Source organism: Dermacentor variabilis, chromosome 8 (genome assembly GCF_050947875.1).
Source record: "Dermacentor variabilis isolate Ectoservices chromosome 8, ASM5094787v1, whole genome shotgun sequence".
In the NCBI taxonomy this organism is placed as follows: Eukaryota; Metazoa; Arthropoda; class Arachnida; order Ixodida; family Ixodidae; genus Dermacentor; species Dermacentor variabilis.
Genome location: NC_134575.1, coordinates 123110497 through 123398854, shown reverse-complemented (window position 1 = coordinate 123398854; position 288358 = coordinate 123110497). Strand labels below are relative to the sequence as shown.

Genomic DNA, 288358 nt, shown 5'->3' with positions numbered 1-288358 from the left:
AACGTCTTAATGTCATTCGCCCAGCTAACCTTCTGCCGCCCCCTGCTACGCTTCCCTTCCCTTGGAATCCAGTCCGTAACCCTTAATGACCATCGGTTATCTTCCCTCCTCATTACATGTCCGGCCCATGCCCATTTCTTTTTCTTTATTTCAACTAAGATGTCATTAACTCGCGTTTGTTCCCTCACCCAATCTGCTCTTTTCTTATCCCTTAACGTTACACCCATCATTCTTCTTTCCATAGCTCGTTGCGTCGTCCTCAATTTCAGCAGAACCCTTTTCGTAAGCCTCCAGGTTTCTGCCCCGTATGTGAGTACTGGTAACACACAGCTGTTATACACTTTCCTTTTGAGGGATAGTGGCAACCTGCTGTTCATGATTTGAGAATTCCTGCCAAACGCACCCCAGCCCATTCTTATCCTTCTGGTTATTTCAGTCTCATGATCCGGATACGTGGTCACTACCTGCCCTAAGTAGATGTATTCCCTTACCACTTCCACTGCTTCGCTACCTATCGTAAACTGCTGTTCTCTTCCGAGACTGTTAAACATTACTTTAGTTTTCTGCAGATTAATTTTCAGACCCACCCTTCTGCTTTGCCTCTCCTGGTCAGTGAGCATGCATTGCAATCGGTCTCCTGAGTTACTAAGCAAGGCAATATCATCAGCGAATCGCAAGTTGCTAAGGTATTCTCCATCAACTTTTATCCCCAATTCTTCCCACTCCAGGTCTCTGAATACCTCCTGTAAACATGCTGTGAATAGCATTGGAGATATCGTATCTCCCTGTCTGACGCCTTTCTTTATAGGGATTTTGTTGCTTTCTTTGTGGAGGACTACGGTGGCTGTGGAGCCGCTATAGATATCTTCCAGTATCTTTACATATGGCTCATCTACACCCTGATTCCGTAATGCCTCCATGACTGCTGAGGTTTCGACTGAATCAAACGCTTTCTCGTAATCAATGAAAGCTATATATAAGGGTTGGTTATATTCTGCACATTTCTCTATCACTTGATTGATAGTGTCATCATCATCATCATCAGCCTAGTTACGCCCACTGCAGGGCAAAGGCCTCTCCCATACTTCTCCAACAACCCCGGTCATGTACTAATTATGGCCATGCCGTCCCTGCAAACTTCTTAATCTCATCCGCCCACCTAACTTTCTGCCGCCCCCTGCTACGCTTCCCTTCCCTTGGGATCCAGTCCGTAACCCTTAATGACCATCGGTTATCTTCCCTCCTCATTACATGTCCTGCCCATGCCCATTTCTTTCTCTTGATTTCAAATAAGATGTCATCAACTCGCGTTTGTTCCCTCACCCAATCTGCTCTTTTCTTATCCCTTAACGTTACACCTATCATTCTCCTTTCCATAGCTCGTTGTGTCGTCCTCAATTTGAGTAGAACCCTTTTCGTAAGCCTCCAGGTTTCTGCCCCGTAGGTGAGTACTGGTAAGACACAGCTATTATATACTTTTCTCTTGAGGGATAACGGCAACCTGCTGTTCATGATTTGGGAATGCCTGCCAAACGCACTCCAGCCCATTCTTATTCTTCTGATTATTTCCGTCTCATGATCCGGATCCGCCGTCACTACCTGCCCTAAGTAGATGTATTCCCTTACGACTTCCAGTGCCTCGCTGCCTATTGTAAATTGCTGTTCTCTCCCGAGACTGTTAAGCATTACCTTAGTTTTCTGCATATTAATTTTTAGACCCACTCTTCTGCTTTGCCTCTCCAGGTCAGTGAGCATGCATTGCAATTGGTCCCCTGAGTTGCTAAGCAAGGCAATATCATCAGCGAATCGCAAGTTACTAAGGTATTCTCCATTAACTTTTATCCCCAATTCTTCCCAATCCAGGTCTCTGAATACCTCCTGTAAACACGCTGTGAATAGCATTGGAGATATCGTATCTCCCTGCCTGACGCCTTTCTTTATTGGGATTTTGTTGCTTGCTTTATGGAGGACTACGGTGGCTGTGGAGCCGCTATAGATATCTTCCAGTATTTTTACATATGGCTCATCTACACCCTGATTCCGTAATGCCTCCATGACTGCTGAGGTTCCGACTGAATCAAACGCTTTCTCGTAATCAATGAAAGCTATATATAAGGGTTGGTTATATTCTGCACATTTCTCTATCACTTGATTGATAGTGTCAATATGGTCTATTGTTGAGTAGCCTTTACGGAATCCTGCCTGGTCCTTTGGTTGACAGAAGTCTAAGGTGTTCCTGATTCTATTTGCAATTACCTTAGTAAATACATTGTAGGCAACGGACAGTAAGCTGATCGGTCTATAATTTTTCAAGTCTTTGGCGTCCCCTTTCTTATGGATTATGATTATGTTAGCGTTCTTCCAAGATTCCGGTACGCTCGAGGTCATGAGGCATTGCGTATACAGGGTGGCCAGTTTCTCTAGAACAATCTGTCCACCATCCTTCAACAAATCTGCTGTTACCTGATCCTCCCCAGCTGCCTTCCCCCTTTGCATATCTCCTAAGGCTTTCTTTACTTCTTCCGGCGTGACCTTCGGGATTTCGAATTCCTCTAGACTATTTTCTCTTCCACTATCGTCGTGGGTGCCACTGGTACTGTATAAATCTCTATAGAACTCCTCAGCCACTTGAACTATCTCATCCATATTAGTAACGATATTGCCGGCTTTGTCTCCTAACGCATACATCTGATTCTCGCCAATTCCTAGTTTCTTCTTCACTGTTTTTAGGCTGCCTCCGCTCCTGAGAGCATGTTCAATTCTATCCATATTATACCTCCTTATGTCAGCTGTCTTACGCTTGTTGATTAACTTCGAAAGTTCTGCCAGTTCTAATCTAGCTGTAGGGTTAGAGGCTTTCATACATTGGCGTTTCTTGATCAGATCTTTCGTCTCCTGCGATAGCTTACTGGTTTCCTGTCTAACGGCGTTACCACCGACTTCTATTGCGCACTCCTTAATGATGCCCATAAGATTGCCCTTCATTGTTTCAACACTAAGGTCCTCTTCCTGAGTTAAAGCGGAATACCTGTTCTGTAGCTTGATCCGGAATTCCTCTAGTTTCCCTCTTACCGCTAACTCATTGATTGGCTTCTTGTGTACCAGTTTCTTCCGTTCTCTCCTACCGTCAAGGCTAATTCGAGTTCTTACCATCCTATGGTTACTGCAGCGTACCTTGCCGAGCACGTCTACATCTTGTATGATACCAGGGTTCGCGCAGAGTATGAAGTCGATTTCAGTTCTACTCTCACCATTCGGGCTCCTACACGTCCACTTTCGGCTAACCCGCTTGCGGAAAAAGGTATTCATTATCTGCATATTATTCTGTTCTGCAAACTCTACTAATAACTCTCCTCTGCTATTCCTAGAGCCTATGCCATATTCCCCCACTGACTTGTCTCCAGCCTGCTTCTTGCCTACCCTGGCATTGAAGTCGCCCATCAGTATAGTGTATTTTGTTTTGACTTTACCGATCGCCGATTCCACGTCTTCATAAAAGCTTTCGACTTCTTGGTCATCATGACTGCATGTAGGGGCATAGACTTGTACTACCTTCAATTTGTACCTCTTATTAAGTTTCACAACAAGGCCTGACACCCTCTCGTTAATGCTATAGAATTCCTGTATGTTACTAGCTATTTCCTTATTAATCAGGAATCTGACTTCTAGTTCTCGTCTCTCCGCTAAGCCCCGGTAGCACATTACGTGCCCGCTTTTTAGCACTGTATATGCTTCTTTCGTCCTCCTAACCTCACTGAGCCCTATTATATCCCATTTACTACCCTCTAATTCCTCCAATAACACTGCTACACTCGCTTCACTAGATAACGTTCTAACGTTAAACGTTGCCAGGTTCAGATTCCAATGGCGGCCTGTACTAATAGAGGGTTGTGAACAACGTTTTATATTAATTGTGATAACGGCTAATCATTATTCGAAAACCATTCGATTCGTATTCACTTCCGTCTCAGAAATCACTATTTGCACACCCCAACAGTATTTAACTGCCGATAAGGCGTTATCAAGTCTAGCGCAATGCGCAGAAAAGGACACGCTTAAGAAATGGAAACTTGTCTAACGTTTCGACCGGGGTTCAGCCCATATCATAGTAAACGGAATCGGAGGAGAACATCAATTCAAATAAGCCTTCAACTCACGTGCACTACCATGTGTGACTACCGTACCGTGCGGTAAAACAAGCTGTCTAAATGTATCGAACAGTTTTTTATCCATTTCTTCTTTGTTTTTTGCAGCTAGTGAACGCATTATCGTAACACGGCTTCCTTTAAATACCATATCACTTTATTCAGGACGCACGCGCGAACGCCTAATATTGTATATCATACTCGAGTGCTTATCGGAACTTTGCTTGCCACTTGAAATGATAAGGGCTGGTACGTACTAACGAACAAAGCAAGGCACGTATTTCCTTTAAATTTACACATTGTTGTGACGCAAACAGCCTCTGTCTGTATATAGTGTCCGATGCAACACGTCTCTGTTTGCCACTGTTTGGTTTTGATATCGCGCCCTACTGAGCGACTTGGTGCAACGTGCCATCAGGAATTTCCAATGAAAAGTCTTGTTTAACGAGGTGTACTGGCAGCTCACAACAGCGACGAGATTCTCTTGCGCCGCAAGGCCTGACAATAGGGCCTGTGCATGTCTAAGATGACATACCATGAATAATCGTAGTATTTTATTGAAAATAACAGACGGGGCAAACACTTGCAGGTTAAGATAGAAGCTTTATAAAAATTCAGGGACCGCGCAACAAGCGATGGAAGAAAAATTAATGGACTGAAATTTAAAAATTACCGACGATTACGTTACTTCCTAATGCGAAGTTTGAGCGCAGCAAATAAGCTGTTTCACCTTTTCGATAGATTGAGGCAAAGAAATCGAGCAACACATGTATGCGCTATCACAGAATTTTTTTTTTATTTTTCACACGTATTCCTTTAACAAAGACTCCACTAACAGTTCTTGACAGTCATGAAGGAAGCTTTGTGGTCGGAGAAATAGACTGATATATGTTCGACTTGGTACACCAATGCTTGATTCTCAAAGACGAGATCTATACAAGTGCCTCGCGAGGTTGTCACAGCCGTGGGACGCGTTACGAGCGAGAGGAACGGGATGTTCTCCCGCATAAGTGTTAGGAAATTGCTGTTTGTCTTTATGTCAAGCCGCCACCGATCTGGCTCTCTGATTGCCACCGCACAGGGCGAACGGCAGCGGCAATTTCGGCTCGGGCGGTGCACATATACAGATCCGCCGCCACCGATCTGGCTCTGATTGCCACCGCACAGGGGTTGCATTGGAGGAGGAGCGAAGAAAGGAATTAAGTTCGAGCCGGCGCTTTGACAACCGGAGACTCGCAGGAAGAGGGGGGAGGGGGGGGGCGTGTACACCCAGCGGCAAACGATGGGGGCAGAAGCGCGCGCAGCAAGCGGACAACACGATAAAGGGAGGAGGGAAGAGATAGCAGCGACTGACTGATGCCGCTGACGCCGATAGTGAGCCAACCCCAGCTGCGGAGTTGGTTTCAGGGACAACGAATAACCGGCGCGTCGGCAACTGAAGAGCACCCTATCCGCCACACAAGAAAAGGGGGGGGACCCTTTCCTCCTCTTTCTGCATGGCGGCGACGGTGTTCTATGCAGTCACGTTATCTTGACTCTCTAGCGGCGTCAGCGGCATCCAGCGGTATCAGTCGGTCGCTGCTAGCGCTGGGGGGATTAAAGGGGGGCGGAGCTGGTTACGAGGCCGACGACGACGACGACGCGAAACCCAGGAACGGACGCCAAAGAGCTGCGCTCTAAAAAGCAGGAATGCAACGGGACACATTAGAGAGCCTAAGTGCGTAGCCTATGTTGTAGTTGAGATAACGATGAATGAATGGAGTTCGGAAGAAGATACATAGCATAGGACCTATAATTGTAGTCTATTACAGAAAATAACGCTACATGAATACTACAGAAATAGTACGAGGGGGTGTGATAAAATGTAAAGCAATGCAGGAATAAGGTGATGCTAACTCGCGAAAGACGCAGGTAACTTTAGCGCATTGCAAAGCACTGCCACGCATTCAATGTAGTATTGCTTGTGCGGCCACTGTCGTCTGAAATTCCGTTTGCGTAGAAAACAAAATCGGCAAAACAACTCTGCAGGGCAAAGCCTTCAAAGCCTGTACATTTGCTTGTCTTACGGCTGTCAGGTGCATCGCACGGCATGCACTGATCGACTCCGCGAATTGTGCTTTATTAGTTTTGATTTATTTATTTATTTATTTATTTATTTATTTATTTATTTATTTATTTATTTATTTATTCATTTATTTCCGTTGCCTTCGCGGCTTCCTCATCCTTTAATTTGTTCTGGATTTTTGTCTTGCCCAGTGCCGGGAACTGCTTTGACATTTCTGCTTCTTTGTTATGCGAAGGAAAAATGTTGTCCTGAAAAGTTGCCCAGACGAAAACCGGCCATAATGTACGTGCGAGGTAAACGCCTCCTCATACGAGGATTATGAACGCACAAACTTCTTTATTGCAGGTGCCAAAGGTGGTTTCTCCCAGAGAAATAAGGGAGATAACTGTTTTCTCCCGCGAATTTCCCGCAGTTTTTGGATAGGCTTATCCGGAGACAGGCGAATGAACTAGGCAGGCTTTGCCTTTAATCTGCCGTCTGGTCACGACGACAAAATAGAGAAATAAATAAAACTGCATCTGTGTTTGGATCCAGGGGTCATGCTTATTGTTTCCAATCAACCGCTACCCGAAACAAGGTTTTCACGTGCCTTAGGAAAACATCTCCAATAGAAGGGCTGAGCCTCAAGCTTGCCGGTGCGCGGGTCTCCGATACAGCAGGTCATCATCATCATCATCATCAGCCTAGTTACGCCCACTGCAGGGCAAAGGCCTCTCCCATACTTCTCCAACTACCCCGGTCATGTACTAATTGTGGCCATGTTGTCCCTGCAAACGTCTTAATGTCATCCGCCCACCTAACTTTCTGCCGCCCCCTGCTACGCATCCCTTCCCTTGGAATCCAGTCCGTAACCCTTAGTGACCATCGGTTATCTTCCCTCCTCATTACATGTCCGGCCCATGCCCATTTCTTTTTCTTGATTTCAACTAAGATGTCGTTTACCCGCGTTTGTTACCTCACCCAATCTGCTCTTTTCTTATCCCTTAACGTCACACCCATCATTCTTCTTTCCATAGCTCGTTGCGTCGTCCTCAATTTCAGCAGAACCCTTTTAGTAAGTCTCCAGGTTTCTGCCCCATATGTGAGTACTGGTAACACACAGCTGTTATACACTTTCCTTTTGAGGGATAGTGGCAACCTGCTGTTCATGATTTGAGAATGCCTGCCAAACGCACCCCAGCCCATTCTTAGTCTTCTGGTTATTTCAGTCTCATGATCCGGATCCGTGGTCACTACCTGCCCTAAGTAGATGTAGTCCCTTACCCCTTCCAGTGCTTCGCTACCTATCGTAAACTGCTGTTCTCTTCCGAGCCTGTTAAACATTACTTTAGTTTTCTGCAGATTAATTTTCAGACCCACCCTTCTGCTTTGCCTCTCCAGGTCAGTGAGCATGCATTGCAATTGGTCTCCTGAGTTACTAAGCAAGGCAATATCATCAGCGAATCGCAAGTTGCTAAGGTATTCTCCATCAACTTTTATCCCCAATTCTTCCCACTCCAGGCCTCTGAATACCTCCTGTAAACATGCTGTGAATAGCATTGGAGATATCGTATGTCCCTTTCTGACGCCTTTCTTTATAGGAATTTTGTTGCTTTCTTTCCGTTTCTCTACCACGGTTGCGCTTTAAAACCACGGCGCTGCAAGTTTGCTTTCCTTTCCTTCCCTCTTCTCCGCCCTTAAACTGACTCTCTTAACTACTACACGCAGAGACAAAGAAACAGCACGCGCATGCGATCGCATAGATGAGATGAATACATATATATAGAAAAGCATCAGTCATAGCTTTCGAAGTATAATATAATATAGAATAGCTCTCGAAGATAGCTATTCCGGCGGCTAGCTTCCCACGCTATGCGTGCCGTTCTCGCACCTGTTAAAACTTTTCCTAGACGCTAGAACTATACTATTCCTACGCAACCTTGAGCGATCGGAAAGCGCGTTTTCTTCGCCTGGCCGGCGGAGAGGGGGGGCTTCGTTACGGCCGCGAAGCTCTCCACATCCCCGTAAGGAGCCTGGTGGTGGTCTCGTGCGGACGATGCCCTCTCGGTGAGCGCATATTTCCCCCCTCATCTTTTAAGAGATTCAATACATACAAGCATTTGTCTCGCAAACCAGATTTATTTCAAGGGAATTTTCCACGTCTCAATTATTTCTCTCGTCGTATTCGAGTGCTCATTGCCGTGTTATAGTTTGTTAACGAAGCTTCCCCTCAAGTCTAAATATTGTAAGGCAGTTTGTCGTGTGCGTATCATGGCCACGCATGCTTATATCGCCTTTCCGTTTCTCTACCACGGTTGCGCCTTAAAACCACGGCGCTGCAAGTTTGCTCTCTTTTCCTTCCCTCTTCTCCGCCCTTAAACTGGCTCTCTTAACTACTACACGCAGAGGCAAGAAACAACGCGCGCTTTAGATACTATAGATGAGATGAATATTTACAATTATTATTAGGGTTATAATTATATTCGAGTGCTGATTGCCGTGTTATAGTTTGTTAACGAAACTACCCCTCAATTCTAAATATTGTAAGGCAGTTTTCCTAGTCTCTAAAGCCGCTCGAGTTCACGCTGCTCCTCTGGCGGCCATTTTTCCAAGAAATTATGCCTTGCAACCACTCAAAATCGACTGTCGCGGACAACACCAGCCCCTTTCCACATAAGTATGAGGCTCGGAGCAGGAGCTATAGCGCTTGAAATTAACCGCTGGCTTGACGAACCAACCGACTGAGCTACCTTTCCGGGCAACATTGAAGGATCACGAGTTCAAATCGCATGTTATGTTCCTTTTTTTTTTAAGGTATTTTCCTTCCTTTTATCACTGTACGGAAACCCTCCTAAAAAAAAAATTATATATCCTCAATTATGTGTGGCCACACATGTGCAGGTCATAAATACCAGGTTCTCTAGCCGAGTGCCATCCATGCGGTATAACCGAGCTCAGATTGGTCCACCTTGACTGATCAAATAGGGCGCCACTGTAGGTTAAATGAGGCGTACAACTCCTGCGGGACCCGCCGTGGTTGCTCAGTGGTCATGGTGTTAGACTGCTGAGCACGAGGTCGCGGGATCAGACCCCGGCCACGGCGGCCGCATTTCGATGGGGGCGAAATGCGAAAACACCCGTGTACTTAGAATTAGGTGCACGTTAAAGAACCCCAGGTGGTCGAAATTTTCGGAGTCCTCCACTACGGCGTGCATAATCAGAAAGTGGTTTTTGTCACGCAAAACACCATAATTCAATTTTTAATTTAACTCCTGCGGGGACGGTAGAGTATCCGTCTCCAGTGCAAGAGGACCGTGATTCAAATCCCGGTGCCGCGCAATTCTCCTCCGGGAAATACAAAAAAAAAGAAAAAAAAACCGTGTGTTGAGAAATTGCACAAACAGGCCTGGAGTGCGGCCTGATCCCGGTGACCAGAACCGGTAACGCACTCTCTCACCAGAGCAGGATTGGCCACCCTGGTGCAGTACTTGGCCACAACCTCCTATATGAATACAACAATACAGCAGGTATTCGGTACCAAAAACGTTTTTTCTCGAAGCACCTGAAATACCATTTGGGACACATGTATATCAGTGCTGATATTTTCCAAACTTATTTCTTGATTCTTTCCATTCTTTCAATATACGCGGACTTCTTTTCTTACGGAGCAGCACACAGACTTACCGAACGTTTGTTATCACTCCAGATGTATGCGCAACGAACCAAAAAGAAATGTAACTGGAGATGCCAGTTGGAGCGCGTACACCTCGACAACACCGCGCAGAGTATAGTGGAGTCGGCAGCACGCTCTCGCGAATCCCTCGACATTGTGGCAACCTAGGCCTCGCTCTTGTTCCCCCACAAAGGAAATCTGATGCGGCCACCTCCCCACCGTTATCGGGCTTCTGGAGCCGCCGACGGAGGTGCAAAGGGCAAGGGGATAGCGGCGCACCAGGTGTTGTTCGTTTTCCCGACCGGTAGCGACGCCATCGCCGGAACAGGCCGGCGTGCTTGGCGCTTAGCGGCGCAGGAAACAGCTTGTGCGGTAATCCCGGAGCCGCGCAGCGGCTTCTCGACTGTTTACGCTGTCCGTCGCACACGCCGCGCGCAAGCGGCTTGCACGGCGCTCTCACATGTTGGTACAGAGGGCCCCAATACCGAGCCTCGTTTTCGAGTGCCGGGACGACGACTGCCCGCCGCTGCCGCCCGATCCGACGGGGAAATTATCAAATGCCGTCACTGGCGTTCGAGACGAGCAATTGATTGATGAGATTTACCCCTTCCGTCACGAATAATGATAGACTGTCAGTGTGCCAGATTTACCTAAGTTTATTCGTAGATGTCCGAGCCTTCACAGAAAAAAGGAGTAAGCGTGGTACGATGATCTTTCGTGCATCTTCCGATGAGCCCTTGCAGTAACCCAGTACTTAAATTTTGGTGTACTATACCATGAGTAGAGTCGTGTTTTGGTTTTATAAAGATAAGTGAAAATTTGCTAGAACCATATACATTATTTATATGTTGCATCATCGCGAAGAATAAAAAATTCGCAGAAACTATCGATAATGATTGTTCATCTAAGAGAATAGCCCGAGCGAGCGAGCTAGCGAACGAACGACAACTCATAGCGTGACGTGTGTGGTTATGGCCTGTATTCAAATTGAACTTTACCCCTGCTCGGTAAGTAGAGGGTTTTGGAGCCACAGCTTAATGTCAGTATTTTTTTTTCATTGTTACTACTGGACATAATCGGACAACAGAAATCGCATACACAGGTGTGTACACGTTTATGAATGGGATAACATCACGAAAATATGCACTGTTTCGCCCACCTGATAGAGTATTACTACCATTTGTTGCGTTAGCACTCTCAGGGCGGTTCGCGCACTTCCCGGAGGCTGGCTGCGTACGTACGTATGTATCTAACCGTTGTCGTGCCTACCTGGGCCACTGTGTAGTCCACGGTCGCATTGGTAGCGCATGGGGCTGTTGTGACAGCGGAACGGGGTTCAAAACCAACCGTTGAACAAACTTGGGCCACTATACGAATTTCCAGCAAAATATCGCTAAGCAAGGAAGCAAGTCAACAGAAAGACGCTGGTTTTTCTGTCCACTTGCTTCCTTGCTTAGCGTACCTTTGCTGGAAATTCTTACAATGCACTTAACCCAGGACCAACCAGCCCCACTTTCAGCTCTAAATTGAGTCACTGAGTACGTGGCAGGGAGTACATGTGTGCCACTCTTCAACGAACCTTTTTCGCGCCGGCATGAATCACTGCGAGGCCAGCCAGGTACGGCAGTTCAATGAAACACTTTGATGCCTACTTCAATAAGTGCGTATGTGCCACTCAGTCTGTGCTGGTCTTAAATGAACCTCTTTGATGGCACAATGGTCACTGGGTATGTGCAAATAGGTGTGTGTCGCTCTTGACTAGAAGTTTTTGGCGCCAACTAGGGTACCTAGGTATGTGCCATTCCATTCGCATTAGCATTCGCGGCAACGTAGCGCCACGCTTCAGGTCTCGCAGGCTACGAGCGCACTACTCGGCTGTGTCACTAGATGGCGCAGTGTGTCCAGAAAGAAGATTGAGAGGGGAGTCTGGGTGGCCGCATGGCGCGTTTCTCAGCGTTAGCACGCACCGCCGCGCCATGCGCTTCGAAAGCCAAGTGCAGTCTTCACGGTGGTGGTGCTAGATGGCCCCGAGTGTTCTAAGGGAAATGCGAAAGAGGGACCCCGCTGCAGCAGACTCCTCATGCATAACTCGGTTTGACGGTAGCAATACACTGTTTAGCATTCAATGCTAAACGCAATACTGTCTATTGTCATCGTGAGATGACTTCTGCTGAATTAATTTTTTGTGTGCGCTGTAATCTTCTGCACAGCCTAAGAATGCACTGACAGATACAGTACTGTCCAACTCAATAAATTTCGTATATAGGCGACAACCAATGATGTTCGCTCATATCCGTGAAGTCGTGGCAGAGGCGGACATTCTTCAATATCGGTGTATTTCAGTAATGGAAAAAGGTTAATAAAAGAGAATAATTGGCATCCACCCTACGCACGCGGCTACAATGGAAACCCAATGCGGGTTTCTCAGAACGAAGGCATTTCTAACCTCGTGCTACAGTTCGGTGGAGGCCAATGTTCACTTTCATGAACCTTACCCGACCTTGCAGGCTGTCGCAGCACTGATTTGCCATATTCAGTGATGATGCGCTTCGCCTTGTGAATAAATTTAGCGTTGTTTTATGATCTGCTAACATCTTGGTTATGTGAGATTGTAGAGCTACCAATCCAGAACGGCAGTCGTCCAATACTCAGACCAAGAGCGGCTTGCATGAACATTTAATAACGAAAATGACGAATTTAAGAACGCGTTGTTAAGCGTTCCATAGACAACGCGTAGTCCGCACAAGAAGGCGTTCTGAAGTTCGTTATTACCTTTGTTAATAAATATTCGTGCAAGCATCCCCAGGACCCAATGTTTCTTTAACTGTGATGACCTTCTTTTGAAAAGCCAGGCAGTCTGCTTATCACTACCGTGAACTCTCACGAGAAAAGCGTACTGCCATGAGCCTTCAGAAATTCTCTGGGGGGTTTAATAAACCACAGTGCAGCTGGCTCCTGGAAAACGCGTCCGTTGGGGTCGGCGCGGATGATGATGATGATGATGATGTCCTTGATGAGTTTGGCGCTTACCCACTCGCGGGGATTGGCCAAGAGTCGGGCAGACTTTGCTTATGTGTTCAGAAAATGGAGGTAAAATCTCTAATTTTGTTACATGAATTTAGGCGAGGGAAAATCGAAACGGTTCAGTAGATTGTCATGCTACGTAGAGGAAAAAAAATAATTATCTATAATATATCAATGAGGCAATAGAGGAGGAATCTAAAGTTTTGTTACATGAATGTAGGCGAGGGAAAATCGAAACGGTTCAGTAGATTGTCATGCTACGCAGGGAAGAATTGCGCGGTCTTCTTTGTTGTTTCGGGCTCGGCCCACTCTTGCCCTCGACCCACTACCAACACGGGGCATTATCCCCTCTTCCAAACAAAAGCATCATCGAGATGCTGCAAAATAGGCGTAAGAAATGAAAACAATACAAAAAAAGATAACACAACGCAGACAAATCGAAAGTACAAAATAAGAAGGAAACATCCCGCTGGCACAGTCAGTGAACGAAGAGGCAACTTCAAGATAAATGAAAAGCCGAAACAAACATGGGTAGTAAGAGAAAACAATTACGAACGTCCAGAGTACTGTTTCATAGCACGACATGAACCATGTCCGAGCTCGGTTGTCCTTGTGTCCTGGTCCGTGTCTGCGATGTTGTTTCCGGGACCACTTCGTCGTTAACGTCACTGACGCGGCGTAGTACTTTGTACGGACCAAAGTACTGGCTCGGCAACATTTTACAGAGGCCACGGCGCGAACAGGGGTCCACACCCAAACTTGGGCTCCGGGGTTGTAGGACACGTCCCTTTGGCGGATGTTGAAGCGTCGTGCGTCTGTCTGCTGCCGCTGGCCGATGTGCAGCGGCGAGAGCTGCCCAGCTTCTTTAAGTGATAGATGCCCTTTAAGTGATAGATGATCGGTCGAATTTTGGCGTCATCACGCGGCCATCTTTTCAAGTCTGACGAACTAATGGCGCCCAGGAAGCCGTCATCGTCCTCTGTTTCAATTGGGTGCGTGGGATAGTGCATCAGCGTCTTCGTGCTTACGGCGAGACTTATAAACGATAGTGACGTCAAATTCTTGTAGCCGCAAGCTCCATTGTGCCAATAGCCCTGAAGGGTCGCGCATGCTTGCCAACCAATAGAGGGCACGGTGGTGCGTTACTACTTTGAAGGGACGACCATATAGGTAGGGGTTAAAATTGATAATCGCCCAGGCCACTGTGAGGCACTCTTTTTCCGTAGTCGAATAATTCACCTCGGCGCGGGACAGTGAGCGACTGGCATAGGCGATAACACTTTCCCCTCCATCTTGGGGCTGGACAAGCACTGCGCCAAGGCCAATGCTACTGGCGTCGGTATGCACCTGTGTCAACATCATCGTCACAATGTGCAAGAAGGGGTGCTGACTGTAGGTGCTGTCGCAATTTAGCAAAAGCTTCCTGTTGCTCATTAGGTCAGACAAATGGTGCGTCGTCTTTCGTAAGGCGGGTCAGAGGCTCCACTATTTTCGAAAAGCCCTTACTAACCCGGCGATAGTAGGCGCACAAACACACATAGCGCCGGACGGCCTTCTTATTGGCAGGAGTTCAATATGTGGCAACAGCGGCAAGCTTGTCTCTATCGGGTCGGACCTCTACGGCGCTTTGGCCCCAGGAGCTTGCTCTTCATATTTGAAGTGGCTTTTTTAAGGCTTAAGTGTGAGGTCTGCCGATCTGTTGGCTTCTAGAACATTCTGCAGGCAGGGAAGAAGCTGCTCGAAAGCTTCAGAAGACACAGCCACATCATGAAGGAACACAAGACAAGCCTGCCACTTCAGTCCAGCGAGGACATCATGCATCATTCGCAGGAAAGTAGCCGGGGCTGAACACAAGCCAAAAGGGAGGCCTCGAAATTTGTAGACACATGGAGTCACAATAGTCACACATGGAGCCACATTTTAAATCGAGAGAAGACAAATAGTAAGCACACCGTAGCCTATCTAACGAGTCGTCAATACGCGGCAGCTGGTACATGTCATATTTAGTCACGTTGTTGAGCTTCCTGTAGTAGACGCAGTAGCGGAGAGTTTTGTCTGTCTTTTTGAAAAGAACGACCAGAGACCACGGGCTCTCGGAAGGTTCGATGACGTCATCATCAAGGATATCTCGGACATGTGTATGTATGGCTTCGCGTTCTTTTGCCGACACGCGGCAAGGTTGCTGGTGTATCGGACGTGTGTCCTCATACGTGGTGATCCTGTGTCTAGTGATGGGAGTCCAGCGTTGCTTTGACGAACTCGTGAAGCAGGTCAGGAATTCATGCAAGAGGTCGTGCAGTGCTGTCTGTCTATCGGTGAACAGTTCAGAATTGATCTCGATATGGCCAAGAGACATGTCTGCTGTCTCCACTACATCCAACGTGAAATCGTTGTTAACTTTAGCTACTTTTTCTGCAAACGATATCGAAGTGCCGCGGAAAAGAAGTCAATGCTAGTTGCTAAAGTTGGTAACAAGCAATCGCCATTGACCCTAATGAAGCTGCATAACACTTCTAGCCACACTAACACCTTGTTTGTGTAGGTCTCCAGAAGCCGACAACAAAATTCGTGCCACGACGTCAGTGGCTCCTCACGGTTCCTAAACCATGTACGAGCGTCGTCGTCCAGGTAGAAGTAGACGTCTCTTAGTTTTGCCGCGTCGTTACAATAGTTCAAGGCCGCCACGCTCTCGAAGTCGACCATCGAGTCTTCGACGTCTCCGAACACTGCGCCATGGAACCTTGTCGGGACCCGTGGGCTTGCAAGTGTATACCGGTTCAACATTGGGCTCTCCGTGCAGGTTGGGGCGGGTTGAGTGTATGTGCGGGTGATACCGGTTGAAGTCGTAAAAACAGTAACGTCGACGACTTCTGCGCCTAGTCCCCCGATCCTGCGGCTGGCCCGATACACCGGAGTGTTGACTGGCACTGTATTCATAGTGCGGTTCCTTGGAGGGGTCTGCAACATCCGTGAGGGCTACCCAGCACCTCCAGCAGTTTGTCATAAGCCTTCAGAAATACTCTTGGAGGTCTAATGAACCGCAGAGCAGCTAGTTCCTGGGAAACGCGTCCGTCGAGGCTGGCTCGCGAACAGGGAAGAGGTGCAGGGTCTTTGTTCTTTCGGGCTCGACCCACTGATGCCCTTGACCCACTACCTACATGTGGCAGTATCTATTGAGTAAATCGAACGGCCAGGGTAGACATCGCAGCTGTGTCACTATTTAGGCGGCATCACAACGAAGTAACCGTGTTATTTGTTCATACGTGGTTCATCAGAAAACACTGCAGTCGCGGAGCGCAAGTAGGCATGTCACGTAAGTTATATTTAAGGCGAAAGCTTCAGATCTCTATGTTTCAAGGTCGCGTTGTGAGGTACGGAAAATCGGAGCGCTCGTGCCACTGCTCGCGCGTTCGTCGCCGTCTTCTACCACATCGCTGCCCTATCAATGCCGCTAATCACGCCAAAAAGGGCAAAGTTAATTAATATAGAATTAATTAAGGCACTGGACCCCACGACCATTGGTGGCAGCTGAACCCGCGACCTTTGATGTTAATAAGGGCAAGGTGTATTAAGGCACAGCTAATTAAGATTGCTTTTATTAAGTCACTCGAATCCACGACTTTGGCGGGAGAAAACAAATAATAAGAAGTAACAACGCATTCGAATGATACTGTCAAGTAACTTAATTTATCTCTCTTGAGCGCGCAGGCTTTCGCCTTTACCCTCTTTGGCTCAGTGTAAGGTGACTGTCAATTTTTTTAAAGCGCAGCTCTTAGTCACCTGTTCCTGGTTTGAGCGTCGGCGTGCGTCGGCGTCACCGTGTGAACGTGCTCGTGCCACTGCTCGCCCGTTCGTCATCTTCTTCCACAGCTGGCTCCGATGCCGCTCATTATGCGAGCGTTCCCGCACTCCCCCTCCCTTTGCGCAGGGGCTGACGGCATTTGTCCACTGCCCGTGAATGCGGTGATTTGGGTCTCAAATTATTTACCTCAGTATATCGCGAAATGAAAATACGTGTGCAGCAGCACTCAAAGGTTGCATTAAAGACTTTTGTAATCGCCAGATACTGTTTTTTACATTTCTGGTGTTTCTTTATGATGAAGAAAGAACAGTTACGTAGAAAGCAGGAAATTAAAGGCTGCTAAATTCAGTCTAACGCTGTACAACATTCTCGTACCCGTCGTGGTTGCTCAGTGGCTATGGTGCTGGGCTGCTGAGCATGAGGTTGCGGGATTGAATCCCGGCCACGGCGGCTGGGACGGATGGGGGCGAAATGCGAAAAGACCCGTGTACTTAGATTTACGTGGACGTTAAAGATCTCTAGGGGGTCGAAATTTCCAGAGTCCTGCACTACGGCGTGCCTCATAATTAGAAAGTGGTTTTGGCACGTAAAACCCTATAATTTTTTTTTACATTCTCGTAAGAAATCACTGGCCGTTTTTCAACTGGAGTCTAGAAAACAGGCCTTAGGTGTTATTCGCGTCTTATTCATGATCCGCCTTTTTTCAAAGCTTGGAGCATAATAGCAGGGAAAGCGTGTGTAACCAATATTCATCTGCTGTTAATATATGCGCTCGTGTACCGTTCTAGTGCAAAGGCCCTGTTATCACGGGTTCAAGTGTAAGACCGAGTTTTATGGGAGCAAGGGCCCAGTCACACACGCTTTCCTTTTTTTACCTCCCCCTCCGTCTAATAAGGACTCGCATTTCATAAGGTCAATTTCAAATAATTTTGGAGCATTGGTCGCTGATGACGCGATGCCTAGTCACGTACATTCTTTAAGTTTCTTTTTATGCAAAACATTATTCCGCACTACATCCCACATTCCGGAGTCTGGCTATCTGTCCTCACAGCTGAACCAACGTGGGCGAAATAGTAGGCGCTTTGTCAGAACAGCTTTCCTCCATAATCAACCCAATCCACATGCATCGAAGCATCTTGGAACGCTGTACCAACGTAAAATAGATAGGAACAATTTTTGTCATTACCTGGGTTGTACCATGAACAGCCCAGATTGTGATACGGGTGCTGGGCTACCGCTTCGTAAAATCGCGCTTCGCTAGAGAAAAAGAGTATATCAAGAAAGAAAAGAAAGAATAAAGTTCTCTCGCAATCCTACTCTCATCGATGATTACTCACTAAATTGTGTTAGCGGGTTCCAATAAATGTATTACTACAAAACAACATAATTCATACCTTCGTGCTGCACAGAGGGGAGACGTATTTGATCACTTATGCCCAAGAAGCATACAGAATTTGAAACTGTAATATGAAATGTGCCTTAATCGCCCTTATGGACAGAGGGTAATCTATTGAACTCCAGAGGCGCGCTCAACCTGCGAGCTCTATTGTTACAATAAATATGTTAAAACGCATAAATATGCGGTAGTGCACTGTGCATCTATATTACTTCTCTCAGTACCCTGAATGCTGCCAGTGGGTTACATAGTGGGGATGGAAAAATAACAAGCGTAAGAACAATGTGTGCCACATAAGAGCTACCTCGTAAATGCATTCTGAATGCAAAATTATGGGGTTTTACGTGCCAAAACCACTTTCTAATTATGAGGCACGCCGTAGTGGAGGACTCCAGAAATTTCGACCACCTGGGGCTCTTTAACGTGCACCTAAATGCACACGGGTGTTTTCGCATTTCTCCCACATCGAAATGTGGCCGCCGTGGGTGGGATTCGATCCCGCGGCCTCGTGCTCAGCATCCCAACACCATAGCCACTGAGCAAGCACGGCGACTTGCATTCTGAATGACAGTAATAAAACATGACTTCCATGGTGAACTTATCACGTTTGCCCCGAATGCATTATGCGTGGCACGTTTTGGAAGTAGGTAGCTGTTTTTCAGGCGCACCTATTTGCCGTATCATAGATCTGGTTATTTTTTTGCGGCTTGCAAAGAAGGGCACACCTCCTACCGCCCCCAAACAAACCAGACAAGGTACAGTCACTCTGCGGTGTCTCCAAACAAATTCTTATGTACGGGAGATCACATTCGATAGAATGCACCCTACCCAGTCCCCATACGTTTGCCGGACCTGCGGGGCTCCTGGCACCCTACGCCACGTGGTGATGGAGCATCCTAACCCTGAGGAACTGAACAATCACGAAAATGAAAATGGAGAAAGAAGAGCCGAAGATACAGAAGCGGACCGTTAACAATCGTGGTAGGCCATGCTCGCTGCCTCGCAGGACCAGCGCAAGCTGTTGAACCAGGCCAAGGAAGCATCTAAGGCCATTGCTTATCTGGAATAAACAGGACAACCACCTCATCTGAATAAAGGAGCACTTTTTCTCACAGATTCAAATTAATAAATATTTATTCTATCTCTCTCCCTCTCTCTCTGCTCTACAGCAGGGGGTCAATGTTGTTCGACATAATAATAAGTATTATTATTATTATTTGTTTTGAAAGCATACCTAGGCTCGACAAGAAAGGGGGAGCAAGGAGCAGTCTGGACACTGCCACCGGACGGGGCACCAACGCCTGCCTAATATTCAGAAAAGAGAAGAAAAGCGAAGCATCAAAATAAAAGACAGAAAGAGAAGGAAAGAGCAAGATGGCAAGTTAAAAAAAATCAGTGCCTTTTCACTATGTGAAGAGCATGACCAGCGGCGAACTTCACCTCCGCCGCGGGTCGGCCCGGCTTTGCACTATCTTCGGGATCGGCCCAGGCATGGCGAGTTTTGTCTGCACGTTGACACGACCCTAGGGTAACTAGCCCTTAACAGCTTCGCCGTTATTCTCTGTAAAATTAGTTATGTCTTTGTGTTTCTTAATTAAATAATCAATTACGACGACGAACGCGGCGGCATTGGCACGAGCGCGTTCTCGCGCTAGCGCCGAGGGGCGCCAACGAGCCAGCTGTGGAAGAAGACGACGACCTTCAAGCCACTTCTAATGATCATAGTGTCACGATCCACCCGGGGTCGTGAACAAGGGAGGGCTCGAGGCACCCTCCGATAGACGGAGGCTCCGCAACGCGGTGGTGCTGAACGATGACTGACCGCCGAACAGCCGTGCTCGTCGGTGTTTATTGCGGTGTGGTGACCAATGTTACCTGCCGAGCTTTAGCAGGCCAGCGAGCCTGGCGGCGAATGAACATTGTGCCTGGGGGCGCCACATGCTTGCTACACCCCCTTACCCCCAGTTTGTTTGTTAAATAAAAAACAAACGTCCACGTTCAAAATATGAGGCTCTGCCTCCACCCTAGCTGGGTCGACGGTGCCTGCTATCGAGGTGAGTAACGGTCCGGTGGCCTCCGCCGTCGAGTACTCCGCCTGGGCACCGCTGTTCATAGGTCGGGTGTGGCGATGCCGGGTGCTGCCTGGGCCAGCCTCACTCCATCAGGAGGGTCCGTAGTGGTCGGCCTCGTGAGTGGTGCTGGGCTCGACACCGGTACAGCGGGTGCCGCACCACTGGCTACGGTTGCCGCCTCCAAGGTAGGTGGTGCTCCGCTGGAAGAGTTTGGTGCTGCCGCTAGTCCTCCGGCGTGCTGGAACTCAGTGGCAGACGAGGGTGCTGGCCAGGTCCCGAGGCGAGGCTTGACATGGTCGGCGTGTCTGTGCCACATGGCCCCATCTGGCATGCGGACGAGCAGCGATGAGGCGCTGGCAGGAGACACCACCTGTCCGGCAGACCAGGGTGGGTCAGGACGGAAGTTCTTGGCGAAAACTGAAGCTCCCGACTCTGGAAAAGGCCCGGGACGGCATCCTTGGTCAACAGCTAGCTTCTGCTTCAGCTGCTTCAAGAGCACTGTGGATCGGAGGTGCGGATGCAAGACGTCCAAGGGTGTCTTGACCATCCGACCCAGCAGGAGATCACAAGGGGCACGGCCAGTGACATCGTGGGGCGTGGTCCGGTACTGAAATAGTATCCGGGCAATCTGCGTCCGGAAATCCCCAGTCTGGTTCTTCTTGAGCTTGTCTTTGATGGTTTGCACCACCCGCTCGGCTGGGTGGTAGCAGCAGGGGGGGGGGGGGGGGCTAGCAGGGTGGTATGACGGAACCATCATCCGGTGGATTCCGTTTTTCATCAGCCAAGCCAGGTACTCTGCGCTGGCGAAAGCAGGACCATTGTTGGACACGATAACATCCGGCAACCACTGGGCAGCGAAGACCTGTCGTAGCGCTGCAATGGTCGTGCCTGCTGATGGAGTGGTGACAGGTAGAATCTCCACCCACTACGAAAAGGCGTCCACCACCACCAGGAAGTAATGGCCCTTGAACGGTCCCACAAAATCCACATGTAGGCGGGACCAGTGTCCCTGTGGGAACGTACATGGGGTGCTTTCCACATGACGCGATGCTCGCTGATGCTCCTGGCAGATATGGCAGCTCTGCACCACATGCAGGCTGGCTTCCGGGTACTCTGGCAGACGAAAGCCCAGTGCATGAATCCAGTTTCGGACCAGCAGCGTCGGCGACGACCCCTTAAGTAAAGGGGAAGGGTTGCCTCCCTGTCGCCAAAGCGAACGCTGACCTGTGCCTGACCCTGGACCTGGCAGAGTTCCCCGGAGTAGCTGCGCAGCATCATGCCCGAAGCCTCGACGGACACGCCGGGGAAAGTACGCTTGCAGAGTTTCCGGCCATTAGTACTGACACGCTGGCCCCTGTGTCCAGCTCCATGGACATGGGGTGCCCGCAGATTTCGACGGACAGCATGTACGGCGGCACGGACGACGGTACAGAGCCTGTGTGCCACATGTCGAAAATCGGCGGGTTCTTGGCCACGACGGGGAGCCTGGCCGTGGACGAACTTGAGCCTGTTGCCGCACGCCCCCGCCGCGTAGGCTTGCGACGGCTACCCTGGACGCGGGCTTGGGTAGTACCAGGGCTTGAATCAGGCTGCTGCTTGCTGTTCGTCCTCCCCCTTCGGCATACACGTGCCAGATGCCCACTTTTCCCGCACATAACGCATTGTGCTTGAGAGAACTGGCACTGTGAGGGGGAGTGGGCACCACCACAGCGACCGCAGGTACTGCCCTTTGTCGCCAACTCGTTGACCGACGCTTCCGCCGACGGTGAGCTTGTCGCACGGGAAAGCTTGCCGGCGTCCTTGGCGGCAGCTTCTATTGCCAGCGCTGCCTTCACGGCGTCGTCCAGCGAGGGGTTGGGAAGCTCCAGGAGTCGCGTTTGCATGGCGGTGTTGTTGATGCCGCAGACGAAACGGTCCCGTAGCCGCGAGTTCAGTTGGTCCCCGAAGGCGGAGGCACTCGCTAACCCTCGTAGCGCAGCAACGAACTGCCCGAGGGTCTCTCCATCCCGGCGGCTCCGGTTGTTGAAGCGGAAACGCTCCATTAGTGTGGACGGTGCTGGGTTAAAATGCGAGCGCAGTATGGCAAGCACCTCACCCAGCGTCTTAACGTGTGGCGTGGCTGGATTGAGAAGGTCGAGCAAGAGGCTGAAGACGCGGGTCCCGCAGCTGGCCAGGAAAATGTCCCGCTGTTTGGCCTCGGGTGTGTCGTTTCCTCGGAAAAACACGTGGATTTGCTCCTCGTAAATTTGCCAGGCGGACCCATCTCCCTTAAACGGCTCGAGCCTTCCGTACAGCGGCATGGCGGCACCAATGGGGAGCGGTGTTTCGCCGCTCGCGGCGGCGTCGGACGATCCGTGTGTACTCGTCGCCAATGTCACGATCCACCCGGGGTCGGGAACAAGGGAGGGGTTGAGGCACCCTCCGATAGACGGACGCTCCGCAACGTGGTGGGGCTGAACGATGACTGACCGGCGAGCAGCCGTGCTCGTCGGCGTTTATTGCGGTGTGGTGACCAATGTTGCCTGCCGAGCTTTAGCAGGCCACTGAGCCTGGCGGAGAACGAACATTATGCCTGGGGGGCGCCACATGCTTGCTACAGATAGTTTTCTGTCTGCCTACGTACACGATCCTGGGAGAACTAGCCTTTAACACCTGCGCTGTAAAGATAAAGTACAGGTCATGCACAGTATAGCGAGTCATTGCAGGTCACGCTACTAAAAGAACGTTAAAACTAGTAAAAATAGTGTCTCATCTCCTGTCATTAGAAAAGAAAAATAATACGTAAACATGAAAATTGGTTCGTTACTTCTAGAAAAGTAAAGGGGGCGCGATGAGATTGATCTCGTCGGGACACACAACTACTGGGGTACAAACATTCGTCGAGTGTCGTGCACCGCAGGCCAAGGAAGTGATAGTCGCTCACTAGCGACGTGTGCTGTGCTATGAAAGCGAGACACTGAAATATCAGGTGCTGAAGTCTCGCAGCAAACGCAAGAAGCGCCCGACGCACTGTCCGCACGTCCTTGTCGGCATAAATGTTCAGAGACGTAAACAAAAGGAACCCTTAGCTTCAATATTTTTGCTCTTGCGCGACTACGCAAGCCTCGATCGCGAACACGGGACGGAAACGCTGCGTTTGCCGCAGGCTGGTCTAAGCGCTGCTTGGGAAAGCGGTGACTAATCAGCATACGCGCGTCATCAAGTTTGCACAAGTTTATGGACAGTCACAGTTGTTATGAGCGCAAGTTGAGGCCAGCCGATGAACCTCTTCATTTCCGGCAATCCCTTCGTGCCTTCGAAGGTATCCACTGGCAACGAGAGGTACCCCACGTGATGTAATTTTGGTGCCGATGTCAGTAATGCTGCGCACAACTGGACAATCAATGTGGCTTCGATGTAGTCTGCTGCAATCTTCGACGCGGTTAGCGCCTCTTGCACCAATTTATGTGCAACTTAAATCTCTGCTAGATCAACAGTTGTTGATGACACTGGATGTGGTATGTGGAATGTGAGTCGTACTTGTGTCGAAGGGCACAAAAACGCTACAGAAGCGCCTTGTTCATCACTGTGTACAGATGCATCTGTGAATGTTCGATGATAATGTGGAATTCTTTTGAACATGGGGTGACTGGGCCAATATGAATATTGCCAAACAGGCATACCAATATCTTTGTGTATGTCAGGGATTGTTGTATAAATGGCGAATGCCTGTTTGTTGAAATATTTCGCTGGCGGAGGCGTAATTGAAGCAGCATGTTGAGAAGTTCAAGCACTGATTAATAATGCCGCCATTTTTCCTATGCGAGGAAACGGGCGGTACATCAGCCGATCAAGGAGAGAGTGGCCATTTGATACACAGTTGACACGTTCGATATGATTCAGAGCTCCCTGATTTGCTTTCAGCTTCAGGGGTAACTAATATGCTTCAGTGATTAATTAAACGTACTGCGCCTCCCGAGCTAATCCAAGCATAAGTGGAAGGAGTCAGATTCATTCATAGATTCACAGTGCGCCTTCACTCCTTTTTTTCAGCTTGAGTAACACTTAGAAAATAACAAATCTGTTCAAGAAAAATTTTCCATTCACACTGCTTCTGTTAGGTGTTTTGCAATGGTATCCGTGACTGTGTATATTGCTTCAGCCATTTAGCCTTGTTCTAGTGTCGGTCTCAATGCTTTTCCTCAACTTAATAAGAAGTGCATGAGAAGTTTCCGTGTAGAAATGGGCATCTGCCGACGGAGCTTTTTTCTGCGAAGCAGTGTGTTGCGTTTTAAGGCCATATTCCTGATCCCAACTTATCCTCCCGCCGTTCTAGCTGGCAGCTCAGTCCATCTTGCTTGGGTTCCATTTTTCTTGGCGTTATGATAGCGTGTTTCACAATGGTCTAGAGAACAGAGGTTGAGGTTTCAACGCTGCGAATGCAAAATTTTGTATAAAGGGCAAAGCTTTCTTGGACGCCACTAAACTACAAAAACGATGCTGAAATCTCCCGCAGACCTACGGCCCGGGCAAAGAGCCATTAGTAAAAGAAATCTGCGCTGTCTCTCCCTGTCACACAGGCCCTCGCGCTTCGGTCACACGGGTGCACTGTCTATGAAACTGGAGGACTGCAATATTTCCTTCCCGTAGGGCGGGTAATCAGCGGAATGCGTTATTGTCTTGAACAATACTTCATTTTGCTGCTTATGCTGGCTGACTGTACGCCCCTGAACATTTGCCTTAAGACAAATGCGAGACCCTCACAAACGTATGCAATCACAAACACATGAAATGACAAACATATGCAAGTGGGCGCAACCCTTCATCGCTCAAGGACTTGGAAGTGCTCCGTGGTGAAAATTTTGTTTAACTCACTAAAATATACTGGCATGCTGGTCACTGCTGTTGCCACTTTCTCTTAACGAGGTTTTCCATATATGCCCAGTACATATGATACTCCAAAACTGCTAGTACACATCAGTGCCTTTTGCAAGGGTCTTGCTCTGAGGCAGGCAGCGTGACTCATTGTGAGGCCCCTTCTCTTGTAGGTGACAACAAGGGTGCGACCTATCCCAACCTGGATCCTATTCACTAAGCCATCCGTCGCTAATCTGAAAGCGTGTGATGAAGGATGCTCATTCAAAATAAGTTCACATTTGAGTTCGCCGGGGGTAGATTTCATGAGAAACTTTTCTTTTTTTTTTGCACCCGCTTTAATCATGCAAACGTCGTAGTTCCTGTTGAAGAGAAACTCGCTACAAAGCCACAAGAACAAATGGTGCAAATTGCACACATCAGACATGGACCCTACGCTTGTCCATGCGTCGAGCGTGTAGTTTGCATCGTTCATTATACTTAATCTGGAGTGAGTTTCCCTTGAACATGTGAAAAAGCCGGTCCCAATATTAGCCCTTGTATTTCTGCTTGCCATCTACGCTGAAAAATATTTATTTTCAGCTTGCCCTGGCAGTTCAGCGCTACCAGTGATTATCATTATCTTTTTCTTATTCTTTTTTACTTGGAAAGGTGGGAAGCGGGTTGGTTGGGAGAAATATGGGGTGGCAAAAGACTTTCAGACGTCCGTGCACTGAAATAACGTGGAATGAAGAAACTATAATCCCCGTTTTGTTATCGCTGTGCACATTTTTTAATCTCTGTGTCCGGCACAAGCTGATTTTCTTCCATGTCTCTTCAGTAGTTGTCGGCTCACTGACCAGTTGCTGACAAGCTTACGTTCATGTCTCCCCGTGGTTAAAAAATGTGGCTTTTTTCGCTTTCCAGTTTGCGCAATCTTCAAGTTAGTTCTGCTTTTCTCTGTACGCCTTCTGCCGGTTTCAAAGAACCGCACTTGCTTGCTCCGACTGTAGCGACCACCCGTGCTTTTACGAGCAGTTTCAACGTCGCGACGTTTATAAATACAAACAACAACGCCACCACGACTGCTTTAACATTGGGTGGGCCATTATGTCAAGGCAAGGGTACGTTTTTGAGCAATTCACGAGAGTTTCACTTAACCGAACAGAAATGCGTTCGAAATGGTGAGGCAGTGAATGCGTCGTGTTTCGTTCAGTCCATAGCATCACTGAAGCAACTTCAGCGTCTCCAGTTAGGCCTTTTCGTTGAGGATCAAGAATGCCTGCCTGAAATAAAGGCCAGCTGATATGATTTCCTTCAGACACGATCCATATGGCTGGATGTTCTAAGGTATCTCAACTCATATTTATTTCCCGCAAACGCAGCCCACACATTAAAGAGAAAACTTCAGCGGGTATTAAAAAATGTTAGGTCACGTCAGGCCTGTCTCCATATTTACATCTATTGAGTTCTTGTTCAATTTCTACGAATTATGCGTTGTATAACAAAAAATAAGGAAACAAGTGTTACAAAAGGATATATTGTTTAAGTTGTAGTATAGGGCCTTCAGATTCGAAAGTACAGAAACTGACAGGAGTGAAAGAGAGCAACACGTTCAACTTCTCGTGGAATCACCAAGTGCACCTCCTAAAATACCATTGTATGTCATTACTCTCCATAATAAAAGGACTAAATGACAATTTCTGGCGTTAGAATAACGTTGCATTGTCAAGGTTTCTTTTTTTGTCATCACAGCTAGTATAATTGAAACATAAGCTGTGCCATCATGCACAATCTCACTGAACGGGTTATGTTACGAAGGCAGGAACAACGCGACTAGCCCATGTGTGAAGGATAAGAAGAACTCCCCATACGCGCCATGTATTCTGCTAAAAAATATTATGGTGTTTCACGTGAGAAAACCACAATTGAATTCAGGGGCAGACCGCCGGGAAGTGGGGAGGGCGGGACAGAAGACTCCAGAATAATTTGGGCCACCTGGGGCTCTTTAACGGGCACCTTGACCTAAGTACCTGAACTTGTTTGAGATTCGCCCAGATGTCAATACGGCTGCCGTGGCCGAGATTTAGCCCACGAGCTCGATCTGAGCAGCACAACGACATTGCCACATTGTCAAAAGAAAGAGAGTTCCAGGAACTCTCTTCGAGGGAGTATCCGCGGGTTCCATATTTCACTCTCTTTTCGAGAGTAGGTCGGCCCCATTGTGAGAGAGTAGAATAACTCCCGCTGACAGAGTTTTATTGCTCCACCGCAAGGGGTGCTAGTACTCTTCCGCAGAGTGCTAATACTCTCCCCACAAGGGTAAAACTACTCCCCCAGACAGATCATAAGAAGCCAACAAACACTGACATCAAGGACAACATAGGGGAAATTACTTGTGCTTAATACATGAAATGAAGAAATGATTAATTTAAAGAAAAAGTGGATGAAAAAACAACTAGGACACATAAATACCCAAGAAAGTGGATGGGAAAACAGCGCCGGGGTAGCTCAATTGGCAGAGCATCGCACGCGAAATGCGAAGGTTGTGGGTTTGGTTCCCACCCGCGGCAAGTTGTTTTTTCCTCCACTTTAATTTCCATTAATTTATCATTTCGTCATTTCATTTATTAAGCGCAAGTAATTTCCCCTATGTTGTCCTTGGTGTCAATGTTTGTTGGCTTCTTATGATATGACTAATAAAAATCGGGCCCCTCGGTTGACCCCCTTTCTTCTCCCCCAGACAGAGTGCTTCTACTTCTCCACGCCGAGTACGTCTACTGCTACGAACCGAGTGTTTCTACTCCCCCAAACCCAAACATAATGCTTGGGCTCCTCCTAACCTAACAGAGAGATTGTGTTCCTTCAGAACATAGTGTTAGTACTATTCCCAATAGTGTTAAAGCGCTCACAATCTAGAGCCATGGTCACGTTAGAAGGGATTCACAATACTTACATTTGGGGAATATTCGATTCCTTCATAAGCTGCTCTTGCGCTTATACTTGGTGAATTGGATGTAAGCTGTAGATGCCGAGTTACTCAATTCAAACATTCTTTTTTCTCTTAGAAGCTAAAAATGTTTATTGATAAGTTACAAGACAAGCTGAATAATAATTTGAGAAAGATAACGATACAAACATAAAATCAGATTGCAATGATGCCTACGAATTTTACAACACATCTTGTAATCATACGTATACTCTCTAAACCTTCATCAGTATTAGTGTAGAAATATCCTTTATTTTCAATTGTCTACATCTTTTCAATAATAACGCATACAATGGAAAGTAACATAGAACGAACATGTGCAAACTCACAATGTATTGACACTACGATCGAAGAGAAATACGCGCCAAATTACTGACCAGCAAGTGCATTTTTAGCTCAAAATGGATGCACTTACATGGCATAGGTTATTAGATCGGCTGCTAAGCATGGGGCTGGTAACGTAGATAAATTGTGCAAGAAACTTCTTAATGTCGTATTCTAAGGCAGCAGCTCCTTTGATAACGTCCTGTACAACGTATGGATGTTCCTGACGGAGAGTACAGTGCATTTAGAAATGTGTTGTATATTCTCATGTGAGGTCGCAGGTGTAGTTTTGGTTATACACATTTCACATGAAGCTATTCATGTATGAGCTGCACCCAATGGTTTCTAAGCGTGTCTTGTAGTGGTTCTGCAGCAATATCCCACCCAATGTCAAAGTAGTACAGAGGCGTATCATATTTTCTATTCGGTTGGCGTCCTCGCGAAAGTCGTTTCCTGGTGCTGCCGGAATCGATCCGTTACACTTTTTCACAAAAAAATAAAATAAAGTTTAAAATATTATCTAGTGTGTCGCAAATGAGTATAGAACTGCAAGGAGCATTGGCATTAAAATATTGCGCATGAAGTTTTTTTCATATATGGTGGCTTTTCACTCCGCATTCTGGTATGAACGCAATACTTCTGAGGAGCAGCTTGCATAATTACATGATCCGTTATTATGACTAGTTGAAAATGCAATCTAACTAACGTATAGCATAGCTTCAGATGTGGACCAAAAATCACATGTGATAAATATGATGCATAAAAGGCGACATAAGCATAAGTGCAGGCAGGGCAGTCCACAAAAAAAGACAAAGAAGCAAAGAATAAATTCCAAACGGCACCATGCTGTTTCACATATCCCTTCCATGCACGTGGTTTTTGCATGCGGCTATGCATATAATTGCACAATAAACCAACTACCTGAAACCAAAGCTTTTTTCCAACTGAAGAAAAATTATCGTGCTTCCCAAAATCTTATCTTCGTCTCAAAACAAGTACATATGCGTCTCCGAAGACTAGTACAGTGCCTCAGTGTACACTCTATCTTAAGTCCAGAAATGTTCTCTGCACAAAAGTGCTGTATTTTATTTTGCCTTATAAAAATTATGTCTACAGAAGCCACAAAACTAAGGGGCTTTTGCTTAACACTATATGTTCACATCCGCCAATCGATGAACAAGTGTTCTACGCATATGCTCTCAGTTCTTTGCATTGAACACATCCCTGCCTCCACTAGCATATTTGGTTGGCAAGTAGATTGAGTCACCCTAATCAAAATCTCAAATACCTACCAGAAGCACACAAGTATTTCACAGAAGCACAAAGCACAATTTTAGATGAGCCAAATTAATTTTTCAATTGCAAGCGACTGTTCATTATTACGCAAAAAATTATTATGTACATTATTCATTATGCAAAAAAGAAGTGAGGCGTGCAGACAGGACACGAGAGTAGAGAAGTGGACAACACGAACGCCGACTATCAGCTGAAGGGAGCACTGAGGCGTAAAAAGAAAGACACAAAACTTATCTGCGCATGCGCTGGAATGGTAACACCACGTGTCAGTCGGATTAACGTGCCGTGCTACGTGAGAGATAACTGTTAAGGCACTTAATCTTTTCCTTATGTAAAGTAATAGAAGGCTGACTCACGCACGCACTTCCACCATTATAGACATGCCATGCCTCTACCATAAGACGCGTAAGAGCGCCATTGAATCTCGACTGCTGCAATGCCGCTGGGGACACTCCTCACCGTCAGCGTCCAGAGACCACTAGAGCTCAACGCAAAACTGAACGCAACCACTACACAACGCAAAACGCAAACGCTCCACCTTCGCGAGAAACTGGCCTTTTTTTACTGAATAATATTCAATTGTTTTTCGTAACAATTTATTCTAAGTGGACCAATGAAAATCCCTGAGTGCCTCCTCTGGCAGTCGTCCAGGCATGCCTAAGAATTGAGCCATTTGCTCATCTCCGCGCAGCCCGGTCTCATTATCAATGTTATGGAGCTTGATCCGACCAGTAGAAACCCTTATCAACGCTCATCGATAACCGCTTATCATGTGCGATAGCGAACGTGATGAAGGAGGTTTGATTAGAATATAATTCATTAGAGCATTCGAACCCAGGACCATTGTTCTTAATTAAGGTGAAGTTAATAAGCCACATTTCATTAAGATCGAGTGAAGGTACTCGAACCCTCAACCTTTGATCTTCAGTTGAATTAAGGTTAACTTAGCGAAGCTGTGCGAAAACCTCCACTACATTTGCTCAGATTATGTAATGTAGTGCTTTTTACGCGTAAGCGTTCTTTGGCAAGCGCCCCGGCCCTGTCACGCGATAAGTGTAATGCTTGTATCTGCAGAAAAATGTGTAACTTGCAAAGTGAAAACATGTAATCGTTATGATAGTGTAAATGCAGATGATTGGTAGATTTTAGGCGACTAGTAACAATATAAAGCAACAAAATAAAGGGAAAAGAGAACACCCATAGAGATACCTAAAGCTCCTTACAATATGCATGAGGGAGCTCATATTAGGGCTGGCCAACTGACATTTGGGGGCTGGTCAGCTTGAAATTTGGAAGTGGGCCAATTTAACTTGGGGGGTGGGCCAACTTTAGATGTGCAAGTTGGCGAACCTTAAACTTAGACGTTCGCCAACCTGAAATTTAGGTTTGGGTCAACTTACATTTGGGGGTAGGCCAACGTTAAATTTGGGGGTGGGCCAAGTTAAATTTTGGGATGGGCCAAGTGGAAATCTGGGGCGGGGGGGGGGGTGCCAACTTAAGTTTGGAGATACGCCAACTTGAAATTTGGGTGTGGGCCAATGTTTAATTGAACGCTTCTGAGCGTCCTTCGGGATATGAACACCTCGCGGGCAAGCGAACGTGTCGAGACGCTTGGCGCGTTTTCATTGGGCCTATAGCTAGGAGCAGTCAGAACACATGCTCTCAGAACTTGCGTATACAATGAAGGCGCGCATAACGCACGCTTGCGAAAGGGACAGCGAGGGCGACATGGCGTCGCGGTGATCCACTCTCTCTTCGTGCAACGCCTCACGCGCCACTGTGGCAGCTGTGTTTCCTTTCGACCGCCCTGTTCCGTCGGGGCGTGCCAAAGCCACCTAGAAAAATGTGGCTTTGGGCGTGCCCGTGCCCGGCGTTCAGGCTAAATTGGTGCGATAGTATTGAGGGGGCCGGATGCGGCGAGAAAATATGACAATTGTCTACTAAACCATAAGCGTTCTTTTCCAACGGAAAGACAATGGGTACACGCGCATAAGCTAGGAAAAGCAAGGAAGCAAAACTAAGCAAAAACGAAGTCACAGTCGAGCCAAACAACGCTTACGCATTATAGTAGACAATTCTCAGAAATTCTGTAGCTTTAGATGGTTCGCATGCTTGTTTTGAGCTTGGTCTTTATTGAAACGTATGCTCTTCTCTGTGTTGTATGGGTGATTTCAATGAATGTATGCACTGTTCGGCTCACTTTGCTGAACGCTTATAGCATCAGCCTTACGTGGGTATGAGCCATTGTGTTTCTGGTTTGCTCAGCGGGGTATGAGCCATTCATGGTCTTACGTGACGGACTGATTTTTCGTTGGGTAGGCATGGAAATGCTTAGCATTTATTTAAGGTGAATAGATTCTTGTGATTTTCTTTCACGGAGTATGAAGATGTCGATGGGTATTGACTTATGAGAAAGTTCTTTTCAGAAAATGAACTATATAATACACGATCAGCTACTTCTACTTCGCGCTTGGTTTAGCGGCGTATTCTACTTATATGCTGAATATTATAAGGTACTAACTTTTTGCCACGTCCTCCAGCCTGGAAACAGTCCCACAAATGAACAATTGATGGTATTAACATTCTGGATAGCACTACGGTTATGAAATACGCCGCACTGGAAAATTCGGAATTTTTAACTGGAGATCTTTAACGCTCCGAAAATCGTGGAACACAAACTATATTGCATTCCGCGCCCATCTGAAGCAGGCACTGGCTCTGGAAATGCATTCGTGACCTTCAAGAACAGAAAGTCCAACCAATCAAATATGTCTCGATACCTCTCCGCTTGCTTTGGAAAACGAGGTGGCTCCTTTGTGAGATTCAATAGAACAGGCAGAAAACGCGATTCGATGGCTGTTACGAAATACAGAAATTGTTATAATTCTAAACCGGAATTGAGTCATGGGTTCACCAGATGTCAAACTGCAAATAATCACATTTCGGGCAAGGGCAGCTTTTCTACGCAACTATATCAAGCAACCATAACCAAACCACTTGGCATTCTCAAAAGTCTAGCACCCGGGTACACTCTTTCTATCAGTCATTATACACCCAGTAGCTCTAAATATATCATAGATGCTACGCTCACTTCCTTTCCTAAGAATTCGCAAAACTTATCTCATTGCAGCGTTTTTCATACCTTGAACTAGTTCTCAATTCTCGATGGCTCACCAAACTAATCACAAATAAACAACAACCATACTAATTCAGTTGCATATAAAAATACATTTTATTGTTTTTTATTTGAGAAGTGTGCATTAAATGGTGAGAAATAAACGTCAGCTTGTTGTTTCTAATTTTGCTTAATGTGGAACTAGGTTCGGACATTACATGATCAAACTTAGTGCATCTCCTATATGACCACAACGCGGTCTCATTAGCCTAATTCTAAACCATGATAAAGCGCGTCTTGGTGACCAACTTATTTTTTTCTGATACCCTATGAGCTTCCAACATTTCTTTCTGCCTACCTATCCTAACCGCGGCCACACAACGCCGTTTATGCTGAACATGTTGCCGTGACATTCGAACACTCCGTTTGCCGGTTCGCGCCACAATACTGAACAATCTCAGCGCCTACGCCACCCTTATGATTCATCATACACCGGGCTCGCAACTTTCATGCAGGGTAATTATTCTTCGTGAACGAGTTCTAACATTACAACACAGCGCACTTACCCTGTAGTGCTCTGCTTCGCGACCTCGCGGTAATATGAGTAAGCACAGCTAACTGGTGGTCTCGCAAGCCGTGGAAGCAGTACCACGGTGCGCCGCTCATAAACTTATTCGTGTTTTCTTGTAACAATGCTCACGTCAGCCTGAAAGCCATCAGTGTTGCGCTTTCGCACGTATCAACAGCACCTGTAAGCAATGCAGGCGTAATAAGGCACACGTACCAACTGCGCCTTCCGCGCGGCGTAATGATAGCGCCTTGTTAGGTGGAACAAGAGCAAATTTCCGGAGAAGAATGCGAAGGCAAATGAAAAAAAAAAGCATGAGTTATTCGAGTTTGCGCTCACATTAGCTAATGAGGCTGAGGGATTTGGATGAATAAGTGGGGAGCAAGAACAGCAAGATGGAATAAGCCTTGTGGTGTCACGTTAACAGATATGGAGTGGTGGGCGGGGGGACCCTGTTTGCGCAGCGAACGAGAATGAAGTCCTCGCCACTGCACGGGGGAGAGAGTGATGTGAATGGTCGCTCGGCCCCAACGGTGCCACTGAAACATGACGCCCCCGAACCACTTTCCAGCCCCTGCACGGCAAACAACATAAAAGGCGCGTCTAATGACATGTATTTGCGTCTGCTGCAATGAGCTGAATATTCTCACCTACATTTACGGCAAGCTGTAGGTGCTGTTTTCTTTGTTTTACATTAAATAGGTGAACCTGCTTGCAACAAATTAATAAAAGTTTTTACAGCTCGAAAAATGAGAAACGTTATATATATATATATATATATATATATATATATATACCCTTCAGAAAATCCAGATTTCGTTACAACGAATGCTTTTTCAACAATAGAGAGTATTAGGTTAGGGGACGCAAGCGGCCTGCGTACGCAAGAACTAGGGGCGACGCTACTGCGCATGAGCACACACAGGCGTAGGGATCTTCGCATGCGCAGTACCATGGCCGCTAGTTCTTGAGTACGCAAGCATTTTCGTCCCCTAATCTGAAACTCTCTAATCTGTTGCTGAAATTGATTTTCCAGCCTTAAGGATTTTCTAGCCTTCAGTAGGTCATTGGATTGATTCCAGGTGAAATATCTTTATGCGTAATATCATGGTTTGACATAATACATCGTGACTAACGAGTTCCGGAAACGACGAATGTGATCGGTCCACCTCAAAGCAAACAAACGTTGTTGCCAGTATAATAACCGTGAGTGGCTTTATACACAATAAAACGTCGATAGTGTTGTGCAGGGTGCACAAGCTAATGTTAAGGAAGATATTAAAGAAACATTAATTCTACCAATATGAGACCTACGGTGATTGGTGATAGCGGAACATAATTTCACATAACGTAGCACACTCAAAACCACTGAATGGAAGGTTTTAAGGCGTAATAACAGCTTTTACAACAGATATCACGCCATTAATTAAAGATGAAGATAAATTTCTGGTTGTGTTTTTAATAAACCATGTAATCATTACACAAAAATTATCCTGGCGGCCTGAGAGGAAGGAGCATCGAACACGGTAGGTTCAATATTCATATGTTGGGCTAAGCTGTATATAGCTAGCCGATTCGTCTCATCATCCGTCTGTCACCTGTATGCCGAAAACGCCCCGGCGCAACCCCATGCGCATGCGCGAAAACAGATTGGCTGTGCCAGCAGTGACGTCGTTGCTTTCCATCGCAACCAAGCGCACTTGCAACACTTTCGCTCCAGCTCCGAAATGGGCGCGCCACGCGTCATACGTACTGCTGAGGATCAGGCAGCTTCCGATCAGCAACGTCGCGAGCACAACCGGGAACGAGCTCTTCTACGCCATGCCGACGCTGTAGACGCTGTAGCCTGGGCGCAAGAACAGGCTCGTGCAACCGAACGCAAGCAGCAAATACGTACGGAGGATCCAGCAGCCTACCAAGCAGCCGTTTAATTAACCGTCGGGATTAACCCACTGATAAACACCGGGGCCGCATGTTTCAGCCTCGCTGGCTAATTATATGTATGGAATGCTTGCGCGATGATTTTTCTTACTTTCTTTTTTGCTATTGCAACAGCTTGGCTAACGTTAGGTGGGCACGTTGTACCTAATCCATCTGGAGTTTTGTTTTCTGAACCTTCAGCAGGTTCTTAGTCTTCAAAAGTTCTCAAAGTACTTGTCGTTAAGTGTCGCATTTACGAATGTTGATTATCTTCTCTTCGGAACAGCCAGCAACGCCGCGTGCAATCTTTTCAGTGTGACAAGACAATTAAGCAGCTACTCGGCTACCGCATACCCTTCGGCGATCAACGTTGTGCTCTGCCGGGTAATCTCATCTGCTGAGATGACAGACAGCTCCCAGTAGAAAAGATGCGGGGACCTTTCCCTGCGGGGGGAGTGTAGGCCTCTGTCGGGCCTTCGGAGGCTTTTCGATTAGATCCCTTAACATCGTTGTACTTTTTGTATTGGATGTTGGAGTAAAGTGACTCTGCATTCTTGCGTGTACAAGGCCACAAGAGGCTCCCTACGCTTTATGAAGGCGATTCGACTCTAATATTCAAAATTATTCTGCCAGTGTTCCGACACTTACTGTCTCATTATTTTTCCGGAAGTTCCTTTTTGCCCATCTCTCTTACACCTTCCCCAAGTCTAGGGCAACAACTGAGCAGCCTAGATTTTCACTTTGGGAGGCATCTCCCAAGGTCTCCAAAAGCCACCAGTGGTCCGAAAAAACGTTTTTCTTTCACATTTATTTATTTATTTCTTTACTCAGTGATTCGAAAAACTTGCTAGTACATCTCAAACACATATAAGATCCCTGAAATGGCAATTCAATTTCAATTGCATATCCCCCCCTGCAGCCCCTATCTAATGCCCAACTAATTCAAACTGTATGGCTTCGCAGTGTCATAATGTCCTGTAGGGAAACTGTAAATGCAATATGCTGTAGTCATCAGTAAACGCTTCCATGCTTGCCTCTTCTTATATATTTGACGTGCTATTATAACATGTCTCCCAGCTAACGTTAGCCAAGCTGTATAAAGAAAAAAAATGATTAACTATTACGGTGCAAGATAGGATTATGAGACTTACGGCGTTCGGTCATCAAAGATCTGACAACCAAACACTGTATGGCTTGCTTAACAACGTACTTTTAGCAGTAGGACCATTATAACGACACTGCCTATAATGCAGTGCTTTTATTTAAGATGTCATTTTGTCCCTGGTTCAAACATTTTCTTCACGTCTGGATTTTCATGCGACGGGACTTCTCCATACACACGGAGCTGACTTCGTCGACTCTGACTGGCCCCGGTGAATGGGCACGATAATCAGCCGATGAAGCCGCTCTTCCGCCGTCAAACTCTGAATAGATTTTTCAAACACATCATCAACAACATACACGTGGACAGATTACAAAATACAGTTTCGAAATATTCAAGAATACAATTCAAAATACTGTTTTGAAGTTTCGAAGAAAACGTGATGACTAAACTGGACCCTAATCGGCGATAAATCGCTTCAGACTTTATCACGACCTTATCATAGAAGAAAAAGAGTAAGGGAGGCCGTTTACTTTAGGGATTAGCAATCATCTCCCGTTCATGATGAGTCTTTTAGGTCATCGATTGCAGTGATTGGGCTGTGAAACCAGCGCTTTGCAAACCTTTCCCGCTGGCAGTGAGCGGCCTACAGCATCTCGCGAGCTCGCAGTAGCAAAGCCAATATGCATACTGTGCTACTTCAAGAAACCATAGCGAGCGTAAACACCCCTAAGCATCCTCGGCAAAATCGTGGCTTTGCGCTGCGGAAAGCCTGCCCATTGCCGTGGCCTGCGTATTACGTACGCAGTTAGGGCCGCCAATAAGCGCAGCGTCATATTTACACGCAAAATATGCGACTTCGCATCGTAACCAGCACGACGGAAAGGGACATTCGGCACTTCTAACCTGGGCACCCGGTGAACGTGTTTTTTCACTAACTTTTTTTTTCGAGGCGGCGACGATAGTCGAACGTCGCATAGATGCTATAGGAACTTGTCGTTTTCTTTTTTGCATCGGTTAGATGTTGATGCAACACGCACTCCAGCAAATCCAAAAGAAACCAGCGGAAACGTAAACAAAGGGGGCAGCGCTCCGAGGAAAAAACTGCTTAAGAAGTATAACTGGCACAATTTTCGAACCGCAGAGCTTGAAGTATGAATACTGGCACATCTGAGGGGGGAAATTGAAAAAGCTTACACGGCACTGGCTGTCCTGAACGCGTATAGAAAATTACTCAATCATGCCTGCGCCCGTCAAAGCGACCACGCAAATGCATAGCGGCTGCAGGCGACGGCAGAGCCGGCGTTCTTTCATCACGCGACTCGAGCAGACGGTGTCCGTACGCCGCCTGCTTGACCGCTTGCACATACAACACGAATGCATTCCAGATGAGACATGCAGGCGCCCGGAGCTGTGGCGTCACAATCTCTGGGATCCTCCACGCCCGCGCAACATGGACACGCACACACATGAAGGCAGACGAAAGGCGCGCACTCGGGCCCTCGAACACCTATGGGGATCCAAGCAGGGCGTATACTACGCTGATGTGGCAGGACCGTAGTCCACTGGGTCCAGGACCAACGAGTTAACGGGCTCTCCTATCAAGCTTTTAACTCCGCACAGGCCGAGACATGTTTACGCTTTACGAGGGAGATACGCTTTGAATAGTTACAATGGAATGAATATAATTCAATTCCTATGTTGTCTGCAATGCAGCACTGCGGTGTAAGATTGATCGTTAGTGTTTGCACGATTACGCAACTAAATAGCAACCTCAGCCTGGACCACTCCTATAACGTAGCATAGGAACGCAGCAGCCGCACTGAAACCGGCCAAATAATTTGTCCACAACCGACGAGGTTGCGTACTTTTCACAAGCTTCTTTATTTTGCGTTTTCGTATTGAACATATGCCTTACGTGAGTCAATAGATCAACATAAAACGCTGCGACCGGCGCGGCTTTATCGGCGCATGTTGGCTTCCCTCAAAGCCCCAAATGGATGGAAGCGTATACGTCGTCGATCAGGTCGCATGGTTTCAGTTTCATGAACTGCAACTCAGCAGAGTGGCTGTACTGTATCCGCGGTTCTCCATTACTCCCTTCCAAAAAAGTTTATTCAGCGTCGTGCGGTCAACGCAAATGGCCCTTTACAGGAACGTAATGCGCACCAAGCTGAGAAAGATGACTGAAACCTCTCTCTGGGGAGGGATGACTTCAATGGGCCGCTCAGTGCCTTTAACATCTTGTGAAGGCAAGTTCACCCTCTATAAAGGTGTTTTTACGGCGTTACGGAGGTACCGGCTGTTGCTTTTTTCTTATCTTTATTTTTTGATTATTTATTTTTACAGCGACGCTGTTGCGGGGAATTTCGCTGACGCTATCGTGCGGCAAGTGCAGACCGACGTAAAGCAGCATGCTCGGTATGAACAGCTAGCAACTGCTACCTCCGGCGGGCGTCGCCAGCGCTCGTTCTGCTCGGACGTGTTTTTGCTGCGAAGCTGTCTGCGGCTACCATTTGTTATAAAAAATATGTCCGAGGTGTTGAGAAAAACAAATCATGATGTTGGCCGATCCTGATGACAGTGCAGAAAGAGTCCAAGCTCAATGGTACCTACCCTCTGCGGGCTCGGTGACTTGTAACTGCGGTTTGTGGCCCTTGAACTTTTGACCAAAACGAGAACAACGTGAAAGCAGTAGCCAATCGATCAACATGGCCCTGGATGGACTGGTGCTCTTCCCTAGGCCCTTCATCGTCTAATTCCTCTATTTGGCGCACCTTCTGAATAATGGAACGCGGTCGGCACACGTCACAATCCGCAGCCTGCACCCTGATAGCATCCGGCCAGACACCAACATCCTTCGCCGAAGCTGTTGCCCACACCTCTTTTTTCCTGCTTTGGACACGGCACCGCACCCTTTCGTGGTGCGAAAGGGTCTTCCCGTGAACGCAGGCACGCCGCCTACGGTCGCCGACATCGGCGGTATACAAGCTGCCTTCACTGTGACAGAATATTTAGCGTCAATAGACCTGTCAGAGCCATGCAAGGCACCAGGGCCTACAAAAACTCAGAAGACGAGGTTCTCGATGTGCTCTTGGAGGCCATAAACGAATCTTGGGCTACAGGAGCCATTACTGATTATTTGCGGCATGCAGAAATGGTCCCTATTCCCAAACCCAGAAAGCCCCCAGGTAATATCAGTCATATGCACCCAATAGCCCTAACTTCAACGTTAGGCAAGCTGATGAAGCGTATGCTCGTGGCACATATTATATGGTGGCTGGAGCAATACTCCTGGTATCATTCTGGCAAACTTGGGTTCTGTCAACACATGGACACTGAGGATGACCTTTGTGTACCTTCCTTCTATGGTTCTCATCAGAGGCCACTCCAGATGAATTCACAGCCTTCTGGCAATTGACATTCGCAAAGCGTATGACCATGTGAGCCACGAAGCAATTGTTCGAATTCTTCATTGTCTTCAGTTCCCTAGCTGTGTCTGCACATTCGTCGAAGCCTTCCTGCATGCTCCCGCCTTCTCCATTCACCTGGCTGGCAAAGCAGGTCAGTTCATCGCATACCAGTCCTTTTCAACATTGCCCTCCTACCACTAGCTTGTAAGCTTGCGACAATACATAGCTCACAATACATATCATTACGATATTATCGGTAGATACCCGAGAGACGAGCCGCCGCGAGAACGACGACGAAGTGGGTCTGTGCCCTTGGCGCCAGAAAATGTCGCCCTGGCGCTCTGTCTCCAGTCCAGCGTAAATGGCTTGTAAATAGCCACGATTGCGATAATTCAGGCCGTAGTCAGACAGGAATTTGAGAACATGGGTCTGAACTCCGTGTGTACAACGTCTCAACGCAACGTTCCCCAATTGTCTACCGGCCCTCCTCGTCCCCGACAGTCATTTTCTGCCATATCTCGCCGCAACCCGTCCGAATGGCGTACCCCTGATGACAGGCCGATCTGCTTCCACTGCTGTTGCATCGGCCACGTCGCTCGTCACTGCCACAACCGATGGCCACCACATCCTCGGACATACGCCGCCACTTATTCCCGCACTTTAGGACCTTCTGTTCCCTATGCCACCCGCCATGAACCCACTGTTACTGATGTCCCTCCTCCGAACCTTCGCTACAGCCGCTCGCCCTCACCTCGACGCCATCAGTCTCGTTCGCCCCAACCCCGCCGCTTCTCTTCGCCGCCTATAGGCTCCCGGACCCAGCCGGAAAACTAGGCACTGCAGCTTCTGGAGGTGAAGCTGCGTTGTCGACCCTGCCCTAAAATCCTCTACTCACGTTACCTACTAACCGAAACCTTCTTGACGTTGACGTTGACGGCTATCCTGTCACGGCACTCATCGATACAGGAGCACATCTTTCTGAGTGCTGCCTTCCGACGACGACTCAAAAAGCTCCTCACCCCAGCGTCGGCACGCGTCGTCCGCGTTGCGGATGGCGGTACTGTGCCTATTATCTGCATGTGTACGGCACGTGTCAGCATTGCCAGCCGCCACACCCCTGTACTCTTCACCGTGATTGCTCGTTGCCCCCACGACCTAATTCTCGGCCTCGACTTTCTCTCCGCGCATTCTGCCCTTATTGACTGCTCTGCCAGTACCCTTCGCTTGAGTTGCCAATTCTCGCAGAACCTTCTGACACACCCCAGTGCCGCCTACGCCCCACCGGCTTTATTCGCCTACCGCCAAAATCAATAGCTTATATTGAACTCTTGTCTTCCCCACCAGTCCCTGATGGTGAGTACCTCGTCACTCCTCTGCCCGACATTCCACTACAGTATGACGTTACCGTGCCTCACAGTATACTTACTATTACTGCGAACCGCACTCGCATACCTATCTTTAACTTTGGATTGGCATGGCAAATTCTACCGCAAGGTATTTGCCTCGCCACCATTGATTGTCTCGGCGACCAATACGTGGCAGCGTTATCGACCGATGGTTCTCGCGAGCTTTACATGCCACTCGCGCCAGCCTCGGGCGTCAATCCCAACACAAAGAAAATGGTTGCGACGGACCTGTCCTCTACGCAGGCTGAATATCTTTGCGAAGTTTTGTCGTCCTACAGAGATATTTTCGACTTCGACGATCACTCTTTAAGCCAGGCGCTTGCGGTCAAGCATCGGATTCTTACTGGCGATGCTACTCCTATTCACCGACGACCGTATCGAGTTTCTGCGTCGGAACGCCGAGTAATTCAAAGCGAAGTCAACAAAATGCTAGACAAAAATATCATTGAGTCTTCTTCGAGTCCCTGGGCGTCACCTGTAGTGTTGGTTAAGAAGGATGGCACGTGGCGCTTCTGTGTAGACTACCGCCATCTGAACAACATTACTAAGAAGGGCGTCTACCCGCTCCCACGTATAGACGACGCCCTTGACTGCCTCCATGGTTTCAGCTATTTTTCTTCTATCGATGTTCGTTCTGGATACTGGCCTATTGCTGTTGACGATATGGACAGAGAAAAAACCGCGTTCATCACACCTGATGGCCTATACCAATTTAAAGTAATGCCGTTTGGATTATGCAACGCCCCTGCCACCTTTGAGCGTATGATGGACTCCTTGCTCCGTGGTTTCAAATGGTCCACATGTCTCTGCTACCTCGACGACGTCATCGTCTGCTCGCCCACGTTCGACACTCACCTTGAGCGTCTAACAGCTATACTTGATGTATTTCGAAAGGCGAAGCTGCAACTTAACTCGTCGAAATGTCGTTTCGGCCACCGACAAATTACTGTTCTGGGCCACCTCGTTGATGCTTCCGGAGTACAGCCTGATCCCGACAAAACTCGCGCTGTCCGAGACTTTCCGGTTCCGAAGACAGCCGCAGACGTTCGAAATTTTGTCGGGCTATGATCGTACTTTCGTCGTTTTGTTCAAGATTTTGCGGCAATTGCTAGAGCCCTCACTAATCTTTTGAAGAAAGGCGTACAATTCTCGTGAGGTACTGCAGAAGCCGCCGCCTTCTCTCGTCTCGTCACTCTTCTCTCCTCACCACCTATCCTCGCCCACTTCGACCCTGATGCCCCTACAGAATTGCGTACAGATGCCAGCGGTCATGGCGTAGGTGCCGTCTTAGCCCAGCGTCAGCGTGGCCAGGATCGCGTTATTGCTTATGCAAGCCGCCTCCACAAACCATCGGAGCGCAACTATTCCATTACGGAACGAGAATGCCTTGCTGTAGTCTGTGCGGTAGCGAAGTTCCGTCCTTACCTTCACGGTCGCCCTTTTTCTGTAGTCACTGACCATCATGCTCTGCTGGCTCTCATCCCTTAAAGATCCTACAGGCCGGCTTGGTCGATGGGCTTTGAAACTACAAGAATTTTCCTATTCTGTGGTCTACAAGTCTGGCCGCCTGCACCAAGACGCTGACAGCCTGTCGCGTTATCCTGTTGACGACCCTGACTCCTCCAATATTACCAGTGCTGCTTGTGTATTCTCTGTGTCGCAGCTGCTTCATTTCGCCGACGAGCAACGTCATGACGCCAACATCAAAGGACTCATCGACCGTTTTGAACACTCTCCGGCCGACGCCACTCTACGCCTCTTCGTCCTCCACGACGGTACTCTGTACCGTCGTAACCTTCATCCGGACGGATCTGAGTTCCTACTTGTCATACCTAAACACCTCCGCTCAACCATTCTAGAAGAGCTGCACGACGCACCAACGGCAGGACACCTCGGCGTATCTCTAACCTATGAGCGTGTACGTCGCCGTTTTTTCTGGCAGGGCCTTGCCCGTTCCGTACGACGTTGCGTCGCCGCTTGTGAACTTTGCCAACGACGCAAGAAGCCTTCCCAGCACCCGCTGGTTACCTGCAGCCGCTCGACATCCCTGCCGAGCCCTTCTATCGTGTTGGCTTAGACTTTCTCGACCCATTTCCGGAATCTAAATCAGGAAACAAGTGGGTTGCAGTCGCGGCTGATTACGCGACCCGCTACGCCGTAACCCGCGCTCTTCCGACCAGTTGCGCAACTGACGTTGCGGACTTCCTTCTACATGATATCATTTTGATGCCTGGTGCTCCGCGTCAATTGCTAACAGACCGTGGCCGTACGTTTTTGGCGATAGTCATTGACGACATCATGCGGGCCTGCTCCATTCAGCATAAGTTTACTACCTCCTACCACCCTCAAACGAACGGCCTCATTGAGCGTTTGAACCGCACCCTTACAGACATGCTATCCAAATACGTTTCAAACGACCACCGTCACTGGTCCTGGCTCTACCCTACATTACCTCTGCATACAAGTCTTCCCGTCTCGAAACTGCCGGCTTTTCCCCGTTTTACCTCTTGTATGGCCGCGAACCGATGCTGCTACTAGACACCGTGCTTCCGTCCACCACAGCTTCAACTAGCGCTTATGCCCGTGATGCAATCGCCCGTGCTGACCATGCTCGTCAACTTGCGCGCGTTCGTCTACAAGTCTCTCAAGACAAACAGAAGCGACGCTGCGACCTCCGTCACCGTGATGTCCATTTTGCTCCCGGCACCCTCGTGTTGCTTTGGTTACCATCGCGTAAAGTTGGCCTTTGTGAGAAACTACTTTCTTGTTATACCGGCCCATATCGCGTGCTCAGCCAAGTGACCGATGTCACCTATGAAATTGTTCTAGCTACGCCCACTACGTCCTCCGGTGTGACAACTAGTGACGTTGTCCACGTCACCCGACTCAAGCCCTACAACCCCCCACGTGTCTTGGATATTTAAAAGCACCGTGACGGCGCTTTTGCCGCCGAGGGGTTGTATTACGATATTATTGGTAGATACCTGAGAGACGAGCCGCCGGGAGAACGACGACGAAGTGGGCCTCTGCCCTAGGCGCGAGAAAATGTCGCCCTGGCACTCTGTCCCCAGCCCAGTGTTAATAGCTTGTGAATAGCATCTTCCGTCTGTATCTTTCTACAGGTAACAATATTGTATGCAGATGATGTCACATGTTGGTAGGTTCAGCCTGAAGTCTCCCGCCAAGAACAAGCGCTTCAAGAGAGGCGAAATGTTATGCCCAACTGGTGTGCTGAGATAACGCTTGAAGTTTTTAAGGACAAGACTGAGACCATTAATCACGATGTCATGTGGGCCATAACTGGACTACCATGTCTCTCTCCGCTGCCTACCCTACAAACCGAGCCCCAGCTCAACGCTATTGACAAACTGGTACACTAACGGCCAGTTGCACACGCGCTCTTAAGCCATCAAAGTTTTGCTTGACTGCTGCATTGGCCCGGTACATGGGATATGAAATAGACAATCGACCTTCTACGAAACCTGATGTAGGTCCGTGGAACAGGATACAATTAAGTGACAACAAGCCTCTTTTTCGTCTGTAAAAGCCCGCTTCCTCGCCGAATGCCCAAGTTTCCCGTCTTCGATGGGCCGATGATAATCGAGACGATGCGACTGTTTAAGCATACACTAATTCCAGTGTTAATGGCACCATGACTCACACAGCTCTCGTGTGCCCATTTATACCAAAGGCAAGCCAGACGTGCACGTATGTTGCCGATCCTGCACCACCGGCCTATCTTGCCGAGCTCGCCGCCATACGAGACGGCTTGGCCGCGTTGCTCCCTACTGTTCAAGCTGTTCGATATTCTCAGCTCATCATTCGCACGGACTCGACTCGAGCCTTCCACGACATACGTAGGGTTTCTCGGTCCACTCTACTCTCAGATAGCATTCACCGTCTTGCTGTCACTACGAATATTGTGTTACGCGTCCAGTAGGTGCCTCGAGCAGCCCTGACGGGTCTCCTTGAAGCAGATTTGGCAACCCATCCAGAGCTGATAACGTACCCACTTCCGAATTTTTTCTGAAGACGCCTGCGGACAACTGATCCATAAAAAAACAAAACCTCTGACGTTCCACACGACCTCTTATACCTCCATCTGTGTCAGGCATCCCTGGTGGTTCAACCCGCCTAGAGGAGGTTGCGTTACGGAGGCTACGTGTCAGTGTTGCGCATACACTAACACTCACCCCATCTGTGACCGCTCTCTGGACCCAACAGTACCAGGGTGCCTAATACAGCTGCCCATTTTGTGGCACGACAATTCATATGTGACAGTGATACAACTTCTATGGACGTGCCCAGGAATTCGCCTGAGCCCTCTTCGCCACATCCGGGCAACAGGCCTTCGGCCTGGCCGCCCACCTGACCTTGAACGTTCGATTCATGGACTATATCATCGTTCACTGCTTGATTCTTTTGCCCACGCCAAGTCTGTTCGTATACTTTTCACAAGCCTTGTATAATGCCTAAGAGCAAGCTTTCGAAAAGAGAGACTGCAATCTCCGTTGAAGTCCCAAATTTCCGCTTTGTAACGGTATTATCACGGATTATAATAAAAATAAAAGCTAGCTAACGTACGTCTGACTCGAATAGACGAGGACTATTCTGCGGGGCTATAGCCAGCATAATCCATGGTTCTTGTTTGCAGTGTCGCATTTTATTGGCTACATGTTGGGGGTCGTTTGTGTTATAGGAGTTTGTACGGCTTGGAAGCGGCCGCATATGAGGAGCTCGTCGGTGATAAATTATCACTAAGAAGAGCTAAGAAAACAGTCCCTAGTACATCTTAATGGTGTGCAAACTGGTTTACGGTTTCGTTGTCTTTGATGTATCAGTTGCGGAGATCGGCGTACATCTGCAAATGATCTCTTTTCTTTCTTCTTTTTTAGAAGCCACATACATGTCCATCGAAAGAGGCCCATAAATGCTTTGCCGTATATCCACGCACACCCACTGCACATTTTCATAATTAGCATATCACAAGTTGAATCCAGAAAAAAATACATTGAATGTTAAGCCGATCAGGGAGTAGCAAACATCACCGACGCGACTATGTGCACATTACAGGTTTATCGCATCCCTCATTATAGAAAAGGTTACGCGGACCTAACTGGCATCTTTTATTCTATGTGAAGCGAAGAACTCGTGAGGCGCGTAATTAAAGGCTATTATACGGCTCATTTTCTGTGAGGCGCTTTGCAGCGTAGCGATTACGCGCGAGTCCGGCAAATCGACAAAACGCGGAAACGCTTTCCACGCGACCGACGTGATTGGCACGATCATGATTTACACTACCTTCGGAATCGGCACACTTTTCACCACGCGGTCCCTGAATCGGCGCGCCGGCCAATCGCACTCGTCCAGAAGATGACTAAGTAGACGCGCTAAGTCCAAAAAAAGGAGATCAATAAGAAGTTCCGCTAAGGAATTATACATTGGAAAGCAAGTACATTTTGCCGCGTAAGCAGGTAAGTGTCGTTTGTTGCTTAATTGCATGCGTAATTCGGTAGAGAACAGACACAAATACCTGCACACAAGCAGAGGCAATACAGATTGGGCTACATAAAATGCGGAGTGTTGAGTGCTGCCGGTGTGTAAGCTATCCAGCTGGCAGCTGTAGCCGCGGTCGGGAAAGTCCGGTATAGGGTTAGCAGGGAAATGCGTTCGTTTTATAATATGTTTCCATGAGCTTGAGTCGTAGGATAACATTGACGTGCCTGACACAACAAAGTGTCACGCCTCATAAATCGCAGCGTAACACTGGCAAAGAAAACGACGCTGCGTCTTTGTAACAGATTCCGACAATATGAAAAGGAAAACCCGCTGTAGGCAAACACGCTCAAGTCCGTTCTTTTCTTACTTCTTCGAAAGTCCGCTGCGAAATTTTATAGATGAAACAATCCACACCAGCGTCTTGCCTTTAGTTTTGCTGGCAAGAATCTCGTGGCGGCTACATACTGAACAGCAGCCCACCGCTTTTATATTTTGTAATTTCTTTCAGCTGAGAGACAGCCACAAGGAATGCAAGCAGTGCGCTTCTTGGAATTCTGGCCCGTCATAAAAACGTCGGCTCGTAAATAGTTTTCTCATTGCGCGTCGTTTCTTTATGACAAAAACTGTGTAACGTTACATCCTCCTATCTAGGATTAGAATATAATCGAACTGATGATTGAATGTCTATGTGTCATAGTGCCACAGAAAGAAGACGTAGAAACAAACAGACACACAAACAAAGCGCTACTTAAAACTGTAGATTTCTTATTTTCGGACGAACCGATAAATATATACCGAACGATCGGAAACAAAAGAGACAAAAAAAACATTCAGTGGTGCATATCGAAGAGTCTACGCGTATCTAAGGCATGATCGGAACAAAATGTTCTTTGTTGTTTCTTTTGTTTCCGCTGGTTCGGTATACATTAGTCGGTTCGTGCAAAAAATAAAAATCTGTAGTTGAAAGGAGCGTCGTCTCTGTGTGTCTGTTTCTTTCTACGTCCTCGTAAGGTCGCGCTTAGACATTCAATCATGCATTCTAACCTACTAGTCCCCCAAGAATAGAATGGAATAGAATAGAATGTTTATTTTCGCAGAAATCAATAAAACTACTAAATTCGAGACGACATAAGGCTTCTGGCTTGTGTGCGTGACTGGGATGGCTCGGTTCACGAGCACCTAATTTTTGCGAAAGTACTGTCGTCACTAAAAGAGAAAAAAAAAGCACAGGAGCCATGATAATTTCGTCAGATTACGCAGTAGTTTGTGAAGAATTTCACAACTGGATACAAAAATGCATGTGTAATTAACCGTCCTTATAAAGGTAAATCATACGTATTACACAGTAATCGAAGTAATAAAGAAACACGTCAGTTTTATTCAAGCACACAGGAAAATGAATAAAGTATTCAAAATTTTGAATACATTTGAACATTCTTGAATACGTGATAGCTGCACCATATTGTAACAAATTTCATAGTTTCATAGCATCCACCTGCTCCAGTATTACAGGTCGTTCAATTCTAGCCCGAACGACGCTGTTTGTTTCTTTGTTTTAAAGCATTAGCATTATGCATGGTGTGCACGCACCTTCGACGCATTCGCTTGAGAAACAAACCTGCGTCGATCCCAAAGGCAGGGCAGTCTAAAAAAGCGCCTCAAAGCGCTAGTCGTCACGAGATGAGGAAAGAACACCAGAAACTGACGCGCGACGCAAGGTGCCAAACGTTCGAAAAAGTGGCTTTGACACCTTGGCGCGAAAGAAGCCTGCGTTGCCATCGAGGCCGCAAGCTATGATGTGCGTATCTTTAGAACCCCGAACATTAATTCATTGCGGATTCCACGCGTACAAAAAACAAAACAAAATAATGGAAGAAGAAAAAAGGCGAAGTAGGCCTATTCATTATGTAAATAGTAGTGGCGTTATAAACATAAAGTGCGATCACAGCCTAATGGTTAGAGCATCGGGCATGTCTGTGAATAATGACGGAAACTCGATCCCATCATCGGTTACGCGATCATTATCATTATAAGTGAACCTGGCCCACTTTGGAGCTACTGAACGGGAAATATCGTGTTGTATTGCGCGTGCCACAGCGTATGCAAAATGGTGAGTTTACCGATGAGAAGGATAGCGCAAGGCCGCGCCCTGTTATCGCTGCCGTCGAGTTCAGCTGTCGACAGCGCTGAGCTGTCGAGCCGTTACAGTTTAATTATGCTGTGGCATAATTAGAGAATTAGCGGAGCTCAATACCGCCCTACTGTTTTTATTTATTTAATAAATAAACAGCGTCGGCATCACTCTACTAGGTAGACCCCCCCATGTCGAGAAAGTCGCCAAGTTTACCGTGTTTTCCTCCTCCGAAGACATATGTGAGGTGCGAAAACGTAACTGAGAGTGTATGGTCCGCCCGTGCCCCAAGCGCGAGGAATCGTGGAGACACCACCATCTATACAAGTATGCTTCCGCGTATAAACTCGGAGCATTGGCAGCGCGAAGTTCCCAAAAATGTTCACAGACTTCCTAGAAATTCTTGCTCGCGCTGGTTTTTATTTTTTGTTTTCTTTTTTGCGTAGTAAATTTTTCTGTCTTCGAAGCAGCGGAAATTCGCATTTGTTATCGTTTTTATTTATTTCATTGCCATCTTCTTGCTACTGACTTTCTTGAACTTCCATGGCCAGAGCGTTTACTTGCCTGTGTTGCTACGCAGAAGCTGCAGTCGACACTTTTTCTCTGTACAGTTTCTTTCTCCCTTCGGGTGACTCCCCAACATTGTCGTGTAAATTGGTAATTGCTGCAATGCGTTCATTTCTTGCGCATAAAATTTAATTATTGACGTATTGAATTATTTGTATTTGGTGGTGCAGCGAATAAGAAAACTGTTGCTAAAGTTCTCATATTAAATTCAGTTTAAGCATTCAGCGCCTCACACGAGCAACGTAGCGGCAACACGTTATTTCTGAAGACACCTTTATTTATAAATTGTAGTGGGGGAAGTTGGCTAACAATGCTGATCGCATTGATGGACTCGCACGCCACCGCGCCCATACCTGCAGACGCCAGAAAGAAAGCTTCACTAAACGCAGCTTCTCAACCGCAGTCATATTGCCGTGCTCGTCAATGAAGTAAAAACACGTTGGCGGGCTAGTTGGCCTGAATCCGTGATAGAATGTGTAAGCACGACTGAACAACGGCGTAGAAAAAAAGACACACAGAGACAGCGCTGCCTCTGTGTGTCTGTTTCTTTCTACGTCCTCGTTCAGTCGCGCTTACACATTATATCGTGAAATGCGAAAACACCCATGCTCTTAGATTTAGGTGCACGTTAAAGAACCCCAGGTGGTCGAAATTTCTGGAGTCCTCCACTACGGCGTGCCTCATAATCAGAAAGTGGTTTTGGCAAGTAAAACCCCATAATTTTTTCACGCATTATATCACTGTTAATTTAGTTAGTAAGCGAATGTTTACAAGATCGAACGGCCGATAAAAGTAATATTCTTAATTCGTATAGCTATTTAACGATTTGCTGTCGCAATCGGTGCTTCGCCTTTCAGGCGAAACTGCTACTTTTTTACCACCGCCCAACACGAATTTTTCTTGACAGCTAGAATAGTGCTCGTTCTGGCATTTATCAGTAGCCCACGTAATTTATTTCTTTTTTCTAATTCGCCAGAAAGAGAGATCTTCCTACGACTAGGCATGGGCCGCAAGCGCTGGATAATAAAAATGTTTTCCCTCTTCCCTCTGGGTTTAAATATAGAAGACAGCAGCAACGCACCAAAGCCACTGAAGTAGGCTAAGAATGGTAATCGCGTTCAGAAAAAGAAAGGGCTGTTTTCTAATGACTGGGAAGCAAACCACTCACCTTTTAGGTCGTCGTTTGAGCCGGAAGACAATCCCGCGGTTGGTTCGCTCACTTTCTCGCCGCTGTGGTGATGTGGCTCCTCGACGAATTGCTGGCGGTCATATTCATTGCTGAAGCGCTGGCTCGGCGAAATCGCATCGAATTTCGAATGACTTGCCTCACATCGTTTCCTTGCGTAGTGTGCAAAATTCATCCCCTTGAAGATAACGCTCACCAAGCACAACATGCGCTCAGGTACCTTGCCTGCTCAGGCATTACCCTTTTCACACTCTCATTGAAGCGCAATAATGTAGTCGCGGTTAGAACACAGGTAACTATTTCGGCTTTATGCTACACTCTAGTGGCGGTTCCAAATAGAAGCCCACTCGACGCTTTCAAATGCACTTGCGTGTAATTTTTGCTTGCAACATTGCGTGCATTCAACTGTTGCCGTATGACTATCAATCCTAACGCAGTAAAATCTACATTTCAGAAAGAACTTATTGCATGCTTGTTTTCTCACGGACTGCTCGCCTAGATGTCTTAACTTCTACCAACATGCCTTAGCCCGAGCGTAGTCCGTAGTGGCCGGTTCGTAGCGCCCCTAACATCGCAGATGTACAAATATTTGCTAAGCGTTTGCCGGCACGTTTCTCAAAGTACTCATCCTTTCCGGAAGTTTCCCGATAAAGTTTGCACAAGATCCATTCATCCCGGCTTAGGGCACGCGGGATCGTTTGTCCGCTCAGTTTGAGAGCACTGCGTTAGATGGGTTTGCCTAGAACAAGGCAAACTATCTCAACAGTGCGACGAGCACAATGCTGGTGTTCGCTCTTTTGCGATTTTGATCGTGTGCTTTTGACGAGCTGTCTCGCAGTACAGTTTGCATTAACTATATTATTATCAAGGTCTGTTTTCAGCTCTAGAGCCATGCCCACGCACGGTACCGATTTCGCGTTAACAACGTTAGGAGCTCATTGATATCGTCATTGCCGAATTCGCGCGATGCGGGCAACCTTTTCGAATGGTCATGATCAGTTCACGTTCGCTTGAGAGAACATAGGTTCCATCTTAGAAAGAAGTGGAACGTTGTCAGCTGGGGGTCCTTCATTGCGATTATCTCCGACGATGTTGCACCGAAAACTACTTAGTTGGTCTATTTATTAGTTGGCACGAGTACCGCCCCTTACTCCCGTCCCAGCTCAGAAGTTCCAAGTAAAGCGTTTTTTTTTATTCTTGACATTTATTTGACAGCCGCCTGTCAATCTGCCAGCTAGCCTTACGAATAATTGATGAGAACTTCATACCAGCAATTAGTATGATTAAATAGTTCTGAGAGGCTTACGTACGTTTGCTTATGTATCGAAATACATAAACAAACGGATGGCAATTCAAGGATTCGTAGACCTGTTACGTGTAACAGGCAGTATTGAAGATGTCATATTAACACATTGTAGTAGTAATGATGCAACAACACACGCTGCAAGATACGGGGCTCACGAATCGAACTCTTTGTAGTGCGAAAATCTGCCCCAAAAAGTGAAGCAACACTTGTTGCTCAAGGAAAGCGGTGAACGCAGTCGAAGGCTGTAGAAATTTCATCCAAGTGCCTAGCTGGTTCAGTGCGTCCGTCATTTGTAGATTAATCAAAGCACCATATTCCAGAATCATCGCTTGAGATCGCTTACGTTCTAAAACACACAACAACATTCACGTTACGCGCACAATCTGATTTGACATGGCAGAATCAGCGACAGCATCCAGTAATTTAATCCACATATGGTAAGCCCGTCTTGCGGCGTTATCGATATCCTTGTCAATCTGGTGAAGGGCGCCGGCATGTATCAGAAAGTTCTCGATAGTTGTTGCCAAATGTATCTGTTGTTTGTGTTGTTGCCCAACCTTGTGTAATCAAATTGCACGGGCGACGCGAATAGTATTGTTCTTGCTGCAAGAAATGTGAGCAGCAGCGATTACGGGGGAACCTTCGACACGGCAAGTAGTCGACGCATTTGGCCCGCAGGTCAAACCTCGACGCACGGGCTCATCGCTATCGTTCTGCCCCAGTGAAATAAATAAATAAATAAATAAATAAATATATATATACATATATATATACATATATATATATATATCTATATATATATATAGAGGGCACGGCACATGGCCTGCAGAAAACATGCCTAAGCTGGCATTACTGTCTATGCAGGTTTTGTCGTGGATTATAGGAGCGACGACTACGAGCGACACAAACTGGCTACCTATCAACGGAACTTATCTGGATACTGCAAGCAATGTGTGGGAGGATCGGCTGTCATCAGCGGTGACGTCACCTCTGGCTCGACTACAAAAGGAGCAGCACATCCAGGAAGCCTTCAGAGGGCACGGCACATGGCCTGCAGAAAACATGCCTAAGCTGGCATTACTGTCTATGCAGGTTTTGTCGTGGATTATAGGAGCGACGACTACGAGCGACACAAACTGGCTACCTATCAACGGAACTTATCTGGATACTGCAAGCAATGTGTGGGAGGATCGGCTGTCATCAGCGGTGACGTCACCTCTGGCTCGACTACAAAAGGAGCAGCACATCCAGGAAGCCTTCAGAGGGCACGGCACATGGCCTGCAGAAAACATGCCTAAGCTGGCATTACTGTCTATGCAGGTTCGTTACCACTCCAATGCTGCATGTTACCGAAGTGACAATCGATTTTTGTTGGTATTGCCGTGCCCTCACAACTGTATTACTAGTGTCATTGATTGCTGGTCTGCAGTGCTGATGCTTTTGATGTCAGGTGACGTTGAGGAAAACCCCGGGCCAAAGACAGCTGAGATGTTGGAGCAAATCTTGCAAAATCAGGCTACATTTGAATCTAAGATAGATGCTATAAAGGAGGAGGTATCCGGGTTAAATACTAAAACTGAGAAGTTGACCGGCTATCTTAAAGTTATTGAGGAAATGGGTGAGCGTATTACTAGCCTGGAAACTATTGTTCGGCAACAGGAACAGAAATTAATTGACTATGAAAACAGGAGCAGACGTAATAACCTTATCGTTTTCGGCCTACCTGAAACTTCTGGTGAAACCGAATCAGACTTGAGAGGAGCCGTTGTTAGTAATCTGTTCGAAGTAAAATTGGGCGTTACAGTGAAATCAGTAGACCGAATTCACCGGCTGGGTAAGGAAAAACCAAATAGTTCAAGACCAGTCATTATGAATTTTTATAATCACTCGGAAAAGGAAAATGTTCTTAAAAACTGTGGAAAGCTGAAGGGGTCTACCATTAGCATCAGCAATGATTACGCGAAGGAAACCGTCGATGTCAGGAAGAAGTTGTGGCGAAGCGGCGAAGCAGAAAGAGCGAATGGCGCAAAAGTGAAGCTGATTCATGACAAGCTTAAAGTAAACGGTGAGCTCTACGAATGGGATGGAAAACAGAACATTCGTTGTCAGTGCAAGCATAGACAAGATAAACCAAAACGTCACGACGGCTCTGAAGCTTCCGCTCATCGCGGATCGCGTATGTCTGGAGCCGTGGATAGCGGGGGCGGGATCCCACCTCAGCCGGCGCGATCATAGCTCAAAATTCTTTCAATAAATTCGCGAAGCATTGTAAACAAAGTAACAGATTTAGAATACTTACTTATTACATACAGTCCCCATATTATGGTCATAACAGAGACATGGCTGAATAGTGTCATAACAGATAACTCCATTGTACCGCCGGGCTACAACATTTTTCGATGGGATAGGGACACTCGAGGTGGTGGCGTAGCGGTGATAACTAAAAGCACAATGGTGGCAATAAAAGTGGATTGCCATTTACGAGAAACAGTGTGGTGCAAGGTGAATTACGCCAACATTACGTATCTTATTGGGGCCGTCTACAGACCGCCAAGCACTCCGCCCGAGTTTCTGGAGGACTTAAATATGTTTTTGTGTGATCATGTAAATGGAAACACAAGACTAATAATGGCTGGAGACCTCAACTTACCGCATATTAACTGGGAAAGCTTTTCAACTGGTCATGTAGAAACCCGTAGCGCTGATAGGCTATTAGAGCTAATGTTTTCTCATAATCTCACACAAATTGTAAAAGACTGCACAAGAATCACCCCTACGTCACAGTCATTGTTAGACTTGGTTTTCGTATCAAGTAAAGTGGCCGATTACGCCGTATCAGTTGAGGACGGTATATCGGACCACAAAATGGTTGTGGTTGACGTGTTCTGTGGCATCAGCATTCGAGCAAAGCGTCACGCTCATGCACATGTTAAAGACTACGGTCGTGCTGATGATACGACAATCATTGACTTTTTAGAAACATCGCTTAGCGAATTTGAAATGATATCAAGGCTTGAGTCGGTTGAACAGCTTTGGAAACGTTTTAAGAAAATTGTGCAGTACTGTTTAGATAACTACGTACCTACTCGCACTAAAAAAACAAAACGAAGAAACCCATGGATAAGCCGAAAAATAATTCAGATGAAGCGCAGAATAAAAAGATTGCGCAAAAATAAAAGGTTCCCGATGGAAATATCGCGTGCAAAAGAAAACTTGAAGGCAGAGATGGCGCAGTCTAAAAAACAATTTTTTAATAACACCCTCACTAACTTTCTGAAGAGCTCTCCACGAAAGTTCTGGCTGTTTTTTAAGGAAGCGAATGAAGGAATTGAACAGATTGTAGAAGGAACGGAAGTAATTACGGAAAAGCCTGATATCGCTGACAGATTCAATCGATATTTCCAGTCAGTGTTCTGTACGGACCAGGATGATAACAAAGAATATGAATCGGCTCCTACATTTCCACTTCAAGCTGGTAATATTAATATTAACCGAGAAGGCATATTTGATCAGCTGCTCCTTCTGGACACGAAAAAGTCATGTGGGCCTGACGGTATACCGAATGAATTTCTGCGACGATTCGCGGAGTGGTCGTCGTATTACCTAGTAATTATATTTCAGAAGTCTTTAAAATGCCACTCGCTACCTCAAGATTGGCGTAGAGCAATTGTGGTCCCAATTTTCAAAGGCGGCAATAGAACAATGTTGAGCAATTATAGGCCTGTGTCTCTCACATCGGTGTGTTGTAAAATATTTGAGCATATAGTGGCAAAATACATCAGACAATTTCTGGAACAAAATGACTTATTATGTCCGTTTCAGCATGGATTCCGCAGTGGCCTTTCAACTGTAACGCAGTTGATAGAAACGATTCATGATTTCTGTGTTGCTATAGATGCCTGTGTACAAGTCGATGTTATATGCATAGATTTTGCGAAGGCTTTCGACAAAGTTTCACACCGTAAACTGCTCTACAAGCTTCGCAATGTCTGTTTTAATGAGGATGTTCTCGATTGGATAGGAGCGTATTTAACTGATCGCCAACAAGCAGTCAGAGTGGCAGATACTATTTCAGGAAATCGTGAGGTGTATTCGGGCGTGCCGCAGGGTTCCGTACTAGGGCCACTACTTTTTCTGCTATACATTGATGATATCTCAGCGGTTGTCCAATCACCTGTAAAAATTAAGCTTTTCGCAGATGATTGCCTAATTTATTGTCCGGTAACATGCAGGGAAGATCAATTTAAACTCAACCAGTGCCTTCAAAACTTAAGCTCATGGTGTCAAAAATGGGGTATGGAAATTAATTTTAATAAAACCACTTACACACACATAACAAAAAGAAAGGAAGTGATCTCGTTCACATATAATATTGCTGATAATATACTGGTAAAAGTATGTAGCTTCAAATATTTAGGTATAACCATAACAGATAAATTGAACTGGCGTCCTCATGTTGAAAATATTTGTCAATCAACGTACAGGAAGTTGTGCTACTTGCAAAGGAAATTACGCCAGGCGACGAAAGAAGTCAAGTTGATTGCATATAAGACATATATCCGTCCGAGCCTAGAATACGCTGGTGCTGTGTGGAGCCCCCATCAAAAGGTTTTAAAACATAAACTAGAACGAATTCAAAGAATGTCAGTTCGCTTTATCTGCTCTAAATATCGACGACGTGACTCGGTAACTGAAATGTTAAAAATATGTAACTTGGAACCACTGGAATCAAGAAGGCAGAAGCAGCGATTGAAATTGCTTTTTAAAATACTACACGCAGATGTGAAAATAAACAAGGATGATTATCTGACGCTCTTTCACAAAAGGTTACCACGAACAACACGCAGTACATTCGTGCAACCAATAGTAGCTCGAACAGACTTATTCCGCTTTTCTTTCTTTCCTGACGCTATTAAAATGTGGAATGAATTACCGAATGATGTGGTACAAAAAAATGCTATGAGTGATTTTGAGGTTGGCCTTGATAAGTATTTCGCTCACATTGTATAGCTTATATTTGTTCCTTGCATGTAGCTGTGTCTTTTTTTTTTCTACAAATGTTCTATGTATTACAAATGTTCTACTTCAAATGTTTGTGTTTGTTCTATGTACAATTCAATTACCGACCCTCCCTGTAACGACCCTCAAGTGAGGGTTAACAGTATGACTAAATAAATAAACTAAATAAAATAAATATATATATATATATATATATATATATATATATATATATATATATATATATATATATATATATATATATATATATATATGCAAGACCTGTGTGGTCGCCTCTTCAGAAATATCTAATCAATATGCTGGAAGCCGTACAGAACAGAGCAGCACGCTTTATTTCTTGCGATTATAACTGGTCCTCATAGTGTGACTGAGATTAAGCAGAATAAGGACATCATTTCACTTGAAACTCCCTGTTGCATCGCACTTCTCTGTTTGTTTCACAAGTACGTTGATGGTAATAGGCTCTCTCCACTACCTCTCGGAAGGCCTTTCCGCACGTCATAACTCCTCCATCACAATTTCAGTTACTCGCGCATTTTCGGTCACACATTAACCTTCAACAGCTCTGTGCTTCCACGTGCCATTTCTCTGTGGAACGATTTGCCCGATAATATCGCTTCCTCAACAAACCATGATTCGTTCCGCAACCATGTCAGCAGTCATCTTTCAATTACGCCCTTTTAATCTGTTCACTGACTTAATGCTTTTCATTGTTATTTCTCAGTTGCATTTTGGTTTGTACTGCGCATCTGCTACATCTTGAAAGAGTGATGTATATTTTGTATTTGAATGCTGTGCATTCGAAATGTATGATAAGTGCCACTTGCTTGATAATATGTTTACTAGCTCTTATAGTACTGTTTCCGTTTATCCCTCCTTAGGTCATGCTCCTACGGGGGCGTTTAAGGTTATTGTAAATAAATAGTAAATAATATATATATATATATGAACGTGAGCCAAGGAAACCGACAAGTCCGGTTTTTAGAAGTCGCAATCATATAAAGCCAACAGGCAAATGAAAACGGATGCGGGAACGAATGTGCAAGAAACCAACTGGTCGCAGATGGGATACGAACACATGCGTTTGCATTACGCGTGTGGTGCTCTTAATGATTGAGTTATCGCGGTGCCATTCTTTTTTTTGGGGGGGAGGGGGGGGGGCATTTATGTATGCGTGCTAGAGTTGACTCTGGGGGTGTTCTTCACTTCTATGTACTTGAACATTGCTCGCTCAATGAACGTTCAGGTCCCGTTTTGTTCAGTATTCTTGTTTCCTCACACTCGGCTGCTCAGGTTGGCGTCTTTACTTCTCTGTAGCCGCCTTCTTGTATATTCTATTTTCAGCGGTAGAACCAAGGAAAGCTTCCCTTTTAAACATTACTCTCCCTGCGCATCTCGCCTCCTGCCCCTCTGGTCCCGTTCACTTGGTAAACCGACCCGCTGACCACCAAGTTATCGTGCAATATTCCTATATACTTGGTAATTTAAGCAGGTACTTGACCATTACGCAGATTCGGAGAGTGGTTGCTATTGCTCGTGTATTTCGGAGGCCTTCATAGGAAATACGTTATAGCGGGAAGGTTTAATGCCGCGCCCCGCGGCAAGCAAAGTTCTCGAGAAACTGTCGCCGTCCTCGGCAAGCAGCTGCCACAGCGTCGCAGTGAATTCACAACCGTACCGATCACTAAAATCTACAAGTTTTTATTTTTACCAGAAATATTACTACGGCATTCTTTGCGGTGCCTTAATTATCGCACAGGTTTGTTCAACTTGTGCACCACAGTTAGGATATGCGCCTACTTCAAGCACGCACCTGCTTAAACGAGGGGTCCTTGACTTGGAATAAGTACCAGAACGGGAAGTCCTTGGCAGGTATTCACAAAAGAAAAACGCCTCTAGATAAGAATTTTGCACGAGAGAAAGTTCTCAGACAATCCTGATACTGAACATAGTAGAGAGAGTCAACTTTTGCTGATGCCAGCAATCACGGGGGCGGACGCAGCCCGCCTCTGCCTAGCAGACGGTGAGATCATGTGCTTATTATTATCTCCGGCAAACCTCAGAAACAACTTAGTCAGTTGGCTCAAAAAGCTTGCTCTTACGGCTGGACGGACGGATTTACAATACGTGGCTTCTAGTTAAGACACGTGCGAGCGACTTTTGTTAAAAGCAAGGCGGGGAAGTCAACCTGTTCCTCTTGCGTGCACACCCATACGGTGCTTAGGCCATAAGCATTTCCGAGAAACTCACCACGACAATAAAGTCTATATATATATATATATATATATATATATATATATATATATATATATATATATATATATATATACCTCCCCATCTTGTTGCCGCAGGCGCCGATGAATGCTAGACATTCTCGGAAAGAGTTGTCCCCGGGACACGCTTGTTTGTCGCGACGTCGACCCTTAGTGGCTTCACGGCTCAAACAGCCACCGGTCGAGAGCACAGCACAAGGCGATCGATTGGGAACGCTCCCACGCAGTCAAGGTATATGTACACGCGTGGCCACCGAATTGCAGCAACACTGATCCCGGGCGCGGCGTTTTTGGGCGTGAAGGTCTCCTCGCGAGGGGCTGGTCGCTCGCGTATCTCGCACAGGCCTGGAAACATCGTCGTGGCACAATATTCGGCCATCTTGAGCTCGTCAATTCGAAATCAAACAAAAGAGCGCTCTGTCCAGAGGTCGCGACCTGGGAGAACTTTCCCCCGAAATTTTCCGAGAAACTAGTTACGTTAACTCGAGGCTGTTAGGTCAAGGACTTGGTACGCTGAAGCGAAGAAATAATTACTTCTTACCCACCGAGAACGGGTTCGTTGGCCACACGCGCGGTCAACGGTTTGGCTGGAAATCCCTGAATCAGGGTGTCGCGTGAATCAACGCCCCGGCCTCACCGGAAGTTCCCTCACTCAGTGTAAGCGCACTTTTTTTTTTCGTTACTTTCATCCCTATCGCATACCTAATATTAGCAAATACGCAATAAGTAAGGCTGTCCAAACTGACACACATGAAAAGCAAATCGGAGGTAAACTGAGAACAGACATTCATGCCGGAGAATATATCCATGTTCTTCTAAGTGATTATTTGCTCTGTTCAACGAACTTCACTAGAGTTAAGTTTCGATGTGCATTACGAATAAAAACTCAGTCTAACTAATATAAAAATACAATACCCCTAGTTATATGCTCTGGCGCGTGTCCCCGTAATTTAGCGCCGTCAACAAGAAAACGAAAAAAAGAAAAGTGTGGCCTTGCTTTTGACCTTACCGTCTGTTCTGTGGTTCTAACGTTGAATGGCTGTTAATTTGCGGCGTTACCTCAAATGTTCTGGTAAAAGGAACGAATGTAGTTTAGTACTGTTAGTCTGTTTCCCTGCGTATAAAAAGATATTTACTTGGTTTATGCACGTTCCGTCAAGGCCGCTAAGACTAGGAACGGCGAGGCCGCGTAAAAGGCCCCGCCTCGAAAGACTCCAGTGACCAGCAGCGCCAGAAGAGCAGCTCAAGCGTTGACGATACTGCTGACCACGATTCCACGTCTTCACATCACGCGTGCTATGCTCTAACCGACTGAACTTGCGCGGCGCTGCTTTCCCATCCACTTTCTTGGGTATTTATGTTTTTGCTACTGGAACGAACCTTTGGGAGTGTTATCCAGGGGCGCTATAACGTAAAACTATTCCAAACTTTTCTATTCCAATTCTGCAATGAGCCCTCCGCGATTGGTCAAAAGCATTTTTGGACCACTCCCACTTCACTTGCCTGTCACGCGGCGTCACGAAAACCGCGAGAGCTTCCCATCTGATATGACCTGTACACGCTGATTATGCATGATTTGACTGAAAAAAAAAGAAAAATAGTTATTTCCGATTCGACGTCTTTTCGCCATCAGCCCCCCGGCTATTGGTCAAAAGTTTTCGGGCTGCACCCACTGCACCTGCCGGTCACGTGACGTCACAAAACCGCCAGAACTCACCGCCTCAAAGTGACGTGTACGCGTTTAACATGCATTACTATACCGAAAAAAAAACTGAATTTTCTTCTGAATAGCCGCAGGCTGCCCCGTTCCGAAAGGAAAAAAAGATGGCTGCCGCCGATTGCTCAGGCACTGGCTACCAGCACCTGCGGAGAGCATGGGTTTTTTTGTGTATAATAAAATTTCTGACGTGGCCGTGTTACGTTTTCGAGCCCTTTCGGCACGTTTACGGCCTCCTTCTGCCAACTATTCATTGCTGAGGATCCGTTTTAGCGTCATTCTTAAGCTTCCGTTGCATGCAGCCGCGATTTTCGACCAGCCGCTGCAAGCTAAGTAAGGAAAAGCGGGCCAATCGCAGACGCTGGCACCACCTTCTTCATCTGGTTAACGACTTTAAGTACAGTGGTTCGGCCCTATCGAATCCCTCTCCACTTGAGCGTGCTCCTCGCCTCTTGTCAGCCAATTAGATAAGACGAGCCGCTGAGTGTAGGTATTGTTATTCGTTTTTCAAGCAAACAAAAGTGACCTCCTATAAACGAGGAAAGCGTTTGATTGGTCTGTTCAGGCAAACCTGCGGGAACCCCCCGGTGCTTTCGTCGGCGGTTACGCAAATTTGAGGTCAGGAGATTGGAATAAAAACATTTTGGAATGGTTTTACGTTATAGGGCCCCAGCGCCACCACACACAAACCTTGGTGGCGGATGTGCAACATCCCTTCTGTCGCAAGCATCACGCCTATGTGAACATTTTCGGCAAAGGCAAGTGGTCAATAAACACATTCATGCTACCTGAAGGCGTCAAAGCTGCCCGATTCGACATCCTCGCTGTGGAATGAACAAGAAGAAAGGAAACCGAGGAGACCAATATTTATTAGTCATATCATAAGAAGCCAACAATCTATGACTAATAAAAATAAACACCGCCAGCATAATGTCGAGTTTAAGCTAAACGCAGTTACTAAAGAGCAGCGTATCGCTAATGTAAAGCTTTAGTGGCGAAACTGGCCAGGAAAACACGCCAAACGCTGCATAACGTAATGATACTTAACCTCCAACCTCAGTGCCATGTTTTTTATAGGAACTTACGAGCGTAACGCAAAATAGAGTGCAAAGCAATGTGACGCGATATATACAGTAGACCACTCGCTCCGAAAGGCGCGTTGTGTGACGAAAAATTCTAAAAGAATTGTTGCCTAGATTAATAACTTCTTTTTGTGCTTGGCAGGACTGCATGTACAGCTCGTTGCGATGCATAAAGAAAATTCTCACGCACGCTTTATTCAACAGGAGACGAAGGCGAAAAAAACGAGCGATGGTTTGTAAACGGTAGTAGAGGAATATGCCGTCAATGCAGAAAACAAAGGCGCCAAAAAGAAACCCGGCGCAGTGAACCCTTGTTTACTTTAACACTTTACTGGTGCATTTCCGCTGCGAATATTTCTCCATTGAATATATGGAATGCCAAATTCCTTAAAGACGGGAAGACATGTAGGTAATTGAACGTAATTGTAATTGAACGAAAGGGCATGCTTATATGTTGTAGACGACCTGAAGGGTTAAGACCGACTTATCAGCACCGACTTCGAGTGACGTTAAATAATTATTTTATGATTTATTGCTTTCTTTGCTACGGATCGAAGTCGTCAGCACGATTACCCTAGTAGTGATGCTAACCAGTCCAGAAATATTGCTCATTCGCGTGTGCATGCCACCGATATGTACGTATTTGTTTTGCATTAGTTGGTGGGAGAAGGTATCCTTAGGTAATACGTATAGGTCAAAGAGGGTAGGCTCAAGGCATAGGAGGTCACAAGCATATCCTTATTCGAGCCTTCCTAAAACATAGCGGACGAAGCTGGGCTTCTTTCAAAGGTTTTCAACAGCTCGACGCTGCCTCCTACAGCGCCGCTATACATGTCGCAGGTGTTCGGAAGGCAGTTTTAAGAGTTTATGGAAACCGGTATATGCGGGGTCGGACGCAAAGAACAAATACCCACCCGCTCTACTCGTACAATGCTCGTAAGTTCAATGATTGATTTCGAAACACAGACCGAATGCCGGCGCGCAAGACGAACGAGATATTCGTATTATTTATATTATTCATTCAATATGTATTGAATTGTTGCTACTTTCATTGTTTGTACCCTTTTGTGTAACATAACTTTTTACATTTCCAGCGCACCCCCCTTACTCAATGATACTAGCGGCCTGTAAGGAATCTTACACGAAAATAAACCGACCCTACATCAGCACACACAATTCCGGAACTCTTACGCTTCACCACACAGGCCATAAGTAGCGGAACTGGTGACAACAACGATCTTAGAGTGACGTTCCCGACTTTATTGCAGTCACCTTCGCTGCCGTGAGGCTAAGCAATCTACAATTTAATTTATCGTAATGTAGCGACGTATGAGAGGCGTGCTTCTTTAGAAATCGAGGTGCAGTTCACGAAAGAGCGCGCAAAAATAAAGAAAATGAGCAGCAGTGCACTCCAAAGCCCACACCTACAATTCTAATGGACAGGTCGTCTCAGCGGTCGCCTCTTAGTGTCGTTGTCTCGTCGTGGTGGCTAGATCACCCGTTCGCCCGAACGACAAAAAGATCTGCCTCCACGACCGGGGAGGCCAATGCACGTCGCTTGGCGTCTGCTTCCAACTTGTTCCAGGCATTTCAAATCGTCGAACGGCAGCGACTGCTTTCGTCGTTGGCTGTCCCGAGAAGTTGAGTGACCGAATCGTTCAACGTTATAGGCTACGGTGGCAGCACAAAATTTAGACATCGCGTTTTTCACTAACTTCGTCCCTGCCATTCACCGGTTGCACGGAGCGGAAAATGAAATGCGACAGCGAACCTAGGGACCTGAACGTAGTGCGCATTCATCGGGTTCTTAAAACACTCTTTCTTTTTTTTTTCTGTCGGCGCGTTCAGACACATAGTCGAGTGCTGGCGTGGTCCCTGCCGCTACGACACTCCGCCAGACGGCGGCTGTTGAAGAAAACTAATTCTGGTATCCGTGTCGTATCCATAAAAAAGAAAGATAGTGAACAGACATACTAATGGGGTCCGATGTGCGCTCTGGGCGTTTCTTGGGTTAATCTGATATTCTTCAAACCGTTCTCGTTCTTTTTTTATCGATATATCTCCTGTAAATCTAGGTAGTAAAAAAAAAAAATGCCCATTTTCAAGTTGTTCCACTCGACGCGAGTCTAGTATTTTTTAAGCATCTTAAGTAGAACTGTATCACCCAGAAGGACGCGGTCACTGAATTCAGTGTCACTGAAGACGGAAAAACGATAACACCACCTACTCGCAGGCGTACGTCAGGGTCGCCTTGGTTACTATATTTGCAGCGTATCGATGGCTCTTAACAGCATAAAACGGATCTTAACTAGGTAACCCTTGGTTCTTCGGTCATACGAGAGACCTCAAAGCACATGCTAATGAAATAACTGTGTAGCCGCGGGGATTGCTTGTGGTTTCTGCTAGTACTCTATGTGCACCTAAAAAAAATTGTTACCTGCTTTTTTTTGTTGTTGTTCATTGTTTCTCAGTAAGCACCGTTTCAACTCTTGTTAAGTTCTATACTTAGTACACGAACAAGATTCTGTTGTTTTATTTCTGTTCCTTTCCTTTAAGCTGTTTATAGCCCAATATGAACTCACGTGTTGTTTTCTGCGTAAGCTAAGCCCGCCCGAATGAGAACGCCTACTTAAACTGGAAAATATTTACGCTTTTGTCGCCCTTGCGTTCGATGAACCACCACAACTGATGCATCGCGCTCGCGTCAGCCCTAATTGGTGTTTGCATTTTTGCATACCTTCTGCAAGGTATATAGCGCATTAGCGTGAACACTGCGTGACCATTATCTTGTGACCTGCGTGGTGTTCCAACGTAATTAGTATTGCGTGAGAATACGGGTTGCGTAGAAAAAAAATAAAGAGAACTTCAGGTAGCATATGTAGTTGTAAAACATTTATATAACCATGCTTCGCGTGGATTCGAACATGCGCGCTTGAAGTAGATGACGTTTTTAAACCGTGAGGTGCATGATGGCACTTACGTAATAATAAAGACAAATTTGCTGCACTGAGGTGCTTTTTTTTCTTATCTTTAAGTTCGAATTGGTTCAGGTGACAAAATGGGCAAGAATGTGTGGAGCAAGAATGAAAGGAAATCAAATATTGAGACAATTCATGCGTGCTGGCTTAAGTACATTTGCATGTATGAACGTGGGAAGTATGAGAAAAGGTGTCGCTAGCTTATTCTTTTTGTGAACCTAACTTATGTCCGCTGCAACACGGAGACATGGCAGTGCAGTCCCAGAGTACCCATGTCTTGCGTCGGCGGAATCAATCCTATTTAGAAAATTTGGCCCAAGCTCATTACGCGGCAGACTTGTCTACTGCACTTTAGTGCGTTTCCCTTTACACGATACCGGTTTCCTCACTCGAACAATTCACCCGTTAGGCTATCTACGCCTTACATATCCTGCCCAAGTGCATCAGCTCCCCTTCGGCTAAGCTGTAGAATATCGGATAAAGTGGCTTGCACTGGAATTCACACCCCACGTGGTCTTGCGCGCTTAGGATTACGCCTATATCACATCGATCAAGAGCTTAGCAACTGCTGAGGCCTCGCCCTTACTAAATTCTGCGCTGGTAATTTCGTCGCTTAGACTTCGAAGTGACTGCTGACTAAGGGCGGGATGCATAGCCTGGCCCGTTGCTTCATCAGAAATGCGTGGCGGTCACCCGCAGACCACCAAAAGATAGGAAGCCAATAAGGGGACAATATCTTTTTTTCTTGGCTGAACACCGCGTTGACGCTATTTTTTCATCAATGTTGGCAGAATATGTATTCTGGCTATTCTTTGATTAGATAATTTTAGCTTCGCGTTAAACGTGATACGCCCCCAGTTGGACCCACCAGTATTGTGTAAGAAGACGTTACTTGTCTACCGTGGCAGCCAAAAATTGATTATAAACTCACCCACTGCTTATGCACGTCTAACGCTGAGGAGTAAATAGCCTCTGTGTTGTCCTTTAGAGATCGAAAGGTTCTTTTGGCGCCGTTAGGCGTAAGCAAAGACGGAACCGGCTGTATCACAAAATGCAAAACAACCAAGAATTTCGAATCCTTTATGAGAAATTGTGTTGCTATTACTATTGACTATAGACTGCAACGTTAGCTAAAGACAAGACAACGAGCCTCATCTTCCGTCGTGTCATGGAGCTTTTTTTCTTTTTCAGTGCAGGAAGTAATGACGGTTTGTTGAAACGTTGATCACGCGTCATCTGTTAGCGTTTTTTTGCGGAAAGATGGGAATTACGTGCGGAGCACACCTCCCGTGTGACTGTGCTGCATCAAATAAGGCTAAAATTGTTCACCGGCTTCCACTCTTTACCGCCATTTATTTTGTTATTTTATGCCGAAGAAGCGGTTCTTCCGGCACTTATGTGTTTGGCGGAAACTGCGTGATCGCCCGGCACTGCTTGTCAACAAACACTGCACAATGGCGTATACGCACATCGCCACCTTTGCTAACCCTGCAGATGTGCCTGTTGCCTGCTCTGTTCATTGTGGAATTGCGCAATGACACACGCTACTTAAGTATCCTCACTGCAAAAAATGTACGCCGTCGAGCGCATCATTCTTTAAATAAAATCGAATCGGTTTCTTTGGCTCTACCTGCCGTTTTAAAAAGAGCGTTCCTTTCGCTAGTTTGCGTACTCGTACGAACGTGTTTGATGTCAAATCACAAATAGCACTGTGAGGCCCCATGCTGCCGCGCGGACACTTTGTTGCTTCCGAAGGTTTAGATGTGTTCGACCTGGCGGTACTGTGTTGCGTTTCTCCGCCGCTGAGTAATTTGTTGCTTTGGGCTCACGCTCTCGAAATGAGCCCCGCTTCCTTGGGTAATGGACACCTCAACGCCAGATACTTGCAAACTCATTAACGCTACTCCCACTCGTCGCATACCACGGAGCGGCGGTAACTTCCGTGGTTTGGTTCAGAAGTCAAACAATACTATTTTCTTTTTCTTTTCTTTCTACAGCGCATGGGGCGCCGTCTTTTAGCGGCAGTGATGCCGCTACTGCTGGCGGCAATGACACTGTTGCTGCCGGTCACATCGCTCGCCTGGGGAGTGCTGGCTAGCCCCGTAGTACTGCCGACGAGCACAGCGAGCAGTCTCGGCTTCCTGTTGCCCTGCAACAAGTCCGAGTCGCAGGAGAATCTGACCGACGACCGGCCAGAGGTGGCCATCGCATTCCTGGGCACCTTCAACAACAGCCGCATGCTCGGAAAGATGGTCTCCGGTGCCGTGCCCCTGGCCGTGTCGCACATCAACAGGGACGATAGGTGAGGAAGGATCGAGTGCGTTTATAAAAAAAAAAGGAGCTACAAACAATACGCGCACGTTTTATGAAAAGTGCGAAAACAAATCGCTTGTCCCTGGCGATCAGGTACAAGCACGTCTTTCAACGCAGCTATGATTTTGAATGACTAGCGCAATATCGTGTTTCCTAGAAATCAAGGAGACCGCCGACGACGGCACACACATGTCTACCTGGTTGCCATTCAGAAACATAAGTAGACTCGAATGCACAGCTTAATACATAATTAAAGAGTCAGTGGCGCATTACGACAGAATGTATCTCATTCACCTCATTGCCTCTCTCCAATGTTTTGGAGAGGGAACCTTTCACGGGAGCCCACTCAGCGATGGCAGACATCTTACTTGTGAGCCGCAACCAAATTGACGTCCTATGTGCTTCAGCTCAGAGCACACCATACGCGAAGGCATATTTAATGAATCGGTGATGCGCCCTCGAGCTATGCGGGCGTTACTGTCTGCCTGGATTGTGTTCAGCAAATTTAACGACACACAGCTAGTTAAGAGGGTCACGTGTTGTGCCACGCGCGCCTACCATTTAAAGGGCCCCTGAAACGGTTCGGACAAATTTTGTAGACGCGTAGGGTACAGCTTAAGTAGAACATTCGCACCACAATTTAAGTGAAGCGTTACGTATTAATGGAGCTACAAGCGATTAGAAGCTACCCTCCTCCCTAGCCATGCTTTTCCTCCTCAACTCGTTCGCCGAGCGAGTGGGGATAAGCTCCGCCTTCACTGGTTCAGCGTCACGATGCGACGTCACATCGTCCACTTCCGGTTGTTTTGGAGCCCGCCCCCGCCCGCGCGAGACCGCTCCGCTAGCTGCTTGGCCGTCGACCCCAAGCGAGAGCTATCGAAGCAGCGTGCGTTGCGAGCATTCTGTCGTAGCGCCGAACGTGTCTTGTATTCCGGTAACCACAGGCAAGCTGGTCATTTCGGCAAACGACTGTAGGCATAAACTCAAGCTGATGAAGGAACTTTAGCGTAGACGTACGTGAGCGGCCTGATCGGTCAGCGCGGTCCATACACTTGTTGGTGCAGCGTTTAACCAGCCAAACAAAGCGCTAGTATTGCTCTAACCAAGTGTAAAAGATTTTAAACATTTATAAAAACAACGTGTTGATGATTACACTCCTGCGAAAAATACACACCAGCAGCAAAGAAGAATACACTTCGTTGCTGCTACTGTGTATGGTTGAGCTCTGTGCCACCAGGTGGCTGCACCGTGCAGACCATTCGCATTTGCCCTTCTGCTCATCTCATGGCTCATCCCGTTACGGAAAAGTCAAGCGGCCAGACTCTGTCCCCTTGCGCTTGCGTTTTCCCTAATACCGGACTCGGGGAAACGCTATTGCGTTAGTAATCTTCCGGTGTAAAGTGACGGCCACAAACGCGCAAATTCTGGCGCCGATCGGATAGCGGCAGCTCGATGCGCAGCAGCCAGTTCGCTCGTACGCTGCCTTGCAGAGGGACACGATGTCGCAGCTTGACATATTGCCAGTCGCTACGTTTGCAGTCCACAAGGCAACAAAGTCGAATCATAGTGCTCGCGAAAAGACTGAGACCGACTCTGACCGCGGAGCTCTCTTCAAAATGGAGTACGTTGTAACACAAGCAGGCGACACATGCTGTGTGCCGGAAGTGCTTAAGTGTACTGAAAAATTATTCTTGTGCATTCTCTTTATGTTACTTTCTTTTCATAAAAACAAATTAACTAACATTCCAACTATTACGAAGATCATTTGTTTACCATAAAGTTGGAAAAATTATCGATCACGCGCCCTTGTCAGCCAATCGGATAGCTCGCCCCACTGACGTCGTATGGGTGATTTCGGTCATATGGGTAGGGGCGGCTTAAGATTTCGCCGAGCAGTGCGCTGCCATCGGCAGCGATGTGCATATTTAAAACCTTATAATAAATTACACGCTTTACGCGGAGCACTTAGATGTGTAAATTAATGATCAGAAGGACCTACTCTAACGACTCAATACGTTTGTAGAAAATCGTCAAAAGCGTTTCAGGGTCCCTTTAAGCGAACGACTGAACTCACGCCACCACAGCCTGCTTCCGGGCTACCGCGTCACCTTCCGGCCGGAGAACGTGGGCCAGGTGGGCACGTCCGCAGCCATCCGCAAGATGACGGCGCTGTGGCAGAGCGGCGTCGTGGCGTTCATTGGACCCGACGAGAACTGCTACGCCGAGGCGCTGGTCGCTGACGCCTGGAACCTACCCATGATCACTTACGTGAGTGGAACATGTGCCCGCTCTCTCTCTCTTTCTCTCTCTCTCTCTATCTCTCTCTCTCTCTCTCGATGTGTGTCCGTCACGCATGGCATATATCCCATTCCGCACTTGTAGCGCTCCCACGCCCAACAGATTTTGTACGCTACACAGGTTTTCATTATCCCGGAGGGCGGACTTTTTACGAGCTTCTCCCTCCTCCTCTCTTTTTCATTCTGCGTATATGTACCGGCGAAGGAAAACATCTTTATTTTCGGACTATTGACACCACACATGTGTTTGTACGTACACACGTAAACACCCAAGCAAAATATTGTACGGGTGTACAAACGCCTTTCTTTTTTATTGTGTCGCGTTTACAAAGCAAATAGCATTTACAAAGAGGTCGCGTTTACAAAGCAACTAGCATTTTCGTTGGCACTGCCGAAGCTTTAGATATGCTGCAGCTGCAGTAGAATTTAACGCTTACCGAAACTGTTGAAATACACACTCATGATAAATGTCGACTAAAGCACCAGTCCTATACGACAGATATTTTCAGGGTGGATATCTCTAAAACGCTGCAAGGCACGAGATTGTTTGCGAATGGTATGATTTGCGTACTAGATAGCTTTAACATTCTATTACAGATTCCGAACGCGTTACAAGCTTAATTGGTAAGCTTTAGATAATGACGTACTTGCTGACTGGAATTGTTCGCCCGCGCAATGTCCACCGCGGCGAGCGTAAAACAAGCCGCATAATTGGCATGGATCTCTGTACGTAGGTTGCGCTGTTTTTATTAGGGATAAGGGTAAATAACTGAACAGTTGCTTCGTGAGCCGTGGGCGCTGCCAACTCGGAAGAGAAACCATAACGTTGAGATACGTTTAATTCACAACTATTTTGCACATCGTCGAAAAGGACTCCACCGTGGGAATCATTAAAGCCCGTAGGATAACTTTTCCACAAGTGAAAAAAGACAGCAGACTTGCGCGACCTTGCGCAATCACGGTCCAATTTCCAGCGAATCTGGTCGTTACGAGCAGTCGCATTACAAATTGTAGTTGCTTGTAATTAAGCCACATACGTTGAAGCGTTTCCCACGTAAGAATTCCGCCTTGGTACTGTTCCCCGCAGTATATAATGCTTTCAAACACTCAATTGCTAGTTGCTTCTTCTTTTTACGCTCGTCTCCAGAGCTGTTCCGTTATGTTACCTCCAAAAGCTTCCTCAGCTCTTCTTAATTTTATTTAAGAAACTTTCAGCCAAGACTTTGTTTTCATGCACATACAGGCGTAAATGAGGGCCTAATGCTCAGTGCAGCGAATGTTAACATTTCGTGCACTTTCACCACACTTCTTGGGTCACTGTCCGTGAAATATTCCTCTAGCCGTTCTATATTTCTTTATAAGCGAGGACGTGACCGATGACGTCTAGTCGCAGTGTTGTGCAGTCGACAGGGAATATACAAATCCAACAATCATTAGAATGATATAAGAAGCCTAGCACTGATTGGTAGTATCGCACTCATAACAAAGCTGAGAAAATCGCCGCACTTCTGTTCGCCTTAGTGCGCTAAAAACTAAGAGCAACAAGCTTATGTAGCTCAAATGCGCACAATCTAGCCCCTCGCCACGCGCCCGCACGGATATTCATGCCTTTCACCGCAGGTGAGGCATATAGCGTGTTGGCTGAGTCTGTCTATATATCCGATATCGGCCCGACTGGACTCGCGAACAAACGAGTCCGACGAGAAAAAATTCACGCCATACTCTAGCTTTGCGTCAATGTTATTAAACCAGCCTTTCTTTTTCGGATGCGTCCAAAAAGGGCTGTGCACCGATGTGGCTCGTGGTGAGCAATACACTGTCAGCAAAAATTAGGTGATATTTGGGTTTTCGCCAATCATGCGCTTTGAAAACTCCCTTGCAATAAAAACTTACTTTGGAGTGCTGCCGTAAAATGCGCTACAATACGTCGTTTTAATACCACGTCTAATAAACGTAGTTGAAGGATGTCATTAGCCGACTTTACGACGTACGGAGCTGTAGATCACGTGAACAGAAACCATTCGTAGTCAGTTTAAAGCCATGTTTGTTTCCTACGCTACGAGGAAATGTGGTTCCACCGATTCAAGATGAGGCGACATATTCTCAAAACACGACACTTGGCGCCATAAGCGCTGGGCTCTCAGGAATAACTTTCAGGAATAGCCGCAATAACTTCGTGAAAGGAGTAAAAAGATAGTTCGACCATCCCCCCCCCAACATCCTTCACACGCATGAAAAAGAATATTGCAGTTTTTACAAGCAAAAACACGTTAGCAGGGGCAGTAAATTTTTTGCCCGGCTGGTACGTACTATAAGAAAACCAGAAACGAGAATGTGAGATGGGACGAGCGGTTCACTTCCATTTCGCGTTATTTTTGTTTACAGTTTACGTAGTAGGGGTCCCATGCAGTTAATGCGACATTGTCAAACGGTTAACATCCTTCAGGGTGTTTTTCAATACACTGGTAACAAACACCCTTGCCGTTAGGGGCTTACAAAAATTTACAGACGCCGACAACGTAGCTTTAACTAGACGTGCGATGACAAAAGACGTAGTTGAAAACTATGTAATGATTCTGACAGGCTTGGGCGCGAAGAAATATCCGACGAGAGAATTTAACAGGAAGGGATATGAAACTCTCGTTGTATGTTTCTGTTCGCCGAAGGCATATTTTTTAACTAGATATTTTGTCATCGCACGTCTCCTTACAGCTTCATTGTCGTCCTCTACAAATTTTTATAGCCCTAACGGTAAGGGTGCTACCGGTGCGACAAGCAAACACGACTTGAGGGTGTAAACATTTTTTACAGTGTACCCAAGCTAACCGTAGCTGGGACAAAAGGTATGCACTGTCCCCGAAGGTGGCCAGCCGCACTAAGCAACGCTTCTTTGACTTGGATATCTGACCACACAGACATGTCGATTGGAACGCATTGCTGAACTAAGGTCATGTTGCCTTTCCCTGGCGCAAAGAAGTTGAAATGTTTATCAAAATCAGCTGTGACAGCGCATACAACGCTCCGAGTCGATGGTTCTACGTAGAGATCTTTTTTCAGAGTTAAAGTACCAATTCTAAAAAAAATATCATTGCTTGTGGCACTCGTCGACGTACTATTCAATGCGGACACTCGTACATTCTTTAGTTGCGAGGCGAAAGCGTGTTTACCGTGTGCTTGAGACCTGCGATCATCAACTGAAACTGCGCCGGGGGGTTGGCACGGTAGCTTCTTCTTAAATAGGCGCCTTCCGGTGGGGCGTACAATTATATTGCAATTACAATTAGCGTACACGGGACTCTTATGAAAAGAGTCCCGTGTTTTCATCCACGTTAGTTTAAGCTACGCACGAGAAAACATAAACCCGTTATTAGCAACAGTTAAATAAGGTATAACACTCCACTTAATGCAAGTTTACTTATTTTGCGGCTTTTCCCTTCCGTGTTTGGGCAAACGCCACCGTTAGTGCATTGCCACCGAAAGTTATCCGCGAGTATAGAGCTGCCTTTCGCACCAGTACCGAGTGACTCCTAGTAGGACACGCCAGCACAGCGTTCGAGCATCGAGAGAGTGACACATCTGGACCCATAATCTCGGCTGGCACTGGACACTGTGTACCGGTTCTCGCAATAGGAATTGAAAGCGACAGAAAGGCTCAACGTTGTGCTCGAGCTACTCGGAATGTTCAAACGGGGTACGCTCAGGCGACACGTTGACGCGAGGCCGCACTCGATGCGGACGCTTCTGCGCAGCACGACCGGTTGACCTGGCAGACACACCAGCCGCGCTATTTTGCACGTCGCATGCCCGTGACCCACGCGATCAACCTGAAGAAAAGCACTCAGCGTTTGTAAGCGACAACTTCAAGAATTGCACAGTTCTAGCTTGACATTTACTCCTAGCTTCGGCAGACGAGCGCCTGCACCACGGTTGTGGTTTGAACGCAGCTGTGATTTGAACGCTGCTGCTCAGCGGGAACCCTAACGTGTGTCCGCTCAACGCTCGTGCCACGGTGGAGCGGAAGGTTGAGCCTTGCCCTCGCTCCGCCCCTAGGCTGGCTAGGCGGAGCCTGACGATCAGTCCGCTTGACTGCATCGTTTTTGCAGCCACACGTACTGCGCATCACTTGCGACTCTGGAGAGCGTTTAACGATCCACGCGCGGGACGACCACGCGCCTTCGATAGCTCGACAGCACGGCGGCGACAGCTGCGGTGGCGACTGCGCAGGCGACGGCAAGAACGCGTCTCGAGCGTCCGCATAATTCGCATCGAGATGGAGAAGTCAACTAACCGAATATGAGAGCTCCATTTCGGGGACGATGTGGCACTACGTACTATAATCACGGTTGAAACTCCCGCTGAGTTTCGTCGAGAATCTTACGTCTAGGAGCTGAGAGACGCAGAGCAAGTGGAATGCGGAAGAAGGAGGAAAAAGAAATTGCGGCAGCGTATAAAACTGCAATTCCTGTCCTAGTCTTGCAATCTCCTGCGTGTACGCCTTCTCCCATGTAATATGTCACCCGCGCGCAGAAGCTTCGGATAGGTCCCTAAGCTTAATATGTACTAAACGTGAATAAATAGGTAACACGAAAGTGTTTATTATGGCGAGCACAGATGAAACGAATTTCGTTTTCCGAATCACTCGTGATTTCATAATGTCAGACGTCTTCTTTCTTTTATTCTGTGTTAGAGAGACATACTCTGAACGCAGCGCATAATTTCTTTATATCGAATTATTTTAGTAGAGCAAGGCGTTGCGCGCAGTGCGCACCGCAAATGTCCGACAATTTTCGCGTGCTTTATTAGAAGTTCTATGAATATACAAAGACTAACACATGTATGTCAAAAATATTACAATTATTACGCTTTAGAATGAGAACGGAGACAAAAGCATTCATATGGCCATCTACTCTCTAAGTTTTTCTACGTAAAAGGTCAGCCCGGCTTTTGACAGCCTGTACCCAATCTAGGTGTGTTATTAAAGTAAATAATTAGCAAAAATATGTGATAACTACTTGAACGTATTGCCTGACAGAGCACAGCTCTGCAATACTCGCCTTCGGGTCTAAAGCATCTGCCCTTTTTTGACAACTGTTACTCGACCGACTGTCTTATTGGTGCTGGCACACAAGTGCCTCGGGGCCTGTGTCCATCACCGCAAGAACTGTGGGAGGCGGGTCGCGGGGCTCCAAGTTTGCGTTCGCCCGTCGTCCTTCATCCGTCAAGCCACCCCTGAGCACCTCGCCTGACACGCACTAATTGCGACAACGTCAAAGGACACTGGCTCTCCACGAATTCTAATATCGACTGCGGAGGTACAGCTGAGGTCGTTGCCTTCGTACAGAGCCAAAGCGCCGCCGGTTCGTTGAGGACAGCAGTCATAGGTGAAAGCCGCGTTAATGAGCTGGCCAGATGTAGCTTGCCTTTAACGAAGTCTAGACATTTTCTTGCGATTTGGAAAACGGCCGCCGTGGCAAATGATGCGCCTAATGAAATCAGGCAAGCAGAGGCCTGGGACGAGGTTCGACTTGTTCTCGCGCTTCCATCGCCTCCATCCTTCGAGAAAAGCTAATTGCCGATACTCAACGTTTCCCTTTTGCTGCGTTATATATATATATATATATATATATATATATATATATATATATATATATATGTATGTATTTCGAAGGACAACGCTTGAAGGGGAAAAAATCACAACTTGGTTCAGCGCGTACGCCGCACGCGCAGCATTTCGGGCTGCAAATTAAAGGCCAATATCCTGCTGGTCGAGCGAACGCTTGTTGCTTATAGAAAACCAATTTGTGCCTGGAATCAGCCGGTCCGTTTCTGACAACTGGATGTCGACGAACTCATGGGACGGCTGAACATTCAAGGGACTTCTGCACAGTGCCTGAAGTCATAAGTGCTATTCCGAGTGGGACAAAATTCAATAAAGGAGAACCTAGACAGCACGAAATCTTCGCGGAAAATGCTAGGCTGCTAAATTATAAAAGATACATCCGTGCTGAAAATTAAAAAAAAATGCAAAGACGCAGCATACGTCTATGCGTGGGCAAAAATGCCGGATAGGAATTGTCAAGCCCTCAAGTGCTTGCCTGTTTGAAGCAGACGCAAGTTTTGCTGCAAAATGTTCACTGCGTTTGTCCGTTTCACGTGGCCAGTCTGAACGACCATCCGTGGTTTGCCTGTTGCAATTGTACATCCCTCCCATCTGGCACAGACGAGCCTACTTTCCTACAATACCGTTACACAGACTACACAAGGGCCGCAGTGAAGTTAACGCGACAAGCTCATTCACTATGCAGCTGTAACATCTTGAACATCAAGTGATTGAGGTTTGTGAGATAGGTAGGGTTGGAATAATGCTGAGATACCGCCATATTCTCCAACGATACTCGACTCGAAGTACTTCCTCCACTTTACCGAGTTGAGCACAGCGCCGATGCTCAGCAGGATAAGATGCTACGGTTTTCGAGAATTGCCCTGGGCTCATTGAAGTCTAGTGACAACTTCTGTCGAGTGGTGGCACTGCCATCTACTATCGAAGCACGGGCAGAGAATAAAGGGATATTGGGAGAACTTCACATGGCTTCAGAATCGGTAGGTGTCTGGATGATAACTTGTTTGTCCTTACTGTATTGAAATATCCCGAGTACAAAGGAGACCGTTAGGTGCGGCTGTCTTTAGACATTACAGGAGCGTGTGACAACTAAGACCGCAACATTCTGGGGGGATATTCTGGAAAGGGAAGGCTTAAGCGATGATCGCATGCAGCTTTTGAGAGCCATTTATCTAGAAAATACCAATTGCGTTGAATGGAAAGAGATGAGGAGTGAGGCGAAAGTCAAGAAGGGACTGAGGAAGGGTGCCCTTTACCCCCACTGCTCTTTATTATGCACATGGCAAGGATGAAAAGGGCGCTAAAGGGAAGTAATACCGGGTTTATTCTCGTGTACAAACGGGCGGGTGCAGTAGTAGAGCAGCAGCTTCCGGGTTTTTTTTTTTTTTATGCAGACGATATTGTGTTGCTAGCTAACACGCAAAGTGATACGCAACGTCTGGCTAATACCTGTGGACAGTAAAGCGATAAGTTAGGTCTGAAATTTAGTGTTAATAAGTCATGTTTTATGGTATTTAGTGAGAACAGTGAACAGTGCCAATACAGGGCCAGGAAACACCTCACGTAAAACAATGTAAATGTACTGTTATATGGATAAAAGAAAAGAATAGGTATATGGAAACACAGGAAAAAACAATAACAGTAAAGGGGAAGAGAAATGTGGTCACAGTGAAACACAGTGCTCTATGAGGATACACTAGGTACGAGGTGCTCCGGGGTATCTGGAAAGGTATAGAGGTTCCAGGACTTACATTTGCAAATGCGGTTAGTTGCTTTAAGTCAGGGGTACAGTTAGGACTCGATGGCAACCAAAGGTCAGTGGGACGCCTCGCATTGAGCGCTCACTGGAAGGCTACAAATTAAGCTGTGCAGGATGATATTGGTTGGACAAGTTTTGAAGTAAGGGAAGCTCACAGTAAAATCGATTATGAAAAAATTACTGAGTAATATGGAATAAAGTAAATGGGCTGGGAGAGTGTTCAGATATCTGTACCGAAAATCTGATTATTAGCCAAGGAAAAGAACTGGGAAGCTTACTAGCAAGCATGCGACCTGTTTGGTGAGCAACATGGCAACAAAGAATGTCAAGCGGAAAATCATAGAAGCTGAGATAACCTCATGGGTAGTGGCAATGAAAAAGAAACCTGCTATGAGTAGCTAATTAAGAGGAAAAAGGGAAACCAGGAAGGAAATAATTCATGATAACTCACAGCGAAGCTCATTACCTTTGAAAGCGAGAATAGGGTGACTTAGAACACACACTTTAAGCGAGATACAGCAAGGAAGAAGAAGCATGTGCTTGCTGTGGTAAAGCTAGGAAAACTATGGAGTATGTTGAAATAAATTTGATTAAACTTGATTTGATTCGATGTTTTATTAGTATTTGAAGATATCTGCCCAGTGGTCGCTTTAAGTACATCTGGCCTCCTTGAAGCCCTTGCGTTCCGCGAGAGCAGGGGGAGAGTAAACATGTCCGCAAGAGAGGTCAGTAAGAGGCGATTGAAAGATTGCTGGAAGTAGGGCAACGACAAACAACGGAGGAATACAAAAACAGAGTTCTGATTAGGTGTTCAGATATTTGGGTGATGGGAATTCGTCGGGCTTTTTTCTTTCTTACCTTTTCTTTTCATAACATAGATAGGACATTAGGCAATATAACAAGAGCTTGGTGGCGCAACCAACCGTCGCGTTCCAAAGGGGGCGTTCATAGCATCCATCCGGCCATCCATCCATTTATCCATCCATCCATCCATCCATCCATCCATCCACCCATCCATAAAAATAGAAGGTGACAGAAACAGAAGCAGACAATAACTGGATGCAAAGAATGGAAAGAAATAGTCCATGAGGGTTTGCAAGAATGGCGAAAAATACATTACACAGGAAAATCTCTACTGTAACACAAAGGGCAGTGGCTTGCTATTCGAAACTCGAGCTAGCTGGCATAAAGACAAAAACGTGCTGGAGCGAATATTTGAAACGAGATGAAGCATGTGCCTGCTGCAGAAAAAACTCGGACGCCATTCAGCACATCCTTATCGAATATGTAGGGATTCACCCAGCGAGACCATTAGGTAAGGTATACCTTCCAGAAGCGATTGCATTTAAAGTAGATCGTAGCATCAGCCAGTCAACTGCCGAGATAGGCAAGAGTCGTTTAGAGTATTGATGGGAAAAAAGCAGGGAAAATACTGATATGACCGGATCTGTTAGAGGCATAGGTAGCGGTTCAAGGTATATAGAGAAATTTTGAGCAAGAAAAGAAATATTGAGGAAATGTATTCACAAATGCTAGAAAGAAACGCATGCATAGCATGCCTGAATTTATCAAGCAGGCTAAGGTGGCTATTTGTCACCATCCTGTTTCAAAGCGCATGCAAATAAATCGTCATCATCCTCATCATCGAGTCGAAGTGGAATGTTGAGTTACGGAAGCTTCTAGAATAAGAAGAATACAGTTCATTTTCACCGTTAAGCAAATGTCCTTAGACAGCTGCTCGGGATGCAGGTGAGACATTTAAGTGGTTTGGACAAAAGCTCTTGAACTGTCGCTTTTATCAAAAGCGAGCCCTTGCTGCCTTGATATTCGGTCATACTCTACTACAATAGGCGCGTACAATGCGATACGATCAAACTGTGCTTTTCAAAGTAGGGCACTTACCTGGATGCATCGGGAAAGGGCAATACCCTAAACTCCAGGATGCCACAATCTGAGAAGCACCGTTCTTCCTGTCGATTCCATGTTGGAGGGTATGCAAAATAATAATAATAATAATAATAATAATAATAATAATAATAATAATAATAATAATAATAATAATAATAATAATAATAATAATAATAATAATAATAATGATAATAATAATAATAATAATAATTATAATAATAATAATAATAATAATAACCACCGTTCGGCTCGCATGGTGTAGTTAAGCACAGTTATTCTCAGCTCGCCGAGAATTCTGGCCTGACATCGTTCCGGTGGAAGTCGGATTGTCTGATCGAACGTATGGTACAAGTGCGAATTCTTGTTACATATTTCACGTAACGATGTATTGATGTTGCGGATAATGTTTCGGGCATCTTAAGATCGATTTCCAACAGAAAACGTGATTACCTCTTTTTTTTCCTTAACCTTAAGCATGATGTGCAAGACTTTCATATAGCAGAGATTTCCTTGTCGTGTTCAACGAGCGATGCTCAGAAGCAGTGACAAAATTTGGACACAAGTCAGTCTCGTGCCACAGGTTGCGCTTGTAGAAGTGCTAAGCAGGGCCCGTATTAACAAAAAGCTCACACTCTAGCATTCCTCGCTTGAGCAGTTTGCAGAATCCTAATACTAGATACAACTATTGGTGAACACGGCCCGCCCATGGCACAGGACACTTACCAACGAAAGCTTTGTGAATTCAGCCCCTGAATTCACAACGAATTTACAAAGAGGTCAATTGACAACACATGACAGTCATCACTTCCTCGGAGAAATGTCTAGCCTTGCGGTGTAAACTTGCGAGGTAAAATGTTAATGGTATAAGGTAAGCATAGAACGTACTTGGCATTTGTGGGCAGTGCTCTGCCGTGCGCATTTATTACCTATGATTTGCGCCGAATTGTTTAAAGGGATCTTCGCATTTTGCCACGTGAGCTTTTTCCCCAGCGTAGAGCAGCAGACTGGATCAATTCCTAGTTGCCCTCGTGGTATTTCCTCCTCCTTCCCTCCGTATTTCTCTGACCTAAATTATCTGCAACCATCTTTGAGAGCTGATAGATATAAATAGAAAGTAATAGAATAATGGTAAGGAGGCTAAGATGATGGATTGCGTGACATTTTGATGAGGTTAAACTGAAGAGAAACACTCACTGGAACACTCCGTTGTGAGTGTCTTTCTTCTGTGAGTCCGGTCAAAATGTTGTGCATTTCGACATCTAGTATGCTACGCCAGCGCCCCCAGTGTTCGACCATAGGGAGGCTTAGCGTCCTTGAACCTAAGAGCGGTAAGGTATATATCACTGACCAGTGACATGACCAGAAATAAAATGAAATATTTTATTTTTCATTAGTTATTCTCACAGTGGCGTGCCGACGGTCTGAATCACCAGCAAGAAAATTTTCTGTCGAGGCGCCTGCCCCCATTGTCCCCCCCTCCCCCCAAGTTGTTGCATCAGTGCACAAATCTTCACAGAAAGTCAGAAGCCGGTACGTTTCTGCTGCTCCCTTGGCGTCGTCTTACTACGACATTCCTGCTTGCTATTGTACCCTTTGGTGGTGAAGCAGCGCCCTGACAAGGAGAAGGCGAAGATATACAAGAATACAAGACACTCGCTGTTATTATACTGACAAGGATAAGGCATACTGCCTCGGGCAGTGCGTCCGAAAACCAAGAGCTGGAATTTTCGCAAGACTGCTGCAAAATGTGTCCACCACGTTACCTGCATTGTTTATGGTAGAATAGAAAAGCCGACGCACGAGACTAGGATACACAAATGCCGTCTTTTAAGTAAGTAAACCTTAGTAAAACAATGGCACAAATAATAAAACTCTGGTACGCTTTCGGACGCCATATTTTTTTTTTTACATTTTAAACCCTAAATTCTGAAATTACGTGGAAAAATGCCACGTAATTATCAGACGTTGGCATTTGTGTGTTGTACATTTCAAACGAGAACTAAGCAAATTACACGTCAATATAGTTTTTATGGAGATCGAGCTTCAAGGTTGTGGAACGTATCGCCTTTCCGTTAATTTCCTTTAATTTTCACGCAAGCGGGTAAGATCGAGCATTGAAGGCTTGTACAGATGCAGACAGAAAAGAACGACTGACAATCGCAGGTGCTCATTTTCTGCTCATTCGCATTTTCAGCTCATTCGAGTAGAGCTTAGCATTAAGACTGCCGCAATACAACGCGGCTCACTGATTGCATATCTACATTAATATACATTTGAAAATGTCGGTTTGGAGTCAGTTTGACGGTCAGTCAGCTCGTGCTGTACATGCAGGTTTAACTGTCATCAAGTCAAGAGTCTACTTGACCGAGTTGCTTGAAACGTCATTGAATTCACCAAGCTCTCTTACCTGCACGAACCACACCCTTACCTCAAGGCTGCCTTTTTATCGAGGAAATAAATATAAATTATCCTTTGTCAATATATGTTATATCACGTTATTATACAGTTAAAACTCGAGCTAAAGGAACCCGATTTTACGAAGTTCCCGATCTGACGAATAATTTTCCATTCCCTGGCAGGTACCAGGTCGAATGTTTTCATCAACCCTAACTCACCAAAGAAACTTGATCGAACTCGACTGAACACTGTTTTTTCTTAATAAATGAGTTAAAGATGCGGTGATTGGTTTATAATTTTGCCACAGAGTGGCTCTTCATGGAGCTCTAGAGCTAACGCGTTAAAACATGTAGGCGCCCTAGTCGTGGCCGCTGTTTCACTTGACGAGCCTGCCCACCTCGTCAGCCGATTCAACAGCCGAATCAACACAGCCTCGGTGGGGGCGGCGGTGGTTGCTTTCGTTATTTCGTGGTTTTTGCGACAGATGGCAGACAGATCAGCGGCAAATGCAATGCCGCGGCAGCTTTTGCGTGTCGCTGCGTTAAAATTTTAGATTTCGAAGGACCGAAAAATTCCTTTCTCGATTTTACGTACTTCGCGACTTAACGAAACAATTGCAGCGTGGTCATCACTTCATTAAATCTTGTTTCAACTGTATTAATAATTTCTCCAAATGTGATCAAGTGCTGAGGTCATCAAAAAAGCAGTGCAGCCATTACAGAGCCAAGCCATAGTCTTTCCGCATTTATTATCTACGTCCCTAACTTGTTCACTGGAACAATTAGGACTAATGGTGTTAAGACACTTCGGCACTTCGAGCCCAAGCCGCTAAATTTAAGCATTTCTTTTTTCTACAAACTTTAGTTGGTTGGGTGATATTTTGGCAGTTTATTCTTTTTCCGCTTATAACGGTCCCTCTGTCTCTCTCTCTCTCTCTGTAATGGTTTTATGTTTTCAGACCTGATAATAGCAAGTTCAGTTGTGTGTTTAGGTTGTTTTTTGTAAATACCGCGAAAGCGCTATGCGGAATCAATATATGCCTTTGCATTAATCTTTCTGCCATTCTTTTTTTTTTTTTGTCGTTGTTGCTATTCGTGACATACATTCGTTGCTGATAATAGGCGCCTAACAGAAAACTTTCGCATGCACTATGCAGTGGCGCTACTTCAAACCAAGCAGTTTGGGGTGGAGGGGTGGGGGGGGTGGGGAAGTCTTGGGAGCTCCCATCTGAATGCGCGAGGACTAGCCGCCGTAACGCTGCGGCTATGGCGGTGCGCTGCAGGGGTCGAAGTCGCGGGTTCAATCTCAGCCAGGGCGGCCGCATTTCAGTGAAGGCGTATCGAAAAAATAAGAAAGTTATGGGATCGTTCCCCACCTGCGGCAAGTTGTTTTTTCATCCATTTTCATTTTCCACTAATTTATCGTTGTTTATTTCATTTATAAAGCACGAGTAATTTCCCCTATGTTGTCTTTGGTGTCAGTGTTTGTTGAGGAGGAGGAGAAACATTTATTTAAAAAAAAAAAGAAAGGACAAGCAGGTGTCTTTCAGCTTGTGCGGGAGGCGCCCTTAGTCCAGGGCTCCTGCGGTTCTTGCTGTCTCCCGGGCCCACCGCACCAGTTGCTGCTGGTTACGAGGGTCCGAACTAGTGAGCACGGCCTTCCACTGCTCGGGTGTGGGGTTGGGTATTTGCGGGGCCGCCTTCACGTTGGGGCACGCCCATGTGGTGTGATATAGGGAGGCGTAATCATTACAAAGGGGACATTTGTATGAATATAGTGTAGGGTGGATTGCGTGTAGTCTGCTTAAATGTGGGTATGTATTGGTTTGTAGTTGTCTCCATGTTACGGCGTCTTCACGTGAGAGGGTCTTGTGTGGAGGTGGGTATTGCCGTCTGTTCAATCTGTGGTGTAGTAGTATGGCGTTGTATTGTAAAGGTACGGGCTCCATGGATGCGTCCGTATCCCTCTCTTGTGGCGCCCGGCTGGCATGAGCTCGGGCTACAGCGTGCGCACGCTGATTTCCACGGAGGGACTCGTGTCCTGGAGTCCACACTATTTCAACGTCCGGGAATGCGGAGGCCTGTTTGAGGAGTCGGTGGGCGATTGAAGATATTCGACCTCTCGCGTAGCTACGGCAAGCTGCCTGGGAGTCGGTAATAATTGTGATGTACTCGTTGGTCAGACTAGAGGTGATGGCCAAGGCGATGGCTGTCTCCTCCGCTACGAGGGCGCTGGCAGTGCGGACAGTCATCGAGACCACCTCTTGTAGGTTATAGTCGACAACGCTGGCCGTCATGGCTGCTTTTTGGGGGTACTGCGCGGCATCTGTGTATAGTGTGGTGAATAATATATATATATATATATATATATATATATATATATATATATATATATATATATATATATATATATATATATATATATATATATATATATATAAGAATAATAAAGTCGGGCCCCTCGGTCAACCGCCTTTCTTCTCGTTGATGTGCTTTGATATACTCTACCGCACTAGACAAAATGTGTATTATGCCTAATAACAATGCTAGAAGCTCGACAGGAGACTATGCGTCTACGAACCACGCCAAGGTGAGATGCCTCCGTATGGTGTGTCGCAAAGATGGTTATGGCCTTGGAGAACAAAGCTCGTACCATCTAATACACTTGTTTTCGTTATGCGGCGGTTTGTAGGTTTCCGTGCTTCGTGTGGCCTCTGCGAATAGATAGAGTCGATTCGGCGTAACACCCAAACTTCTTTTGTCACCGGTACTCGACCGACCTTTCGAAGCACTACCTCCTAGGCCTAGCGGCCAAGGCAGTGTACCATTGCGAAAATTGGCTGTTGGCCGGTGTGACCGGAAAGCCTTCCACAAGCCGTCGTGGAAAGCTTGCCTCGAACATGTTCGTATGAATGGCTGACCAGTGATCCGTTCTGACATCATTGATGCGCGTTTTTGACAACCATCGAAGCCAGCATCTACTTCAATCGCGCATAGAAGTTCGCAGATTGACAGAAAGTTCCGAACTGCGTGTGCAAACGCGTGAATCAGCGGGCGTGAACACGCATATGCGATACGATCTGCGTTGCGTTCAGTGGCCAATTTTATTTTAGAGCGCAGCTCTTTGGCGTCCGTTCCTGGGTTTCGCGTCGTCGTCGGCGTTGTCGTCGGCCTCGTAACCAGCTCCGCCCCCCTTTCATCCCCCCAGCGCTAGCAGCGACCGACTGATACCGCTGGATGCCGCTGACGCCGCTAGAGAGTCAAGATAACGTGACTGCATAGAACACCGTCGCCGCCATGCAGAAAGAGGAGGAAAGGGTCCCTCCCCCCCTGTTCTTGTGTGGCGGATAGGGTGCTCTTCAGTTGCCGACGCGCCGGTTATTTCACGTAGGCCCCGGCACGTCGACGAATACGTGACCACCTTCCCACGGCTAGACCTGGTTCTTAGCGCTGCGGAAGCGAGGGTATCATATTGTTTGTGTCGGCATCGGCGGCGTTGTCCCTGAAACCAACTCCGAAGCTGGGGTTGACTCACTATCGGCGTCAGCGGCATCAGTCAGTCGCTGCTATCTCTTCCCTCCTCCCTTTATCGTGTTGTCCGCTTGCTGCGCGCGCTTCTGCCCCCATCGTTTGCCGCTGGGTGTACACGCCGCCCCCCTCCCCCCTCTTCCTGCGAGTCTCCGGTTGTCAAAGCGCCGGCTCGAACTTAATTCCTTTCTTCGCTCCTCCTCCAATGCAACCCCTTTGCGGTGGCAATCAGAGAGCCAGATCGGTGGCGGCGGATCTGTATATGTGCACCGCCCGAGCCGAAATTGCCGCTGCCGTTCGCCCTGTGCGGTGGCAATCAGAGAGCCAGATCGGTGGCGGCGGATCTGTATATGTGCACCGCCCGAGCCGAAATTGCCGCTGCCGTTCGCCACTGCGAAATTATCTGCCAGTTCTTTCTGAGCCATGAGCGAGACGACCGATGGAAGTCCTCCGTCTGCTGCTGCTGCTGCTGCTGCTAAACGAGCTGCCAGAGCAGAGGCCCAGCGCCGTCGCCGTCAGAATCCAGAGGTGCGTGCCGCCGAAGCAGAAGCTTACCGTCGCCGCCGTCGAGATTATCCAGGAGTACGGGAAATATAAAAAAAAATTCTGTGATAGCGCATACATGTGTTGCTCGATTTCTTTGCCTCAATCTATCGAAAAGGTGAAACAGCTTATTTGCTGCGCTCAAATTTCGCATTAGGAAGTAACGTAATCGTCGGTAATTTTTTTTTTATTTTTTTATTGGAACATACTATCAGCCCTTTACAGGGCCAAGATAGGAATGAGTAGAACAACGTATTACATGCTATACAACAATAAACATAAACACACAGCAGTGCACATGATCAGGCATACACAAACAGTATTAAGAACAATGCGTGAATATATCTTCGCAGATAGGCGCTGCTCTCGTTGCCATTCCCCTTGTCGGCGTCAGGTATAGGAATGGCTTCGATTTAGATTTCATGACCCAGACGACCGCTGTATCAGGACATAATCAGATTGCGCTTTCGCCTCGTAAGAACTCTAGAACTAAATTTTCTTTTGTCCCGAAACCAACTGAGCGCCGTGGTAAGGTTGCATCCAATGCATTGACCTCAGTTGAGTATTTAACCAAATATACGAACAAACAGAGCGGTAGATAAACTAGTCGCGAACTGAATTATTTCATGGTTCATAAATCAGTTCGAACAGTTGAGTGCAGTCGGCATCGGACTTTTCGTACTCCCTAGGGTCCGCGAAAACGTCGGGAAAAAAAAAGAATGAATGCCTTTTACTGCCCTCAAAGCCTCAAATCGCCGCAGGCACATCGGTGATTGCTCTGAGGGCCTGCCAGTACACTTATTAGGCGTATCGGTGCTGGTACTGTGACAGGAGGTGGTGGGTGCACGCGTGTATAATTAAGGAATGCATACTGTGTCTCGTGAAAATTGCTTCTTCCCAGTCTTGGTATGCTTCATCGAAATACTTTGCTTATGCTGCACCGCATGTCACTGCTGTATTGCGGCGAGTCTAATTTTCAGGAACTGGCATTATGCAACACGTCGTGATTTCCGAGCTTCAAAGCCACTGGCGAAGATTACAAAGACGGAGTCGGCGCCGTTGTTCACAGCGGCAAATTTTTAAACGAAAAGCACTGCAGCGAACAGCAAAATCTTGGTAGCGAACGTCCAAGTAGCAAGCATTAGCGTCGCCGTGGTGGTAGTTACGGTTACCATTGGATCTGCGTGCGAGAGCGCTTGTTCGAGCTGGCGGAATAACCGAAATGACGGCGGTGGTGGCTTCGATCAACGCCGTCTCCGACCTACGGTCAGGGCAAAAAGTCCGGAAAATCGGACGGCGGAGTATTCTTGCGTCCGAAATTTCCGACGGTCTTACACATTGACCCTACAGGTACCGTGGCGATACCGCGAAGGACTCCGAATTATCGGGCATGTCCGAAGAATCGGCTGTTGACTGCAGCTGCGTAACCCTACTGAAAGCATTGCACTCCTGTAGTAACGCGAAAATAACGCACTATTGCGCAGCTGGCGCAAATGGCACTTCAGCGGGGTGCAGCCAGAAGCATGCAAGTCAAACTGTAGCGAAATGGAGCAAGTGGCACAGTTGGACCACCACTGACCAAGGTCAGTTTGCTCGCAGCTGCTGCCGCGATTCGTCACTCCAGCATTTTGACAGCGAGTTCCCGCGCCCTTCGAGCGAGATGTGCTCGTGTTTAACTGTGCGCGCGTGACACCGTGCTTGTTAATTCAGTTAAAACAGTTTGGCGGGATAGTTAATATAAATCCATGATAGATTGTAAGCGACTGAACGAGGACGTAGAAAAAAACATACACACAGAGATAGCGCTGTCTCTGTGTGTCGGTTTCTTTCTACGCTGTCATTCAATCGCGCTTACATATTATATCATTGTTAATTTAGCCAGTAAGCGAACGTTTACAAGTTTGCGCGGCCGATAAAACTACTATCCTTTCTTCGTATAGCTATCTACTAATTTGCTGTCGCAATCAGTGCTTCTCGTTCCGGGTGAAACTGACTTTTTCTTTAAAGCACTGTCAGTGCACGAAATGACGATAATCAAACTAGGACTGGGGTAATATAACGTAAAACTATTCCATACTTATCTATTCCAATTCTGGAATCAGTCCTCCATGATTGGTCAAAAACTTTCCGGCCACTCCGAATTCGTCTGTCGCTCACGCGACGTCACGAAAACCGCCAAAAAGCCCCATCTGATATGATATGTGCTCACTGATTATGCATTATTAGACCAAACGAAAGAAAACTAATTATGTCGGATTCGACAACATTTTCGCCACCATACTCTCCCATTGATCAAACGTTTTCCGGCTGCCTCCACTTCGCCTGTCTGTCACGCGACGTCACAATACCGCGAAAATCTACCACGTCAAAATGACGCGTCTGCGTTAAAGACGCATCACTATAGGCCAAAGAAAACTGAATTTTTCTTTCTGAAATGCCGGAGACTGCTCCATTCCAAAAGGAATAGAAGATGGCTGCCCACCGATTGCTCTGGCACTGCCAACTCGGAGCGGCCGGGGAGCATGGACGTATTTGCGTTAAGTGAACTTATTTGTGTACAACTTATTTGCTCATTTCCGTGGCAGCACAGCGTTATCGAACCTATTCAGCACGTATACGACATCCCTTTGTAACTCTTATTTACTGCCGACCCGCTCTGATGTCATCTTTAAAGTTCTGTTGCATTCCACCACGATTCTTGACCAGCCACCGCAAGCTAAGTAAGGGGAAGTGGATCAATCGCAGACGCCGGCACTACCATCTGCATCCAGTTGTCTAATTTCACTGTTCGGCTCGCTCTGCCGAACCTCTCTCCACTTGAACATGCTCCTTGCCTCTTTTCAGCCAAGTCTATGAGAAAATCTGCTCAATGTAGGCGATGCTATTCGCTTTGAAAGAAAAAAAAAGTGACCTCCTATAAACGAGGAGCGCGTTTGATTTGGCTATGGATTACCGTCCGCTGCTTGCGTCGGCGGTTACATAAGTTTGACGCCAGGAGATTGGAATAAAAACAGATTGGGATAGCTTTACCTTATAGGGTGCCAGCTCTCCGCTTTGCGCCTATATGGAAATTTATTGTCTCAGTTTAGGATGTGTTCCAAGTCTAACCAGCATAGGAGACAGTCTACGCATTAAGACAGCCAAAGAAACAGCTTCATGCCCCAATAATGGGACGCGTCTGCAGCCATCTGAAAGGCGACGGGAGACGTTCCTGCAACGAGACGGCACCTCTAGATCACAAGAAAAATCAAAGAAAAGCACATACTGTTGCTGTATTTTTCCGCTTTTTATGTGCGAGCCTATGAAAAACACGACGTAGCTTACCGCATGCATTAAAGAAAGCGCGACTGCGCTTTCTTATGAGAAGACGAGCCTGCCGTCGAATCTCCAAGCATTCCGCTCAACCGCCATCTTGTTTTTGCAGCAAAGTAACCGGGGTCGTTTTTCACTTCGTTTGTATCTTCGCAAAGGTCTCTCTATGCTGCATTCCTCCGAATTGGTAGGCGACTTAAAATTGTCCGCTTATTAATCTACAAACTTTGCTCTGTACGGCGACTATCTGAAGAGTGCCTTAGGCAAATCACTTCATATTTCGTCAGTTTCACCATGATCGCCACCCTTTAAAACAGTGTCCGGCGCTGTAATATCGCGCTTTTCTCTCTCAACACAGCACACAAACCAGCACCCTTCGTGCACCTGAGACGGGCTGTTGCGCGCAAGTAATTTATAGCTTTTTATCATTATGTTATCAAGACACACAGTGTAGCAGGCGTTCAGATGCGATAGACAACACATGCACGAATCAAGTAACATTGGTAAGCGTAACATCTCACTAAGAGACTGCAGCACAATTTTCATATTTCACTTTGTTTAGGAATGAGAGCTTATTTTGTATTTAGGGTATTCTGAGGCTCTTCTTCTGAAATATTTGCATTCGATTCTATATGGGAGAATGTGTTATGCGAGCACAGTTGAAAAATATTGGTGAGATTTTTAATTACCCACCTGCACCAAGTTACGAAATAACTTTTCCGCATTCTTACCCCAAAGCCCACACTTCATAAAGTCCTCGGTATTCCTGGAGGCTACACTTTTCGTCTTTGTGCATTGCATAAACGACTACTCTACTACAGCTGTCCCAGAGCTAGCGATAGAGTTCCTTTGAGTTTTATTTGTGCCTCTTGCGCAATTTTCGCAAAACTTCTCGCGAACTTCATATGTTAGGATTCCAAGCAACAGATCTTCGTTAGTTTCTTACCGCATCCGGATGCTTCTTCTATAGCAGCAGTAGTGTCCTCACTCTCAAAACCTTACGCATGACAGGTACTTTGAAAACCCGTGCTTATATGTTTTAGTCTAGCAAACGCCGGTACCAGCAGGCAAAATTGAAAATCGGTCCCTTCGAAAAGTCCTCTTTGAGCAGTACCTCCGAACGCTCGGTTTCTCCTCGGTTGCTCCTACGCTCTTTCCTCGCAGCGGCTGTGGGCCTTCGAATTTTACAGTATGAACATCTTCATCGCAAATGGTTTTGACGCGATTACTTCGTTCCCGCACTTCCGATTTTCATCGTTACATACGATTTCAATAGTAGTTTTGTAGACGTTCTGTGGCAAATACATACCCACAGAAGAAAGAATCAGGAAAAAAACGTGCAGAGAAATTATTCAGGTGATTCGGGTACTACAGACACCATTACAATGTCGGGATATTGGCGACACCCTTCAAACCTAAACCTCCTCAGGGATGTCGCGAAAACTACGTCCAGAATGCTTATATGCCATACCCGGTCGTACCGGTGCGTTTGTAAAGCCCTTTCCTCTAACAAAGACTGCGGAATAAATTTCACTTCTCTTTAAAGTAAGGTAGGCAGAATACGGTAGCTAGAATACTGGCACTTTCATACACCAACCTAACATTATTTATACTCTTTGGATTTTGTTTTACTGCGGATAACTGGAAAATTGTCAAATTGATATGCACTAGGATGATAATTCCGCCTGTAGGCATTGAACAATATTGCACACATACACTTTGATGGAATGCTTCTCCATCTTGGGAATTAAAGAAATCATTGAATGACTTCTTTATTTTCTTACGTCTCTTACATTTGAACGTGATCGAAGCTTCCTGGTTCGCAAAGAAAAACTAAGGTGGGCACTTGAGGGAACGCGTTGTGTCGACGCTCTGATCGTCCACGAACGGGTAGGTTCTGACGTCACCACACGAAGCGGCTCTCCGAGCTGACCATTTCAGTTTCAAATTCGATAGACGTATTTCTGTTATCTAAAGTTACTTTCACGTTTCGAAGCAAATTAGCTCACTGTGCGTGTGCGACAGGAGGTTCTATGCAAGATAAAACAATCCGTTATCCCATAAAGGCTCAAGAAAGAACGCTGGTATTGGCCATGGAGTCCTTGTCTTGTGCTATTCTACGTTTAAATACACTACGGCGCCTACATGTTAACTTGAATGTTTCTCTTATACATTTGTGGTGTAATACATGTCTGTCATGCGTAACCTGAAGCAGGCTAAACTGTCCGAGCCTGGCAAATTTCCGCGCTTTCAAATAAAGATAGAAAGTATAGACACACAGTTTCCGGAGCCTTAACTAAGGCACCGTAAGGAAGTGACCATAGTTTCTTAAGATACGTGTCCTAGGGAAAACAGAGCTAATGATCATTCATAAACGTATTGTTTTTTTTTTGTAAAGGAACCTTTATTTTCACTGTCGTTTGCACTATAGCATTACGCTGTTCAACATGCACGCGTGGTGCTAGTGATCTTGCCGGCAGATTACGCGGGTGATTTACTCGATGCTTAAGTCCTTCGTAGATCAATTATTTCTTTTTTAAACTAGGAAGCAAGAGTCAAGCAAGCCTAGCTTTGGAAGCGAACAGGCCTCGCGGAAGAAGGAAGCTTATTTTTTATTTTATTTTACAAAAATACGGATGGATTAGCAGAGCATGCACCTTCTAATTAGGATGTTTTTGCAGCGCTGCTCGGATCTACGAGTGTCCGGCCGCTCTTTCCGGACGTTTGCCCGGACCCTGCCACCGCTGTCCAAGGTCTCCAAATCGGTCATCTCGCTGCTGCGTTACTATCGCTGGGACCAGGTCAGTGTTGTGTCGGTTATGGTAAAGCGTGGCGTTGTAATGAGAACAGAACAGCGAGAAACTTGCTCTAGTCGAGTTCTTTCAAAGCCAGGAGAGTTAGGACATACTTAGTAGGGCAAAGCAAACAAAATCAGGAGGACGGGCACGAAAAATGGTGTTAGTTATTCACGCCCTTCCTCGTGAATGAATTTATTTTGCGCTACTTTCCGTTACCAATTAGCCATACTATTTACTACTTAAATCAAGCGAGATGTAGCGGCAATAAAGGATGCGAGCCCATATTTATCCTGATAAGCAGGCTAAGGTAAGTATTTGACAATGTAATTGTTTTACTCGCAGCGCGTTTAGCGCTGAAACGTTGGTAGGAGAGAGAGGCAGTCAATGCTTAGTTTCCATGTATATATATATACATGGAGACTAAGCATTGACTACCTGTCTCTCCTACCAACGTTTCAGCTTTAGCGTTCAGTCAATTTCGTCATTCACGCAACCTCTTAAGAATGTGCCAATCTGTGCCTCCGCTTCTCGATATCACCGACAAATTGAGCGAAAAGGTCAATCGCGCACCTGAGGCACAAGATTCACGACTCTAAAATCAGAGACTGCTACCTTCGAAGATTCCTTCAAGCGGTGCCGGCGCGGGGATAGGCGCACCAGCTAAAAGGATCATTTTACTTCGGCATCGGTGAGCTGCTGGAAACTTGGTTCGCGGCGGCCGTCTGCCCGTTTCCTTACGCTCACGACGACCGCTATTTTTCGTCGTCGGGCTTCCTCGTCATCCACAGCTTCACTGTCACCTTAGGGAGAAGAGAATATATCAGCCTTTCTCCCGAACAGCCATCGCTGCTATTCAAACCCACGTCGCTGCAGCAATGCGTATTCAGAGGTCTGGCGCGCCAACCACTCAGCTATCGCGCAATGAGAGCGCTGGAAAACTGCTGTGCCAGGTTTTCTGTTTCGCGCGAACTGTGGCAGTGGTCGTGTAGGCGCTTGTATTTATCAGAGGCCAGCACAGGATATACGGTACCGGTGAAAACAATACTGTGCGAGGGTGGAAATATGTGCACCGGGTATAAATTGTTCTTGAAAACATGGCAGCTTCTCGGCGTGCAATTCTTCGTTGTCGTACTCGTCAAAACAGCGTCGGGGGCACAAAAGGGGCTTACGTGACAATGACGATGACGCGCCTCAAACATTCCACATACTCCAAATAGACGATACGTCGAGATTCAGGCGGTTGGCGTAAAACATCTCAGGCAGCGTCGATGCCGTCACAACAACAACGACGTAACGTGAAATTGTACCACAGAGTTTGTTAAATATTAGGCCACAGTATTTCCAGTTGCCAAGTGCCCAATGTAGTATACGGCGAAATGTACAGAAAAAAAAACACTTTCGCTCAAAATACGCTCAAATCTTCTAGGTGGCACTGCATCAGTTGGCTCGTGATATCAGTTGCAGAAAATGTGTGCGCCCCAGAGTTGAATACTCCGATTCATTGCACCTGCTTTTAAACCAGAAAGTTCCTCCTCACCTGCGGCTTAGGCAGTGATATGCACAAACAGTGACATTCAAAATGCGTGAGCAAACATCATGACTAAAGTCATCCTAAATACCACGCTGCCAACACGTCGGGCTGGTAGGTACTGTAAGGATTGAGAGGTCAATCCCACCGTTCGTAACCAGTTGTCAATATTGCAGTCGGGCATGAATTAGATGGTAGCTGGCCCATGCCGTCGTCCAACTTATCCACGCTGAGGACGTTGTTAAAGGGAAGGACTGCTTCTCATCGAGAACGAGGAATATGGGTTTATTTTCAGTATCTGCATAAGGACGTTGCAGTTCATCAGTCTAGCATGACTGCGACAAAAAGTACCCTGAGCAGCCGCACAACAGCGGTTTATAAACACTCGGTCCCTCCCTCGATCCCAAGGTGAGGGGACCACTTCACCTTGGGACCAGGCACCGTAGATGAGGGCTTACACACACACCTCTTTGCGCGAGGTTCACGGTCTCCAACCGACGTCAGACGGTCTTCGCAGAACTCGGGGCTGACGTCAGGAAAGGCACATCCGATTCCCCGAGCTGACCCCCGCAGCGCGGCCACCGGTTGTCTATTGTCATGCGTCTTGAACGGCGCGTGGGAAGGGGCCTCCGGAGACGTTCCCTCGGCAACTCCCCCGCTCATAGCAGATCATATCGGTGGTGGTGGGTTCAGTAACAATAGTTAGTCCGCCGATCGCGTTTAGTCACAACGGCGCCGAGGCTAGAGCGTAACGGTGGCTTTCCAAGAAAAGTTGACGCCGCTGTCGAAACTGGCTGACAAAACTTGCACCTCAGTGAGGCGTTCTTAACAGTACTTGGACGTTGTCCAGCTGAATGATGTAAAGGGCAAGAAGCACTACGTTACACAACTTCGCGAGACTTATTATACTGTCCAAAGGGTAACGTCACCTTGATAACACAGGTTCCACGAAGGCTGCACGTATCAAGTACACTCAGTTCCTCCATCGCTTATTCGACAACCGTTTTGCCGCAGATGGGCCCACTGTTCAAATGAGCCTGCCCCCCAGTGCTACGGCCCGACGTTGTGTTGATGAGTATGCACAGATATGGAACATGAAGTGGACACGTAGCAGTCACAATATTTAAATAGCAAGATACTGGGCCAACTCTTAAAAACAAACATAGCATAAGCCCTTGGCCAAACAGCTGTTATTGTGTTTTTCCGTAAATTTATACATTTCATCTAACTATATCGAACCTATCTAGAGATGCGGAGCCTAAGATGGCTAAAATGTGTGCATGCATTTGGAATCCCATAAAATGCATCATGCGTGCCTAAAGAGGTTGCACACATCACAAACAAGATAAACTCGCAACCCACTCATCTAAATAACATTTTTATTTGTCTAATAGCATGGCAGGTAAATTGATTACTTAATTATTATATTGGTCAATTCATTTCTTTTAATTTTTACCGCAAATTATTACATTATTCTACGGTCGTACCAAATTCCCCCACCCCAAGCAAGAATGTTGCAACCGCTTCGCCATTCTCCCTTAGCGAGTGCGGACAATTATTTGAAGACAAAGCAGGCAAGTGAAATTAAGATGAAGGTCATCACAATGGGAGAATGGTGTTGTCGCAGAGAATGAGTTCAGTGCCAGAAGAACTGCTGCCCTTCTGTTTCTTTGTGATAGTGACGGCTGCGGCCTACAAAATCGGCCTATGGTTTGTCAGTTGTTTGTTGTCAGTTTAGGAATATCATGAAATAATAAATTTTGCGCCCTCATGAGCACTCTACAAAAAAAACGTAGCAACCTTCAGCGATTCATTCGGTGCTACACTCACTCACTACGACAGCAGAAATTTCCCACTGTAATGACAAGCATATTTTTTGCCTACTTTTTCCCCAGATAATTCCATTCGCCCACTACGGGAAACTGGACAAGATACCAGGGGTTATTACGCTCTTGGTTGTAGTGAGGAGTATGGTTCTATAAATGTATTAATTTACACAAGAATTTAACAAAAATATATTATTTGGACATTAGAGAAAGAACTTTATTAAGTAAAAATCCTGTCATGAGGGCCTGAGGGTGAGTCATCCGTCCAGGGCTCCAGAGGACAACGCCTCGCACCAGGCCTGGTCGGGGAAGCCCAATTGGATTTCCAGGTCACTCTGGGCGACGATGGCTGCCCAAGGCTCCCTAAAATAGTGTTGTGCTGATTGGTGTGAATTTTAATTTTAGGCATGTGATTGCGCTGCCATGTAACATGGGGCAAAGTTAGCCTCCCCCCATACCAGGGTCATTGATTGGACCTTGTTAGCCACAGGGCATGCCATGTATTGCCCCAGATGTGGGTAGGTGTTTGTCTGGAGTCTCCTGTACAGCCCAACCTCCTCCACTGTAAATTGCCAGTTTGGTGCGGTGAGTTCTTGGAGAGAATGACGTTAATGTTCTAAGGCATCGCACGCTAATATTTGCTTGTCATTTTCGATTGCAGCGTCTTTCCTGGATTGGATTGAAGTCTCGCGAACAAAAGCGTCTGCCCCTGTATTGTCAGTGAAACCAACATGCTCCGGATACCATACAATGTGATGTTTTTGTCTTAGTCGATCGCCCAAGGCCTTGAGGGCAATCTTGGGGATTCTTCCATGAAGGAAGAATCGGCAGGCCCCCTGTGAGTCCCTGCGGAAGTAAGCGGGCCTGTCTTCGCCCACCCGCGTCTTTATCGCCAGGGCTACTGCAGCTCCCAGCTCGCTTAGGACCATCCTGCACGCCTGTAACAAATTTAAGTGTTATCTTTATGTGACTGTTATCATCGCCTTGTGTTCTTCAAAGATAGTTGTACACCCTGAGAGCATCGAGTCCCTCCGTGAATATCCCGAGCGGTAGACCAAGGGCGGCCTTATGCGCCGTGTGTATTAGGCCTGTTCTGTCTCTTTACGGTTAAGTTCTTCATACGGGAGGCTGTAGGTAATTCTGCTTAATGCAGAAGCTTGAACTCCTCTTATCGAGTCTGATTCGCTTAGTCCTCTTCCGTTCCGCGTGCCTCTTCCTATCATTATGTTGTTTTGCTTGACCGAAGTCTTTAGTGTTTTGAGGGGGTGGTCTGCTCTTCGATTGTGTTGTATCCTCAACGATAAAATCATCACTTTCTTGGCATTCTTTAAGTGTCGAATCCCCAAGCTTGAGTTCAGCTTCTTGAGAGTTGGTATAATATTTTGCGTGCACCGTAATCCAATCCGATTTTTCAGGTGCACATTTCATTCTGTTCTCGGAGGCGAAATCGTGCACTTTGTTTATTGCGTCTTGAAGTATTCGTTCTTTTTCTCCGATTGATCCTTTTGTCGTCTAAAGGGTAAAGTCATTGGCAAAAGTACAAAGTGCAGACTTGAACATTTTTCCATTATGAACAAGTTATTCGTTCCCAAGTTTAATAGTAGGGCTGAGATGATGGCACCCTGTTATTTGCCTCTGTTTGATATGTTGAAGAAGTCGGATCGTGTTTGTGCTATGCCGATAGTAGCCGTTCTTTGCCCCAAGAAGGGTTTGATATATTTATAGGTTTTTTTTTTCACCGCACCTGGTTTCCTCAAATTTTTGGAATATCAGTTCGTGCGCGATCGTATGTAATGCGCTTTTAACGTCTAGTGCAGGTAGCAGATGTTCGCTTCCTGTTCGAATGGGGCTCAGTACCTCTTCCTTCAGTATTAGCAAGACATCTTGAGTCCACAATTGAGGCCTAAACCAAATATGTAGTCTGGCAGCATATTTCCGTCTTCTATATAGTTCGTAAGTCTTTTGTGAATTACTTGTTCAAAAGGTTCTGTGAGCCAAGACGTGAGTAAGATCGGCCTGAGGTGTTGTACGTTATAATCCTTGCCAGGCTTTGGTACTAAAATAATTTCTGCCTCTTTTCATTATATGGGAATTTTCCTGGTGGGCCATACCTCTGTGTTGAAGTATTGAGTTAGTTTCCCAATTTGTTCACAATTTATATTCCAGAGAATTATACTCGTTAAGCGATCCTTACCAGGTGCTGTATTTTTCTTAGATACCTGGGTTGCTGCGAGAAGCTCTGCTTCTGTTAAAGGGGCGTCCATAATTTCATTCGAAGGTCCACCGTATGCTTTCGAATATAACTGATTAACTGGTTCTCCTATGAATCATTCTTTTAGCTTTCCTATTAGTCCGCCGTCTGTGCGCGTGAGTTCTTCCACTATGGTCTCAAGTTCTCGTGACGATTCCGATTTTGTTGCTCCTCAGTCTGACATACTTCTAAGTTTCCTCCACGTTTTCTTTCTAGAGAGGGTTACCCTTTGGGGAATCATTGAGCTGCATCCAATTTTCTGCGTCTCGTTTCTGTACGTAATCATTTGCTTGTTGAGCAATTACCTCTATTCTTGCTGTGAGTTTTCTGCTGAGAATTTGACGGTTCCGGTGTTTTATGAGGCCTGTGTGGCAATCCCATAAGTGTAATAAATGTAGGTCTACCGCGAGGTGTTCCACCGTCACGGTGACGCTCTTGGTATTGGTGGAGTGTGCAGTTCGCACATCTTCAAACCTCTGGTTGACATCTTCTATCTGGCCACCTGCAAAGACATGCTTCCTACATTTTTCCCTATCCGTTATGTGAGCTGTCGGCGGATTTATAGTGAACAGATCGATACACTGATAGTATAATGGTCACTGCCTAATGTTCCGTCTGGGTTCTTCCAGGACGCTGCTTCTACGTTTTTGGTAAACGTCAGATCGGCGTACGTGTCTGAAATCACGCTGTTCCCCACTCTGGTAGGCGTTAGTTGCAGCGCTTCGTGTTGCATTTCGAATTTGTCCGTGACCTGCACCAGCCTGGTAGCCGTTGCAGTGTCCATTACGTGTCCCCAGATAACTGTACATTTCATGACATTACATAAAGAAAAATGTAAATTAGATAAATGAGTGATGACGTTACCTTCCTTGGGGTGCACACAGCCTGTTGTCTATGACATAGCTGCCAAAGTTGTCTACTTCTAACTGCGTACGTGCATAGTTTTAAGCCTCTCAGACTCCACGTGACCAAGTGAGCTAGATTTATTTAGTCAAAATCTATAGCTGCGACTGTGAATCCTTTGAGCTTCTAGGTAAACTAGGTGGCGCTAACGATGCGACGTCGTTGTTCGCATCGACGCCGTCGAGGCTTTCACTGCTGTGGTCTACTAGCAACCTTATCATTGGCGCACACTTTATTGTGGGTATGAACCACGTTTGAGAGAAATCATCCGCATTGTCATGCAGATCCCCATTGTGCAACCGACGCTGTTCTCGCGGCCATGAGGACGAAGAATTACACGCCAACACAGCGCCATTTTTAAGGGCAATTTCTATGCGACGCACATAATGTCATTGTCCCCGACTGCAGCATTGCTCGTTCGGCCTCCAAGATACATGCACAGGCGCCACCGATCTCAGAGTCTGTATGGCGCACAATACCCTGCAGTGATTGCTCGGTGCTCTTTTTACTCTATAGCCGAGTGGTTAGTGCACCCGACTCCCAAATCTACACTGCTCCAGTAACTCAGTGGTGGCAGTTGTGGATATCTCTTTTTTTTTTCACGTTCGCCCGTTGGCGATGCTGAAGCTTGAGATGGCGAGGTTCCCTGATGACGACAACAACCGTCACGTGTCGCAGGTGACGACAATGGTCATCGTCTGCATAGCGGGATTGACTGAAAGATGGTACGGATAGTACAAGCTCAGTTTCGGGCATTTTAACTACTGTGGCAGATCGATATGCGCAAAGAATATGTGGTGTTTAAATAGTCTGGGAAACGAGTGCCACAACTGATATGGCTCATGCGAGCGTTTGCTTTGGAAGCGTTTTTTGTTGTTCAGCAAATGAACTGAAGCGAGAAATAGTTTTGCGAGAATTCATATTATACTCCTGTGATAGCAGAAACGCACGCCAGGCAGAAATGATATTCCCATGGGCATTTCAGGTTTGCATATCAACGTTAAGCGAACATAGAGGAACGGTGTGCAGCATCATATACACTACTGCGTGCTAGTAAACCTGTTTTATCTCGCTTTCTTGTTTTAACTGCCATCTTCATTAGAAAATAGAGTGTTTAAAACAATAACGTGCCCCCTTTGTCAAAAGTACGGAAGCCACGAAGCTTTTAACCTTACCCATTGTCGCATCGTTTCCTGGTGCACTTAATAACTTGCTCCAACACCTCGAGGAATAAGAGCGACAGTAGCCTCAACTTGCTCGTGAGATAACAAACTCGCGCATTAAAATTCAGCGCCTCGCCTCCACACGGACTAATCAGCCAGCTCTGAGAGCTCCTATTGACCCAATGAAAGCCGGCATTATTTCAGCTAACTTTACCGTCCTTAATTTCCCAATTCGACTTTGTTGATTTACAGGTGCGAGCTGCTTATACGCAGCTGAGCCAAATCTCGACCGCAGAGCTTAATCTATCTCGAAATGGCCATTAGCATGTCGTTTTTGCAGCGGCAGACTTCGCCAAACATTACAAAAGATATTAAAGGGGCAATTACAAAAAGCACCTAGTTTAGTTATACCCGGTAACGTAATCTTTCAAAAGTCGTGGAAAGTGGTTCCTTGCCTGGAACAGAATAATGACCAGCCGTGGTGATGTTGCTTTCGCGTTGCGCTGCTGAGCCTGGGGGCACGGGAGCAAATCCCGGGCGCGGTGGCCGCATTTCAATGGGGGCGAAATGCGAAAACGACCGTGTACACTGCATTGGATGAGAGAGAGAGATAAATAGAAGACAGGCATTTGGTGAACGGTTAAAGAACCATAGGGGGTCGAAATTAATCCGCGGTCAAACACTACAGGTGGTCAAAGTTATTCCGTGGGTCCCCGCTTCACCGTGTCTCATAATTATATCATAAATTTGGAGCTTAGAAAACACGGAAATTAAAATTGAAGAAGAAAAATGCTGGCGGAACATTAACATCTTGCATATCACACTGAAAGCCCGGCGCCGGTACGTCAGTGTAACGTCTAGGGTACGAAAAAAAGAATTTCTCGCATTTGTGCTGTTCCGATGCTCTAAAGTTCTCAAAATTTGCGAACTTCTGTTTTGGCTCCTTTAACATACGAGATAATCTACCTCTGCTGATAAATAACTCACTAGCACCGACAATAAAGGGGGTTAAGCGAGGGTCCCGATTTTTATTAAACATATCATGAGAAGCCAACAAAGACTCCAAGGAAAACATAGGAGAAATTACTTGTACTCACTAATTGAATTAAAGAAATGATAAAGTAATGGCAATGAAAGTGGATTACAAAACAACTTCCCGCAGATTGGGGACCATCCAACGTCGTCGCATTACGCGTGCCAACATCGCACGCGTAATGCGAAGACGTGGGATCGTTCCCCACCTACGGCAAGTTGTTTTGTGATCCACTTTTATTGCCATTACTTTATCATTTCTTTCATGTAATTATTGAGTAAAAGTAATTTCTTCTATGTTTTCCTTGGTGTCGTTGTTTGTTGGCTTCTCATGATACCACTATAACCGAGCACACGTGGTCAGAATTTGTGACGTCATGGCGAGCCGTTTCGGAGAGCTCAAGGCGGCGACTGCGCCTGGATTTACTTGTTGCATCTTTTCTGGCGTATCATGCCTCTTTTCAGCGGTGAGCTTATTTTTACGGTGACAGTAGTTTCGGGCTCACTCGCAAAACATTACAATGTCATTGCTTCAACCATTGAAGTTCGCTGCCATTTCTAAATCCCTTGGTAGAACTTTCCGAATAAGGAAAAAGATCGACATGCCCCAACGACGATTTGAACTCTAAATCAGTACACTGCCAGTTGGAGATTGTACTTGTCCCACTCTCTCCCGATGCTAATGTAGTGGAAGAGAGCAAAATTATACTCGTTGCATAAAAAAGTTGCCGATTAATCTATTGTCCCCATAAAAAATGTAATTGATTAAATGGTCTAGTTGCGCCCTACTGAAGTACATGAGCCTTTATGTATAAGTTATCAATTAGTGTTACGTTGCTTTGCTCCTAGCGTTCATTAAAATTCCACCAGATAGTAAGTAGAGCCACAGGCTTTGTCCTTCCCGTGCGTGCTCTTCTCTGTGCGTTCCTGATCTTCACTAACAACCTTCTTATCTTCTTAACTTTATCTTAAGTTCCCTCGGTCATCTTCCCTCATTTCAGTAGAGTATTCATGCAATTTTCATACATTTGCTTGAAGTTTCGCGTTAACAGTCTTCATGCAAAACTTCGCAATGACCAGTCAATTACCCAAAGTTTACGATAGGTGGCCAGCTATCGCACAGCACTACAAGTAACCTGTTTTACTGAGGTTCCGAGTGGAACATAAGGAAGCTTTTTCACTTGGACTGAGCCTAATTCCTTTTACACCAGGGATGCAGAAAGAGCAGTTCTTTGTTAAATTTATTAGATAGAGTTTTAGATGCGCAGTCGTTTCTACGCCTACCCAACGAGGAAACCCGTCCGTCCGACCGACTGTCACTTCAGTCGAATCGTTGCAAAGAAAATAATGTATAACCCCCCCCCACCCTTCAAAAAAAAAAGAACATTCGCGGTGGTGATTTTCAATCCTGCGAGCCCACGCTCAGAAGCCGAATGTGTCGTTCACTTGGCTAAACGTCCACTTTTGTTTTCTTTATTGCACGAAATTATGAGTAGTGCGCGTCATGCTAAAATTAGTTATAGTAGACTTAGACACACATGCAAAACAAATGCACGCATGCTACGCGCTCCAATGAAAAACTAAAAAAAAAACGGGCACACAAACAGAAGCGACCAGATGCGAAATAAATTGAGGAACGAAATCAAAGGTAGCATCCCCACTACGCACTTGATCAGCCTCTCCTCAAAAGACAGGCCTTGTCGAACGAGGTGACTGCATGTCAGTCGATAATTCGGCTTCTCCATGATGCATAGAGTCCTAATAACGCAAGCAAATAATATGGTATAATACTGATTGTCTTTTTGAAATAAATGAACCGGATACCATAACATGTGAAACGAAGTTTATTTTTGCATAATTCTTTTGTAAAATGTCCCAAAAATAAATCCCTCGGGACAAAGAATAAAGCAATGTTCTATTGCCTCGGATTGAGTATAATGTCTACAATTTCCATTCCACGGCACATATAATACTTTTTTAAATGAATCCGTGTTTTAACTGGCAAGGTGGAAGTGTGCAGCTTAAAGAAAATGTTTTCGCTGCTGGCATAGTACACTTTCTACGGGCACGGAAAGAACACCTTAACCAAATACAGACAGTTACGGCTTCCGATACATAGGTTCAGTGGAAAAGTTCTGCACAAGTGCTATATTTAGCGACGTTCGATCAACTCTAAAGCAAATGCTGCAGAGCAAATCTGCTTTTAGAAATGAAATAGCGTGGGCATGCTCTTTCAGGAAGCCCCATAACGGCAGTTCTTGAGCAATGTTTGTCGCGACAAAAAAGAAAAGGGGGGTGTGAAGCAAGACGAGTTCAGTTAACTGCGAGAAGGAATGGATGAGGGACGTTTTTGTGGCAAAATATACGCATGAACAATTGTCGCACGTACAAATGCAAAAGACAGATTCCACCCTTCTCAAATGGGAGAAAAAGGGTGTCCCTTCTCATGGCTTCCCATGATGAGCGCCATATAAAACGCGCAACTACTCTATGAAATGCATGAAGACGGATACCAGAGCAGAGCACGACATGGAGAACATAAAGAAGCTGAGGAGCAAGAAATATATTGCGTACCTTAGCACTCTCAAAAATGAAGAAGTCACGTCTCCGCTAGGTTTTCACCTTTGGACGGATAGTTGTTATAGCGGACGTCCAATTAGGTCCACTATTACGGAAGTTATCGAGAGGCACACCAAGATATCGTAGCGGAGACTGATACCAATGAATAATCGAGAACACAGAGGTAGTTGGAGCCCACATGCCTAACCAGAAACCCCTGCTTTTATCAAAATTTACGCTAGCTCCTGCGCTTTCACAGAAACGGAGAGTAGTGTTTATTGTCTCGGTAATACGGTGCATGTAAGGCAAGTTCGCACTCAACTTTGTAGCGCACTGTTTATAACAACGTGCTATACCATTCTACAATACATCCCCTAATTGCAGATGTCCCAGTGGTCGGAACAAATATCGCGCTGAACCTTATCAACGGCTTTGGCGAGGTCAATCTGAAGAAGAGCTACTTGATCCATGCTACCATCAAGGACTCAACGTGCGATGTGAACATTTGTTTGTATAGAGCATCCTCGAATGGCGCAGATTTTATTATCACCTACTAACTTAGCAATGACTGCCCGCAGCCTATTTGACAGTACTTTTGCAAACATTTTAGCGTGGACGTTGCATAACGATATCGGCCTTTATCCGTTTACTATCTTTGTTACTTCATTATCAGTGCTCATTGTGATTATGGTTGTGTACCTAAAATAAAGACGGAGGTAGCTCACCATGTTAATAGGCTTCCTTCGAAAGCTGCTCACGAACAGAACAAAGAAATTCCTGCAGTTTTACATAAAATTAAGCACTAAGGCCATCAGAGCAAAGCGTGTTGTTTCGCTGCAGAGTTTCGACGGCAAACTTAATTTCTTCTCGAGTTATTGGCCCGTCAACGCTGAATCGATCATCTTGTAAGTGTGGCATAAGCGAAATAAATTGATCCACTTTGTAAGCATTCTGAACCATAACTGCATTGAAAACATTTCGGCAGTGAGCTTCAAGTATGGTTAGTATTTGCTACGTTTATGCGCATATGAAACCACAAGATTCAGTTTATAATATTTGCTTCGAAAGCGCGTATGGCTTTTCATCACCGAGAATTTTTTTGTGGGCTCCTCACCTGTGAAACTATGTGTGCGTGAACGCACCACTGCTCCTTTGTGCACTTCCGTCTCATATTCCTTTATTTGTGCTGGAGCTGCATTTATCTCGTCGCTATACACATGGCTCCTGGCTTTCATACGCCTACAGCTTGTGAAGTAGATCATGAAGGCGATGTTTTTCGGCTTCTTTTCTTTGAGACAGCTCACATGAAATACCACTCGCCTCATTACATACGTGCAAGCGTAACTGGCCAGCTATTCCAACCGTTAGTGTCTGTCTGAAGACGCGAGACAAGCGAACAAGGAAGGCGCCGGAAAATGAGGAGAATCGCGCGCTGCGGAAAGCACGAAAGAGCGCGCTCAGCGCGCTGCAAAGTGCCGCCAGCTAGATGCAGGTAACACTGAGCGAAGTGGGGATGGAGAAACGAGGCGAAGCGTCGCGGAGGAGGAAGGCAGGCGGATGCGCGCTGGGTTGACCTCCTGTCGCAGTTGCTATAGGGGTTTTCTTTGCGATTCATCCGTAATGGGTTCCTCCTGTGGTAACATCGTCCTCGCTCAATGTACGCTATGTGTACGGGTGAAGGAGTGCGACGGTGAGCCGCCGATGACGGCTCAATTTCGCGTGCGCAAGGAGAGCTAGCGCGCCGTATCCCGTCGTGGCACCAGAGAGAAGGGGGGGAGGGGGTGCTTCGGTCGTGCGTTGTCACGCGGGCTTTATCTTGCACGCGATCTGCTTTGGTGGCAGAGTCTAGGTGGTCCGAGGCTCGCAGCTCTGCGTGCGCTGTGTTCTCCCCACTCAGTTTGCGCTCAAGTGATAGACAACACGCAGATCACTTCGCTCGCTGCAGCTGCCGCGATTCCTCACGCCAGCGTTTTGGCAGCGAGTGTCCGCGGTCATCGAGTGTGACGTATTCAGGTTTTCCTGTTTGCACTGGTACCATGCTGCTAATTTGGTTAGTAAGCGAATGTTTACAATGGGGCATTCTGCTCCGGCGGCTGCTGTGAATCGTGCGGCCGCGCGAGCCGTCTTTAGCAAGATCTGCAATGCGGACAGCGTAGGAGTCAAGCGCCCCGAGAACTTATAGCGTCGCGTTCGCTATAGCACGCATACGCTTGCGCGTCACTCGCGTTCGCGAAGTGAAAGGTCACGAACTTCTTGCTCTCTCTTTGAACATTTCCCTTTAAGCAAACTGTGAAAGCTATCGACTTTGTCTTATCTCTAGTAATAATTCGTTCACTTTGTTTACAAAATTTTCCTCTCGCAAATATTGTCTGTTAAGTTTCCACAATCCGCAGTTTGGAGAAAACTTTCGGCACACTCGGAGACCCCATGAAACAGCGACTAAACAGTGGTATGTGAAAACTACAGGCTTCACGGCGTAGTTATGAATGTGAGAACAGAGCTTCGCCGAAACATAGGTACACACTATAAAGTCGAGCATGAGAGATGCCTTGCAAGTGCGCAGACACCCCACAAGAACGTGTCTAAGCTCCCATGTCTATTAGATTATGGTCATCCGTTAATTGTTCCAGAAAAGAGCACTTCCATCATAACGATTCGTTAGGTATGAGTGATATCTGGAATCACAAAGGCAGTTGACGTCTCCCAATACTTCCAAATCTCTGTCAGTCTCTAGAAGCGGAGTAAAAGAGAGGAAGAAGGTCTTCCCCTCACTCACATTTAAGGGAGCATAAGCACAAATGAACCGCCAATTAGGCAACGAAAAGAGGGGCCACAACACATAAAAAGGCCTTCCCCATCAACACGTAGCGTCAATGAAGAGCGATTTAACTGCTTTCTAATTAACAAAACTAAACATTTACGCTCCGAGAAGGTGTATACCTAAACCATATGAATGTGTTTCACCGGTGGTACAAAACAATTATCAAAGGAGAACAGTGTCTATGAATGCTTTGTTGAAAGATTTGGTTATGGTGGAATAAAAGCCACATCTAGGACCACATGTAGGACCGACTTGGGGCATTGTAAACATCAGGAAAATTCCGATTTAGCGAAAATTTAATGCCAAACTCGGCACATCCCGGAGGCGTTTTGGTGGTCGCTGGATGCGCCTTATGTTGGGGCATTCCTTCACCGACCAAAATACCACGGATCTCTTTGAGCTCATGCGGATCAAGTCGAGCAACACTGGCAGATAAGCAGTCAGTGAGTTGATAGGGATGATAAAGAATAATCAGAGATTATGTGGGTTTCGTAACGGTTGATAATGGCTAGACGCGGATGAATAAGTTGCTAAAGAGGGATAAGGGCTTACAATGGTAGGAGAAACATTGGTAAGGTTGATAAGGATCGATAAGAGTTAAGCGCCTGATCCGGTCATGTACGATAAGGTTGATAAGGATAGTAAGGGTTGATAAGGGTCGTATCGACTGAGATAAAATTGGCACCGACCTATAAAACTTGATGAGGCTTTGGTCGAGTCAGATAACATTGACAACAATCGACATGTGTTCATAAGGACCTGATCTAGTCCTATAAGGTTTACAACGACCAATAAAGGTCCGTAAGGCTTTATACTGGTAGGATCAAGTTTCATAACATTGATAACGACACCGGGCTGCGTAGAAATTAGCAAGTGACAGAACGCTTAAGCATACTTAGAGAGCTCCCGGAGGAGTTCCTGCGGGAATTTTTTCTTCACAGCTGGTAGTAAGTGAGCAAGGTCGGCATAACGCACACGTCGGCAGGTCATTAATGTATATTAAAAAGGGCATACGTTCAAGAATTTAGCCCTGCGGAGCATCCAAATTCACAGACTTAACATCAAACTGTGCCTCACTAACCTAAACAGATTGTTTACGCTCTGTGTCTCTCAGAAAGTGCTACGAATTCCTATCATACCGGCATAATTAAATCTTAAGTATAACTTGAGGTAATGAAACAAATGATTTGGCCAACTCTAAGAAAATTTCTACAGCCAACAATCCTACATCAGTGGGTTTCCCAATGAAGTGGACGACGGTTTACATTTCTATGGTATTGTAGAAATGCTTTCCTAAAGTCACATCATTGAGGTGAAATAATGCTGTGTTTTAGCAGCAACGTTTCCACAATTTCAATAAAGACAGGGAGTTTCGAAAATCCTAGAAAATTTTCTACTTTTTCTTTATCCTACGGTTTATATTTTGATAATAATATTATTATGTTCATTTGAGCTGGAAATATACTCGTCAGAGAAATTGTACTAAGGACATGAGGAAGAACAGCTGAAATTACATCCTTAACTATCTCGGGCATATAAGCACCAATATTCGCAATACCGCAAGAGACCGCACGTAATCCAGATAATAAAGACAAAATTTGTTTGTTATTTGTAATTTGCCTTTGTTAAATTGCCTTGCTTGTTTGGTCTCCCGACTGCAAATACTGTATCAGTAAGATTGAACTTGTACAGAGAAAAGCTACATGGTTCCTTTGCAATCGTTATGGGAGGCTGTTCTTCGTCACATGTTCAGAATTTATAAATACACTCTGTGCTGGAAAGCCGCACGTGCGAAGGCATTTGTTCTTGCATAAATAGGTGAACGGAAGCATCCGTGCCGAAACACCCATTTCACTTACCGTGCCACCTACCCACGCAGCGCTCCCTTCAGTCCGAGCTACTTCACAATGTGCCATTTAGGTTAGCTTTGAATTGTTTTAAATTATCTTTTTTTTTCTATTCGCAATAGAAATGTGGAATAGCTTAGATGGATCGCGGAATTAACTGCTATGTGATCAATTCGCGAAGGAAGTGACTAATGATGTTTTTCGATCACATTTATTGCTCTTTATTTTTCTTGCTCTGTTCTGTACTTCTGTATTCCCTCCTGCAATGTCCCTGCTTAGAGCCTGTAGTTTTTGTAAATAAATAAACAAAATAAACGATGCATCAAGCTGTGGGCTCATGCTTGTGTTTCCTACATCCTAGGCGCATCGTCCTACGTTATGTTTTCTCGCTGCCCAGTCAGATTTGTGAGTACTGCTTTAGTGTTGATTCAAATTTTTACCGAATGCTGCGCGCGTATGCGTCACCACAAAGGACTGCTTGAGAGAGAAAAAAATAAACTTCGTGTGGTACTTTAGCTCATAAGGCTTCTTGCTCTGCACGCCAACTCTAGCAAAAAAAGAAACGACTACCGAGCGCTGCTGTTACGTCCGATGGTAGTCACTCCTCCGACTGACGTGAGAAGGACCTACTGAATGCTTCGTAACCTTTAGTTGGTAAATAAGTTCTTGCTCCTCATTCTCTTTTTTCGTGTTACAAGAAAGCTGTTTCAATTTTCGTTCTTGCTTATGGAGGAAATTTTATCAGCTTTCTATCGGTGTTCCGTCTAGGTATCTTTCCAACATTTTTATCTATTGGTCTGTATATGTTATTCGATTCGTTGGTCATGTTGGCTCATCTGTCGCGAAAAACCTCCATTTCTATTCATGTCAAAGCTGGCTTTCATTTCCCTCTATATCTATATTTGTGTCCAGTATACACTTCGTCAGCTCCTCCCACACACAGCGCTGTTCTTCTACACAGTGACCAGCCAGTATTGTCGGACCAGCGAAACCATTAATTGTCGACTTCATGCTTGCCGACGTACTCTACATGAGAAAACTGCACGTGCTGTTTGTTTGCTGAAGGTAGCATGCAATTACTTCGCTTCTTTTAATACTCATTGAATAATACTCAAGTACTATGGTAGGTCAAACAATGCGTATGCAGATATTTTTTTTTTTTTTGCTATCCGAACGCTATGGATGAACACAAGTGCCAATCCTGCTACACACCAAACACCATGCTGTACATCATGGTACGGAAATGCGACCGAAACACCGACTTCTCTCCTGTACCCCACCCCACGCTACAGCAGTCGGAGACTCAGCTCAGTAGCCTGAGCACTGTTGACCAGCATTAAATGGTGAAGAGAGCAAAGCAGCGGTCAGGTCACGTGGCTTCCTGGACTCATGAGGCCATTCGCAAGGAAAGCGACCAAAGAACTTGGACTGCTCTCAATAAAGTTCAACCATCGTCTGCTAACTTTAATGTCGTATCAGCAACCACGCTGTTATCGGCAGATGCACACAAAATAAAATGATTATCGCAACACTCATGTTAGTATTGCTTTTAGAAAGTCGTCGTTCGCCTGCTGAACGTTTGCGCGCTAGAATTTCGGTAAACACCGACTGTTGTCACCCTGGGGTGTGCAGGCGGTGTTGGTGGTCTCCGACCGCGGTGACAACAGGCTCATCGCGGACGTGCTGGGCGCGCAGGCGCGAGATCATAACGTGACCGTGCAGCACACGTACTACGTTCCCAACGACTACAGGGACGACGCGAATGGCACCATACGACGTATCATCCGGGATTCACACAGCGCCACAAGAGGTGAGCACAACTTACGTCTTCATCTCAAGAGTCACCTACTTGAGGCGAACATAGCCTGTCCTCAGCCGTTACGCGTAGTGTTTTGAAACGGCTTTACCGCACTAAAAATAATGTACAGCGCAAAGGACAAGAACAGCGAGAGACGACATACACAGCGCTGACTTCCAACAATATTTTGTTGCGTTGCCACATCGTGCGTATATATACAAGAGTGGGCATGCGCAGTAAAGGAAAGGCAGTCACAGGGGGTGTTCTAACAGCAAGTCACTGCACTAAGAGCTACAGTGACTTGCTGTTAGAACACCCCTTGTGACTGCCCTGTGACTGTGATAATATTGTTGGAAGTCAGCGCTGTGTATGTCGTCTCTCGCTGTTCTTGTCCTTCGCGCTGTACGTTACATTTGATCATGAATTAGCGACTAGCCCAAGCAACCACCCCAGTTGGTTTTACCAGACCAGGCTGTTTTCAGTGCAGCTTCCTTACGGAAAGTGAATGAGTATGGCGGGAACTGAAGCAGCAGAGAGTATGTGTGCGCGAGCGTGCTTCGTGATGGGTTGCGACGAAAAAAGCTGATGTCGGTAGGCGCCGCAAAGGGGCAGGTAAGAATGTACTTGTCGGTAAGTTGGCATTATAGATTTGTATGAGAAGTCATATATATTAAGAAGCAAACACTGTAGTTTTGTGTGTGAAGTCAACAAAGTACGCATGCTTAGAACTAGTAGGCTATCTAAAGCGCGAGCTAAAATGTCAGAATGCGCCTAAAAACAAGAGACCGAATGGGAATTCGGTTAGCGCACTTGTTTATCACGAACTAGAAGTGCTCAAATGCATCCGTTTAACTTAAGTGACAGCGCATAATTCTTTTTAATGACGACGATTGGAGTGCCAAGGTTTGAACTTAGGTCACAAAAACGGCGTCGGGGACAGTTCTGGGGGAGGTCAGAGGGGCAAGAATATGTACGTTGTCGATATCCCCAAGGCTCACAGAAATGTACGCTTTGGTAGATCACCACTGTTAGATGCAATTATCTGTATTGGGAACAAAGCCGCCGACCCGCATACAGTACCAGCAATTGCCATATTCGATATGGCACCAGAAAAAAGGCGCTCAGCTAAGGACATTGTAACAATGGTATTTAACGTTCATAGTTTCAGGCGCAAGAAACGAGCAAGGTAACGGCTGATGCACATGAAGCGCTGTTGTGCGTTGCCGTTATATATTGGTAATAGGGCGTAAATCTCGAAGACTTCAACTGAATTTCGAGAAATGTGCAACGCGAATTGTCAGTCGCCACGATTCCTTGCGCGCAGTGTACGTGCTCCTGGCGGAGACGGGCGTCCTCGTCGACTTCGTGCGCCTGATGCACCAGGCTGGACTGCTGGAGGGCGGGGAGTACGTCATCGTGTCCGTCGAGGAGGAGGACACCTACGACCGCCGGAATAAGTACCAGTACATGAAGAAAGGTGAGCGCGGAGCGTATCTTGGGACGTCGGCTGCGCTTTTAAGTATGCGTCCGCAGGTGTTATCTTTTATTGTCTAGAGCGTGCTTAACACGTGGCTAGGTGTGTTAATACCGTGACCTGCATTTGCCGGGTCAGAAATGGTGAAAAATTAATTTGGGGTTGTATTTCTCGTTTTGATTAGATGAAAATACCAGACGGACCGAAACAAGAAGAAACACGCAATATGTTTCCTCCCACTTTGTAGCACTGTTTTTATTGAATCATGAAGCAGCAAGCCGGACAGTCAATCCTGGCTTTACTAGTCTTCGTGTAATCTCGCGTCGACGCGAGATTACATTTATTTGCATAATATTTATTTATTTATTTATTTATTTATTTATTTATTTATTTATTTATTTATTTTCATGTCGGGGATCTCGAGGCACTACGGAGAAGAGTGGAGGTAATTCGTGACAGCTTCTTTGAATGGAGCGTTGTAAGAGATGGCAGCGATGAAGGCGGAAAGGTGGTTCCAGTCGTTTGCAGTTCTCTGTATGAAACAGCAAAAGTAGACTCTGGTGCGGCTCGGTCGGACAGTAACATTATGTCGCTAATCGTGCGTGATGACGTGTACGATTGACAATAGAACAGGGGGTCTCTAAGGATTGGGTGTATACACTAACACAATCCTTAGGCCTTGTGGAAAAGACAAGGTCGTAGCATTTTGTGGCGAGAAGCTATTTCCAATAAGTCATATTTTTCTTTCACTCTTAATACACGGTAGTGACAAGCAAAAACATCTAAAAACATGAAGCCAGCCGCTCGGCTCTGAATAGACCGTCTCGGCTACTGTTGCCTGGCTTGGGTCCCAAATTGAGCATGCGTACTCGACTTCGACCTGACTACTTGTTTTATAAAGTTGAAGCATGACAATAGCGGTGGCACAATAGAAACTGCGGCACGGAAAACAAAGCAAATGATTATCAGTAGTAGTAATATAGTTTACAAGAGCATTCAAGGAAAGATTGTGAGTAAAATGAACGTCAAGGTATGTATAATTGGTTGCGAGCGAAAAAGGATAATTGCTAACACTAACATTATATGTGAAAGAAACAGTGCGACTAGAACATCGAGTAACTATCATGCATTTCCATTTGTAAATGTTGAACCTCATTAACCAGCGAGAGCACTGTGATGAAATAGCATTAATGCCAGACTATAAAAGAACATATTCAGAAGGGCTAAGGACTACGAAATACACGACCAAGTCATTAGCGAATAGTTTGATAAACGACGTTATGTTGACAGGTGGTGGTGGTGGTAACAACTTTATTGACAATTCGTGGACTGGGCTTAGGCCGCGAATTTGCCGAGGAGGTCCGGAGATCCTGTCTCCTCACCGCCTCACGGGCTTGCTGGATGGCCCGCAGTTGATTTTCGAGGTTTGAGCTGCGCAACGCGGCCGTCCATCGCGCCGCAGCTTCATCTGGGAAAACTGCATTTTCTATGCATATAACTACACATTCCCAGAGAATGTGTCTAAGAGATGCGTGAGCCCTGCCGCATAGTTCGCACTTATCGTCTGAGTGGATGTCCAGATATATCCTCCTGAGATGGACGGGGTTGGGGAAGGTCTTTGTTTGTAGCTGCCTCCAGTCTACCGCTTGGGCCCTGCCGAGTTTGGGGTTAGGAGGCGGATAAACACGCCTTGAGGTTTGATAAAATTTTGTAATATCACAGTACCTGGTCATTCTGTCCCTCTCTGTCCATGCCTCCGTTCGATTTTCAACCCCAAGATAGGATCCTTCTTCGCGGGCGCGGAATGTCAGACCTCGCGCTACGCGGTGGACCTCCTCGTTGAGGTTGGGTACGGGGGTGTCGGGCGACGTGCGAGCCGGGAACCATATAATGTGTCTTTCCTCCGTTTCCTCGGAGGTGACATAGTTCGCGTTGGCTTTGAGTATAGCCTCAGCCTTCGGCGAAATTCTGCCTTGTGCATAGTCTCTGACCGCCGTCTGCGAGTCACAGAGTATGTATCTGCAACTGGGGTTAACGATGGCTAGGGCTATCGCCACCTCTTCCGCTACCTCGGGGTTTTTGACACGTATGCTGCAAGAACTGACCAATTGTTTGTCGGTATTGAGGACGGCCACTGCAAAAGCACGTCGATCCTCTTATGCTGTAGCGTCTACGTACAGCGCTTCCTTGTCCCTACCGAAGGCTTGGAGTAAAGCCTTGGCTCTACTCTCTCTTCGACCCTGATTGAATTCGGGGCCCATGTTCTTGGGTACGTTAGCCACCTGCAGCTTTTCCCTGTTCGCGCTTGGAAGGGATGTCTTGTCGCCGTGCTGCTTGCGATAACTTATCCCGAGTTTGTCCAGGATGCTCCTGCCCGTTCGTGTCCTCGCTAGTCTCTCGAGTTGCGACATTTGGTATGCCTCGATTAACTCTTCAAGCTTGTTGTGGACGCCCAGCTGTAGCAGAAGTTCCGTTCTGGTGCTGTCTGGAAGGCCCAGTGCCATCTTGTGTGCTCTTCTAATGCGGCTGTTCAGTTTGGCATATTCGGCCGCGTACCAGTTGTGGTAGGCGGCCACATAGGTATTGCGGCTAATAACGAAGGAGTGTACGAGTCACGGAAGAGAACAGCAGTTTATGATAGATAGTCAGGCACTGGAAGTGGTAAGGGAATACATCTACTTAGGACAGGTAGTGACTGCGGATCTGGATCACGAGACTGAAATAATCAGAAGAATAAGAATGGGCTAGGGTGCGTCTAGCAGGCATTCTCAGATCATGAACAGCAGGTTGTCATTATCCCTCAAGCGAAAAGTTTACAACAGCTGTGTCTTATCAGTACTCACGTACGGCGCAGAAACCTGGAGGCTTACGAAAAGGGTTCTACTTAAATTGAGGACGACGCAACGAGCTACGCAAAGAAGAATGATAGGTGTAACGTTAACGAATAAGAAAAGAGCAGATTGGGTGAGGGAACAAACGCGAGGTAATGATATCTTAGTTGCAATCAAGAAAAGGAAATGGAGCATGGGCAGGACACGTAATGAGCAGGGTAGATAACTGATGGTCATTAAGAGTTACGGAATGGATTACAAGGGAAGGTAAGCGTAGCAGAGGGCGGCAGAAGGTTAGGTGGGCGGATGAGATTAAGAAGTTTGCAGGGACAACATGGCCACAATTAGTACATGACCGGGGTAGTTGGAGAAGTATGGCAGAGACCTTTGCCCTGCAGTAGGTGTAGCCAGGCTGATGATGATGAAGATTTATGAGTTTGGCCTCCCGTTGGCCTCCCGAGCCTCATCGTGTTCGTGATCTTAGTCTACAAATGCCTGACTGTTTCTCCGTTGTTGCCGTTCGATTCTATGATGACTCCGAGCACCTTAATCTGCTTCACCCTGGGTATTTCTTGTCCGTCTTTGGTGCGTATGCAAATTTCTTCGTATGCAGCATGCTGGATGTAAACCTTGGGGGTCTTCCCCTAAGCGTCGGACGGTAGAGGAGGAGTTCCGATTTTTCTGGCGAGCAGACGAGACTGGTTCCGACGAGGTACTCTACCACCACCTCGACCGCGGTCTGTAATCGTTGTTCGATTTGTCCGTCGCTTCCCTCGGACGACCATATCGTAATGTCGTCCGCGTATATTGTGTGATGCACTCCCTCGATGGCATTCAGGCGCTCAGGGAGGCCGATCATAATGAGATTAAAGGGACACTAAAGCAAAACAATAAATGAGTTTATACTAATAAAGCATGGTCTGAGTACCCTTCATGCAGTCATATCAAAATAATGGTTTGATTATTAGATGAGGAAATGAAGGTAGAAGTATCAGTATTCGAATTTCGCGCCGAAAGCCCGATGCCGGTACGTCAGTGTGATGTCAGCGACTCCAAAGTATGTTTTTACATTTGGGCGCCATTGGCTGAGCGAAGGTTCCCGAAACTTGCTATGTTCAATATTTGGTTCGCTTAGAACACAGTGTAGTCAATCTGTACCGCCGTATAAGTATGTAGGCCCTAGAAGATGCCATCAAAATCCATGACGTCACAGTGACCAGCTGCGCGGACTTCAAGAAGGCGTCGCCACCCGTCTTTCGTTCTTGCGCTTTTTCTGGCTTACCACGCGTCTTATGGTGGCGATAATGGTGTTTTTAGTGTCGTAGAAAGGTAATTTACTGATGCAGAACAAATAATTTTTTCTTTAGTGTCCCTTTAAAGAGCATCGGAGAGATGACCGAGCCTTGCGGGGTGCCGACGCTGCCTATGCTCCTGTCTTCGGATGCGAGTTTGCCCAGCGTTAAGGAGACTTTCCTGTTTGTGAAGAAATCCTGAACATAGCTGTACGCTCGGTTTCCTAGATTGAGTGCGGCAATGCTGGGTAGTATGACTGCGTGAGCTGCGTTGTCGAAGGCTTTCTTCAGGTCTAATCCTAGAATGGCCTAGCTTCAGCCAAACATTACAAATATGCAAATGGCACGTAGGTGCACAGAACCAAGGTTATAATGTTTGCATTAGCTTGGAAATACTCAGATTATTTCTTTCATTCTGCCTAATTAATGAATTAGTCTAATTAATTCATCAACTTCTCAAATATTATGATTAGATGACAAGTGTCAATGAGAAAATTGTAGAGCGACATTAAAAACTTCCGATGCAGCTTTTTGTTCCTCAATACGTGCTACATAAAAGTATTTTTACGAGCGAGAAGGAAACACGCGAATACACGCAAAGTGCCTCGAGCGGCCAGTCGCGCGGCAATTTTACGTGTATTTGCGGGCTCTATGTGAAAAGGAGTAGCCGGCGCCAAATAAAGGTGGAACATTTCCTACATACAATGTAAAAAAGATTATGACAACCCTTTCTCTGAGGATCCGCATTCAAAAATAAACCGATTGCACAGGAGTCACTAAATATGATAATTTAATCAAAGGGAATGCCCATAGCCCTAAGCATAAAGAAAGAATGTCTGAATGTGAAAGCCCGTAATCACTAATACTAGTACACATAAGCGAGCAGTCCGACTGCAGATACCTTTATTTGTTGGCCAGAAAAATATTTGCATTAGCGAAGACTCGTTAATATGTGAACAAACCAAATTCTACTGAGGAGCATTCATTCAAACAGGGCTCCTAAGAAACGGTAACAGTGCATAACAAGGCGCAGTGTTCCGTGCTGTTTAGCCTTACCGGATACTTACGACGTTCCATTTCAGTCACGACCAAAACGATGCTCTAATTTTTATATGGTACCTTTAAAGTAAACCGCTTAGCCATTCTGCGAACTCACGTAATCCAACTCACGTAATCACAAAATTTGTTTTTGTTTAGCTTGCCGGTGTGCACCGGCGCGATGTTGTAAAAATTGCCCGACTCCAAGTCCGTGACTACTAAGTGCAGTGAAAAAAAACAAAAAAGAAAACGTTCTACCTTCGGAGAAGCGCTCCGCCACGTAAGCATTTCGGGGAGGAGAACGTGCGCTATTTGTATTTTCCTCTCTTTTAGAGGGCAACGCTTAGGCACCCGCTCCGACGGCGAGCGTCGGCGTCCTCGGCGTAACCGAGCGAACGAGCAACGTGAAGTATGAAAGAGCGAATGAAAGGGGAGCGAGGAGGAAAGCGTAGGAGGAGGGTATGGCAAAAATGTGAGAAAGGAAGCTCAGTGCCAGGCAAGACCAGCGCTGCGGTGACGATGGCTACGAGATGGCGCCAGAGTAGCGCGCATCGTGCATATGGAAACAAAGCGTTGCGTGAGTGGAGAGGTCTCTGTGCGGCGGCGCCTGCGAATCGCTCCCACGCGTCACCCACGCGCTGCCTATAGCGGTCTCCCGATTAGCGAGGCCGTCGAGCCACACTTCGCTCCGTTTGCGATGTGCCGCAGGAGAGAGATTATCCGCAGTAGCCAATACATAGCGAAAGGAAAACACGAATGGAGCTGCGCTCAGATTTCGCATTTGGAGTATCGGAATAGTCGGTGAAATATTCTCTCTTTTTTTGCGCACTAGCAGTGTGACTTCCAAAACGAACGGCGTGCGTGTTTTTCTTTATGATGCATGGCAGTGCTTTTAAAGAAAATTGCAAACGCTTCGAAATCACGGGTCATGGATGAGAACATTGCTTACTTTAAATTTGCTAACCGGTGAAACTTCTTGCGGCTACCGCAAATAAACTGCTAGTTGTTTGCACAGATTGCGATATTGTACCATGCGGATGCCGGAAGCAGAGTAAACATGCCCTAATTAGTGCACGGTGCCGCATTAAGCTAAACTGAAATCCACTGCCTTGGAAGCGCGCACGACAGTAAATATTTCTCGTGCGTGCAACACAGACGCCGCACAAATGAAAGCCTGCACCTGGATCAGCGCACAGAGACAAAGCGCGTAGCGCGACCTAGAGTTTACTTTTGTGTGGTGAGTATTCCTTTTTGAACTCTGCGAACACGCCAGAATTGGGAGACATGGGATCGCAGTGCACGCCATCAGCTATTCTGACACTGATATTGACGGTTGGGAACAAAAATCACATACATAAAAAAGCCTGCGCGCGGCAAACTTCTTCGCCCACAATTACAAATTGCGAAACGCCGAAATCCGTCACAAATATTTAATATAATCGCTGTCATGTTTTTGCTACCTTTTTCACTAGCCGAAAACGCCACTACTTCATCTTTTCTTTTTTTTTTCCCTTTCATCGCCATCAAAGCTTTTACAGCTTAATCAAAACATAACATACAACACGCGTAAATAAACGCTGGCCTTTACAGGAAAGGAGAACGTGGTTTGTTCCCTCGCCGATTAGCAAGAAAACATTAAGAAATGTCATCATTTTACGGTAGAGGCTTAATATATTGCTATGGTTGCAAGCATCGATAAATTCAGTTGGAGTTTATTCTTTCCGATCATGGCTGGAAGGCGGATAGGCACGCTGTTAAGCCATATCTTGTTTGTATGTAAGTGTTTCCGCGCATTTCGGGGACATCACTCCCACACTTTGCTTTGTCGAACACGTGTACCTGCCGCAGCGCCCCGACTTCCGGTATGGCTGTCTTTTCTCCGTCGGTTTGAAGCGAGAGATTTAAATTAGCCAGGCAGGTTATATTCCCGTGATGAAACAACTTGTGGCGTCGTCGTTTTACTCATTCCTAGAGCGTCGCGAGAAAGACGTAGTGAGACAATTCAGTCGAGCAGTGGCAGAGAGCAAGACAGGTAAACATCACCTAGCCTCCCAATCTGCCCCGAGGTAGAGGGCAGAAAGAAAGGCTTCGCGGGTGTGTGCCGATTTGAGCGGCCTGTATACATCAAGGATAACAAAATGAGTTCTCACATCATTTAGCGAGAACTCGGGGTCTACCATAGACTCCACAAACGAACCACCATATCCGGTGCAGGTCAGCCGCTGTACCCGAGCCTTTTCAAGCGGTTAACTTTCAAGCAGTTGACTTTCACGTGGTTAACGCAAGTGGTTAACTATATGAGGCCTTGTGCTAGATACCTGACGGATGCGTCTGTATTCGGTGCCGACCCTGCACCAACGCCTCGCTTCGCGTTCCAACAACGCTGTAGGGCTTCGTGGCTGGCTGTTCGTAGTGCTAATTCATCAACGCCGCCGCCTGTGTATTCTCACCGACGCACCTTTTTCTCCGGCCACACCGGGGCTTTTTCGCGGCCTGCGTTTCTGGCTAGTGTTTGATTTTATCATTTGATAGCGACCATCAAGATTTAGAATCTCCTTGCTTATCACGCCGTCAGCTTTCGCCGCCGCAGTCGTACAAACTCAAATCTGTCATCCGCCACAAGTAAAATGTTAGAATAGCAGCTTGGGCTTGTTGGTTTTCCATCCTGGTGTTAACAGCGCAAAGCTTAGACGAGACACGAGACGAGAAGACGACACCGCAAGCGCCGACTTTCAACAACGTTTATTTGAAAGAAACGCGGCTTCTTATACCATTACCCACACGCGTCACAGTCACGTGATCGCACATCATGCGAGACACGCACTTTTTTTTCTTTCACTCTAAATAGTGGTTGTACGTGCAAAAGCTCAAATTCTTTTTTTTTTTTGGTCAGTAATAAGGACGGCGTGCATTCCTGTATAGTTGAAGCATAGATGCCACGGATGTGCCCCACGTTTTACTGGCAAGAAACCTTAGTATATGGGAGATAGAAGTAAGCCTCTTCTTCAAGTATGAGATGTGGGGGCTCCATGAAAGGTATCTGTCTCTAATAACGCCTAGGAATCGGTGAATTTCTGCGTAGGAAATTGGTTGGTGGTCAATAGAAATGGGGTACCAGGTCATGGGCATGTGGGTAAAAGCGACTAAGGCGCACTTCTCGGTCGAAATGCTAAGGCCTTGAGCACGCAGGTACGATGATGTTAGGGGCACTGCTTTTTGGAGCCGCGCACGCACCCGGAGACGGGTAACTGCCGAAGCCCATATGCATATGTCGTCAGCATATATGGAAAGGTTTACTGTATGTGGTAGAACATCGGCAAGTCCAAGGATTGCAAGATTGAACAAAGTGGCGCTAAGAACCCCATCCTGAGGGACGCCAAGGCAAGTGTAATGGTCAGCGGTTCGGCCATGTGCACTGTGCACAAAGAAGGATCTTTTGAATAGATAGCTCTGAATCCACCGAAACATGCGTCCACCAATTCCATTATTTTCCAGGGCATCAAGGATGGCTTTATGCGTTACATTATTATAGGCGCTTTTCACGTCGAGGAATAGTGCGACTGATATACGCTTGTGGTGTTTTTCTTGTTGTACAGACGCGACGAGGTCGCTGACGTTGTCAATAGAGGAACGGCCTCTTCTAAAACCAGCCATGGCCTCGGGGTATACGTTGTGGCGCTCAAGATACCACTCTAGGCGGGTGAGAATCATTCTTTCCATGACCTTCCCATCACAGCTGTACAGCGCAATGGGTCAGCAGGATGCTAGGTCGAGTGGGGACTTTCCAGGCTTCAGGAGTGGTATCAAGCGGCTCGACTTCCACCACTCAGAAACGACGCCATCATTCCATGATATTGGTTATAACGTTCCAGAAGTCTGCTTTGGCCATCTTCCCTTAAGTGGCATAAAGCAGCGTAGGTGATGCCGTCAGGTCCTAGCGACCATGAGCGCCTGCATGTGGCCAGAGCAGCGTCCAATTCCTCAAGTGAGAAGGACACATTCAATTGTGGGAAGCGTGTCGCAGGAACCTCACGAAGAATTTCGCTATTGATGGTGACCACACTGCCCGCAAACTTCACACAGAAATCTTCGGCTATATCAACCTGTGAGTGGCCTTGATGGATGGCTAGGGCTGAGAATGGGTGTCGTTGCTGTGGAGACGAGCCAAGGCCGCGCACCGTCCTCCATGTGATAGACAGTGGCTTGTGGCGGTCAAGTGATTCGCAGAACGTCTTCCACCGTTGTTCCTCCAGCCTGTCCATACGACGTTGGATTTTCTTCTGTATACGTCGAGCGACTCTAGGGTCACGAATTGACTTTGTGCACCTGTATCGCCTCTCGGCCCTTCTGCGAATCGTTCGAAGTCGCTCAAGTCTCATGTCGAAAGCCGTACGTTTTTTAGCGGGTGTAAATGTGTACTTAGACGATTCCACTACACTTGTAATGAGGTTCTCAATGGTGCCGGTAAATCTTTTTTTGCATGCCTCTTCCACCTTTGTCTTATACGTTAACCACCTTATATATACTTGTCGGGAAGTAGAAAAGGAGAAGCTTCCAAATCCAGTGATACTTAAGTAGGTGGGAATATGGTCACTGCCGTGAGTCTTGATGTCAGAGAACCATCGAACATTTTGACCGAGTTGCCGTGACACCAAAGTCAAATCTAAGCAACTGCTATAGTTCGAACCACGCAAGTACGTCGAACTGCCATCGCTCATAATGCTGAGTTCATGGTCGGAAGCAAATTCCATAAGTTTGCGGCCTCTGGAATCAATTCTGGAGCTTCCCCAAGTCAAGTGATAAGCATTAATGTCTCCCGTGATAATCCAGGGTCCAGAAGTCGCCGTCAGGATGTCTCGCAATCGGTCGCCGTCGAACCGACTATATGGGGAGATGTAGGCGCCGATAAGGGGGAAGGCCACTTTATTCTTTGTAATGCGAAGACACGTATTGGTTTCCATCATGAGGCTGCACCGAGTGGGGAATGTAAGTCAGTTCTGTACGGATGTAAACAATTGCTCTGCTGGATTGCCAGCACGTCGACGCCATAAAGGCTTCGTATCCAGAGAGTCTTAGCGCTTTTGACACGTTCGGTTCACATATTACCCTGCAGGAAATCAGTTCGTAAAAACGTATTGACGGAAACATGAAATCCCTGATTTAAGTCCTCTGGCATTCCACTGGAAAGTCGTCGCGCTAGGCACTTCATCACGGATGAAGGCAGTGGAAGAGCCATTGTGCTTACGCAAGATTTGCAAGCACTGGGCTCAGGGCATCCAACACTTGCACTGCGCTTCGAGCTGTTGGCGTATTCGAGTTGCCCAAAAGCATGCGAATAGCATTTATCAAAGACTTCAGCATTGTTACAATTCGGCGGTCATGCTCTGTCAGCTCATCTGGGTGAGGGGTGGAGCATTGTGGTGACTCTCCTTGTTGGGGTTTTTCCACAGGGCTTATCCTTGGTAATGGTGGCCATTCTTCATCCACAGCATTCTTTTCAGCTGCTCTGTTATCTATACGCGGTTTGGACACATTCTGCACTGGGGTTGGAGCAGATTCAACAGCAAGAGGCTTTGCGGCACGCGTATTCTCTGTGCGGAGAGCAGAATTCCTTGATGAGCGTTTGCGACGAGAACGACGTTGCCTGACGTCAGCAGCTGCTTCACGATGAGTGGACCGGTCCCTCACCATTTTCTTCAAGATAGACAGTTCTCGCTTAACTCTAGGACATTCCTTTGATGAGGCATCGTGGGGCCCTTGGCAGTTCGGACACTTATAAGTTTTTTGCCTGGCAGTTGCCTCCAGAGTGTTGTGCTGCACAGCGGGAACATATAGCAGACTTTCCACAGACGGCGCTCACGTGACCGAATTTCTGGCAGTTTCTGCACTGAAGCGGCTTGGGAACAATGGGCCGGACGGCATGTCGGAAATGACCTACCGTCACATGTGTTGGAAGGCAGGAACCTTTAAAGACAATTTTCACGCATCTGTAAGTTCCGAGACGGGCCACCTGCAGTATGTGGGTTCCATGATTGACAGGCTTTATCAAAAGTTGTAAATCCTCGCCTGAGATGGCCGCATCAATGTCATATATGACGCCTGTAGTAGCCTCTTTTCCCATCGGGATGATGGTACGGACGTCCATGCCACCGAGAATAGTGACAGCTCGCAGAGAATCTAACGCCGACGCTTGGGCGACGTCTACCGCGACAACATTGTTCCGAGGATTGACTCGTACGTCCGCAATGCCATTTGGCAACAGTCTCTCGAGTTCAACCGATGCAACTTGCCTGTTGAGGAGCCTCATGTTGTCGGAGGGTAGCAGAAGTAAGAAAAGGATGGTGTACTTTTGCGCACCCTGCGGAGTCCTCATAGTAGATGTGTCCACAGAGGCCCTAAGCATCCGCCGCTTTGCTTTCTGACTCAGGACAGTCACGTAGTCGTCGTCGGAGCTGTCGTCGCTCTCGCTCGAGTCTGTCAGGGTAGCCTCGCTGTCGCTAGAGAGGCTGTTCCGCTTCCTTGAAGCTGCCGACGCGCGCGCCGCTACATCAGGTGGGAGTGCGGGTGGCTCCACTTCCATTCCCGTCGAGCAGGGAACAGCGTTCCCCGGAAGAAAGCGAGTATTACCACAAAATACTGGTGACGGAGAACAACACTCAGCCGTGTAATAGAGACAAGGCTGGCGCCCACGTGTTGTGGCGTTTCATCTAACCACCACCTCTAAACACGATTTCTCGTTACATGAGTGTTCTTATCGAAAAAAAAATATATTTATATGTTGACGATTAGGTCACAGCCGGAAATATACACCAGCAGTACAGCTGAATACACTTGAGGTGCCATAACGTAAAACTATTCCGAACTTTTCTATTCCAATTCTGTAATCAGCCTTCCGCTATTGGTCAAAAACTTTTTTCGACCACCCCCACTTCACCTGTCTGTCACGTGACGTCATGAAAATGCGATAGCTCTCCATCTGATATGATGTGTACACACTGATTATGCACGATTTGGCCGAAAAAAGAGAAATAGTTATTTATGATTCAACGCCTTTCCGCCATTGACCCCCCGGCTATTGGGGAAAAGTTTTCGGGCTGCACCCACTGCACCTGCCTGTCACGCGACGTCACAAAACCGCAACAACTCGCCGCGTCAAAGTGGCCTGTACGCATTAAAGGTGCATTAATATGCCGAACAAAACTGAATTTTCTTCTGAATAGCCGCAGGCTGACCCGATCCGAAAGGAATAAAAGATGGCTGCCGCCGATCGCTCAGGCGCTGGCTACTCGTACCTGCAGGAGGGCATGGGTTTATTTTGGTATAATAAAACTTCCTGCGTGGCCGTGTAACGTTTTCGAGCACTTTCGGCACGTTTACGACCTCATTCTGCCAACGCTTCTTTGCGGAGGATCCGCTTTAGCGTCATTCTTAAGCTTCCGTCGCATGCCGCCGCGATTGTCGACCAGCCACTGTAACTAAGAAAACGCGGACCAATCGCAGACGCTGGCACCACCCTCTTCATCCGGTTATCGATATTCAGTGCAGTGGCTCGGCCCCGTCGAATCCGTCTCCACTTGAGCGTGCTCCTCGCCTCTTGTCAGCCAATTAGATTAGACAAGCCGTTCAGTGTAGGCAATGTTATTCGTTTTTCAAGCAAACGAGAGTGACCTCCTATGAACGATGAGAGTGTTTGATTGGTCTGTTCAGACAACCCTGCGGATGACCGCTCAGTGCTTGCGTCGGCGGTTATATAAATTTGACGTCAGGAGATTGGAATAAAAGTATATTGGAATAGTTTTACTCTATACGGTCCTTGGTTGCTGCAATATAACTTTGTGTTCATCTAGTCAAGAACTGCATCAGCAGGTGGTGCCACAAACCCGGCTGCTAATGCATACGTCTCTGGTAGCCCGGTAATCACCAAACGGCTGACACTTTAGGAAAATCTAAAAATCTCTCTATTAGCTCAGTAATAATATACATCGTTCAGAGCTTTCTTTATTGCCAATGACTTGGAAGCCACAACTCGTCAATAATATTCTTCGGTGCGTATTCATTACATCATTTATTGTCCACGTAAGTACTCGTGAATATGTAATCTGCGCTCGGCGTGTTCATGCCGCGCTCCGAGCATAAAACATCCGAGTTTTGAAGTTTTGTAATAGCGTGCAGAAAATGTCGTAATGTCATCTGCCACTCATTTACGTTATGGCTCGTGACAAAACGTACACCTCTGACATTCGTACGTAATATATATCGACCCCTCATTGGTCGGCATACTCTCTAACGAGTGCACAAATTACTAATACGTGACTGTGAGTCGTGACTGTAATACGTATTAGTTTTAGTGAATGCTGTTGCACTAATACGTGACTGCGGGTCTCAGTGACTTTCAGTAAATGTGGTTGTAATAATACGTCACTGTGAGTCTCAGTGAGTTTCAGTGAATCGGGATGGACGTTAGTGGAGGCTAGAAAAAAAATACATGCACGAGTGAGCGTATACTAAGCTTTCGGTACTTTCTGGTGATTAGATTTTTCCTGGAGCTTTGCCATTCATGAAAATTGTTTTGCCGCAGGAAAATTTTATGGTGAGTTGGATGGTGGTTCGACATGTCATTCGAGGTTTGCGGCGCAAAGACAAAAGAACGAATAAAACCTGGAAAGAGAGAAAGAGAGCAAATGATAAATGAAAGGTAGGGAGGTTACCCAGGACTGAGCCCGGTTGGCTACCCTACACTGGGGAAAGGGAAAGGGGGACGGAAAGATTAAAGAAGAGAAAGTCCACTGGAGATGTCAGTCGGTCACTCAGTCCGGATCACAGACGCTGACTCAATCCGGTCGCTTTCAAATATCGCAGGAGCGCTTTTGGGGCCTTTTGTAGCTGCGATATGCGAGGCCATGGTCCCAAGATCTTGTTCAAGGTGAACGGCCTTCCATCTAGTTGATTGAGAGCTCTGCAGAGGTCTTGCCTTTCATTTTCAAAAGATGGGCAGTATCACAGTATGTGTTCTATGGTTTCCTCGACACCGCAGGCATTGCACTCGGCGCTATCAGCCATTCCAATCAGAAGTGCATAAGCATTGGTGAATGCGACGCCCAAACGTAAGCACCACAGCACTGTTTCCTCATTACGCGGAAGACCTGGTAACAGCCGCAGTTGCATAGAGGGATCGAGGGAATGAAATCGATGTTGAATAAATTCAGGTGTGTGCCACTTCTCCAACGTCAAAGAGTGCGCTAGCTTGCCTAAGTGTTGGGCTGCGTCGGTGCGCGATAATGGCATAGAAACACTTATTCGGATTTCCTTAATGCTCCCTATCAGCCGCTTTCAGCAGCTCAACGTGTTAATTAGGAAGAAACCTGGAAATAGAGTAGCTACAGTAAAGCTGAGTTAACAAAATGCCGTTAAAGAGTGATACACGTTCTTTTTTTTATTCTTCTTCGCCTGGACCACAGTACACTGCGAGCTGACCAGCTTTTACTACAAATATCCGTGCGGGAGCGCCACAGATGTCAATCCACTAGGCAGCAAGAAGCCTTAGTGCATTGTGTACGCCTATTTATAAATGCTTTTAAAATTTGTGTTTTAGTATTACGAAATGGCAGAGTGGGTTATGAGTGACGCAGTGGTGCTGGGGCTCCGGATATATTTCGACTATCAGGTGTCCTTTACCTTGCACCTAAATCCAAGCACTGAAGCGTTTATACATTTGATCCTTTTCGGACCGTTCCCGCCGCGTCTGGAAATCGAACTGCCGCGGAGGCGACGCGGTAGGCCTTGAGGCAAGAAATGGCTATAGGCACGGCGCGAGCACTACCTGCTTGTCTAGAGCGAACTAGCCGATGAAAAGGGTCTACACAACTCTGTGTCCGGAGTGTGCGCGGCGCTTAGCAACGCATCTAAGCCCACGGTTGAAAGCGTACCCCTGAGAGGCCGGATGCCTGGTGCTTTCGGAGATGCTGCAGAGAACAGACAACATGACTGGAAAATAGCTGCCGACATGAGCGGACGCCTCTGGTAGTTCAAGCACCGGCGGTAGGGTAAGTATCTGACCTACATTTTAGCCAAACTCGGCGGCATCCACTCCCGACATTCACCCTGTCGCACCATGAATCATACGACGTTACTAAGTGCGAACGTTGTGAGGCTGATTCGCGAGTCGTGTTCCAGACCGGGCAGCGAAGCGCGACACGCACATTCTTTGTTGTTCCGAAGAGACTCATATTTGTAGCTCCTCCTTCTGTGGCACCTTATACCTGGGCGCACTTAAAATTGTCTGTTCATTCGGCAACATTAGAAAGGTGATTGCCGTTGTTTCAGCGTAGTCCACCACATTTCTGAAAATACGAGTTTTCCCTTGTGCAAGGAGCAACTGTTTTGCGGATTAAGGAACGTTACCAACATAGAGTATCGAGAAAATCTGGCTATATTGTAGCGGCATGTATGTTCCTGCACATGCGCATGCACTCTGCTTTACGAGGTATAGGTGGATCTAAAAGGTGGTGACAAAATTTTCGCATTCGCAAAGCGCGAATAAAGCTGTTAGGAGCCACAAAACTGGTTACCTTCACGGGCTTACCGGAACTTCACTGACTGTATCACGGCTGACGTAGCATCAACCTATTTAGGAAGTAAATACACAATCGCTTGATAACAGCGAGAATTCAATAATTTTCTGCGCGTAGGTTTCAACGGCAAAACATTGTAAATAGCTGTTTTGAGGAGACAAAATTATACAGGCATTATTGTCATACTCTTAGTTATATAGCGCTATTGCTACGTAAAATATTAAGGCTTGAAATAGCGCGATCGTGCGGTGTTAATCCTTGCTACTAAACAGACATCCTGAAGCGCCAGCTAATGTTGTTCCACAAAAAATTTAGAAAATTTAGAAAGCCACCTTCATTACACAGCTTCCCGATTCATTCCATAACGCACTAATTGCTGCGAGTCAGGCAGTTTCGCCTATCTGCACCTAGTTTCATTTAATCTACAGAGAAACTCTCATCTGTTTTTAATCGCTTATTCGAATTTCCTTAATGCTCTCTATAAGCCGCTTTCAGCAGCTCACCGTGTTAATTAGGAAGACATGTTCCCTTTGTAAGCGGATAACATCGGTGAAGGATCTGCATCCTTTTTTTTTATGTTTCCTACTCTATAATGCGTTGCTAGGATGAACTTCACAGGAATCACACTATCTACAGAGGAGGCAGCTCACTTCTGGATTTGATTAAACGTTTGTTTGCGGACTATTCTTGTAGATCTACTGATTGGGCATTGTAAAAATAAGACATCCCTTTTTTTAGTCACGTCAGGCATCGTACATTCGTTGATGAAGCTACAAGAAAAAAAGCTTCTTTCCGTCATTGGCAATTGAGTTTTTAGCGTGACAATTATTTTATCTTTTGAGGTACTTCCTGCTCACGAGAAATGTGGCATGGTGTCAGACCAGACGCGCCTTGCCCGTCTATCCATGGTGCGCGCTTCACAGCTCCAAACAGAGCCTTCAGCTCGATCGTTCCATAGAGAAAACTTGCAGTGGGCAGCTTGATCACATGGGAGAAGCAGCGTTCTTGAGAAAGAAAAAAATAGCGATAAACAATGCTTGTTTGTATCAATGGGGCAGCGTAATTTCAAGTACGATTTATCTATTGCACACACTACGTTTTGCGCAAGTTGTAGAAATCGTTAACATAAATTTGGCGTGATCGCCAGTTCGATTATTTCGTGCTATCAATACTTCTTGCTGTCCAGCAGTTTTTATTTCCTTTTCTTCTTTTTTTCTCGCATCTTTCGCACCATTTTCCATCTTCTCCGATACAAGGTAAGCTAACTGGAGGCATGCTTTGGTCAGCCTCCCTGTCTTTCCTTTTAGCTCGGCCTTGCAGTTAGGTGAAAAGTTACCTGAGTAAATACCTCATTGTTTTAACGAATGATTAATGAACTGAAGGCGTTTCACCGCCCAATGAGCGTCTCAAAGGACCCTAGGCGACGTCGTAGTGAACGGCTATGGTTAATTTAGAACACCTCTTCTTTAACTTTCGGCTAAAACAATATACACGTGCGTTTTTTTTTATTATTTCCCTCGTGCAGACGGCGTGCTGGCACAGTGGCCAAGACTTGAAGTGAACCCGCGACTTATGGCGAATTCGGCCAATCACACCCGCTCGCACTGGGGCGCCCTCGGACGACGATGACTGGATGAAACGGCGCATTGGGGCGCACCGGTGCGATTTGCCGAATTCGCCATTCGTCTTCTGCGCAAGAACGCGAAATGGCCTGATGATGCGGCCGCATGCTTAGCCAAAAATTAGGGCAATAAATGTAACCCACCCACCCCTATCCAGGCGAAGAACACGTCCTCCACGTTTCTCCTCATTCGTGTAATCATACCTAGCGCTAAGGTTAAGGTAAACTAGAGAGCTCGCACGCTGGTCAAACATTATGCAGAGTAGGAGTATTGATGGCTCATTTCTCTCGACATTCCTCGTGACTCCCCCTCTAATGTTGACGGATTTAATAGGAAGGTTTAGCTCGAACCCAACTCCGATGACGCCTATTCAAATACTTGTAAAAAATCATAAATGCTTTTCTGAGACCACTAACGGCCTATTTTAATGAACTTTCTCGCATTTGAGAGAGAAAGTTAAATTCTAATGACTGTTGTTAGCGGAATTTTGATTTAGGGCCTGGTGTTTTTGCAAATATTGCCGAAAATCGGCAAGCTTTAACCCATTAGAAGCATGAAAAGATTACAAATCCCTAATTCTGCACCAAGAAAATATATAGCAGTTCTGTAAACGAGATTCGTTAGGACATTCAAAGCGGACAAGTTTGATATGTTTATATCTTAGGCAAACTTGTTACGTTGTTTAGAATAGTATTGCAAAAGTTTAATTGACATATTATTGGTCTATCTAAGAGCAATATCGAATATATAATTTTTTCCGCTATACATGTACTCCTAGATGCAGTCGACAGAATTGTGATACTGTCTTTCATTACAGAGTTACAGAGTTCTTAACCTAGTAGTTTCGTTATTGGAAAGTTTTTTTTTTTATTTGCAGCAATTTTCGGAAAAAATTGACGACTTAGATCAGAAATTGGCTTGCTACACTCGATAGATTTTAACTTTTCTTTTAAGGGCAGAAAACCTAATCAAATTTGGTCCAGTGGTTGGTGAGAAAAACAAATTCTTCTTTGTCATGTATTTAGATAGGAGTCCCCAAACTTCCTCATAAGGTCGTTTCGACGGGGCCGAAGTCCCCTCGGCAAATTAAGCGTAAATACCGCGAGGATTGTGTCAGAAATTAACCACAGGAGAAAGTAGTGCATAAACCAGCTTCCCCTCGTACTCTCTTAACAACTCTAAGTCAACCTTCGCTCCATAAACTTGCTTAGTTGGATGTTTCTCGTCATTCCCTTGTTTACGCTTTGTGGGCGTGTGTGTTTGTTTGTTTGTTTGTTTGTTTGTTTGTTCGTCCACTGGTCGCGATGTGTGCGCCTCAGCATAGCGAAAACCACATTTAACAAGATAAGCACTTGTGCTGTCGTCCACGTTGACACCGTATTGATTAACAGCAGTCCAAGAAGCGTTCTCTTCGGAGCCACCGTTTCAAGAGGGAGACTTACATTTGTAAGAACCACAAGACGCAAGACAAGTCTCCTTGTCAGAACAGCGGTTCCAGAGGCATCCTTCGTTCGATAACTGTTGATCATTTCGACTTCTCTCCTTCCAATGAACCTCTGTCTTCTTTACATGACTCTGTATTGTTCTAAAGCGATTAGCACCCTTTCGCAACTTCACGCAGTTTTCGCCACGTTCGTCTCTAATCTTTTTTGCCCCTATTTGGGGCACTGGGAACGCGCCGCTCAGCATTTGTAAATGCGTGTGCGTTCTGATTAGATAATTTGCAAATACATACCTCGGGCTATCAGGTATGTGCAACTGGGCATGTGCTGCTAGATTTGTGCAGGAATTCGGCACTCTTTATTACTGTACATGGGGATTATCTCCGCAATCTGTAATTTGCACAGGGCACCCGTGTGTTAAGCAATTCTCTGCCTTGCGCGCTTGCTACAAATACATGAAAAGAGAGGTAGACAACCGAAGCGTCGAGACAGGTTTCAAGTTTAGGGATAATACCGAACAGACTACTCTGCTCGCGGGCGTGACCAGGAACAAGCAGTTTTGGATATCGCCATTCGCGTGGCTCACGTGGAAGTTGAACTCATTCCCTGCTTTATTTCTGATTACAACGAAGGCTCCAAATAAAAAAACGGACGAAGGAAGGAGACACAAGACAACCACGTAGGCGCTGGCGGTCTCGTGTCTCCTCGTGTCTCCTTCCTTCGTCCGTTGTTTTATTTGGAGCCTTCGTCGTAATCGTACATAACCAACTCGCCTACCAGCACACGCTCAGTGACTGCTTTATTTGTTTACTCATTGGTAGGTGACACGAGTGGAAAATAAAGTATGGCGTTCAGTATAATATATTTCAGAAGGAATTATTTCAGAAGTGCTATTTACTTTAGCCCAGTCAAATCTGGTGCTACCTGTTTCAAAAAATTTGCTAAACGCACATCACCGTTCCAGTTATAGCGCAACACCAAGAAGCTCCCACTGCGCCCTCCGCGAAAAAAATACAGTAACCAAGCGGGTATTGTAGTATGGCTGCGATAATGGCGTGCTGCAGCATTATTACGTAAAAAAACAATTGAATTATTTCTTTGAATCAGCTTGCAAGCTTCCAGATGCTTTGTAGCTCCAAGTGCTGAAATGATTCGCTGTGTAGAGGAAAAGGGTGCGCGTTTATGAAGCGTTGACTTGGCTTTTATCAGGCCTTTAGCAAGTCCTCTCGAAGGATCACCACAGTGCAGCATTTTAATTACATCTTACCATGCACAGTAAAGAAGCGACCACAACTGAAAGCAGCCCTAATAAAAGTTACGATAGTGGTTAGGCAGCACGAGATCGTCGAGATGCGCGGATGCGACTTTAAGAAATATCTCCCATCTCCCTTCATTTTTTCATACCCATAGATGGGTGGGGGTTTTTTTTCTTTTTTTTTTTTAGGCTCCACGCTCGTCAACTGCGTCGAGCTTCCGGAAACTGTTGTGGATGTGTGCGATCCCATCAGGGCAAAATATCTGCGGCCAGATACCTTTTTCTTTTCTTTATCTTTCGAAGTGAACCAGCAAGCCACGGTTATGTTCACGATTATGCTTAGGCTACCTATCGCGCGGTCTCTCGTGACCAATCCCAGAGCGCTCGTCTGCCGATGTTTATGCGGAGATTGCTATCATCTGACGGCACGTACAAGTGACTCGGGGCCATGATTGGCACTTGACGACGATAAAGCGTTACCTAGGCTGTTACTTCCTGCATAGGCGGCATTGAAATGCCTTCCTTTACCGAAGATAGCTTCGAATTTTTCGCCAATTTCCTCTGCTGGCATCCTATCTAAGGGCTAACGGGCACAGCCCCTTTGCTTCGACCATATGGTCCTAGTGGATACATTCGACGCATCAATAAACGTAAAGGTTGGGTTCCGACATTTGGTCTTTTTTACATTATAATCACAGTAATCTCGCACTTTTATTAACTGTTTTATTTTTTTATGTCGCTTACTACAATATATCGAATGTTCAAATATGAAAACAAAAAGTTGTGAATAAGATTACTATCACTATTTGCAACAGATTAAGGCAGAAGCTAAAGTTAGCTCTCAACTCCGCGGGTGACTTTCCTCTTTGAGGAAAATGTCCCAGAAGAGCGTTAAGTTTACGTTGAATCGTGAGCAGTGCAATGTAGTCAGTATCTTACGCTTAACGTAAAACCTCTTCCTCTAAATCCCCGGAGTCAAGGAAGCGGCCCACGACTTATTGTGATCCCCGAACGAAAGCTATTACGGCGGAGCCGGCGCTTCCTCTATCCCTACGGAATGCTCCCCAAGGGGCCTGTTGATATCCTCGGATACGCTGCCATGCCATGATGTCTGCACTGGCGGTCCATGGAACGGTGCTCCAGTCAGGTCGCGACACCGTTTCCCTTTGTGGGAGTACGCCTACTAGCGATTCCCGGATTATATCCTCTGAAGTAGTCGGTGTAGCTTTGCAAGACACAGGCGGTATTGGTGAGCAAAACGAGAATGAGGTAAAAGCGGGAACCAACGTTTCGACAAGTGGACTTGTCTTTTTCAAGGCGACTTATGCTTTCCTCGCTACAGTATATATAGGTATGGTTCTTCTAAAGCGGAGAGGGGGTAGGACGGGTCGGTACGGCAAGAGCGAACGTGCGTTAGCAGCGAGGATGTAGAATTGAGAGTAAAGGAGAGCTGTGCACAAGGCCGGTGATGCGGCCGTGTGCACAGTGCACAGCACCCCATTATTACCTGCTCCGCTGGAAGTCGGGGGCTATCGCGTCTCTGAAAGAGATGATAAAAGGAGCGGCAGAAAACGGTGCTCATGAAAAAAATTTAAAGGCACTGAAATAGAATAAATGTATAAATAAAAGAAACAACAAGAAAGAAAGGGATGGGAAAAATCTCTAAGCAACCGAACTAAGCGTTGTTGCCTATAGCTTGAAATTTAGCATAGCGAATAGATTCTAAAGCTCCCTTTGAAATGCTCATGCCTATTGGTTGCAATGACTTGAACTTATGGATATGGTATGATTCTCTGTATTTTCTTTCTCGTTCAGAACGGAAATTTGACTGTAAGATGTAGAGTTTAAGTTCATCAAAGTTATAACCTGCTTGGTTGAAATGCTTGGCGACGGATTTGGCAAGCTTTCTTGCTGTGTCCTCGCGATGTCCGTTGAATCTGACGTTCATTGATTGTCCCGTTTCACCGACATATTGTTTCTTACTGAAGGAACATTCAATCATATAAATCACATCTGAGATTGTATATGTAAAGCTAGTTTTCACTTCGTGTGTATAACTATTTGCAGTGATCTTAATTTTAACGTCAGTTTGAAGGTGCCCGCAGGTTTTGCATCTTGGGCGACAAGATGCTTTTGTTACGGGTGAATGATGTTGCCTGACTTTTGCGTGCACTTACATGTTTTTAAGGTTTCTGTTGCGGCAATAGATAACCCTTCCTAGATCCGGAAACGCTTTTCTCATATGCTCGTTACTTGATAATATTGGGTGGTAATTTCGTAAGATGCTGTTTATGTTTGGGGGATCATTAGAATACTTTGTTATATAGACTGGCTGTCGATCAGATTCTGGTGTATGCAGTTTCTTAGCTAATTCCGATTGTATCTCCTGTCTTGACGCGACATCATAAGCTCTACAAAGAGCAACTTGGGGATAGTTCCTTTCTGCTACCGTTGTTTTAAGGTCATTTAGGCGGTGGATATAATCGTGGTCTTCGCTGCAGATTCTTCTTATTCGTTTCGCTTGTCCGACAAAAATTCATTGCTTGCAGTGTTGCGGGAGATGGCCGTTGCAGTCTAAATATCGCTGGCTATCCGTAGGCTTCCGGCAAAGTGTCGTTCTTAGTTTTCCGTTTTCTATGTAGACCGTCGTGTCGATGAAGTTGATTTTACTAGGAAAGTGGTGAGGAGTAAATTTAACACTCGGGTGAAAGCGATTGAAATTGCTTTCTTATGATGTGAGCATTGGTAAATAGGAAAAATAAGAGAAAATTGTGCGAAGTGTAAGGCAATAGCGTTAATCTATGAGGCATGAAGCCAGCGCATGAAGAGTGAGAGGCCAAATTAGGAAGCTTTTCTTTGGTAAGTGTCAATGATCATTTTTTGGACGTCTTCGCTAATTATATGTTCAGAATCAGGATTGGATGCAAAATGATCTTACGAATACCTTGGCCGCGAGTGCATTTCTGGTGAACTTGGCCAACGAAATTGACGGAAAGAAGGATGCCCAATAGTTGCTTAAATGCTCGGCTACCCATGCAAGATCACGTGATCAGTAATGCTATGACACGCAACTAATGCGTTATCGCTGCAGGCTCGACTCACGGGCTCATCGCGCAATAGTGTAGTATCTAATTTTCGCACTGGGAGCACAGACGAAATAAGGTTTCAACGCTGAAGCCGATCTTCTTCACATCGGCTCTCGGCAACTTATCTTCGAGGTTGTTTAGTTTGTCCAGAAAATTTTATCATTTCTGCGAGCGAGGAAAGCTTGTTCACGTACGACTTGGAAGGTGTGCCAGGCTGTCTTGTGTTATCGTGCATTAAAGTGGTCTCGGAAATCCCTGAGTCAGCATAAGCTCGCAGACATAAAATGTCATCTCTGTAGTAGGTGCGTAGACTTGTAACACACCAATTCGCCTTCTTCCTTAGCCTTTCAGCGTTGGATGTGCGCATATTTGGCTTCCGCCACACTTCGAACGGGTAAATCGCTTATTGTTCTTTGAATAAGTGAAAATGGGGCAAGTTGGTAGGAAATTATATGGATAGGCAGACGTGTGACACGGACTCAAATAGAAAAAAAAAGCAAGAAAGGGCAAGACACCCCGATCGTAGTCGGCGCCCAAGCTACCAGGAATGAATATTCTTCGTTTCAGATTCGGCCTGAATCTAGAAGTTATTCGCGAAGCGCCAAGAACGGACCATACAGAGTAGATACCTTGCTATTTTCGCGTTCAGCGTGAATTCAAGGGCACAGCTGCACAAACTACGCCTTAGCGCAGCCCGTCAAACGTATATAACAAGAGGTGTGATTTAAGTTATTTGACAGATGAGAGGGCCGTTGAATTTTCTCGGGTGTCCCTGGCCCTTCTGATGCTTAAGGTGGTTAGAGATGGCCCTTCAAATGTTCTTGGCATTGGAATAGAAGTCTTACCGGAATGAAACTCGCGCTTTCGATGGCTGAAAGCGGCTCTATTAACGGTGCCCTATTTGGAAGAAAAGAGATCGCAGATCCAGCTCACATTTTGTAATTATGGTGAAGGGAAGCGTTCCTAAAACGCCTAAATAATGTTATAAAGCTACGTTTGATGCGTACAGTTGTCTTCGTCCTAATCCAATGCACCGTACGTTCTCGCGTAATGTTCGTGCATCACACCCTACCCCCGCTTTATTGTCGCGGATTAATCGTGTTTACACCCTACACCGTTCAGAATCCATGCCAAAAATGCGCAGGGTTGGTTAAGCGTGCACGCATCAATGTCACCAGGACAAACGCGATAGTTTATTGCCGTAGTGAAGTCCTACAGTCAAAGGACGTGTCGTAGGCCTCAGAAGAACTTCAGTTTGGCCTAGTTGGTGTTTAGTGCGTATCATATTGACCGCTAATAAAGAGGGCAGGGGAAGAGAACGCAAGACGACGTTCATATTTAAAACAGCGCCAAAAAACACGGACAAGGGAGGACACAGGACGAGCGCTGTCAACAACACCTTTATTGGTGCCTGCGCAAATATATACAATTTGCGAGTCATCGCCGGTCAACTCCTGCTGCGCATGCGTCAATAACATTAAACAATATAAAAGTAACCATAACATGGCGGACACAAGCCAAAACAATTAACTTCTAAGGAACTTAAGTTCTTTATCACAAAGTGCCATGGAGGGAGAACTAACATAATTTGCTCCTAACTGACACATTGAAAAGGCCTCAAAGGTTACTCTGGCCATTTGATTGCTGTACCTTTTCAACACACGTCTGTCGTCAAGGAGTGGTCAACAGCCACACTTTGCGCAATGAACAGCCAGATTACTGCCAGTCTTAATCTTGATAAAAACACGGACAAGGGAGGACACAGGACAGCGCTCGCCCTGTGTCCTCCCTTGTCGGTGTTTTTTGGTGATGTTTTAAATATGAATGATCCGCACCAACTAGCTCGCACCCAAACCCTCCTCAGTCACCAGACGACGACACGGGCGGTAACTTTCACCTCATTCATTCAGGGCAATACGTGGCAATATACAGACAAATATAACATGCGCAGAACGCAGCAACTTATGAAGGTGACCGGAAGGTTCGGAGTCCCCCTTCTCTTTTCAGCTCGCGTGGCTCTGCCCTCGTATCTCCGGCGATCCTTAAAGAAGGCAAGGCTGTGGCAAGAAGCATGCCAGGCTGTATGTCAAATGTACATACTTGTGTATGAAATCCCCCTGGCCTGTGGTGTTTGGATCCCACCGATGGCATCGGTTGTTGGGAACTCGGCGCTGACGCCCGTGGTTGTACCTGGGTCGCAAGCCCCAAGGGTAGCGTTGGCCTGGCGGCCTGGGGTACAACTGGAAGCATCCGAAGGTCCCGGCAAAGCATGAGTCGACTGGTAACAACAAAACAACTTGTTTATTTTAACATCGCAAAGAGTTGGCGGTCAGGTTGACCGAAGAAGAGAGACGGGAGAGTACTTTACTCAACAGAAGAAATCGGAGCCCTCCTTTTGGCGTCCGGGGGCAGCTATTTTTATACTCTCGCAGTTGAGGGCAAGAAGGAACCCCTCAATAGACGAGCACGTGATTGTACAATGGGCTAAGGTGACGCACACTGCCGCCGGTCGGGCACAAAGACTGGAAGGAGAGGGTGACCCCTGCTGTCGCAGCGCCTGGTTCGGGCACAATGACTGGAAGGAGAGGGTGACCCCTGCTGTCGCATCGCCTGGTTCGGGCACAATGACTGGAAGGAGAGGGTGACCCCTGCTGTCGCATCGCCTGGTTCGGGCACAATGGCACATACACTCACACACGCACATGAAGACACGTGGCATCGGAACATGCCTGGAAACGCCTGGAAACGCCTGGCGGGGAGCGTTGCGGCGACGCCGAACGGGCCAAAATGTCTGCCGCCCCGCCGCAGTCGCGCCGGCAAAACCGCGTGTCGCAGGCGAAACGCAACAGACCGCCCCGCCGGGGGAAGGAGATCCCGATGGACAGGGGACTGCATCCGCTGTCCGGAGGGATGTCGCTCGATGATGCTCATAACCGAAGTCGGGCGTCCCTCGACGTTTCTTGAGCGCAGCGCACAGAGAAGGCCTCGTTCTCTCGTTCAGGTTCGCACGGGACACTGCAAAGTGACTTCGGGAGAGTTCACATTTTTGTTCTCGTTCCCGGCAAGCGTTAGAACTACGCTGAAACTCAACCGCTCAGTCAGCAAGCACGGCACAACCCTCACTAAGCCCTGCCAGGCTCTTTCCCCTTTTTATACCACTGCCTAGTTCCTTACAGTAGTCTAGCATCACTCAGAACGCGTCCACAAATTGGAAAATTGCACTAGAAAGCATATCATCACTTTGAAACACTAAACAAAAGCAATATGTTAAAAAAAATCCTGCCTCAGGAAGAAAAACATCAGTAACCAACAATTTTGAGGCTGATTCCTACGTTAGGGGCTTCGACTTAAGCCATCGGCGTTACCGTTGAGACTCCCCTTTTTGTAACGCACCTCAAAGGAATATTGTTGTAAAGCGAGGCTCCAGCGCAGGAGGCGGCCATTTTTGGGAGAGATGGTCTGCAGCCATTGGAGAGGGCAGTGATCCGTCTCAATGATAAACCTCGAGCCGGCTAGATAGCATGACAATTTCTGAACGGCCCACACGAGACACGCACACTCTTTCTCGGTGGCGCTATACGCCTGCTCACGACTGGTCAGCTTACGACTAGCATACAGGACGGGGTGTTCTACTTCTCCATTTTCCCGTTGGCACAGTACAACGCCCATGCCTCGCTCACTAGCATCGCACTGAACAACGAACCCTTTTGTATAGTCTGGCGATCGTAGCACAGGCTGGTTTGTTAGGGCACTCTTTAGGGCGCTAAAAGCTCTTTCCTTTGTCTCGTCCCAGACGACTGTTTGAGGCTCTGTCTTTCTTAGAGCATCCGTCAGGGGAGCCGCGATATCAGAGTACCTAGGGATGTACCTCTGATAGTAGCCGGCGACACCCAAGAACGACCGAATATCGGTCTTGGTGCGCGGTTGCGGAAAGTCTCGCACAGCGGCCACTTTTATTTCAGAGGGGCGGCGACGACCCTGACCAATCACGTGACCGAGGTAGACAACCTCGGCCTGTGCTAACTGGCACTTAGGAGCCTTGACTGTCAAGCCCGCTTCGCGCAGGCGGGTTAGCACTGCCCGCAAGTGTGCCATATGCTCAGACCAGGATGCGGAGAATATCGCTACGTCGTCTAGATACGGTAAAGCGAATTCTTGCTGTCCCCGCAACACTTTATCCATGAGGCTTGAAAAACAGTATGGCGCGTTCTTCAAACCAAAACTCAACACTTTAGGACGGAATGTTCCCATTGGTGAAATGAACGCCGCATACCTACTAGCCTCTTCTGTAAGTGGAACCTGCCAATAACCCCTGACAAGATCTAGGGTGGAAATAAACTGAGCGCTACTAACTTTCTCAAGGCGCTCCTCGATGTTAGGGATCGGATAAATTTGATCCTTAGTGATGGAATTAAGCCTGCGGTAGTCGACGCAAGGACGAGGTTCCTTGCCCGGTACCTCAACTAAAATCAAAGGGGAGGTATAATCACTCTCACCTGCCTCAATAACACCGAGCTGTAGCATTTTCTTTACCTCAGCCTCCATAATATCGCTCTGGCGGGGTGACACCCGATACGCCTTGGATCGTACTGGCTCTGGGGAGGTAAGTTCTATATCATGAGTAAGTACAGAAGTCCTACCAGGCCTCTCAGAGAACAGACCTTGAAACTCTTGTAATAGCTGGTGTAGTTCGGTTTTCTGCTCGGGCGACAGCGGTGCTTTACTGATAAGGTCACTAATGACTTGACCGGTGTCTTCCCTGTTCGTCACTGAGCCTAGTCCCGGAAGCTCGACCGGAAGCTCTTCAGGAACGTTTACCATCATGCACACCACTGCTTCCCTTTGTCTATAAGGTTTGAGCAGATTACAGTGGTAAACTTGCTGTGCTTTCCGCTTTCCTGGCAGACTTACCACGTAGTTAACGTCCGACAGTTTCTGAACAATTCGTGCTGGGCCCTCCCACTGCACGTCTAGTTTGTTGTTTAGCGATGTGCGCAATATCATGACCTCATCGCCCACCTCAAAACGACGGGCCCTGGCTGTCCGATCATAATAAACCTCGGCCCTCTGCTGGGCCTTTGTCATTGCTTCACCTGACAACTCCTGTGCCCTTCTTAAGCGTTCGAGGAGCTTAAGTACGTACTCCACCACGACTGGGTCGTCGCCCCTACCTTTCCACGATTCTCGAAGCATGCGAAGCGGAGATCGAAGCGAGCGACCGTACACCAGTTCAGCTGGCGAAAACCCCGTAGCTGCATGCGGCGCGGTCCTTAAAGCAAACATCACCCCAGGCAGACACAGCTCCCAGTCAGTTCGATGTTCAAAACACAACGCTCTCAACACGCGCTTCATGACGGAGTGGAGCTTCTCAACGGAATTCGACTGTGGGTGGTACACTGAGCTGTGTAACAGCTTTACCCCACACCTTTCGAGAAAAGTTGTCGTCAAAGCGCTAGTAAACACTGTGCCCTGATCTGATTGGATTTCCGCAGGGAAACCAACTCGCGCAAATATGGACAGTAGTGCATTAACTATCTCAACTGAGCTGAGTTCTTTAAGCGGCACTGCTTCAGGGAACTTTGTCGCTGGGCAGATCACAGTCAAAATGTGTCTGTACCCCGTGGCTGTTACCGGCAGAGGTCCCACTGTATCAATAACGAGCCGTCTAAAAGGCTCCGTAATGATAGGTACCAATTTCAACGGCGCCCTCGATTTGTCCCCTGGTTTGCCCACCCGCTGACAGGTGTCACATGACCTCACGAAGTGGTCTGCGTCCCGAAAACACCCTGGCCAATAGTACTCTTGCAAGAGACGGTCCTTAGTTTTCTTAACTCCTAGGTGTCCGGACCACGAACCCCCGTGCGTCAAGCGCAACAGATCCTGACGATAGCATTGAGGCACGATCAGCTGATCGAACTCCACTCCTCTGCGGTCTAGATACTTCCGGTACAGGACTCCACCTCTTTCCACAAAACGCGCATTTTTCCTGGCGATGCCTTCCTTGACATTGCAGCGAATGTTTTCTAGGCTGCCATCCTTCTTTTGCTCGGCTATCAAAGCCGACCGGCTGACTTTTAGCAACCTATTAAGTCCGTCTGACGTAGGCGCGATGAGCAAATCAGTAGATAGCTCTTCTAACTTTCCCGTGTCGGGCGTTTCCTCTCCAGTATCTGGCGCCTTCAACGCTACAGACTCAATTTTATTCAGTTCGGGCGTGCTCTGAATATCAGCTTGCTGCGCCTCTGACCCTTTTTCGTTGTTTGATAACGTCGGCCCCGCAACTACCGCCTTTGCAGCGAGCTCCCGAACCTTCGATCTGGTTAAGGCCTGAACACTAGCTTCACCAAACAAAAGCCCCTTCTCGCGCAGGAGGTGATCGTACCTGTTTGAAAATAGGTACGGGTACTGGGGTGGCAGCATAGATGACACTGCCGCCTCCGTCTCAAGCGCTCCGAAAGGTCCTTCAATAAGCACCTTTGCTACTGGCAGACACACGCTATGAGCTTCCACGGCTTGCTTGATCCATGCGCACTCGCCCGTGAACATATGGGGTTCTACGTAAGACGGGTGAACTACATCCATCGTAGCTGCGGAATCGCGAAGCACTCGGCACTCTTTCCCGTTCACGAGGAGGTCTCGCATGTAAGGCTCGAGAAGCTTCATGTTCTCGTCAGTGCTGCCTATTGAAAAAAACACAACTTTTGGTGTTGTTTCCGGACACTGCGCCGAAAAGTGACCCGGCTTCTGGCACGTATAACAAACGCGCGCTCGCCTCATCTCGAACCGCTTCCTGCGTTTGGCTTCGGCTGCCGCCGTCTCCTTAGGTTCGGTCGCACTGCTTCCACTCGCATCCGCACTACGCGTGTTCCCCTTTGCTCTCATGGGTGTGAACTTCGGCCTCTCAAACTTCAAGCCAAATTCACCCTTTTGACCGTCCTTAGCTCCGCGAGCCCGACGCGTCACAAACTCCTCGGCTACCTCAGCGGCTTTAGCCACCGTGCAAACGTCTGGCCTATCCAAGACCCAGTATCGCACGTTCTCCGGTAACCGACTATAAAACTGTTCTAGCCCGAAGCACTGCAGAACTTTATCGTGGTCACCAAACGCTTTCTCTTCTTTGAGCCACTCCTGCATGTTCGACATAAGCCTATACGCAAACTCTGTATATGACTCACTTTTGCCTTTCTCATTTTCCCGAAACTTCCGACGGAACGCCTCCGCAGACAGCCGGTACTTTTTTAGAAGACTCGATTTCACTGTGTCGAAATCCTCTGCCTCCTCTCTATCCAAGCGAGCGACTACGTCGGCCGCCTCGCCGGGTAACAAAGTGAGCAAGCGCTGTGGCCACGTTTCCCGAGAGAACCCCTGCTTCTCGCACGTTCGCTCAAAGTTAACCAGGAACAAACCAATGTCCTCTCCAAGCTTAAACGGCCGCATCAGGTCAGTCATTTTGAACAATACGCGTTCTCCTGCACCGTGTGCCTGACTTCCATTACGAGCGCGTTCCATCTCTACCTCAAGACGCTTCATTTCCAAAGCGTGTTGACGGTCACGCTCTTGTTGCTCTCGCTCTTTCTGTTCTTTACGTTCACGCTCTTCTTTTTCTTTCTGTTCTTTACGTTCACGCTCTTCTTTTTCTTTCTGTTCTTTAAGTTCGCGCTCTTCTTTTTCTTTCTGTTCTTTAAGTTCGCGCTCCTGTCTTTTTGCAGTCTCCCTCTCCTCAATGGTCTCAAGGCATTCCGACAGCTCGTCATCCTCAGCCTCTAACTCAAGAATAGCCTTTAGCAGTTCAGGTTTTCTTAGTTTGTCTGAGACATCCAGACCCAACTCTCTTGCAAGCTCCAACAATTTCGGTTTGCGCAACGACTTCAAATCCATGGCTGCTCTGAATGCTGCTTTCTCTACTGCTTACTATTGTCTTGCCGCAAACTAACCCGGCAGCAACGACAACCACAATTACCAGCTCTGTTTCTGACACTAACAAAAGCCTGGCAAAGCTCAGAAGAAGAAAGTCCCGCACTCACCAAACCTCGCCGCCAAGAGTCCAGCGCAGTCGTTTCGCTGCAGGCAACCAGTCATCACACAGGGCTCGTTGCACTGCTCCCGGATCGTCGTTGAGCTGCTCAGCATACAGTCAACTGCATCTCTTCGCTGCTGGCCTCCGTTGTCGCGATCTCACCGCTGGCAGACAGTTGTTTGGATCCCACCGATGGCATCGGTTGTTGGGAACTCGGCGCTGACGCCCGTGGTTGTACCTGGGTCGCAAGCCCCAAGGGTAGCGTTGGCCTGGCGGCCTGGGGTACAACTGGAAGCATCCGAAGGTCCCGGCAAAGCATGAGTCGACTGGTAACAACAAAACAACTTGTTTATTTTAACATCGCAAAGAGTTGGCGGTCAGGTTGACCGAAGAAGAGAGACGGGAGAGCACTTTACTCAACAGAAGAAATCGGAGCCCTCCTTTTGGCGTCCGGGGGCAGCTGTTTTTATACTCTCGCAGTTGAGGGCAAGAAGGAACCCCTCAATAGACGAGCACGTGATTGTACAATGGGCTAAGGTGACGCACACTGCCGCCGGTCGGGCACAAAGACTGGAAGGAGAGGGTGACCCCTGCTGTCGCATCGCCTGGTTCGGGCACAATGACTGGAAGGAGAGGGTGACCCCTGCTGTCGCATCGCCTGGTTCGGGCACAATGGCACATACACTCACACACGCACATGAAGACACGTGGCATCGGAACATGCCTGGAAACGCCTGGAAACGCCTGGCGGGGAGCGTTGCGGCGACGCCGAACGGGCCAAAATGTCTGCCGCCCCGCCGCAGTCGCGCCGGCAAAACCGCGTGTCGCAGGCGAAACGCAACAGTGGCAAGTCTTACATATGGCAGACGGGACGGTGCCTGAATGATCGAGCCAGGGAACGTGAACAAAAGCTGACTAAAGATGAATTGGCACACTTGCATGCGCACTGCAATGGCTATTCCTGTGAACTACGCTTCAAGGAGATAAAGATTCTGGGAATAAGCCAGGACCAGATTGCATGCAAACTGATGGAGGCATATCACATAAGAAAGAAAGGCCAAGGCTGGGTTAGGGATATTTTCATTAGGCTGTTTCAATCGGAGATACTTTTTATAAACGGTCGTCCCGCTTGGCTGATGAGTGGTCTTGTTGCTGCGTTCTGCGCATGTCTTCTGTGAGGTCTGCTGATTCGCGTTATTCCTACCATTACGACTTCCGCATTCGGATAAGGAGTCACTGGACAGCCATAAATAATCTTTGTCTGAGATGCGCGGCTGCCCCTGAAAACTGGATGGCAAACAGGAATCGCTGGTGCCACCTGGTGCATCGCTTACCTAAACAGTTTAGAATTAGCTGTCATCATAATTTGTCCAGATGACATATTGAGTTAAACTCGTGCCATAAGATAGCGCCAATACTTCGACAATACGAACTGGCTTTTCGTACATTTCGGGTGCGGGACGTATAGATGTTAGTACCAGCCTACCGAGAGTCAGGAAAAGGTCAGAAGCGCTGTTGTTTTTTTCATGCTTGGGCCTTTGTACGTCTTTTACACTTATTTATTTCTCACTCACTCACTCTGCGTGTGTTTTCTGTTTCATGTTTCTGTCCCCCCTTCCCCCTTTCCAAATACCGGGCAGAAAACTGGATGTTTGTCTTCCGATTAACCTTTCATGTCTCATTTCTCTCTCTCTCTCTCTCTCTCTCTCTCTCTCTCTCTCTCTGTCCTTGCGCAGCCATACATTGGGTAGACATGAGTGAGGCCATGAAATTTTAATCCCGAGCTTATGACCAGGATTTTTTCTAGTTAAGGAATGAACGAGCTCACTTCCTCTGTTTTATTCAACGCCGCACGGAACGGTCATCTGCGCATTGGTATTGTGATGAAGGATTTCCTCATTTGTAGTTTTATATTGATCAAGTCGCACCCCAGCATCGGTGCCTGTCATCCGACGCCCTAGCCCCTGCGCTAGAGGCTACTCCCAGAAGCTTTAAAGGGTGCCTCACATCACTGCAGTACTGTAGTGCGGGGAAGAAAATTTATTATGCCATACATTTTAAAAAGAAATATATATGGTTTGCCGTCTCGAAACTGTCCAGCGGGATGTGAGAGATGCCGTGAAGGAAGTATTCAGAAAATTTTTCACTTTCCTTTTTTTTCTCTCTATTTTTAAGGAGTGCCTGGTATGTTCTTTCACACTATTTCTTTTTCTATTTGAGTGAAGGTCCTAGAACTCTAAAACTCAGAAAAAAATAGTGACAGCAGCCATAAAGAATGCAATATAATAGCTTTTCAAAAGCCGGTTTCAGTTTTAATTCCTAGGATGATACTGTGTCCTGACGTCTCGGCACAGCATGTGGTCATATGAGATCAAATAGAGCGCAACCTTTCAACACTCGCTGCGGCTCCCTCGGTCGCCTCGTATGCGTCTACTTGTTGTGAAGACCGATGTTGCTCCATTAAGTAGGACCGAGCGAGCCGGATCAAGTGTCTAAAAATTCGCAATATCCTGCTTCCACGTACTATGTTCTAACGACACGACAGGGTATCTACCTGGGAAAATGAAACCAAGATATCCTGTAGAAACCCGCCGCGGTTGCTTAGTAGCTATGGTGTTGGGCTGCTCCGCACGAGGTCGCGGGATCGAATCCCCGCCACGGCGGCCACATTTCGATGGGGGCGAAGTGCGAAAACATCCGTGTGCTTAGATTTAGGTGCACGTAAGAGAACACCAGGTGGTCAAATTTAATACGGAGTCCCCCACTACTGCGTGCCTCGTAATCAGATCGTGGTTTTGGCACGTAAAACGCCTTATTTTTTTTTTTCATGCTGCAGAAATCGCATCATGTTAAAATATTACCGGCGCTTCCAGGCTTGTCACTATTTTCCGTAAGTATTTCAGGTCCAGGAGCTTCACTAAACCCGAGAAATGATTAGTCGGAAATGTCGTGTCAGTACCCATCATGCCCCAAAATCAAGATGTACGAATGTTCTTTGGACCGCGCCCAAATCGCAATTCGGTTGCCGCGGTTTAGAATGAAAACCCGACACCTCCAGCTCCGCAGCGCATTGAGCCACTGAGTCACACTGCATCGAGCTTAAACCCCAGATCGTCTACCCACAGTCGCCCAGTACTCGTGCTCCCTAGTTCTACAATCCGACGTCTTTTTTTTTCTTTCTTTTACACACTTCCTTGCCGGTAATGAGCCACCTCGCTCGATCGTGATTACTGCCTCGGAATAATAGGATAAAAATAGGGCTATCTGATTTCTTTTAAGCAAACTAGAGGTGACCGCAGAACCTGAGGCTGTTGAGCACTGCAGGAACAACTGAAGTAATCAGACAGAGTTGTGCAAGTCGCGCGTGGATGTCGACGGTCGCATTCGCAACGTTTCTTTTAGTTCAGAAAGCCCTCCGCCTGCTGCTGTCTCGGGCGGTATTACCATAGACATTCACACTGTGATACCTAGAAGGAAATCAGGCGCCACCGTCTATGGGAGTTTCCTAAGGGGCGCTGTGCCGTCATGGGAATGACGGTGTATGTGTCTGCGAAGCTTGTGTTGGCTGGTGTTGTAAGAGGCTTCGTCTAAAACGTGGATATGGTTACACAAATAACGTGTTCTTAAAGTAAAATTTTCATAAGACGTCTCCGTTCACGCATCTTCCATCTTTACTCGCCTACAATACATGACCAAGCGAAGAAAAGAAAGAATAGAACTGTTTCAAAGATAGCGCGAATCTTGTCGTCTGTCCTCCGACTTTAGCGGTCCGCTGATACTTTTTACGTATCATATAATTGTCCATGCAATAACAAGTACTCATCGTTAAAAAAAACATGTCTTTGTGTAATAATAAAGCTAAAATAGCTTTTTACGTGCTGTTTTAGTAGAAAATGAATCATTATGACAGACGGAACGGCGCATGCCAGGCGTGTTTTCAAGGTGCCCTGGCTCTCCTAGAACGATGCCAATACGAAGTCACAACATACCGGCATTCCCATGCATACCACAGTGCTGCAGCGGCAGATTTTCCTCCAGGCATATGGTGAGAAACTCTATGGTATTACCTAACGCGGTCCGCGTTTAAATACTTGCCGTTGGTGCGGCGCTTTCTCACGACAGATTCGTGGAGCGCTGTCTCGAAACGACACTTAATTAGCTAGGTTAACGAACACTGCAGCTTGACACTAGGAAATTGAAACTGAAACCCTAAGCATCGCAGAGGTCTCGCGACCAAACTGGTTGCAAGACGACCGGTGGCAAATGGTCGCATTACTCGAAAAGCGACTGTTTCAGGGAAGTCGATCTTTGGTCGAGTTCCCAGTCGCGCAAGTTCGGGCGCAAACCTGCTAAATCAATCAGTGGCGCCGGTACAGCATGTCGTTATGTACGTTTACGCTTATTTTACGTGGCAATGGCGGCTCGAGCAGATGTGAACAGCATCAATGGCGAGACATTTCGATCCGGCTACGGGCACGCAGCGCTTTACTGTGCGGACATCGGTCACCGTGCATCGCTCGTAGGTCGCCACTCGTCGTCGGCTGCGTGACCTCTATGGATCGATGCGAATATACGTCCTAATGTTCCTGTTTCCCCGTTGAGATCAGGGCCAATCACCGAGGTTGTCTATAAACGTTCTGACGTCTTCAGGTGTTTGTGAATGCACTTCAATTGTCTCCATATGAAAGCTTACACGAGCAAACCAGAGGCGAAAGAGTCACAATTGGTTGTGGGTTTTTATGTCTGCCGCTTTAAGCGTTTTCAACTAGTGCTGAGATTTTAGTTTTACGACATCAGTAAGGTAAAATACATCTTGATGTTTTTGTGCTTATGTGATCTTCCATTAGTGCTAAACTTGTCTCAAGGCGTGAGCTACCACGTATTAAAGCCACTGAGCGGCGGTGGCGCGTGGATGCAGGGGCTTTACCACGTATGACGACTAGGATTTGCTGCTTGAAGCCCATCCGAGCCTCAACCAAGGTTCGACAACGTTTGAAACGCAAGACGTGTCGGGTAAACAAATTCTCAGTTTCCCCAACACCCGGTGCATAGAAAGCGATAGCCAGGTTCAGCCTTGTCCTGAAAGCGCCCAACGACGCTGGCTTGATAAGAGGCGTGACCCGAGACCGGCGTTGCAGGTTGTCGCACCTCGATCGCGCAGGAGATGATATCGAAGGAAAACTGCCGGCATTTGTGAGCACCCAGGAAAAGGATTACGTAGATTTAGCCGGACGCTTACTGTGCGTACCGCTCAGATCAGTGTATGTGATACGGTGTGTCACGTGCTCAGCTGTTCAGCGGGAACACTAATGCGAGTGCGTGCGCACAACCCTTGTCGTTGCCTAGCGACGAAAATCTGAACGCTGCCCTGGCAACGGCAGAGCGTGTTCAACGTAACGTGACGGTCCACTAGGCTTTCTTCGCCTTTGCAGCCCCAAACGCACTGCGCATCACTAAATGCCTTGAGGTCTTTCACGACCGGGCAATGCTCTCATGCTTCATTGATAGCAGGACAGCACGGCGGCGCCGACAGTGGCGCCAATGGTCCGTATAACGTCCGTATCATTGCTATCGCAATACAATAACGAGAACATTAATAATCAAGTAAAGCATCGCCAGCTACGCATATGCAGGCTGTCAGCGTATGCCCAGAACGCGTCACGTCGACGATGCGCAGTGCTGTAATTGGTGCACTCAAGCAGCTCGCGATGTGGGTGGCACACAGATTCTTATCGCTGTGGGAGTGTTCGTTTCGTACTTAGACCGTCTCTGGAGATTCTACAAGGTGTTGCCTCCGGAGCCGCACTGTGAATTTACCAGTTATATCCATCCGGCGTTCTGAAACAAGCGAATGTTCTCAAGACACCACGTTGCTTGCATTGGTACTCGACAGAAAATTATTTTTCATATGTAATAAGGACATTAATCAAGCCATGCAGCTCTGTGGGAGAACGAAAGCTATTAAGTTCCACCTGCCCTAAGCTGATTTCAAAGGGCGCGTTTTCCGTTTCTCCTGCTTAAAACACCTCATGTGCACAATCGGAACCGTTATTGGAAGCCATTTTAGCGCTGGAAGGCAGGAGCCAGAGCCCACCGTGGTGCCTACGCCTTCCTTTGGCCCCTAGTCTGCGCGCTCTGAACGCTTGCAAGTACGTTTACCAACAGGCACAACAAACATTGTAGCCCGAAAACGTAAATATCTGATGGGTAGAAACAAAATGTGCCTAGATTATTCGTGCCAGCAACACCAAATTTCTGCAATGAGGACTTACTCGTACGCCAGCTTGTGATACTAGTGAAGCACGCGCATAAGCAACAAAAAAGAACGACAGGTGAACACAAACCGTGTCGCGTCTTCAAGTTCCTTTCTCATATCCCTGCTTACTTTCGCTTTTGTGTTAGTATTCAAACATTGCAAAAACGCAATTCCAGCCATAAAATAGACGACGCATCTTGTATAGATTGTTTCAGTTTAGTTGGACACGTGGGCGAACTTGGACGTATACTCCACGCGGTCTCTGTGCAAACCCAATTCTCGTGCGCAATCAACGCAGACTGGGAGGACTCGTCCATCGTGCGGCCGTTCCCGTTCCGAGCCGTGCTTCTGCTGTCGCCGCGCGTGCCCTCTGACGAGCACTACGGCCGCTTCTCGGAGGCTGTGCTCAGCTACGCCGGCACGCAGCCACTCTGCATACCGATGCACACCGAGCTCAAGTTCAAGGCAAGAACTCTGTAAACTTATCTGTCTGTATGTCTTTCTTGTATCATTTTTTGGAAAAGAATATTTTTCGTTGCGACTAGTTATCCGTCAATCGGCAGCTCATCGCCGCCATGTCTTCGCCTCAGTGCAGCTTCAGGGTTCTGGGCTTGTAGTACACTGGTGAGAACTTTAATGTATGTGTTGGCAAATCAATCACAATGCAAGAGTAATAGTTTCTTCATTCTGTTCGCTCCACACGGCCATAATCTGACTCCTATATATGCAACGTCAATTCAGAATGACTTGCAACTGGTTCGTTATGAGTCACAGGAAATGGTAAACGCCGTAATGGGCTACTAACGCTTCGGCGGCAATTCCTTCGCCTTAGTCCTGCAACAGCAGTATATCCAGTCGCGGTTTCTATTGGCAAATTCTAATGGCACACCCAAAGCACTTGCGGCGCTAAGTTTCGAGCTGTCTGTGCAGCAACCATTTTCGTGTACCTCCGAGTGAGACATCGAATGGCAGGTCGAGAGCAGAACTAGAGCAGAGCAGTCGGCGCACTCCATGCAGCAGCGCCCACTGCTTTGCCAAACTCGATGGAGCCGACTCTGCCTAATGTGCTTCCTGCGCCATTCGATGTTTTCGTGGCGCCATTGATATCGCGTTTGTCGCAGTTGTGGACATCCCACTAGCGTGCAATGACGAAACCCTGGTGGCATGGGGGCGTATCCGGACGACGGTAATTTTCATGTAACAACTGCCCGTTTCATATTGCATTACGCGATTTTCTTCGTGTGCCAGTTCCTCTGCACCGTTCTCACGGCCATACAAACAACATACATATCGCAATTTTGTGCGGAGAAGTGGCACCAACTTACCGGAGCGTTTGAGTGATGGTAATACCTTTTGCGTCACCGTGCCCCAAACGAAGGCAGTGCTGCCGACAGCAGACATATGAAAAAAAGAAATCTCTCGAGGGCAGGGGACCCTTGGTGCGTCTCGCAACCTGCTTGCTTCTGCGATCGATTACGGTTCTGTTTCACTCAGAGGTCTGGGCGACGTTGCTCTATGTCGAGATTCTCACTCGCGAAATCACTCAACTGCGCGGTACCTGTCATGGGAATTCATTCTACATAGACTACGGCTATGCAATATGAAAGTGCCCAAGGAGAATTTCGAATCATTCATATATATATATATATATATATATATATATATATATATATATATATATATATATATATATATATATAACAGGACAGCCGCCGTGAAGAGAAATAAAATGCGTGAATAATGGCAGGGCCAAATGTGTAAGATACAAAGAACCTTGTGTTGAAAGATCTCGACAATTTATTTAAACACATCTGAAAGCAAGTTATTTTCAGATTCCATTTTATCGTTGTCGCACTTTTGTCATGCCTAACGGCTATGAGCTTTATGCCAATAGCGGCGTAAGAGCTTACAGCTCCGCTCTCTTTGCGCCTCCTAAATTCAACTATAATGGTGAGTTCGATGTGGCCACCTACTGGACCTTCAGTCGTAAGGATTTTTTTTTTTTTTTGCAGAAAAGTTTCTACTATCTTTGCAGTCACGAAGACCCTATTTACGCCATGCAGAGGCGTTCCGTAGTGCTGCTCTCCGAACCAGGGAGGCGCGCCGGCTATGATACGAGCGATAGGTTGATTGGATGTCTCCTTCGCTAATCTCGCCTTCACTTCTTTACCCCTGGCAGGTCCCGATATACGCAGGCCTGACGTACGACGCCGTGATGCTGTGGGCCCGGGCCGCAACCCAGGTGCTGCGCGAGAACGGCTCGCTCACCAACGGCACCGCAGTCGGGCTGAAGATACGAGGCAGCCTCTACCGAAGTAAGGGCGACCGAAGCATGCGTAGCGTTGGCTCAAAGGCCACGAGAAGACGCGACCGCGCGATGAAGTGGCAGCAGCCGACACCGGTAGCTGTGGACACGAACCCGCGATCAGTTCCCTTCACGTCACGATGATCCCTTCTTGAAGAGCACGCCAGATCAACAAAAGCCGACGGACTGTGCTCGCAGCTTCGGGGTCGTTAAGCTGGCCTGATTGATTCATTCTAAAGAGAGACCAGCGAGGATGTTTAAGACTATTGGTAAATTACACTTCCGGAGTACCGAAAACCTCACAACTATCGTGGGTGTAGCCTTAGAAAAGGGAGAAAAGACGCAGATATGGGACACGTAGTTCAAGTTTTTGCTCTAGCTCCTCGTCACGTCATGATAGCTAGATAGCCTCTGCTTGAGACCGTCCGCTGAACCGTCCACTGATAAGAAAAGATACGCGAAAGATTATTATAAAGTGACGAATCGCTCAACCACCTGAGCTTTGAGAATTTTTTTCTGAACAAAAACGGCCTCAAGCATGCGAACATACTTCTAACGTACTGACCCAGCGGTTCCGGCGTGAGATTTAAAGAAAGCATTTGTTCTTTTGTTAAGTAGCGGCCTTGCACCATCAAATAAGTTAGGTCTTACAGAAACGCGCCATGAAGCAAACCTAACCTGGTGTTCCTCTGTAGCGTCAGTTGAAGTCCAAATGAAACCTTAGTGGCGGACTCAATTTAGGTGAACAGAAGATATTTATTGAACACTTCATGCGAACATACTTCTAACGTACTGACCCAGCGGTTCCGGCGTGAGATTTAAAGAAAGCATTTGTTCTTTTGTTGATTAGCGGCCTTGCACCATCAAATAAGTTAGGTCTTACAGAAACGCGCCATGAAGCAAACCTAACCTGGTGTTCCTCTGTAGCGTCAGTTGAAGTCCAAATGAAACCTTAGTGGCGGACTCAATTTAGGTGACCAGAAGATATTTATTGAACACTCTAACCTCGCTACACGAGGTGGACAGACATTCTGAAGCGCTGAGCTTATTGAATTATCCTATCGCCAACATGCGCATAGATTCCTTGCTGTACGCGAGCGACAAAACCGCAGCGTCACAGCTCAATGATTTTTTTCCTGTTCTTTCGCGAACTGTTGCGGGCGTCAAGAGCTGACCTTCCAACGCGCGGTCACCTTCCAGCTTTCACATATCTTGCGGCCGTATGGGGTCGTATCACAGATACCGCTTAAAAGGAAAGGCGTAGAAGAAAGGATGCAGACGGAGGTTTCATTTAGCATAACTATTCATTTTGTCTGTCATTGCAAGCTTCACATATAAAAGGTAAAAGATATTGCTTAAACTATGTGGAAGCCTATTGGCAAAAATTCCGTGTACTGACATGCAAAAAGATCTAACAGCGACACCTTCGCGTCTGCACGGTGACTTCTCAGCTGGGTAGTAGATGAGCGTGCAAAGGACCCGACACGTATGCATCAAAAGCTGCATGGTTCCGGCATCGTGACCTTAGCGTCATGCTTGGGATAGAAATGATCGCGGACGTCTTGTGCATTTCAAATAACTATGCCGTTTCTGTTTCTGAATGACGCAACTCTTGGCGAATGCAAATAGAACAGAAATAAACGCAATTTGCACTTTTTTTGTTTATCTACAGAAAATGAAGAAAAATAAACAATAAGATGGACTTAGCTTCCCCGATTACGTCTAGACCTGTTCGCATGGTTCAGTTTTTTCTTTTTTTTTTTCTGGCGTAGGACACGAGTGCCCTTTGGCACACAAACATGCAATAGAAAAGCTACCGTAAATACCAGATAAATATATTAAACATAGCTCTTACAAAGCTTTAGTTCCTGACCCTTGACGAAACCACGCAGAAAATGAAATTAGGACAGTTGTGCGTGTTCCCTTCGTAATCCTACCTCTGTCTTTTCTGTTCAATTTATTAACTGCCAATAATTAACAAGTGTTCGCAATGGCAATAACCAGGGCTGAGGCTGAGTAAAGTTTTTTTTTTCTTTCTCCTTGTACTTGATCACGTCTCTGCAAGGGGATAATAGGAGCTAATGAAGCGGGAGGCAGGTTGGATGCAACAAAACTTGGAGATAAATTGCAGCGAAAATATTTACACAGTCAGATGCAGAGTTTCGAGAAGAACATTGATGAAAAACATACCAGTAAACAGCGCCTTAGTCTTCTACTATTTTTCCTTAGTTAGAGCCTAGGACAACTGTCCCTAAATGCGACCAACCGAGTCTCACTGCTCGACCACTAAGTGGTCAAGGCCCAGACTAGCGTTTTATGGTACAGACTCTTACTGATCTATCAGCTTAATTATTACAGCCTAGACGGAAAGGAATGGGTTCGAGACAGTCTTTGAATGCACTTCAGCACAGCGTAAAAAGGGGAAGTGGCAACTGCTGGACCGCGTCAACATACACCTAAGAAAATTTTGTGTTTCAAGGAAGGCCGTCTGGTCGGGATGGCACATGGTGAAAGGGTCAACAAAACCCGGGGCACTACGCCGACCAAATTAAATTTTAAAGAATACAAGACATTTCGGCTCCCACACGGGAGCCTTGTTCACAGGCAGACGAAACATTTACCTGCAAAAGAGGCTCCCGTGTGGGAGCCGAAACGTCTTGTTTTCTTTAAAATTCATTTAGGTCGGCGTAGTGCCCCGGCTTTCGTCTACCTTTTCACCGTTCACTTAACCAATGTGGTTACAACTGAACTTAAGCGACCACATACTCGGCTTTGCCTAATCTTGTTGGCATAGTTGTTAAACTTAAGCAAGCGTTTGGCACTATTTCCCGCCACGGCTCTCTCTCTCTCTCTCTCTCTTCTAATCCTATGCACTTAGGGATTCCTCTCTGTCTGGGTGCCTCTAATTTCGGTCGTCACATTTCCGTGTAATCTGTCCGCCGGCCCGCTTTTAGATAATACCATAAGTGACACGCGCACCTGCAACTGACAAGCACTCCGTCAAAGGAGCGTTTTCGGCGAACCCTGCGCTGTCAGTACGCTGGCCTTTATGAGCTTTTGACGACTGGGCTGTTCTTGAGTTGGGAAATTCTGAGCGCCATCAAAGACCGCGTAAATAGTGCTTACCATTCATCATCGTGATGGTGTTAATGCTCCCACATTTTTCATGGGAAGAGGCCAGTGGACAATTGCCCCAGAGAGCCGAGAAATTGCTTGTATGCTTAGTGCATCACGCCGCCTATGCAGCACGTTTGAGAGATGAGCGGCTTAACGGGCTGTGTCACCCATAATGGCCCAAAACTGTGCGTAGTTGAAGACGAAAGGGAAGTGGGCGTTTCGTTTAGCGTGGCTAACAAATTTGTAGTTACGATATTCGCACATAAAGACTGCAACGATTGTTTAATCTATGCAGACCACCACTGACAAAGTCGTACTGACACGCTGACAAAAAAAAAAAAGAACAAAGGTGGGGCTTCGCGTGGCGTAACCATGATCGGAATAGGAGGCACGCCGTATAGCTGGAGTCTCCTGATTAATATTGACTGCCTGGCGTTCTTTAACGCGCAAAGTTAAATCTAAGTACGCGAGCGTTTCTGCACTTTTCCGCCATCAAAAGGCGGCCGCCGCGGCCGGGATTGAAACCCCGACCTCGATCTCCATAGCGCGACGCCAAAGTCAATGTAAGCTACCGCCGCGGTTCACACGCCGAGATTTGTCACAGCAAAATATTCGCTCTAGCACAAGTACTCGGTGCTTTCCTCCTCTCCAATGCTTTCTTTCAGCGCCCTTCACTAAAGGCAGAGTCAGCCATGAAGCGGCACAGCTTGCGACTAGCTGCGACTGCCCTTCGTTAATCACAACGAAGCACGTTACTAATTCATCTCGCTCGACCGATCGCCTCGGTAAACTGCCCTACTTCTCTGGGCAAACAAAGCAATCGACAACGTCTCTTTGCGCGCAGTGATACGCCTCAAGAGATGAGGGCGCAATAAAATAGGCATTGAACTACGAAGGTTTCGCGCCGAGAAATGTGCGCGGATAATTGCCAATTAGTCTGACGTGCATCGACCCTTAAGCTACGTATAAACAGATGCCCAATAACCGCTTCTCGGAATGCGGACAGTTTTCGACGTCTAACGTGAGCAAAATAAGGTACTGTGCTCCAATTGTGTCGCAGCGTTGATGAAAATCTTGCTCTATTTCGTTGACTTCTCGGTGGAAAGGTTGCACTCCAACCGGCCTCTCTGGTCTGGCATATATTTGTGACCTTTCACTTTACTTTTCATTTTATTTTTTGTAGACTTGATGACATTTATGTGTCCGTGGCATGTGTGTGCCAGTTATATGGGGAACAGGACTTGCAGGGTAAATTTTTCCACGTTGGGCAAGCCGACTCCAATGTACACTGTCTTTCCATTGGAATATGTTTGCTATGTACAACTAGGAAAAATGGTTAGAAAAGGTCTCATCGGTTCCACTTTGCCAACGAGAGAGACATGCGCACTCGGCGTTAACCTTTCCTGAAGGCCGTTCTGTAGAGGCCAGGGCGTCGAAACGAAATATATTTTCGTTCTGGTTTTACTTTCCTCTTACTGAAAAAATGTTCCGTTGCAGTTCTGCTCTGCAACGAAAAAAAGAATGATCCGTAACGATTAACAACGGTTTCGCTTCGCATGCAAAAAAATATATGAAGTAACGCTAAAAACAGTATTTATTTTTCTCAATAAGTAGATTATTAATTCTTAGATCATGCTCAGTGCCTTGACTCAAGGCACTGAGCATTGAGATGCCGACCTGCTAGTGCGCAGAGCGGTAGGCTTAGAAGTGTGCAGCGCTCGACCGACTATATCGCTCGCACGGTGCCCGCCTGGGATACGCCTTCATGCGGACCCCTCAGATACGTGCTACCGCTGACATGCCCTGACGTCGGTTCGTACGGATTGCCGACATTGCCTTAGAACCGAAAACCGATCAAAACATTTCGGTTTCACTCAGAAACAGAATTATAAATAACTAAATAACGTTTCGATTGCGCTTTCTTTCCCGTCGAAAATCTCCTTGTTTTTTTTTTTCTCTCTTTTTTTTCTTTTTTTTTTCCCCGTTCCATCCAGACACAGCGGTAGAGGCAGACGCTTTTCCTCCCCTCTCGTAAAGCGGCACCTGAAAGCGTGAATCATCTGCTGGCGGCGCACGTACGTGAGTGCCAAAGAGTGCGAAAGCTGAATACGGCAAAGAAAGACAAAGGTTTTAAGAAGATATCTCCGGTTTGCTACTGAGTAGAGTGGAAAGGAAAAAATGAAAAAGTGAGAATTTCTACCGCGCGTTTTTAAGGTTGAGTTTCGATCGCTATGGTGATGGTGTTTGTGTGGATATGGCTGCCGCCTTTTGACCCCCGAGAACAGATATAATTTTTCATCGACAGCATTGATTCGATGCGCCTCTGTACCTCGTTTCGAGCATATGCGTTTCTCGAGGTGGCGGAACCTCTCAAGTGCTAAATGTTTGGCATAAAAATGCGTTTGCAAGCTCTCTGGCAACGTTCGTAAAGCAATTTATGTCCAAATACGGCATCCCTATTCAGGGACACTTAAGGATTGGGCACAAGTATACAATATAAGATGAAAAAATAAAGAAAGAAATGGTTCAGTAAACCTAAACTTTTGAACGTCCCAACGTTACCGCTCTATTCTTGCTACTTGTTTTCCATTTCGTTTTTGTAAAGCCACAATCGGCCTTTCGTCTTGCGGTTTCAGTAGTCCGTTCTTTACGCTACTTCTGTGGGCACGTAGTGTCTCTCAAATTATGCACTTAACTGAAACCATGTTTGAGGGCGTGTCCAAAAATAACCGGGATTTATTTATTATTTATTTATTTATTTATTTATTTATTACAAAACAAACTTATCACTTTCAAAGTACTGTCCATTACGCTTAATACATTTGTCCACTCTGCGATTCCATACTTCGAAACGTTTTTCAAGCTCGTCTGTTTTGATGGACTAATAACTCCTCTCTCTTTTTTTCACTCACCTCTTCTACGTCGTGAAATCGCAGTCCTCTTATGTTCTCCATTCAAGGAGACAAAAACAAGTCGCACGGAGCGAGGTCAGGTGCACACGGGTCTGACTCACCTGAACTCACTCCGTGCGACCTTCTTTTTTTTTGCTTTTCCTCGAATGAAGAAGGGCATGAAATGACTGAGATTTCAAGGCGTAGAAGAGGTGGAAGAAAAAGAAACGAAGGAGGAGCTATTAGTCCATCAAAACAGACCAGTTTGCAAAATGTTTCGAAAAATTTAATCGCATATTGGACAAATGTTTGAAGGGGCCCTGAACCACTATTTATCGAAGTGCAGAACGGCATCTGAAGTTAAAATAGGCCATTTCAGAAATACTTTGCCGTAAAAATAGTAATTCAATGCATTCAGCAGGGGAGGTATTCTGTAAGAGTCCACCTAGTGGATATGTCCATTTCGTCTGCTGTTGAAGTTCTGATTGGCTGCTGAGCTGTTCCGCGCGTCCGCAGCAGTGAGGTGCCACAGCCAATCAGCACTTCAGCAGCACACGAAATGTACATCTCCACTAGGTAGACTCTTACAGAATACCTGCCCAGAAGCGGAGTTATTGGCCGTCAAACACAGCCTCCGCTGTGCTCCCGTTCATTCTTCGATGCCTTGCACTGCGAAGGCTACGGCGCAGTGGGGCGTGCCCACAACGCTCCGCCTTCTAAATTTCAGAGGGGCGCGCAGTTCAACCGTCATTTTTGGATATCAACGCAGAAGCTACGACTACGACTACGACCGCGCTAAACATAAGCCGAACGCGGTTGCCCTCAGCGAGCCGCAGTGCGCTTAGCCAGTGGACTCGAGGCGGCACCCCGCGGCGGCCGAGGTATCTACGCCATGTAGCCGACCGCAGTTTGTTGGCGGCTATCGGCCAATAGCAGCCGTCTAAGGGAACGACGAAATATTGCGTCCGATGACGAGATAGTGCCTCTAGAAGAGAGTGAGGACCGGGCCTTCTGTTGGAAAGAGAGCGTTTGAGAGAAAGGTGATTTCGCGACCCGCTTGCAAGCCCCACGCACCGCGTACCACAGCAAAACTTGGCCGAGATGTTCACAGCAGCGTATGCTACTCGCGGACTATGTTATTGCACCAAGCCCAACGAATGGTTCAGGGCCCTCTAAGTGTAATGGAGAGTATACCTTGAAGGTGATAAGGTTGTTTTGTAAAAAATAAATAAATAAATAAATACGTAGCTCTTTAAAAACTGTTCTGGTTACTTTTGGGTACCCCCTCGTAACGTTGCATACATCGTTGCACTGTTGCCATTAGCTAAAACTTTTGCACTTGTGGTTTCTTCTCCAAGAAGCCTTCTTTCAACTAGCTTGCCATTTTGTTAATTTTTTGTTTATCTGCACCGACTCTCAAACGGTTGTGGTTTCCTATTTCCGTCTGATGTTTCACCATTCCCGCTATTCACGGGTGCAACGCTGTTCTTTTTCAGGTTGAAGCTGCCAGCGTTGTCTGATCGCCTTTTTCACCTGCCTAACTACTTTTAAAATTAGCGACCCCAAACGAGGGTAAAACCCACCTGTCTGAGCTATAGGCCACGCCTAACCTTATTCGCGCGTGCATTCCCATTGACCGCTTGCTTGCTACTGTGCGCGTTGTCCAGGTGCTCTGGGCTTCGACATCCGCGTGGACGAGAACGGCGACGCCGAGGGCAACTACACGGTGCTCGGCTTCTCGCTGCCCGGCGACGACCACCTGACGCCCGTGGGGAGGTTCACGCTCGCTGAAAACGCCAGCTCGCTGCCCGTATGTATGCGCATCGACTCCTCATCCTGTGTGCTCGCAGGTTGTCGTCACACGCATTGGTCCATGCATCAGGTAGAGAGAGAAAAAAGGAAATTTCGCGCACGCGTTCGCATTACTGGCGGCAAGATAAAAAATAAAGAAGGACCATTTAGCCAGGGTGTGACGGCACTGTGGGTACGATGCGGTCGGGGTTTACGATTGTCGGTTCTGCTCCGTTTCGACCGGCACGAAGGACCGGTCCCCAGTATGCCGCACTGTCCTCGCACGCGAGCGGCCATAACGGGATGAGCAAAGTTACGCAAGGTATGTGAGCCACTCGCTCGGTGAGCGTGCTCGTGGGAGAAAGAGTAACCGGATTCGACAGCGTATGTGATAATTTGCATATCGAATAGCTCTTGTAGCTACCCATTTTCGCGTTTTACCATAATAAATCTGAGTTGGAAGCACTTCTCGTCCTTGTGCGTCCTGTCGTTGAGTTGTCCTTTTGCTTCGCGCTACTTCTCTCCCAAGTTTTGCAGTCAAACGAATCTCGCGGCTCTGGAGATATTCTGACCCTCCATACGTGAGCCGCGCATGCATGTCGATAACGTGACAGCATGGCGGTGGCGGCGGCGGCACCAACAGCAGCGGCGCGAATACACCACGGCCGGGCGTCGTATAATTGAATAAATACATAACTACTCTTTTACTGAGGGGGAGGCTTTAATTTAGACTCAAGTTCCAAGATATCGCTCGTTAGCCCAGACCCACCCTTCTATACCCTAGCGGTACTTCACTTTGTTTTTTTTTCCTGTTTTTTAATCACTAACGCTGTTCCATAAACCATAGAAAACACCTATTCGTGTTTCAGTTTCGTTCGAAATGTGCAAACCGGGCATTCAAACGTTGTATTAAGACGCACCCAAGGCGAAACGCGACCTCGGCGCGAAATTTCGGTGCGCCGGAGCCAGCGGTTTCCACAACACATGATTTACGCAACACACGATAGACACCCTGCGTATACCAGATACCGTATCTGCTGCGGCCTCTCGCTCCGTTATGCGAGCGCCATAAGTGTTTCCACCACCTGTAGCCCCTCATATGATAGGGGCCAGTGGTGCCCGCACACGTTATGATATTGTTCTACTCCGCGTGCACTAATGTAGAAATAAAAGGGCATGCTCTGCCTTTCAGTTATCTAAATCTTAGATTAGGATGCCTAAACGAGCAGTCGTGCCGGGAACAAGAGGCTACATATCTATGAAGCTTGCAGGTGAAAAATAACTCGCCTGAGTGAATGAATGCGAATAAGTAAATGCATACATACATTTCATATATACACGCTTCACATAACGTCTTGGCACCGACAAACCGACTGCACACTCATTAAAAAAGACACGATAAATGTGAGATGATGGCTTACACAGCCAGCGTATCGACGCTTATAAGTGTCATTATTATCAATCATTATTATCAAGTTTTATTATTATAAGTGTCATTATTATCAATCTGACAATATTCTGCATTAATTTTGGCAACCGTGAAGCGCTAGTGACCTAAGTAAACTGGTTATTGAAGCTAAATTTTTCTTTACCCTGGAATCTTCTGTGCAGCATAAGAGCCATGGAAGCAGTGCCTTCCTCTGAGACAGACAAAGAGATAAACATTTATTTCAACCATCGAGGACGTTGCTCTAGGGGTCGTGTGGGTGATGTCCTCATTCCAGGACTCCACTGGCCATGGCTGCTCGACAAACTTGCTGGACGAGCGCTCCTAGGCCCGCCAGGGCATCGCCGTTCAGTTGTACCTCCCAGCGCTCAAATGACGTGCTAGGCGTCTCTGGGTGTTGAGGCTTTCCCCCGCACCACCACGAGATGTCGAAGAGTGTAGGGCGTGTGTTGTCGCACCCGGTGCATATGCCGCAATATGTTAGTGGCTACATTTTAACGCGATAGCGTTAAGGAGCTCGTGTCGCAGAAAAGCCGGTGTCGTCGGCGTCGGTGTCGGCGTCCGCGGCGTTGGCCGTGAGCGATAAATCACGGCAGGCACTTCATAAATAAAAAGCAACTTCCAAGATGGGCTGGGTGGGAATCGAACCAGGGTCTCCGGAGTGTGAGACGGAGACGTTACCACTGAGCCACGAGTTCGATGCTTCAAAGCGGTACAAAAGCGCCTCTAGTGAACGCGGTGTTGCCTTAGAAACTAGTTGTTTCTACGGCTCAGGCGTGCGTCGCTTGCTCAGGCGCACATTTCGTTGTCGCGCCGAACGCTGCGTTGCTCGACGCTCACCGCGTCCGATGCGGGGCGCGTAGTCGCTGCGCCGTAGCCCATTGTCTTACACCCCTTGGCGGGTCGACGGGAACGCTGTCGCGTACCACTCTTGAAGGCGAAGCTTAAGCGTCCTCCAATTTTTTGCTGTATCGGTGCAGGCTTGGAAATGTGTTTGTATAAGCCTGAGAACTACTGCCTCTTCAGTGCTGGGCAGGAGGAGGATAATCCGGCGACTGAGCCGCTGGATCTCGAAGTGTTCGCCGTGATAGGATGGCAGGGGCAAGAAGGTAAAGAGCGGGGCTTGTTGGGTCGATTGGTTTTGCCCCGCTCGGTTGCTTAGCGCTCTAGCTAAGGCGTTCGCCCTTTCGTCCCGCGTGGCCCGGCGTCCACGTGATTCGATGGGATTCTTCCAGCCTTGGCCCTAGGACCTGAGCCGCCAGCAGCTGTGTTCGTCCGTCATCTTAGAGAAAACAATGAAGCCATGTCGAGGGAACATGGAGGGCAGCAAGTGCGCATTTCGCGAGCGAGCGCAAGCGGAATCGACGATCGCGGGCTCAGTCTGGCGCGCTCAAGGGAGGAAAGCGGGGAAGGAGCGCGTCGTCTTCCGTCGCGCGCACAGAACCGGGAGGAGGGGAGGTAGGGGCTCGTTTTAGAGCGCAGCTCTTTGGCGTCCGTTCCTGGGTTTCGCGTCGTCGTCGGCGTTGTCGTCGGCCTCGTAACCAGCTCCGCCCCCCTTTCATCCCCCCAGCGCTAGCAGCGACCGACTGATACCGCTGGATGCCGCTGACGCCGCTAGAGAGTCAAGATAACGTGACTGCATAGAACACCGTCGCCGCCATGCAGAAAGAGGAGGAAAGGCTCCCCCCCCCCTGTTCTTGTGTGGCGGATAGGGTGCTCTTCAGTTGCCGACGCGCCGGTTATTTCACGTAGGCCCCGGCACGTCGACGAATACGTGACCACCTTCCCACGGCTAGACCTGGTTCTTAGCGCTGCGGAAGCGAGGGTATCATATTGTTTGTGTCGGCATCGGCGGCGTTGTCCCTGAAACCAACTCCGCAGCTGGGGTTGACTCACTATCGGCGTCAGCGGCATCAGTCAGTCGCTGCTATCTCTTCCCTCCTCCCTTTATCGTGTTGTCCGCTTGCTGCGCGCGCTTCTGCCCCCATCGTTTGCCGCGTGGTGTACACGCCGCCCCCCTCCCCCCTCTTCCTGCGAGTCTCCGGTTGTCAAAGCGCCGGCTCGAACTTAATTCCTTTCTTCGCTCCTCCTCCAATGCAACCCCTGTGCGGTGTCAATCTATCGAAAAGGTGAAACAGCTTATTTGCTGCGCTCAAATTTCGCATTAGGAAGTAACGTAATCGTCGGTAATTTTTTACTTCGGCAGCAATGCGGCGGCCGCGAGCAGTCGCGCGCACTTTATCATGAAAGCGATCTGCTTTAGGGACATAGTCTAGGTGGGCCGACGGCTCATGGCTTTGCGTCTGCTGTGTTCTCGCCGATAAACAGCACTAAATGATAGCCAGCACGAAGGTCAATTCCCTCGCTGTTGCTGCCGCGCTCCCTCACGCCAGCGTTTTGAAAGCCAGTGTCGGCGGTGATTGAATGTGATGTGTTCATGTCTGCCTGTGCGCGCTGATACCATGCTTGTTAATTTAGTTCGTAAGCGGATGCTTACAAGATTATACGGCCGATTAAGCGTTTGTCCTTACATTGTATAGCTGTCTGCTAATTTGCTAACGCAATCGATGCTTCGCCTTTCGGGTGAAACTGCGACTTTCATAACCCATGCGTGACCTACATGTGCTCGCATCTCTTTTAAAACTAACTTTCAAGCACTTTCCAGATAAAGCATTTCTGAATCAAACAAGTTTCCTTATGTATCACACACGCAATTGCTGCCTTTCTTTTTGATGAAAAAACGCTTCCAGGATTTCGCGAGCTAGTTTGTTTTTGCTCTTTCCTAAGATCCGTATCTCCTCAAAGCGTGGCTCACATCCACATGAAGTCAGTGACAAAATGATATGCTGGGCTTTGTGGGGTTAAATGAGCGCTGTCGTTATTCTTGGCGTTAAGTGCACGTTTGTTCGTCAGATCGTCGACGCAGCGCCCCGTCAGGCCAACGTAGTTTCTCCCGCACGTTGATGATATTCCCCAGACCGCCTCATGAAGTGGCACACTTCGTGAACGACCGGGGCGCTGCGGGATTTCAAACCATCTAATGTTCTGCAATAAAAAAACTCATAATTTTCTCAGCGTTTGAAATGACACGAAGTTTGGATTTTCAGAAACAATAGTGTAAACCAGGATGTAGCTCACTGGAAACCTAAGGATTAGTAGAAGAATCTAAGGAAGTCAGAATATATACAGACTTTATGTCATGCTAAACTGTATTAGATACCGTCTCATTGCCTAAGCTAAGAAATATGAAACCGCCATTTGTGTCTTTTTTTTTATCGCGCAGGTATTCCGACCTGACAAGCCGATTGCGTGGTTAGGCGGGGCTCCACCCGTTGGAGAGCCCAAGTGTGGATTCAAGAACGATAAGTGCACCTCGAAGCAAGGTGAGTTTTCAGCTACACACATCTAGATAAGCTCTCCCAGTGCTGTCGCCGTGACGACCCCCTTGGGAGGCGTCTTGCTGTGCAATTTGGATCATAGCATTGCTCCAAAATTTATTATTGGGAATCGAGCGCAGTGTGTCAAAAAATCCCAAGGTATACATTTGTATGTTTAATGCCACGTCAGTACGCTATTCAGCAGGTTTTGGTCTTTTTTTTTTGTCGCTGATGGAATAGCGTTGCAAAGATAAAAAATTCTCCTTCGGCAGTCTAGAGAGGTATGTCCTCGTCAGTACAACTGGCACTTGTGAGCTAACAGGCCGAAAAAAGAGGAGTAAGGTTCCGCAGTGAGGCCCGCGACAGCGGGCTTCACCAGGCTGCTTTGTACGGGGTTAATGGTTGTGATAAGGCGACATCTTCGGTTCTCACGTATGAGGGCATATGCGCGTAGCTCTACAACTGCGATAGAGTTGGTCATTGTGTTGAGTTTTATAGCCAAGGCTGCACGGTATGTTAGCTCCGTTGGTACTGTGTGGTTTATCGGAGCAACAAAGAAAAGGCTTGCGGTTGTGTGTCGATTAATCATAGGCGACGTTGCAAACTCGTAGGCAGCAGCAATAGATTGTAATGCCTCAATAAGCTACAGGTGACCGTGATGTAGGGACGTCATGCTAATGTCGGTAGATAATCATCGAATGATAGGACCTGGTAGTCTTAAATCGATCTCATTCCAGACGCTCTCGTGAAACATGAGATCTTGAAAATATTTTTTCTCTTCCCGCAGTTATAACAATTTCTGAAGCGTCTGTATTCTATGGGGTCCCTTCAATATCTATGAATGCTAAATTACGGAACAAGTTAGGCGCATGCAACTTCTATTTTCTTGCAGCTACTTGCTTATCTAAAATTTGATTCTGTTTTTGACTTCTGCCTGCCAGTAACATTTTAGGGTGACATCCAGCGCGTCTTCTCTACATCTCCCGTTTATGCACATGCATGTTATTGATTTTCGTACAAAAGGTACTTTGGTTCTTCTAATGAGATAGATATCTTGTGTCATCTAAAATGTTACCAACAAGACGTTGCTCGCCGTCATCTTGCGTTACATTTCTTTTTGTAGCGCACTTAGCTAACGAGTGCGGTTGAAATTGTGGAAATTTTGCAGATCCCTTTTATTCCACAAGTAAAACGTCGAAAACACAAAGAGCCTGGTTGAAAACAGCAAAGTTGTCTCGAGGAAGTTTTCTCTTAAGAGGGTTTTTTTTTTAAGCTCTGAAGAAAACTGCCTGCGATATAAGAAAATAAAAAGTAACGCCGTTATTCATTTGCATGCCTACAATGCAGCGCTGTCAAATATGTTTTTAAAAAACGGCGCAAGCGTGTCTGCTGAAAAAATAAGATTAAGTATTACTACAGCCCATATTTTTGTAACAGTTCGTTTCATTTTTTTTTTCAAATCCTTTTCACCATTAATCATTGGCTCAGACGCAACTTCTGCTCTTACATATGCTGCCGTTATCTGAGAGCACCCACTCGGGGCGACTGTAATATCAAATCCAATTTGATTAAAACGCAGGCCGAGCTTTCCGCGCCTGCTGTAGCATGCATGGCGCGACCATACGGTTTTTTTTTACATTCGATAACAAGATACTGTTGTTATTGTGTCGGTACAGTGAACAGCTGCGCAGGCACTTTGTTTTTGAAATTTGCATGTTGTTTTCGAAAATTGAAAACATGTTTGCGAGTGCCGCGATTTATGTGCGCAATAGCGTAGAGATGTCATTTAATTTTATACTGGGCGACCTTTCTCCATATCCCGAGAGAAAAAAAAAGACAGATAGAAAAAAGCATCATTAAAACAGCCTTTATTTCGTGCTTCTAAACGTGCTCTGTAGCGTTTGTGTATCGGATTTTATTCGTGAACGAATGTACAGAAGCTTGTATGACTGCTCTAAAATAATTAGCTGACAAGCACGCCACAGGAACTATTCGTATAACAATTCAAGGCGCCTGCGAACATTAGGCGTTTTGATCAACCTCGCTTGCAATTAATTTTTTTTTAGTTAGGTTCCCGTTTGTGAAAAGCGCTGGACAAGAAAAAAATGTCGCATGGTGTAAACGGGAAGCGCATTACGAAGGATGACCTAGCGGAACCAAACTACGCATGCGCTGAAAGCAAGGACTGCTTCTGGTGCTCAGCCACGCTGTTTAGGTACTTTATCACGACGTGCTAGCTAAAGCGCAAAAATTACTAAGTATTGGAAGCATAACAGCGCCCCACAAATCTATTCACTGCAATGTTTTGTTTGGCTTGTTGATCCTTAGTAGCGGCTGACGCTGGCTTCGCTTCGTGTGACCTCAATTCGAAATTAATATATACCCTAGGATTTAGCTAGGGGCTCCGTCTTGTTTTCTATGTGTATCTTGTCACCTTCCAGAACTTCTCACCCCAATGGAGGTGAGTTCGCTGCAAATGAAACTGCCGCGACGGGGTGGCCGATTGGAACTCGTTGCTGCGGTCTGCAATTTTATTCAACTGCCTAATCTGATCGCTCTGGAAAGCCAAATCATTCCCAGGGCGGCCGGCATTCAGGGCAATGCTGGATAATCTACCTTGTGAATTTGAGAATTTTACTTTGCTTCCACGAGGCGGCGCTGCAGCGCCGTATGAAAGTTGATACGTAGAGCGGGCGAGCAAGAAACTACAAAAGTGGCATGTGCGGTTTACTGCAACTTTTCCTTTCTTTAGCTTTCTATTTTCTTGGACGTTGGCTTTCTTTGAGACCCAAGCGCTAACTCCAAAGTACACTGTCTCCAAACGCAGCGCTGTCTCGTGGCCTATATATATATATTTTTCTTCTTGTACCTGTGGAGCTTGGATCATCTCTACTCATTCTGCGCTTTCTATGGAAAATGAAAAAAACAACATGTGCTATACTAAACAGAACGCATTTTTTGTTTCTTCTTTCATTGATGCGTATAATAGGAGTATTTCACTTTTACGCGTATTATGCTTCCTATACCCAATTTAGCGGCTAGATAAATAGCGGATAAGTATAGTGGGGCAAGATTGCGCTTCCAATTATTACTCGCCAAAGGTGGCGTTCTTTGTATACGTTTGTTCGCGTTACATTTGTTCATGATTTTTGTGCATTAGCCTACTGGCCCAAACTTTTCAGCGAACCCAATATTCTGAGACCCTTACGTTAAATCATCTCAGATCGGGTAGCTCTTGATTTCTCCGATACTGTCCACTAGGGCTTACATTGTCAGATTAAAAGATCGCTTGATTTGGTTCCAGACTGGCGAGTCCTGGTCATCTGCATCACCTGCGCCTGCGTGGTTCTCGTGTTGGGTGTGTTCGCCTTCAGGTGAGAGCCGTGTACAAAGGCCAAATACGTGCATTGTATTTCCCATGTCGTTGGCCTCCTCACATATTATGGCCTCGCCGACAAGTCACCCACGTAACCCAAGCAATTTTGATTACTACGAACGTTCTTGCAATCTGATGTTCGGCTGTATGATTTAAGTCTTTAGGGTGTGGGCCCAGCGTCCTAGAATTCCAAACTTCGATTCCTCCGAACGTTCATCATGCTCTCAGACGGCACTGTAAGGACAAAGTTTTCTTTACTGACAGAAATATGGAATAACACATTCGCTGATGGCCGTTGAAATGAGAGAAGGCGTAATGTCATCAATCCGAAAGTAGGACGATGATACAAAAAATAAGTTCACACGGATGCTCCGGGAAGAAAGCTTAGCACTTGAGGAAAAATTCCTCTTTCTCCGGGGATCGCATCCAATGCTACCAAATTTCCGGGCTAGTCGCTCTACCACGTGCACTATAAGCAGGAGATTTGTCATTCGTGCAGTGAGATCAAATTTATCGACAACTTGAACCATACAAACACTGAATCAGTAAATCCGTACCGCTGCAGTAGCCGGTGGAAAAAGCATTGTTATCAACGCGTAAGTAGCATCAAGGTACGAAAAGAAATTGTGCACGTTTCTTGGCAATTTGTTTTTGTCTTTTATTTATATTTTCAGTTCTAAAAGTTTTAAATATATTTATCTTTTTCTTGAAAATTTTAGTAAGGAGAAACGCGCTTTGTGTTAGAAATGTTTATAGGTTGTAGCTTCATGTAACTTTCGGGTGGCTAAGATTTTTCCATGAAACTTCCTCAACCTTGCTGATTGTCGCAGAACCAATTTGCCCATGCTGTTAAATAAACAATTATAGCGTAAAATTATTGCGCTCAATCGCTCGGAATATCGTGTTGCACAAGTGACGGGCAATATTATAAAATCCGGGTGTTCGATATTGAGATCTTTGTTACTCTGTACGCTGACTGTCGTGCTGTGTAACTTCGTAGCACGTAAACAAAGGACGAGACAGAAGGTAAACGACACACACAAGCTTTGACTTCCAAGTATAGCTTTATTTCTGGTACAATATTATTTTATACATGGAAAGTCATGCGCACGAGCCACATTACACGCACATAAAGGGACTAAAGGCAAGCCATCAAGAACCACCACACGCTACGAAGAAGAAAAAATCCTCATGTACGAGTAACGTGCCAGGCTCTGTTTGTCATCCATCGCGTAAACATGTGACGCCTAGATTGCGCAATTTGTTGTCTCACAAGGCGACAGATGGCGCACTCACGCATCGATAACGCACCCCCCCCCCTCCCTCTCTAGGTAGTTATGCAGTCACTGATCTCTGTTTCTGCAGCTTGGGCTATATCTCTCGTCCGCCGGTCAGCGTGTGAATGCAGAACGGGGCATTGCCCGAACACTGCTGTACTACACGCGCAGCTTCTGCAATGCGCCGCCACGTGTCCTCGCAATGCGCCGCGCACGTCGTAGCTGGGTTCGCGAAGGCGGTGATCTAAACAACAACCCGTTCGTGCCCGACATCGGTTATCATAAGAGAGGGAAATTGTACAGCAAACTCTTTCCCTGCATTCTACAAAACGGACCGAAATGCGCGCGCCGCTTTTTCGTGTACAAACAGTATTATATAAGAAGTAGACCTTTCGTTGGAAGTTAGCGCGTGTCTATGTCGTTCCCCTTCTCTCTCATCATTTGTTCACGCGCGTCGAAGTTACATCATCGACTAAAGAATAGCCCAATGTCGTGACCACCAACATTAGCTTAGAATTATACATGGTAATATCACTGGTGCAGATACAAAATGATACAACTCCAAGTAAAACAAAAGCTAAACTTGAGTAGGTGAGAAGGTAACCTCGGAAATGTTGCCTAAAATATGGACCTAATAAAGTTTAAGTTTTGCAAATGAATTTGCAGCCACATATAGCTTATTTTCAGGGGCACGCTAACTGCTCCTAAATAAAAGCCTATTTACGGTGAGCTATACACTTGTCCTTATCCCTGAACAAAAAGACGTAAACCCATTTCATGCGCCGCAACAACGCTTCAAGCCCTCATACCCGTTAGGACGATCGTGTAACCGATCGAACTAAATGATATGAGAGCCCTGTAAGGATCTTATTACTCGCCGGAGATAAACTAAATCACCTATCTTCACGTGGTGTTCGCATGGTTTTATTTTCTTAATGCCCCGTTTTTTGCGCAGGCACTACCATTACGAGTACAAGTTAGCACGGCTCTTGTGGAAGGTCGATATGGACGAAGTGGTGGTGCTCCGAACCAACTCGGAGCTCAGTTTCGAGAACGCAAACGTGAGTACTCACTTCTATGGTCAAGAAATTTTCCAAGCATGAGTACGTGCCCACGCTTAACTGCTCGATTAATGTCAGCATTGCCATCGTGAATTCGACGCACTATAGAAACATTACCCCACAACTGAAGCCTTGCCTCTAATCTTCTGGCTACAGAAATGATGCTTTTTTTGTTAGAACTGCATGCGCCTGTAATGGTGATAGAAACTAGTGAGGCCAGCTAAATTTTCACTTTATTTTCAATAAATTGTTGTTACCGTTAAATTGAGGCATCCCGGTTGTTCTTATTACTCGCCAATAATGAAGATCACTGTACTTTCTAGCTGGAGACATGGCAGTAGTAGAAGCAGGAGGGCGGGTCTATTTGTTCTTTGTCGTGGCAATGAACGAAGACAAGCGGGTGCTTTTGCTACATTGGTGTCTGGACGTTGCGATTGAAGTCGGATGCTGCTTAATATTATTCAGTTCTTTCCCAGACTAATCAACTTGTTCTTTAAGTCCAATCAAACTGCAACAACTTTTATCATCTGCCGAAATTTTCCCATACCATTTATGAACTATATTTTTAAACTCTTATGCGAAATACTTGGTGAAGGGCCTTTAAGGGAATGCAGTTCTCTCTGTAGATTTGTATTTTTCGTTTGCTAAAAATTTGTTTCCGTTTCATTTCATTTCCCGTGCATAAAAGTATGGGTTCACAGGCAATCTCTCTGAATTACTGCACGTTGCTAGTGCTCTCACATTTAACTTACTTGCAGAAGAGTGGGTTTCACAACTATTTCGTGTGTGTGTGTTCTTGTCCTACTTGTTCTTGAATATCAGTTTGCTGTTTCGGTAGTTTCGTTCAAGTTCGTGCAAGTTCTTCCTCTTCCCGTACATATATGTGTAAACACTTGCCGTAAAACCTTGGTACGAACAACATAATCTTGCTGGGAAATAATTCTTGCAACCCCCTTTGTTCTTTTCTGGCCGCGGATAACAGGGCGGCGTCTTAGAGACCACGCGCCTGGGGTTCGCCTTTCCGGACGAGCAGCACTTGCTCAAGCTACGCCGGAGGTTGCAGAGTGCCGCCCCCTGGGGCTGGGCAGCGAACGCAGCGCCGAACGCCGGGACCGCATCGGTGGCGGCACGGCGCGGCCGCGTCGGCTTTTACAAGGGCAACGTGGTTCACATCAAGCACGTCTACAAGAAAAGCGTCGACCTCACGCGCAGCATCCGCAAGGAACTCATACAGGTGTGGTTACAGCAAAAGCTGGAATGCTTCAGCGTTAAGCTTATACGGTAGACGTGTATTCTACGGAGTCGCAGTTGGGGATCCATTTTTGAGGTATCCGTAGCCAAATCACGTCACGGACGTTGGTGGTTCGATTTTCCTTCGTTATAAGAAAAGCGTACGGAGCCTGTCTTTTCTTTGTCCGCATCGTATTCCATTGTTCGAGGACATATTTCCTTTCACGAAAAAGCAATGCGTCTGCCTCTTTATCGTCTGCGAGACGCAAAAACAAATGCATCCGTGGCGAGAAAATCTTCCTAAATTTCTGCTCGGGCGCGTACAGTCACTGACAACCTCTCGTTAAATTCTGCAAGAAAGTTTTTTATATCAATATGGTGTCAGATTTTGTTAAAGCATGTCTGCAAGTTGATGGGCGCTTTGTGATTCTGCAACCACGCTTTCCTGGCAACATTATTGACCCGCAATATATGGCGTTTATTCGTGTTTATTTCGTCAGGTAAAGATCGCGAGGCTGTATGCCAAAGTAGGAGCCTCACGGCCTGATACTCACCCGGAGTGACAGACGGGTCCCCGTATAGTGACTATAGCAATTATTAGAACAGTGTGCTCATGCTCGCATGATAGCCTACTTATGGCCGACGGTGAAGAACGCTGGCGCCTTAAGCTTGCTTCTAAATGACGAAATTCTATCAGCTCGCTTCTTGTACCACACAAGTTCCCAAGTCATGGGTATATGTTGGACTATGGCAGCTTCAAAAAGTAAGGCAAAAGTTGCGTGAATGCTTAGTCTAACGCTCTATAAATGAGAAAAATACAATCAGCCTATGATATTTTTTTCCGCGGTGGACTGTTGGGACAAGACGGAGTGCATACCGCATAAAATCGCGCCTACACAGTCATCTTTCAAACATATTCAAACAGAAATCCGTACACCTGCCACGGTATCTCAGTGGCCCCGGCGATCCGCTGCTCTGCGCCAGGTCACGAATTTTATTCCAGGCCATTGTGGCAGTTTTCTGACAGTTGCGGAATAACTAAACGATCACGCACCGTGTTTTTCGCTGCATCTTAAAAAGCCCGCTGCAGTCGAAGTCAATCTGTGTTCATCTCGTATAACGGCGTCTGTCGCAACCCACTTGATGCTTTGGGATGGCAAATCCCATAACTTCAAAAGGGGAGGAAGTAGGCCGGGCGAAGAAGCAAAAGAAGGCGTGCGCACGTTCTGTCGACTTTCGCCTGTAAGACTGTCGAGAATTTCAGAAACCGGGAGCGTCTGCAATAACCGCATTAGCGATGGCCGGACGTAATGCCCCTGCCGTGTCTTTGGCACGGGCCCTAAACTCTAGTTTCACGTCCCCGGTGCGCTTTCTTTTTTTCGTCTTCTAAGGCCGCGGTTAGCTTCGGGTCTTGCATGAGGAACGCTGTCTTGATGAAAGCACACCGGTGGCTGTTGCACTTGCAGGTACGCGAGATGAGGCACGAGAACATCACACCTTTCATCGGCGCTTGCGTTGACCCACCGAACATCTGCATCCTGACCCTCTTCTGCGCCAGGGGAAGCCTCGAGGTTAGTGCATCAATCCGCCAGGCAGCGTTGCACGCTCCCACATCCGCAGCGTGCCCATTTCAAACTGCGGCTTACGCCTCCCAAACTATCGATTAAATTATTTGATGTCATTTCCTTGCCTGCTAGTATTTCCTTATGGTGAGCTTAAATATCCATACAATTGGTCAGCTTGAACCACTGGCAGTCTGCAACGCGAAATAGCCCATCTCACTGCTTGCCAAAAATTAAAAAAGTAACAGGACTTTTCCTCTTAGGCAATGAGTCAGACAAACCATGTTAAAAATGTGGTAATTAACACCGTAAGCGTTGTAATCATAATGCTGAAGTACAATCGTCACTTCTCTTGCTTTCTAATCGATTTCACACTATCTTCTGTGGCATTGTAGTGTTTTTTTTAGTAGTTTCTCTGCAAGCTCAGAATGTCGGCCAGTGCGTGAAAGGATCCCTGCCGTATCTGAAAGCCGTTTGTTCAGCCACATTTTCAGTATGCAAGGTTATAAATGTTCTATCGCATGGGCTCCTGGGAAATATACATTTAGGGTTACCATGGCATGACATGACATGAACTTTATTGAGGTCCTGAAGAGCTCACGTCCGGAGGGACCCGGAATGAGCCCATAGCTTCACCCATGGCGGCAATGCCAGAGGGACCAAAGCTATTTTCTATATTGTCAAGAATATTTCTGTTCTTGTTCTGCTGCAAATAGCACAGTGAGTATGAGCTATATATGTTGTCTGCATCGTTATGTTTTTTTTTCGTTCTTGTCACTTCGTATTTCTTGTATCCTTCCGTAGGCTATCGTTTGCATCTACAACTGCGAATTATAACGCTGTGCTAACTACACCTTAGGCACCCTGTTTATGTATCCGATGTCTTTTACCCAATATTGTAATGTCCTTTCAATGAAGGCATCTAGACGATCAGGTAAATGACATCTTTGTCTTTTTGGCCTGATGGCAACAAAAGATGCAAACAATTTTCCCCAAGGTGTAGATGTTATAACAATAACGACGACACTGTATCCGAAATTGATTGTCCAAAATACCCTGTAAGTTATTCACTCACGTGTCATGCAAATATTCAACGATCGGCCCAAAATTATATAAATATTTCTTGGATAGTCTGAATAAATCGCAAGATAATATGGAAGGCAAAAAAAACTGTACATCCTCATAGCTGACAAGATTTAAAGATGAGTGCGCATATTTAGAGTCTTGGGGGACTCTCGAGAATTATAAATGATCTAGAACTTGTCTGAAACGAATACAAAAGCAGGTTTGTCGCTCGCATAACCCACGAGACAATTACCATCGCGCCGATCCACAGCAGGCATCCAGCGAAGAAACGGCAGCAATACAAGAACAGTGTTGAAGACTGAGCCTCGCTCGAAACGTTAAGGCCAGATCACAATAGGCCTACCCGACACCGACGCTGACAAGAGAACGACAAGACAACGACGCCAGTGATTGAACAAATCGTCGGCAGACTGTTTCGCTAGGAGGCAGTCTGTCACATTAGACCGACAATGCCGCCGATGTGACCGAAGACAGCGAGTCGTCGCAGCGTGACAAGCTTTCGTGACGCTGACACTGACCAAAGCAGCCTGCAGGTTGTCGTTCGGCCAGTCTTCCTGACATCAGCCGCAGAGCGAGAACGTCGTACCAACAACGCGATTGTCGCAGCAGCTGCGCCTTTCTACACTTATTCATGCTAAAAATGGATGGAAACACACTTTCGAAGTTGAAGTGCATGATCGTGAGCGCGTGACATCCATCAGTGTCGAGCTAGAGCAGGTGTCCATTTTGTTCAGTGGAGATCCTACCTGCCGCCGAGGAGCTGTTGCACGTTTACGCACTACCTGCAGGCCTGAGCTAAAGGGCCCCGTCACGCTAGGCCGAACGACGTGTACTTTGGTCTCCCTAGTTGAGTGCAGTTCAGTTCTTGCCATAGTGACCCAAGATAAACCGCTCTTCACTTCTCACGGAGCTCACGCAAGAAACTGGAAGCGCCGGCACGGCACTGAAAGCGAGAGAACGCGCTACCAAAATTAGCGGGGAGCCGTTTGAGAAGCCCAGCCATTTTACACCATCCCGGTGTAATGCGACGCTGATCGTGTCCGCAAATGTGTACGTTTTGCAGGCTTTCGTCAATATTTCATGTCAACGCTGCATAGCTGCCACTGTATTTAAAGCGAACAATGAGCGGTGGCCGTATACCTGCAAATGCAAACAAATTCGCCGTGTGCACCACTCTAATAAATCCCTACAAATTCGCACACCGCGAAAAGTTGATGCGCCATCTATTCGCGCAAGCAAGCCGACAAACAACTGTATTGTTTGGCCTCTGAGATTCAAAAGCGCATAAAATGTCGGAAGCCCTGTCTAAGAAATACATTTCCTTTTGTTAAACCTAATGGCGAAAAACCAGAACGGACCTCGACAACATCGCCCAATTCTCACTAGTACTTTGCTGTCACAGCATCATGACTGGTACCGCAATCAAATACAATTATCGGTTGGGAACGATTGGACGAAGCAGTAGCTGCGCTTACGTAGATACGGCAGAAGCGTATCGCATTAATTTATCACAGGGCATGAACGCATACGCCACCGTTTACATAAATGCGCATTTTCCCTTCCAGCAAGCTACCGCCACCATGTATTGTATTTAAAAGTTAGCGCCCCCACTTCATATAAGCCTGCTTTTGCTGTCGCGTTGTGAAATGCACCAAAAGTACCTACAAGGTGTTTATCACATTCCGTCAGTTTCTCATTCGCTTGTTCATATGAACAAATTTACAGTACATTTATTTTTCGGAAACGTGCCATGTTGTGTCCGGATAACAAAATTTTCCAGTGTGTCCACAACTGTTGGCATGTCCAGTAATAGACGAGCGTGACCTACTGGGTCTACTGAATTATTCATTGAGACAACACTTTCTATACGTGCGTAAAGTACTCACGAGCAAAAAGTCGCAGTTTCGCCTGAATGGCGAAGCATCGATTGCGATAGGAAATTAGTAGAAAGTCATACGAAGTTGCGATAGCAGCTTTATCGGTCGTATAAACTTGGAAACATTCGCTTACTAACTGAATTAACAAGCGTGGTGTCGGCGCGCACAGGCAAACATGAACACATCACAATCGCTGTCAAAACACTGGCATGAGCAAGGCGGCAGCAGCAGCGAGCGAAGTGACGTTCGCGCTGTTTATCGCTTCAACGCAAACAACGGCGAGAAAACAACATGCACAAAAGTATGAACCGTCTGCAGATCGCTTTCAAGATACACCGCCCGCGACCGCGCCGCCGCGCAAAGTACGCAGTTGCTGGCGGAGTAGAAGTCAAATTATGGGGTTTTACGTGCCAAAATCACTGTCTGATTATGAGGCACGCCGTAGCGGAGGAATCCGGAAATTTCGACCACTTGGGGTTCTTTAACGTGCACCTAAATCTAAGTACACGGTTGTTTTCGCATTTCGCCCCCATCGAAATGCGGCCGCCGTGGCCGGGATTCGACCCCGCGCGAAGTAGTAGTCGCCCTGCCTCCCGCTTTTGCACGCCTAATTTCCTCCATTTCGCACGCGAGATTGAGCCGCGATCCTCAGTTCCCCTTCCGCGCGGTCTTGTTGCTGCCGGAGCCCCTCCCTCCTTCCCACCCCCCCATGGGGGGGTGGGGGGATGGGACAAGCCGTGCACGGCTTGTCGCGCGACGAAGACGATGCATCTGCTCTCCGCCTTCCTCCATCGCGTGCGCCAGATTTAACTGCGATAGTTAGCGATAGTCGGCTCCCTTCGCAGGCTTTCAATCGCGCATACAGCATACGCGGCGATGGGGTCATCGCCCTTTGACTTTATAGGGAGCGTCACGGCGACGGCGACGGTAAAAATGCGCCTCGAGCATCCATTGAATTGCTATGGCATTATGCTATCGCAATTATCGCGTTGATTTTCAGTTGCGTAGAGCCAGCTCTGTGTGCCGCCATTTTGTTTTGACGTCCTGTAATGCGGCGCTGACCACCGCCGGTTAGTTGGCCGAGTGTCATCCTCCAGCGAACGTGTTGCCATGATTGTTGATGCGATACGCCTTTCTGCACATGTGGCGGTGAAATGCGCATTTTTCACCTCGAACAGCCCCTGCTTGGCGCATTTGATGCGATACGCCTTCCTATCGGATTACCTCGCTTACATGAAAAGCGATGCACTTGAAAGTTCGCACGATAAGCTTCTGTCGCATTCATGGGAACGCAACTATTGCTGGACGAGGTCTTTATAGATTTAAAACAGGCGGCTGTCGCTTCCAGTGCCACGCCATGTTGTCGCTTGTGGTCGTGTCCTTGCAGTGTGCCAACAAAATCGGCCGAATTTCTGCGGACGAGTCCGTTCCCGCGGATATGCCACCGACACCGCGTGTCAGCGAAGATTCCGCAGGCTGTTGACGTCTGCACAGTGTACAGGACAGTGTACATTGATTGATGGAATGAGGTATGTTAGCCGTAACGTTAAGAGACAGCAAGAGAGCGGTGTGGATCGGAGCGCAAATGAGAATAGTCAATACTCTAGTTGACACTAAGAGAAAAAAGTAGAGCTGGTAATTAGAGCATGTAATGTGCAGATAGAGCATATAAGTTGTAGGGTAGATAACCGGTGGGCCATTAGAGTTACAGAATGGGTGCCAAAGGCAGGGAAGCGCAGTCGAGGATGGCAGAAAATTAAGTGGGGTGATGAAATCAGGCGATATACAGGCGCAAGTTGGAAACAGCCAGCGCATGACAAGGGTAATTACAGATCGCTGGGAGAGGCCTCCTTCCTGAGATGAACATAAAAACAGGTTGATGATGATGAGTCCAAGTGAGCCCGCGGCTGAGTAGAATTCTTATGAGTCTGAGTCCGAGTGAACACATCTGAAGAGCACTTTGGTGAGCGTAAGTCCTATTAAGGCCTTAGGCAAAAAGAATATATTCACTGAGTGAGTCTGAGCGAATTCGAATTATTTTGCCGTCCCATGCTTCCAGCTGATTTTAGTTTGACTCATGTGTCCAAATAAACGTTGAATAACGATTAAAACAGTCATTGCAAAAATTGAAAAAATCAAGAATCAGAAAAAGAACGTGTACAAAGCGCATGTCATAAGGATATGGAACACACCCTCACACTGTACATATAAATATAAAGCCAGTTGCTTGTCAGTGAGAGATGCTTTTAGACCATGCTACCATGGTTGTCATGCATTTGTTATTATTTTTTTAATTATAAGTGATATTCATAAACGCACGCACGTATGCATGCACAAGCATGCACAAATCCACTATTATAGATGCTCACGCTGATTTGCGTTCAAAAAATGCACATGTAGGCAAAATTTTATTTCAGTTTTCATTATGCTCCGCCGCGGCTATTTGGTGTGACCGAACGATGTACGGCAATGGTGCATTAAAGGGCCCTCCTCAAGTTGCAGTAATTCTGTTTGCGCGCCCACTCTGACGTTCGGTTTGTCAAAAATTAATCTTGTGCATGCAGAACTTCATTACTTGTACTACAGTTGCAAGATTAAGTGTGACCTAACAAATTAAATATTACAGTAACCTCTTATAACGTATCCTGCAGGATGTGTTGAAGAACGACGACCTCGACCTCGACAGTATGTTCATCTCTTCGCTCGTGGCTGACTTGATCAAGGTGAAAACATTTTTGCCATCCCGCACACACTGACAGAAACAAATGAAGCTATCGCATAACAGTTATGCTGCACAATACATACCGTGTTGACGAACCATTCGGCTTGCATTTTGTGCCAGTTTACCATAACCATGGATAGCACGCTAACTCTCATTCAGTTGCTGTGTTTTCATTGCAGCTTGAAGCAAGAGCGATTTCCAGGATGTTTACTAAACGAAAATGTTCTTTTCGGGAAAATAATTTCGTACTTGTATATCTTATGTGTCGGCACAATTACAGCATAGCATTGTCTAGTTGTCTTCTGAGCTTATACGTGACGCATGCTAGGAATAACGGTTTGCACCCTAGAGGGGCTTTTATGTTGAAATATGCTTCTTTTTTTCTTTTACTGCGTCAATAGAGCTGATTCTAAAGGTCTCCGGTTCAAGGCGACCATAAATTGTCAAATGTATTGGCCCTAAATTGAAGTAAAACAAAACCATCCGGTTGTTTTAGTAGTTTAAAAGATTATGGAACCTCCATACCACGTAAATGAAGAAAAATTTAATGTTTCTTATCCCTTACAGAGCATGCAAATAATAATTTATGTAACTGCATGAACGGCAAAGTCAAATAATGAATGCACAAATCTCCAGATATTGTTCTGCGGGTGTTTATCCCTAGTGCATTACACTCTAGACATCATTCAAAAGAAAACGCAATTAAGAAGTTGCATCTTGATATCGGCAACAAAGCGATCCCAGTGATAATGTCTCGTCAAGAAAACGCGTTCTCTCCTTATGATAAGCACACGTCTTCGTACCTAGAAGACTTGTGACAGGTGCAGTAGTCAGCAGAACAACATTGACTTCGTATTGATTACTCGATAGCGTCTTACTCAACAAAATATCAGGGAAACTAAAAAATTCAGTAGTCGCAACCATGGTGCGTCACATAATGTAAATGAAATCTGTTTAACAGAGACAAAATGTTTTCTAGTGTTTTTACACCTGTTCAAGGTATGATGAAAGCTGAGCACCATCGCTTTTCTTTCTTTTTGTTTTTTCCTGTTTCCAGGGCATGATCTATATTCACGACAGCGAGGTGATGTCCCACGGCAACCTGCGCTCCTCGAACTGCTTGGTGGACTCGCGATGGGTGCTTCAGATCTCAGACTTTGGGCTGCACGAATTCCGCGCGGCTCAGACTTGCGTCCCGCAGGCGGTCTCCGAGAACGCATATCGAGGTAAACCACTATTCTACGCGTGCAATGTTTAGCGTTCACTCCCTCCGCTCCTGTCATAACTAGGTTGCCGACCGTCTCGAATTTACAAACGCTGTCCCGACTTTTAAGCAAACTTCACGAGTCCCGACTAGACCCAGTCGAGATGGCCAAAGGTATCAACTTTAGCTTTTTTTTTTCGCGGAATGCAAATCAAGAAAACAGATTTCCTTTCTGAATGCATCACAGCTTGATTGCACATTTTTCTATTTTCTCTCCTGCGGCAATCGCATCAACCTAAAGACCACTGCTTTCTTTGCTGTGGTTTTAGTTCTCCTGTAGGGCCTGACAGTTCACAGTTCCTTTATCTCTACTGGCAGCCGTTTCAGCCAGGTAGCTACGGCGCCTTGTTGGAAATCGCTACACCGTAAGACGGAAAAAGTTGTGAAACTCTGTTAAAAACTTTGTTGCACGTACACACTGGCGGCTCCTGGCGATTACAGGGTCGGTCGTCGCCAGCTTGCGGCATTTTTTAACCGCAGCGGTGGTAAAATGCTGCAGCGTTCGTGCCGTGTGAGCGAGGTACTGCCCCAGAATCCCGGTGCCTCCGGAAACCCACCAGTTTTAAAGCGAAAGCTTTACTGGCCGAGAACTTGCGATTTCGCCGTGGCTGTGCTCCGAGGAGGCACATGACGTCACAACGCGCGCCTGGCCGCGGATATTTCTCTCTCGCTCTCTCCCTAGTCACTACTGCGCATGCGTCACTAGTAGCACCGAGCCACAGGTGTTCCGTCGCTGCGCAGCATCGCGCCTTTCCGCTGCCGCCGTTTCGTATGACGTCACACCGCGTTCCTCGTCGTTGCGCATGCCTCCGCTCGCTTCGCCAGCTGCGTCGCATGCCTGATAACATGTCGGAGGATTGAAAAGGAGAACTCGCGTGCGCCGCAACCACATTTAAGGCGGCAGTATGGGCGGCAAGAATTCTGATAAGCAGGAGGAGGCGTCGAATCGACATCAGAACGAGATGAAGAGGAAACAAATCGCCCAGGAAACAGATGAACAGCGCGCCGAACGACTGGCTAAATGCCGCAACATAGCTACAGCCAGAATAACCTGGACTTGCAATCAAGATTAACCAAGGCTAACTATGATGTGCCTTAGCTTTCTCTACGTATATCCTGCCATAGCCGAGCTAAGTCATTGCCAATTTTTCTAATAGGTAGGGATGTATCACGATTCGGTTCTCGCTTGTTTACGTGGGTTTTCATCCCGAAATGGAGCCCTATAGAAATCTGCGAATGTATGCGGGCGCCCCTTGTTCAATCTCAGCTTAGGTGAAGTATTCGAGCATCTGCATCTGCCCTGGGACGCAGACAAGTGCTGCCACCGGGTGCCTGTCAGTAAAATGGGTACAAGCGCGCTCAGGGCCCGGTGCTCGGCAGCTACTAGAGTTACAGACTCTTGGAAGGACAACCGCCTAATGGAAAGTAGCTGGCACGGGATCCCCATGCTACTTTAAAGTACAGCAGCGCTAGTCTAGCTATGGAGCACCCACCTAATGGAATGGAACCGGAACCAGCTTTTTGAGCCTTGTGTAGTATTAATTTCGCTTTGGTTCTTGAACAGCAAGCACAGTGGTCTGTACGAACCTCTCCCTAGCAACGTACCCCGAAAAAGTCGGACGCCTGGTCAGAGGCTGCTCGTACGCTTCTTAAAAAATAGTTGGTGTCTGGCGGTGAGTATCGAACCAAGCAACTCCTTCAGGCGAGCGGTGTGTCCAGTCCACTAAACGACATCTTCGATTCCTCGTGATCCCGCAGATCTTAAAATATGCGGACTCAAATTTGCGGCAAAAATGCGGTATTGTTGTACTTACATTTTTAACACACCGCCGTTTTGTGCATTGAAGCGCAAGAGTAACGGAACGCCCACACATTTCGTCGCACACTTTGGCGAGGATAATCTCGAAGCTGTGGCCATTCTGAAAGTTGCTTCCTATGGCACACTCACCTGCTGCAATTCGTAAATCTCAATATTGACAATAAAGTGAGCAATTAAAAAGATAATTACTAGTTTTTTCTAATTATATTATTGCGCATTTTCATTTCTCGTGGAAGCAATCTCTGCCTCCTTGAGATCTCTGCCTTCTTGAGTAATCCAGGTCAATGGCTAGAACTATACTACCTGGCATAAATGTGATAGGCTTAGGTGGAGAAGCAATGACACCTGTGACCCATTCTCCATTGTTGGACACACTATCAAGTAAGGAAAGACACGTGGACTGAAATCCATCCTGGAGCCTTCATTGCGCATAAGTGAAAAAAAAAATTGTCGCATATTGCCCGTGTAATAAGATTCATTTGCGAGAAAACATGCAGCACATATTTACGTTCTATGTTTTAGTTGCACAGAGCTCTGTTCTGGGATTTCTATGCTACAGCCTTCCAGTGCTGTCCAGTACGTGCACGTCGAATGTTCGTTAATTGGAGAGCTTACAGAGCCGATCACTGCGCACGTGTTTAGGACTTCCTCGCTGCGCTCTAGCATACGCGTAAATTGTGCTCACCGATGATCATGTATTCTAAGCACACAGGTTGCCGTGGATTGGCTCAAGGCGCGTATTCTTCAACCTTCCCGCGTCCCCATTCACCACTTGGCGTAATCGTCCACGCAGAGGCCTCGTGCCACATTTTGTGAGATTATAATCATCCGTCAAAGTCGTTATCCGTCAGGTGATACACCAGTGGCAAGGCCTTCATTTACCACGTGATTCCTCCAACAGCCTTAGATGCGTCTAAGTACTTCAGGTGTAAAGCAGAACACCAATCACAAATGTAGCACTGAAACAGATGACAATGATAATATTGAATGAGACGTACGGGCCCTGAATACACATCTATACGATGGTTCAGTCTCATGTGCCAGCTGTACAAGGGGCCCCTTTACCGATCCGTCTGCGCAAACTGTAACAAAATTTAAACTGCCACATATGACAACATCGACGGCGGTAGAGCTTGCTGCCCTGCGTGGTACTGTACAATTTATCCCTTATTATTTATTACAATTTATTACAATAACCCGCAGTCGCTTAAGATCATTATAGTGGCAGGGGAGAGGGTGTTGTGTCTGTTTTCATTTTCAGCAACAACCCGGTTTACGGTGACATGCGAAGCCAGGCATGGCTACAAAAATGTACAATAAAATATTCCATAATAAAACGTAGCACATTGAAACACGATGATACAGAGCCACTACATCAAAACAAGAATAAAAAGAGAAGGATATCGAATAGAAAAATTATTTACAGTGCATTTCAATTCTTGCATTCGTGAAATTCGATTGTAGAATGAATACTGAATTTTATCAAGTCCTCACAACCACTTCAGAAATTAAATTCAGAAATTGTCTGCGGAAAAAACAATTATTTCAGTCAATTGGTTATAGATTGTATTTCTCGTACCTTCAAGCCATGGTCTCGTCGTTAAGAGGCGTAGTGCGGCGTCTAATATATATTTTGATTTGTTGACCACAAACAATTTTGTGGTCGTTTATTCAAGGCATACAGTAAGCCTCCTTAACCAGGCTAAGATCCTTTACGAATAGGAGACCAAGAACAGCAGATGTCCTACAGATTACTCTCGTTCACTGCAACAAGTGCCGTGTCAAATCCAAGCTGCTTGTGCTCGTTGTAAATATTACGAAAGAACTTTAGACGAAGGCATCGCCTACGGTGGCATTGCAAAGGTAGCTGTAGATTTGCCTTCATCAGTGTGACGCTGCTGAGACAACATGAATCACTGACGATAAAACTGGCGGCGCAATTATGTATGCTTTCCTGAGAGTCGATTATGTTTTCCTAATTAGGATCCCAAAGCACGCAGGCTTATTCGAAAATAGGTATTACGTATGTTGTGTATAGGATCTCTTTTATGCTTGTAGGTCTACGGTAAGGAGCACAGGCCAAGAATATGATAATTTTATTTCCCTTATTCATCATTCTGGTGGTGTGCCCGTTCCCTGAAAGATTAGTTGTGCATGCACACCAAAGTGCTTTGTCTCGTTGACGCACGGAAGTCTAATGTTGTTAATAGAATATGAACTAGGTTATTTAACTTTATCTTTGTGAAACGAATGTAATTACATTTGTTGATATTCAAAGTTGTACTCCAGGTATCATACCACATAAAAATTCTACTCAAATCTGACTGAAAAATCTCTATTCTCCAGCAGTGTTGATTTCGCAGGAAACGACGCAGTCGTTGGCGTAACGCCTGATTTGCGAGTCAATTTCTTCTGGAGTCTCAATAAATATTAGGAGCATCAATTGTACTGACACCGATCCCTGCGGGACACCCTATGTAACATGAGCTAATGAAGAACACAAACCGTTTACTAAAATGGGTTGTTTGCGGCCTGTAAGATAATTGTTAAACCAGCTGACCACAACACCAAGGTATGTAAGTTTGTGATTTAAAATTAAGAGACTGATTTGCCGTAAGCCTTGTAGAAGCCTAAGAGTACTTAGTCTCCAGGAATGCTTTTGTCGTCTGAAGATTTTATATCGAACTGGAACTCCACTAATTGCGTGTCACATGAAAAAAACTGCTCAAAATGCATGCTATAGTCCTGAAAAATGTGACATTGTTGAGCAAGATGCTTTGCAATATTAATACAAAAAGAGTGCTCCATTACTTTAGAAGCACCACATAAAGCTGAAGTTGGTCGGTATTGTTCTACATTGCATCAGTATCAATTAAAAAAATTGTTTGCAGTATCAATAAATAATTGTTTCTTGGCCTTTGTTTGTGCACTGGTACCACATGTGCAACTTTTGGAACAAGCTCTTTTGTCTACTGAGAGCGTGAAGAGTAAGCAGAAATGCGACTTAACATGCGGGCTCACTCTTTTAGCACTGGGCTAGGGATCTTATTGTGGCTAGTTTCTTTACCAGGGCTTATATCGCTCAGAAGGCAGAAAATGCCCTCCTGAGATACGGACACCGCCTCCATAAGTTGCGTCACTTGCTGACTGTCGGGTAGCTCCATTTAAATGAAGGCCTCTTGTGAATCCGTCAGGAAAACAAACTTGAAATGGTCGTACCGAGGGATGGGTTTGTATTTGTTTTCTTTGATAATTCTCTCAGATGTCATGAGATGGGGTATTGCTAATTCTTGCTTCGAATTACTATCAACTAATTTCGAGACTCTATCGACCCTACTTCTGATGGATGATTATAAGTTCTCGTAGAAGACATTTTTCCCTTCCTTAATCTTGCTTTTGTAGACAAAATTTTTGAAATTTCGTCTATGATCGGGGCGCTTTTGCTTGCACGAGAACGAGCCAATAAGCATCGTGCTTCTTTTTTATAAGGCTACGTATTTCACGAGTCACGTTTGGAACAGAGCATCTTTGATGGAATGTGATCTTCAATCAGGAGTAGTATCTTTGTTTTTAGCAAGGACCATGAGTTGTTGACATTACATTCAGTGCACTTTTGTTCAAAATTCGAGTAAAAAATGCTTGCTTTGTTTGAAATTGCTTCGTCATTTACTTTATTATAAAATTATACTTTCCTTTTGTTTTATTTTACTTTTTGTAAGTGACACTGAAACTATATGAAACAATCTTGTGGTACTTTATGCCTAGTACACAGTAAGCCTCCTTAACGATGCCAAAGTCCTTTACGAAAAGGAGATCAAGAAAAAAGATTTCCCACATATTACTCTCGTTGGGTCCAACAAGCTCTATGTCAAGTACAAGCTACTTACAAAGCCACCAAGCGCACTCTGCAAAGAAGAGTGCGCTTTAATTAGGCTACAGTCCTCTCTGATTCTAATCCATGCCTGGATGATTGAAATCGCATCCTATTGCAGTAATGTCGTGAGACATAGCTGTAAGCGCGCTATATTTCTATCGCTGATTTGCAATCCAGTAACTTCATCACAAAGTTTGCGCATTTTCAATTCGGACTCATTCCATGGTTCACGTTCCGGGCCAGCCGTGCCATTGACACACACAATGAGGTTGCCCCTTCTACAATTTTCTAGATCTTCATGGCGCGCGTTAAGATATGACAACTGCTTACGCATAGTTTCAGTACGTGAGTACGTCAGCTGTATCTCGGTTTTCATTGAGTTCAAAGGTGTTAACTCTTTTTTCCAACGCCAATTGCGTATTGTTGAAGGAGTCAAGTTTTTGCTCCAGCTACGTCTGCCTGGTTTGTATAGTCGCAACCTGTCTGAACAGAGGCTGATGGTTTTGTTCTTAGGTCGAAGTAATATCTACGTTCTCCATTAGTTTTTCAATCTGGTCGTCTGTCAGTGGCCCCAGATTTAGCTCAATATTGCTTCCAAGAAGCATTAGAAGGCGTGAAGCAGGAGTTACTGTGCAAAACAACGAAGGCCAAACAAATTCAGCAAACAAAACAATAAAGCTCAAGGGGGAACGGTGCCGGCAACGCAAGCCGTCTCTTTGCCTTAGGAAAAGTGTGGCATGAAACACCAATCGGCATAAAAACGAGACGTAAGCACCTGCGGCTGGCGTCTTCGCCAGGTCCCATTGTGCGACAGTAGGCCAGGTGCTTTTACACTTGAGAATGAGCTGCTGGCGCACTCTTTCGACGAAGGTGGGCGTTGTCAGACTCGGGATGTGAGATAAGTCTAGCGCAGATCGTGCACATGCAGGTTGACTGGTGCACTTAAATGACTTCCTGCAAAAGCAACTTGAGAAATCGGTCACCTCTTGCGACTTTAAGGCAGTACTTCCGAGTCTGCATCGTGCCCTACATCACAGAACTAATGGGCAGCTGGTATGCGAGATAACAAAGGACCACTATCAAACTGTCAATAAACAGCATGAAATTATACTTCATTGCTTGCCTGAACATACCACCATTTCTAGTAGTGACGTCGTCGACGAGACCACCCGCTCCACCCATGTAGGAATCCGTCCAATTCCGATCCCCTTATCCAGAACCGGCGCTGCGAGAAACCTTCATTTCCTGGCTAAAGCTATGACGCCTAAGCGTAGGTCTTCTCCAAACCTCCCGTAATGACATTCTCATACACTTGATCCATCCTGAAAAGTTTAAATTCCATAAAGGTCCCGCGCCCGATGGCGATGTTTTCGTACCGCCTCAGACTCTGAGTGGCATTTACGAAGGCCTACTTGTTCCGCATCGGAATGCAGAATACCCCCTAATGCGACTGTTATGCAACAACAAAAACTATTACCAAATTTCGGGTCACCGGCACGACGTCGATCGTGGACCTCTCTGGACAGCACTAAACCGGCTGGATTCTAGACTATTTTTGGATATTAAGATCTTTGAATCATGGCCGTACCGTGCTAAATCACACCACAAAAAAGCCACAATAGCGTTATTGCAGTATGTCAAGTTGAAAGGTCATGGCAATCATTTATAAACTAAGTGCGCACCTTTAAATGTGCACGGAACTGGTGCCCTTTCTCATCCCCTCTCTTTCTCTGTTTTCGTTTTTATATGCTGTTCCCCCAGTGCAGGGTAACAAACCGGACATGCATCTTATTAACCTCCTTGCCTTTCCTCTCTTCCATTATTCTCTCTATCTATCTCTCCCTCTCCGTCTCTCTGCCACAGGCGAATTTATAAATTCTGTATGGCCTGAAAAAATACACTTTACGTCATGATATACATTCCTATAATTAAAAGTGTATAATAATTGCATTTTACCGGTGCTAACATATGGGGAATAAACTTGGAGGCTAAGAAAGGTGCTCGATAACAAGCTAAGGACCACGCAAGTAGCGATGGTACGAAACATGTTATACGTGACGTTAAGACAGAGCTCGAAAGCAGTGTGCATCAGAGAGCAAACGGTGAAAGCCGATATTCTAGCTACATTAAGAGAAACAATGTGGAGCCGGGCAGGCCATGTAGTGCGTAGGGCAGATGTAGGTGGACCATCAGAGTTGCTGAATGCATTCCAAGGGTACGGAAGCGCAGTCGAGGATGGCAGAAGAAATAGGTTTGTTCGTGAAATTCAAAAATTCACAGGCGCAATTTTGAAATCAGCTAGTGTAAGACCGGGGTAATTGGAGATCGCTAGGAGAGGCTTTCTTTCTGCAGCGGATAAAAAAGTAGGCTGATTATAATGATGTAAAGCTTCAATAAGCAAAACAGAGGTGCGCATACTCGGAATACTTTGTCGGTGACCATGCAGTGCTTGCTGAGGCCGGCGCTCCGCAAATATATCTGGCGACTTATGTCTACCAATATATCAGACTTCATACTGACCAAACTAATGACACAACAAATGCACAAAACAGATTAACTTACCTCCTTGCGAATAGATTCCCGCTGTGACTAAACGTTGATTGATTGACTGACTTATCCTCATGGGCATCTCAATGTTCTTCTCTGTGGCCGTAACCACTGCAGGACGGTACAACTCCTTGCCCACTTGGAAATGCAACTTTAAAAAAAAGTAGAATATCCTTAGAAATTGATGCCTGCGGTGGAAGACAAATTCATATTACCAAATGCCTCAAAAACGTCGTCAGGGAGGTTATACGCGTACACTACGTGAATTCTTTTTTTTAACGTTGACATCCGGCATGTGTAAAATCTGCCCTGTGCGATCACCGCTAATGTTTCTGCACGTTACGTCAGGATTTCTTGCGTGCCAGAGAGGCTTGTCGAGAGGACAGCATGAGCGAGTGACCGTGGTTTTGCGCAGGCCTCCTGTGGCGAGCTCCTGAGCTCCTGCGCTCGCCCAGCCCACCGGCGCGCGGAACGCAGAAGGGCGACGTCTATTCGTTCGGCATCGTGCTCTACGAGATCATCGGTCGCCAGGGACCATGGGGAAACAAGGCCCCATCGACAAACGGTAACAGTACCATTAACTTCAGATCTATTGAAGCATCGGCCGAGGCCTTCTTCGGTGCGCATTTTATTAGCACTATTTTTTACACTGCTCTTTAAACAGCGCGCAATATAAAAATTGACGAAAAGCAAAGTGACACAGATGTGATGTTCTCTCGCCAGCTGACACCTCTGTGTCCCCTATGTTTATTTTAAACGGCGTCTTTTGATACATTTCTTTCGGCTTAATGGGTGCTGTAATGCTAATGGCAGGGTTAGGAAGTAGGCTAGTTGTTACATAAAATGGCTGGGTGTTGACCTTCCAATACGTGTTACATCGCTTGAGTCACCCATGCATGGTTCTAGCAAACTTCGCTTAAAGCTGAATTTCGTTATATCATGCGAGGAACGTTGTGAAGTATTATATTTCGGTGAATGACTGCTTTCACTTCAAGGTTCAACAGCAGTACGCTCGGTTTTTCGTGGCAAGCTGTGAAGACTGCCTTGAAGCGTTAGCAGCCGACGCAACATCATCGCTCTCACTTTTACTTGCAGTTTTAGCCACAGCAAGTTACATTCATTGCACGCTGCATTCACTTTGTCACTTATTTCGCTGGAAGAGACAGCATATCAATACATAAGCTGTTAAATTTTGAGAATGGGCGTGTTATTCAGTTTGTGCGCGACTGGCCAACGTAGCGAAGACTACGGCTATGACAGAGCTGTAGAAACTGCCGCACACGGCAGCTTTTGCTATGCGTCAAACAATTCCGTTTTCGCTACGAATAAGGGCAGAAGTTCCTCTCTTGCAGTTCTTGCGTCAGGGAGGTGTCAGTCGGCACTCTTCCTGCAATTACTGAGGTTATCGCAATTCCTCCGGTTCTTACTCTTGTCTGGCATGCACTCACTCTCTCCTGATTTCGGTGACACAGAAGTGATCGAGAAGGTGCGGCGACGAGGCAGCGTCCCGTTCCGCCCCCCCGTGGACTCCCTGTCCTGCGCAGACTACGTGCTGCGATGCATGCAAGACTGCTGGGACGAGAACCCCGACAGCAGGCCTGACTTTCGATTCATCAACGTCAAACTGCGTCAGATGCAAGCCGGCCTGTGAGTGCCTAGTGCACGTGCCGTTTTGATGTTGCAAATATAGTGAGCTTTTTAGCGACCCGCCGTGGTGGCGTAGTGGCTTCGGCGTCGCGCTAATAAGCCCGAGGGCGCGGGATCGAATCCCCGCCACAGCGACCGCATTTCGGCGGGGGCGAAATGCAAAGCCGTCCGCGCAATGTGTGCGCGTTAAAGAGCGCCAGAGGGTCAAAACTAATCCGCAGTCTTCCGCTACGGCATACTTCATAAAAATATCATGATTGTTGCACGTAGAACCCCCAAAATTAAAGGAAGGAAAAATTTCACCTCTCCATCCACAAAGCTACTGTTTCCATCATTTGCGCAATATGCTCTGCTAATAATTGTTTTTTGTTTTCTTCATGACACGATGTTCGAATGATGCCTAATGCGTGCAGACGAACATATCTAAAGCGCTGTCGCCCCCACCGTGCATTTATGAATGTGCAGGAAGCCTAACATCTTTGACAACATGATAGCCATGATGGAGAAGTACGCGAGCAACCTGGAGAGTCTCGTCCAAGAGCGCACCATGCAGCTTCTCGAAGAAAAGAAGAAGACCGAACGACTCCTCCACCGCATGCTACCAAGGTATGTTTATTGCGCCACTGAAGACGTCGTAAAACTGTGGGAACTGGCGAAGACGGGGTCGTATACGGAAGTTCGACGCATGAGGCTTCGTCTTTCGTATTACATTCGTCTTGGTCTTACGCAACGGGAATTGAGCAAATGATCGTGGAGAATATTCTAGGGGAGATTATTAAGTCGTGCAATTTCTAGAGATAACAAGTTACGGTATATTAGAGGAGCAAAATGAACACCAAAAGAAGCAGAACGCATTTAGGGATCGCAGATGATTAAGTGATTGGGTTGTAGGGAACATAAAGCATAATGTGAATTCAGTCGACCCAAGACATGGCAAATTGAAAGCCGCAGCGCGTGGGCTTCACCGTACCGTTATTTAAAAAGCCGCCTACAATGATGCCGAATTATGTCGTAGTAAAATTATTTTCTTTGTTTGTACAAGGGAAATATGCTGTATGCGGTTCCCGTTGTCCATGTCAAGAGTTCAAAAAGAACGGTTATAGTGCTCCTTTCGAACACAAAAGCCCCTGATTCGATCATGGTTGGGACCACGTAATTGTTGTACGCCTCTCAATCTTGCTGGAATACAGCAGGTACAGAGTTTCACTGGAGCGTTCGTATGCTGCATATTCGAAATGAAAATATGGGTATAACGTGCGAAATATAATTTCAGTACCTTTTTACCAGTGAAATATGAACATAATCTGCAAACAACATCTGAAGAAACAGGCATGTTTTTTTGTTTTGTTTTTCTGGGAGTGTCGTGCTTGGTTTAAAGAAAAAAGTTTGTTTCGTATGTCACCTTCAATCGACAAAACCACGTTGTCGACAGCGATACTTGCGGTTACTACAGTGATCCTTCTAAAATGGGATGAAATTGGTTTGAAGGATCAAATAAATTCTAGTTCCACACCTGCTCGTACACTTACTAACCGATACTTGTTTCGCGAAATTTGCGTTTGCCACCAATTTACTCCGCCCAATATAACATTTCAGAAGAAAAAGAAACGAAGAACCCATATACTTTGCTAGCTCCATAAATAGCAGTGACCAGAACAAAACTATGATGTTGGCTAATTCAGCTCATAGCTGTGCCTGTGACTCAAGATATAGGTGTAAAAAGCGCCAGAAAGACCGTCAGAACTGTCACATGTGCAAACCCAGAGACATCACAATTTCACGTTGATAATATTGATATTATAATACTAATATTGTCACGTAGTAGTGACGGCGAAGAAGGCAGCAAAACTGTGATTATAGAAACTAGCGTTTATTGGGTGAATTTGTGCCCTCAAAAGCAGGCTACACTCAACGAACAACGATATCGGCAAACACAATCGGCTATCGGCGAAAATCTTATCTGCGGGTCAAGCGCGTCGGCTTTTATACATCAGTCATCGAATGTTCCCGACTAATGGCTGGGACCCGCGTGCCTTTCACAGAGTTCTACACCATTCGCGTCACGCATACATGCAATCAGATTACGCATGGTTCGGCCACAACAGACAGCGGATAGAAGCATCGATAACAGTCCAGAAACTTCCGATACATGCAGGCACGTCCCGCGCTGTGCGATAACATTTGTTAGGCGGCGAAACGTGGTCGCCCGATAAAGATAGGCAAGTGCGCGTGTCACTATATTATTATTATTATTATTATTATTATTATTATTATTATTATTATTATTATTATTATTATTATTATTAGTCAGCCCGTCGCACTACTGCACAAGATATATCGCGAAAGTGAAACTCGCTGTTATGCTAGTGAAATAGAAGGAACGCCGACACATATGGCGCCATTTCTTTAGCGATCTATGCTTCCATAGGCTCTCCTAACATCATATCGTGACTGCCTGGAATGCGAATTCATTCAATGAAATGCTCTCTCGGTCCTTTCTTTCTTCTACTTAGGTTTTTCGCGACAAACAGTGACGGCAGTAACACCAATCGTAGTGGGTTAGAAAAAGGGAAGTGAAATAATAATTTGCTGGAGTTTTCGAGACTCGGTCTTCTTCTAACAAAAGATCGAGTGATTCTAGATTTCGGATTAGGCGACCTGCATTCTCGGTATGTGTCCGTATAACCTGGCACTTCGTGCCTTGGAAATCATGAAATGAGAGAACTTTATGCACTTATTTTGATGTCGACCTGATGTCACACTTTCTGTTCGCTGCTTTGCCCTAATATTGTGTCCCCAATATATAGGGCTTATGTTCTGTGAAACACTTTTCGTATGGACCAAGTGTTCTTCTTTCTCCCATTTCTCTGATCATTTCATTGCTTTACTGCAGCAAGTGAACTGTGTCGCCAGAACTCCCATGCCTAAGTAATCTTCCCGGGAATTAAGCTATGGCCCGTTACGCGGGATGAGCCTTCTCGTGTCTTATACTCAGCGTTAGCCCAGTGATCCATATTTTATCCAAGTAGCGCGCATTCTTCAGAGCTCTGATGAACCATGCGTGAATCGAAGATGCTACACAGCTTTTGATCTCCGCGCAGAAGCGGGGATTCGTCCCAAGGGCTCCTGGCGTTACTCAGTGCCGACAGCGCTACGCATTACCAAAACCTGACTGATCGGCGCGTGCGGCTCTCCGCCTTCTCTTTCTCAGGTCGGTGGCCGAGCAGTTGAAGCGAGGTGAGCGAGTGGAAGCCGAGAGCTTTGACAGCGTCACCATCTACTTCAGCGACATTGTGGGATTCACAGCACTCTCGGCAGTGTCGTCGCCTCTACAGGCAAGTGCCAACCGAAGGCCACTACTGGAAAATGGCACTCAACGTGCCACGTTGACTTCTCACGGCATCGAAGTGGCTCTGTGTGATTATTTTGCCAGCGTAACAGTCTAGCTGCTGCTACAAGAGCGTTCGAGTGGGGGGCGGCGGATTGTTTTGCGCTGCCCCGCGTAATCTCCCCTTAGGTCTAGGCACTTCCCATTCGGTGCTGCCAAAGTTACTCGGCAAGATAAAACTACATATCGTATCAATCAACAAAAGACGTCTCGGGAATGTGGTCTCATATAATGTAATCACACATACACGTAGACAAGGTCAGGAATAAATTACAACCTGAAACATCGATACCGTTGCATAGAATTGCCTGGCCGGGTGCGCATCCAATCGTGCCTTGCACTGTAATTCAAGTACTGACTTGAGGAGTAATGATTTCAATAACGATCAGAGTGATTCATTGTTGTTTTGACTGATCAAGACGTTCGCTCATTTATATTTTAGCCCTATTAGAAGACTCTGAGTACATAACTACGTGCTCGCAGTTGCCTTGCAGGCCTGTACATTATAATGCTGCTCAGCCATTTGCTGTTCACGATAACAGTACACGTCGAGTTCAGAGCCGCATGAACGGCATCAGTTCAACCATATGCGACGTGTTCTAAATCGAAACCGAGTGTAACGAACCACTTAAGCTAAAGAATCGTTTTACGGCATTGTGCGAGCGCATTTGTTGTTCTCTGCTCGTGTGAAACGTCTGCCGACTCGGGCGTGCATGTTATTTCGCTTTGTCGTTTCGAACTCCCCGCCCCATTACTGATGCGCTCTGTCCACGCTTCCCCGTCGATGTTCCCAGGTGGTGGAGCTGCTCAACGACGTGTACACGTGCTTCGATTCGATAATCGGCGCCTACGACGTGTACAAAGTGGAGACCATCGGCGACGCGTACATGGTGGTCAGCGGGCTACCGCTCCGCAACGGGCTGCGCCATGCCGGACAGATCGCCTCCATGGCTCTCCACCTGCTCGCCGCAATCCGGTGCTTCGAGATTCGGCATCGTCGTGGCGAACGACTCCAGCTGCGCGTCGGCATTCATTCGGGTCAGACTGGGGCGTGAATCGCGTATCTCTAGCTTCGCCACCATCATGAAAGCGCATGCAGATTTGTCCCAGGACCTTCCCGCGTTTGCGTAGAGGGGAACTACATTTTTTTCTTCTGGAAGAACGTCCCAAGCGCCTTTCCGAGGCTACTTTCATTTTTCCGGGTTCGGGTGGCGCCAATGGATTGTTGGAAAAATCACAAATTTCTAACGTTCCAGTGAGCGTTGTGTGTCTTGAAGATGGCGGCAGATAAGGTGCAATTTAGAGGCCATATTATGACCCTATGAAGCATTGCATCAGCTTGTAGACAATTATTTCCGAATTCTGGTCGTTACGACCTTGATATTTTCGTTTCAGAAAGCTGCTGTGCATCCTCATTGCCCGTAATCTGAGTAGTTTGTCTCCAGAAGAGATCATAAAATTCGTAATGAAACTTGGGCGAATTGGTGCGTCTGCATATGAATAGCTCTATCATGAAAGACAGAAGAACGACGGAAAAGAAGACTCCACTAGCGCTGATTGGCAACAAAAGCTTTAATGGGCAACTGGCTTAATATAGCGGTTGTTCCACGTAACTTGAGCCAAAATTTAAAAATGTGCAAATGCGAAGTATCTGGACAGGACCAAGGTAATGTGGTTGGCCGTCGCTTGAAGATATTCAGAAAAATTTTTATAGCGATATAAATTATACGCACACTCCAGGCGCATTTCTGCCGTATGAAGTCCACGGGCGATAAAATCGTTGCCGCGCAGCGTGTGCTGTATGTGCGAGGGAAAGCATGCGAGGGTGAGCCGGCGATCGCGGCTCAAAGCTTCGGGGGAGGGCAGGGAGAGGGGCGCCTTCTACTCCGGGCGTCCCGGCTAGCCCGCGTGCCCGGTCGGACCACGGTGTCTAGAAGGCCACCTGCGACGCGTACAGAGTCCGCGCTGCGCTGTGTTCTTAAGGCGTAGTTCGCGTTGATGCGAGCGGCTGTACGGAGGTCTACTCGCTCGCTGCTGCTGCCGCATTTCCTCACTGCAGCGTTTTGACAGCGAGTTTGAGCGGTCATCGAGCGACACGTGTTCATGTTTGCTTGTGCGCACGTGACAGCATGCTCCCTAATTTAGTTATCCTCGCGGACAACTTTCTGTGGCTATGAAGGGAAAGCTACGGAGCCAAAGCGCGCACAAGTGAGAGCGCTTCTAAAAAGTGCCCCACATTTTATTCTGCGTTAGTTAGGATGGGGAATACAAAACAAACACCTTATTAGCAACAGTTAAATAAGACAGAACACACCACTGAGTGTAAAGCTTTGCTTATTTTGCGGCTTTTCCCTTTCGCGTTTGGGAAGAAACCGTCGTGCGTGGAAGCTGCGTCAATTTAGCGTCTATTCCGAGCAACCAAAAGCGCTCTCAAACGCCGCCGGAGTATACTTGGCGCGGTAACGCATGCGCAGCAGCAGCAACGCGCCTGTAGCCTTCTCTTCATAGCCACAGAAAGTTTTCCGTGAGTATAGAATGCCTGTCTTTACAAGTTTATACGGCCGATAAATCTACTATCCTTACTTGGTGCAGCCGTCCACTAATTTGCGATCACAATCGATGCTTCGCCTGTCGGGCGAAACAGCGACTTTATTTTACATTCTGCCTAATTATATAATTAGTCTTAATTAAGTATTCAATTTAAGAAATATAATAAAAGTGTGAATGAGAAAATTGTAGAGTGACATGAAAAGCCACCCGCCGTGGTTGCTAAGTCGCTATGGTGTTGGGCTGCTAAGCACGAGTTCGCGGGATCGAATCTCGGCCACAGCGGCCGCATGACGATGGGGTCGAAAACACATGTCTAATTAGATTTAGGTGGACGTTAAAGAACCGCAGGGGGTCCAGATTTCCGGAGTCCCCTACTACAGCGTGCCTCATAATCCGATCGTGATTTTGGCTCATCAAACCCCATGATTAATTAAAATGAAAAACCAATGCCTAGATCCTTAGTTCGAATCAGAGGCCAGGACGAATTTTTCGTCAACTGCAAAGCGTGCCTTCTGAGAAACCCGTGTGCGTTTGCTTTCTATTTTCGTACTACGTTTAGGTGGATGACAATTTTTCCCTTTCATAAACCGCTAGCTGTTGAACGTCTTTGACGGCTTCATTACTGCTTCGCTGAAAATAAATGTTACACTGTAAAGGGATTGGGTGCCACATGTTACGAACCTTTGTTTTTGTGCAATTTACTAGCACAGCTTGAGCGATATTTTCCTTGAATTATATTCGCAGTCCGTTCTTCGTGACTATTTGACGCATACGCTGGGCCATTGAGAGGTAATTTTAACTAGCGAGCCGCTGTCAACACACAACTTAACGCAGAAATAATTTTCATCAGGATCCAATGCGCCAAATTTACTGATGTTTCACGCACTTCGAAACAAGATAAAGAATAGTGACTGTGGGAAACGCATTTTTATGCGTTTTATACGCGTCATTTCAGTCTGAAAACTTGTTGGAAATTTAAAACTTGAAAATAAATCAGTGCCCTTCCACTCTGTGAAGAATGACCAGCGAAGCTGTGAATGTGGGCCCCTTAATGGCGAACTGCACCTCCGCCGCGGATCGGCTCGTCATCGCACTATCTTCGAGATCGGCTCACGTATGAAAAACTGACGATCGCCTCTAGAAGCTGTGAGACATGTAGTCAGTGCGAAATGTGTTTGCGCAATAACTTTTTGTGGCAAGATTACTTTTTGTACGGACAAGATTACTCTTACGTGTATTGCGTCTCCAGTGCGCATCCGCATATTGGACAAAGTGTATATAGTATCTCATTGTACCATATCATAATCACCCGCCATCTACCTTTCCCTGTATTTCCCACTTCCCCATTCCCCAGTGAGGAGTAGCAGGCTAGAGACACGCTCTCCAAGCCGACCTCTCCTCCTTTCTCTTCATTAAAATCTACTCCTCCTCCTCCTGTTGGTCTCTGTCCACGGAGACAAGATCCGCCAAACGCTAGCCCCATAAACAGCTTCGCTGTAAAAAAAAGAAAAGAGAACACGAGTATCATGCATTGAACTCTGTAATTCATATTTAAAGAAATTATAAGTAAACAGAAGCATATTAAGGCATCTAAAACGGACAAAACTAAATGGACACAAAGCAAAAATATTGTACCTGTATGAATAACTTATCCTTCAATGATACCCAATATGCCAAGCTCACGGTGAAAAGAGGCATGGTAAGTCACAAGAAAGAGCAGGAAAAAGCACACTGGCGATGCTGCCTTGAAGTTTCAGCATCACCTTGTCGTGCCGTTATGGATTTTTCACGGTGTCTCCTATAGGGTCTAGTTAATTGTTTATCAGTGCAAATCAACTACATTGTATCGTAAAGGACCCAAATATGAAATATTATGTGGTTTTATGTGTCAAAACCACGATCCTATTATGAGGCACGCCATGGTTGGGGGACTCCGGAAAATTTCGACCACAAGGGGTTCTTTAACGTGTCCCTAAATCTAAGTACACGAACGTTCCCGCCCCCATTGAAATGGGGCTGCCATGGCCGAGATTCGATCACCTGACCTCGTGGAGAGCAGCCACTAAGCAACCACGGCGGCTGATCCAAATATGGAAAATATAAAGTTTCGAAAACATTATGTACTGAGCCACCACCGCCTAAAATACGAAAAACTACGTTGACGTTTGTGACGTTACAGTTACGATCCTGCGCTGCAGTTTCGGCGGGACATTCAATAAAAAAATTTGGGAGGACGCTTAAGCTTCGCCTTTAAGAGTGATACGCGATAGTGTTCAAAGATCCCTGACTGCTTCTTACGTTTACCGGCGACTGCAGCTTGTGTAACCGTAACGTTTTCCTGGAAAAGCTGGCGGCCAATGCTATGCACGAAGGCGAGCTTTGTTGTTCTTTTTTCGATGGTGTTGGCAAGGAACTGTGCGGGCCGCGCCGCTCCTACGTTTAGACAGACCCAAAATGGCAGCTCGAATATCGCGTTAAAAGGGTTTTCGGTTTGAGCTTCCGCATAACAGAATCAAGTTTTCTCGTACATTCTAATTAAAATCTGACGCTATCACGACCGTAGGCTGCGTGAATGTCGTACATGGCGAATTTTCTGACGGAATTTCCTTTCAGAAATTAAATTAGTTCAGCAACGCCTGTGCGCCACGTGGAGGGCCTACGTGGTTGAGGATGCGTGGTTCGGGATTATTTTCTCGGCCGTCGACGCCGGACGTCAGCGTCGACACCGGATTTTCTGTGACGCGAAGCCATTCAGGCTATCGCGTTAAAAAGCGCGCTATTAACGCCACATTACGAAAAATAACTTTTTTACAAATATTTGTGCTTTTTACAGCTGGCAGAGCTTAACTTACTCTCGTAAATGCAGGAAATTTTAATCAAAATGGCCCAACGGTTGCACCATGAGAACGTTTCTGTGCTTGATAAGTATTTGAATATGAAAAACGTAGTTGCCTCCCCCCTCACCCAGCTGAAGCTTCCTCTTAAGCGGAAGCTACTTCACAGCAAGTTTGGCAGCGTCATTAACGGCTAGTACTTCTGCGATCTGCCGGTATTGTCGAGTTGTGCGTCTTCTGTCCCGAATCAGCTATACCTGGCATCGCAACACAGTACACAGCAAGCAAGCAAAGCAGAAGGCAGAAGCACCCACACAATATTTTTATAGGCATTCGCCTATAAAAGAACATTAAAAACGTTTTTCGACGCCCAATTTACAAGGCGATACATTCCAGTACAGCGGCTCAGTGTCATGGTAAATTCATCACTTCTAAAAACTGAATATTGGTGCTTGTGGACGCCTCTCAGCTGATATGCGTATGTGTGCAATAATGCGTTTCTGTAGTTTCACTTTTAGAGGGGGGGTCTAAAAATAAGCTATTACGAAAAATGAAGCTCATCACTCAAATCTGCAGTGCATGACCTAGGAGGAAGAAGTGACTATCACGCGAGAAAAACTGTCATCGTCGTGTTATTCGATGGTCCACGGCTCAACCGTGGTGTCATAGGAAAGGAGGGAAGCAAAGGAAAGGCGGGAGAGAAACGATAACGGGTTGGCGAGTAGACGGGCAGTGCGTGGTCACCCAGATGGCGAGTTGCAAGCGGCAGCGATTAACTAATATCAGTGTCACCTTTCAGTGTTGGTGTATGGTTCGTGCGGGGCGAAGGGGTCGGTATCCTCCACGAATTCAAAGGGCGCCGAGAATGCATCAGGTCGACAAAAAGCAGACCCACAATGCTACCAGTGGGCTTGCATTTTCTTTGTATCTTCTTTTCTCTCGACGCAAGGCAGCTATTAGCAGCGGTGCTGTGTCAACTAGCCCGTTAACAAGCGTTACTGGAAACTGCCATATAACAAAAAATGATGCCCTATTTAGGACGTTTTTTTGAATATATTGTGACACGCTGACGAGGAAGATGTTGTCAGTTTGGTCGGAAGAAGACGACGCTCTGGACTTCGCGCGCTGTCTACCTTCTTGTCAGCCGCTACGATTATTGCAAATATCCTGTAAATATACGTCTGACTGTCTTTAACCCCGTAACATTTTTAGTGGAGGTTGCGAGATCATTATTAAGACGGATTTACGCAGCGGGTGCTCCTTGGCTGCATCCACAATGCCAGCACAAGGCGAGGATGCTTCGGGCCCGTCGGCACCCACGCCCACCGTCATTCAAGCACATCCCCCTGACCCAGGAACCTCTTCTGGCACCGACGACACTGATGTTGAAGACTGGCTTCAACTATATGAGCGAGTGAGCTCCAGCAACCACTGAGATCAGACCATCATGCTCGCTAATTTGATATTTTACCTCGCGGGCACGGCACGCGTGTGGTTTCAGACCCACGAGGAGGAACTTACCAGCTGGGACATTTGTAAACAGAAGCTGAAAGATTTGTTTGGCAAGCCAGTTGGACGTCAGCGCGCCGCCCAAAAAGAACTCGCTTCGCGTGTCCAGACTTGCACAGAATCCTACCTCACGTACATCCAGGACGTGCTCGCTCTGTGCCTCAAAGTGGATCTGAAGATGTCCGAACCTGATAAAGTTGCACACGTCATTAAGGGCATAGCAGATGATGCCTTCCACCTCCTTGTTTTCAAGCATTCTTCCACTGTGCAAGCTATTATTACTGACTGCCGGCAGTTTGAAGAAGCCAACAGTCGCCACATTTCCCAGCCATTTCCCCGCGTTCGCAAAACGGCTGCTACGTCCACCTGCAAAGACGTCCGCTGTCCGCCCACGCCCGCCCGCTCTGATGACGTCCTACATATCATCCGACGTGAATTAGAAGCCGCATCTCCTGTCACAACCCCAACCCATGGCACCGACAATTGCCAGGCGACCGTCTCACTGATACAGTCCGTTGTGCGCCAGGAATTGGCTAACATTGGTTTGACCAACATCTCCTCAATTAATCGACATGACTACACTCCGTCCAGCACTGTCATACGCACCCGCAGCCTGAATGCCCCAACGCGGTATCGCAATCCAGCCGAATCCGCAATCCGGCCGACAAGCTATATGCTTCACTTGTGGCCGTATCGGCCATATTTCACGTCACTACCGGTCTTCGTGGATTTCGACCCCCTGGCCCTACCTCCCATCCCACGGCCCTCATGCTGCTCCTCGATTCCCCCCGCAAACGCAGCCAGTACATTCTGGCGACACTTCTCTGCCTACCCGCTCTAGCCGCTCTCCTTCGCCATGTCGCTGCTTCTCCCGATCGCCCCCATCTCGCCGATCACCATCCCCTAGCTCCTTCCGGCGCACCCTTCCGGAAAACTAACGCGTGCAGCACCTGGAGGTGATGCTGCCAAACCGACCCGACGCAAAAATACTCTTCTGACCTTGCCCACACATCGGAACCTCATTAAAGTGAACGTGGATGGTGTACATGCTACGGTTCTGATTGACACTGGCGTGCACATATCCGTGATGAATTCTCAGCTTCGGGAATGGTCTCAAGAAAGTCCTTACTCCTGCCCCATCGCCTGTGGTCCAAGTCGCCGATGGTGGAACACCAGCCGTTATTGGCATGTGTCCGGCTCGCGTGAGTGTTGCCGGACATCATACTTCTGTTTTATTTTGTGTTTTAGAGCATTGCCCTTACGACCTCATTCTGGACCTTGACTTTCTGTCTACACATTCTGCTTTAGTAGACTGTTCTGCTGGTGTTGTGCAACTCGCTCTACCTGCTGCTATTGACCCTCCTGATAGTGCTCCGGTACGGCTATGTTCCACAGAGCATATTTGCCTCCCACATGGTGCCGTTACCTACATAGGTGTCTCCCCCGTTCCACCTAAAGCAGACGGTGACTACATCGTATCCCCTAATCCGGATGTCTTGCTCTCGCATAACGTCGCTTTTCCTCACACCGTCATTGCCATTTCTGACAACGCGTCCTGCCTTCCACTTGTGAACTTTGGACATTGTACACAAGTACTCCCGCGCGGAATATCCCTGGCGCAAATAACATCGGCCAGAGACTACAACATTTCGACTTTAACTTGTAACAGCTCCTCGTGTTCAACTCTTGCTTCGCCCCCTGTCCCTTCAGACTTGAATGCCCTAACAACAATGATTGCTCCCGACCTTCCGCCCCAGCGTGCTAATGAACTACGTTGCCTCCTTGCCTCATACTGGGACATATTCGACCTTGGACAGTGCCCTCTAGGACAAACATCTGTCGTAAAACATCGGATAAACACCGGTGATGTGAGCGCGATCCATCAGCGACCCTACCGCATCTCACCTACTGAGCGACAAATCATCCAACATGAAGTTGACAAGATGCTTTCTCGAGACATCATCGAACCTTCTTGCAGCCCATGGGCATCCCCTGTTGTACTAGTTAAAAAGAAGGATAACAGTTGGCGATTTTGCGTGAATTATCGACACCTCAACAAGGTAACGAAGAAGGAAGTCTATCCGCTACCACGCATTGACGATGCCCTGTATTGCCGGCATGGAGCACAATATTTTTCGTTCATCGACCTTCGCTCCGGCTACTGGCAAATTGTCGTCGACGACATGGATCGCGAGAACACAGTATTTATAACTCCCGATGGCCTGTTTCAGTTCAAATTGATGCCTTTCGGTTTATGTTATGCCCCGGCCACATTTGAACGCATGATAGGCGCCCACCTACATGGTTTCAAGTGGTCCATCTGCCACTGTTACCTGGACGACGTGATCGTTTTTTTCTCCGACTTTTGCGACCCACTTCGAACGCCTATGGACGATCCTATCTGTTTTCCGTCAGGCGGGGCTACAATTAAATTCGTCCAAGTGCCACTTCGGTCGTCCGGAAATCTCTGTGCGCGGGCATCTCATTGATTCTTCTGGTGCACGCCCTGATGCCGATAAAATACGGGCAGTGAAAGACTTTCCCGTGCCAAGATGTGCCAAGGATATTCGCAGCTTCTTGAGCCTTTGCTCCTACTTCTGTCGGTTTGTCCGAATTTTTGTGAACGTTGCGCGCCCTCTCAACCAGCTCCTCAAGAAAGACGCCACATTCGTTTGGGGCCCTGAGCAAGCTGGTGCTTTCACCGAGCTGATTGGGCTTCTTACGTCCCCGCCCATTCTCGCTCACTTTGATGCGTCAGCTCCAACAGAAGTCCGTACCGATGCCAGTGGCCACGGTATTGGCGCTATCTTGGCACAGAAACAACATGGGCGAGAACGTGTTATTGCCTACGACAGCCGCCTTCTTTCCTCTGCTGAGCGCAATTATTCCGTCACCGAACGCGAGTGTCTGGCTCTCGTTGGGCAGTGGGTAAATTCCGCCCCTATTTGTACGGCCGCCAATTCACAGTCATCACTGATCACCACGGTCTGTGTTGGCTTTCGTCCCTCAAAAATCCTTCAGGGCGCCTTGGCCGCTGGACTCTGCGCCTTCAAGAATACAACTATTCAGTTGTATACAAGACCGGCCAGTTACATCAAGATGCGGACTGCTTGTCGCGCCATCCTGTCGACCCTCCTGACGTTTCTGCGGCCGGCATACCTGTCACCGTTCTCTCTCTGGCTGCTTTTCGCGTTATTGGAGCCGAACAACGTCGGGACGCCTCCTTACAAGACCTTAATCAACGGCTCAGTTCAACGACGGCCGATCCTTCCCTTCGCATGTTTGAACTCCAAGACGGTATATTGTACCGCTCTAACATGCGCCCGGACGGCCCTGCCCGACTCTTCGTTGTGTCTGAGCATCTGGTCAGACTGTTCTCGCTCAGCTTCATGATGTCCCGACTGCCGGTCACCTTGGCGTGTCACGGACCTATGACCGCGTTCGTCGGCACTTCTATTTACCTGGTCTTTACCGTGATGTCTGCCATTATGTCGCTGCGTGTGACCTTTGTCAACGACGCAAAAAGCCGACCACACTCCCTGCTGGTCGCCTTCAACCACTTGACATACCATCAGAACCACTCTTCCGTGTAGGTGTTGATCTTGTAGGCCCTTTTTCTACGTCTGATTCGGGAAACAAGTGGATTGCTCTAGCAACAGACTACGCAACCCGGTATGCAATCACGCGGGCTCTTCCGACAAGCTGTGCAACCGATGTCGCCGACTTCCTCTTAGAGAACGTCATCCTTCACCACGGCGCCCCTCGACAGCTCCTCATCGACCGCGGCCGCTACTTTCTTTCTAAAGTTGTCAGCGACATTCTGCGCTCGTGCGCAACTAAACACAAACTTGCTACTGCTTACCATCCACAAACGAACGGTCTAACCGAGCGCCTTAACCGCACCCTTACTGACATGCTGTCCATGTATGTCTCCACTGACCATCGCAACTGGGACGTTGCGCTGCCGTTCGTTACTTTCTCCTATAATTCGTCTCGCGATGATACCGCCGGCTTCTCTCCATTCTTCCTCTTGTTTGGCCGCGACCCTACGCTACCTTTCGACACCATTCTGCCTGCTAGTCTGAATTCCACATCCGACCACGCCCGTGAAGCCATACTCAAAGCACCAGAAGCACTCCATATTGCCCTACGTCGACTTGTGGAGTCGCAGGACAATCAGCGGCGCTTATACGACGCCCGCCATCGTGACGTACATGTACATTACATACCGGGCGTTCTGGTTCTCGTTTGGTCGCCATCGCGACGCGTTGGCCTCTCGGAGAAGTTACTTTCACGCTACTCTGGCCCTTACCGTGTCTTGCGTAATGTAACTGACGTCACGTACGAAATCGCCCCTCTTGAGCCAACCGTGGCTCAGCATCGCTCCGACGTGGTCCATGTCGCACGTCTTAAGTTGTATCACTCGCCCGCCTCCTAACCAGCACCGAGCCGGTGCTTCCTTCGCCGGGGGTCATGTGACACGCTGACGAAGAAGATGTCAGCTTGGTCGGAAGAAGACGACGCTCTGGCCTTCGCGCGCTGTCTACCATCTTGTCAGCCGCTACGATTATTGTAAACATCCTGTAAATATACGTCTGTCTTTAACTCCGTAACAATATAGATACTCTCTGTCAGATTATTTGGCTCTTATATTTGCAAATGGAGACATGTAAGGTACATCTGCGAAGACCGATGCCCTTTAAGTTCTCGTTGAGCCCAGAGATAGGTTACAGTTGAATGACGCTGCTTCAACTACTTTCTGCCACTTTCGTGCTCGTCAGTCTCTGTGCTGCCAACCTCCGTCTTTCACATTTTGCGCAGGTCCCTGCGTAGCCGGTGTGGTGGGATTGAGGATGCCGAGGTACTGCCTCTTCGGCGACACCGTGAACACGGCCTCGCGGATGGAGTCTACCGGAGAAGGTGGTTCCTGCTTTCCGCCGGCTGTCTTGTTTCCTGAACCAGTTCGCTGCCGTGCGGCCGATTTGACGTGTTGATGGATAGTTCGGTACCTTCATGGGTATAAGGGGTTAATATAACTACTTTAGCAAGACGAAATTATGTAAATATTAAAAGTAATTATGGGGTTTTACGTGCCATAATGAAGACGTGACATTGAAGTACGTCGCACTGGGAGACGGCGGATTAATTTTGGCCACCTTCGGTTCATCAACGTGCACTCAACGCACGCTACACGAGCGTTCTTGAGTTCCACCGCTATCAGTAATTCTGGTCATCAGCGCAATGCCATATCCACTAAGCCACCGGGGCGGATCCTATAACGAGAAGAGCGTGGGCGCAGTACGAAAGGCAATGTTCCTGTCAAAGCTGCTTTCGTTGTTCCGCACTCTCAAGAACGCCCACCCGTGCATCACCCCTGATAGTTCCAAAGACGGTATGGCTTCTTCCGTAGAAACGGTGCAGCCTGTTTTCATGAACTCAGGTTCATGATAAGTTCTAGGTAACGGGACGCAAATGTAAAGAAATGAAGCGAATATATGTCGCTGTTTTCATTGCTTGACATGGCGCACTTTTAAGGGGACTCTTATATAGTAAGCGGAAAACAACAGCAAAGAAGCGAATTCGAGAGTCATCTATCTAGCGATGCTGATGTCTCGTTCCTCATTTCTTCTCTACTTTATAACTGCTCTCTTCTCACGCAGTACGACCTAGGTATTTATGCATACGTTTGCAAATGCGAATGTTGCTTGTGAACTTTGTGCATATGCTGAAATGCCCCTCTGAGAGCCTGAAAGCCGGTAAGGTGGTTCTTCTTCGTCTATGCAACCGGTCATCTTAGTTGTGTCGGTTTCGCCACCTCTAGTTTCTGCACTTTTTAGACATGTGCCCACTGCTGCAGTAGCCCTTCCTAGGCTGCAACATTTTCAAATCAATTGAACCTAACAAAGGGGAATCCTGATATATTCACGCAATTTCACCGTAAGAGAAAGATCGCAGCTGTGCCACTATCTTGATTAATACGCCAGTGATAGGACCATCCCATAGGGTTTTGTTAATCCGGCAATACTCTAGCGAGAAATACCGTTACGCGGACACGTTTGGCACTGCGGCAATAAATCTCTTCGCGGCATAGCAAGGATATCATTTAGAAACGTGGCTGGTGAATTCTTTCTGCCATGAACGCCCCACACAAATGTACGCGCACAAGTGTACTAGCGGGCAGCGTTGGTGTTCTCTCCACCAGCGTCTGTTGCAAGGCATCGTTTCCGAAATTCGCAGCCCTCAAGATTCACGTCAGCGAAGCGTGCAAGGACCTCCTGGAGAAACTTGGCGGCTACTACCTCGTCGAGCGGGGTCTTATACCAATCAAGGTATGCTATGGAGTAATTTCCGAAGACGCGGTCATCGAAAAACTCGCACTTCCTACCTCGTGCGCATACTTAGCCCACTCAGTGCTCCCCTTTCCTAGGAAAGGCATTCGTGCGCAGGCTTCTGGACTTACTCGTTCATTTCTTTTACTTCGTCTGTTCCGTTATTATCTAGACTTAAAGTCCTTTGTAAGCGCATACAAAAGTATCATAGCATCAAAACCCGCCCCATGTGGCTGTCGATTAATATTACGATGTAAAATTTTCTGGAAGTAAGTAAAAAACTGCATACAGGGGCATCTAACAGTCTGTCTTGAATTTATAAATGCATTTCGCAGTTTCCACTGTTTAGTGACTCACATTTTCAAGTTGTTTTTGCACTTTTGTGAGTTCTACTCTGCTCGAAGCTCTCTGACTTCTGCTGAATTTCGGAGGCTTTTGTAGAGCACGAGAGCATTCAGTGTTTTCCAGAGCGACTGGTGGATGTTTGGTGTCTTTCTCTTGTCTGTCTTGCCTTTCGCTGTTAGTGATTCCTCTGTCGCGTATTTGCCGCTCCTATTTCCATACCTTTTGAGGAGGGAAGGTGTCATGCACTTCCGGAAGCAGTTGCCAGACTTGTACATGACTCTTTAACGTACTTTGGTGGCGTTTTAGCCAAGATATAATAAGCTTGGCAAAATATACTACATTTTTCTCAAAATCGTGGAATGTGTCAGCGAAATTTAGCCATCATAGAATGATACGATTATTTTTGCTCGCTTACTACTTAGAAATATAACATATTTCAGCCATTGGTTGAATGTATGCACATTACGATATAGGTTACGTGGACATTTCCGTTGCGGGCTCCGAAATAACTTCAGGTGCGTTGGAGGAATGCAGTTGTAAACTTCGTATTGTACATAGTTCTCAGAAGTGTAGTCCGCTATTCAATAACAAGGAAGCAATGCTCTGTCTCGCATGACAATGAGACAACCAAAACGAACGGTGGCAATTCTCGCAGATATGTTGATATAAAAACAGCCCATAAAAACCATAAAGATAAGTAAACGTGCGCGAAAATGTTTCCTACTTGTCCTCTCTTAATCTCGTGTGCTCGCGTGCGCTTGGTTTGTTCACATAGATTTGTTGTTGTTTATTCTGGGTGGGGGAGAGGACTGCCGAGGGTGAGAGAGGGAAGGGGGTGCTTGGAGCGCTGGTGCACCCGACGCGGCATCACGGTAGGCGCATCACAACACGCAATCAATGATGCTGATATTTGAGATACTCAGATGTTAGTGCAAACATGATGTTCTTGGAGACAATACGTGTCACTGTGAAAAGGCGTCTCTGTAGCACACAGCTGCATGTGATACATTATAGTTTAGTTCATACTTAGCAGGCAACGCAGCGCAGGCTACGCAAGTTGCCGAGTATTATAAGTTTCTGCGTGCGTTTAGCAGTGCTGTTTTTTTTTTTTTGTCCTGCGGTGCTCTCTTACGGAATAACCGCTGCTTATCTCACGACTACAACATGTGCACGTGAGTTCACGTCCCAGTGCATCTTTCGGTATTCGATGAAATAAATTTGTGTCGCGCGTACGAGCGGTGAGCTGTCGCTGGTCATCTTAGAAACGTGTCAGACCAATAGTTTGGAGGAAAGAGGTTAAGGTCTGCGGTGCATTGATATTTTTTTGACATAAATGTGTTTGACTCAGTATTGCTTCAAATTACAATACGCATACTTGTATATTTCTTTCGTGTATAACGGTCTGTTTTTTATACCAATCCTAGGAGTGAAAGAAGCCTCGTAGCATTTTCTGCTTCGTACGAAAGTGAGTGTAAGTGAAATTGCGGATGTTTCTGTACATGACTTAGGCCGTCACTCTGTGTGTCTTCTCATTATCATTCGATGTTTTTATACGTTTCGTGCAAACCCTCTCATGGTCACAATCGGAGTGACGCAGGAGCTGGACTTGCATAAGATTCTTCCCGTGATTGACGTTGCAGGAGTTTGAAAATGCGCATTGCGCGCATGCCCATCTCACAATATCTAAAATACTGAATGTAAGGCTGTAGACAACTTGAATTTCACAGCCTTCTCTGAACAGATCACTGAATGCTGTTCCAGCAGCTGTAATGGCTGAGATAACCGATCAATGCACTCCAACCTAAAGCTGCACTAAAAAGCAATTTCAAGTTTGGCTGCATTAGTGAAAGCTTTCTGTGATACAAAACCCTTACTTTGAAAGGAAGTGCGGATTGGTGAGACAGAAAATAAAAAAAAACAGAAAGATGTATAATGACTGCAATCTCAATATAGCCATCGGGTATACTAACGGTTAATCAAGCAATGAGGTTTACATTACCCGCTAAAAGAACAAAAGTGTAAACTCCCTATCTGGTGAGACCTTTTCTGCTGTTTTAACCTGGACCAATCAAGAAATGTTATATTGAATATGCATTCACAGTCAAGAAACATTCAAAATGCAAGCATTTTTTTTCAGGTAAGATTCACTCCACCCAAGGCAGGAGAAAGCGATCTCAAAGAATACACCTAGCTGATGCCAAGCGCACTCAAAACTGCTTTTCGTGCTCCGATTTTATGTCGTCCAATTCACATGCATTTTAGCGCGCTTAGCATTATGTGGGAGCTTTACCGCTTTCTGGTTTGTCCGTTTGTACCTAACCGAGCCTTCATCACGGTGGCTCAGGTTTCTACCAGCTTGGGTCACTAGGTATGTGCTGGCTGCCGCCTTTCGACCAGGCGTGTATGTAACAAATTATGTGTAATTACCTACTTTCAATCGATTAGTTCTTTTCGTAATTCTGTAATTTAACGATTACCTTATTTAGTCGGTTACTCTTCCTGTAATTCAGCTACTTTCCCAGCAACCAATTACACGTAACCAGTTGCATTTTCGAAAAAACGAGCTACAACAAGCGACGCAGCTTTGAGCACTGAAATTTCGCGGGAACCACGGTCCAAAGCGATGAAAAAGTGTGCATTGGTTTGCACTATCACCGTCCTGCAGGAGGCGGTCCAATGTGTCGAATTGCGAAGAATACGAGCCTATATAAGCAGGCCACGTACATGAAAGTTGTGATTTTATATATCGTGTTTCGTCGTTTCAGTTGTCTGGTAGTTTATCCCGCAATCAGCATTATCCAGAAAATTTGCCAGTTTATTCCTAAAGTGAAGCATCGAAAGTGATACGAATGTTTGGCATTGAGGTGAAGGCGTCCAGAGCGCTGGCGTCGTGAAGAGCGCCGGCGGCGCCGTTGCAGGCGCCGCACCCCGATAGTGCACCTGACGAGACCGAACGAAGACTGTCGGCGTTTCTGGCAGCTGTTAAAGAATATATCAGTATTTAGATATAGCATGGCGCTTGCTAGCCGTTCCGCTCAGATCGCTAGATGCACCAAAGTGTGGTAATGCAAACTCAATGGGAGCGCTAATCTCTGCATGTACAACACTCATTCCAGAAGCAGTGGCCAGAACGCTGTGCCCTAGCCAAGGCACAGCCGATTGAGCGAATCGTGACGGTGCGCCCACTTACTTGGTTTTGTCGGTCTAGCAGCCAAACGCACTGCGCGCGTCTCTGGAGACATTCTAACTCTCCACGCGAGGGCGGCGCGAGCGCGTCAAAACCGTTAGATTACGACGGCGACATCGGCGACGTCGTGAATGCGCTTCACGCATTCATATAATTGCGATATACCAATAAAACCAACTAGCACAGCTCCAACGTGTGGCGCAGGATGCAGTCGCTCGACAACGCATTTAGTTACCCCAAGCTATACTCGCTGTTTTACGCTACCGTTGCAAATTGTCGTAAACGAATTCTCCATTGCGAGCATACCGTGGGAAACTATTCGGCCGCACGTGCAACTAAATATGTGTTCCAGCTGGGTATGCGAATCTGCCACACGACACTGCCAACGAGGCAGATTTGTACACGCTAATAAACAAAAAAATGTTACCGATTAATACGACAATCACTTCTTTCAAAAATATAATTGATAATGTTTAATATAATAATATTTGGGGTTTTACGTGCCAAAACCACTTTTTGATTATGAGGCACGCCGTAGTGGAGGACTCCGGAAATTTTGACCACCTGGGGTTCTTTAACGTGCACCTAAATCTAAGCACACGGGTGTTTTCGCATTTCGCCTCCATCGAAATGCTGCCGCCGTGGCCGGGATTCGATCCCGCGACCTCGTGCTCAGCAGTCCAACACCATAGCCACTGAGCAACCACGGCGGGTTTGATAATGTTTACCATTATCTACTGCCCCATGAACACATTTGAGCAAACACTAAACAGTAATCTACAATGTTGCGTTACGTTCCTCTCCATTTTATTAATACTGCACAAATGCAGTGAACAGTACGAACTGGTCTCGATCTTTCAATGCGTCTTTTGCAGCCGCTCACATATTGTTTATCTTCACTAAGAATTGCTTTCCAACTATGTCTTCTTCTCTCGTTTTCTTGTGAACACGACTATTGCCACACTGAAAACTCGCTCAGTGTGCTCGCTGAAGAGAATGTGTGTCCCGATCCGCCCTGGACTCGTGAACAAGGGAGGGCTCGAGGCACCCTCCGTTAAATGAACGCTCCGCAGCGGGGTGGTGCTGAACGATGACTGACAGCCGAGCAGCTGCGCTCGTCGGTGTTTATTGCGGTGCGGTGACCAATGTTGCCTACCGATCCTGGCAGGCCCCCAAGCCGGCGGGCCAACGAAGATTATACCCGAGGAAGGCGTCACATGCTTGTCACACCCCCTTACCTCCAGTTTTTTTTTTGTCGACAACAAATGTCCTGGTTCACAGTAAGGGGCTCTGCCTCCACCCTAGCTGGGTCGACGGTGCCTGCTACCCAGGCGAATAACGCTCGGGTGGCCTCCGCCGTCGAGTACTCCGCCTGGGCACCGGTGTTGATAGGCCGGGTGTCGCAACGCTGGGTGCTGCCTGAGACAACCTCGCTCCATCTAGAGGGTCCGCAGCGGTCGGCCTTGTGAGTGGTGCCTGGCTCGACACCGGCCCAACGGGCGCCGCACCACTTGCAACGCTTGCCGCTTCCGAGGTGGGTGGTGCTCCGCTTGAAGCGACTGGTGCTGCCGCTAGTCCTCCTGTGGGCTGGAACTCGGAAGTGGCAGTCGAGTGTGCTGGCCAGATCACGAGGCGAGGCCTGGCATGGTCGGCGTGTCTGTGACACGCCGCCCCGCCTGACATGCGGACGAGCAGCGATGAGGCGCTGGCACAAGACACCATTTGTCTGGCGGACCAGGGTGGGCTAGGACGAAATTTCCTGGCGAACACTGGAGCTCCAGACTCTGGCAAAGGCCCGGAACGGCACCCTCGGTCAGCAGCCAAGTTCTGCTTCAGCTGCTTCAGGAGCACTGTGGATCGGAGGTCCGGAGGCAAGACGTCCAAGTGTGTCTTGACCATCCGACCCAGCAGGAGCTCACAGGGGGCACGGCCAGTGACATCGTGGGGCGTAGTCTGGTGCTGAAACAGTATCCGGGCAATCTGCGTCCGGAAATACCCAGCCTTGCTCTTCTTGAGCTCGTCCTCGATGGCTTGCACCACCCGCTCAGCTGCACCATTTGAAGCAGGGTGGTACCATCATACGGCGGATTCCGTTGTCCGTCAGCCAGGCCACGTACTCTGTGCTGGCGAAAGCAAGACCATTGTCGGACACGATCACGTCCGGCAACCCCTGGGCGGCGAAGACCTGTCGCAGCGCTGCAATGGTCGCGCCTGCTGATGAAGTGGTGACACGTAAACCTCCACCCACTTCGAAAAGGCGTCCACCACCACCAGGAAGTGATGGCCTTTGAAGAGGCCCCCAAAATCCACATGTAGGCGGGACCAGGGTCTCTGTGGGAACGGCCAGGGGGTGATTTCCACATCACGTGAGGCCCGCTGATGCTCCTGGCAGATTTGGCAGCTCTGCGCCATGTGAGCTATGTTCTGGTCCAGGCCAGGCCACCAAACATGGGACCGGGCCACCATAAGGGTCTTTTCCACGCCAGGATTACCCGCGTACAGCAACTGCAGAACTCTGGACCGGAGACTTCGTGGTATCACCACCCTGGAAACCCACAGTAGACAGCCCTGCTGCAAGCTCAGCTCGGCGGCCTTGTGGCTATAGGCCTGCTGGACCAATTCCTCTCCACGGGACACCGCCTTGACCACCTGAGACAGGACTCGATCCCGGCTGGTCGCTTGCGATACCGCAGATCTGGAGAGCACCTCCGGATACGCGTGCTCCAGCATGAACACTTCAGAAGGTTCCGGAACAACATAAGGCACCTCTGGCAGGGGCAGGCGGCTCAGGGCATCAGCAGGTCCCAGGTCCTTTCTCGGACGGTAAACCAGCTGGTAACTGTAAGCTGCCAGCCTCAAGGCCAAGCGTACCACTCGAGGTGATGTTTGCACGGGAAGTGCCTTGTCTGGCTCCAGCAGCCCCAACAGCGGCTTGTGGTCCCTGACTGCCTCGAACTTCCAGCCCCACAGATACTGGTGGAAGTGTTCGACACCGAACATGAGGGCCAAACCTTCCTTGTCCAGCTAGCTGTAACGTTGCTCTGCAGCATAAAGCCGACGAGAAGCAAACGACACAGGGCGTTCCTGTCCATCCTTATCCCGGTGTGCCAGGACGGTTCCGACGCCGTATGGCGACGCATCTACGGTCAGTACGACAGGCTTAGCAGGATCAAAATGTCCCAGCACTGGAGCCTTTGTGATTAGCTCCTTGCTTCGCTGGAAGGCCCGGTCCTGCTCCTTCTTCCTGATCCATTGCTGACCATCTCGAAGTACAACATGGAGCGGCTGTAGGTGCTCCGACAGGTTCGGCAGGAAACTCCTGCAGAAGTTGATGAGGCCGAGGTAGCTCTGAAGCTCCTTCTTGTTCTGGGGCTTAGGCGCCTTGAGCACAGCATCAACTTTGCGGGGAGCCGGGGCTAGGCCAGCCTGGGAAATGACGTGCCTCAAGTACTCAACATGGGGTGCCAGGAAAATGGACTTTTCCAGCTTGAGCTTGAGACCGGCGTCCTGCAGTCGTGCCAGGACGTTGTGCAGGTTCTGTAGGCGGTCCCCGTCGTCACTGCCGTTAACCAGGATGTCATCCAAGTACACCACCACGTGCCTCATGCCCCTGAAGAGGTTGTCCATCTCCCTCTGAAATATGGCGGGGGCTGAGGCCACGCCAAACCGTAAGCGCGTGTACTGGAAGAGCACTAAGGTTGTCGATATTTTGACATACTTCCGGTAGGCATCCTGGACCACCAGCTGCTGGTAAGCATCTCTGAGGTCGCGCTTGGTGAACTTCTGTCCACCGGACCACGCTGATCAGAGATCTTCAATCCGGGGCAACGGGTACTTCTCGACGCTCGCGAGGGGGTTTATGGTAACCTTTAAATATCCGCAGATCCTGACACAGCCGTCTCGCTTGAGGACTGGTACGATGGGAGCGGATCATTCAGACGTCTTGACGGGAACCAGGATGCCCTCTCGCTACAACCGTTGCAGCTCCTGGGTGACCCCGTCCTTCAGGGCGAACGTCAGTGGGCGAGGCTTGAAAAAACGTGGCCCGGCTCCCTCTGGTACATAGATGCCTGCCGTCATGCCGGCGAATGTGCCCACCCCTGGCTGGAACAGGGACTTGAACTTGGTCAGGAGGCTGGGGACGTCTTTCACCGCATGCAGGCTGGCTTCCTGGTACTCTGGCAGACGAACGCCCAGTGCATGAATCCAGTTTCGGCCCAGCAGTGTCGGCGACGATCCCTTGGTTAAGTACAGGGGAAGGGTTGCCTCCCTGTCGCCAAAGCGAACGCTGACTTGTGCCTGACCCTAAACCTGGGAGAGCGGCCCGGAGTAGCTGCACAGCATCACACCCGAAGCCTCGACGGATACGCCGGGAAAGGTACGCTTGAAGCGTTTCCCGGGCATCACAGACACGCTGGCCCCTGTGTCCAGCTCCATGAAAATGGTGTGCCCTCAGATTTCAACGGTCAGCATGTACGGCGGCGCCGACGACGGTACAAAGCCTGTGTGCCACATGTCGAAAATCGGCGGGTCCTCGGCCACGACGTGGAGCCTGGCCGCGGAAGAACTTGAGCCTGCTACAGCACGCCCCCGCCGCGTACCCTTGGGACGGCTACCCTGGCCGCGGGCTTGTGTGGTACCTGGGCTTGAACCAGGCTGCTGCTTCTGTTTGCTGTTCGTCCTCCCCTTCTACATACCCGTGCCAGGTGCCCAGTTTTCCCGCACGTGAAGCATTGTGCTTGAGAGAACTGGCACTGTGAGGGGGAGTGGGCACCACCACAGCGACCACAGATACTGCCCTTTGTCGCCAACTTGTTGACCACCGCTTTCGCCGACGGTGAGCCAGTCACACGCGCAATCTCGCCGGAGTCCTTGGCGGCAGCTTCCATTGCCAGCGCTGCCTTCACGGCGTCGTCCTGCGAGGGGTCGGGACGCTCCGTGAGTCGCGTCTGCATGGCGGGGTTGTTGATGCCGCAGAGGAAATGGTCCCAGAGCAGCGACTCCAACTGGTCCCCGAAAACGCAGGCACTCGCTAACCCTCGTAGCTCAGCAACGAACTGCCCGAAAATCTTTCCTTCCCGGCGGCTCCGGTTGTTGAAGCGGAAATGCTCCATTAGTGTGGACGGTGCTGGGTTGAAATACGAGCGCAGTATGGCGAGCAGCTCACCCAGCGTCTTGACATGCGGCGTGGCTGGCTGGAGAAGGTCGAGCAAGAGACTGAAGATGGTGGTCCCGCAGCTGGCCAGGAAAATGTCCCGCTGTTTAACCTCGGGTGTGTCGTTAGCCCGAAGAACACGTGGACGCGTTCCTCGTAAACTGGCCAGGCGGACCCATCTCACTCGAACGGCTCGAGCCTTCCGTGCAGCGGCATGGCGCCCGCAACGGGAGGGGGGGGAGGGGGGTTTCACCGCTCGCGTCGGCGTGGGACGATCCGTGGGTACTCGTCGCCAGCCCCGTCGCCAGTGTCACGATCCGCCCCTGGCTCATGAACAAGGGAGGACTCGAGGCACCCTCCGTTAGACGGACGCTCCGCAGCGTGGCGGTGCTGAATGATGACTGACCGCCGAGCAGCTGTGCCCGTCGGTGTCTATTGCAGTGCGGTGACCAATATTGCCTACCGATCCTGGCAGGCCACCAAGCCTGGCGGGTCAACGAAGATTATACCCGAGGAAGGCGTCACATGCTTGTCACACTGTGTTGTAACGTACAAACACATTGCTCACAAGATTGTGGTTTTATGATGCCAGGATGCTGAGATCTGGGTCGTATGTGAACATAAGCGCTTCGTTGCTACTGTGGCTAGGGGAATGCGTTCCCGATAAGGGCAATGAAAAAAAAATCTCCTACCATTACGATACACCCTAATGCGAAACTTGAGCGCAGCTCTAACGTGTTTTCATATCGCTATACATTGGCTGGTGCGGACAAACTGTCTCGCGCGGCACGTTGCGAACGGAGTGTGGTATGGAACGACTGTCTCACTAATCTGAATATCGCTAGAGGCTGCGCGTGGGTGTTGCGTGGGCGCGATTCACAGCAGCCACCGTCGACAGACCTCCCAGACGACGCGCGCTACTCTGGCGCCGCCTCGTAGCCATCGTCCCTGCACTACGCATTTCTTCTCGCCCCCTCGCCATACCCTCCACTTTTGCTTTTCGCCTCGTGATTCCGCCGCACGCTCCTCCTTCGCTTTCCTTTTTGTGTCTTTGATTTCCCGCTGCGCTCCGCGTTCACTCTTTCATCCTTCGCTGTGGTCGTTCGCTCGATTACACCGACGCCGATGCTCGCTGCAGGAACGGGCACCTAAGAGCTGCGTTTTAAAACTCAAACATCGCCCATAAATGATTCCCTGTCATCAATGTCCGAAGTGATCGCCGCTATGTACGACCGCCGCTTAAATTTTCAGGCCAATATCTGGTGCACTTCCTCCAGGTATCCTTTACTCGTTAACCATTTACCTTAATGGACTAATTGTAACAGACGCCAGGGTTCCTTGAAGATAGGGTGACAAATCTGTAATATTAGTCGATATAGAGCTGCATAATATTCACCCTAACATACTGTTCACGTGTTACAAAAGCAAAAATACGTGTATAGGGGTAACGTAAAATCAAAGCAGAGAGACACATATGCATTTAACTGCCCTGAACTCCTGCCTGATCATATAAGTCACAGAATGCGCTAAGCAAAGAATTCAGTATCACCTCCTACCGCCAATGAAGGCTGCTCAAAAGCACTTCCAGGGTATATATATATATATATATATATATATATATATATATATATATATATATATATATATATATATATATATATATATATATATATATATATATATATGTAGTAGAGAGAGAGAGAGAGAGCGATAAATCAGTGTAATATAAGTTAAAAGCTAACCAACACAGGTGCGCAAATTCGCAAGTGTGCCGTGTTCAGCTGATGGAGGCGTAACTGCAGGACATCGATTGCGCAAAGGAGGTGACCCTCATCCATGCTTTTATCGCCTTGGGGAATAGTTCCCAAGGAATTTAGCTTTTGAAAGCAGCGTCGCCTATTGTAGCTTGTTTTGTCAAAAGTGTAACTGGTTACGTGTAATTGGTTACTGACAAAAGTAATTGAATTACAGGGAACGTTACTGTGTAAAAACACTCGTTAAAGTACAACATTAGGAAAATAAGTAATTGAGTACAAGTTATTAATTGTGTGTAATTCGTTACGCACAAGTCTGCTGCAAGGGCACGATAACACTTGCAGGGTGCGACATGTGCGTCATTGTTAACCAAGCGCCCGACCTCCAATTTTAATGCGAACAGCATTCTTTGCCTACTTCAGTCGTTTAAAATCTATCTATCTATCTTGCTATCTATCTCTCAATCTATCTAGCTTCTTACAGGGACCCAGTAGCCCAAATCGTCTACCTGCTTGGGCCACTAGGTGTGGGGTACTGGTTGTGATGCCATCTTGGTCGTTTCACTGCTATTGTAGCTTCGTGATATTGCAGCGAAACTAGGTAGTTCCCCTTGGATAGCGCCCGTGTGTAGACGCAAAATCCTCAAGATAGTGCAATACCGGGCTGACCTGCGGCGGAGGTGCAGTCCGCCTTTTAGAGGCCCACATACACAGCTTCGCTGGTCATCCTTCCTCACAGAGTGAAAGAACACCGAGTTTCTTGATGCCGCCATGCCTCGTCGTCACGCCTTCTACCCCGACCTAGTGGTCCAAGGTGTCTAATCTTTGTGATGCCATTGTGGTCGTTGCCTCACGGTCGTTCCAGTTTTGTAATCTGAAACTCGTCCTGCCGTCGTCGTCATGTCATCTTCGTCTTACGCTCATCATGCATTCGTTATCATACCACTATAGTGATGCCGTCGTGGTTGTTCAATCACCTTTATTTCAGTTGCGTTATCTGACTGCCTTCATGTTGCCGTCGTCACACTTTCTACTTCGAACCTGGCAGTCCGGAGGGCCCGCGAGAGGGCCGCCAGGTTTGACATGATGGTACCCGAGTAAGCCCTAGCCAGGTGGCGTTGAGTTTACTCGCGTCTCTTGTGGACCGAATAAAGTTGTTTCACTCACTCACTCGACCTACTGGTCCAAGTTGTCTGGTAGCTTGGACCACTATGTATGTGTTCAGGGTAGTGCTGCCATCGTAGCAGTGCATCATTCTAGCAATTGCATCATTAGCAGTCGTCATTCTAGCTTTGTCATATGACCCTCATCAGGCTGTCGTCGTCACGCGGTCATTTTGTCATTGTCATCGCTTTAGTAACGTCATCCTAATGTCGTCATGCCACCGTCGTTATACTGCCTTCGTCGTTCTATCAAGGTCAATATTTCTCAGTCCTTCCATTGTAACCGTACTGTCGTAATTCAATCGTGATTATGCCGCCTTTGTCATGCCACCATCGTCAGACAGTCGCTATCACGCTTTCATTCTCAGATTTCATATCAGATTTCATTGTCGTCATGACGTAGTCGTTGTCGTCTCATCATCGTCACTCCAGCTTGGTCGTCCGTCTCTCGTCATGCCATCGTCGTCATACAGATTTCGGGATACAGTCATCGAAACGCCATTGACATCACACACTCGTCATCCAATTGTCCTCATGCCGTGGTCATGCTATCCTCCTCACTGCAGTATCGTCACTGCATCGTCGTCCAACATGTTGTGTCGGCAGAGGGAGGCGTAGGCTTCAAGAAACGGCTTTATTTAGCGTACTGCATACTGGCAACCAAGGTAACATTTCTATGTAAATGAGGGGCAGGGTACTTTTACTAGTACAAATGTGAATAATGCCCACCATTCGCCATGAAGACGCGTAAACCCGCAAAAGAGAATTGAAATAGCGTGTATCTCACAGTATCAATTGTATAACGTGTACACCTGTGAGATACACCTTTTCTTTACTTGGCAAACGAAGAACCACATCAAACGGACTCGCGCATGAAAGATGTTCAGGAAGAACCTTGCAAAAACAAGTTAGTAAGTGAAAGTGCCAAATAAAGATTTCTAGTAGCGTTTTCCGAATTAGCTCTGGAAGAATTATAGAGAAATACATATTTGGGGAACAGTCACAGTTCTTTGGCATCCCTCGTTTACTGCTCTACCAAGTGCCAAAACCGATTCGTGTTGTTATTTGGGAAGTTGCGTAACGATTCGTGGTCCCAAGTCGCGTACAACCGCGTAGAGCACAGGACGCTGTGGGGTTCTAGACGTACTGAGGCCGCCGCGGAAGGTCAGAAAAACACGCCCATTAGCACAGCAGGGAAGTGGACACGTCAACCGGTTCGATTCGTTACTCCAGAAACGTCATTCAACACACGGAATTATCCTCTACTTCCGGTGGCGTTTTCTCTACTTCTTTCTTAAATAAAAAGATATAGATCCATAAATATTTTCACGAACAATTTTGGCTTTTCCTCTCTGTTTGGCTGTTGCCGTGGCTTTCTCCCTTAGTAGATCGCTTAATTTCTCATCTCCTTGCGACTCTTGTTTCCAGTTGCCAGTTTTGCACGAAACGTGCTGTACAATTAGGGAAAAACCAGACGAGGTAACGGGTGACAGTCATATTGCTTATGAGTTTAGCGGTTATTGCAGGGTCTGATGATGGACGCTGTCTCGCAATATCTAATTTTCCACCTTATCGAACCCATATCGCGGATATATGGTTCCGAAGATCTACCAGCGTCGCGGCGAGCCGTCACTTGAGGAAATAATGAAGCAAAAAGAAAAGTTAAACGCAACTGACAGTTTCTGCGGCAACAACTCGCTCCACAAGCGTACAGACCAGCTGACTACGAACCAAGTCCATTTCCTGGCCTCTGGATCAGTCTAAATAAGGAAGGTTGAACTAACGAAGCTACAACGATGCGCGTGATCGTGGAATAGATGGTCAGGTAAAAATTTTGTTAGGCATTATGAAGAAAATAAACTATTATAGTTACAACAATAAACTACGCATTGCCGGCTGCAACAGATGGTGACAACTGAATTCATCGTGAGTTAGTAGCGCGAGCACCGAATCGATGAGAAAAGTGGTCTCCACGCCCCAGGAGATGCCGATAAGTACCGCCATCCAAAAGGAGTGGAAAAATTGACAACCATTCCCCTCTGTGAAGATGGAATGGCAGCGAAAGCTGACGACAGTCAAAGCTCTCAAACGAAAAGCAAGATGTTTCACCTCCGCTGCGGGTCGGCCTGAAGATAACGCAATATCGGGCCGACCCGCGGCGGAAGTGAAGCAGGCGTTAAGCACCCTGCATACGTGGGCCTATCCGAAGATAGTGAAACACCTGGCCGACCGCCGGCGGTGGTGAAGCAGTAGGCCATTCCAAAGATATTCCAATACCAGGACCACCCGCGACGGAGGTGAAGCAGGCGTTAAGCGCTCGCCATACGTGGGTCGATTCCGAAGGTAGTGCAATGCTGGGCCGACCTCCGGTGGAGGTGAAGCAGGCATTAAGATCTCCCCATACGTAGGCCGATTCTGAAGATATTGCAATGCCGGGCCGACTACCGGCGAAGGTGAAGCAGGCATTAGGAACTCCCCATACGTAGACCGATTCCAAAGATATTGCAATACCAGGCCTACCCGCGGCGAAGGTGAAGAAGGCGTTACGCACTCCTCATACGTGGGCCGATCCCGAAGACTCCGAAGGGCGCATTATAAGTTCCCGAGTCCAAAGGAGTATGTGCAATTGATCTTGGACCCTTTCTTCACTATCACCAGGATCGGCCCACATGATGATTTTTTCAGTTAACGGACGCCGAAAAAAACTACAGAAGTTAGTAATACACTGCTTTCGCTGTAAAAGGCGGCAAAATGTTGACCGCCAAGTAAATTGATTTGTCGGCGCTTCAGGAATGCGTGTGAGGAGTGGTGGCGTGGGTTGATAAGGGGGGTGCCGCTTAAATTCAGGGGGGGGGGGGGGGGCGGGCCCTCCCTTGGGTACGTGCCTGCTGCCGGGCAGACATGGGCCACTGGGTATGAGCCCGAATAAGCGACTTGCTGCTGGCGGTTGTCTGACCTAGTAGAAAACTTGGGTCACTGGAGATGGGTGCCTGAACTTATACTCCGCTATTACATAACATAAATACACTAATTAAGATGTCTCCCAATTATCAATTTGCCACGAAGAAATTACATGTGCGCCACCATTTGAATTCTAGTCGCACTAACGTAGATAATCATCCCTAAATGACGTGTTCATTCCGACTTTTCTTTTCACGTAGAATGTACGCTGTGGCATTTCTGGTCAGGTCAAGATGGACGAAGTGCAGCTCTTAAGGTGCTTGGCAAATATATTATTGAAGAGATTTTTTACCTAAACCGTGACGAAGAAACACGTTTTGATTTCCTGGGATAGTATTCGGAAGATTGCGCAAACATAGAATGCCAGCAGAAGAGTGTTAAGCCGAGACGGGAAATAGAGCTTTGAGACATTGGGGTGCCCTGTTTTGTACTAGAGTATCTATCTTGATCTGCTCATGGTGTACGTTCTCCAGCCAACACAGTAGTTTATTACAAACGTGAACGTGCCTGTGTCGTGATTGAAACGATTAGTAATGATCGTAGAGCAGCCTCAGACTCTAACCAGCGTTTCAAAGAAGGGAGTTATCTTCATCGCGTCCCCTGTCTGAAATGTTGGAGTCAGCACGACGCTAATGATGCTCGGCCAGGTTCATCACTTTAAATTTGCATCATCCTCTGAGTCTCTTCTTCTTGTGTTCTCATTCTTCTCATGGCACGCTGCCAGCGTCTTGAAGTATATATTTCACCTTTGTCGCTCTCTCTCGTCTGCAACTTAAAGGGCGTACAGTGGACGTATGCTCGACGCAGGGCAAAGGAGAGATGCGAACGTTCTGGCTTGTGGGCAAGGAAGGCGGAGAGCTACCGGAGCCCCCAGCTCCCGTTGCGCCGGGAACAGGCAGCTCGGCGGCGTCGCTGGCCGATGCCGCCAGCACTGGCAGCACCAAACCGCAGGCGGTCCGAGACGAGCTGCTGGCAACCCTGTGTGGACGCGGCGTCGTGAGCGACGAGGCGAGCTGCTTGCTGGCAGACGGCCTTCACGACAACAACGCCAGCAGCAGCCCGCGCCGCTACGTCGCTACCGCAGCGCACAATGGCAGCTGCCTGAGCCTCTTCCACGAGTGCAAGCGTAGTCTTCTCAAAGAGCTGCGCAGGGACTACTGCACCAGGCCGACTGGCTACCGATCGGCCCCGGTCATCGTCTGCCGAGACAGACCGGCCGTCGAACCCTGCTGAGTTGGCACGGCCGGTGCAAAACGCGCGTTGGTCAGTGTGTGCGTGTGTGTGTACACGTGTTCGTGGGTCCAGCGAGTACGACTGCCATACCCGCAATCGCTGCTGCTGCATTCCGAGACAGAGACGCCGAACAGCGGTGCAGGCCATCACTGAGAAACCCACCGCGTGCCGGACATGCGCTGTCGCATACGGTGGTTGACAAGTATGCCTAGTGGGACCTAACGCCACGAAACGTTGCATTTTGCTTCGCTGTCGGCCTAAATGACGTCCGAAACGCCTCACGGCGAAGCCTTAGCGAACGCGTAAGGCTTGTATTCTAGTGGCACCGAATGCACGCGGTGGTATCCAGTGTGCGCGTCGTAACTAATGGGAGGCGCATGACTTTTCTCGCTGTAAATGACTTTCTTCGTCTCCTATTGTTTTCGTCCCCTTACAAAAATGCTGCAACCCTAGCGGCGAACTTATTATATGCGAGGAGCTCTATGGGCCACGTCCGAGTGAGAAAAGTGACAACGTTCGTTGGCGTGCGAATAAATAAGTCTGGTCAAGCAGTTGAGAAACACCACATTCGTCGAGCAGTGCACCGTCTAGTAAGACAGCGGCGAGGCATTGAATTTGTGGAATAAATCAAGTCCCCAATTCTTTCGTGACTTACACCACGCGATTAGAAGACGAAGGAGAAAAAGAGGAAGCGCACATTCGCCCTTCACTGGAGTTCAGAAGGCAGGAGATGTGTTAGCAAACAGGAAATCTCCCTGAAAATCTTTTTTTTATTCCTGCTTCTGAAAAAAAAAGGTTTACAATGCGCATCTGTGTTGTGACTTCTCCGAAGCATTGAAGGTCAACTGCAACAAAATTTCGCTTTGGCTAAGTTTGATTTAAATGAGTAGTATGCACCACTGAACCATTCTTGGCAAAGCCGGAGAGCTGCTAAGTGTATAGCTTTTCTTTTGTTAGCAACCTTGAAACAGCGCCTAAGCAGACGATGCGAGCACCTGGCGGTGTCGCTATGACGTAAATTCCAGCACGCGGCGTACGCGATTTCTCAGCGCGCCACAGCCAGCAGGTATGCCCGAGTGCTCTCCTCCTGAGCATGCAGGTGAAAAATGAAATTACATTTCGGAGTTTTACGTGCCAAAACCACAATCTAATTGAGGCCCGTCGTAGTGAAAATTCCGGAAATCCTAATTCCGCTGGTCCAAATTCTGGAAACTCCGGAAATTTGGCCCACCTGGAGTTCTTTAACGTCCACCTAAATCTAAGTAGACTGGTATTTTCGCATTTCGCTCCCATCGAAATGCGGCCACCGTGGCTGAGATTCAATCCCGCGACCTCGTGCTTAGCAGCTCAACACCATAGCCGCTAAGCAACCACGGCAGGTGAGTATGCAGTTAGTTACCCGAGCCGCCGCGGGTGCTGGGCTTGCTCGCGTCGCCCCCCCCCCCCCATCCATGCCTGGAAAACTTCACAAGACCAACCAGAGCAGGCTGGCCTCAACTGCGAGAGGGTTGGTGGCGGCACCCCGCGGCTACCGTGGTGCCTAAGCTACGCAGCAGCGCAGCCTCCGAGATTGCACAGGTGCGCAGTTGCAATCTCGGAGGTGATGCCGAGGAGCGGCTCATTAGGTCACATGTCACTTCCGGATAGCGGTAATGGTGATGTTTTTTTCTGTTTCTCTGTCGAAAATGGCTATTTTTGGAAGCTTTTCGGGACGCATTTCAAACCCGAAATCTTGAATTGAGGCTCTTCTATGTATACATTATCTTAAACTAGGCTTTTTAGGCAGTCCAACATTTCCTTGAAGATGGCTTTCAAAGGAGGTGATTAAATATAAGAATGGGCTGGGGTGCCTTTGGCAGGCATTCTCAGATCATGAGCAGCAGGTTGCCATTATCCCTCAAGAGAAAAATGTATAACAGCTGTGTCTTACCAGTACTCACCTACGGGGAAGAAACATGGAGGCTTACGAAAAGGGTTCTACTTAAATTGAGGACGACGCAAGGAGCTATGGAAAGAAGAATGATGGGTGTAACGTTAAGGGATAATAAAAAAGCAGATTGGGGGGGTGGGGGAACAAACACGAGTTAATGACATCTTAGTTGAAATCAAGAAAAAGAAATGGGTATGGGCAGGACATGTAATGAGGAGGGAAGATAACCGATGGTCATTAAGGGTTATGGACTGGATTCCAAGAGAAGGGAAGCGTAGCAGGGGGCGGCAGAAAGTTAGGTGGGCGGATGAGATTGAGAAGTTTGCAGGGACAACATGGCCACAATTAGCACATGACCGGGGTAGTTGGAGAAGTATGGGAGAGAACTTTGCCCTGCAGTGGGCATAGCCATGATGATGATGATGATGATGAAAACGCAAAAATGCTGTTGTGAGGTAACCAGTGGACCAATATGAATGAACTTGATTTCAGATAGAAAGGTAAAACTCATAGTCACTGAAGAAAGCGTCATGTTGATTTAGGGCCGGGAATTTCGAATGAGAATTGCCGAAAATTGGTATCTTTGAGAAGAAATACAAGCACGATGTTTACAACCCCGCAACTATGCGCGAAAAAACATATCGTAGCGCTGTAAACTGCATCTGTTACAACTAAACGCTGCATAATTTAGTATATAACTTCACGGTTTACGAGAATTAATCACAATGTTTATAACGATTTTGTAAAAGCACTGCTCAGACAATACTGGTATACATTATAGAGGTGCATAAACATCAAGTTTTTCGCGCTTTAGATTAGTATTATTTGGTGCAGTTTACAAAATTGGAATATGGTTTTTCTTTGCGAAGTTACAGAGTTGTAAACGTATAAGTTTCGTTTCATGAAAGGTTGCATTTGTCAAATATTTTTATAAAATATTCCCGCAAACATTTTTAGATAAAACGCCTCCTTATTTGATATCAACCGGCGTTAGTTCTTCATAAATGTATTCAAATGTCACGTTGAAATGCAGACGCCAGCGTCTCCATGTACACAGAGAAAGTGACTGTTTCGTGATGTTTCTGTTCGTACAAGGCGCTTTTCTTTCCTGAACAAGGAGATGAAAGCGTGAGATCAGGTTGAAGGTTAACTTATGCTATTGCTACATTCTGCATCTTGCATGTCAAGGGGCGAAATTCAAAATGCACCTCGCGGGTACTTTTCGTTCTCGGGGATGACACAGCGATTTTGATGAAATCGGTGTAAAATTCAAGAAACGCTCATGCCAAGAATATGATTTAGGCGCGTCGATACGATTGCGCATGAATTACAATTTATATCCGAGATAAATATTTGACCATTAGACTAGCTCAGTGAAAGCACCGTGTGTTCTAATGTATTACGAGTCCCAGAAGCTCACACAACCGCTAGAATGAAAAATTCACGTATACAACGATGTGATCCTTATAATATTTGGCTGCGCTTTACATGTCTGTACGCTTTAGAAATATTTGCGAAGACCCTTGGAACGATTGATATTCTATTCAGAAATAAATTTAACTCTGCATTAGCAATCCACTTCTAGCTGGCCCTGTTTTAAAAGTTTGCGTATGCTAAGCGTTGGCATAGACCTGCAACAGTTATTTTCAATGTCGCGGATGTCAACTACAGCCAGCTTGTCTTTGACGGTCTAGCTCTGCTTCGGGTTGCGCCACATGTTTCCGCTTATCGTCCATCGTTGCTTGAGGTCAGCAAAGCCCTATTGGCAACGGTAAGTAGATGGGTCTATTTGCTGGCGGGCCGCATGAGAGCACAGGGGTTCCATACCCAACGTCCCAGGTAAGAATCCTCTTAAAGGCCACTGCATTTCCAGGCTTGACGTAACGCCGGAAAGTGGCTAAAAAAATATCCCCGCGAGCCATGAATTTAGGTTAGGGTAGTCCGGGTGCAACCAAATTAGGAAGAACCACTGAGTTTCACGAAAACACACCTGTGCCAAAACAGAAATCGGCGTGTACATCGTGTAGAACTCGTAACCTTTAGAAAAGAAGGGCCACTCAACGAGCGACTGAACGAGAAATGTTAGGCGTAAAATTAAGAAACAGGAAGACAGCCGTGCGCATTAGAGAGCAAGTGGGAGTAGCGAACATTCTCGTTGACATTAAAAGAAAAAATATGAAGCTGGGCAGTGTTGTGACGTCGAGGGTCTGTGCGGCCAGGAACGTTCCATGGAAGGTGTCGTCCCAGGTACCGGGAGAAGGAAAGATACCGAGCGACGTTTATGAGAACAGAAAAAGGTTTGCAAACAAAAGTGCATGCTCAAGTTTTACAAACCCGGCCCCAACTCTAGGAGCACACTACATGCTATAGCCTTTGCATGTCTGAGCGTCTCCTCACAGCAGCTCATACGCGTTTTTTATGCCGTTGATTTCCCTCACCACGCGACGAGAGAATTCATGGGCCAATCACGAATGCCGAACCGTTCACGACCTCCTGCCTCCAACCTCCCACCGTTGCCGTCTTTTCTTGTCTCCAACGTTGCACAATACCAGGCTACCACGTGGCAAACTGTGCACCTGCCGTTGTCGTCCTTTCCCCGTGAGTCCTTGACAAGGACACTGTCATCAGTTAGTGGCCTCTTCGTGACGGTCACTCTGTCAAGATTGGGAGACCGGCCTTCATGGTAGTCGAAAGGCAACGTTGTTGTCTTGACGTGAATGATGAGGCGTGTTAAGCACCCGCGACAGCTGCATGTCTGCCGGTGAAGAATCCTTCAGTAATATCTTGATGAGGGCTAGTTCGTTCATACTTAGAACTGAGGTGAAACAGCGCGAAAAAGACGAGGACGCAAGGAAACAAATACCACAGACAAGCGCTGACTGCCAACTGGAAGTTTATTTGAAATTCACCGGACATTTATACCTTCTTCAGCATAGGCATGCGCACATCAGTCGCAAAAACATCTGCAATCAACATTTTAATCTTTCTTCCAAAAACAAATGTCAATGCACCCCCATTTTTGAAAAGACAAAATTCATAGGGAAAGGAAAGAGTAAGAAGGAAAGGGAAATAGTAGAGGCCTTTAATATAAGAAAGGAAGGCGATAAATGTGTAAGCACTCCCTCTCTTGCCTTGTCGGGAAAAGAAATCACATTTTTGGAAGAAAGATTAAAAGCCTGATTGCAGATGTTTTTGCGACTGATGTGCGCATGCCTACGCTGAAGAAGGTATAAATGTCCGGTGAATTTTAAATAAACTTCCAGTTGGCAGTCAGCGCTTGTCTGTGGTATTTGTTTCCTTGCGTCCTCGCCTTTTTCGCGCTGTTTCCCTCAGTTCTAAGCATCCTTTGTTCCGAGAGATCGCCAGGCACAACGGCAGGTCAGATAAAGGCTCGTCGGTTATAGTTACAGATTGTGGGCTAAGAGAAGGAAAGCCGCAGTCAAGGACTGCGAAGAGTGGGTTTGAAGAAATTTGCGCCCATAACACGGGGTCAGCCGGCGCCAGCCAGGAGTAATTGGAGATCGCAGAGTTCGCCCTGTCGTGTGCATAAATGGGATGATATTGATTGTGATTACGGTCTGAAAACGTCACGCTTCTGTTGAATACAGATAATTTAGCATATTCGGACAATTTTCTTTTGGTTGGCCGGCTGTGCTTTTTTTTTTCTTTAGATGTAGCTATGTGCTAGAAAACGAATCTGAACGGTTTATGGCTTTCGATATTAAATCGGGCGGTCCAAGGCGGGAAATGAAGGCGTCTTAAAATGCTGCGTTATATTAGAATAACACCTCCCAAGCGGCGCCAGAGAGTGATGTCAAGCAATAAAGCTTTCCTTTGATGACAGTTTATTTTGATAGCGTATGACTTAACAAATGTCAGCCATGAGGCTGTGGTTGCGTTATCACGCTTACGCAAAATCGTTTCGTGGGTGGTGTTTTTCTTTTCCTAATTAAATTGCAAGTTTTCGCCCGTCCCTTGTGTACTTCTCACTGTCGCGTGTTATTGCGCCGCTGTTTTATTACTGGTAATATATTTCTAGGGCCGACTAGCACATAGTACGGTGTACGCTCTGGCGCTCGGAAAAGAAAAAAAAAAGTGACTTTGCAGCGGCAGCGCACGAGAGCGATTAGGGTATATATAGCATGGAGTGGAGGCGAGTGTTTATTTTTACTCGTCTCTCCGCTTACGAACCATTGGCTTTGTTTTCATCAGCAAGTGAAGCTGGGTTGCGCAAACATACCGTTGTACGGGCGTGCGTGGGTTGATCGTTGACAGGGCTGCGAGCCATTCCGGGAAACCACACGCGAGCTGGACCGAAGGACGGAGAGAGAAGAAAATTGGGAAACCATGATTTTCTCGATCAATTTATTTCTGCGGTTTATTTTCTTGCCCCAGCAGTAATGGTATTGCATCAGAAATAGAGCCGTCACAGATTGCCGAACAGCCCATTCTCTGCGGAGGCAGTCGTTGCAACGGGCTCATAACAACGCGCGCCTTAATTGGTCGTTTGGAATGTCGTTCAAAGACTGAAAATCTGTCTGAGTACTGATGAAGGGGATGACTTCGTTTTTTCAACCGCAAATTATGTTCCTTTGTCGTTTAAACCGTGTTTAGCGCTAATTAATTAGCTCGATTTTTTAACTCCTTGACTGAAACATCCCCGTCAAACATGCCGCTTTCGGGCTCGCACGATCTACTTAGTGTGGCGTGGCGTCTTCTACATGAGGAGGGGTACTGTAAGACGTATTCAACTGGTTTACCTCAGCATGGCTGGAGTTACTGCTGGCGTAGACGCGGACGCAGGTCCCAGCACGATGTGTGCGGGCGCATTTAAGCCTATACAATCAGCGTCGGAGATCAGTTGCGTTTCACGAATGTGCCCTTACTGCAACATTACCCATGTAATTCTAAGCCGTGGTTCAGCAGGAATTGGTAGGTATGAAACATACGCGGCGATCGTAACAGCGTGAGTGCCATTCTGCTAGGGACAAGCGTTCAAATTGTTACCAGTCTATACAATGCGTGGCTACCTCAATTCTTGGATGCGGTTTCCGCCTACGTACAAAATAGTTTTGTTAAGTGTTAGCAGCGTACCCTACAGCATGGATCACATCTGTCGAGTGGTCGAGCGTCCGAAGATGTGGTATACATGGTGATGGGTTTGTTCTATAGCACGCGAGCCAAGCATGCGGCATGGCCCTGTGGGGTCTACTGCATAGTATTTTTCTTCCACGAGTGATGGTGATCATATTGGCCGGTTGACCACTATAGACAAGCGTGATTGAAAACGTACAAGTCACAAGAAGACGAAAATCATTTTCCGTAAAACTAGATTTCTGAAAATTGTGTCCACGCAAATATTCGTGGCGTTATTGCGACGCGATTCCCTTTGAATATTACTGCTTTACGGGGCAAAGAGGCAATGCCGAAGCACAAAGCTTATATGCATCGCGTTGGATTGCCACCCGCAGTGATCGCTGTGTTTGCCCACGTTATCATCCTGAGAAGGACAACGCCGACATAGCATAGTAGCCTCGAAGTACCTTAGAGCGATTTCGGTGGCTGGCGAAAATATTCTATGACCATTGGCGCCTAGAGGTTTCAGGGTTGCATTGGGCTGGCCACGCAAGAGAACTCTTGTGTCTGAGTTCTCTCGCCAAGCGATCAGATAGCGAGAACATTTTCAAATTCACTCTGGCAATTCACAGACACCGTGGCTCTTGTTCGACTGGAAAGCCGACACAGCCAAAATAGCTCTCAACACGTATACACCCGCTGAGAAGGATGATTCACGTTGCATGCTTGAGCAGCCAAGAGAAATTTCCACATACTGTAGTCTCCGCTGAACACAAATGCTACACAGTGACGCCCTTATATGAACTGACATGAGGTAAATTCCTCGAAGAATGAGCTAGAACATCTGCACACAATGTCGCAATACGTCGCGGCAGCGCATTCAAGCTGCGCCGCGCCAGCTCCCGCAAGCTAGAGTGGAGGAAAGGCTCTCTGCGCACCCTTTCCTCCTCGCCTGATGATAAAATATATAGGCTGGCGTAAAATGTCGACTCCGTAAGTATGCAGTGCTACAGCAAAACCTTGCTCAATATTCGGCCCACAGGATTGATTTTTTAGTCTTGTGCATGCACCTACATGATCTAGACTTTTTTTCAGCACTTCTAGAACGGCGCTGTACAACGGATTCCGTTAGCGTGAGAATGCTGTGAAGATTATTTTAGCTGTGTACGTGCGGAAGATAGCAAGAAACAACCAGTTTAGAAAGTAGCGTAATCTTCATGCGAAATGTCCCGCTACGTTAGTCGAAATGTCGAGGGCTCGACAGGGTAGATCGTGACGCCGGCGTTTCAGCCAGCGTCGGCTGGCGTTGGATCGCTCGGCATCAACGAGCCAAATGCGCAAAACACGACATGCCGCATCTCGGAGTTCATGCTAGTCGCCATGGCTCCGCGTCGACACCAAGTGAGGCAACAATACCTTGATCTGGATGAGTCGGTTCATCTTGACAGTGTTCACAAAGCGCGCTAAAGACGAAGACGACGGGAACACATACGGCAGGACGGGCGCTGTCCTGTCGTCTTCACCTTTAGCGCGCTTTGTGAACACTGTCAAGTGAGGCGGCGCCATAAAAATGTCAATGTCACCAGCTGGCCCGTGCCGGTCTCCGCATTTCGTTCGGTTCCTCGCACCACGTCCACACCAAGCTCAGCTGGTTCTTTAACTTATCGCTCGATATATCGACAAGCATTCCCTATGTCCAGCGGGAGTCTACAGCGCCATTCACATTCTGTGAAGACTGCGAACGGGTTAGAAACAATACCCGTTTCACGTCAGGTGATGACATAATTTCCGTTGCATCGGGAAACCTGCGGCAAACCTCTAGAAACACCGTTTTGCGGCGATAGACGTGTCAAGAACTAAGCAGTTACTGTGTTCTACTTTTGAGTATGACGCCGTGACTTTGTTCTACTGTCACTTTACCCACATTAAAATGGGGATGGAACGAAAAAACGTCGTGCATACACAACTTTCGACAAAGTAAAGGGCGCATCACAGCCGCATTGGTTCTGTGCTATCAATTACAGCGTCACTGAAGTTCCCTGTCGTCTACTGGGAAGGTAAACTTAATCTAATACGCTATCAGTCGTTTCGTCATGTTTATTTCGAAGAAAAATATCTTCACATTCTAACCAATCTCTGTGCGCAAAAAGAATCTTCTTGGGTTCAGTCACTTTCCTTCGCATGAAACACGATAGCTGCCAGTGATGTTAAAAGCTGTAACGAAGTTTCCAAATGCTGTAGAACATGCATTTACACACAGACCTACCTTAAGGCGCTCAAGAAGTTTCTATTGCAAGGAATTGACAGCTTTCGAAAGAGAATGTATATCTGCTGAAACTCTGAAGTGGAGTCTGAGAAATTATCATCAGCAAAACCGGAAATCTGCTTGAGGCGTGTTTGTCAAAAAGCAAAAAAACTTCAAAATGGCAGTGTAGGCTGAACTTTCCGGATTCAGATACTTCGGTGAGCTCTTTCATTAGACTAAGCCGTATCTGAGATGGTGTGTACAAGTGGCTCTTCAGGTTTTGTCAGTCTCATCCAGTTGCTCAAGCCAGTTGAACTTCACTCACGAGCTGCTGCATAATGGTCAATCCAATTTTTAGATTTAAAGTTAGATTTTTCATCCGATGACCATGCTTGCTGGGTCTTCGAGCCAAGGTCTAAAAAAGTATTGCTGCCTTTCGATTCATCTCATTCAAAGCTTATAAAGCGGGGCATAGCTTCATGTTTCAGATCAGCGCTTTTAAAATCATGTCACGACAAGCAGCTTTCTAGTTTTCGTCTTCAAGGGGGTAATCTGGAAAAGGCGGGTTTTCCGAGCTCTCTTTTGCTTTCAGACGCAAAGCGCCTTGAATTTTAAATGCGGATGCTTGAAACTATCGCGGAGATGTTTCGCTCGTAATGGCGAACTTTTTCCCCTGACAGGATAAGTTCGCGGCTATTGAGCAAGCGTTTCAAAGGGAACAGGTGTTGGCGTGCTACACGTTCCATATGTATACCTTATTTCAGCAAGATTCGTTCCTCCTCGAAGGTCTTGACTTTGCGGAAACACACAATAAAAAATAAAATGACGCATTCGGTAACAATGTCACAGTGCTGTTCTAAATTGCTAGGTGGCACAGACGTGTATGAATAGCAAAGTTCCTCCTGCAGTGCCGGCAATGTTAAGAGTATAACCTAATAGCACGGAAAAGTGGGCTACCTTGTTTGCACCAAGCATGGCCTTAAGTAGCACTAACTTTACGAGACACGAACGAAGAAGGATGACGCACACCAAGCGCTACAACTTTCAGCTGAAGTTTATTGGGAGAAAACAAGAAGCTTTGGTACACACACACACACACATGCACGCATATATATATATATATATATATATATATATATATATATATATATATATATATATATATATATATATATATATATATATATATATATACGTTATCAGGGGGCGTGCAAAAAATCCATCTCTTCTTTCAGCAATGATAACGCTGTCTGGCTTACGCACATGTCACCACTACAACGTATGTAGTAAGCCTCGGCTTTCTCCTTTGCGATCGTGCCATTATGCCTGCACTACGCGATGATTCTTTCAAACTGGTTGGCATCCGCCCGTGGTGCAATGCTTAACCAGATGTGAACAAGGTGGGCAACCTAAACAGTAGCTGCGTTCCCGAAATCGCATGTGTAGACAACGGTCAGTTTGGCCGATTTAACGCCTGGAACATGTCATCTGTATTCTTTGAACAGCATCACGTTTGCGGGTTACAAACTTCTTGGCGTGTTTTATTTGGCATCCCTTCCTCGATGACTGCACCTGAGCCCGTTTGACAAATGCCTTGCAGCCTATGCTTGGCCGAAAAGACTACCCTAACGCAAAAGCCCTGTTCCACATTTTTTCAGTCTATGTGAAAGGCCATTAACATAGGGCACCACAGCCGTTTTATTCCAAGTCCTTGTGCTTATGTCGCTTTCGCCATCACTCTCGCTTCTTTATTAACTTTTCGCTGGTGGATGAAATAACATGGCCAGGATAACCTGCGCCTCAGCTTCTGGCAGGCTGGAAAGCGGTGAGGTGCATGTTATCCTAGCCATGTTATTGCGTCCACCTGCGAACAAAAGTGGACTTCTTTCAGAATAGCCGGAGACTGGCCCGTCCCGTAGTGAATTGAAGTCATTTGCTCAGCGATCGCTCTGGCACTGGCTAACTGAAGCAGCCGGGGAGGGCATATATATTTCCGTATAATAAAATTTTTACATGGCAGCATAACGTTGTTGAGCCCTTTCGGCGCGTATACGACATCGTTCTGCCAACTCTTCTTCGCTAACGTTCCTTTTTAGCGGCATTTTTAACCTTACGCTGCACGACGCCACGATTTCCGACCAGTCACCGCAAGCTGTACAAGCGGAAGCGGCCCAATCGCAGATGCCAGCACCACTTCTCTTATCAGTTTTAGTTCACCGCGCTAGCTCGGTCCCATCGAGATGCTCTCCACTTCTGGGCGCCCTCGCTCCTTGTCAGCCAATTAGATAAGAAAAGCCTGTCAGAATAGGCAATGCTACTTGCATTAAAAGCAAACAAAAGCGACCTTCTATAAACGAGGAAAGTGTTTCATTGCATGGTTCAAATAATGGTGTGTGTGAGCGCCCAATGCTTGCGTAGGGGGTTACGTAAATGTGGCGTCAGAAGATTGAAATAAAAACAGATTGGAATAGTTTTACGCTGCCGGTACCCTGGTAAAGTACACGAAAGGTAGCGCGAGCTCAACTACTGTTCGTGCTTGGGCTCTTTCCAGCCCTTCGAGATCCTTCGGGAAGACGATAGTACACTGTTCCACAATTAAGCGTGCTGGTCATAGAGAGCTTTCTTCCCAATAATGATTCTTCCCGACTTTCTTTGCTTTCAAGTATTGTTGGCTACCGGAAGACGTCGACAGGCCCACGAAACTCTGGAAAACTTTCCATCTAATCCACGTTCTACCACAGTGATGATGAAGGCATGAGAAAAGCACTGGGAATTTTCTCGTAAACAGAACAAGTTTCCTCCCAAGTAAGTATACGGTTTCACGCACTCGCGCTGTACTCAGGCAACGTGACAACACCAACAGCGTTTCCCAGCAGAATTCTTGTTTTCAAACTGAGCCAAATGTTCCCAGCCTGTTGATACTTGGTTCACGATATCGCCATAAAGCACACGGTGTAGTCTTTCGTCGGAACCGTGCCTCTATATAAACAATTCTGAGTTGCATATTGGAGCGTAAGGCCAGATCACAGATTCATACATCAAACTAATCTGCCGTCGGCAGTGCGGCGCCTGTTCTAAAAAAAACTAGAAGGTAGCTTGAATTACAGTGACCCGCAGAGACAAGCTTAACGTAAAATGACCTCGGAGCACACCTCGGCATATTTTATTTTAGGTACAGGTTCCTGTATGAAGTGCATGTCCTGAAACGAATGAGGCACAATTTTGAAAATCAGCTCTGTTCACAACTTTCACGGCCTATAGGTGACGCGGCTGTACGTCTCATATGGCGGACGGTAAGATAATCGTAACGATGCCTGAACGTGTACGTTTGGAGAAAAGTTATTTGCCCTGCATTTTACCTCCGTGTATATTATGCCTAGGTAGGAAAGCTATGAGATTGAGGCAAACCTTAAGAAATCGTAGGTGTACGAATACGCTCGCATTAAACACACGAATGTATGGGACTGTATATGCGGTAAGAGCAGCACACTGTCCCATGGTTAGCGCAAGACCACTGGCTGGCGTTTACCACAAAGCATAAAATGATGAAAAATGGTGCTCAGTAAAATCTAGAAAAATTATCGGAGGCGCGTTTTATTCTGTTTATGCTTGCACTGTACTCCGTGGCGTAGCGTCTAGTTCGTTTTAGTATTGGTTGACGCCACACTCCAAAGGCTTGAAAAATTATAGACCGATCAGCTTACTGTCAGTTGCCTACAAACTATTTACTACAGGTTCTCGCACATAGAATCAGGAACACCTTAGACTTCTGTCAAGCAAAAGACCAGGCAGGATTCCGTAAAGGCTACTCAACAATAGATCATATTCACACTATCAGTCAGGGGATAGAGAAATGTGCGGAATATAACCAACCCTCATATATAGCTTTCATTGATTACGAGAAAGCGTTTGATTCTGTCGAAACCGCAGCAGTCATGGAGGCATTACGGAATTAGGGTGTAGACGAGCCGTGTGTAAAAATACTGAAAAATATCTATAGCGGCCCCACAGCTACTGTCATCATCATCATCATCATCATCATCATCAGCCTGGTTACGCCCACTGCAGGGCAAAGGCCTCTCCCATACTTCTCCAACAACCCCGGTCATGTACTAATTGTGGCCATGCCATGCCTGCAAACTTCTTCATCTCATCCGCCCACCTAACTTTCTGCCGCCACATGCTACGCTTCCCTTCCCTTGGGATCCAGTCCGTAACCCTTAATGACCATCGGTTATCTTCCCTCCTCATTACATGCCCTGCCCATGCCCATTTCTTTTTCTTGATTTCAACTAAGATGTCATTAACTGGCGTTTGTTCCCTCACCCAATCTGCTCTTTTCTTATCCCTTAACGTTACACCTATCATTCTTCTTTCCATAGCTCGTTGCGTCGTCCTCAATTTGAGTAAAACTCTTTTCGTAAGCCTCCAGGTTTCTGCCCCGTAGGTGAGTACTGGTAAGACACAGCTATTATATACTTTTCTCTTGAGGGATAATGGCAACCTGCTGTTCGTGATCTGAAAATGCCTGCCAAACGCACCCCAGCCCATTCTTATTCTTCTGATTATTTCCGTCTCATGATCTGGATCCGCCGTCACTACCTGCCCTTAGTAGGTGTATTCCCTTACGACTTCCAGTCCCTCGCTGCCTATTGTAAATTGCTGTTCTCTTCCGAAACTGTTAAGCATTACTTTAGTTTTCTGCAGATTAATTTTTAGACCCACTCTTCTGCTTTGCCTCTCCAGGTCAGTGAGCATGCATTGCAATTGGTCCCCTGAGTTACTAAGCAAGGCAATATCATCAGCGAATCGCAAGTTACTAAAGTACTCTCCATTAACTTTTATCCCCAATTCTTCCCAATCCAGGTCTCTGAATACCTCCTGTAAACACGCTGTGAATAGGATTTGAGATATCGTATCTCCCTGCCTGACGCATTTCTTTATTGGGATTTTGTTGCTTGCTTTATGGAGGACTACGGTGGCTGTGGAGCCGCTATAGATATCTTTCAGTATTTTTACATACGGCTCGTCTACACCCTGATTCCGTAATGCCTCTATGACTGCTGAGGTTTCGACAGAATCAAACGCTTTCTCGTAATCAATGAGAGCTATATATAAGGGTTGGTTATATTCTGCACATTTCTCTATCACCTGATTGATAGTGTGAATATGATCTATTGTTGAGTAGCCTTTACGGAATCCTGCCTGGTCCTTTGCTTGACAGAAGTCTAAGGTGTTCCTGATTCTATTTGCGATTACCTTAGTAAATAGTTTGTAGGCAACGGACAGTAAGCTGATCGGTCTATAATTTTTCAAGTCCTTGGCGTCCCCTTTCTTATGGATTAGGATTATGTTAGCGTTCTTCTAAGATTCCGGTACACTCGAGGTCATGAGGCATTGCATATACAGGGTGGCCAGTTTCTCTAGAACAATCTGTCCACCATCCTTCAACAAATCTGTTGTTACCTGATCCTCCCCAGCTACCTTCCCCCTTTGCATATCTCCCAAGGCTTTCTTTAGATCTTCCGGCGTTACCTTTGGGATTTCGAATTCCTCTGGACTAATTTCTCTTCCATTATCGTCGAGGGTGCCACTGGTACTCTATAAATCTCTATAGAAATCCTCAGCCACTTGAACTATCTCATCCATATTAGTAATGATATTGCCGGCTTCGTCTCTTAACGCATACATCTGATTCTTGCCAATTCCTAGTTTCTTCTTCACTGTTTTTAGGCTTCCTCCGTTCCTGAGAGCATGTTCAATTCTATCCATATTATACTTCCTTATGTCAGCTGTCTTACGCTTGTTGATTAACTTCGAAAGTTCTGCCAGTTCTATTCTAGCTGTAGGGTTAGATGCTTTCATACATTGGCGTTTCTTGATCAGATCTTTCGTCTCCTGCGATAGTTTGCTGGTATCCTGCCTAACGGAGTTACCACCGACTTCCATTGCACACTCCTTAATGATGCCCACAAGATTGTCGTTCATTGCTTCAACACTAAGGTCCTCTTACGAAGTTAAAGCCGAATACCTGTTCTGCAGCTGATCTGAAATTCCTCTATTTTCCCTCTCACCGCTAACTCATTAATCGGCTTCTTATGTACCAGTTTCTTCCGTTCCCTCCTCAGGTCTAAGCTAATTCGAGTTCTTACCATCCTGTGGTCACTGCAGCGCACCTTGCCAAACACGTCCACATCTTGTATGATGCCAGGGTTCGCGCAGAGTATGAAGTCTATTTCATTTCTATTCTCGCCGTTCGGGCTCCTCCAGGTCCACTTTCGGCTGTCCCACTTGCGGAAGAAGGTATTCATTATCCTCATATTATTCTGTTCCGCAAACTCTACTAATAACTCTCCCCTGCTATTCCTAGTGTCTATGCCATATTCCCCCACTGCCTTGTCTCCAGCCTGCTTCTTGCCTACCTTGGCATTAAAGTCGCCCATTAGTATAGTGTATTTAGTTTTCACTCCACCCATCACCGATTCCACGTCTTCATAGAAGCTTTCGACTTCCTGGTCATCATGACTGGATGTCGGGGCGTAGACTTGTACAATCTTCATTTTGTACCTCTTATTAAGTTTCACAACAACACCTGCCACCCTCTCGTTAATGCTATAGAATTCCTGTATGTTACCAGCTATATTCTTATTAATCAGGAATCCGACTCCTAGTTCTCTTCTCTCCGCTAAGCCCCGGTAGCACAGGACGTGCCCGCTTTTTAGCACTGTATATGCTTCTTTCGGCCTCCTAACTTCACTGAGCCCTATTATATCCCATTTACTGCCCTCTAATTCCTCCAATAGCACTGCTAGACTCGCCTCACTAGATAACGTTCTAGCGTTAAACGTTGCCAGGTTCATATTCCAATGGCGACCTGTCCGGAGCCAGTGATTCTTAGCACCCTCTGCTGCGTCGCAGGTCTGACCGCCGCCGTGGTCAGTTGCTTCGCAGCTGCTGGGGACTGAGGGCCAGGGTTTGATTGTTGTGTTCATATAGGAGGTTGTGGCCAAGTACTGCACCAGGGTGGCCTATCCTGCTCTGGTGAGGGAGTGCGTTACCGGTTCTGGTCACCGGGATCAGGCCACACTCCAGGCCTGTTTGTGCAATTTTATCAACACGCGGATTTTTTTTTATCAACCGGGATTCGAACCACGGACCTCCTTGCACGCGAGGCGGGTGTTCTACCTCTACGCCACCGCTGCAGCCTCCGCTACAGCCACTGTAGTCCTCCATAAAGAAAGCAACAAAATCCAAATAAAGAAAGGCGTCAGGCAGGGAGATACGATCTCTCCAATGCTATTCACAGCGTGTTTACAGGAGGTATTCAGACACCTGGATTGGGAAGAATTGGGGATAAAAGTTAATGGAGAATACCTCAGTAACTTGCGATTCGCTGATGATATTGCCTTGCTTAGTAACTCAGAGGACCAATTGCAATGCACGCTCACTGACCTGGAGAGACAAAGCAGAAGAGTGGGTCTAAAAATTATACTGCAGAAAACTAAAGTAATGTTTAACAGTGTCGGAAGAGAACAGCAATTTACAATAGGTAGCGAGGCACTAGAAGTGGTAAGGGAATACCTCTACTAAGGGCAGGTAGTGACGGCGGATCCGGATCATGAGACGGAAATAATCAGAAGAATGAGAATGGGCTGAGGTGCGTTTGGCAGGCATTCTCATTGCCTGCCAAACGCACCCTCAGAGAAAAGTGTATAATAGCTGTGTCTTACCAGTACTCACCTACGGGGCAGAAACCTGGAGGCTTACGAAAAAGGTTCTACTTAAATTGAGGACGACGCAACGAGCTATGGAAAGAAGAATGATAGGTGTAACGATAAGGATAAGAAAAGAGCTGATTGGGTGAGGGAACAAACGCGAGTTAATGACATCTTAGTTGAAATCAATAAAAAGAAATGGGGGGCATGGGCAGGACATGTAATGAGGAGGGAAGAACCGATGGTCATTAAAGGTTACGGACTGTATTCCAAGGGAAGGGAAGCGTAGCAGGGGGCGGCCGAAAGTTAGGTGGGCGGATGGATTAAGAAGTTTGCAGGGACGACATGGCCACAATTAGTATATGACCAGGGTTGTTGGAGAAGTATGGGAGAGGCCTTTGCCCTGCAGTGGGAATAACCATGATGATGATGATGATGATGATGATGATGATGCCAAGTTCGGCTGCTTTTCTATATTCTATTACGAGTATGAAGTGAATATGAAACGACGAAGAGGAGTTTGCGCTCGTGTAAGCAAATAAAGTAGTCAAAGAATTGTGTTTTGTACTTTGCAAACGAACGAGAAGGGCGACCCTCCAAGCATATTCGATCGCGGGCGGTGTGATTCTATTGCATTGCCTTGGTCAGAAAACAGCGGATTACTCATAGTAGAAACTCGCCAGAAGCGACCAAAACCGGATGAAAGTGTTTTTAGAACTATTGCCGCTTTTCTTTCCTCCATGTTTTTTATTTTCTTTATTTGTCTTTGAGGACTGTAAGAAAAAACGTAGTAAGCAGAAACTGCAAGAACAGACACAATTTTCTGTTCTTGTAGTCGCTTTGGGGAAGTTTTTTCGCTTAGGTATTCATCAGTATGTCGTCGTGCACGTTGTAAACTTGCACGGAATTCCCCTTTTGTGTTCCCTTGCTTCATCCTGTGCGGCGTTGTTGCGCGGGCAACCACGTTCCACAGATTCCACTGAAGTAGACGCTCCGGAGTGCATTCCAGTAGCCACAGCGGCGATAAAATCCGAAGAGAAGCGACGCGCGGGAGGCAGTGACGTGACATGTGCAACGACGCGCGCTCTGTAGGCACAGCTCCTTTTATACACTCATGATTTGGCGTCGAGAGTGCATCACAGTAGACATAACACCGATGAAGTCCGAAGAGTAAGTGACACGTGGGAAGCAGTGAAGTGTGCAATGACGCACGCACTATAGGCACGACTTTAGTCAACGGTAACCGTGCAGCCACCGTGGCGTCGGCAAAGTGTGCTCGTCGCGCACCCCGGAGACGCAGGCTGGATTCCCACCCAGACCGAAATCTACCAAATTGATTAATTGATTTTGTTTAGAGAAACTCGCCTGACAGATATGACGTCAATCCGAGCATTTTCGACATGGGAATTTACTCGTCGCTCCGTCGGCCTTTTCGGTATCATGGTACGAAAGATGCATCTTTCGGCCACGCCGCCGACGACGACGGCGGATTTTCGCGTAATAAGGCGTATAATGCTTTCGCACCAAAAAGAGAATGTACAGCACTGCAGGAGCTCAGGTCAGGAATTGATAGGCCGTTCTTTCATGGGCGCCGACATATTGCGTAGACTGTGGAGCCATCTATGGGCAGTCGGCATGCAAGCATGAGCGAGCGCTCCGCGTTGCATGCAACGGTTGTTACAGTGTCACAATAATGACGTTGAGTGCACCGGGCGGCTCTCTTAAAGCCCCTCAATTTTTCAAAAGTAGCGCCATTCTTAGATCTTTCCGCCACCCCGCTCACCCTGGCGCGTCCTCCTCCATGCTTCCTGTCGCCCCGGCCTCCTCCGCTCCCCCATTGGCCAATCTGTGTCACGTGGAAGCAGGCACCGCGCTTTTGTATATTTTTTCTTTCCAGCGCGGAGCAGGCGCCGTGCTTTTGTATATTTTTTTTTACTTTCCAGCGCGCGCTGACCTCCATTGTTGGGCCTGCGCGACGAAAGTACAGCAGGCGGACTGACGGAGTGCGTTAGCGTAATAGAATGTGTAGGGCCGAGAACTTAATTGCGATGCTATGCTGCTGCGCCTTCGGTTGCCGCAACAGACACAGCGAGGGCAAAAAGCTTTTTGCTTTGCCGTCCGGTGGGCGCAACGTAAAATGAAGTGTGGATTCGCAGGATCAGGTGGGCTGACTTCGAGGAAGTGGCAAAGAACGCACGGCTTAGTGAAGTAAGGGCCATGGCTACTCACAACCTCTTATTTCGAGCCTAGATCACGCCTTCCGTTTCGAAAAAGTGTGTGTTCATGCTCTGTGTGGTTTTTAGCGCGTTGTCTGACTTTTCTTTTCGAATGTGCTCTCTTTGTTTCATGTAGTTTCGTCTTGCGGTGAAATGCACGCATCTGCAGCTGGCCTGTGACATAAAAGCGACTTTATTCAGGGTGTGTTTTGAGCTCCACCAGAAGTTAGCACATTCTCGACGCTTTAGCAAGGCTCAGTATGACTTACGATGCAGTCTTTTAGCTTCGAATGTACGCCCGCATGTATTGATTTGGTTTGTGGTGATTAACGTTTTTAATGTTCCGAAGCGACTAAAGCTAGGATGCAGGACGTAGTGGATGGCTCCGGATAACTTCATCTAGCTCGCCTGGGGATGTTTAACGTGCACTTTGATCGTAGAGTCGTACGTGGGCCGGTAAATTCCTCGATGGCGTTTCATAATACTCGCGCGTGCGCGCTAGCGCTGCTTTAGAAGTTGGCGCCTCGGCGCGATTGTATTTCTTCAATAAATTTTATCTACTAGTTGTAACACCTTGTCATTTTTTCGTATTATTGACGGCGCCTCCAGGGCACCAAAGCGGCAACGGGAACACCAAAGCTAGAAGCAGGGCTGGATGGGGCTCGCCGTAGCCTGTGCATGCCAAGGGGTTATAAGATCGCGGACAGCCAACACCTTGTCATTCTTTCGTATTATTGACGGCGCCTCCAGGACATCAAAGCGGCAACGGGAACACCAAAGCTAGAAGCAGGGCTGGATGCGGCTCGCCGTAGCCTGTGCATGCCAAGGGGGTATAAGATCGCGGACAGCCAATTTTGCATGTGAACACTCCCTGCGACGCCTGCATTATTGTAATGTCACGTGCTCTTCAGAGGCCTCCGTTAGCCATTACATGTGCCCTCCTGGAGCAGTACTTGTTCACACAGCCGCACACAGCCATTCCGGCTGTGTGCGGTCAGCAATCTCTCACGCACCTGCCGAGCAAAAGTATCCTGCAGGTACGTAAATGAACCTACGAAACCACGTACACATACTTTCACGCTGTCAACACCTGAAACTTTGGTAATTACGCGCGTGTTTGAGTACACCGCGAGCTTGCGTCGTGTTTCAGCAACACGAACTCTCAACGTCGCGCGCTTTACGCCTTAAATACGCCTTGAATAATGGTCCTTTTCTTTAGTTCTTCCGCAATTCCAACACGAAATTCTAAAGGCCAGTTACCGACTGACGAAGAAAGATCTCGATTGAAAAAACTGCTCCGCAGGGCTCGAACGAACTTTTCTGCGGATTTCCTCCCGTAGCGCGTTAGCCGTCGTCTGCTACGGCAGGCCCACCACCGGCGGCGCCACCGTCGAGGCCGCGCCGAGCGGAGGAGGAGGGAAGCGAATGGCGCTACTTTGGGAGATTCAGGGGCTTTAGGCTCTCTTCCACTCAGGCGCCCCCTGTGGGCAAATGGCACGAGAGCATTGCGAGCGAACTGGATTGCGGCGGTGACGTGCTCCGCGGCATGTTCAACGTACCTTCGCTGGGGGCGCCGAGGCTGATAGAGCTTTGCGCGCTCTTTAAAGGGTTGCTGCGTTCCAACTGTAAATTTCGGTTTGCAGCATTTTGCAAATATATATATTTGAGGCATGGATTACACAACCCGACGTCTTCAATTTTGTTGTCATTTGCTGACACTTATCTCCTTCAACGAACAAAGTAAATACACCTCTAGGTGTATGTGAGGCATGTCATTCCTTTAACTGCTTCATTATTGTCGTTGTGATATTGCACCGGATACCTGAAACCGGCCGCTCATATAGAGGGTGTCTCAGCGAACACTTTCAAATTTTTTTTTTTTCGTACCGGACTAGAACAATTTTTTTTTCAACTGCGAGGCTTTTCTTTCGAGGAAGCCGTATGGGTTTCCTTTGTAGCGATTGCTACGAACGGGTGGATGTCTGATTCTCCCTTTATTCATTACTTCTCTCCACCTTGCGGGTTTCAGCAGACCTATTACGTCAAACTGTTGTCTTTGCTTCGAGTTGTTGATAAATTCGACTTCGTCCTACCATCTGCTAGCCGCCTGGTAAGCTCAGACGGTAGAGCGCCTGCCCCGGAAAGGCTGTGGTCCTGGGTTCGAGTCCCGGACCAGGACGAATTTTTCTTCAACTGCGAGGCTTTTCTTTCGAGGAACCTGTATGGGTTTCCTTTGTAGCAATTGCTAAGAACGGGTGTATGTCTGATATTCCCCTTATTAAATGTAACTGGAACGCCAATGCATTTCTCCGCAAAGTAAGGGAATAAATATCTCGAAACTAGTGTCATCCTGAGAATTCGTTCCAAGTTGATCCGCCTGGCGAACGCTCCGGCTAGAATTTGTAAATTGCAATATGTTCCATCAATTAATTACATAAAAACGTAATTAATGTTTTGCTAATTAGTCGATTATGCATTTCAATTTCTTGTGCAAGTACGGTCCGCCTCTTCGAGTAGACCTGCTCATGGCCTAGAATTGCACTGCTATCTGCCACAGGAAATTTAAAAAAAGAACATTTTGGAAGTGTTCGCTGGAACACCCAGTACACAAGCTGTTCAGTTGAGCTGACGTACAGTTGGGAACGACATTACATGCAGGTTTGAAATATCAGCATCACCTGTTTCTTTGAGAAATCTGACTCGAGAATAATTTCGTCTTGTTTAAGCCTCTATGGAAAAGAGCCGAAGGACACAGGCACGTTATTGTTCTAAATAATCAAGTTCTGGGGTTCTGGGTCCTTGTCTGTCTTCCTTGTGTCCGTGGTTTTATTTGCGCTAAGCTACCTCTTCAATTCTGGGGTTTTACGTGGCAAAATAACGATATACGATTATGAGGCTCCTGCGGCGCTTGACTTTTCACCACCTCGCATTCTTTAACGCGCACCGTATAGTATACACCGTAAGTATACGAGTGTTTTTTTTTTTTTTTAATTTCGTCCCCATCGAATTCCGCGGCCTAGATTGAACCCCTGAGCTAGTCACTATTTCCACTAATTAAGCTACCACGCCGGCTTTTTTCTTTCTTGTTTTTTTTTTAACATGCACTGACAAAAAATTGAACGCGGCCTAAGGGCCAAACATTAGTATTTATAATATTTAAGTAAAACTGTTTTCGGCCCCCGAGGTCCGATCCAATAAAAGACCCCGTAAAAATTACTCCGCATTCTATTACGTGAGAAAGACGCAACAATGAACGGAATGTTGTGCAGGATTTTCTTTTCTCTCAGCATACTTCGCGTGAATCTGAGAACAGGGCAACGGGGCGCTGCATGAGGCAGACACGTTTTCTTTGTTAAAGCGGCAAGCAGCAAGCTTAGAGTTTGTTTTTTTTTTCGTCATTGTTTCGCAAAAGCTACTGATGGAAAACCATATGCGCAAAAACACACACGAGAGAGACATGCGGCAATGTTATTCCAAGGCAACTACAACAAATAGCAGAACGAAAGCCGACACTGCGTGCGGCCGCAGTGCATAACTTAAACATAATTTGAATATCATTTGAGCGCTCTGAACGCACATACCAGCACGCGAAGTAGTACAAATGACCCCGCCTAGAAGTATCGCCAGCAGTTTCTAACGGTGCAATAAACTTCGATCGCAGCGCCGGCACTATTTTTCGTCGTCGCGCGCCTGATGTACGCATGATGTACTGAGCATTCGTGGAGACCAATGCTAGTGCAACGGCTACCTCCTCTGCTGTCTCGGAATGTTTGGTATTAACTGATGCGCTTGTAAGGGGTTTTTGGGTGTGATCTACGATTACTGCTACGTAGCTATTTCTGTGTGGGTATTCAGCTGCGTCTACGAAGGTTGCTCTGTCGTCTGACCCAAAGCTTCGGATCATTTTCTTTCGGGCCACCCCCGCTTCCCTCGTCTGTCACGCGACGTATGGAAAACCGCGAAACCTCCTCATCCGATATGACGTCTACACACTGATTATGCACGATTAGACAGAACAAAGAAAAAATGATTATTTTTGGTACTATGCCTTTTTCACCATCAACCCTCCGCAATTAGCCAAAAGTTATCGGGCTGCGCCAACTTCGAAGTTGGCCTGGCCCGTTGGAGTCAACTTCGCCTGCATGCTTTCTTTGGCCATTTCTTGCACTTGCGCCAATAAACTCCAATCATCATCATCATCATTCGCCTGAATGTCACTCAACGTCAGAAAACTGCCAGAACTCACCGCGTCAAAGTGACGTGTACACACTACAAATGCATAATACGCCAAAGAAATGTGATTTTTTTTTTATTTCGGAATAGCCGGAGACTGCTCCGTTCCGAAATGCCAGTAAATAGAAGATCGATGCCCGCCGATCGCTCTGGCACTAGCGACTTGGAGCGGCCGTGACGAATGGATTTACTTGCGCATAATATACATATATTACGGACCAGTTACGGAAATCAAATGTTAAAATTTCAATTGCCTACACTTATAAACCACATAATAAAAGAAAATAAGATTGACATATCTAGTACATCACCAAAACAACTGCGTTTAATGTTTGTATAATGATGATGATACGATGATTTTCTATTTGACTACTGTATAATCCCCTTTACAAGTGACGTTTTATAACTCCTGTAAGTGTTTTCCTCTTACTAGGTTGTACTCCCTTAGCTGCACGCTTTTAAGCTTCCCCGTGTGATAGAGGGGTCAGGGCTCCTCAAGCTGGTTTTACAGCTTTTATCTGTCCTCCTCGTAACATTTTCTTGTTGCGGAATAAACTCAATTCAATTCAATTCAATTCAATATATTGCGTGGCTGTATAGCGTTGGCGAGCCCTTTCAGCACAAACATGACATATCACTCTGCCAAATTTTATTTGCTGAGGATCTGTTTTACTGGCATTTTCACCCTTTCGTTGCACGCCGCCGCGATTTTCTACCAGACGTAAAAAGCTACGAAGAAGCAGGCCAATCGCAGACGCTGGCAAGACCCTGCTCGTCAGGTTACTGCTTTCGCTGCGCTAGCCCGGCCCTACCGACACCCTCAGCACTGACACTTTTGCTTTCTTCGCGCGTATGGTCAGCCACTTAGATAAGAAAAACCTCCCACGTAAAACATTGCTATTCGCTTTGAAAGCAAGCAAACGTGACTTCCTCTAAGCGAGGAGAGCGTTTTATTGGCCCGTCCGAATAATGCTGCGAGTCACTGCCCGATGCTTGCATCTGTAGTTGCGTAAAATGGACGTCAGGAGAATAAAATAAGAACATATTGGAATAGTTTGGCGTTATAAGGCCCCCTGTTTATTTTCACAAGCCACACACACACAGTGTGTGTGGCTTTCAGCACACACAGTGTGCTGAAAGGGCTCGCCAACGCTATACTGCAACGCAATATATTGAATTGAATTGAATTGAATTGAGTTGAGTTTATTCCGCAACAAGAAAATGTTACGAGGAGGACATTGTTGGATGAGGTTTCCTCCCACGAATAAAACAGTTTTAGTTAGTAATAAAAGCACACTGTTCAATGCTTGAAACACATTTGTGTATAGTGGTCGAACTACAAGCTGCAGACAGCGCGAGCGTACGAGGCAGTGTATAGATGCAGGGTAACGGATCTGGGGCCGAATTTACGAAGAGTTTAGTTCGTAAGTGCAGTTTTTCAGTGGCTGATGGCCTTCGCTAATAATATGTCTACATCACTATTGGCTGCAGTGGCGTAGCCAGAAATTTCGTTCGGGGGGGGGGGGGGGGGGTCTCACGTTGCAGTTCCGCCTCCTCCGAGGAAGCTTCAGCTCTGGCGCTCCTATCTAAATACATGTAGAAGACGAAGAATTCGTTTTTCTCGGCAACTACTGCACCAAATTTGACGAGATTTGTTGCATTTAAAAGAAAACTTCCGTTCTACTGACTGTTTGTTGCGAATTCTTTATTTAGGTTGTCAATTCTTTATTAAAAAGTACCAACAATTGCAAATATTCAGAAAAAGAAACTATCAAGTTTAAAACTCTAACTCAACAACAAAAAATGATATCACAATTCTGTGAATTGCACCTAATAGTGCATCTACAGCGGACAAAATTTACATGTTACACATGAATCTGAAAACATTTAGTATTATGGAAATACGGCTTTTGCGAAACCCTTGTACACAACGTAACCAATTCACGTAAGATGCAAACTGACATACCAAATTTCTCCGCTTTGACTGTTATACTAGGTGCCGTTTACAGAAAGGCGATATCTGTTCTTGATGCAGACCTATTAGTTTGTAAACATCGTGCTTCGATTTTTTCAAACTTTCGAATTTTTCAAAATATTTTAAACAAAATTCAAGCGCTAAATCGAAATTCCACTTCCAACAGACACTAGAATTCAACTTTCTCTCTCAAATTCAACAAATTTCATTACAATCGATCCAGGGGTTATCTCAGAAAAGCGTTCCTGTGTTTTACATGTATCTGAATAGATCGAATCTATGTTGGGCTCAAGCTAAAGCTTCCTCTTAAACAATTTGTCGAGGAATCAAATACATAAATAATAACTGCATTGCCGTTGCCAAAGATGCTGCAAACGAATTCTTTCACGCTGCGTACTGTCAAAACAAGTAAAATAATTAGTTTTTCTATAAAAGGATATATACTCTTATGTGCCAAAACTTTTGCCCAAAGTGACTAATATCAATGCTTCCATGTTTTTGTCTATTCAATAAGCAAAGAAAATATCACATGAACTTTAGAACTATATCAGTTCGAAACGAGCAAAGCATTGCATGCCGCTGATATGAAAAATGTAATGGCCATTAAAACAACAAGTTGAGGATAAATATGTTAACGAAACATTGTCACTCAAGAACGTTCTTTTCATTCTTACACACATGGAACGGCCGGTGAAAAATCTCAACGATGCTGTCATTTGCTCCAATGTAATACGCAGAAGCAGCAGTCATCGGTCTTGTATCGTAAGTAACTGCACCGAAATTACAGTCGCAACAAAGAGCACGTATAAAAAGCAGGAGGTCTGCAAAATATACGAGGGCAAGTCAAATGAAAGTGATCCAATGCGAATAGATGACAAATGGAGTATTTTATTTAAATGAGTCTCCATGAGCAATCAGACATTTGTCCCATTGACTAACGAGTCGCGTGATTCCCGTCTCATAAAACTCCTTGGGTTGCTGCTCCAAAAAGTCTGCAACTGACTCTTTCACATCATCGTCCGACAAGAATCTGGTTGCCTTGAGCTGTTTTCTTCAGTTGCCCGAAAATGTGGAAGTCGCAAGGCGACAGATCTGAGCTGTATGGCGGATATTGCAGCGTTTCCCACTTGAACTTCGCCAGTTTTATATTAACCACATCAGTGACGTCGGGACAGGCATCGTCGTGGAACGAGTTGACCCCATTGGTCAATTTTCCAGGTCGGTTGTTCTTGATTGAGACACGTAGCCGATCCCGCGTTTCACAACATTGGAAATAATTGATAGTCTCTCAAGATTTAGCAAATTCTATCAGTAATGGCCCCTGACGATCGAAAAAAAAAAGTCAACAACACCTTTCCGGCGCAAATGACGGCCTTTGCTTTCTTTGGGCGTGGTGAATTCGAATGTTTCCACTGTAAGCTTCGGCGTCGTGTGTCAGGCTCGTAGCAGTGGCATGATGGTTCATCCCTGATCACAACTGCAGACGAGAAGTCGTCATTCTCATTGTGATAGCGGATCAGATGAGTCAAGGCAGCGCCGAGCCTCTCCATCTTCTGGCGGTGGTTCAACATCTTGGGCATACATTGCGCACACAAGAGCCGACAACCGAGATGTCCTATGAATTATGGCGTGAACGGAACCGTGACTAATGTTCACACGCTCGGTCGGTTCATCGATGCTTATGCTCTATTCTTGTCTCATCAGCTCATCAACCTTTGCAATTTTGCTGTGGTTGATTGCACGGTGCCTTTGGCCCGGTCTTCGTTCGTCTTCGCAACTTTCACGTCCTGCTTTGAACCGTTTGCTCCAACTCTTCACTGTGGCCAATGAAATGCAATGTTCAAGGTACATGGTAGCCATACGGCGACTAATTTCTTTTTAGGAAGCACCTTCAGCTGTCAAAAACCTCACGGCACAACGCTGCTCAACTTCTGGAGCGTCCATTACGTCACGCAAACATGTTCAACCCAGTGTATGAGAGCATTAAAGAACATTTATCCTCACCCCTGCATGTCAGTTTTGTAAATCACAGATGCCTGTGTGATACGCGCAAGCCTCGCAGATAATGAACCGAAAAATTTTTACGCGGAGTGGGTTGGCTTACTTTCAGTTCACTCGTCCCCGTAAATTAGAAATGCGAAGATAAAGCTTGATAAAGGGCAGAAATGTGTCACTGGAAACAAAGTTCACTGCACTTATACACAACACTTCGCAATAAGATATTTAAATATACGTATAAGTATCCAATAAATCCACGTATCTAAGAAAAAGTCAGTGTATATGATGCATCAAATAAGGCAAATAAACATGTTGCGCAATCACATATTCACGGAATCCTAGATCCCGCCTCAATTCCATCCACTCCCCCCGATGTATCGCGCGAGAAGGAAGGCGGCGGGCTTCTTCCCCGGTTTTCTCCTTTGCGCACAGAAGACTCAGCCACCATCGTCAACCCACCCATGCCTCGCCCCCCCCCCTCCTACACTTTCACTCGCACATACAGTATGCGGCGCACGGTCCCGATGTTATCGCCCTTGGATTTTATGCGGAACATGAGGGCGACGGCAGGAATGCATCGGTAGTGTCCGTATAATTGCTATTGCAATAATATAATAAGAGTATCCGGCAAGTGAAGCGTCCCGTGGCCCATTGCTTTTCTTTCCCCAAAAAGAAGAAGTAACAAAATCGAATTTTCACCATATGCGACAATTCGCTGTGCCCCAACAATGTCTGCTTTCTTTTTTCCTTTTGTGGGGTGGGGGGCACAGAAATGAAGAAACGCAAAGTATATCCACAATTGAATGCCTACTTTGGGCCCCTAATGTGGCTACCGAAGGAATAACGAAGAAAACGTGAGACGTTTGGTCCACCGAGAACCATACGCATACTGCTCGGTATCCTGCACCGGCTAGACAAGACTTTCCGGAGATTTTGCTCTCAAGCGAACGTGGTGCTATCCGTCGAGTCCCCACAGTGATGGCGGCGAGCGACCATTGTTCCTTTTTCTCGTCTGCTATCGAGAAAATGTCGAAAACTCTGCCAGGCGAAAATCCACTCGGCCAGAGAAAACCGAACGCGCATCGAAGTGCGTCGCTCGGTGGTCGAGGCCACGCGAGAAAAACGCACGCGCTCTGGCTGGCTCTGGCAGCCCGCGGGTAGGGCAGCGAGAACAAAAAAAAAATTGAAGAGGCTCAATGTGTCCTCGTGAATAAAAGACAAAGCAGAAAAAATAAATAAGAACGTAGCTACCTTTGCTGGCTTTAGTGTGTTGACATGGATGCTTTGGAGTAGGTGAAAAAAAATGTTTATATTTTTTTGTGTGAGATGGCGGGCACAAATAAACCACCACAACGCTTCGTCTCATCGGAGCTGGCTGCGTGCTTTGTCAACTTGTCGGACAGTGTGTTGATTTGTTGCCTTGTTCTATGTTCCGATGTACGACTTTAGAAAAGTCAATGCATCTTTGGCGTCCATTATTTATAGTAACATCAAACCCACAAAGTTCCGCAATTGAAAATCGACAGCACAACTTTGGAAATGCCAATGCACGTTTCACATCCAAAGTTTGTGAGAACTTTATACCCATAATGTTTCGGAATTGACATCCATGCGCTGCGTAGATTCCGCGGCCTTCGCAATATGTCACGGCGAGCTCGTTCGCCATCATGACGCCCTTGAAACTTTGTGCTCGGATCGGGCTGCTTGTGTTATTTAACTCCTGGTGCATAGACGCTGTCGCAAAATCCAGCCCGAGTTCACAATGGTCGCGGTGAATTGTTATTTTTTTTCGAGCGTGAAAAAGACATTCAAGACAAAATCCAGAATGATTTCCGGCGCCGGGGGTTCCTTTGGTCAGCGGTGCATGGACAGCACGAAGAAATTTCTGGAGGGGGGGGGGCTGAAGCCCCGTAAGACCCCCCCCCCCTGGCTACGCCTCTGAGTGGCTGGAACGAGGCGCGTTTAGCGAAGAACGTTTTGTGAATACGGGCCCTGTTTCTGTTATTTGGCACATGGTTCAAGCACGCGGCATAACTATGAGAGGGCTTAATGCAGCTTAGCCAATGTTGTTGCTTTCTTTTTTCGTTTCTTCCGCAAAAGAAAAGAATGACAACCAATTTTCTTCCGTTATATTTTTTCAATCTTCTTCATTCAGTCCCATTACAAAGCACTGTCCCGTTTACCGGAAATTGTGTCCTCACAGATAGCCGTGGAATTCTTTTTTATGTGGTCATATGTGGGTGTTATGCTTTACAGGGCAAAAAGGCAATATCTAAGCATAAAGCTTATAAGTATCATGTTGTGGCGCTATAATGTAAAACTATTCCAAACATTTCTATTACAATTCTGTAATCAGCCCTCCCCGATTGGCCAAAAACTTTTTTGGGCACCCTCACTTCACCTGTCTGTCACGCGACGTCACAAAAACTGCAATAGCTCTCTATCTGATATGACGGGTACACACTGATTACGCATGATTTCACCGAAAAAAAGAAAAATCTTTATTTCTGATTCGACGCCTTTTCGTCATTAGCCCCCGGCTATTGGTAAAAAGTTTTCGGGCTGCACCCACTTCACCTGCCTGTCACGCTACGTCACAAAACCGCAAAAGCTCACCGTGTCAAAGTGACGTGTGCGTATTAAAGATACATTATTATGCCGAAGAAAAGTGAATTTTCTTCTGAATAGCCGCAGGCTGCCCTGTTCCGAAAGGAATAAAAGGTGGCTGCCGCCGATCGCTCAGGCGCTGCCTACTCGCACCTGCCGGAGAGCAAGGGTTTATTTGTGTATAATAAACCTTCTTTCGGGGCCGTGCAACGTTTTCGAGCTATTTCAGCACGTTTACGACCTCATTCTGCCAACTCTTCTCTGCTGAGGATCCGTTTTAGCGTCATTCTTAGGCTTTCGTTGCATGCCGCCACGATTTTCGACCAGCCACCGCAAGCTAAGTAAGGCAAAGCAGACCAATGGCAGACGCCGGCAATGCCTTCTTCATCCGGTTATCGACTTTCATTGCAGTGGCTCGGCCCTATCGTATCCCTCTCCACTTGAGCGTGCTCCGCACCTCTTGTCAGCCAATTAGATAAGACAAGCCGCTCAGTGTATGCAATGTTATTCGTTTTTTCAAGCAAACAAAAGTGACCTCCTATGAGCGAGGCGAGCATTTGATTGGTCTGTTCAGACAACCCTGCGAGTCACCACTTGGTACTTGCGTCGGCGGTTACGCAAATTTGACGTAAGGAGATTGGAATAAAAACATATTGGAATAATTTTACGTTATAAGCTTTTGGTTTCTGTCGCTGTGCTCAGCAAGAACATCGGTCTTATACAGAAGGCTAACATAAACTTAGTGTATTGATTTCCAGTCTACTAGATTTCAAATGCGAGAGAATGATGCCGGTGGCTGACGCACATGTTTTACAATGATTGGCGCTTGGATCTCTTGGGTTTGCATTGGGTTGGGCGCACACGAGCGCTTTTATATTCTAGTTCTCACGCCAAGCAATCAGACAGTGAGGCTATTTTCCAGTTTTCACTAACAATTCTCGGACGCTGCTCCTCTTCATTGAATAAAAACCAATACAGCCGAAATAGTTAACGGCACGCACACACCGCCGCTGATGATGCACGTCTAGTTTTTGCGCAGCCAAGAGAAATTTTCGCATACTGAAGTTATCGCTCCACCTAAAGTCTGCACAGTAGTTTTTCAAGCGAAGCTTGTATTGGGTCACAAGTGGCGTTTCCGTGGTTACGCAAAAAAAAAGAGGAGCTGCGAGAAAGGGCGGTCTGATGACTTGACAGCTGCGCCGGCGTAGGAGCATGAGTCATTAGCAAGGATTCCGGAACAAATCGGAGCCACTTAGCTTATGCCATGGGCGGAAAGGGCAGGAAAGGGTATACGTGCGCTGCACAGTCTTCGTTTCCGTTCACTTCAGTTTTGCAAAACGGATGAGATGGCCACGCGTTGTGCGTTCCCCCCGAGGAAGGAGCAGAGTTCGACGAGCGGCGGCCAGAACTCGCCCGTGAAAGGGCTCGCCGCCGGCGCGCCGATCCAGCTGTTAGACCCGCGCGAGCCCAGGCATTCAGACAGCAACGAGAAGATCCCGAGCTGAGGGAGCGGGAGGCCGGAGCAGACCGGCACCATTACCTGTGGGTCGCTTAACCGTGACGGTCTCGTGCACGCAGGGCAAGCTTCGCTTACCGCCCTTTTCCGGTAGGGAAAGGGTTGGTCATCTTTTACCCGACATAGTATAAGCTGACATCTACACAATCTCAAGCCAGCTCCAAATTGTGCCGCAGCACGCAACGGCGACATAGTTAAGCAGTGCCACGCCAGCTCGCACAAGCCCGAGAGGAGGAAAGGCTCGCCGCGCCCGATAAACAGGTCTATTAGCCCCGAGAACGAACTACAGGGGCGCTGCGAGCGCCGCTCACGTGACGTCAGGGCAAGGACTCGCGCCTGTCGTCTGCTACAGTTCGGGCGTTGTCCGGGCGCTTTCTGCGGTGTTTTCGTTTGTCCGCCCTCGTTCTCTCTGCTTGTATACTTATGGTGGTCGTCTCAAATATATTTTTACTACGTCTTCCTTTGCGAACATTTATTCAAAGAGCTAATCTCTTAGACAACAATGCAGCTCTCAAAGGCAACGCTACAGTGCCAGCCGAAGGAGCGCAAAAAAACCCATTGCGTGTTTTTCATGCGTGGATGGACAATCGCAGAAACATAGCATACAGGAATCCAGTTATACTACCATACCTGCTGCGGTGCAACAAGTATGTCAGAAACGCTGGCTAGACATGACTTCTACAACACTTACGTTGATTTTAATCCGCTAAAACAGGTTTGCTCACGACGAGTAGTTCATGGTATAATATCGAATTTTTGCAATTCTTCACAGAAACGCTCGGCAGCAACACGGGGATTTAACTAATGCTCGAGTTTAGATTCTACAAGCACAGCTTGCTTCTTTAACTGCTTGTCAACATTAGGTTGTTCTTCCCGTGTTTACTTTAGGCGGCGGAAATTTGAAGTAAAGTTAATGAAGGCTTACAGCTATTTACAGAATAAAAATAGGAATGTACCAATATATAGTTCCTTTTCCGTGATACACGTTCAACTCACTTGAGAAATTTACTGGTGCTTGTTGCTTGAGGAATATACATGACGAATCTGTTTGGCGAACTGGCACAGGCTGCTCGGCCCAATCGTTTTAGTGAAGTATGCCTGTTGGACCGCATGGCTGCAGCCAGAAAGAAGTCGAAGCGTCAATCATTAGTAGTATGGAACATATTGAAGATATCGAAATTCCCCGCTGGAGGGTCAGAAATCAAGTGAAAGTATATGCAAGGCTTGTGGTGCTTTCTTTATGAATGTTTGCGATTGCACTGGAGCAAACTTTATTAAGGCTGCAGTTGGGCAAGGTTCTCTTTTATGTGCCGACGAAGCGAATAGTTATTCGTTTGTATAATTAAAGAACGCTAGATCGAGACATGGGGCTTGAATTTTCCTTTTCTAGGCAATCTAAGCTGCGCTGTAGTAGCTCGAGAATACTTTAGCGTTCCAGTTGGCGCTGTAAAGAAAATGCTTTGTGGTTTCAATTCGAAGTTGTAGTGAACTGGTGGGTTTCGCGAACATAGCGCGCCTCGCCATACCAACAGTCGATTGCTACCGTTACGTGATCAGGGGCGTGCCGTATTGTCGATAAAGGCTACTGAGGGCCACTATGAAACCTTTCATCACTTTCAATTGATTTGCTCTAGATCTTAACAACGAAACTTTTCTCTCAGGTGATTGCTACTATGGTGTTTGTGAATTAACTACGTAAATCCTCTACATGACGCGCCGTCGTGCTAGGAGCCATGAGCAATTCGTTTTTTGGAGGCTTGTTTCAGAAAAGGATGAAAGTAGCAGCAAACCTTTTCATAAGAAATGCGCGCCTATTTTTTTAAGCATTCATGAATGGCCATATTTGAATATAACAACACACCAGAGTAATAAGAATCATTATGACAGCTTCGCTGGGCAGTGTCTTTCTGACATCGGATAACATGCTGACGCCAATTACCAAGATTTTTCTTCCATGTAAAATGCAATGTCTCTCATAGCTAAATACTAACGCAATGTTAAATGTTTAGCGAGTCATCATACACAACTTCTCGTGTTGAATTTGCAGACATTCTTTTTACGCAAAATTCACGGATAGACACGGCGCACATGTGCATTGCAAAAATTGGACGACGCTTAAGCTTCGCCTTCAAGAGTGGAACGCGACAGCGTTCCCATCGACCCGCCAAGGGGTGTAAGACAATGCGCTACGGCGCAGGGATCACTTACGAGGCGCCCCGCATCGGACTTTGCGGCCACCTATCACACGGAGAGCGTCGAGCAACGCAGCGTTCGGCGCGGCAACGAAACGTGCGCCTGAGCAAACGGAACGAACCAAAGAACTCGGTGTCTCGGACGGGGAAACGATCTACGTCAGCCAAACGTCGTGATCGGCACGGGAAGAGAGATATAGTGATCTAAAGAAAGGAACGGCGCTTGATTCTGCAACCCGCGTGGGAGCACGGCGAAGCGTCGTCAGGGGAGAGGGAGTCGGAGCCGCGACGCGCCTGGCACCGGTCCGCACACAGCCCCAATGCGCGCATGGCGCGCCACCTGTCGGGGCAGCGCCGTACATTGAGAGGAGGGGGTCTTCTGTGTTTGCCGCAAGATGGCTCTGCGTGTGCGGTAAGCGCAGAAGAAATGTAGCGGAAACTTACTTCGCTACTCGTGTAAATGCCACTTCTGTAAGTTACATGCTCATAATTACCGATATACACCGCAGTATAACTTTCTACGGCACGTTTTTAAGGCAACACCGCGTTCACTAGAAGCGCGTTTGTACCGCATACAAGCGTCGAACTCGTGGCTGAGTGGTAGCATCTCGGTCTCACACTCCGGAGACCCTGGTTCGATTCCCACCCAGCCCATCTTGGAAGTTGCTTTTTATTTATGAAGTGCCTGCCGTGATTTATCGCTCACGGCCAACGCCGCGGACGCCGACACCGACGCCGACGACACCGGCTTTTCTGCGACACCAGCTCCTTAACGCTGTCGCGTTAAAACCAGTAGACCCCTTTAACGTTACACAGCTTGCGATATCCAAGCCGCAAAGTTTCTCGACTCACGCGCTCTTGAAGAAGAAACTGTGGGTAAGGCATGGCAGCTGAAAGCCGACGTATTCTTCAATACGTACGGCTCGAGCCACCCATACCCACCGTGCCCATACCCCAAGCATATACGAAGGGAACGAGCGCGCGCGGGAGCCGAGCGAGCCGGAGCTAGCGGCGTCCTGGCCGTGACGTCACTCACGAGAGGGCGCCACTCCTAATTCTCGCCGCTAATGGACTTTTCGACGAGTAGTTCGCTCTAGAAAATCTAGATGGCGCTACCAATTCCGCGTCTAGCCTTGCCTCAGGCAAAAGCGCTCGAGTGCGAAACCATTACTGCATCTACCCTATGACTGTGCGATCAGCTGTAGTAAATGCAACTGGGCGATCGTTAGCGCACTGTACTCCATTCATGTTGCAAATGTAGAACAGTAGAGGGAGGAGGTGTGCAGTACTTCGTAAAGCCCCTTGATAATTTGAAAGTAGCGACACTCTCCTCCTCACGGCGCTTGCCTCCTCGATTCTCCTCACCCGCCGGCTGCGCACGGCGCGCTATTCCTCCTGGGCTCCCGCGGACGGGCCGCAGGATTCTATGGAGGCATGTTATTTTGGGCCAGTTTCGCGCCCCAGTGGGGTTGAAAATTTTGAGAAATGCTAATAACAGCATCGATAATGCTGTAGGCAACGTTTATGAGGAGGTTGCTTTTTTTAAAGCCGTATGAACGGAGTATACCGATCTAAAAGGAGCTTTGAGGCGAGTTCTATACTCCCGACAATTTTTCTGCCACATGATCAGATGCTTTACTTCGTGCGTCTGATCTAGTATTGCTTGTGACACATCCCTCTGTGTGTGGCTTATTAAGCAAAAGCCTTAGACCTCTGTTTCAAGGTCCCGTTGTGAGCTACAGAAAATATCACGTGACCGAAGGAACGCGGGAAGCGAACCAAAGTATGTGGAGGCACGTGTAAGAGATGATTAATGATTAGCAAAGTAATGATTGATTAGTGATCGGATTAAGATGAATTCGGGTGTATTAAGGAGGATTAAGGTGAATTAAAGTCAATGAAGGGGCATTAGGGTGAATGAAGATGGATTAAGGTGCATAAAAGAGAACTAGGTTGGAACCGATGGTTATTAAGGGTTACGGACTGGATCCCAAGGGAAGGGAAGCGTAGCAGGGGGTGCCAGAAAGTTAGGTGGGCGGATGAGATTAAGAAGTTTGCAGGCATGGCATGGCCACAATTAGTACATGACCGTGGTTGTTGGAGAAGTATGGGAGAGGCCTTTGCCCTGCAGTGGGCGTAACCAGGCTGATGATGATGATGATGATAATGATGATGATGATGAAGGTCGATGAGGTTAATTAGGGTGGATGAAGGTGCGTTGATGTGCATTGAGGACGATTATAGTGGATTATGGTGGACTAAAGTGCATGAAGAAGTACAAGGGTGGATTAGGAGGGATTAAGGTGAATTAAAGAGGATTATGGTGGGCTAGGGTGGATTAAAGTTAATGCGGGAGCATTACGGTTGATTAAGGAGGATTAAAGTGCATTAAGTAGGGTTAGAGTAGATTAAGGTCGACGAAGGGGGATTAAAGTGCATTAAGGAGGACTTTCGTGGATTATGGTGGATTAAAGTGAATGAAGGAGGATTGAGGTCGATGAATGTGCATTAGGAGGATTATGGTAGACTAATCAGTCTTACTACTCAATGAACCCCAATTCACCTTAGTCCACCCTAATCCACCTTAATGCTTCTTCATCTACCTTAATACTCCCAATCCACCTTAATACAACCTAATCAACCTACATTGCCCCTAATGCACCTTAGCCTACCCTATGCGGTCTTAATCCTCCTTTATCAACCCTAATCCATCATAATCCGCCTTGATCTTTATTCACGCACCTTAATCCCAATTAATCCTGCTTAATGGTCCCAATCTACCTTAATACACCCTAATCCGCCTCTATCATACCTAATCTAGCTCCATGGCCCCTAATCCACCTTAATCTACCCTAGTCCATCCAAATCGGTCTTAATCCTCCTTTATCAACCCTAATTCACCTTAAATTACATTAATCGACCTTAATATTCCTTTATCCACCTTTATCCTCCCTAGTCCTAGTTCATCACCCTAATCCACCGTAATCGGTCTTAATCCTCCTCCACACACCTTAATCTTTACTGATGCATCTTAATCCTTCATAATGCACCCTAACCCACCTTAATCTTCTTTAATACACTCTAATAAACCTTAATCCTCCCTAATCCACTTTATATCAACAACTAATGATTCATTAATTAGCTTGGGTAATCACTCTCTTCTACAGGGGTGGACATGCTTTGGGTCACCTCTGGCCTTCCTTGGGTCACGTAATACTTCCAGTTTACAACGCGACCTTGAAACAAAGATCTAAGGCTTTCGCCTTAAAACTTAAAAAAAAAGAACTCAATGTTGACTAGCTAACGCTCATCACCTGCAATACCACGGGTATACTTTCCACTAATTTTTTCAGGGCGCAAAGCAGAATCTATAATGCTGCACTTCCGACTCAATAACAACAGTTAGCGATGTGCGAGGTGATGGAGCCGCCCCAGAATATTAAGCATACTGAGGACACCCGCAACAAAAATGCTGGTGAGCAAGCTATAAGAATGAACAAAAAAACAGCATTACGGGATGCTTTGGCATAGCGAGCTATAAGACGCCTCAGCTCGCAAACAACGCTGTTCTTTGTCGGAACAAAGTTCTTTCGGCCAATGTTATGCAGCCACTGTGTCCTGCGCAAGCCGTCACGCTTTCCTTGTGGTATCATAAAAACGGCATAACCATCTTCAGGCTTCTTGCTGCAGTTATATGCGCAACATCCCTGCATAGCGCTAGCACATAGAGCAGGAAACACAGCGTACAACGTTCGGTACGCCGAGCTAAAGCGCCGAGCCAGCCGTGCTCAGGAGGAAAATGGCGCGAACGAAAAAGAAAAACACAAGCAAAACTCAAGATCCGCGCGTTTCTAAGGGCAACGGCAGGGAGACCAATCGTCGTGCAGAAAAATGGGGGCAAAACTGGTTGCCGCGGGGAAACGCACAAGGGGCGAGGAGGAGGAGAGGAGGTCGCGCGGCGGCGGCAGAGTTCAAAGAGTGTCGCTACTTTCAAATTATCGAGGGACTTTAGTACTTCGCTGTAAAGATAGTCAATGGCGTATTAAGGAATGAATTGAACATGTGTGGTCAAGTTCACACACCGCTGCTACGCAAAGACTGCCCGTGATGCAAGCCTTTCGCGATACAAAGTTTTCCTCGACGATAAAAAAAAAAACTAGTCCGTCAGTGTTGTATTCCTAACTTCGAAAGAAAAACCGTCAACCCCTGAACATCAGCACGAGTGAGAACCGTTCGTTACACAGTGACAAATGGAGTAACGCCGCTTCCTGGAATAGTAAATTTCTCGTACGTTATCTACACACATCCACGCAAACTTACACCCACTCTATCGCCAACGTATCGAGAATAAATTAATGGGCGCACACTTGAACGAATGAGCTGAAGCATGGGTGACGGCGACTACACACGAACTCGAAGATGAACGTTTGGTGACGGTCAACAGAGTAAGCTGGTGGCTAGCGTTAATACGTTGTTACTACAAGCTATGGGCGTCTTGCGCTGGAGTTTGAGGTATAGTAGCGGCGCCTGGTGGCGGCGCGGGAAACGACATCTGGGTCGTACCAGCTTGGGTCGTATTAAGCCCTGGCTGTGGCGAAGCACGTTTCTAGGCCGAGTTTTGCGTCGATTCGCACTTTTTTCTGCCCTGTTGCGAGTGCGAAAAGGCTCGTCACTTCTCACAGACCATGCCGACCACGCTGCGAGCTCGCCGCAGCCTATAGTTTAACGAAAACGGACTGTCCGTTTGCCGTGGGACGTAATGCTGGGAGCAGAAGGAATCGGTGACGCCGATCCGGAGAGACCTAGCCCAGCCTCGAAAAGGGGTCACCATCATTACTTCTGCGTCGTGGGCTGCCATGAACAAGAAGGCCTGAATCCCAACATCAGATTCTACCGTTTTCCTTCGAGGCCTCACGAAGTGGAGCGTCGGGCGCGCTGCATAGCTGCAGTTCGTCGCGCTGAGTAAGAGAAACTTCGCGCCATGCTGACTGCTTCGCCTGTCTTGAAGCTTGCTTGATTATCTGCGTTCTAAATTTCGGTCTTTTGCACCTACAGTCCCGACAGCAGACCGACATAGCAGCAGGCATGGCTGGTAATTCACGATTCGAGACTCGGTCACAGCGACAATTAACAATTCGCCCGATGCGAAGTGGTGAAGTGACCAGGTGTGTGCAAATGACCACAAATGACCCGGCTGATTCGGTCACAATTCACTAACCCACTACGAGCAGCACAGGTTAGAGAGTTAAATGTGCTCACATTTGACCTCAAGCCAGCATGTTGAGACAGCGCAGCAAGATAGTATTGATTACAGCAGATCGATGTTCGAGCGCTGTGTTGCAAATGGGTCGCAAGCCACAAGGGTAGCCTTGGCCTGGCGGCCTGGGGCGCAGCTGGAAGCACCGAAGGTCCTGGCAAAGGATGAGTCGACTGCTAACAGAACAACTTGTTTATTCTAGCATCGCAAAAGAGCGGCCGGTCAGGTTGACCGAAGTGGAGAAACGGGAGACCACGTTACTCAACTGAAGAAATCGAAGCTTCTCTTTTGGCGTCCGGGGGCAGCTGCTTTTGTACTCTCGGAGGCGAGGGCAAGAAGGAACGGCTCTGAAGAGGTGCTCGTGACGGCGGCGCACGGACACGTTGTGACAAGAAGTGACGTATCCGCCGGGCCGGCGCCGGTCAGACCTCCTCGCTTCACAGTTGGGGAGCTCCTCTCCCCGGCTGCCGCGCTTTGACAAGCGTGGGCACCAACATGCATGCACACACACACACACACACACACACACACACACACACACACACACACACACACACACACACACACACACACACACACACACACACACACACACACACACACACACACGAAGACACGTGGCATTGAAACATGCCTGGACGCACACAGCAGGAGGCGTTGGAACAGCGCTGAACTGGCCAAAATGTCCGCCGCTGTACGGACAAATGGCGCCGGCTATACCGCACGTCGGAGGCGAAACGTAACAGCTGTCATTAAAAGCTACATCAAGCGAGCAGCGCACGAGCTCGCGGTGCAGCGCGATTCGCACATACGTGGGAGCTCACATGCATTGCATGAGTTATTACCAGTTACTAAAAGAGACAGATGACCGCTTCTACAACGCAGGCGTAACTGCTTGTTTAGCGGCATGCAGTCAACAAAGATTGCAGGAGGCCCGCCATTTCGCGGCATGTCGAAAGACCGCTGCCGTCGCGGCGCGTACGATCGCGCGCTCGAGCAGTTCGTACATCGCGGCGCCTACCGTCGTGGGCTCGAGCAGTTCCGTACACATGATGTCTACTTATCGCTGCTGTGGATTCATTTATAGCAAGCACTTCCTCGCATTTGTGCGCCTGAATCTAGTAGCGTACAAACCTTACCTGAAGTTCCACTTCGTACGCGACTCGCTTCACTCGCGATTGACACCGCGCTAAAACTTCGCCGCTTAATTCTTGAACGGCGTACACGTATTCGGCACTACATAATTTCATGCCTTTACGCAGGGTGCCACCCCTAAAGAAATCTTCGGCGTCCGATATTTGCCGCAGGCTGTGATACAACACAACCGAAAGTGGCGGGTCCATATTGTAAGCGTGTTTTCCGAAGCAGACGACCGAGCATGGTACGACCCATTTTAGGACAGAGAGCGCTTTTTAGCACCTTTTTCGCAGCGCCCCCTGGGCAATGCAAGAGCCCCATTACGATCAGAAAGAAAATAAACGTAACAAGCCGCTGCTCAAAAGTATTTGCTAAAAGATTGGCTGAGGTTTAACTCTTTTAAACCTAGTTATCACGAGCGATAGGTCTGTCTGGCTTAGTTTTGGAAATACTATGGACACAGTGGGGGGGGGGGGATAAAATTAGGCCACAGCCTTTCACACACGTTACACGCGCTGCAGAACGGGTTGGCCGTGAAGTCGCGATGGAACCTGGCCGTCGCAGTCGAGCTTGTCGCCAGCCGAAGGGTGTGGTTCGTCGTGGCTACCGTTGCTTGCATCCACGGCTTCGTCTCATTCTCTTTTTTGTTGTTCGTGTTGCTGAACGACGGCGGCGCTTGCAGTAGCTTCGATCTTGGCACGCTTCCGCGCTTGGTAAGCTTCTCTATAACGCGCTAATCTGTCCTTCCTTTGCTCCGGTGTTTCCACAGGCAAGTATGCCTTTAATTGAGATTTCCCAGCCTGCCGTCTGGCAATATATCTACTGGATAATCGTATTCAGCCTGTCGCTTGCGCTGAAGCGCACGAACAGATGGCCCAGCCAGTGCGCCACCCATGGCTAGACCACGGCGAGACTGATCGACCAAGCGCCAGCGAAAACCCTCGCCTAGTCGCGTGGTACGCGGCGAGGCTGCAACACCTGGTCTGCGAGTGTCCCAGCTTGTCGACCGCGCGCGCGGCCCCCGCCCGCGTTTACCGTGGGCACAACCTACCGTGCGACACCGTGCTCGACGTCCTGCATCCCTCGGGCTGCCCCTCACGATACAGGCCGTTGCTACGCGCGCTCCTGACTTTCGCCGACCGCCTCTAACTACGTCGCCTTTCCGCGGCGTGCTGCTGCCTCTGATGCTCTAATGCCTTCTCACTTGCTCTACTTTCATTCCCTCCCCCCTCCCCCTGTGCAGTGCGGTTGAGGTGTCCTCTACTGAGAGACAGTTACTGCGCTGCACTGTACCCCAATTTTTTTTCACTTTTCCAACATAAGAATCTCCTTCGGCTCCGAGCGAGCGCAGCTGCGACAGCTATCCTATCCGACACACCGGCACCGGATTCCGTGGCGTGACGTCACACCTGCCAAACTTGCGCTGCTGCGGCTCAAGGTCATTTGCGACGCAATGAACCTTGCGAGACAAGGCGTAGTGGAGCTTTCACTCTATTATAGAACGAAGAGTTAAACACATTGATACTGATTCATTTCATAGGCGCGGAAGCTTAGACAGCTTGGAAAACATTTCTAGGGCCACTTCACTACAAGCATCTATACGCTACTCGCGCCGTTTGGACAAGACGTAGTGAGCTCAGAAACTGCTTATATGTCCTCTGAAGCTGTGGCCAAAGCTTAGCGTCGTCCACCCAAACACAATCTGCGATATCTGCCGGAACAGAGCCGCGCTAGTGTCATGCCCATCTATTGTAAACGCGGAGGCAACCTAGGCAAGTGAGCCAAACTATGGATACATCACCACGTCAACAAACATGGCGGCACACACAGGATCGCCGTGACAAGGACCTATACCGATCCTGAGCAAAGAAGACTTGGCAGAGTGATGTCTTATACGTGTCGAAATGTCTCAATGACGTTATACTGCTGCGCAATTTTTTTTATTATACATAAATAAATCCTTGCTCCCCGGCAGCTTCGAGTAGTTAGTGACACAGTGATCGGCAGACGGCCATCTCCAGTTCCTTTCGGAACGGGGTAGTCTCGGCTATTTGAGGGGAACACGCAACGCGTTACCACGCCACATGGGCCTGCCAAAAACCAAAGGTAGTGCCAGCACACAAAACACCAACACCTGAGCAGTGGGAGGCTGCGCTGTTCTGCTCGAAGCCTGAAGAACAGCTCAAGCTGATCGACAGAGCTAGCAAGATGGCAAAGGCCACAAAGACCCTGGACCTTCGCCGGGATACCTCCTTTATGAAAATAAAGTTTTTCCTTCATTCATTCAGAAAATATTTAAATTTTGTTCGGCATAGTAGTGCGCCATTAACGCGTACACGTCACTTTGACGCGGTGAGTTTTCACTGCTTTGTGACGTCGCGTGACAAACAGGCGAAGTGGACTCCTCGACCCTGTCTAGTAGAAGTGAAAATTGCGGATCAACCTGTACTATCAACGAGCAAATCTACGCTCGATTGCCACGGAAGCCAAGTCTGACAATATACCTTCTCGAACTGAAAAGTCACATTTAGAACTGAGGTTAAACAGCGCGAATAAAACAAGGACACAAGGAAACAAACACCACAGACAAGCGCTTGTCTGTGATAGTTCTTTCCTTGGGTCCTTGCTTTATTCGCGCTGTTTAACCTCAGTTCTAAATATGAACCAACTAGCCCTCATCAAGATCTTACTAATGAAAAGTTGCGGTGGCAAGCCGCTCGAGACGACCGGGCAGACACTTGTAAGTGTCGAGTGTGAAGGTCAAAAGAAAACTTTGCCAGTGATTCTTCCCGGAACTCAACCATGCCTACTAGGGCGCGACTGGCTTGCCCAGCTCATATTGATCTGGAACCACGTTTTCAACGTGGAAGCAGAGCAAAAAGTAAAACTCCTGCTGCAGAAGTTCCCTGACGTGTTCAGTCCGCAAGTTGGTTTGATAAAGGGCTATGAAGCGGAAATAGCTTTGAAAGAAGAGGCTCGTCCAGTCTTCTGCAAGGCTCGTCCTGTTCCCTATGCACTGAAGAATGTCGCTGAACAGGAATTACTCGCACTCAGTGATAGAGGGATCTTGCAGCCAGTCATGCAGAGCGACTGGGGCACAGCACTTGTAGTCGTCCCAAAGCCTGAACACAAGGTGAAACTATGCACAGACGATACGGTCACGTTAAACCCTTTCGTAAAGACTACCCATTGCCACTCGTAGAGGATATTTTTGCAGTACTGGCTGGTGGAACAGTCTTTCCTGTGCTTGATTTAACCACGGCATATCAGCAGCTTCCAGTGCATGAAGATTTGCAGAAGTTACTTACTATTAGCATGCACCTCGGCTTGTTGAAGTGTCCGCTCATGCCGTACAGTATTTCAAGTGCCCCGGCTATTTTTCAGTCTCTTATGGACGAGATGCTGAGGGAACTGGAAGGAGTCGTGTGCTACCTTGATGAAGTCCTCATAGCCGGAGCATCTATCCAGAAATGCCAGAATCGGGTGGAGGGCGTACTCGCAAGGTTTCAGCTCCACGGAGTTAAACTAAAGCAAACCAAGTGTAAGTTTTTCCAACCCTCTGTGGAGTGTTTAGGCCACGCTATTGAAAATACGAGCATGCACCCCTGCATAGGGAAAGTTAATGCTGTCAAAAACCCTCCAGCACCCACAAACCAGACGCAACTAAACGCTTGTCTTGGCATCCTCACTTTTTATGCCAAATTCATTCCGAACATGACTGCTAATCTGGACCAACTGCATAACTGAAAAAGGATCAAAGCTGGCATTGGTTAGATAATGAACGCTGCTTCCAAAAAACAAGCGATGGCTAACAAGCGATAACATTTTGACCTACTCCGATCCCTCCAAACCACTAGGGTTAGTGGCTGACGCATCTACCTAAGAAGTAGGAGCGGTTCTTTTTCATGTTGTGAACGGCAGCGAAAGCCCATATTATACGCTTCACACAGCCTGAGCATAGCATAAATGGGTTATTCACAACTAGAAAAAGAGGCATTAGCTGCTGCGAAAGCGTTTTATCCCAAAAAATTCAGAACCATTCCACCCTGTGAAGGTGGATGACCAGAGGAGTTCTACATATCGCGATAAATATCTTCATATAGATAATGCTGATTGAAAATAAACACATACCACAATGAATTTCGTTTTTTCGGGATTTTTCGTTGTTTTATTAAGTTGCCTACTCAATGCTTTATTCTATTTTTAACCTTCCTTTGTTTTCTTTTTTTTTAATTTACCATTTGGCCACCAACGTGGCTATCGCTTTATTATCCCTACGATATACGGCCAGTGGTTCTGTGGCTACACTGGAAAATTTACTGGCCAATGTGAGGTCAATCAATACACGACTGATGACGCGTCGGGGGCAGACTCATGTTTGTGTAACATTGGGCGCTATAACTTAAAAACTATTCCAAACTTTTCTATTCCAATTCTGCAATCAGCCCTCCCCGATTGGTCAAAAAATTTTTGGACCACCCCCGCTTCACCTGCCTGTCACGCGACGTCACGAAAATCGCGACAGCTCCCCATTGGATAGTGTACGCACTGATTATGCATGATTTCACCGAACAAAAAAAAGTTATTTCTGATGACGCCTTTTCGTCATTAACCCCCGGCTATTGGTCAAAAGTTTTCGGGCTGCACCCACTTCACCTGCCTGTCACACGACGTCACAAAACCGCAAGAACTCACCGCGTCAAAGTGACGTGTACGCGAAAGATGCATTAATATGCCGAACAAAACTGAATATTCTTCTGAATAGCCGCAGGCTTCGCCGTCTGAAAGGAATAAAAGATGGTTGTCGGCGATCGCTCAGGCACTGGCTACTCGCAGCTGCCGGTGAGCATGGCTTTATTTGCGTATAATAAAACATTTTGCGTGGCCGTGTAACGTTTTCGAGCACTTTCGACACGTTTACGAGTTTATTCTGCCAATTCTTCTTTGCTGAGTTGACAGAATGAGGTCGTAAGTTTCAATATCACGGCATGCCGCCGTGATTTTCGACCAGCCACCGCAAGCTAAGTAAGGAAAAGTGGACCAATCGCAGATGCCGGCACCACCCTCTTCATCCGTTTATCGATTTTCAGTGCATTAGCTCGGCCCCATCGAATCCCTCTTCACTTGTGCGTGTTCCTCACCTCTTGTCAGTTAGTTACATAAGGCAAACCAAATTGACCTCCTATGAACGAGGAGAGCGTTTGATAGATCTGTTCAAACAACCCTGGGGGTGACCGCCCGATACTTGCGTCGGCGGTTAATCAAATTTGACGTCAGGAGATTGGAATAAAAACATATTATGCGAAGCATATTAACGTAGGTTTCGGGCCTTCGCGCGACGCCCGGCGGTGGCCACCATTGACCCTGAAGTGGGGTCACGTGACATGACGTCACGTGATGACGTCACACCGGCTGCAGATGGGGCCTCATATCGCGCCGTCGGTCGCCTCCCGGCGGTGGCCACCATTGACCCTGAAGTGAGATCACATGATGTGACGTCACGTGATGACGTCACACCGGCTGCAGATGGGGCCTCATATCGCGCCGTCGGACGTCGCCCGGCGGAGGCCTCCACGCTTCGGTTCGCGCCGTCGCGCGCGACGCGGCGGCGGCGCCACCATCGCTGCATCACGTGATATGTGACGTCACGCCAGGGATGAAGCGGCGCGCGCCCGCCGTCGCGTCAGTCTCTGTGCCCGCAACCGCGCCAGCGTCTTTGCGCCGGGCGTGTATGCGGTCAAGATGCCTCCAAACGCTAAGAATACGCTAAGGTTAAGCCCAGTGGATGCTTCGCATCCACTGGGCTTAACCTTGATAAGTTTCCAATTTTTTGGAATAGTTTTACGTTATGGGGCCCCTAGAATGAGGAACCTTTCTAAGAGAAACGCCACGAACCACTTTCTGTCTGGCCGAGGCACGTCTATGTTGAAATCACCCACAATTACAACGGTAGTGGACTTGGTAGGGCTGATACAACCAAAGGTGCATGCGCTTGGCGTTTGCGGCACGATCTTCGTCCGTATTACGTGGCGCCCGACGTCGCCACGCCCATTCCCGCTTCTGTTCACGACGGTGTTCTTCCGCAGTCCTCACCGCACGCGGCCTAATTATTAAGGCGTAAGCCCTTAGTGGCTCATGAGTGTCCGGGCGCAGTCCGTGGTGGACGCAGGAAGTCGCTGATCACCGGGGAGAGGAGCAAGGAGAGTAGGCGCCATGCCAGTAGCTCTGTGCGAGTGGGCGCGTGGGAGAGCGCGGACATGCGCGTGAGGGTGCGCGCACATCGGCGACAAACCATAGAGTAACATAGTAAACGTAAAGAGTGGACACTCCCATAGGCTCCTGCGGCCGAGTTTGGCTCTCAGCGCACCTAGCGAAATCGGCAAAACGCACCAGCCTCCAAGATGGTCGCGTACGCCACCGAATCTCGGAGGCCCCAATTTCAATGTCGTTTCTTGCGTTTTCTTTCTTTTTTTTTTTGTGACCCATACCGTTGCTTATATCGAGCGATTTCATGCAGCCGCTTGTGCCACTGTTTATATGTTGTGACGACGAGCGTGCAAAGGTGTTTCACTCATCTTAGTTTCATTTAAATTCATATTTGCTCTTTAAAGCTGTAACTTAGCGCAACAATCATGCCAACTGCTGAAGAAGTAGAACTTTATTGCTTATCATATTGTACGTCTAGTAACTCACAATAAAAGGTGTATCGTAAATAAATGTACCGTGATCCTTAAATATAAATCAACTTGCTGCACAGTCAAGAACACGAAAATAGCAAACAACAATTTATTGCAGCAAGATTATAAGAGGCAGATACACAAAAACGGGAAGAAACAGCGAAATGCAAGTAATACGGATGTCACATGGCGCACTTTTAAACGCGATCAAGTCCAATCCGATTTGAATTTCTCAGTCACGATTGGTTCTTTTGCGCAAGCTGCTCGATGGAGCCAATAGCAGTCTGGAATTTCAATCCGGATGGGACTTGATCGCGATCGAAAGTGGTCGTGTGACACTGGTATAATGGAAAATATCCGGAAGTTAATGGCGTGATGGCAGTAACTTTGCATAGGAAAACACAGAAAATACGTGTTGCAATTATCCAGATCAGGAAGAAAAAAAAACTGCACATACACGACAGCAATTAATTTGCTCAAAATGAAATTGTTTTAGAAGGAAAACAATTATGACGTTCTTTCTTGTACTTCTGCGAAGGAGGGTGAATTAGGGCAGCAAACTTATGTTGATGGTTGTGTGCCGAAATAAAATGGCCGCAAAAATAATTGAGCACGCACAAACATCCTCATCTCGAATGTGTAAGCCAGCGTGTCCGTCATTAAACAGCTGCAATTAAGCACTTTGTGCTGGGGGTCCTCACCTGCTGTCTTCGAAGCCTTGCAATCGTCTTCTGATACTTGGAATTTTGTCCTTGAGTATGCATGATGCCCTTTGGCTGTACAGTGTATTTTGAGGAAATGGTGGAGATGCCTGCACTGCGTAGAATAACAGACAGAAGGTAAGCAATACTGGAGGCTTCAAAGCTATTGTATGTAGACGCTACGTTCCTTCGTATAAGCATCACTGGAGCCTGCAAAGCTATATAATGAATATTCTGCATTGCTTCATGTAATGCGTAATTTTTGTCAAGGAAGCACTGTTATAAATGCTAAAAAACAATGAACTTTCTACCGTAACGACTCCATACACAATTAAAACATAAAAACACGTATCTTTAGCCCAATTCAGAACAGCTAACAACGCTCGAGCGCGCATAGCCTGCTACAGAAGGCTGAGAGAGAGCGCATTATTGCAATACTGCAAATATTGCACGTATACCGCTTTAGAAATAGCTACATTTCTTTTGAAAAAGCAGAGCACCATACTTTCTCAGCAGTCGCTGCGCGTAACGACGCTCTCTACCCCGAACGGCATGTGTTCATGGGCCGCATTTCTTTACGGACCATTTTATTTCATTTTCTAGCTTCGTCTTTGTATCGAACGTGCATCGCAGCTGGACGCTGCAGCATCGCTGTTATAGCTAGCATCACCGCTCATTGCTGCGCATAAAAAAAAAAGAATACGAAATGATAGCGTAGCAAATGGGCAGCGGCTGTTCATGGCTGCGAGGCCGCCGTCACTCGTTCATGTGGCTAACGCTGACATAACGAAATGCGAAGAGAATAAGTCGTTAACTACGCGCAAAAGAACATACTGTGCCCTTACCATGAAACGGCAACGAAGCAGAAGCTGGCAGAAGAACCCAACAACGATGCTCAGGTGTTTTTTACAGAAACAGCCTGACTACGCTACGCACACGTTGGGTCGTGTTCAGTGGTCATGCCGCCTGTCAAGCTGCTAGCCGCAGCCACAGCCGCCTTTTTCTTGATGCGCTCTGCCACCTAGCGGAATCGGCGAAGCTCCATAGCTCGGCTGCGAAACGGCTGGAGTGTCCGTTCTTCTCGTTTGCTATGTTACTCTGTGGCCAAACCATGCAGCCATATGGCTGTGATTGTATGCCATGCTCGCGACCGCGGCAGCGTCGGTTCGCAGAACAGTTCAGACAACAGCAACAGAGGCAGTCATAGATAGGCTTTCGCCTATAGCAGTTTAGCTCAGCAAAGTGCGCATATTTTTTTTCACGAGTGGAAGGGAACTGAGATAAGGTTATGCGGTTGTCACATAGAGAAAGAAATTCAAGTTGAATTTTTTTCTCTGTGGTTTGCCTATAAAGCCCGTGACGTTAAACCTCAATATATACTAAACAGTGTCTATACCGGTCTTACTTTTTTATTGCGATATTTATTTATCACAGTACGTTTTGATACTTATCGCGATTGAACGCAGCTGGGGCACACACGACGATACGCTTTTGCTTCATGCTATAAATATTTTTCCTCTAAGGAGGCCGCTATGTTTTATTTTTTTTTTTGGCTACGCAAACAAACCGCTGTAAAACAAGTGCAAGTTCGGCTGTGAATTTACGACCTTCTCGGACGATCTGCCCCTGAAAGGGTTGCTCGGGCATGATAAACCGATATCTGCCTCAGCAGCAGCACACATACATAGATGGATGCTTTTGCTCGCAGTCCGCCGCTGCACGTGGCAATACCGCAAAGGCAACGCAGTGGCGAACGCAGACGCATTGCCGCGCATCCCACTGAATCCTTCCGGTTACAGACGAGCTGACGGTATCGGCTGATAAGATTCGCAATGAAACGAGCGGACACCTAGTCTTGTCGAAGGTATTACATGCTATTGCTGTACACGCGGCACGGATGGCCTTCAAGAGCAACCCAAGAAATGCTCATGCCGTACTTTTCTGGGCGTTATGAGCTGTATATCGGCAATGACTCTATCACATGGCGCAACCGGGTGCTCATACCAAATTCGTTGAAATGCTTGGTACGAAAACTATTGCATGAGGGGCACCCTGGAGAGCACTCGCGGGAAAAGGCTTGCCAGAAGTCATGCCTGGTGGCCTCAGCAAGCTGAGGACATTGGAAAAGCATTGAGAGAATGCACCATTTGCCAATTAACTCAAAATGCAGCGCCGCGCCTGCCTATCCCTTCGTGGCATTGGTTGACACAACGGTACCAGATAGTTCATCTCGACTTCGCATACTGCAGGCCTCATTGGTCGCTTCTGTGGACACTTACTCGAGATTGGTAGATGTAATCTGCATGTCTGTCATAACTGCAGCCAAAGTGGTGGAAAAAACTACGAACTATTTTTACGTTTTTCCAGTGCCGGAAGAGGTTGTCGCCCACAACAGCCACACAGTTCGTGTCGTAGGAGTTCGCAGCTTTTTCTCACCAAACAGAATCCGTCACAAGATGACCACCTTACCATTCGGCGTCTAATGGGGCAACTGATGTCTTGTTGAGACCGTGAAGAAGAATATGGAAAAGCAGTTGAAGGATGAAGAGCGAGCGAGTTTTCAAATCTATTCAACATTGCTTCGACCAGTTTCTTTTCCACTACAGGAACACCCATGTGCAGCAACCGGAAAAAACACCGGCCGAAGTGTTCCCAACATGGAGACTAAGAACACGGTTCACCATGCTGCACCCCGAGCTTCACAACCGCCTGGAGAAAGACGAGCGACGCAGTCCAGCACCCTGCTGCCCACTGGCTCGAGTTCAAAGAAGGTAACAAGGTGCGGGTGAAGGGAACTAGATCGGATGAACCATTATGAATTATTGGTATCATCGTCAGACGAATCAGTACACTGACTTATGTTGTGGACATAAAAAACCAAGACCGGTTCGTTCACGCAGGTCATTTAGCAGAGGCAATGTTTTCTGTTCCTGAGCAACCGGTCATTCCCCTTCCTGTGCCATTCCCCAGAACTCGGCAGACACTCAAACGGAATCTTACTCGTCTGCATTGGCTCCATATGTCGAAGGCAGACAGCAGGAGAGGCATTCTGTGAGTCCACGTAGCGGACATGTCCATGTCGTCTGCTGCTGATGTGATGATTGGCTGTGGCGCCTCGCGGGCGTGCAGCCCAGTCCAGCCACTCAGAAGTTCAACAGCAGACGAAATAGACGTGTCCACTAGGTGGAATATTGCAAAATACCTCCCCAGGAGTCAGCAATGACATGAGAAAAAGGTCCTACTTGCCATACACATGAAGCGACTCCATCTCAATCTACCTGACCTCGGCCAACCAGGCGTGGATAACGAAGAATCACCCAGGCCTATCCCTCTCCGGAGAAGCACAAGAGAGCGTCGTCAGCCAGATCGTTGAGGTAATAATTAAAAGAATAAAGGGGTGTAAGGGGGGGGGGGATCGCAGTGTCATCGCGCCGCCACCGTCTCGGCGAAAGCTATATAAGCGCGCGCGTTCAGGAATAAAGAGCATTCCTTCGTTGACTGCAGTGCACGTCTGCCTTGCTGCATCATATACGATGAACATAGATTATTCTTTTCACACCTTTAAGACATAAAGGGCCTGTGTATGAACCCTTAGTTGTACACGGTTCTTCACGACTGACACGCACCCACCTGTACTGTGAGCACGGCCATAGGAAAGTGGGGAAAGTGTTTGGTGTGAGCCCCGCCATAAATATATATCACAATATCTGAAAACATATACTTGAGTAGCAACAGAGGGAGGCCAAGAAGCAGTTTGTTTAGGCATTTCTTCTATCTAAAAATATTTCTGGGAAGGGTGAAACCTACCAAGAAATAAAAAGTTGTTTCCGGATGCTACCCTTTCTCTAATGAGCGGTGTAGTTTCGGGGAGAGCAACACCCTTTCCCACGCCAGAACCCTTCGCTGTATCGACTACACCTCCGCCATGACCGCCGACGTCAAGCAACAACTTGATCATTCAGGGAGAAAGGCTCTTTCCCTCCATGCCATCAGTAGTCAGCAGCCTGGGAAGGAATCATGTACACTTCACGTGATCGGGAATGCCATGGGCAGTCGGCAGCTTTGGTGACTCTATAGCCACATTTATTTTGCGCCGTGATTTAGTTGTTGATTATGATGATGACGTTCTTCATTATCATGCCCTTAGAAATGAGACGGGGACAAATAGTCACCTAGCCTGCTTGATTTAATCAGGATTTAGTACATCTATCGACATCTACCATTTTGTCTGTCTGATCACGATCTTCCGTGTTTGAAATCTCTCTCACTATAATAAACCATCACCTACGCTTTCAATGACACCAGTTCGCTGCTCAGCTCTCAATACCATCGCCAGCAGTTCTCGCAGTCGGTGGCGACGGCAACAGCGCCATAACCTGTCGCAATCAAACATCGAAACAGTTTGTCCTCACAGGTTCCCTCAATTGCACTGTTCACAGTAAAGAGTCTTCGTGCATTCTTTTTCATGTCTCAACAGCAGGGTATTTGTGCGGCCAAGCGATGGGCTTATTTAGCCGCGGCGGCGGTATATTCAGATGACGCCAGGTTTAGAGGATGGCAAATCACTGTATCGCCGCAGGATTACCGCGAACACATACCTCGAAAGTTGTGTGGTGTCATAATTCTAACAGCAGCAGTCAGGCACTGCAAGATCCAAAGTTAATTTTGTTAGTTTTCCGTGGAGCGGGACTAATGATTCTCGTGATAATCATTTCACCAAGCTAGCTAATGCTTGTGCCGAAGGTTACGTAGAAAAATAACGCTCATGCTGGGCGAGCAGCGCTGAAACTTCGCATTACAATGGCAGCGCCGTTACACACTGCCTCGGGATCGGTGAAGCAGTTGTCAGTAAAGGCATGCTGCCACATTTCGCGTCAGGAAATGCACCACTCGTCTCGAGCCCCATGCGTCCACCTGCTGACGTGACTACGCACCGGCGTGCTAGAATTTAACACCGCTGCACCCATCTAGACGTGCGTGGCCATGGATACATCTCAGCTGGTCGCATCGAGCTAAGGCCAACTTCGGTGCAGGCGCGCGTCTGTTATGGTTCAAAATGACATGCATTTTTTGTAGCCTCTCTATAGGCACTCTAACGGACGGCATGAACGCTTCTTAGCCGTACACTCGCAATGCTGTGGAACCTCCTGGTCAACTCTGGTCCCTCATAGAGGAGGAATTCCTATGTCTCGCTAACAGTAAAATTCCTACAACTGCGCCAATCGCAAGTTTCGCATCCTTGAACATGTCGCTTTCAGGCTATACTCCATCCCAGCTCTACCGAGGACTTTCACCCATGGAGAAAGAACGACAAGGCACTATCCGAGTGAAAACAAACGCGCTGATGTGGAAAAATAACCTTCCTAATTTCGCTGTTTTTTTTTTCCTCCACGAGACTTCTCTGCACTATTTTTGCGGGCCAGGTCATGAATATCAATGTTTGCGCGGTGTCAAAATTCCTTTAACATATATGCCCTGTCAGGCTGAGTAATAATGGATGGTGAGTCTTACTCAGACACGTGCGTGGGTTTCCGGCAGAGACTGATTTATTTCAGTCAAGAAGACACACTTTCGAAACTCTGTATAAAACTCTTGTAGGCAGCTCATGACTGCAAAACAAGCTTTCGGAAATCTCCACAGTGATTTTTGAAGGAAGCGGGCTTTCGGTTTCCATGTCAAGGTGCGATAAGTACTCGATACTCCTTCAAGCAACTACGACCGTAGACTAACTACCATATAATGTGTGCGATGTATAACAGAACTGAAATGTCACCGCGAAATATTTGAATTCGACGTTCAATATTTCCCGAATGACAGTACTCGCTGAATTCTTTAATTAGATGACTATTAATGTGAATGCCACCAACACCGTTAAAGCCGAGCATCTTACACAGTTGTCGGGTGTATATAACTTCAATCGAAGCATGGTCGCCTAAAAGTCATGTCTAAATTCATTGAGCTTCGCTGCGCATAATAAAGGCAGAGAGAAGTTACTCGGCCAGATAGCAACTCTGTGATAATTGTCACATCCGGGTGCGGTACGGAAGTATTAGTCAACATATGCATGCATGAGGCTTTCACGCGGCCAATACGTATCAAACACGCGTCTAGCGATCTCCTTCATCTCCCTCCCCCCACGCATTCAACTTGCCGCAGCTGCTCATTTATTAGTTTGGGAGGAGTCCCTGCTCTCTACTGCCTGCATTCTTTTTGGTGCATATTGGCAACGTGAACAACAAAATAACGTTTTGCATTTGCACTAGCCTTTGAAGGCAACGCTCAATCTATTATTCAATGAACCAAGCATTTATTATTATTATCCGACATGAATACATTTATTTATTTATTTATTTATTTATTTATTTATTTATTTATTTATTTATTTATTTATTTTAATTTAAGCACTCTCAATACCATTGCGGCATTACAGAGAGGAGTGGTACAGCTCTGGTACATTGTTGCAGATGTACGTCTTGAATGATGATTGATCAGGGTTGCTGGCGATGGAGGCAGGGAGGTGGTTCCATTCCGATGACGCCTTTGGCATGAATGAATGTATTTACAAAGGAAATGCAATACAGAAGCAGGTCCCAAAGTAAAAACTGTCAGGGGGAGCTCCCGTCAGCCTATGTATAAGACTATAGAACATAAGATTAGCAACTAGGTAGGGTAAAAACAGTGCGAAAATACAAATAAAAGGGTTCAAAATATCAACAATACAAATAAACTTATACAAATAAACATCTGGTAGTTGAAAATCACACAGAAATTAGCAAGAATAATTCTATTTTGAAATACATACGTAAGTACGAACATTTCAGCAATTGAATAGGTATGTTAATCTAGGTGCCTAAACAGAAGAACAATGAAACATATGGCAACACAGTAATGAATATATATATACATATATATATATATATATATATATATATATATAAATATATGTTTGTACATTCATTACTGTGTAGCCAAATGCACAAATGCATTTTCAACTACTTACATGGGGAAATGTTAGTGGTCATTGCGCAGGCAGGTACAAAAGTCACAGGTTCACAAGACAATCTACCACTTCGTCTTCATCTTTCTCTTGCGTGCAGTCCCATGCAAATATATATATATATATATATATATATATATATATATATATATATATATATATATATATATATATTCAGGTAACGTATGTCTCTCATACAATTGTTTTATAAGCCACCTGAAACAGTGTAGTGAAGGGCATGATTTTATATTTGATGGCAGAGGATTCCAAAATAAAATTGGGGAGAAGGCTGTCATTTTGCCGTAGTTGGTGTTTACTTCTGGAAGCAAGAGATAATTATTTTCAGAAAACCATGTGTTATTTGAATTGTAAAATTCTGTTAGGGGAAGTAACTCAGTTGGAATGTCACGGTTCCTACTTCTAAACAACATAAGAACTGGTTTGAAATTTGCAAGTTAATGGTAGAATTTCAGAAGTGAGAAAAATGGGTACTGCTGATGCGGTGAATAAACTATGGGTGATTATTCGGACCGCCCGGTTCTGAAGGTGAATGAGGGATGTCAAATGTGTGGGGCACGTTTTGCCTCCCGGTGAAATGTAGTAAGTAAGGTAAGTGTTAGTGAAAGCGTGCTAAGTGATTTTAGAATAGGTTGCTGAAAACAATGTCTTGTTCTAATGAGTATGCAGATGTCAAAGGCTGTCTTTCTAGTGACAGAATTTACGTGAATGTTATGCTTAAGTTAGGGGTCTTATGTAACACCTACAAAAGTAATAAAATTAGATGGTGTAAAGACGCAGTTTTCGATGTATAGTTCAGAGGTTATTGTAGACGTTTTTCCCGTTGTTGTCGGTATAGTAATCTAAATCCTGTCTGTGGGCATCCATGTCACCTAATAGGATAATTTCGGCATCATTCCCGTAATCCTTAATATCAGCACTTAGGCATTCCAGTTACTCTTGAAGCTTCTCTCTGCAATTATTTCCTGTCCACAAATACGTTACCGCCAGCCAAGTTTACTTTCCACTCATTATTCATGGTAACCAAAGGGGTTCTTGTCATTCTGAATTTATTCTTTTTCATTTGGCTTCCTGATGAATGAGCATTCCGAGTTACCCTGCCTTTCTGTTGCACACTTCCCGAACATAATTCTCAATCACTGGCAACTCTTCCGAGCCTCTAAGGTGTGTTTCTGTAACTGCATACACCCCTATTTGTTCTCTATTTAACTGCTCCTTAATATCTGCCCACTCTTCCGTTCTTCTGCCGTCCTGCATATTTAGGTAGCCTATTGCAAGGCGAGCTCACTTCCTCCTCCTTCTCCTCTCCTCCTTTTTTATTACTGACGGCGATGCTATTACGAATTTCTCGTATCCTTGTCCTTCATTACTACCTACCCTGGCCTCCTGAGCGCGCGTGCCTCCCCCCCCCCCCCCGCCCAACCCCGAAGAAGAAGCAGCTGCGTGACCTGCAAGTCGCCAGCCCACTTCATGGATGGGTGGATGGATGGATGTTATGAGCGTCCCCTTTGGAACGGGGCGATGGGTTGCGCCACCAAGCTCTTGCTATTATACTTCCCAATGTCCTACCAAGGTTAAACAATAAAAAAGAAAGAAAAAAAACGATGAACTCCCACAACCAAATTTTCTGATCCCCTATTGTAAACTGTGCCTTTGTGCGTCTCCGTTTTTTGTCGTTTCCCTACTTTTATTCCACCAATCCTCCGATCGTCTCTTACTAATAATCCCTATTGGGGACATGTTTACTTTTCCACTGCTCTCGCTGAACCCAAGGGCTTCAAGGAGGCCCGTGGTGCCTAAATTGACCGCTGGGTAGACGCCTTCACATTTTAATAGAACACGCTCCATAGTTTCCCTAGCTTTACCGCACGGAGCGCATGGATGCGCGGAGGATAGCGCCATCGGGTGGTGCTGCAAGAAACCCATCGGCGCACACGGCGCGCCCTTCCCGCTGTGATTGGTTGCGTGTTTGCCCACGGACACGAAAAATACATTGGGGAGTAGAGGCATTCAGCTTCGCTGTAAGAACTCTTAATAAGATGACAGTACTGCTTGTTCTCCAAGGATGGCTAAGGGACGAATTCGTCACTGAAATCACGCGTCACTGAAATCATGCGTCACGCGTCGTGATGCGCTATTTTGCTTTACTGGCTCATCCGAGCTTCAGTTACACCGATTCCCACAGCATGTGGGATCGGAATTTTTTTAGGTCGATCAGACCAAAACTCGCAAAAAGAAAAGCGAAAGTGATTTTTAGCGCGCATCCCTATTTCATAGTTGTACTACTTTCCATAGAGATACCAACTTCACGTGTACTAATCTATGCCTAGAGCAAGGACGAAATTCTTGGAAAGTTCTAGCTTTCACTGAAATTTAGCTTGCATTGTCTACAATGTGAACAGCGCAGACGCGGGCAAGGTTTTCTTCTTTTTCGTGCTAAATGCGAGGGTGAATTTAAGCAGATGGAGAAGCAAAAACACAATAACAACGATAAAAAAGACGACGACTTGCTTATCACTACTGCTACCATCATGAAAGCAGGAACACATGGACAAAGCAGCCAAGTTCTGAGCTTCTCGCTGCAGTGACAGCAATACTCCATGGTCTCCATGTGCAGAGTGTCGGCATTGTGTGTTCGGCATTTCTTGGCTCAATCCAGGGTGACAGCTTGTTCCTTACGCTTGACGTGCATTACCGTTAAGAATAAAAAGTGACGCTGCGTTTCCCTACAACCCAGCATAGCGGCAGTTAAGATGCACTCATATATTAAAATGTTATAAAGCAGGTCGCCAAAATTACCACGTCGAAGCAATGTCTTTATCGGTGTGAGTTGGTTTCTCTTCGAGGTGGCTGAACAAAAGGAAGCTTTGGCACGAACGCGTGTAATCACGTGGGAAGTGAACAAAAATTTGTTGATCCGTCTTCAGAGAATTGCTCAAAACCTGAAAGTAAATTTTATTTCGTTTCATCGATAAAGGAAGTACCAACTGCTAATAAAAGCTGCTTGACGGGACGGCTGCACCTTTAACGATTGGCAGTTGAAGTTAAGCGGGTATTCTAAGAAGCAGTGAGAGCTCTGCTGCACACTCACAAACACAGGTTCGTGAATGTACAGTTTCTTTTCCTATTTTAATAATACCAGTTTCACTGGAAGAGCAAGGTAATGGCGGGATAGCAAGCACGCCAGGCTGTGCTGCTGCGCGGCGTAAACAGTGCTTCAGGTCATACCAGGCGTCATAGGTATATTCGATGCAATGGTGAGCGCGTACAGGCCGAAACTGCGTCGTCAGAACTTCGGCGGCATCGTGAATGCGCGCCCATACAGGGGCCACGTGACGTAAAACTATTCCAATCTGATTTTATTCCAAACCGGTCATTAGCCCTGCCTGATACGTCAGAAGTTGTTGGGTACAGCCCATATGGCCAGAGCTCGAGCCATATTGGCCTGTCAAGGAGGGCTAACGGCCGATTTGCAATAAAAACCAGTTGAAATAGTTTTACGTTATGTAGCCCCCGTTTTACGCCAAAGCGTACGTGTCCCGTCTGTGAAATCGGTGAGATTAGGGACTGACAACTGGCCAGAATGTGTTGTGAGACGTTCAGGGAAATGAAATGACCATGATTTACAGTGATAAAATCTAACACACTGTTCGCGAGTTGAGTTGGAATTATGATATTAAATTAGCAAAGGAAGTCTCAAAAACTAGCAAGTGGCACGGCCTGGTGGTGAAGTCTTTGTACTTCCTACGTGGTATAGAGCTTACCAGATGTTTTTATTAAGTACAGCATACTTATTCCTCAAAATTGCAGTTCATATATTACCAGGCTTGTGCGCTGTTTTATGCGTCTTACGAAGTGAAAGAAGTGGACGATATAGCAAGCTACCTTATATATATATATATATATATATATATATATATATATATATATATATATATATATATATATATATATATATATATATATACCTTCTTGGCAACGAGTGCGTTATTTTGCCCGGGTCGTTTTAGCGCTTAGGGCCAGAAAGCGCTGCGCTCACCCAAATAGACGCTGAATAATGATTTGACTTGGCATCGTATATTATTTTCGATTAGGTGGCGCTAAAGTGATGAACGCGACGAGAGGTCTGAATCAGTGCTTCCGTTCTGCCCGTGCGGACTTCGCCTGTGCCCTTGACTGTGGTGGAGTGATTGTGGCTGTTTGGTATCGTTAAATATGAGAGCTTGTCGCGAAGTGATCGAGTGTGGCCGTAGTAGTTCTGCCCATGTAGTCTTTAGCGGACTTCACCTGTGCCCGTGACTAATCGCGTTGCCCAATAGCTTTGTGGAAGGTGACGTGGTTTGGTGTGGATGTCGTTGCAGCGTTTGCAACTTCTTGGGTGGCGCCTGTTCCAGTTATTGATAGCGTTGCCCAGTAGCTTCGATGTATCTTGTGTGCATGTCGTCGCCGCTTATGACAGTGCCTTAATTATAGGTAGCCACGCTGCCGTTAGGGGCGCGTACGAGCGCGAAAACCTTCACCGGTTTTCGTGTAAACAACGTGGACGTCTCGAAATATGAGATAGAAAATGAACCGCCACCAAGTCAAGCCTGCGTTTTGTGGTTGTGCGTGCTTATGCTCGTGCGAGCAGCAGAATGACAAAAGGTCTGTTACATGTCAGTTCCATAATATCAATTTTGCCGCAATATAGTCGTGTTATGCTGTCAAGCGTACATAATGTATCGCAGTAAAATATATGAAAACGTGCACAAGGTCCACTACGTTACTATGGCGATTCTCTTGTTTTATGGTCATGGCCGTGCGCTTTTAAAAGGCACGAACTAGGCGGAATCATGGTCGAAGCGCATAGCACGAACCTTGCCGATGCATTACTTGAAAAAAAAGGAAACGAATTGGAGTGGGTGATGCCAAAAACAAAGCCTTGGCTTTTGTTTTATGAAAGGAATTCCAAGAATATTCATACGTATTCCAAGTTCCTGCCTTATTTATGATTGTTTAAAGTAAATGCATATATTGTGCACCAGTCTTAGCACCAATTCTGATTCACTTTAATGCTGTAGGTTTAATAACACGTGGCAAATATATAATTTGTGTTGTGTGGTGTTGTGTTGTTTATAAGCTGCTGCTTTCACGTGGTAATGTACACAGTGGCCGAAAGAGTTGATGCATCCTCCTTATAGAACATTATAACTTCCCGAAAGGTGAACCACCTGTCAAGCCATCGTCGTTCTTGTGGTTGTGCACCAGATTTCATAAACATGGGGATAGTTATGATACACAAAGAGTAGCTGAGCCTTAACATATGCAGATGCATGCACAGGAGTGCGGAAGTTAACCGTCTATATCTCTAACTGAGGTTGAATGTTCATGCTTGAGTAACATGTAGCGCATGTTGGGTGTCTGGTTTCTTTTATTGTTTCCTTTGTTCGTGTTTTTCTCCATTTACAGGTTTTGGTGTACTCTGCTGTGTATGTACATAATTGCTTCCAGAGTGGCTTTCTTGTTGCTAATAAATTTTGAGAAGACAGCGTTCTTCATTTTGTACATCAGACAGTGAATGAGCGTGCTTCAAAGGATGTTGGATTTTGTTGCCATAAGCAACAAAAAGGCATGAGCATATAGACTGCTTGTCGAAAGTTTTCTTTATAGCATGAAGGAGATTATCATGCTGATAACTGTGCACAATAATTAGAAAGATCACGTGATGTCTGACATGTCTTCTTGCCACCACGAAATCTTGTCAGATACATAACATGGGACAGACACCATAGATCTTGGCTAGCCATCCCCAATTGTGGTCTCGACCTCTTACTACTGAGCAGACTTGTCCAAGAGACAAAAGACGCAACTTTTATCTGATTAAATGTAGTGTATGTTGCACAAAATTCGGAGACCATGTCAGGTGTTATTGTTGACACGGATACATATCTGCGAGCCTGATAAATCTAATGTTAAAAAAAAGAGATAATGCCCATGAAATGAACTCTTGGTATGACGGCAAGATCAGTCTCTTGCCGAGTTAAATACCAACCATGTGGCAGTAACATGATACCAAGCTCAACAATAATTTCAATAATTAACTGATGTTCAGTTTTCCTTCATACAAGGGGACACCCAAGAATCCAATAGTTTTCTTTCTGCAATATTGCACTTATAGTCTTGAAGCACAATACCCATTGCGAACAGAAGGCTTTCCAGATCAGCATTAGATGACAGTATATTTTTCGCAAGCAAGAGGTAAAATGCGGCCACTTAATTATGGAAGATCCAAATGCAACTCTGCAGAAGCTAGAAAAACCAAACAGAATGGTTTTAAAAGTAAGCGGTTTAGAGACAAAAGGCTGTTTTTTTTCATGCCAGAAAAACCAGAGAAGGGTGTGTTGGCCATTGGCAGAAATTTAAATCAAATTTCTGCCAATCCAGCTTGATAAAATCTTGAGCTGCCGTGAAGTTGGATCAGTTTGGTTTGACAATGGTCTCAAATGCTGTTGAGGCAGAAAAAGGCGTTCTTTTCCGCGTCTTCTTCAGTGTAAAAACACACAAGTCTAACTGCGGTTATATTGCTAAAAGCTGTGCATTTAATAAAAGTGCACCTCTCTGCTTCATCACTCCATGCTAATTGCAAGTATCCTGTACCAGGTAGTCAAACCAGGACGTGGGATGTTCAGTCTGTGAAAATGAAAACGAGTTTGAAACAATAACATGTGAAAACTGAAGCACACTCAAGAAAATAAAGACAGCACAGGAAAAAATCCAATGAATCAGAATTACCTTTAAGATTAAACGTGTAGTTTCTATGACACAGTGAAGAAATCTTATTCCTCTGGCTTATTTGTGTGTGTGTGTGAGAGAGAGAGAGAAAAGATGGAAGCGCAGGTGGTCTGTCCAATTTTGTGTATCTGTCACCTTTTCACACACAAAAAAATATGTTAGATGTTGTCTCAACGTGCCCAACTGTCCTTGCATATTCTTTTCTCTGCTCTCATACCATGATACCTACAGTTAAAGCCTGTAGTAATGCTTAGCTTGAGTAAACCAACACCAGCTACATGCACTGGGCTGTTAAACATGAAAATGTGAGTTAGTTTCATACACAGCACATTATAGTGCTATAAGCATTAGATCTTGATTGTAGGTGAGATAAAAAAGAAGAAGGTATGGAAATAAGATTATTCCCTACTAAACTATGCAGAAGGGCTCTCCCGTTTGGACAGAAGCCGAGCGCAACTGCAGTGAACAAAAAGACAACTTATACAGCCTTTAAAATGTAGTATCTAAATGTGCTACAGATTTTTCTGAATTCATGGTCGAAAATCTATGTGTTAAAGATGACACACATTTAAACAAATCTCTGCTTGAACTGGTAATGCTACGTGCCACCTAGTTTGATAAAATATGCCCCACCACTGGTCTCCCAAGCTAGGGCTGCTGTCCTGTTGCAAGCGCAAATCACTCAATTATGTCTAGGGCACATTGAGCAAAAGGTAGCCAGAATTGCTGCACCACTGAAGTCCATTTCCTTACATCTGTTTTCTTCTCAGAAAACTACCTCTCTAAAAAAAACCTTCACAACGAAATAGCCCCAACCTGCCTTGAGAAAGCCATTACACTTGTCCTTGAACACTAATTACGCAGTGGCTCCTTGCGATGTAATGTTATGTACGTGACCACCCCAAAAAGTAGAGGAAAATTTGATAATGGGGGGGGGGAGGCAGCATGACAGGTACACAACAAAGCAAAGGGGTAGAGCATCACACAGGCTACCATCAATGTTCATGTCGCCACTTCAATGTGGATCTTTTAGCAGTGGATACATGTTCTCATTAAAATGAGGGTCATAATATCAGAAAATCGGCGGGCAAGGGTCTTTACATTCTAAACTGACAAATGTGCTTTAGTATGTGTCACCGCAATACAGTATGTTTTTTGCAATGAACGGTCACGTAGGGTTTCCGCTAATTACGGCAGCAGGTCCGGCAATGAGGCCTCTTCTGTATTGCGGTAAAGCATATTGATAGTGATAAGAGCTAACCTGGCATGTAGGGCTTTAGGCAACAAAAATTGTCAAAACATCCTGCGACGAAAATCTGATTTCTTGAGACTGCAACATAGGTTCGTCGCTGACTGAAACCCTACATCCCCGATTCGCGTAAATCCTTCCCACTATCGGCACGCTTCACCGCAACACACAAATATGTTTTGGTGATGACGGTGATCAAACAGGCTGGTGTAAATGTTTCGACAGGGGAGCTTGCCTTCATCAGGGCAACTGCTTTCCTTGGCAGTTTTCATATACGTGAGTCTCCCCCACTCCCAACAGGGGAGATTTAGCTGGACCTTTAGCCAAGAGACGTACCGACAAGCGTTCGGTAGTGGTTGGTAGAGAGGCGTTGCGAAATTCGGTTTCGTAAGGTTAGCTTCACCGCAGTACAAATATGTCAAGCAGGTAGACATACAGAATGTTTTGCGGTGAAGCATAGCAACGGTGCCTGGCGTTTGATGCAAAGCAGCTTCTCAAGAGGCACGCTGATCTCACGGCTAATTATGCAGTTCCAAGCGTGCGAGTGAGTTCCCCGCGTTCGGTGGTCTCCCAGCGACATACAACATGGCATTGATTGACTGTGTTGTAAATGGGCCACGGCACTACTGGTGCAAAAGTGTCGTTTCGCTTTCGAAAACTGCGCTCGGCTAAAGTGGCCTTGACTTGCATATGACCAAAGCAGTTGGACAGGAAACTACAAAATTACGTAGCGATCGTGGAAGAAATCAACAGTTCAGAAAAAATGACCGTGTAAACATTGGCTTGCGTGGTCGACAAATCAAAGGTTCAAAGCGTCACAGCAAACGTACGAAATAGTATTGAAGGACGGCCAGTATACTTATTAGGCGCCTCGGCGCGCGTCATGTAACAGGAGACGGCGTACATCATTAAAGAGCACATATTTTACACCTTCCGTGACTGTGGCCCCTCTTCACTTTTGACATGCTTCACTCCAATACTGTTGGGTGCGCTTCACCGCGTAACACAAGTCCCTGCGACTTCAGGACGCCGATGTATTCAACCTATCTTGCGAGGCAGGTTCGTTTATCACGCTTCACAACATTTGACCACACTTACTGCATTAATTTCGCTTGTTCTTTTTAATTTTAGTATCATAGTGACCCTATGTCACGCAGTAGCAGAGCTGATGCCGCGTCTTAACTGTTTCAAGAAAGATAAGCGTGTATGCAGCAGGCACGGCGGCACTGGATCTTTTGTCTTAATTAGTCATTTGTCCTATTAAAGGAATGCCGGTGATGATTAAATGAACTGCAGAAAAGCTGTAAAAAAGCAATAGTAATGCTGTCCCGAGACCACCTCACTCGAGCGAGATGATCTTAGAAAAAAAGTGCGACGTAACACGATCTGACGGGACATCTCGTCATACCACTGTTTTCTTACGTCCTCGTTCTTTCGCGCATCCTTCCCTGAACCAGACTACTGAATGCTTCTGTGCACGCACTGACGATCCTGACGGAAGCAATACCGCTCTCGTGAACAGCTCTATATGGGACGCCACGGCCCATTCCATAGGCCGGCTGCAATTTGACGCGGCCAGGAGGCAAAATATGTGCGCGAGGTACCTAACGGTAACGCATCAAACAGCTCACAGCCCCAAGCTTTTATTACACGCATATAGCGTGGAAATATGAATTACTCACGCTGTAAGTGGGCACGGAACACGGACCACTTCGCAGCCCAACAGTCCCGAAGGACAGACGACATGCAAATAGGCGGATGTGACCTCATGGGTTATAGCGGACATGACGGCATAGGTGAACGTAGACGTTCAGGGCACCTTTCGTCTGCGGCGCCCCGGTCGAACCAGTCACGGCCCTGCTAGTGTGCCTCGATGTCCTCCTCCCCCCCTCTCTGTACAGAGTTGAGGCAACCCAGACAACCACGGCGTCTACTGCGGCGTTGGCCACGCGAATCGCGGACGCCATAGCAGACGCCTGGGTGGACGCCGTAGGGATGCTTTGCCGGCGCTCGTGTGTCTTGAAAGCGATCTGCGACCTGGCCAAAGTGCGCGCCCGCGCGGGCCCAACAACAAGAGGGTGTTGGCGGGCCTCACCTTCAAAGCGATCTGTGATGTTTGCAGCGTGCGCGTAGTGCCGGTAGCTCCGTATGCGCTGTGCTTTCTACGCTTCGTTCGCGTTGAAGCGACAGATGCACGAAGGTCAATTAGCTTGCTGGTGCCGCAATTCCTCACTCCAGCATTTTGACAGCGAGTTTCCGCGCTCCTCGAGCGAGATGTGTTCCTGTTTACCTGTGCGCGCGAGACACCGCGCTTGTCAATTTAGTTAAAACGCGTTGGCGGGCTAGTTGGTTTGAATGTATGATAGAATGTGTAAGCTCGACTGAACAATGGCGTAAAAAGAAGCAGCCACACAAAGACAGCGCTGTCTCTGTGTCTCTGTTTCTTCCTACGTCCCCGTTCAGCCACGCTTACAAATTCTATCATTGCTAATTTATTTAGTAAGCGAATGTTTTACAAGTGTATACGGCCACTAAAACAACTAATCTTACTTCGCACAACTATCCACTAATTTGTTATCTTAATCGGTGCCTTGCCTTTTTGGAAAACAAGCTAGACGTGGTGGTGGTCAAGGAAACAAAGGTCGCAAACCAGGAGCAAACGGACCGCATGGTGTAGCCTTCTAGTTATAATGCATGCGTGTGTCATGCAGATGGCACATCGGGCGGCTGCATTCTTCATAATTGAATTAGCATAACCGTAGAAACAACTGTGTGTGAAACACGCCGATTTGTAGTACACGTTATTTTTTTGTTTTCCAGTGTTAAGTGGCGTGTTAAAAATGTGTATGTTCACCAAATAGGAAAAATGAGTGAACTGATTTTTTCGTCATGCAGTTAACCATTACACGAAAACTGAGCGAATGTTAATTTTACTAGGCGACTTTAATTGTGTATGCCGGCCTGAAGATCTAGCTATCATCATCATCATCGTCATCATCATCATCAGCCTATTTTATGTTCACTGCAGTACGAAGGCCTCTCCCTGCGATCTCCAGTTAGCCCTGTCTTGTGCCAACCGATCCCAACAAGCGCCCGCGAATTTCCTAATTTAATCGCTCCACCTAAGTCTTCTGCCGTCCTCGACTGCTTTTCCCCTCTATTTGTATCCATTCTGTAACCCTAATTGTCCGACAGTTGTCTAAACTGCGCATTACATGACCTGCCCAGTTCCATTTCTTTTTTCTCTTAAGTCAATTAGAACATCGGCTATACCCGTTTGCTCTCTGATCCAAACCGCTCTCTTTCTGTCTCTTAACGCTCTGCCTAGCATTCTTCGTTCCATCGCTCTTTGCGCGGTCCTTAACTTGTTCGCAAGCTTCTTTGTCAGTCTCAAAGTCTCTGCACCATATGTCAGCTCCGGTAAAATGCACTGAATGTACACCTTCCTTTTCAATGATAATAGCAAGATTTCTGTCATGAGCTGACAATGTCTGCCGTATGCGTTCCAACCCCTTTTTATTCATCTATGAATTCCTTTCTCATGATAAGGGTTTCCTGTGATTAATTGACCTAGGCAAACGTACTCCTTCACCGACTCTAGAGACTGACTGACGGTCCTCAATTCTTGTTCTGTTGACCGGCTATTCTTCATTATCTTTGTCTTCTACATATGAATCTTCAACCCCACTCTTACGCTCGCTCTGTTAAGGTTAAGATCGAGTTAATTAAGCGGGCGCCAATAAGGGACCCAATTGCGTTACTACTAGACTCGTTAGTTAAAAACCATAAATTAGAGGACGTTGGAGAAGTATTTTCGCCTGAAAATGGTGCAGTCTTCACACACTACCAACGTAATTCTACGCCAAGACTAGACGGCGCATACGTTTCAACGATACTCATTCCCTCGAGCAGAGATTATGGCGTAACAAATCTTTCCTTTAGCGACCACAGCCTAGTCGCCTTCACTTGCGGCAAGAAAGAAAAATTGACAAAGTTTAATTAGGGAACGTGAAAGCTTAATGATAGGCTACTTAAGGATGAAGTACTCAGTGCAAACGTAGTTAACAACATAAAAAAACTACTTCACGGAGACCACACAAGCGCTGTTTCAAGGTGGGAAGAATTTATGAATGAAATCCATAAATCGCAAATAGAAAGTCTCATTGTTCCTGTAATAAATAGAAAGATAATGCGCCCTTACGTAAGAGCGAAAAGCAGAAAGGAAACAATCTACGATCTGAACTAGACGACTAGACTTTATTCTTTATATCGAGAGTGACCAGCCCGGAAACCTCAGCAGTGGAAAAACAAACGTCAAGGCGCAGCTAGAGACGATAGATAAGGATAAGTATCACGGCGCCGTCATTCGCGCGCGCGCTGAGCTATTACGGCTGAAGAAGCGCATACGAGACGTTCGCGGAGTGATGAAAAAAAGGTGCACGGAACGAAATAAAATAAATTTGACATCTAGAAGAAGTCATGCAGGGACAAAAGCAAGTTGAGAAAGCTTTTGTCAAATACTATCGAACCTTGAGGCTGTCAGGGGCTGCTTTCCCCACTATCGCATCCGTATGTAGAAAAATAAATCCCGAAGATAGCGCAATAATGGGCCGACCCGCGGTGCAGGTGACGCAGGCATTAAGCACTCCCCATGCGTGGGCCGATCCCGAAGATAGTACTGTCGACAAGAACGATCATACTGATTTCTTGTTATCGTCCTAATTGCGACATTTCCTTCATAAACGAATTTAATTACATCATATACGATCTAATCTCCCGTTTTCCTCGTGCTAATCTCATGCTATGCAGCGACATCAACTTTCCGGATATTGACTTGGGAAACTGCATCGCTACAGCCCACGCGTCCGAAGATTTCCTAGAAATAGTTGTTATGTACAGCCTTAGCCAAGTAGTTACCAGACCTACTCGCAGTACTAGCGTTCTTGATTTAGTTATTACTACCAATAATGAACTAATTAATTCTTTACAGTATATTGAAGGTGTTATCGATCACAACATTTTGTTTTTTGGCATAGGTATAGAACTTCCTACCCGCCAGCCGTCTACTAATTACATCCGAGATTACAATAAAATAAACTTTCCAGAAATTAAAAATCAACTTGAATCCTCTTTGTAGACTTCCATCAATCAGCCTTTTCTAGAACAGCTGAGCCAAAATTGGTTACTCTATGAGCACAAACTTT

At 46.9% G+C, this 288358-nt stretch overlaps 1 protein-coding gene across 1 annotated transcript; it reads left to right on the top strand.

Annotated features, from left to right (window-relative positions):
* Window positions 1-66882: 66882 nt before the first annotated feature.
* Window positions 66883-221390, top strand: LOC142590569 (guanylate cyclase 32E-like). The gene is made up of 23 exons (XM_075702855.1): window positions 66883-67182; window positions 69278-69461; window positions 91238-91357; window positions 108917-109094; window positions 110407-110559; window positions 148265-148431; window positions 150146-150281; window positions 157947-158089; window positions 162801-162900; window positions 166199-166268; window positions 168503-168608; window positions 169591-169842; window positions 171305-171409; window positions 177015-177086; window positions 178143-178311; window positions 187005-187154; window positions 188062-188236; window positions 188702-188842; window positions 191448-191571; window positions 192419-192662; window positions 203339-203437; window positions 204755-204846; window positions 220219-221390. Exons 1-23 carry the CDS (start codon window positions 66908-66910, stop codon window positions 220642-220644), a joined length of 3681 nt encoding a protein of 1226 aa, XP_075558970.1. The 5' UTR covers window positions 66883-66907; the 3' UTR covers window positions 220645-221390.
* Window positions 221391-288358: the final 66968 nt, after the last annotated feature.

Coding starts and splice junctions, on each gene's coding strand:
- LOC142590569 (XM_075702855.1), top strand. CDS start 66,908: ATGCCGCTACTGCTGGCGGCAATGACACTGTTGCTGCCGGTCACATCG. Junction 169,843..171,304: donor TCCGCAAGGAACTCATACAG/GTGTGGTTACAG, acceptor TTGCACTTGCAG/GTACGCGAGATGAGGCACGA. Junction 187,155..188,061: donor CAAGGCCCCATCGACAAACG/GTAACAGTACCA, acceptor TCGGTGACACAG/AAGTGATCGAGAAGGTGCGG.